The sequence below is a fragment of the Diadema antillarum genome, unplaced genomic scaffold (assembly GCF_040938485.1).
Source record: "Diadema antillarum isolate AM-2024a unplaced genomic scaffold, OU_Dant_1.0 seq00000369_RagTag, whole genome shotgun sequence".
In the NCBI taxonomy this organism is placed as follows: domain Eukaryota; kingdom Metazoa; phylum Echinodermata; class Echinoidea; order Diadematoida; family Diadematidae; genus Diadema; species Diadema antillarum.
Window position 1 is genome coordinate 10,212 of NW_027271370.1, and position 288,358 is coordinate 298,569.

The following is a 288,358-nucleotide window of genomic DNA, read 5'->3' on the forward strand; positions in this document are numbered from 1 at the left end:
TGCATTTAAAACAGGTTTCTAGCACACGTACAGCTACAACTAAATGGATCCAGGACAACTCGCCCTCGATTTTCGAGGGCGAGTTGTCTTGGGTCTGAGGGCGAGTTGTCTAAAGTGGCGAAGGAATACACCCCGAATACTGTATTTGATTTAATTTCAGACAAAATAAAAGCTGCTTAGAAATAATTTTTCATTTAACTGCCTAATTCAAATTTCAGAATGCACACAGTTTCTATTTTCTCTGATTAAAATCACTTTTAAAATGAAAATTATGGCATTCTGTTATCGCATTTTTCCAGCCCTGAGATCGCTAGAATTGCCCAATTGCCCACTCACAGGGGAGACATGTATAGGAGTCAAGTTCATCATCAAAACTATATCAAATTCAACTTCAAATCGTGAAGACGGCGACACATTAAACCCGGCCGGCAATGGAAAGCCGACAGGAGGCCAGAGAAGTTTACCCCGGAGTCTCGGCCGCGCGACGCTCAGCTCTGGCATAACGGCAGCACAATGCAGCCCACAATGCACGCCGCGCTAGCCGGAGAAAAAGAGGCGAGGGCCATAATGCATGATTCCCCCCTAGATAGTACATGTGGACAATGTGTGATTACATTTTCAAAATATTGAAATGACAAGTTTGTCACAAATGTGTTGAATGTTCACCTCCCTTGACCAAGGTTTAATTGGATGAATAGGAGAGCATGTATTTGGGAGTTAAGGATTTTAACTTGACTTTGACCCATTCATACATTTATGCATTGAGTAATTTTCAAGGTATGGAGAAAAAGTGCAATTTCTGTATTGAATAGTAAATTGTTACGACTTTCATCTGGCCTTTGACCCTAAAATTCATAATATAATCACTGTCAGGCAGAATATGCATAAATATGTAGTACGTTTCAAGATGACTTGAGCCACTTCCGAGATATGGAGGAAAAAATTAGTTCAGCACTTTCCTTGATCTTTGACCTTTTAACCTTTGAGGCAAAAACAAAAGAAAAAAAAAACTTTCCAGAGAATCTCTATTAGGTTATACATGCATACACCAAGTGTAAAAAAAAAAAAAAAAAAAATCCTGCCGGCATTGCATGAACATGACGGAAATAGTAAAATTTTGAAGTGTTGCCCTTGACCTTTGGCCATTGACCTTTGACCCCATGAACCCTAAATTCTCTAGATAATCACTGCCAGTCAGTACATGTACATATACTATGTTCCATGAAGATACCTTGAGCAATTTCCAAGGTACAGAAAAAAGATGAAGTTTTAATATTATTACTTGACCTTTTGACCTTTGACCTCATGACCCAAACTTTCACCAGAGAATCTTTTTGGGTAATACATGTATACACTAAGTTTCAAGAAAATATCTTCAGGCATTGCATAGATATGGTGGAAATAGTAAAATATTATGTATTTTACCTTGACCTTTTGACCTTTGACCTGGAGCATGTGCACCCAAAAGTTGATACGCACAACTTCACCCCCTAATACACATACATGCCAAGTTTCATTAGGATACCTCAAAAGGTTTTGATAGTTACCCTGTCCACAAAATTCATTACGGACGGAAGGACAGGCGGAAGGACGGACGGACGGACGGACGGACAACCCGAAAACATAATGCCTCCGGCACCACTTCGTGGCGGAGGCATAAAAATTTACTGCAGTTTGCCGATGAGAATCAGGGGGCGAGCTCAGATCGGGCATGGACGATTCGGCAATTCTTGTGATCTCAGGGAAATGCGATAACAAAATGCCATAATTTTCATTTTAAAAATGATTTTAATCGGAGAAAATCAAAACTGTGAACATTCTGATATTTGACTTAGGCAGATAAATGGAAAATTATTTTGAAGCAGCTTTTATTTTGTCTGAGATGAAATCAATCATTCGGGTTACTGTATATTCCTTCGCCACTTGGAAGACAACTCGCACTAGGACCCAAGACAACTCGCCCTCGAAAAACGAGGGCGAGCTGTCTTTGGAGCGACTTGTCTCGAGGGCGAGTTGTATGGCGCCCCAAAATAGCCATGCGCTGTGCATTGTGGTAAATGGTCGGTACGTACGTACAGCCGTCGCGCGTCGCGTCGAATCTACTAGTAATCGCGTCCACATGTTACCTAAACAGAAACCGTCATGCAACCGAACTGCCGATTGAGGAGCCTGTAAATCGTCTCGACAGTCTTGATGCAAATCAGCAAGTTAGTCAGGAATATTAGCCTACGAGTGTAAGGTAGAAAAGGGAAGAGACTATTGGTTTGCCGGTTTTCGAACATTGTAGGCCTACATTATCTACATCTTCGGAAAACAAGATAACAGGGTCCAGATCTGTATCATGTCTACCTCTAAACCCCTTACAGTAAGTGGAGAGAGGACGTCGGGAGATACCGTGAGAACCCAAAACGGTGAGTCATTTTCTCAGTGCGGATAGAACTAAGAAGTCTATTAAATTTACTATTAAACGTTAGACTCTACTGTTCACATAGGCCTATGTCATATGTGACCCTGCATCACAAAATCAACAAAAATTTCATATCATGGTTATAAGCTGACCGCTGTATTAAAGGTTAAAGGGATAGTACGTACAGTATCAGTTCGGGAAACCCACTCACAAGGGGGGCCCCTCCTTATAAGTAACCCGTCCCCCTTATAAGTAACCCCGTCCCCCTTATAAGTAACCCCCGGGGCACCCCTTATAAGGAGTCTCCACGCTTTTTTGCAATGCAACGCGAAAATGAAAGGACTGCGGCAATTCGCTTGATTATGTCCATAAAGCTTCACAAGTTTCCTAGTTACTCACGAAATTTGAGCAAAATCGGTTTGAAGCATCATATCTAAAATCATGGATTTAAATGCGATGTCAAACGACCCATGCGAATGCTGAAATGCGAGCGATTACTGGCGCGAGTGTCGCCAGGCGCGGCGGCGCGGCAATGCTTGAGTGCAGACGTGGCGACTGAGTACGAGAGAGTCTCCGTACTCAGTCGCCACGTCTGCACTCAAGCATTGCCGCGCCGCCGCGCCTGGCGACACTCGCGCCAGTAATCGCTCGCATTTCAGCATTCGCATGGGTCTTTGGACATCGCATTTAAATCCATGATTTTAGATATGATGCCTCAAACCGATTTTGCTCAAATTTCGTGAGTAACTAGGAAACTTGTGAAGCTTTATGGACATAATCAAGCGAATTGCCGCAGTCCTTTCATTTTCGCGTTGCATTGCAAAAAAGCGTGGAGACTCCTTATAAGGGGTGCCCCGGGGGTTACTTTAAAGGGGGACGGGGTTACTTATAAGGGGGACGGGTTACTTATAAGGAGGGGCCCCCCTTGTGAGTGGGTTTCCCGAACTGGTATTGGTGGAGATGAGAATTGGGCTTTTCACTTTTTGCGAGATAACGTTAGATCTACCAAGAAAACACATGATATAGGCCTAGTAGTTATAGTACAGAGCATACCATTTTAAGAGGAATTCAAAGTTTATTTGATGAAAATCGGGTTTGGAATGACTGAAATATCCAAAAACAAAGTAAAACAAAGCGATTCTAATAAAGGTGTGGGTCTATTAGAATCGCTCCTTTTTGGATATCTCAGCCATTTCAAAACCAATTTTCATCAAATAAAAGTTGAATTCCTCATAGAATTACATGCTCTTTCTTATTTCATAAGAGGTTTCCTATTATCTCACCAAAAAATGTTAGAAACCTGAAATTAGGTCTCAACCAAAACTGTACAATCCCTTTAATTTACGCTCATTAACCATGTCAGCCCGGGAAACCCGCTCATATCTGCTCTCCGGTATGAGCACTCCTCTGCCTCACGAGGCCTCCGGAGAGCCTCATGACGCCCCCGGGGAGAGAGACTCATGAAGCTCCCTGTTCACTTATTATTCATCTCACATCTGACATATAAATTGTTGCAACTTTGCTCAGTGATTTTTTGTTACAGGGGCGGGTCCAGGGAGGACTGCAACCGGCGCACGCCCCCCCCCCTTTATTTTTTGTTGAAACAAAAGAAATAAAAAGAAAAAATGGGGGAGGGGTGCGTGCGCCCCCCTTTAATTTTGTAAACGCGCCCCCTCTTTACGGAATTCCTGGATCTGCCCCTGCATTACACACACATGTCCACTATCCATGATGAAAAGAAGAAAAAATTCTGTCTGTTTTTTTTTACAACACTTGAGTTTTAATCAACCGATGCGCAGCGACCCATCAAAACACGAGCGCAAGCAGGTTTGCTCAATGCAAGGCTGCCGCACCTAGCGGCCTGATCCGACTATATATTTGCGTTACTTTTTTCTGCGGCTCTCACCTCTTCGCGCAAGAATCAGCCTCATGAAACTGAAGTCTGACATCTTTTAAAAAAAATTCGCAATGAGAAAAATAAAATTAGTTCTACTTCTAGATCTATGTCTAACCACCTAACCTGATCTTGTGCATGTTGTTATATTCAAAATTGCTATTCCACACTAATAGAGTAGGTGGGTACTCCAGTTTGTTAGCAAACTAATCACTTTGTAGGTATGACGGGTTCACTTTCTTCAATTCTGCCGTCTGCTAACCTTGGGGCGCTTTTTCTGGAATCATCCCGTAACGCGACGTCACATCACATCACGCATCCAGCACATACAGACAGCGCGCAAGCTGTGAGATTTTCAGAGCGAGCTTGCGCGCTGTCTGTATGTGCTGGATGCGTGATGTGATGTGACGTCGCGCGCGGGATTCCAGAAAAAGCGCCCAAAGGTGAGCGGACGGCGGAATTGACGAAGAAAGTGAACCGGTCATACCTACAAAGTGATTAGTTTGCTAACAAACTGGAGTACACACCTACTCTATCAGTGTGGAATAGTAATTTGGAATATATGCACAAGATCAGGTTAGTACTGATTTTATTTTTCTCGTCACAAATTTTTTTAGAAAGATGTCAGACTTCAGCTTCACGAGGCTGATTCGTGCGCGGAGAGGTGAGAGCCGCAGAAAAAAGCACCAAAAATATTTAGTCGGATCAGGCCGCTAGGTGCGGCAGCCTTGCATTGAGCGAACCCGCTGGCGCCCGTGTTTCGATGGGTCGCTGTGCATCGGTTGATGAAAACTCGATTGTTGTAAAAAAAAAAAAAAGACGGAATTTTTTCTTCTTTTCATCATGGATAGTGGATATGTGTGTGTAACAAAAAATCACCGTGCAAAGTTGCGACAATTTATATGTCAGATGTGAGATGAATAAGAAGTGAACAGGGAGCTACATGAGTCTCTCTCCCCGGGGGCGTCATGAGGCTCTCCAGAGGCCTCGTGAGGCGGAGGAGTGCTCGTACGGGGGAGCAGGCCTCATGAGCGGGTTTCCCGCACTGATGACTGCTCGCTGGTGATCCACATGCTCATGCAGCTTTTCAGTGTAATTAACAAACATGACTTGGACATTGTTTCACTCATTCGCAGCGAAAAATGTAATATTGCCATGATTTCAAAGGTAATTGTCTTTGAGATAAAAACATTTTGCCATGAAATTTGGAACATGTCCTTATGGTGTCTTTCATAGGAAAAGTTCATAATAATGTTTTTCATAGAATTTCAGAAGTTGCAATGGATGCTCCAGACACCCTACTTCTACATGTGTACTCGTGTAGGACATTTGTATGCTGCCAGCGCAGTCAGGAACTGAAGTTAGCCATCTATTATCATGCGACATATATGTCAAGTACCGGTAATCAATGTAGAACTGATTTAAATGGCAAGTTTTGATGGAGTCGGTGAGAATGCAGTTCCTATATTGTCGAGCGCACACAGTGTGAACACACACAGACAGAGGCAGACATGGTACATACAATCTCAACCGACTTCTTTCAACTCGTCATAACCTTTGTACATTAGGTATTTATACTTCCAACTCCCGTTTTCCTTTACTTGACAGATACACATATTAGACGGCGAACTTTAGTTTGTGCAGGCAACATATGTTGCAATCGCACATGAAAGGGGAGATGCTTTTTTAATGACGACATGAAAGTCAATGTTAAATCAAACAGTGCTCACCCGTTAATCGGGAACCGCTTAAGTGGGAACCCCCGCTTATGTGCAACAAAACTTGATGCAACAAAATTTTCATGTGTTATTTCCACCGCTTAATCGGAACCGTGAACCGCTTTATTGGGACAAATCTGGCTGAAACACTTCCTTTGTCTGTGTATAATGTCTAGCAATGATAAGTAAATATCCGTAGAGAAAATTGCAGGGATTTAATTTCCTTACCAGAAGGATTATTTTCTCACTAGTTTCCGATAGATTATGCTGACTGCATGAGCGTCAACTTATCGTGCGTTGTCAGCTTCTACTCGCGCATTTACCCTGTAATCGAGTCCACTGATCTCACCAGCCAGGCAGCTACACACGTACACTAGCTGAGAGACTGAGCTCTCTTCCCGCTTTCAATAGCCCTCCTGCATGCTGCATATCCGATCATGCTCTCACCAACTCATGTGTGACTGTGTGTGTGCCACACCAACACATGCAGTTAGTCAAGGCACAGGGACCCAGAAAAAATGACTTTGTTCAATCCACCCCGCAGAAAAGGTTTGACTGCATGGGGTGGTTGGTTGGACCCTCTGGAACACCCCTAGGTAGTATGTGGTTCCAAATTGTGGTGTCAATAAAATTTTACATGCCACTTTAGTTGCGACAAGACCTTATTGCTCGTAAAAGAGTCTGCGCGCGCCAAGACTACTACACGAACCACCGGCACTGCTACAGGTGCGAGTGCCAGTGGCGCTTGTAGTAGTCTTAGCGCACGCAAACTTTTTCTTTGACAATCAAGGTTTTTGCCTGCAAATCAACTTTTCATGCCAAGGGGCCGGGTGACGCTTGTCGCTGTTATTACTGAAAGTGACAAAACAATCACAGTTTTTGCATTTATTTCGTGAAGAATTTATCAAAACCCCATAAAACTATATATGTACATGTTGCTATGGATGTCAGCAATACAGTGGGATACATTGTAAGGTATGGTATTGTGCATGGTTACCATGGTAACCCCCAAAATGCCTCCTACTGCTGCGAACTTTGGTATTTTTTGTTCATTTTTTGTCGGGTGTGACGACTGTGCATGGTTTAATGTAATGCCCACATACAGTCGACTTCGCTTACCTCGACGTCGGATAAGCTGAATATGACTTACCTCGGGGGCAAAATGAAAGTCCCGATTGTTCCCACGGAGTTTGCGTGTATTAAAACTTGCGTAGCTCGAAAAAAATAACTCGAAGTTCGGTTACCTCGAAGGGAAATCTAATGTCCCGTTCTTACTTAACTTATTGTTTTTCCCAGCATGTTTCTCGAATCGAAATTGCAAAAATTACTCAACATTTCCGATTAAGCGCGCGTGGACAGCGAAGTCATGTCACAAATCTTTTCACACTCGATTGTAAATATTCCGAGACCAGAACAATCGTGCGCCCAAAGAAATACCCGGTACACAGCTGCTTACGATAGCACTACCTCTCTGTCCCATTATCTTCTTTTCTTTAACCACTGTGTTCTGGTTCGTGATTGTGATAGTCATGCCGTGCGCGTAGATTTCTTAACCGTCGTGGCGCACCTGCTTAGGTGTTGACAGTTATACATGTATCTTTGGCATTAATCACGGTCCACTGTCTAAAATCAATCTCCTGCGTAATGCTTTTTAGCTCACCTGAGCCGAAGGCTCAAGTGAGCTATTGCGATCGCTCTTCGTCCGGCGTCCGTCGTGCGTCGTGCGTAAACTTTTTACATTTTCATCTTCTTCTTGAGAAACCCTTGACTGCTTTTCACCAAACTTGGCAGGTACATCCCTAGGGGGATAGGATCTCAATTTGTTCAAGTGGGCACCATACCCCACCTGGGGGGCCCCCAGAGGGGCCCAAACCACCCAAAATTAAGGAATCTTAAAAAATCTTCTTCTCTAGAACCAGAAGGGATAGAGCTAAGTTAACACTATGAATTAGTACATTGATGATTGTAATTTCAAGTTTATTCATGGCGGAATCAGGGGTGCCCCCCTTGGGACCCAGGGGAGGGGGGGTGGGGAGGGGTCCTAATGGGGCCCAAATTGTACATTTTCATCTTTTTCTTGAAAATACCATTATGAATTTTCACCAAAGTTGGCAGGTAGCATCCCTAGGGGGAAAGAATCTCATTCCCATCAAAGGGGCACCATACCCCACCTGGGAGGCCCCAGGGGACCTAAATTTGGACCGAAATTGTACATTTTTCATCTTTTTTTTTTTTGAAAACTCTATCACAAATTTTCACCAAACTTGGCAGGTAGCATCCCTACGTGTAGGTGGATAGAATCTCAATTCCATCAAATGGGCACCATATCCCACCTGGGGGCCCCAGGGGGCCTAAATTTGGACCGAAATTGTAAATTTTCATCTTTTTCTTGAAAACCCTATCATAAATTTTCACCAAACTTGGCAGGTAGTATCCCTAGGGGGATAGAATCTCAATTCTATCAAATGGGCACCATGCCCCACCTGGGGGGGCCCCAGGGGGCCTAAATTTGGACTGAAATTGTAAATTTTCATCCTTTTCTTGAAAACCCTATCATAGATTTTCACCAAACTTGGCAGGTAGTATCCCTAGGGGGATAGAATCACAATTCTATCAAATGGGCACCATGCCCCACCTGGGGGGCCCCAGGGGGCCTAAATTTGGACTGAAATTGTAAATTTTCATCTTTTTCTTGAAAACCCTATCATAAATTTTCACCAAACTTGGCAGGTAGTATCCCTACAGTATATACCAAAATAAACTTTGCGTTAAATTTATGTGTAACGCAAGCGCCGATCGGTACTGCGTTAATCTTTCTGCGTTACAAAATTAACGATCACCGTGCGTGAATGATCGTTACAGATCGTTACAGATCGTTACTGTGCGTTACAGATTGTTACTGTGCGTTAATTTTTAGATCTTGCGTTAGCGGACTTGTCATGTGGACTGGCAAGAAATCTCGGAAATTGTGAGACTCGGAGATGCCTCGGTTAAGTAACTGTCGTTCGTAATATTTACTACGGACAATTTCCTGCCGGCGGAAGGCATTTAAATAGCGATATCAAATACCGAAAAGATTTTGTAGTTGAGCAGAACTCCCCTGGCAATGTCGTATTGTCATGGTCGTCAAATTTGTACTCATGGGCGCAGTCAATGGAATCGGGCAAGCAAAAATTTCGAAGCCACATTTTTCCCCACAGCCAACATATTCCATCGAACATTGAACCCATGAAATCACGCATACGCAAGCCTAAAACTAACGCCAACTGTCTAACGTTAGCGATGTCACGATTTCAACGACGTTCAGACACTTACTCAATTCAGAAAGGTGCAAAAGTCCATTTATATTCCAATACACAACATGTGTCTCGCCGAATAACTGGTGGTAGTGTGTGGTGACAAAGCCGAGTATTTCGGCAGTAAAAGTAGCTGCAGCAGAAGAAAATGTCTACCACTTTCTGCTCGCATTATTACACTGCCAGCAGGTGAGTCAAGTGGTGACTTGATAGGCACGCTTCACATGAAAGTTTACCCAGAAACATGAAAAATCCCACGATGCCAAGGTGCCAGAGTGGGGAATGGGGAGGGGTGGAGAGAGAGAGATACCAATCAACAGAAGAAACCGCGCGTACTGGCGCATTCTCGGAGGTCATGAACAGTCTGGGGTCTTGGAGATGAACAGAGAAGGAATGTTTAATTAAAGATAGCTCAAGTCGAAGACCCAGGATTACAAACGTTGATTCTTTTTTTTTTCTCCTTTCATTTATCATGCCTTCACGTTTAGAAATGGTTGCACTCCTTAAAAAAAAAAAAAAAACTCTCCTGCGATTTTTAAAACGTCAAACTTACCATGAAAGTGTTACTACGTGTAATACAATAGTTAATACTATACCTATTGCTTTAATCATACAATGTATCTGTATAACACAAATTTGACTACCAATGACAATAAAAGATACTTGTATTTGTTTTGTGCGGAGATTTTTTTGTCTTTATCCTGACTAGTTCCTATGAAATTTCTAATGTTTTTACGGCAGCATCAACAGCCTAAAATAAACTACTGAGAGATTTATAGATTATGAAATTTTTGGCAACCATCCATTTGAACGTCAGGCATGAAAAGCTCCTGATATTCAGCAAAAACAACTCAACAGATCAGAGACAAAGTTCCTTCAAATTTTTGAGAAGTAGCACGCAGATTTGCTGGGCGTGGTAGGGTCCATGCCCTGAGATCGTCACAATCGTGTTGTCACCAGGGAGGTGGAGTGTCTCTCTTCCACCTCCCTGTTGTCACGGAGTATCGGGAAGTTCTCACAAACTCTAGGATCACCCCTCCCTGCCAACTCCATGTTGCTCCCAGGGAGGCGGGAAGAGTCTCTTCCCACCTCCCTGTTGCTCCCCAACGTGCATTGTGAATGCGTGGCGTTTCTTGTCACCGTCAGTACCCGAGGCTGCTTTGTATTTGTCTTGGAATATTGATTCTTCTTGTCATAACATGAGTGTAGTAATCGTTTTGCATGGCTATGTAAAAAATTGTGATACAACGTGTACTCAACTCGTCTTTGTGATTTTTTTCTTCAGTCCAAAAGGAAGACAAAAATTTTAATAGTATCATGACGTTTGCAATTGTTCGAAAGGTCTGCTTTTGATAACTCACAGACTACTCAGTAATCACCCTTGTTTTCCCGCTCCCAGGCTCTCCAATTTTATTGAGCAATCCACACGTGCGCGCAAATTCCTTTGCCATGTGGTTTTGCCAGCCAGCTGTCGGAATGTGCTTTGAAGTTACATTTCAGCCTGGCCTGGCTGGCATGAATGGGTGTCGAGTTTCAATCAATACCTACTGTTGTTTTATTCTTGTATTTGAACATGTCGTTTCACCTGACAACACACGGAGATCGGGAAGGTGTAGGGCCAGGGAAGAGGTTTTTGTTGTGTGTTGCAACCTAATCCGGGCAATTAACCCCAGAGGGCAATTACCCCACCCCCCCCCCCCACCCCCCCGCTAAATACTGGTTAATGGTAAGGTTAGAGTAAAGATTAGGGTTAGGTTTAGGGTGAGGAGTTTGGGTTATGGTTAGGATTAGGGCCAGGGGAAGGGTCCGGGGTAATTGCCCAGGAAGAAAAGAGGGACGCGCTTTTGTTCTTGGTCAAATCGATTTCCTAGGTGATGCTGTGGAGCTAGAAAGGAACAAAAAAAGCAATTATGATGTCTGGCGTACTTCCGGGACGTCTTATTTTTCTTGCACTCTGAAATTTCCTATTGTTTGGCGTTATCAATGTCGTTAATTGTTATATAGTTACCCTCTTTCGCATTATAAACTTAAAGTCCATAGAACATTCATACGCATTGAGATCACACTCGAAAAGCTATACTGGTGTATAGTTTGAACACAGCAAAATGAAATAACGAATATCCCGCAGATTTACCAAAATTATGCGTCATGTGGGTCCATTTATTTTCTTTTCTTTTTTTTTTCATTTGTCTTCTTGTCGATGTGGGGGGTATAGATTCAGGATATACTTTTCCTTTTCCCCTTTCGGCCCGGTGCGATTACTCCTGGTGCTGACATTCTTTCTGCTCGTCTTCCGATTATACTGTTGTTGTAAATAAATGCGCATGGAGCCCCAGCTGTATCGCAAAAAAAAAAAAAAAAAAGTCTATCTAAAGTTGACCATCAAGTACATGTACTTAAGTAAAATCTGAATCAATTAGCCATGGTACGGGTTTGCGGTTTCAATCCCCTCGAAGCCCGATATTTGCCTTTAAGCAAGACACTTTATCCACAAAAGGCCAGGGCTCCACACTAACTTTTATTTCGGTGGCCCGATCGGGCCACCAAAATGATTGATTTTTATTTTTTGGTGGCCCGAAAAGAAAAACAAACAAGCAAAACTATCGGTCCTACTAAACATAGAAAAATAAATATCAATTATTACTGAAGTGATACAGGTACCCTTGCTAAAATAAGGAGAAAATTTAATCATCTTATACCGTTATTCTGAGTTCTAAGATTTCGCAAATAGGCTTATAGATTATTATAAAAGTTGATGCCTATCAAATTGGTCAAAATTTACGTTTGAAATGAGAAAGTGGGAGCATTTGCAGACATTGTAAACATCTGACATTTGTTTTAGCATCGTAAAGAGCCAAAAAATTACCGTTATTTATTTCTGGTGGAAATTCAAGCAATCATTCAACATTTACAAGTATTTTAACACCTTCCGGAATGTAAAACCAAGCAACCGACATTCATTCTATCATCTTACGGACCTGAATATCATCCTTATTCATTTCCGAACGTGAAAGCAAACATCCGCTCTTTATGTTATCATCTAACTGAGCCGATTGATACCGTTTATAATTTCCAAATGTACAAGCAACAATCTGTTACTTATTTTAGCATCGTACGGAGCAGAATATTACCGTTATTCATCTCCAAATTCAAAAGCAAACACCCGACATTTACTTTATGATCGAAGGAGCCGAATGTTACTGCTGTCCACTTCCGAAAGTGAAATGAATCATCTGACATATTTCAGCATCGTACGGAGCCGAATGTTTTACTGTTTTTCACATTCAAACGTCATCCGACATTACATTTACCATCAAACGCAACTGAATGTTATTGTTATTCATTTCGAAATGTTAAATTTATAGCAAATGTCTGATATTTATTTTAGCATCTTAATTATGGAGCAGAATGTTACTGCTTGTCACTTCCAAACGTTCAAGCAATCATCTGACATTTATTTTGGCATCTTCCGAAGCCGAATGTTATTGAGCACTATTTACTTTCGAACGTAAAAGCGAACATTCGGCATTTCATCGTCGTACGGAGCTGAATATCACTGTTATTCATTTCCGAACGTCAAAGGGATCATTCGACATATATTTTAGTATCTCCCGGAGCTGAATGTTATTGCCATTTACTTTTGAACGTAAAAGCGAAGATCCAGCAATTATTTCATCATCGTACTGAGTTGAATACTATTGTTATTCATTTCCGAACGCCAAAGCAAACATTCAACATTTATTTTAGCATCTTCCGGAGCTGATTGTTATTGCTATTTACTTTCGAACATAAAAGTAAACATCAGACATTTATTTATCATCGGACGGAGTTGAATACTATTGTTATTCATTTCCGAACGTCAAAGCAAACATTAACTTCACCATCAAACGCATTTAAATGTTACTGTTATTCATTTCGAAATTTAAAAGCAAACATCCGACAGTTATTTAGCATCGTATGGAGCAAAATATTACTGTTATTCACTTCCGAACGTAAAAACAATCATCTGACATTTATTTCAGCATCTTCTGGAGCCGAATGTTATTGCTATTCACTTTCGAAAGTAAAAGCAAACATCCAACATTTATCTCGTCGTTGTACGAAGTTTATTATTATTGTTATTCATTTCCGAACGCCAAAGGGATAATTCGACATTTACTTTAGCATATTCCAGAGCTAAATATTATTATTATTTACTTTCGAACGTAAAAGTAAACTTCCGGCATTTATTTTATCATCGTATACGGAGTTGAAATTCATTATCATTTATATCCGACCGTCAAAGCAAACATTCGACATTTATTTCAGCATCTTCCGGAGCCGTATTTTATCCCTATTCATTTCCGAAAGCAAAATCAAATATCTGACATTAATTTCAGCACCGTATGGAGCTGAATCTTACCATTATTCATTTCCAAAAGTATGAGCAAACATCCAACATTTATTTTTGTATAATACGGAGTCGAATATTACCGTTATTCATTTCCAAAATTAAGAGCAAACATCTGACATTTAATCTAGCAGCTTTACAGGCCTTGAAATAGGATTTTGGAGGGGCAAGGCCATTTAGAAAAGGGCACTTTTTCCAAGAGGCCAGGGCACTTAAAGGACAAGTTCACCTTCATATACATGTGGATTGAGTGAAGGCAACAATGTTAGTAGAACACATCAGTGAAAGTTTGGTGAAAATCCGATAATCCGTTCAAAAGTTATGAATTTTTAAGATATCTGTGCAATCACTGCTGGAGGAGAAGACTACTACAGTGTATGATGTCACATGCGTACAACGATATAAGGAAAATAAAAAGAGAATTTCACAAAAGTTGACTTTTTGAATGAAGTGTACATTTCTTCGACTTGTTACTGACTTATGTTCGGGGTAATATTATTCCCCCTGACTTCTGAAAGAGAGAAGTCGAGTGTTAGTCTATTATGTGAGAAAAGTGAGAATATCTTGAATTTTCTTTATACTTTCTTTGTATAGTTGTACTCATATGACATCACAAGCTATAGTAGTCTTCTCATCCAGCCGTGACTGAGCAGATACTTCAAAAATTCATAACCTTTGAACGGATTGTCCGATTTTCCTCAAACTCTCATTGATGTGTGCTACTAATATTGCTGCATTCACTCAACCCACATGTCTGTGAAGGTGAACTTGTCCTTTAAGTCAGTCAGAGGGGCCCCAAGGCCACATTGGAAAGGTCATGTTTGGTGTTTATGAAAAAAGAAAGAAGAAAAACAAACCGAGAAAAACAAACACACACACACACACACACACACACACACACAAAGTGCAACACACAACAAAAACCTCTTCCCTACAGCTGTAACACATTCCCGATCTCCGCATTTCTATCAGGTGAAACAACATTTTTTAAAACAGGAATAAAACAACAGTAGGTATTGATTGAAACTCGACACCCTTTCAGGCCAGCCAGGCCAGGCTGCCATGAAACTTCAAAGCACATTCCGACAGCTGGCTGGCAAAACCACAATGCAAAGGAATTTGCGTGCGCGTGTAGATTGCTACGATTAGTCTGTGACAGACAGTTCATGACCTCCAAGAATGCGCCAGTACGCGCGGTTTCTTCTGTTGATTGGTCTCTCTCTCTCTCTCCACCCCTCCCCATTCCCCAGTCTGGCACCCCTTGGCATCGTGGGATTTTTCTTTTTTCTTGGTGAACTTGGAGTTCACTCTACTCTATCTGAATATGCGCTGCCTAGCTAGTACATACTCGCGGCCGCTGCGCTGCGGAGGCAGTCGGGACGGTAAAAGCCGGTCGGGCGTACAGTCCCGCTCGCGGTAACCTGTGGGGGTCCGTGTCACTCCCGCGATTACCGCGTATGCCCGCGTACTCCCGCGTACTCCCGCGCTCTGTCATGCAGAATTTTCGCAAGTCCGTGGACGATGTGTGCGGCGCCAAAAATCGCGACAATACCGCACACAGTACAGGGAACTCCCGCCCACACGAGCGAGTGCGAGTTGTACGATCGCGATTGCAGCATGCATGCACACTGTGCACAGCTAGCACAGCTAGGAGCAGCGCGCGATTCAACGTTGTGCTTGTAGTGCTGTTCCTGACGACGCAATGTGCACTGTGTGTTACGAGTGGCGTAATCACAGTACAAAACTTGTACATTGAAAAACAAATGTGGAATCAATCCCAGCAAAACCCAAGTAAAATTTATGCTACATAATATCATTGAAGACTAGAAGACATTCGCATAGGACCGCGAACGCAACGGTATAATATCGTTACCTTCTCATTTCGAGCGAGTCCCGAGGAGGCATCGAACGGCAAGAATCAATGCAACATGACAGTTTATGCAGAACGTCGAATTGATTTCCAGTCCCATGAAAACAGCACGATGTGTTTTTTGCGATAGTAGTACCGTATTCCTGTAGGTACGTAAAGTACAGTTTGTAGGCCCACTGGTAACTGACGCACCTGTGTCTCACATCTAGTTCTCCGACCGTGCTGTCGAACTTATGACCGCCGAGTCGATTGGTTGGCAGTACCAATAATAATAATAATAATAATAATAATAATAATAATAATGATAATAAATAAACTAGACTTGGAATTTGTCAAGACTGACAAATTAGGTGATCCGATTTTTTTTAATCAATGATTCGAGTCCTGATCGCAATAGGCATGACCATATAGGTTTCATCTGTGTTTAGAGACATTGGACGTGTGATATTTGGATTCTCATTTAGAAAAGAGAGTTAGGTCTGCTATCTCTGTTACCAAATTCGGTATACACTATAAAGAAGATACAGAATGAAGTATATTTGACCATTGACCCAACTTTGCACAGCCAAGATGGCATCTGACCAAAAAGTGGTTATTTTGTGAAATGATTCTTGTAACATGGCCTTTGCGTGTGTAAAATATGGGAAAGATAGGACATGTATTCACCAAGATACAGGTTAAAACATTTATGACCTTTGACCCTAATTTACATACCCAAGATGGTGTCTGATCAAGTAGTTGTTATTTTATGAAATAATGTACGTGACATAAACTAAACATGTGCCAAATATGGGGATGATAGGGGCTGTTTTTCTTGAGTTATTGCAAAGAAAGTTGCAGAGAGAAAGAAATATCTCAATACATCGAATATAAGTTTGATGTCAACCAAGTTTTTACGTGATCTCGGCATCGTATGAAAAAATGAAGAATCACTGATGATAGCCCAAAGTCTCAGCTACATCATATTAAAATCTGGGAGAAATTTACAGAAGAGTAAGTGAGGTAGTGCTCGATAAAGAAAGTCATGTCAATTTTCATTTCCAGAAAAATTCCCTCCCATAGAGATAACACGTAAACTGGTTAAATTTGACAAGGTTACATTATATCCATTTTCACGTGGTGAAGACATCATCCGATTAAAACTTTGATTAACAAAACTTAAAGAGTATTACATTGGCTACAACATACTAACATCTGGAAGAAATTCACCGAAGGGTAATTGAGCTAGTCGTCGATAAAGACAATCATGTCAATTTTCACATCTAGAAAAATTCCCTCCCATAGAGATAACACGTCATAATAAAGATAAAGAAAGAAGTACATATGACCTTTGACCCTACTTTGCACAGACAAGATGGCGTCTGAGCAAAAAGTGGTTATTTTGTGAAATGATTCTTGTAACATGGTCTTTACGTATGCAAAATATGGGAAAGATAAGACATGTATTAACCAAGATACAGGATGAAACATTTTTGACCTTTGACCCTAATTTACATACCCAAGAAGGTGCCCGATCAAGTAGTTGTTATTTTATGAAATAATGTACGTGACATAAACTAAACATGTGCAAAATATTGGGCTGATAGAGCTTGTTTTTCTTGAGTTATTGCAAAGAAAGTTGCAGAAAGAAAGGAATATGAAAATACATGGAAGATAAGCTTTAATTTCAACCAAGTTTTTGGGCATGATGCCGACTCCGTATGAAAAAACGAAGGGCACATTAACGATAGCCCAAAGTCTCAGCTACAACATACTAAAATATGGGAGAAATTCACCGAAGCATAAGTGAGCTAGTGCTCGATAAAGATAGTCATGTCAGTTTTCATTTCCAGAAAAACTGCACTCCCATAGAGATAACACGTAAACTGGTCAAATTTGACAAGATTACTTTAAATCCATTTTTACGAGGTGATGCCGTCATCCAATCAAATTGTTGTTATTATATATCTGAAAGACCATTTAATAAGCTACAACATATTGAAATTTGGACGTAAATCAATTAAAGAAAAAGTGAGATATGCTTGAATGAACTTGAAATTTGATGACGTCATTTTGAAAATTTACTTTTTTAACTTTATTAAGAAATTTGATATCTTTGAATGACTTTTTCAGTATCGCCAACCCATAAACTGACATGTACAACTCATCAGCTTTCAGAATATGTAAAGAAAATGGGGGGTCACCGTCCATCCTGACGAGTAAAATCGGATTTAAAATTGGCGGTTTTGGGGCATTGTTGTACTGTATATCGCCATTGACGCGCGCGCGGAATTTCAACTTTGACAGTCCCGTATGACGTCATATTGAGTCGGATTGACTTGAAACTTGCTAGAAATATTCCTTGACTTTTCAGACATCCGATAAATGTAAAAAATCGGGAAATTTCTGTTGCATATGAGCTGTACGTGCGTATATGTGCGCGCGCGTACGCGTCCGTCCAATTTTTTCAATTTTTCAAAAAATGCTCCAAATGGTCTGAAACGTATGCAAAAAAAATTTGAGCTTGATTGGAGCATACAAATATTTCAACGCGCGCGTACGCGCACGTCTTTACGATGCGAGGAATTCTGAAAATATGGGTAGAATTCCCTTGAATTGAAATTTATGTGACGTAAATTTCATTGAGAAATTCCACTCCATTAATGAGATATGATTGAAAATGTGTTTTCATATAATGACGTCATAGTGACGTCACGGTCGACTGATCACTACGATTTTACTTGACATGTCGTCTTTGGGACATGATACACATATGGTATAAGTTTGACATTCATAGGCAATGCACTTTCTGAGCTTATCTCTACACAACTTTTGCGGAGAAATAAAGAAGAAGAAGAAGAAGAAGAAGAAGACTAGAGATTGTAATTTGTCATCACTGACAAATTAAGGTGATCCGATTTTTTTTTTATCAATGATTCGAGTCCTGATCGCAATAGGCATGACCATACAAGTTTCATCTGTGTTTAGAGACATTGGCCGTGTGATGTTTGCATTCTCATTTAGAAAAGGGAGTCATATCTGCCATCTTTGGTACCAAATTCTGTATACACTGAATAACGAAGATACAGCAATGAATACATATGACCTTTGACCCACCTTTGCATTCCCAAGATTGCATCAGATGAAATAGTGGTTATTTTGTGAAATGATTCTCGCGACATCGTCTATACGTGTGGAAAATATGGGAAAGATAGGACAGGTATTCACTAAGATACAAGATGAAACATTTATGACCTTTGACCCTAATTTACATACCCAAGATGTTGTCTGATCTAGTAGTTGTTATTTTATGAAATAATGTACGAGACATGAACTAAACATGTGCAAAATATGGGGGTGATAGGGCGTGTTTTTCTTGAGTTATTGCAAAGAGAGTTGCAGAAAGAAAGAAATATCTCAATACATAGAAGATAAGCTTTAATTTCAACCAATTTTTTATCGTAATCCCGACATCGTATGAAAAAACAAAGGAAATGAAACGATAGCGCAAAGTCTCAGCTACAACATATTAAAATCTGGGAGAAATTCACCGAAGGGTAAGTGAGCTAGTGCTCGATAAAGACAATCATGTCAATTTTCACATTAAAGAAAATTCCCTCCCATAGAGATAACACGTCATAACGAAGATACAAAAAGAAGTACATATGACCTTTGACCTCAATTTGCAACGACAAGATGGCATCTGAGTAAAAAGTGATTATTTTGTGAAATGATCCTTGTAACATGGTCTTTGCGTGTGCAAAATATGGGAAAGATAAGACATGTATTCACTAAGATACAGGGTGAAACACTTATGACCTTTGACCCTACTTTACATACCCAAGATGGTGTCCGATCAAGTAGTTGTTATTTTATGAAATAATGTACGTGACATGAAGTAAACATGTGCAAAATATAGAAGTGATAGAGGCCGTTTTTCTTGAGTTATTGCAAAGAAAGTTGCAGAAAGAAAGAAATATCTCAATACATCGAAGATAAGCCTGAATTTCAACCCAATTTTTTGACGTGATTCCGACATCGTATGAAAAAACAAAGGGCACACTTACGGTAGCGTAAAGTCTCAGCTACAACATATTAAAATCTGGGAGAAATTTACCGAAGCTTAAGTGAGCTAGTGCTCGATAAAGATAGTCATGTCAATTTTCATTTCCAGAAAAACTGCACTCCCATAGAGATAACACGTAAACTGGTCAAATTTGACAAGATTACTTTTAATCCATTTTTACGAGGTGATACCGTTATCCAATCAAAATATTGTAATTTTATGTTTGAAAGAACATTAAATAAGCTACATCATACTGAAATCTGGGTGAAAATTGACAAAGGACTAGTGAGATACGCTCGAATGAACTTGAAATTTGATGACGTCATTTTGAAAATTTACTTTTTTTACTTTATTAAGAAATTTGATATCTTTTAATCATTTTGTCAGCATTGCCACCCCATGAAATGACATGTACAACTCATCAGCTTTCAAAATATGTACAGAAAATGGAGGGTCACCGTCCATCCTGACGAGTAAAATCGGATTTAAAATTGGCAGTTTTTTGGCATAGTTGTACTGTATATCGCCATTGACGCGCGCGCGGAATTTCAACTTTGACGGGCCCGTATGACCTCATATTGAGTCGGATTGACTTGAAACTTGGTAGAAATATTCCTTGACATTTCAGGCAGCCGATAAGTGTGAAAAAACGGGAAATTTCTATTGCATATGAGCTGTGCGTGCGTATATGAGCGCGCGCGTACGCGTCCGTCCAATTTTTTCAATTTTTCAAAAAATGCTCCAAATGGTCTGAAACGTGTGCAAAAAAAAATTGAGCTCGATTTGAGCATACAAATATTTCAACGCGCGCGTACGCGCACGTTTTAAGATAAATATGAATTTTGACACTATGAGTAGAATTCGCTTGACTAAAAATATATGTGACGTAAATTTCATTGAAGAATTCTATTCTGTTAATGAGATATGGATGAAAATGTGTTTTCATATAATGACGTCATAGTGACGTCACGGTCGACTGATCAGTATGATTTTATAAAATTTTTCGTCTTTGGGACATAATACATATATGGTATGAGTTTGAAATTGATACTGTGAGAACTTTCTGAGTACGTAGATACACAACTTTTGTCCAGAAATAAAGAAAGAAGAAGAAGAAGAACTAGAACCGGAATTTGTCAACACTGACAAATTAGGTGATCCGATTTTTTTTTTTAAATCAATGATTCGAGTCCTGATCGCAATAGGCATGACCATATACAATGTAGGTTTTATCTGTGTTTACAGACATTGGCCGTGTGATATTTGGATTCTCATTTAGAAAAGAGAGTCAGGTCTGCCATCTTTGGTACCAAATTCGGTGTACACTATAACGAAGATACAGAATGAAGTATATTTGACCATTGACCCAACTTTGCACAGCCAAGATGGCATCACATTCTGAGCAAAAAGTGGTTATTTTGTGAAATGAATCTTGTAACATGGTCTTTGCGTGTTACATTCATATGCTATACAAATCAGCACAAAGTACACAACTGTAATGATGAAAAATGGAATGCACATAAGAAAGCCTTAAATGGCTTGTAAGACTGTGCATACCTAATAATGTATAGAAACAGATTTGAACTGAGAAAACAAACAAGCAAAAACATACAGAAACAAACAAACAAACAAATTAACATGGTCAAAATACATAAGGATATCACCCAAAATCTAAAAACGATACTTTCACATAGAACTTCAGTATAAACTCAGAAGAATCTTTTTATACTGTTTTTTAAAAATATTATGAAATTGTACATTAAAAACATGGTTCACGTTCAAATCCTTCCACAATACAGGTCCAGTATACCGTAATGAATATTTGGACCTATCATTTGAGAAAGACCATCGGTGAATCTGGTAACATGATCTAGTATAATGAGTGTGAAGATGTAGTTGATTCTTCCTGAAAAACAGATTTTAAGGGAGAAACCCTCACATCATCATGCACTATTAATGGAGTATCTGTATATAAAGTATCCGAGGTTCCGTTGTCTTCGACCACTTGAGTAATCAAACTATTACAAGGCTCAAACATTTGGGGGAAAAAAAGTAAAAGAAAAGAAGTGCAAAAGTTATACAGAAAATCAGAGATATACAAGTGTGTACATATAATTCAAAAAGAAAAAAAAATACACAAAATTCAACAAGTTACCCAATATCTGAGTGCCTATTTGGGATCAATTTAGGCCCATGTCAAAGCTTTCCAAGTCACATTTACTAAGGATGGTCTTCTTTATTGTCTTTCTGTTTGTTGCTGGCAACAAAGTTTGACGGCTGGGATGTCGCGATGTCGTTGATGGGGGGCAACACGATGCGATCTGTCAAGATCATTGAGAGTAATGGGCACATCGAGCTGGTCGGAACAGAGCTGGCGGATGAGTTGGTCTGTGTCTTCTAGTCTGCTCTCTTTGACACCATGGAACTTCAGGGAGTTGCGGCGAGAATATTGCTCTGCTTCATTCATCGTCAGTTTGAGATTGTTGACAGCTGTTGCTTGATCATCAAGAGCGGTGGTGAGACGTTTTATTTCAGCATCTTTTGCTTTGAGGGATACTTCCAGGTCAAAGATGCAGCCATCATGTTGATCGGACTTCTCCTTGAGACTGGTGCACTTTTGCTCAACTAGGTCAAGGCGCTGGACAAACTTTGTTGTTTGTTTATTCATGGCTTTCTCAACAGCTTCTTTGATGGCTTTAAGGAAATCAGGACTCTGGATATACTCTCCAAAAGCCTGAATGATTGCTTCAGTACTTGTGGCTTTCCCTTTGCGGGTCTCCATATTGGGGTATCAGGTGCGACAGACAGTGTGACAGTAGTACTGGAATCTGGAGTGATGACTATTAGTACGGTGCTATACTCAGTGACGAACAGAAATGGCGAGGTCAGGCATACTGACTGCAGAGAAGCAGCCAGTGGACTGTAGCTGTATTAAATCCACATTGGCACTCTGAGACTATGATTGTAGAGCATAAGTCAATTCATCTTCACTTCGAGGTAGGTCTAATACTCTTATATATCGTCACGTGAAGAACACTTGTGATAGTCATTTGGTGATAATCACGGGAGGTTTTGAGTTCTGAGAAGATGAGGCTTAACTTCAGATGTCACATGAGATACTCAGTAGTCTACAAGCAGTGTAGCTAGGCGACTGAAGTACGTACAACTTGCTTGCACATAGCATTCAGCACCGCTACAGATATAACACGTATGCACAGTACACAGTTCAGTAGCCGTAGGACATGTATATGTAACAGTAACACTCAGTATCAGTTTATCCAAGCACACTGTGCATTGACATTGATTAAGTTCAGGGTTTCCACGGATATAAGGCTGAGAGACACAGGTCACTGTAGCAAGAGGGCATGTAATATTGGTCCTGTGGTGTATGCAATATCAGAAAAAAACTTACAGCAGATCGTCATTGTCACTGCAATTTCTGCATGATGAACTGGTGGTCCATGACACGAAGATGAATGTGTGGGACTATAGCGCGAAAGACTGTTGTTTGCAGCGGTGTTTGCAGCAGGGACAGAACCACAAAATTCATGTTCAGCAGGTCCAGATGCATGAAATCACAGATAAATCAGTTGCATTATGTCTTTAGCTCTCAGAATGTGAGGCAGAGGCACAGCGATGGCATGTCCATCCGTGAGATTGTGATTTTCTGGCATACATAGGCATACACAGGCATACATAGGCACACATACGGTTAATATGGTGAAATCGGTGAAATTCACCGAAAAGGGTACATGTACGTACGTGAGCTACTGCTCGATAAAGACAATCTGTCCTCCGTAGACAGACGGAAGGTACCGGTACCAGTACCTATTGCTGTGTGGATATTCTTAACCACTGTCTCTATGGAAAATTGGGTGAGGTACCTCACCCTTCTCGATTGCGTCTAATTCACTGCCCTAGGTCGGCAAATTTAAGCTTGTACAGTTAAATCAACTATTCAAGAATAGACTTCACACACCACATTAATGAATAATCCAACATTTCGGTCGAATTTTCAACGTAAAACACACATCAACCAGCCTGTTCCGTCGTCACGTTCAAACTTGTTTGAATGTAAAAAAGCTGTCAGAAATTTGGTTTACAACGACGTTTGATCTGTGCGCGATGCTCCACACAGGAGCCGGGATCATTGACTTCGGTGTGTATACGGAGGGGATCCGTGATACAGACCGATCTTTCGGTCAAGTATTCACCAAGATACAGGATGAAACACTAATTTACATACCCAAGACGGTGTCCGATCAAGTAGTTGTTTTTTTATGAAATAATGTACGTGACATGAACTAAACATGTGCATAATATGGGGGCGATAGGGGCTGTTTTTTTTTTAGTTATTGCAAAGAAAGTTGCAGAAAGAAAGAAATATCTCAATACATCGAAGATAAGCTTTAATTTCAACCAAGTTTTTTGACGTGATCCCGACATCGTATGAAAAAACAAAGGGCACATTCACGATAGCCCAAAGTCTCAGCTACAACATATTAAAATTTGGGAGAAATTCACCGAAGTATAAGTGAGCTAGTGCTCGATAAAGATAGTCATATCAATTTTCATTTCCAGAAAAACTGCACTCCCATAGAGATAACACGTAAACTGGTCAAATTTGACAAGGTGACTTTCAATCCATTTTTACGAGGTGATGCCGTCATCCAATCAAAAGGTTGTAATTATATTAATGAAAGATCATTTAATAAGCTACAACATACTGAAATATGGGTGTAAATTGGCAAAAGATAAGTGAGATAGGCTCGAGTGAACTTTAAATTTGATGACGTCATTTTGAAAATTTACTTTTTTTACTTTATTAAGAAATTTGATATCTTTTAATCATTTTGCCAGCATTGCCAACCCATGAAATAACATGTCCAACTCATCAGCTTTCAGAATATGTAAAGAAAATGGGGGGTTACCGTCCATCCTGACGAGTAAAATCGGATTTAAAATTGGCGTTTTTTTGGCATAGTTGCACTGTATATCGCCATTGACGCGCGCGCGGAATTTCAACTTTGACGGGCCCGTATGACGTCATATTGAGTCGGATTGACTTGAAACTTGGTAGAAATATTTCTTGACATTTCAGACATCCGATGAGTGTAAAAAAACGGGAAATTTCTATTGCGTATGAGCTGTGCGTGCGTATATGCGCGTGCGCGTACGCGTCCGTCCGATTTTTTCAATTTTTCAAAAAATGCTCTAAATGGTCTGAAACGTGTGCAAAAAAATTTGGAGCTCGATTTGAGCATACAAATATTTCAACGCGCGCGTACGCGCACGTTTTAAGGGTATAGATGAATTTTGAAAACACAAGTAGAATCAACTTGATTTGAACTATATGTGACGTAAATTTCATTGAAAAATTCCATTCCATTAATGATATATGAATGAGAATGTGTTTTCATATAATGACGTCATAGTGACGTCACGGTCGACTGATCACTATGATTTTATAAAATCTGTCGTCTTTGGGACATGATACATATATGGTATGATTTTGAAATTGATAGGAAGAGCACTTTCTGAGCTAATCGATGCACAACTTTTGAGGAGAAATAAAGAAGAAGAAGAAGAAGAAGAACCAAAGAATCCGTACAGATACAGAAGGTGATCCGAGAGGATTCTCGGATCACCTAACAAAGAATCCGTACAGATACAGAAGGTGATCCGAGAGGATACTCGGATCACCTAAACAAAGAATCAGTACAGATACAGAAGGTGATCCGAGAGGATTCTCGGATCACCTAATAAATAAATAATATTGCCTTCCATATGTGTTTCTGGTACCGCATGGGCTAATAAGCCTGTGCTAGTTCGTATCAGCTGTTAATTCCCTGTCACAGCGTAAGGCAACGTACGAGAAAGATTTTTTTTTTTTATTTCCATTTGTTTGCTTTACTTATGGCCTATATATTTGCCGTAACTTTATGCCACGAACGTCAGAGAATAAAGTTTAGCAGAGAACCATGAAAACACGTGTAGCCCTTAAAGAACGTGTATTCCCCGAAACAACTGTCGTATCGCTTAGAAATATCCGTAAGGAAATTATAGAGCTAAAAGAAAATTATGATGTCATGATAATAATGACATAAATGATTATTGGAATTAGCTTTTGTGAAGTGAGTAAATGGACGGCACAGACCCCTTACAAAATGGGAAGAGACAATAAAAATTATGATTACAAGAGGAGGCAAAGAGTAGACACAGACGATGTAATACGATTCGAAAAATAAACGCATTTGTGAACTCTCATCTTCATAATGATTTGACAAGTCTCGATTTTACCTCCTGACTAGTGTATTCGCTCAGAACTTCCCGTGAACACGCAGGGGAGTTGAAATTTGTAGCTCCCGCGATTCCCGCGTTCGCCCCAATGAACACGGAAGGCATGCAAGCTTTTGTACCTCCCGCGTATTCCCTCAACTTCCTTTGAGCGTCACGAGAGGGGTGAGAGATTAGTGCTCCCGCGTTTACCGCAAAAGCGCTTTCCACTGAAAAGAGAGCGCCAACTTAATTACCCCGTAATCCCTCCTCTGGTATAGAGTAAGGGAAGGATGCGAGATTATTGTAACTCAATAAATAATAGAAAATAGGCCTACTTTGATGCTGATATGCATGTCTAGTATCAGTCGTTGCTATAGTATACTTAACGTTTCTCAAATATAATCATACCCATAGATTATATAGTGCGTTAATTCAAGCAATTCCGCCTCCCTGCTTCAAGTCTAAGATCTCTAGCTGGTGCGGATTTGAAGAAAATGGTTCCAAGTTCATTACTACCTATAGTGATGGCCCTGAGCAAAATTGGCCATAACAAATACTTTGTCAAGAAAGTAGAGGGCAACGCTTGTGATTTTGATATTTTTTTCTTTAAATAATGAAAACACTTGGTGCTCATGTAGAGGACAGATAGATAAAGACAGTTATACCAGTTTGTTGCTTGTCTAAAAGAAATTTATAGAGGTTATAGTACAGAGTTATTATGATAGTAGTAATAATGACAGTAATAAGTAGAAGACGAAGAACAGAAAAAAATTGATAAGAATACCGGGTAGATGATTGGTGTATTTATATGTGAGTACAATACGAAAGATGAACGTATATATTTGTTTGTTTTTAAGGTGAATGCTGAATACTCTAATGATTTGATAAATTTCCCTCTTACCATGGATTTTTGTTACTGCTGTTATCAAAATGAATAATACAAGGACTTGTAATGTTTTAGGGATTTATTTGCCATCTGATATTACTAGAAGAAAAAACGTGTACGGAAAACAAAATTGCCTCAATATTTGATTATGAACCAGAGCTGGTGGATTTGAAGAAGTACAGTATACAATTTCTGGTACGACAACCCTGAAAATTGTGGCCAAGCAGGACCAGTGTTAAAAAAAAAAAAAAAAAAAAAAAAAAAAATATTCTGGAATGGATTTGTGTAAGGTTGTATTCACGCTGAACCTGCTGTGAACGCGGGAGGAGTCGAGATTTGTAGCTCCCGCGATTCCCGCGTACGCTCCAATGAACACGGAAGGGGTGCAAGCTTTTGTACCTCCCGCGTATTCCTTCAACTTCCTCTGAGCATCACGAGAGGGATGAGAGATTAGTGCTCCCGCGTTTACCGCAGAAGCGCACTCCACTGAATAGAGAGTGCAAACTTTGAAATTACCCCGTAATCCCTCCTCTGGTATAGAGTTAACAAGTGAAGGATGCGAGACTATTAACTCAACTATAGAAAATAGGCCTACTTTGATGCTGATATGCATGTCTATAGTATATGCAGTCGTTGCTATAGTATACTTAAGTTTCTCAACTAATCGTACCCATAGATTGATAGTGCGTTAATTCAAGCAATTCCGCCTCCCTGCTTCAAGTCTAAGATCTCTAGCTGGTGCGGGTTTGAAGAAAATGGTTCCAAGTTCATTACTACCTAGTGATGGCCCTGAGCAAAATTGGCAAAAACAAATACTTTGTCAAGAAAGTAGAGGGCAACGCTTGTGATTGTGATATTTTTTTCTTTAAATAATGAAAACACTTGGTGCTAATGCAGAGGACATGCAGATACCAGTTTGTTGATTGTCTAAAAGAAAATTATAGAGGTTATAGTAACAAAGTTATTATGATATTAGTAATAATAACAGTAATAAGTAGAAGACGAAGAACAGAAAAAGATTGATAAGATGATGGGTGTATTTATATGTGAGTACAGTACGAAAGGTGAACGCATTTGTTTGTTTTTAAGGTGAATGCAGAATACTCTAATGATTTGATAAGTTTCCCTCTTACCATGGATTTTTGTTACTGCTGTTATCAAAATGAATAATACAAGGACTTGTAATGTTTTTAGGGATTTATTTGCCATCTGATATTACTAGAAGAAAAAACGTGTACGGAAAAAAAAAAATTGTATAATATTTGATTATGAACCAGAGCTGGTGGATTTGAAGAAGTACAGTATAAAATTTTCGGTACGACAATCCTGAAAATTGTGGTCAAGCAGGACGAGTGTTAAAAAAAAAAATAAATAAATAATATTCTGGAATGGATTTGTGTAAGTTTGTATTCACGCTGAACCTGCTGTGAACGCGGGAGGAGTCGAGATTTGTAGCTCCCGCGATTCCCGCGTACGCTCCAATGAACACGGAAGGGATGCAAGCTTTTGTACCTCCCGTACGTGCATTCCTTCTACTTCCTTTGAGCGTCACGAGAGGGGTGAGAGATACGTGCTCCCGCGTTTACCGCAGAAGCGCTTTCCACTGAATAGAGAGCGCGAACTTTGAAATTACCCCGTAATCCCTCCTCTTCTGTATAATAGTCTTCACAAGTAAAAGATGCGAGATTATTAAGTTTAGCTCCAGAAATAAAAGAAAATAGGCCTATACTAGCTACTTTGCTGCTGATTATGCAAGACTGGTACAGTCGTTGCTATAATATACTGAAGTTTCTCAAATAAATATGCGTTAATTCTAATTGTTCCGCCTCCCAATATACTTCATGTCTGTATAAGATCTCAAGCCGGTGAGTTTGAAGAAAATGGTTCCCATGTTCATTATACTGATGACCCGGTCCAAAATCGGCCATAACAAATCTCTGCCAAGAAAGACTAGTATTGGTTAAGTGCAACGCTTGTGATTATTTTTCTCTTGAATAATGAAAACACGTGGTGATGCTCATGCAGAGGAAAGATAGAGAAAGACAGTTAGTTTGTTGCTTGTCCAAAAGAAAATTATAGAGGTTAATAGTAACAAAGTTGTTATGATAATACTAATAATGACAGTAACAAGTAGAAGAAGAGAACAGAGAAAGATTTGATTAGATAACGGGTGTAAATATGTGAGTATATACAGTTCAAAAGGTGAACGCATGCTATTTTGTTTATTGGGTGAACGCTGAATAATATTGCTGAGTGATTTGATAAGTTTCCCTCTAACCATGGATTTTTGTTACTGTTATCAAACTAAAAGATAAAAACAAAGACTTGATGTTTCGAGGGATTAATTTGCCATCTTTTATTACTATATACAACGTTTCCGAAAAATGTATTATATACATTGTATAAAATTTCATATTTGATTATTTATTATTTTATTAAGAACCGGAGCTTGTGGATTTGAAGAAGTACAGTATAACATTTCTGGTACGACAATCCCGAAAAATGTGGCCACAGGACCTATGTAACAAAACCAAAAAAAGTATGTTCTGGAATGGATTTGTGTAAGCTTGCATTCACGCTGAACCTCCTGTGAACACGGGAGGAGTCGAGATTAAACTTTGTAGCTCCCGCGATTCCCGCGTACGCTCCAGTGAACACGGAAGGCATGCAAGCTTTTGTACCTCCCGCGTATTCCCTCAGCTTCCTCTGAGCATCACGAGAGGGATAAGAGATTAGTGCTCCCGCGTTTACCGCACTCCACTGAATAGAGAGCGCGAACTTTGAAATTACCCCGTAATCCCTCCTCTTCTGTATAATATAATAGTCTTAACAAGTACAAGATGCGAGATTATTTAACTCCAGAAATAATAGAAAATAGACCTACTTTGATGCTGATATGCATGTCTACAGTCGTTGCTATATTATACTAAAGTTTCTCAAGTAAATATAACCGTATATACCCAGAGTTTATAGTGCATTGATTCAAGCAGTTCCGCCTCTCTGCTTCATGTCTATAGATCTTAAGTTGTTGAGTTTGAAAAATGGTTCCCATGTTCATTACTGATGACCCGGACCAAAATCGGCCATAACAAATACTCTGTCAAGAAAGTATTGATTAAGAGTGCAACGCTTGTGATTTTTTCTCTTGAATAATGAAAACACGTGGTGCTCATGCAGAGGAAAGATAGCGAAAGACAGTTTGCTGCTTGTCTAAAAGAAAATTACAGAGGTTATAATAGTAACAAGGTTGTTGTAATGATACGAATGACAGTATACAGAAGAAGAAGAAGAAGAAGAAGAAGAAGAACAGAAAAAGACTGATTAGATAACAGGTGTAAAGAATAAGGTTCGAAAGATGAACGCATTTGTTTGTTTAAGGTGGATGCTGAATACTATGCATTTGACAAGTTTCCCTCTTCCCATGGATTTTTGTAACTACTGTTATCAAAATGCAGAACAAATCAAAAACTACTTGTAATCTGTTGATGGATTTACAGGTTTGCCATATTACATGTATACTATGAAAAAAAAAAGTTTCCGGAAAAAAAAAAATGATTAGTAGAACCAAAGCTTGTGGATGGGAAGAAGTACAATATAAAATTCCCGGTACCACAATCCCGAAAAAATGTGGCCATGGATAGGACTAAATGTAACAGAAAATAAAATTCTGGAATGGATTTGTGTATGCTTGTATTTGCTCAGAACCTCCTGTGAACGCGGGAGGAGTCGAGATTTGTAGCTCCCGCGATTCCCGCGTTCGCTCCAAGGAATATGGAAGGGGTACGTGCAAGCTTTTGTGTCTTCCGCGTAATCCTCAGCACCCAAAGTATTGTGGAGCTGGTAGCACTTTCCGCGTATTCCTTTAACATTAGTCCTCTGAACATCATGAAAGGAGTCTGAGATCAGTGTTGTGCTCCCGCGTTTACCGCAGAAGAGCACTCCATTGAATAGAGAGTGCGAACTTTGAAATTGCCCCTCTGTATCCTGTCTTAACAAGGGGAGGATACGACATTACTGTTACTGTTACTGTTACTCCAGTAAAGAAAATGAGTTTGATAACTGGTGGGTTTGAAGAAAAGAATGCACAGTTCATAAATACATGAAATAGACATTATAGTGATTGCCAGGACCAATATCCTGCCAAAACATGAATATTCTACGAAGAATGTATATAAATTGCATATCGAGCTCCTCGCTGTTTGTCTTCCTCTTTTTCTTTTCTTTTGACTGATGAAACCATTTGGTGCTCAGAGGAAATATAGAGAAGACAGTTGCCTTATCGCCTATCGGAAAGGACATTAAAGAGGTAAAAGAAACGAAGTTACGATGATACTAGAAGACGCAGAGAAGAGCAGCAAGATTGATCAGATTAAGGATAGTACAGAATAGATTATTTGTATATACAATTCAAAAAGTGAACGCATAGTGAAACCATAGGTTTGCCTTGACAAATTTTTCTTCGTCTGCGTGTGATGAACACTTAGTAAGGTTATGAAACTATGTGACAAGTTTTCCCTTTTCACTTCATTGGATGTCAATGAAATCTACAATATACACTTGATATTGCAACAACGTCGAGGATTTTGCTTGCCACGTTACGACTCAAGTTTCCGGGTGTACAACCATCATTTGGATATTCACCGTATGTAATATTTTGCCGCCAGATGAAGAAATGCATGATCACTCCGTGTCGTGGCAGAGAGGTAAGCTTTCGTTAATAGCGTTCATCAGATATTTAACATATACATTTAAGATCCGGAGCTTGTCGATGGACATGTGAACCAAGACCTTATGGGAAGGGCAAGCATTCTGTCAAGGAAGTGAGGATAATGATATACCGACAAACTCTTCGTGAAAGTGAGGAGAAAGGTAAGTGAAAATAAAGCATGCCTATTATATAATTTCAATAATTGCCTGTGGTCTGTGAAGGCATTAACACTGAAAGTGGTCATGTTAATGAGAAGAAAGGTAGTAGCTCCCGTGTAGTCCCGCTCTCCCTGTTTAACTCTCGATAAGGGAGGGGACGGGTAATGACCCTTGAAGCTCCCGCGTGCTCCCGCATTTTGTAATCACAATACAGGCAAGTTGATTACGACCTTTGTTGCTCCCGCGTTTTCCCGCGCCCCTTCTCTCGATACAGGAGGGGTAATCAGCTTTGAAGTTCCCGCGTAATCCTGCACACCCTACTTTCAATGTACGGGCGGGATACGAACCTCGTCACTCGTGTAATCACGCACTCTGGATATCACTTATGAAGTATCAGTTGGGGGAGGGGCACTCTCTACTCTCAATACAGGAGGGGGATACGAGCTATGTCACTCATGCGAAAATGAGAAAGGGATATCCCCCGTGCCAGAAAATAATTTTCTATCACACCATGATGCGTTAACTATAGTATACCATTATCGCTAAGTGATTTAGGCCACTAAAAAAAGAAAAGAAAAAAATGTAGGCACTTTGTATTCATGGTACTGTTAGATCAAAGATTCAGAGCTTGTGAAATTGAAGAAATGCATTTATATCTAATTGAAAACAGGGATATAGGAAACAAAAATCATATATTACATTTTACTGTATCTATTTGATGATCATGATTTTAAAAATGTTCAGGATATCGCTTTTTGGTGCAAATGTGTAAGTCAGTTGTATCACAAAACATCCAACCATACTTTTTTTTTTCAATAAAGCCTAAACTATAAGGAAATATCGCAATTTTTCTCATTAAACCATAACTGTAGAGAAGAAAATGTGAGCAAGAATATTTCATTGCTTAATTGTGCAACACAATCTCTATTTTTTTCGAGAAAAGTATGAATGTGAATTTATTGCCAAAGATTGAAGAACTTTCCCCAGAAAATGTGTCACAGAAAACAAGTGCATAAATTATAAAAGAAATAGAAAGGCTTTTTGTTATTTCTCTGTTGGTCTACGATGTTTCATCACCTGATTAAACAAAAAAGGAAATGTAAACGGGCACAAAATAATACGGCAGGGGTACGAGCTTTATAGTAACTCCCGCGTTTCCCGCACAACGCGCTCTCAGTACGGGAGGGGTGCGAGCTTTGTAACTCCCGCGTTTCCCCTCACACCCTGGGGTGGGGTACGATCTTTGTTATCCGAGCTTTGTAACTCCCGCGTATTCCCTCAACTTTATTTTGCAACCTATTTTTTTTTTCGAGAAAAGTATGAATGTGAATTTATTGCCAAAGATTGAAGAACTTTACCCAGAAAATGTGTCACAAAGTAAGTGCATAAATTAGAAAAGAAAAAGAAAGGATTTTTGTTGTTTTTCTGTTGGTCTACGATGTTTCGTCACATGTCATGATTCATGATTTTAAAAAAAAAAGAAAGAAATGTAAAACGGGCACAAAATAATACGGCAGGGGTACGAGCTTTATAGTAACCCCCGCGTTTCCCTCACACCCTGCTCTTAATACGGGTGGGGGTACGATCTTTGTTATCCGAGCTTTGTAACTCCCGCGTATTCCCTCAACTTCCTCTGAGCATCACGAGAGGGATGAGAGATTAGTGCTCCCGCGTTTACCGCAGAAGCGCACTCCACTGAATAGAGAGTGCGAACTTTGAAATAGCCCGTAATCCCTCCTCTGGTATAGAGTTAGCAAGGAAAGGATGCGAGATTGTAACTCACGGAATAATAGAAAATGGGCTTACTTTGATGTTGACATGCATTTCTAGTACAATCGTTGCTATAGTATATATTCAAGTTTCTCAATAATAAACGTAAGGAAGTAGATTGAGCGCAACGCTTGTGATTTTGCTTTTTCTTTTCTTTTTCCCTTGAATAAAGAAAACACTTGGTGCTCATGCAGACGAAAGATAGAGAAAGATAGTTTGTTGCTTGCACAAAAGAAAATTACAGAGGTTATAGTAACAAAGTTGTGATGATACTAATAGGCCTACTGTAATGACAGTAATTAGAAGAAGAAGAAAAAAAAGAAAAAGAAGAAGAAGAACAGAAAAAGATTAGATAACAGTAGAGAAAGTGCATAAATTAGAAAAGAAATAGAAAGGCTTTTTGTTATTTTTCTGGTCTATACGATGTTTCATCACCTGATTAAAAAAAAAGAAAAGTAAACGGGCACAAAGTAATACGGCAGGGGGACGAGCTTTATAGTAACTCCCGCGTTTCCCACACGACACGCCGTCAGTACGGGAGGGGTGCGAGCTTTGTAACTCCCGCGTTTCCCTCACACCCTGCTTTTAATAGGGTGGGGTACGATCTTTGTTATCCGAACTTTGTAACTCCCGCGTTTCCCGCACAACACGCTCTCACTATGGGAGGGGTGCGAGCTTTGTAACTCCCGCGTTTCCCTCACACCCTGCTCTTAATACGGGTGGGGTACGATCTTTGTTATCCGAGCTTTGTAACTCCCGCGTTTCCCGCACAACACGCTCTCACTATGGGAGGGGTGCGAGCTTTGTAACTCCTGCGTTTCCCTCACACCATGCTCTTAATACGGGTGGGGTACGATCTTTGTTATCCGAGCTTTGTAACTCCCGCGTTTCCCGCACAACACGCTCTCACTATGGGAGGGGTGCGCTTTGTAACTCCTGCGTTTCCCTCACACCATGCTCTTAATACGGGATGGTGGGGTACGTTCTTTTTTGTAACTCTCGTATCCGAGCTTTGTAACTCCCGCGTTTCCCGCACACCATGCTCTCAGTACGGGAGGGGTGCGAGTTTTGTAACTCCCGCGTTTCCCTCACACCCTAGGGTTCGATCTTTGTAACTCTCGTATCCGAGCTTTGTAACTCCCGCGTTTCTCCCACACTCCTCCACTGAGTACGGTAGAGATGTGCAACTTCCCCGAGAATGAGTAGCGATTTACGGATACCGTACATGTAGTAATTTCTTCACAAGGTTTTCTCCGTATTGTTTAAAGATGATTTTTTTTTTTTCTGGAAAATTATTGCATGGTTCGATGTGAATTTATTAACAAAGATAGAAGAACTCTTCTCAGGAAATGTGTCACGAGGTGAGTGCACGAAGTCGAAAAGAAAGATTTTTTTTTTTTTTTTTTTAATAATTTCTCTGTGAGTCTAGAAAAAAACTTCGGGAAATCACGTGCTTGTAACATCGCTCCATTCGTAATACTGCTTTGCAGTTTTGTGCAGTGGACTGACAGGAAGGTAGAATCGAGTCCCTTTCACCTCGCTGCGTACAGGGCCCTATCCCTCCGTGCGAGTTTCTAGTACGATGTGCTGGCACGTGGAATTAAATTACAATGAGGCAGCTTTCTTTGCGTGCTTTTCTTCTTACTCTGCAAATAATTGCAACTGTCACTGTGCTGGTTCGTCTGCAAGCACACGCGCTATGCAAGGATGTACCTGTAGGCCAACACAGCGCAAATCGCACACTCAGCCATGCGAAGCACAGCATTGTTCATACATTGCGTTGATCGTACATTGGGCTTGCGTTGATCGTACATCGGGCTGTTTTGGCGTGTTTCCCACACGATAAATCGCACGCGGTCTCGCTGCGTTGTACTCCCGCTGTATTCCCGCGTATCCCCGCAGGTATGTCGGAAGTGAACACCGATTTATCCACTCGAAGAAGCACGCGGGAATACGCGGGAGTGACACAGGTTACCGTGAGCGCTACTGTACATGTACGTACACATCGTCTCGTATCTCGGAAAGATACTTTGAGTTTGAATCAGATACATCGGGACGCGAGTGAACTGAAGGTATGATATTTGAGATCAGGAGAGTTGTTCAAGCTTATTAAAGAGACTTTGAGAAAGGGCATATCATACGTCATAAATAATAACTTTCATTCTAAAAGGGCACCACGGCCCCAAGAAAAAGGGCACATTTTTTTTTTGGGCCGTAACTTTGATCAAAAAACAAAAGGCATTGCGGCCAACGAGAGGGGCACCGACGGCCATGGCCGTCGGTGGCCGTCGGTTAATTCGAGGCCTGAGCTTACGAAGCCAATAGTTACCGCTGTTCATTTTCAAAACTGAAGGCAAACATCCGGCTTTTTTTGGTGGCCCGGCGTGCGTTTTTGGTGACGCCGGTCGCAAATAAACCATTCGCGAAATCGTGATTCGATTCGCGAAAAGACTCCGCTAAATCGCTACATTCGGCAGGGGCTACGTCGTCCTTTCACCAGGTCTCGTTACAAAACCAAAATCTCGTGTGAGTTCTTGCGTTACCTATCGTTAATTTTAACGAAACATCGTTAATTTGCGTGAGGGATCGTTACTCATCGTTACTACAAACGTTAATTTTCCCGATCGTTACTTTGCGTTACTAATGATTCAGGTGAAACCGCTTGCGTTAATGAAACGTTAATGTTGATTAACGCAAAGTTTCTTTTGGTATATACTGTAGGGGGATAGAATCTCAATTCTATCAAATGGGCACCATGCCCCACCTGGGGGGACCCAGGGGGCCTAAATTTGGACTGAAATTGTAAATTTTCATCCTTTTCTTGAAAACCCTATCACAAATTTTCACCAAACTTGGCAGGTAGTCCCATGGGGATTAGATTTCAAAGTATTTGAATGGGCACCATGCTTTCCTTGGGTGCCCCAGGGGGTCCAAACCTCATAAATCAATGAATATTCTGTAATATTTTTCTCTAGTTCTAATCAAAAGTGATAGGGCTTTAAATCTTTTTTTGCCCAAGCTGCATTAAATAAATCCAACATTCTATAAAGTACAGTGTACTTGGTAGGTATTTTTTACCAGTGTGATGGAATATGTAAATGGACACCTAGCCCCGGAGACCGCGCCGCCAGGCGCGGTCCTGGCGGCTTCCCCGCAGTTTCGCTTATGTTAGTTCAAGTATTCTGTGTGCGCTTGTGCAAGTGATTGTGAATTCTGTGAACATCGGTGAGCTGCTTATAAGACATCATTTTGTGCATCACAAGCAATGAAATGCATCAAACAGTCGCCGATGATAGTCATTTAGGTTTCATCGACCCATGTAAGTATTCCTAGTAGTTTCTGTTGAAAAATTAAGGAAATATAGCGCCGCAAAGGCACCCGTTTGTTCAACATGAAGATCTTTTATGGGAGCACGGCGCAGCCGCCACACTGCGTGTGGCGGCTGTCGCAGTAAATGGACACCATGCCGCCACTCTCAAAGCTACCTCCACCGTAAGTTTCCATTTTTCTCAGGTAAGAGTCTGCAAGAATGCATGGAAGGTGAAGTTGCGATACTCGGGTGAGCGCGTGACCCCCGGGTCTCTCTTTTTTTTTTTACTTTGTTATTTTCACGAAGTTTGTTTCATTAATTCTCCCCCCGAAAACGCAAGCACTGAATACTTTCTTCTTCTTCTTTTTTTTTTTCAGCAATGCGACTATGAAAATAGTTTGGTAATTATTATAATCTGGAAGTATAGGCCTAGCACAATAAAGAATAGAATAGACGGGGCTCCACACTAACTTTTATTTTTGGTGGCCCGATTGGGCCACCAATATCATTACCATTATTCATTTCCAAATTTAAAAGCAAACATCCGACATTTATTGTATTATCGTACGGAGCCGAATGTTACTGCTGTCCATTTCCGAAAGTGAAGTGAATCATCTGACGATTATTTTATCATCGTACGGAGCCGAATGTTAGTGCTGTCCACTGTCGAAAGTGAAATGAATCATCTGACATTTATTTTATCATCGTACGGAGCCGAATGTTACTGTTTTTCATTTTTGAACATCAAGGCAGACATCAGACATTTATACCATCAAACGCAGCTGAATGTTACTGTTATTCATTTCGAAATAGCAAATATCCAATATTTATTTTAGCATCGTATGGGGAAGAATGTTATTGCTATTTACTTTCGAACGTAAAAGCAAACATCCGGCATTTATTTTATCATCTTACGGAGTTGAATATTATTGTTATTCATTTCCGAACGTCAAAGCAAACATTCGACATTTTATTTTAGCATCTTCCGGAGCTGAATATTATTGCTATTTACTTTTGGACATAAAGCAAACATCAGCATGATCAGACATTTATTTTTTCATCGTACAAAATTGAATATTGTCACTCATTTCCGAACGTCGAAGCAAACATCAAACGTTAATTTTACCATCGAACGCAGCTGAATGTTAATGTTATTCATTTCGAAATTTAAAAGCAAACATCCAACAGTTATTTTAGCATCATATGGAGCAGAATATTACTGCTATTCACATCCGAGCGTAAAAGCAATCATCTCACATTTATTTTAGCATCTTCCGGAGCAGAATGTTATAGCTATTTGCTTTCGAAAGTATAAGCAAACATCCGACATTTATTTAATCATTGTACGGAGGGTTGAATATTATTGTTTTTCATTTCCGAACATCATAGCAAACATTCGACATTTATTTAAGCATCTTCCTGAGCTGAACGTTATTCCTATTTACTTTCGAACATAAAAGCAAACATCAATACATTAATTTTAGCACCATACGGAGCTGAATCTTACCGTTATTCATTTCCAAAAGTATAAGCAAACATCCGACATTTATTTTGGTATCATACTGAGTCTAATATTACCGTTATTCATTTCCAAAATTAAAAGCAAACATCTGACATTTATTTAGCATCTTACATAGCCGATTGTTACCGCTGTTCATTTTCAAAAGTTAAGGCAAACATCCAACTTTTTTTTGGTGGCCCAATTGGGCCACCAAAATCTTTATTTCTGAAATTTTTATTTTAATTTTGATTTTCATTCAATTAATACATATAATTATAAAAGTCGATTCATTTCCGATTGACAAGCATGCAAACAATCGGTAGGCACTCTAACAGGTACCATGTTGAACATCAATAAACGTCGGATACGTCGAAGAAAATTTGACGTACACGTACCTCGAATTTTGCGTACCTCGAACCATTTGCTTCAGTCCCGACGAATTCAAGGTATTCAAAGTTGACTGTACTTGACTTCATGTTGTGTGGTTTGCACGGGCCAATACCAGCCATCGCTTAGGCGGGAGCACTGCTTAAACGGGAGAAAAACTTGGTCTCCCGACCCCTTGCGATTAAGCGGTGAGCACTGTATCTCCTATGATTTTAGTTCAGTTTTGTTCAGTAGAATTTGAGATATCTACATGGAGATGAAAGTAATTGTACACATAAGTGCTGTATACATGTATAGCTAGCTTTTGGATAAACTCTGACCAAAGTTACATTGTACAATGTACATGCTTGTGTTAGACTACCTGGTAGTTGCTGCTTTATGGCATATAAAACTGTTCAGATTGAGTACTATGTATAGAGAATTGTTGTTCTGTTGACAGAATTCACATTTTGATCATTGATGGATCTATTTTAAATATCTACTACCTCAAAAAAGATAAATAAATAGATTTTCCCCGCCTTTTATTGCCATTTTTGGCCTGATAATCTGCAGTCATGGCAGCAGCAGCCATAGCCAATATCGTCAAGAGCTCCCTTGGACCCGTGGGCCTGGACAAGATGTTGGTGGATGATGTTGGGGTAAGTCAACGAACTATCACTTAAAGAAGTAGCTCTTTTCTTGTTTGTTTTTCAAGTGTCTATTGTTCATGTGGCATGAAAGTGTTCGGCATGTTTGAATTGCTCAGGTTGTTGCTAAAGGGGAAGGCACGAATTGAAAGGATGATAAGCTGTAGTTGTGATAAGAAATTCATTATTACCTCTGTGCAGTATTCTTGATATTGTAGCTTAAACCGCCACATACACTGTAACATACCATATTTTTGGCCAAAAAGCGGCACTATTTCCAAAAAAATAAAGCAGTAAAGTCGGGTCGAGGCCTATATGCCAGCACAAGCAAATGATTGTCTTTCCCCAGAAAATCAGCTGCCTAACCAACACACATTTTGTATGGGACTATGCAATGTGCCAATGAGCAATACAATATGAACCACTGAAATAGTCCATCTTACAGACAATGCTGTGCTCTGCAGTGAAGTGACATCAAAATTTATATTTTCATTACCTACCTACAGTACTTATCACTGTCACTGGTGCCAGTTCAACAAAAGTGTAAACATGAAAGCATAGCGTGATTGCCAATTAGTGTGCACAGCCATTGCGGCGATTGCAGTCCTGCACACATCACATAATAGCACTATCTCATGTACTCGGCTATTTGAAAGGGATCTAGTGTGAATGAAGACACCGGTACTAGGCTATTGAAAAGTGTGTGTGAGTGGACACAGTCACATGCTTAGCCATTCTTCACGTAGGTCCTAAACACAGAAATATCATTCAAAATCCTGACACAAGGTTTGCTTCAACCAGAAACAAATTGACTAATGAGTTAGCTCCCTCAGGTTTTGATGGGGGTATTAATCACATTTAGTGAGAGTTCTGTTTTGCATTGAAAAAACAGTATATTCCCTTGTTGCCTAGTTGCATACATGAATTTTCCTGGTTTCATAATGAACTCAAAAGCTATTATTAAATTGTATGAATTAGAGGAACTGTAATATTGATAATCCATGTTGCATAATCCTCAGGATGTTACAGTTACAAACGATGGGGCAACAATTCTAAAGCTCCTTGAGGTGGAACACCCAGCTGCTAAGGTCCTTGTTGAACTGGCTGATCTACAAGACCAGGAAGTTGGAGATGGTACTACTTCAGTAGTAAGTTCTTATTGTTTGTTTGGCTCCTGCTTAAAGGGATGGTATAGTATTGGTGAAGATGAGGATTGGGCTTTTCACTTTTTGCAAGATACCAAGAAACCATTTATGAAATAGTACAGAGCATACCATTCTAAGAGGACCTCAAGATTTATTTGATGAAAATCGGTTTTGGAATGACTGAGACATTAAAAAAAAAAGGAAAGCAAAGTGATCGTTATCAAAAGTGGGTCCCACCTTTCATGAGGATCTCTCTGTTTTGGATATCTCAGCCATTTCAAAGCCAAATTTTATCAAATCTTGAATTCCTCTTGGAATTGCATGTTCTTTCACGAATCATAACAGGTTTCTCAGTATCTTATCAAAAATGTTGGAAACGTAAAGTTAAGTCTTAACCAAAAATATACTATCCCTTTTACGTCACATTTATTATATTTAGGTGATCCGAGTATCCTCCCGGATCACCTTCTGTATCTGTACGGATTCTTTCTTCTTTCTTTCTTTCTTTCTTTCTTTCTTTCTTTCTTTCTTTCTCCTCAAAAGTTGTGCAGAGGTTAGCTCAGAAAGTCCTCTTCCTATCAATTTCAAAATTATGCCATATGTATCATGTCCCTAAGACGACAGATCTAGTAAAATCATTGTGATCAGTCGACCATGACGTCACTATGATGTCACTATATGAAAACACATTTTTATTCTTATCTCATTAATGGAATGGAATTTTTCAATGAAATTTACGTCACATATATATAGTTCAAGTCAAGCTGATTCTACACATTTCTCAAAATTCATCTATACCCTTAAAACGTGCGCGTACGCGCGCGTTGAAATATTTACATGCTCCAATCGAGCTCAAAAATTTTTTGCACACGTTTCAGACCATTTGGAGCATTTTTCGAAAAATTGAAAAAATTGGACGGACGTGTACGCGCGCGCACATATATATGCACGCACACCTCATGTATATATGCAATAGAAATTTCCCGTTTTTTCACTTTTATCGGATGTCTGAAATGTCAAGGAATATTTATACCAAGTTTCAAGTCAATACAACTCAATATGACGTCATACGGGCCCGTCAAAGTTGAAATTCTGCGCGTGCGTCAATGGCGATATACTGTGCAACTATGCCAAAAACTGCGAATTTTAAATCCGATTCTACTTGTCAGGATGGATTTTCTTTACATTTTCTGAAAGCTGATGAGTTGTACATGTCATTTCATGGGTTGGCAATGCTGAAAAAATTATTAAAAGATATCAAATTTCTTAATAAAATAAAAAAAGTAAATTTTCAAAATGACGTCATCAAATATCAAGTTCACTCGAGCGTATCTCACTTATCCTTTGCCGATTTTCACCCAAATTTCAGTATGTTGTAGCTTATTAAATGCTCTGTCATAATTGTTATAACAAAATTTTGATTGGATGACGGCATCACCTCGTAAAAATGGATTGAAAGTAATATTGTCAAATTTGACCAGTTTACGTGTTATCTCTATGGGAGTGCAGTTTTTCTGGAAATGAAAATTGACATGACTATCATTTTCGAGCACTAGCTCACTTATGCTTCAGTGAATTTCTCCCTGATTTTGATATGTTGTAGCTGAGACTTTGGGCTGTTGTTAATGTGCCCTTCATTTTTTCATACGATGTCGGAATCACGTCAAAAAACTTGGTTGAAATTAAAGCTTATATTCGATGTATTGGGATATTTCTTTCTTTCTGCCAGTTTCTTTGCAATAACTCAAGAAAAACAGCCCCTATCACCCCCATATTTTGCACATGTTTAGTTCATGTCACATACATTATTTCATAAAATAACAACTACTTAATCGGACACCATCTTGGGTATGTAAATTAGGGTCAAAGGTCATAAATGTTTCATCCTGTATCTTGGTGAATACATGTCCTATCTTTCCCATATTTTGCACACGCAAAGACCATGTTACAAGAATCATTTCACAGAATAACCACTTTTTGCTCAGATGCCATCTTGTCTGTGCAAAGTGGGGTCAAAGGTCATATGTACTTCTTTCTGTATCTTCGTTAAGACGTGTTATCTCTATGGGAGGGAATTTTTCTAGATGTGAAAATTTACATGATTGTCTTTATCGAGCACTAGCTCACTTACCCTTCGGTGAATTTCTCCAACATTTTACTATGTTGTAGCTGAGACTCTGCGCTATCGTATGTGTGCCCTTCGTTTTTTCATACGATGTCGCTATGACGTTAAAAAACTTGGTTGAAATTAAAGCTTATCTTCGATGTATTGAGATATTTCTTTCTTTCTGGAACTTTCTTTGCAACAACTCAAGAAAAACAGGCCCTATCACCCCCATATTTTGCACATGTTTAGTTCATGTCACGTACATTATTTCATAAAATAACAACTACTTGATCGGACACCATCTTGGGTATGTAAATTAGGGTCAAAGGTCATTAATGTTTAATCTTGTATCTTGGTGAATACCTGTCCTATCTTTGCCATATTTTGCACACGTATTGATATAGACGATGTCGCAAGAATCATTTCACGAAATAACCACTTTTTCCTCAGATGCCATCTTAGGAGTGCAAAGGTGGGTCAAATGTCAAATGTACTTCATTCTGTATCTTCGTTATAGTGTATACAGAATTTGGTACCAAAGATGGCAGATCTGACTCCCTTTTCTAAATGAGAATCCAATATTACACGGCCAATGTCTCTAAGCACAGATGAATGTTCTGAAACCTGTATGGTCATGCCTATTCCGATCAGGACTCGAATCATTGATTTCCAAAGAGATCGGATCACCTAATTTGTCAGTGTTGACAAATTACAATCTCTAGTTGATTTTATAAATTGTTCCTTATAATTTTCAATAATAAGATTACCTTAATTGTTGGCGGCACCTCTGCATAGGTAGCACCCCAAGTTTGGCACAAAAAAAAAAAAAAAAAATGTAGAAGGATTTCATTTTGCTCTTGAAAGAGTTTCATCACTGTTCAGAATTTTGACAACAAACTTCATTTCTACTTCTGCCTGGTTATGCATGTTTCTGCCATGAAGTGTCACTGGAGACATTATGTTTTCAGATTGTCCATCCTTCCTACCGTCTGTCCTTAATCAACTTTGTGGGCAACGTAACTTATAAATCATTGGAGGTATGCCTATGAAACTTTGCATATGAGTGGACGAATTTGTACCTATCAGCTCTTGGAGGCACATGCTTAAGGTTAAGGGAAGGGATATTTATTCTCACTAGCGTTCTACCGCGGGATCCCGCAAATTTGCGGTAGGACGATTTGCCGAACGCGTAATACGCGCTGAACGTTTTTTTCCTCGCGCAGCGGCAGGGGGAAAAAAATCGTGCGGAGGAACGCGGTAGGACGCTGATCGTCCTGCCGCGGTAGGACGGGCGTGATTCATTCTTCGTGTGCACGCAACTACGGGCAGATACTGAAGTGGTGCACGCACATCCTTTCCCCGTTGATGATCGGATCTGTGGCACAACCTTTGTAACGTTTGATGCATGCACGATACACTCGTACACTGGCGCTGAAAATCTAGTTACATGTATCATGTTGTAGTGTATTTGGGCGGCTCGTGTGTTCACGCGGGGTTAGTAACGGTGCGTTTCAATTTTTGAGTTCTCACGATCGTATTAATAAACGTAATTTTACACTTTCTTTCGATCTCAACATCTGCAAAACTGCGTTTGACTTGTTTGCACTTTACGAATTCTTTGAGCTCTGTCACAGCACGATCATGACAAAGTTTTGTCAAATTCTTTCGAAATCATGCTCAGCAAAACTGTGTGTGATTTGTCTACTAATATACAATCTAGCAAATTCTTTGGGCTCTCTCCAGCACGATCATGACATTTTTTTAATCTAATTTTATCTTTTTAAAGTTTTTGTTCGATCTCACTTTCAGGAAAATTGCGAGTATTTTTTTTTTTTTGGTTTTTTATTTGAGTTTGTACAGTACGATCATGACATGTGAAGTAAACTTCAATCTATCACACACTTTCTCATACTAGTAGTAAAGTTGGGCAAGCGTTTTGGAACAAGGAAAAAAAAATGCTTGACCGAATCGGGCAGGCAAATTATTTTGAAGTCATGATTCCTTTCCCCCCACATTTTCCCTGAGCTCCAATATCAATAAACCCATAAAAATCGAGCATACGGAAGCCCTAAACTAACGACTGTCTAGCGCTGCTACGCAGTTTCAACAACTTTCTAACACTTACTTTTCGATGAAACACGAACACTCGAGAGATCGCTATGATCGGAAGTACGAGTAGTTATACAATGTACTTGAATATTCCATTGCAATTTGTGTGTGAATAGTATTCCGTAGTGACAAAGCCCAATATTTTGGCAGTAAAAGTAGCCACCAGCAGAGGAAACTGCCGTTTTCTGCTCGCCGTAAGCTGTTTGCAGCTGAGTATAGGTGACCCCCCTCGTAAACAGCCCTACAGTACTAAGTAACTGTTTGTGCACCACGTGTCTGTAGAGCACGCAGCGAATTCGGAGAAACAAAACAGAACGCAGTCACGTAGACAAAGTTGTGAACACCAACTTGACCAAGAAGGAAAACATGAAAAATCCCACGATGGCAAGGTGCCAGACTTGGGGAAGGGTGGGGCGGTAGAATAGAGAGCATTCAACAAAGGAAACCGCGCGCACTGGTGCATTCCTGGAGGTTATAAACAGTCTGGGGCCTGGGGGACCCGGGATGGACAGGTAAGGAAAGCAAGTCGAAGACCGAGGGCGAAGACCAAGGATGTCAAACATTTGATATAATACGATTCGTTTAATATCACAGGCTATTTTTTCTTTTTCCTCTCATTTCTTATCTGTATGATCTTTCATTTATCGGTAAAAAGAAAAAAACAGTAATTAATGTCAGGATTCAAATAACTTGTTTTTTTGTGTGCCTTATTTTCTTTTCTACTAAATTATATCTTACCTGAATTATCACCACTGATCGGGGAAAAAACAACAGTAACTGTTTGTTTCTCACAGTTCACAATCCGACGTTTTTTGTTTTTGTTTTTGTTTTGTTTTTTTATAAAGAAAAAAAAATGAAAGAGAGAAAAAAAAATTCGGTTTTCCGAAGGTTCACTTTACCAAATATGCAAAAAAGAAGAAAAGTTAATTAATTTTGAAGGTTTGTTGATTCGAAAGCGAAACACAATGTGTAATTCTGAAGATTCCGCAATCCCGAAACTAATAGGCCCTAAAGTTTCGTACCACGCAGACCTATACATGAGAGTTCGTTCTAAGATTAACAAACTTTTTCTCAGATTTACAAACCCTGGGGTAAATGCCTCATTAATATTCGTATTAACGAATCCTTACATTTTCTTTAACAAACATCTGGAGATTTTGCGTGTTTCAGATTCGAAATAACGGGGTCATCGAGACCGACACCCACGACTCATACAGCCCACGAGTTCGACATTGAAAACAGGTCCATGAGTCATACAGGTCACGAGTCATAGAGCCCACGAGTTCGACGCTAGGCAAATGAAGTTCATGAGTTCGACACTCGGTAAAAACGGCTCACGAGTTCGACATAAATGAAAACAGCCCACGAGTTCGATGGATGTACAACACGGGATTTAATGTGTCGATCTCGTAGGCCTTTAGTAATTGGCTAAACACAGTCACGTGATGGAGGCACATTGGTTATGTTCGCAATGGGCAGAACATTTTTGTAATGCTCTCTCATGGGAAAACATTTTCACGTAAGAAATGACAAAATGATACAAACGATTGAACGATCATATTTTTCACGCAATCGATAGGATAAATTTGCCTATTCCGTACAATGTGAAAATTAAAGCAGATGACCGATAATCGTAATGCGTACGAAAGAGTGATAATTTGACTAACCTATGCATATAGGCCTACTAGTAATCTAACAGATGATGACTTTTGTTGTCGGGAACATGTACCAAGCATTCCACCATCAGGGTTTGAAACACTATTTCGGGAGGCTGTAAGTTCCTCGACTTCGTCTCGGGACCTCCCTCAATAGCATTTCAAACCCTTCGGATGGAACATTCGGTATTTTCCCTAGACATCATCTATGTCGAACTCAGGGCTGTATGACTCGTGAGGTGTATGACTCCTGGACTGTGTATTATGTAAATATGACTCGTGGGTGTCGGTATCGTGACGTACATGCACCCGAAATAACGAAACATCAGAATTTCCTTTCAACGGAATAATGCATACCGTGCCTGAAAGAAATCAACCATTCTAAGCCAAAAGATATACTTACTTGTTACAATTATATCTCCACGTTTTCTATACCTCCTTGTAAGGTATCACTCACTGCTATATGAATACTCCTCGATAAAAAGTAAACTATGTCGAACCATGTTTTTAACTTATCTTGCCTTAAAGATTTTGTCTTTTCTTGATTATCCCTAATAACCAGAAGGTTCGATAATAAAAAAGAAATAACTCTATAAAAAAATGAGAGGAAGAAAGGATCGAAGGTTCGTTCATTTGATAACGAAAAATGATTCGGTATACTGCAAGTTCGTTTATCAGAAAAAGTTTCGTACGACGTGATTCATTCTCTGATCAAAGAATCTTATTTCATTTCCAGAGAAACGAACCTTCGGAATAATGCCACAAGTCGGATAAACGAACCTTGTTGATTATTTTCGGATTGACAAACTTCTATAGTCGGCAGTGGGAATCTGCGTGTATCGGATTTGCAATAACGAACCATCGGCATAACGAACCTCCTTCTTCTTCTTCATTTTTTTTTTTTTTTTGTCGGAAAATGAACACCACGCCTAGAAATCATCGATAGTGTCGAATAAGAATGAAACTGATTTCTTATACCTCAAAGATTATTCTTTTCTGAACTTTCTCCCAATGCCCGAATAAAAAGAGTGCATGGTTTTCGAGCGTGTTGCTCTGAAAGTGCTTTATTCCAAAGGTTCGTGAATCCGAAAATGATGAATGATATGGCCTATCAAATTCTCCGAAGGTTTGCCAATCCGAAATTAAGGTTCGATTTTCTGATGGTTCGTCAGTTCAGGGATTATATATATATATATATATATATATATAAGGGTACTGTTCGTTATTTCGAAGGTTCGTTAATCCGAACTTGTCTGGCGTTATTTCGAAGGTTCGGTAATCCAAATTTAGGGTTCGTTATTCCGAAGGTCCGGATGAACGAATTTTCGGATGAACGAACCTTCGGAATAACGAACCTTATTTCATTTTCGGATTAATGAACCTTCGGAAGAACGAACCTTTGGAATAACGAATCTTCGGAACAACGAATCTTGGGACTAAAGAACCTTCGGAATAACGAATTGTAACCATAATGGTTGAAAAAAATGGTGTTATGTTGAGGCGCATGTAACAACTGTTACAAACACAAGAACACACGATTCACAAACTGGAATACAATCGTAATCTCAATTTGTGGAATTTATGAATTTTATATCTACTCCTGACATTATTGTGATGAAAGAAAAAATATCTGCTTCTTTGCATCTCTAAACAAGAGACCCGCGGGTCTAGCGCTCACCTGAGTATCGCAAGTTCACCTTTCACGCAGTCACTAATCTAAATTATTCACAGCTCTACCAAAATTTGACCAGGCATTCTGAAGTAGAAGATGAAAATGTACAATAAGGGCCCAAATTTTTAAAGATTCCTTAATTTGGGGAATTGGAGGCCCCCTGGGGCCCTCTGGGTGGGGCATGGTGCCCATTTTGATAAATTGAGATCCTGACCCCCTAAGGATGCTACCTGCCAAGTTTGACGAAAATCTATCATGAGGTTTTCAGGAAGAAGATGACAATGTACGATTCAGGCCCCCATTTGGACCTTCCTAACCACCCCCCCCCCCCCCCCCACCCCTGCCCCCAAGAGGGGCACCCCTGGATCTCCTATGAACAAACTCAAAACTACAGTCATTAATGTACTCACTCATAGTATTATCTTAGCTGTATAACTTCTGATTCTAGAGAAAATTTTTAACGATTCCTTCATTTGGGGGGTTTGGGCCCCCCTGGGGGCCCCCTGGGTGGGGCATGGTGCCCATTTTAACAAATTGAGATCCTAACCCCTTAGGGATGCTACCTGCCAAGTTTGGTGAAAATGGGTCATGGGGTTCTAAAAAAGAAGATAAAAATGTACAATTTAGGCCCCATTAGGACCCCTCCTCACCTCCCTCCCCTGGGTCCCAAGGGGGGCACCCCTGATCTGCCATGAACAAACTTGAAACTGCAGTCATCAATGTACTAACTCATAGTATTAACTTAGGCTCCATCACTTCTGGTTCTAGAGAAGAAGATTTTTAAAGATTCCTTAATTTTGGGGGATTTGGGCCCCCTGGGGGCCCCCTGGGGGCCCCCTGGGTGGGGCATGGTGCCCATTTTTAACAAATTGAGTTTAACCCCCTAGGGATGCTACCTGCCAAGTTTGGTGAAAATGGGTCATGGGGTTCTCAAGAAGAAGATGAAAATGTACAATTTAGGCCCCATTAGAACCCCTCCCCACCCCCCTCCCCTGGGTCCCAAGGGGGGCATCCCTGATTCTGCCATGAACAAACTTGAAACTACAGTCATCAATGAACTAACTCATAGTATTAACTTAGCTCTATCACTTCTGGTTCTAGAGAAGAAGATTTTTAAAGATTCCTTAATTTTGGGGGGTTTGGGCCCCCCTGGGGGCCCCCTGGGTGGGTCATGGTGCCCATTTTAACAAATTGAGTTCCTAACCCCCTAGGGATGCTACCTGCCAAGTTTGATGAAAATCGGTCTTGGAGTTTTCAAGAAGAAGATGAAAATGTAAAAAGTTTACGCACGACGCACGACGGACGACGGACGACGGACGACGGACGACGGACGACGCACGACGCACGACGCACGACGCACGACGGACGCCGGACGAAGGGCGATCGCAATAGCTCACTTGAGCCTTTGGCTCAGGTGAGCTAAAAAATCGAGTGAAAAATATTCACTCTTAAAGGAGTGAATACAAAAAAGAGTGAATTTAGAGTAAAAATGTTCATTTTCACTCGTTTTAGAGTGACCTCAGGGATCACTCCAAAATCTTCGAGTCATCCCTGAGGTCACTCCAAAATGAGTGAAAATGAACATTTTCACTCAAAATTCACTCCAATTTCACACTAAATTCACTCTTTTTTTGTATTCACTCCTTTAAGTGAATATTTTCACTCGATTTTTTTTAGAGAGTACGTGTGTGCGGAGATGGGTTAAGATGATAGGTGAGTGGTCGAGTCGCGACTTGATAATGTTTTCATCAGCGTATACTCCATTACAAAACAGTTTTAAAAAATGGAGATATCAAGGAATGAAAATAATGAAACACGCACCTATACAGAATCACGCACATACCCGTTTAAAGCTGACAGAAGGTTTGTTAATCCGAAACACACAAATTCCCTATAATACCTATAGAGAATCCGAAAATGAAAAAGGGTTCGTTAATCCGAACATTTGTGGCGGTATTACGAAGGTTCGTTATTCCGAAGGTTTGTTAATCCGAAAATGAAATAGGGTACGTTGTTCTGAATGTTCGTTTATTCCGAAAATGAAATTGGGTCCGTAGCGAACCGTCGGGATAACGAGCTTTGTTTCATTTTCTGATTAACGAACCTTATTTCATTTTCAGATCAATGAACCTTCGGAATAACAAACCTTATCACTTTTTCGGATTATCGAACCTTCGGAATAACGAACCTTCGGACTAAAGAACCTTCGGAATAACGGACCTTCGGAATAACGAACTACAATCGGTTGGCGTAAATTCAAACACGAATACACGATATACACCAAGAGACGAACTGGAATATAATCGTAATCTGAATAATATGTGGAATTGATTGTATCATTATTATTTTCATTTTTTCATCTTCCTCTCCCGTCTTACGAAACTGTGATGATGAAGAAAAAAATAATTTCTGCTTCTTGTATATAGGTTACTTCATTATTGCCACACTTTTGTTCGAAGGTAAAGTGAGCAGTACCGAGTGGTCAAGTGTCGGGGTCATCAAACGAGACATTGGACATTGGAGTAGTGCATACAGATGAGGCTTATAAATATGTCTTACGATATTTTTTGAAAAAGTGGACCTTCCAGACATTTGTTTTTTATTTATTTATTTATTTATCTATTTTGGGGGTGGCGTATAATGTATACCTACCCTACTTCCACCCCGCTACGGGCCTGCTGATCCTGATCATCCTCTTTGAAATAAGGGTTGCGTGTTCCCCTTGTCATCATCAGCCCCTTCTCATCATCATTTATAACGATGACCACCCCCCCCCCCCCCCCCCCCCCCCCCCCCCGTCTTCGCCGCAGGTTATTCACTGCTGTATAAGTTTATTTTATTCGATTAAAGGAGTGGTATAATATATTAGGTGATTTTTTTTTTATCTTTCAATTTTTTTATTAAACAACATCAAACAAAATTACAGAGATCAAAAACATGATTATACAAATAGAAATAAACAAGAAAAGAAAAAAAATAAGAAAAAGCAGCATACATAGCAAGATACTCACAAATAACCTTCATGAAATGTTGGAGAACGTATACAATTCTAAGAGGAATTGAACATTCATTTGAGGAAAATCTGTTTTGAAATGGCTGATATAAAAACAGTGTAAAACAAACGATCGTCAAAGTGGGTCTAACTTTTATTGAACTGCTTTATTCCACCTCCCTGATATCTCAGCCATTTAAAAAACCAATTTTCATCAATAAACTTTGAATTCCTCATAGAATTATGTGTTCTCTATTATTTCATTAGAGATGTCTCATCTAAAAGAAAAAAATATAGTCCCATCTCAAACAAAACTGTACCATCCCTTTATCGCACCTTTCCCTGTGGAATAATGAACTGTCGAAAAACTCCACAAAGAGTCCGGATATAAATTCCGCAAATACAATTGTACGTGGTGGCCATATTTTACTCTTTCTTTACAGACCGATCTGCAATTCCAAACGGTAAAAACAAATGCCAGTCCCGTCCAGTCAAAATGGGATGATGTTCGTTATTCCGAAGGTTCGTAATTCAAAACAAATTTTCATCAAATACAACTTTGAATTCCTCACAGAATTATGTGCTCGTAAGCAGAAATTAGTAGGGACATACTGAGCAGCTCCAAAATTCGTATTTTGCCCTAAGAATAAAGATCCTATGTTCAGCGTTCATTGATTGCTTTATGTTTAATACCAAGGACGCAATATCTGATCTCCAAAAGCTTCGGAGGGGGGGGGGGGGGTGCGGAAACTCCAACTGCCTTTCAGGGGAGGGGGATACGTTGATCTTCTCAAACGAGCTTTTGTGAGAGCGAATGCAAAACTTTGTTGGGTATTTTTAATTATCGTTTACAATAAAACATAGACATGCGTTGTTTTCAAGCTTTAACTTTAAACATCACCATTCCCGAAGTATATTATTCCAGTTTCTTTTCCCCTAACTATATTAATCTGAAAGTCTGCGACATGCATGATCGCTAAACGCCACGCTTTGCGTGGATGTGCCGAAGTACGAAAGTACTTTTTCATTTTCGGATTAACGAGCCTCTATAGAATTAGGTATAGGGAATTTGCGTGTTTCGGATTAACGAACCTTCAGAATAACGAACCTTCGGAATAACGAACAGCACCCGTATATACGAAACACGTGGTTTCACTCAATTTAAAGGAATGAGGTTATTGCAAGTTCGATGGATCGAATGCCCCTCATGACTTAGTTGAAGAAATCAAGAAGTCTTTTACGAGCAAAGAAATAAAAATGAGAATGAAGTAAAGAAAAACCCCGAACGAAAAGAAAGGCTATACACAATCATGATGTGTTGCTTAGAATCATGATCTTTGCCAATGATAAGCTGATCGTTGTTCGATCGATATTTCCAGGCTATGTAATACTAGTACGCTGTTTATTACCAGAAGTGCGCGCATTCTTTCGTCCAGCACCTGGAGTCTGGCAACTGTTTTTTTTTTTTTTTTTTTGGGGGGGGGGGGGGATGGGGTCAAGTTTCTTCTATCCGAAGAGATTGCATACGCACAATCAGCTCTTCGCTTTTATTTTACTGTAATCAATGTTTTTTTCCCCTTATTCTTTGCTGGTAATAGCATTCGTAATTTAACCGAAAATAAAAAAGGTTAAACACTCAAACGGTTGGTTATTCGGCAATTCCATCCAAGTTTGTAAGTTAGTTTATCATAAAGAGCAATACATGTACATGTACTAGTATTTGACAGTTACAACGGTGAAAGAAATGATCAAATTTGATCCTGAAATTTGATCCTAATGGCGATGTAGAAGAGAGGGAAACGTGGCAGATGGAAGGATTTTTTTTATCATTGAATTTTAAGAAAATTACAGATCACCAGTATATTTCATTTCGTCAAAACTATATCGTGTTTTTGGGTTCATGTCAATGCGTGTATGTGGGCATACGTTTACTTGCGTGTTTTAATTCAACTCTCATCGTGTAATATCCCGTAAATATAATTACAGCAATCTGCGCATCCCGATAAAAAAACTGAAAGATGTAGCATCTCCTTGCTCAAAGTCTTGTACTACGCCTCCCCCTCCACCACCCCCACCCCTCGAAAACCAACCTAACATACTGTAGTAGTGTGTTTGAAAACACCGCTGTGCTTCTCCAAAAAGAAAAAAAAAATAGAGAAGAAAACAACTGTACATTTCGCGTCGTAACGTGTTGATTGCACGTCGGTCTCCCACTACCACTCAAAGAACATCTTTACCGTGGGAGCTGAACATGAAAGTTGCGTTCTTCCCAGGCACGCACATGTTGAATGACAGCACGTGGTTATTGCGCACCTCGCATTGGACATACTGAGTAGACTTCTTCTGCAATAGACTGTTCACAGATTCTTGCAGACTGACTTGATTACAGTTGTTCTCAATCATTCATCTAGTGTACGCGTTTTCTTCATATTATTATTATGCTGTTAATAGCCTGCAGGGAAAACAACAGCGTGTTTGAAATGGAATTGTTGGGAATATATCACAGGTTACTATTGATTTGAGAAGAATTTGCTTTCCTGTCTTCCAAAGTGGTATGTACAGGCAATCACCCCTAAGAGCCTAACCAATTTAACGTAAAATCCAGCGGTTTTCTTGGGATTGCAACGGTATTTTAGCACCAGCCGATACTCCTGTAATGATAGGGAGATCAGGAACGAAATTGCACATCGTTTAATACAACCTTTGGGCGTCCTTTTGATACACACGGAATGAGTTGCCCGTCGAGGCGTGGTAAATATTCTGTAGGTGTATGTACCATTCCCGTATACCAGATTAAGAACTAATTTCCGTAAAACAGTATCCCGACAGTGAAAAGAACTGCCGTGTCGGTAAAATAATGTCAATGTGACGATCAAGCTGTAATAACAATATACAAAATACAATCTACAAACTACAAGAAAGACATGATATTACATTCGTTCATCAGAAGTGAAATTCATTCACCAAAATTTACGTCTAAAGGCGAGTCTAAGCAAGGCGTGTGACCGTAGCACATGCCGTATGTAAATAATCATAACAGTTGTCAAAATGCAGCTTCACGGTGTCCTTTTTGTGACTTAATTGTGTTTTTTTTTTGTCGTTTTTTTTTAAACAAAGGAGCTTCGATATTTGAAGCTCACTTTTCCCATTGGCATTTTAACATGTCAAACGTTGCACTCTTCGCTATTCAATTGCCTGACAAAGAATACTATGAGTCACGTGTAGATTTTTTTTTTCAGTGATTTCGTTCATTTATATCAACACAAGACTCGCGAATTGTCATGTCACATTATATATTATAGCTCATTTCACTGTCGTTAAATCAGGATTCAGGTACTACTTAGTACTAGTGATCATAATCACTTCATCCTTAGATGTAAATTAGGACCTATACACTTTATTTTTTGAGTGATCGCGATAGAATAGTGTCTCAGCTTGAAGGTTGCTCGACGATATTTTCCACCTCATTTGTGATTAAACTGGCATCCATACGGCCACAAACGATTTCAAGCCGTGTAATTCTAGTCTTTACGTCATAAAAATCGCCATACGCTTCGTAGTACACCCAGCTTCTGGCTCTCGTTGGTTGCGTTGCTGCTCGAATTCTCACTTCTGTTGATTGGGATCACACGGCGTACAACCAAACCGGGCTCCCACACACACGCACAAAGCATATGAGACGTGACCAAAATGTGGCGGTAGAACGCGGAGGGACGCCAGTCGTCCTACCGCGGTAGGACGATCTCTCTCTTACAGAAAAAAATCACCAGCGCGCACATCATGTCAGATGCGCCTATATACGCGTAAAATCGTCCTCGAGCGTTCCATGCGTCCTCCTGCGGTAGAACGCTAGTGAGAATAAATATCCCTTCCCTAAAGGTAAAGGTCAAATTCTTAAAATGTCACAATTTCCCTCATATCTATGTATTGCCTAATAAACTTTGTGTATAATCTGTGTATGTAGGACTGTAATAGAGGTTGCCATGTGTGATGAAAAAAACATACACATAGGTCAATTTCCATCTTTTTTATTTTGTATGAAGTGATGACATTTAGGATAAGGATTTCAACATTTTTAAATTCTGTGAAAGGGTCTTATTCAAGTAATATCGGTCTAATGGTATCACCTACGGCTACTAGTGAAGCCTTCATACACACTACACTTGACAGGGTGTGGCACGAAATACCTCATAAAATATAAAGCAATATAAAGCCCATTCCTTTCCTGCCTGTCTACAACTCCACTATCAGGTCGAACAATAACAACCTGAAATCTCAAAGAGATGAGCGAGACACTATACACCTGGCCTGGAGTGAATTAATTCAGTTCCCATTCCTACTCAAGTCAGGTTATGTAAGTGTATACCACCCTATCCAGTTACAGTATCAAGAATGTAATTGAAGGAGCAGTGCAAATTGTAGGTGAGCATAGATTCTAGGTCTATGACCCCGTTTACAGTGCGGGGCTGAGCCGAGCCGCGGCCGAGCCGCGGCCGGGCCCAGCCTCAATTGCAAGGCCAAGCCCCTCAATTTTGTCCGTTTACACTGCAGGGCTCTGCCGCGCTTTTGATTCAAACCTTTCAATATTTTGTCGTAGTGGCGCTCTGCTTGTAAACAAACGCAATTTGGTATTGTCTGGTTTTCAGACCCTTTGCCAGCTGAATTCCGTGGCGACAAAATTGCTGTTCGGGCAAAGGCCTTTGCCAAAGGAAAAAATCCATTGCAGGACAAAGCCACCTTAAACTATATTACTTTTCGACGTTGAGGGGGTTAATATCCCGAAGAGCGAAAGATACAGGCAGAGGGTTTGGAAGCCAGAATAAAATTGGCTGCGCATTTGGCCCAGTTTGCGTTTACACTGAGAAAAGGCTGGGCTCGGCCGCGGCCGAGACCACCTCCAGAGCGAGGCCAAATGCGAGGCCAATTTTGGCCTCGCATTTGGCCTTTTGCGCGTTTACACTGAAATGAAGGTGGGCTCGGCCGCGGCCGCACCGCGGCCGAGCCTCGCACTGTAAACGGGGTCCTAGTCTATCTAGATACCTACAGACACTCATTGTAGAGTCTCCAAATTTACAATCCACAATTAAGCCAGTGTGTGATGCATTGACAAACTCCAGACACAATGTAGTTGTCTACAGTTTTCTCATACCAAAAGTTGCACTCCTCATGCAAGGATGGACACAGAAAGGGTAGTGGAGCCACTCAAATGCTCAAACACTAAGGGAGTTAGCTAAATCCACTCGTAATTTGTATGACTTTCAGTAAAACTAGAACTATCACTGAAGGTGATTAATATCCTGCTCCTGCAGCTCAGAGTCCTATAAAAAGAATTGAACCAAGTTTTGGTAAAAGGTTCTGTGTGTGTGTGTGTGTGCGTGTGTGTGTGTGTGTGTGTGTGTGTAGTATCTTGTGGGTATCTTGTGAGCTTGATTGCTCAACAATTGTGGAAGTAGTTCACTCCACAAGATTTTCAAGAAAATGTGCAGCTGCCATGGTAACCCCTTGTCGGGTACAAACACACAGAGGATCTTCCATACCTATGTTCGTCCATTCTCTTTATGACCCCAAAGTTTAGAATTATGTACAAGAAAAATATTGTTCTTTCAGAGATTACAAATAACCAGAGATTGACATGAGCCATTTCGCCTGATTTGGTCCTTGTTCAAAATTGGGTTGTGCAACTTTTTGTTGGTTTTGTGATGCAGTCACATTTGTATTGGACATAAATATTGTATTCCAATGTATTTTACAGTAACTTCCAAGGTCATATATCCCTTTTTTCAAATTATGTCACAAAATTTTGCATGGTTGAAGACTTACATGTATGTCTTTCAACATTCTGTATGAAATCTTACAGTAATACACCTCAGAATTTCATCAATTGGAGTTTAAGAAAAAAAACAGAGATGAAAAACTAACCCATGCCACTCGAGAATAAGCTCCCCTTGTGTACCGAGAATAATGTTTGGATTTTTTTTTTTTTGGTCAGAATAAATTCACTGGGAATCTGTAGTACAATGTATTTATCCCCCTCCATTAAAAGAACATTCCAGTTTTATTATTCTTAGGAAAATTCTGAATTACCTACCTCCACAACATACTGTTCTTGCTTATGAAAGGAATCTAATTTTCAGGGTTTCAAAAGGGACACACAAACTTAACGGACAAGTTTACATTCATATATGTGTGGATTGAGTAAATGCAGCAGTATAAGTAGAACACATCAGTGAGAGTCTGGTGAAAATCAGATAATCCGTTCAAAAGTTATGAATTGTTAAAGTATCTTCACAGTCACTCAGAAGACTACTGCAGTGTATGATGTCACATGCATACAACAATATAAGGAAAGTATAAAGAGAATTTCACAAAATTTTACCTTTTAAAAAAAGTGCACATATCCTCGACTCGTCACTGACGTATGTTAAGGGTAATATTGATTGATTGATTGATTTTATTTCCGCAAAATAAAAATATGTACATCACTTCTTATTGAATAATACAAAGAAATTAGGGGTCCAGAAGAAAACACACTCGGTATATCTGAAATTGACATGCAAACTTGTATCAACTAAAACTACACTACACAGAATTAAAATAACACCCACTACTACCCTTCAGTTGTACAAACACTATTACCATGATGGCAGTAAGTCAAATCAATTAATTTAACAAATATATTCATCTACACTTCAGTGAAAAAGAAGAAGAAGAAAAAAAAAATACATCTACAAATACACTTAAGTTGAAAATTTAATACTTTTATATAAATACGATCCTCTATAACTAAAAGACTTGCGGCAGTATTGAGTTTTTGGTTTTGGAAGAACAAGAGTACCAACAGAACGAAGATTATATGGCGTATCGGAAAATCTAAACATCTCTTTTAAATACGGTGGAGAAAAATTATTTATGGCCTTAAATGTCATGGAGTACAAATGATCTTTGCGCCGGGATTCTAATGTTTGAGGTTCATCAGAGTAACATGGATTTCTTGATTTGAGACATATTTATAAGGGTTTATTGGAAGAATTATTCTCAGTGCCCTATTTTGCAATTTTTGTAATTCATCTGTGTGTTTTGCCGCCGATGATCCATAAATAATATCTGCATAATCAAATAATGGGAGAATAAAAATTGTATATACTTATATATCAATTTCAAAGTTGAAGTATTCACATAACTGCGTAAACGGCCCAGAAATTTCACCAGTTTGACAATATTCTTACACATTGTATCTATATGTATATCCCATTTCAGCTGTTGATCAATCATAACACCAAGGTATTTCACAACGTCCTTCTGTTCTATTCTATTTCCAAAAATGAAAAATTGTAATTTATTACATGTACTTAGATTATAACGAGAACCCAGTAACATACATACTGTTTTTTTCACAATTTACACTAATCTTATTTAAACACATCCATTTATATATGTTGTGCAGCTCAGAATTCAATACACACTCTATTTCATTTAACACTTTTTCCCGAACAATACAACACTGTATCATCTGCATACAAATTTACTTTACATCGTTCAATACAGTCAACCAAATCATTGACATAAATGATAAACAACAGTGGCCCGAGAATTGAGCCCTGAGGCACGCCATGATGAACTTGTTGTAATCGTGATCTCGACGAGCTTATCTAAGTGCAAATATGTCGTCTCTTCAAATAACTTTCAAACCATTTTAAACTTTCTTTCGACACCCCTATTTTACAAAGCTTCTGAATAAGCAAATCTGTATCCACAGTGTCGAACGCTTTACGTAGGTCAATAAAGACTGCACCGACATAGCAACCGTCGTCTATGGCCCGATACCAGTCATCCGTGACCTTTAACAATGATGTGACAGTTGAGTGTCTTGACCTAAATCCAGATTGTTCCTGGTTCAATATGCTATTATGTTGTAAGTAGAGAGACAGCTGTGACTGGACGATCTTATCCAGAACCTTTGAGAGAGGTGAAAGAATTGAAATCGTCCTATAATTGGTAGGCAGGGATTTGTCTCCAGATTTAAAAACTGATATTATTTTTGCACATTTCCACCGATGAGGAACGATGCACTCTAACAGTGACCGATTAATAAGGTAAGTAAGTGAATGCACTATGCCAGATGCTGATAATTGTACAATTTTAACTGATAGACCATCTAGACCAGTTGACTTTTTCGCTTTGAGTCCTTTGATGACATTAAGTACCTCTTCCTCATTTACCACATGCAGAGTCAAACTTGATTGTGTTGAAACTTCATTTACAATACATCGTTGTACATGAAGAATGTGTGATGCCAGATTTACACCAATATTTGCAAAATAATCATTAAAATCATTAACTTGTTCAATATCATCATCGACTGAATCAGGCAACTTACAATAGGTCTACTGCCTGATGAGGATAATTCTTTAACACATCCCATGGTTGATTTGGCCTAGATTTGTCTGACAGCCTCTTTTTATAGTAATTCTTTTTCGATTTCCTAATCAGAGAAGTAACTTTGTTTCTTATCGTCTTGTATTCTCCCCATAATTCATCATAATTAGCTTCTAAAATATGTTGGTGATTTTCATCGTTTCCATCCAAAATACGCATATGTACCTTTTTAGCTTTTCCTTTTAACTTATCTCGTTGTCTTATTAATACAATAATCTCTTTAGTCATCCAGGGTGAGCGTTTATTCCCGACACGTGTCTTTCTCACTGGCATGTGTTTATTCACTACTTCAAGGAAAAGCTCTTCCCACACTTTAACAGCATCGTCAAGGTTTGAAGTACTGGTATCTTCTACAATACTCCAGGTTTGGTTTCTTAAATCATCCAAATACAATTCAGTATCTATATTTGTCAGTTTCCCGTATGTATGCGGGTTACATTTAGTAGTTTTGCATCTCCATAACAAATAAGACATTGAGTGGTCGCTCAGACCATTATGGATGACACCATACGTACTTACCATCTCTGGATTGTTTGTAAGGATATGATCTATCAAACTCATTGAGTTACGCGTGATTCGTGTAGGTTCTGTAACATTTATTTCGTGTCATGCAAAAATATCATGAATTTGTTTTAACGTTCTAGTTTGTATTGACGGTGGTGTTTTTAATAGATCACAGTTTAAGTCGCCCATGATAATATCAGTATTAAAAGAATCAACAAAAGTCAGAAATTTTTCATATAAAGCAAAAGTATCATTTCCGATGTTTGGCGGTCTATACCATGTAACAAATATAATTGACTTTTCATAATCAAACCGTATGTGAATTGGTATTACTTCAAGGTTTGTTATGTATGGATGATTTAACAATTCATATTTTATATCGTCGTGTATATACACTGCAACGCCACCTCCATTTCTTTTTCGGTCTTTGCGAATCAGATTATAGCCTTCAACTTTGAGCTCATTATCCGAGACAGAATCGTCTAACCATGTTTCATTTAAAGCTAAGACTTGCACATCATTTTCGAGTAATATACACCTTATCTCACATAAGTTTTCGTAGTAAGCTACGGATATTCAACTGTAAAATTTTGACACCTTTGTCCTTCAGTTCTGCAAAATGTAATGAATTTTTCGTTGGAGAATGAATTATTCCATTTTCATCATTATCAGATAGTTGATCATTGATACTCTGCTCTTCTACTGAAGTGTTCAACGGAAGGTAAGTAAATTGACACTTTGAACATTTCCAGTTCCAGAACTCAACATTTGGATTATCATAATCTTTAACACCTATACCAGCACATTTTATGTGTAGCCACTGAGAGCATCGTGTATACTGAATTCCTCTTTGATTACTTCGAACAGATTTTTGACAACCAACACATGGATACTTGGGTCCCATAAAAGATAACAAGGGGGGCTTCCTTTCTTTTACTGCTATAAAACTGCTTTACAGAAAAAAAAGGGGGCGGGGGGGGGGGGGGGTCGTAGAGTCTATTTAGGTCTTCCTTGTCATGAACTTGTCATATCATTGTTCCACCATTCGAAGTTGGGACCAACACTAGGATGCGACCGTGTGACGACCATGTGGCTTTGACTCGTACCCTTTTCGCAGATTGCAGAAGTTCGGAGTTTTGCTTTGTGAGGTTTTCTTTGATCCCGATCCCTGTCCCTTTCAAACGTCGCTCTGACATGACCTCGCTACGTGTCTGGTACGTTGTGAACTTCTTGATGATCAGTCTCGTAGGTGTCTTGCGTCGATTGTTGCCTCCGCTTTTTTCAAGCCCTTGTCGTGGTTGGATACGGTGCGACCTGTCGATGTCATCAGCCTTCAGTTGAATGCCCAGGTGTCGGGGAAAATATGCCGCGGACTACCTCGGTTGTGTTCTCCGACTTTGATTCCGGTACTCCAAATACCATCAAGCAATTGCGTCTGGAGTATTGTTCCAAAGTGTGCAGATTGTCCTGCAGTTTCTTGACGATAGAAGCCTGTTTTTCAAGATTCTTTGTGAGAGAAGACACCTCCTTTGTCCTCTGATTGAGCTTGGACTCCAAATCTATTATCTGCCCCTCTGTCTTTTCAAGTCGATCCACGAACTCTCCAAGCTTCTTTTCAGTGGCCTTACAAACCGCTGACTCGATTGCCTCTACGAAGGCCTTGCTCTGAAAAGATTGTTTGACTATGTCACGAGCAATCTGCTCTATTTGTTCGACTGTAGGCTTCGATGTCTTAGACATTGTTTGGTCCCAAGACAAGATGGCATCGAAAAGCACACAATGCAGGCATGAGATTTCTCCGCGGATCCGCGGATTTCCGCGGATTTTGAAATTCTGGGGGGAAAATACACAGTCGGGAAACTTTCTGGATTTTCCTCTTTTTTTCTTTTTTTTCTTTTTTTTTTTTTTGCAGCCACCATATCTCGCCGTACTATCTAAAGCAACGGATGCTGCGTGTGTGATACCGTACCGTAATAGCTGTGATGTATCGGCATTGCATTGTGTGAATGGTGATGGGTGCATTTTGTCAGCGGGCAGCTGTGCAATGTTGCATGCATGATGATGCGTGAAATGGACTGTACATACTGCTAAGGAAAGAGCGCACGTGCGCTTCTATACTCTTTGCTGCTAAGTACAGTACAGGTAAGTGCCGTGGATGTGAAACGTGCGTGTCGATCTACTTCTAGCTTGCAGTGTGGTGTGATGCACACATGTGTGAGGCTGTAGCTGCGTATTATGCATGCTGCCGCAGCGTTCAGCGCAATGCGCTGCTATTGTATCCCTCCCGCTGATTACGATGGACTGCATGATGGTTGGCGTGACTACATTTGTCATCGTGATTTTGTGGACCAGTCGCGGTGTGAGTATTTTTTCTTCAACGAGAAAATGAAGACCCTCGATAAGGATGACCCTCGTGTAGCGGATATTGAAAAAGATGTCTCCAATAAGTTCAAGTGGCAGTGGTTGGACTATGAAGTTGATCTCCCAGCACCAGTTTCGTCTTCTAGGCCAGCGAGTCGATCGACTTCCTCAGGACCTGGAACTTGTGATACATCATCCGCCGCAAGGATTCGCTTGGGCGATACGATAAAGAAAGCTGAAGAGGCAGGGAGAGCATTTTGTACAGTGTGCCACGCACTCATCAACTACGGAAGCCAACAATGCTAAGCTGTGATTTATAGCACTTTTTTTGTACCCCTATGAACTGAATCCAGCAAGACGTCACCTGGGTGTACATTACTGGGCAAGAGTTCCTGTTGAGACAGCCACCCAAAAGTAAGTGCGTGCATCCGTGCGTATCGCAAGCAAGGTTAGGCTAGGTAGAGTTGTATAACGTTAGGTATACAGTAGATCTGCACTTACCGTAGTTATGGGTAAACTCGGCCTAGCGGGTAAAGTCGGCCCCCAGCGCGCGCATTGCAAGTAGTTGTACTGCGCGCGCTGGGGGCCGACTTTACCCGCTAGGCCGAGTTTACCCATAACTACGGTATTTAGTACTAGTGTCATTGGGGTGGCTGTCTCAAAAGGAAGTCTTTCCCATTACTGTGGTGTATTATGGCCTCACATTTGAGAAGGTATAACAGTTAAGCATATTCCTTCCTTTAGATTTTGCAAGTGTCATTCATGACTTCAATTATCACTGACAATGTTTATCTGTAAAATGTACCTCATAACAATAGTAAATTTCAGTGGTAAAATGCATTAAAATAAGTTTTTTCATACCTTAAATTTCAAAAAGTCCTCACCGTGGGAGGGGGGAAACCCCCCTCCAACACCCTCCCCCCGCTCGGACGCTCCGCTCCCTCGCAAAGTTCCTCCTCTTTTTTTAACATTTCTCTGTCTCATGCCTGCAATGTCAAAGCATATATCTCAGTGGCATATGAAACACTCAACCAAAACACGTTATGTATTCCATCATACTGATAAGAACCACAAACAAGAGTTGAAGTGTAAAATACCACACGAAGTATATATAGTAGACTTTATCGTAGCGGTATGTATCAAACCATTTTAAAGTCGGGGCTCAAAATTCTTGTCACAAACTTCAAGTGGTGAAGTCGAAGGACAGCAACATGTGGGACTACACATTCAGATACGTGACGCTGGACTTACTCAGTTCGTCAACAAAACTTGCTATTTCAGGCGAAGAACATGTCTCTCGATATCCAGCTTGTAGTAGATTTGTTCACATTTGGATCCCACAAGAGCACAACGACCATCCAGGTTGAAATGTTATAGAATAGGAGAGATTTAGATGAAAATATCACCACTTACGTCTCACCACGTCTCACCACGTTTGCCTTCGGAAAGAGTGAAGTCAAGTGATCTTTTATTACGCGAGTAAAGTGAAAATATCTTGAATTTTCTTTATATTTTCTTTATATCGTTGTACACATATGACATCACAAGCTGTAGTAGAGTTCTCATCCAGCAGTGACTGAGCACAAACTTAAAAAATTCATAACGTTTGAACGGATTGTCTGATTTTCCTCAGACTCTTGCTGATGTGTTCTATTGATATCGTTACATTCACTCAATCCACATGTCTATGAAGATGAACTTGTCCTTTATGGAGGATTTGGTGATGTACCTGGTATCCTTATGGGGAATAATTTTCCTGGTATCGCATTGCAATTTGCTATGTATTTTTACACCACTGCTGCACAAACTATCTTTTGTGCAGCAGTTTTCTTTGAAGTGTACAGGATACCATTTGGAATGTTGTTCCACTGCTAAAATTGCTGATCATATTCGAGTGATTCCCTGCATTATCAAAAAGGTTAAGAATTGAAACAATACATATTGTACATTACAAATATCACAAGACATGAAACTCGTCACTGTAAAAGACGAGTTAGGTGATACGCTGGGAGTCATCAGATATCGGTCACCCGTAATTGACAACGAAAACAATGAAATATAGCGACTTTAAGTTATATTGCTGCAATAATATGTTAGTAAAGTCGAATTTTTTGTACCTTTATAATTCAGATCAAATTGTTTCTATCATGCAAACCACAGGGAAAGTCCCGTACGTGTGTCTGCGTGTGCAAGTAGGCCTAAGTAGATTAACTGGTTTTCTTAATACAGTGTATCTGTACCATGTCGTCCTTGACACGGACAAATTGGAACGCGACAATAAAGTGTTTCAAAGATCATCTTGACTTTAATATTGGTCTTTTCAAATATGAACTTTGACCCTTATTTGCATTGTATAACCAAAACTGCTATAGGTCAATTCCATTGTGACTTATGGGACAAAGTGACAATTTTCGGCAATTTCAAACCAGTATTTTGAGAAAATAGTTGCATCAAATGCATTTTTCTCAGTTCATGGTTAGATCTATCATATCACAGTTTATGAAAACACCATACTTAGTTTGAAAAGTATCATTGCATTACATACAGCAATGAAAAATTGCTGTCGTGACTTATGGGACATCTGAGGACCACCGTTTTTCACATGGGAAAGTAAGTTCTGAAATATTCTTAAACACAGAGACTCTGGAAAGATATTTTCTTTCCTGAATGTAGCAAAGGGTTGGTGCTTACCCTGAGCCAAGTGGTATGAATATCTACTCATTGGTACAGTAGTAGGATAGGGAAAACCAGTGTGACTGATGGGACACAAACACGTGACTTATGGGACGCTATCAACTACCACATTTTGAGATTGAGAGAATAATATTTACTGATGCCGGAACAAGTTCTAGAACATCATAAAACCAATCTATGACCAAAGAACATTCAGAAAATAAGCCATCTGAGAATTACACAAGCTGTATTATGGTCATAATAGTGTATCAGAAATGATACATAAATTCTTCAAAAATTGGCAGTTTTCATGAAAAATGAAGGTTTTTTGGACATAACTCCTCTCCACGTTCACCGATGTTCACAAATGAGGTATCAAAATATCCGTTGTGAAAGGCTGCTTTGAGTAAACAATACCAGATCATCTAATTAAGCTTCATTAATCATCTATACTCAATAGTTTGATTTTCAGAAAATGCAACCTTTCGGTGGAATTGACCTATATCTAATCTTGTCATTATATAATGTGATCAGTTGGGAGAGCTCTTACAGCTACAAGCCTGTAAAATTTTCCAGCAGTAAAGCAATGAAGCGTCCAATACAATACAAATAGACCAGGAGCTGGCTGCTGGTCAATTTACCCCATCAAGCCCAAAAGGTTTGACCCCTCAAAGTTACTGGGGCCACCCCCGTCATTACAAAACTGGGCGTCAGCCTGATACCTGAGGGCGGGGTCGTCCCCCAGGGACCCCCCCAAAATGGCCCCCGGCGGGTGTAATTTACCCCATGGAGCCCATGGACCAAACCTGGTCTAAAAGAATGGCCTAGGGGTGTACATAATAAAAATATAAAAACTGACAAAATATCTGGTCGGGAAAGGGGTTGCCAGACCGTCCCCCCCCCCCTGGGCCCCCCCTGGCGGGTGTAATTTACCCCACGCAGCCCATGCACCAAACTTGGTCCAATGAAAGTACTATGGGTGTACATAATGAAAATATAAAAACTGACACGATATCTGGTTGGGAAAGGGGTTGCCAGATCCCCTCACCCCCCCCCCTCCCACCACCACCCATTACGCCCCTTCGTGGGTTTAATTTAGCCAACAGCACCCATGGATCAAGTTTGGCTGGGGGAAAGTAGGCCCCACTATGGGTGTGCAAAAAATAAAGATAAAAGCTGACAAAATATCTCATTTACAAAGAGTAATCAAACATATCCCCTACCTTTGCTACCCCCCCCCTCCCATTTTTTAGTGTGAAGGGCCTATACGGTCTGGAGAGGTATGAATGAGCGTGTCATAAAAAGTAATAAATGGAACTTCTTGAATTAAGATGTTAATATTGTTTGCAGACTGATGATACACGTGTTGCCGATCTTCGAAATGTATAATTGCATGCAACAAGTAAAATGTATACAACATATAAATATATGCATGCAATTAACCACACTATGGCCTATGCACCAACTGCATGTACAATTTTGTATCACAGGTATACAGTTTCTTGTACTGTTGTACATGAGCTTGCTCCACATGCATGGTAACACAGTTGAACTGTAGGATGTTGGATACAGTTGTAATTATTTCTGCCACTTAAGGTTTTATGTTACTTATATATAGTATTGTCTGCATTATTGTTTGTATGCAAAACAACTTGAAAGGTTGAGAACACATTTGGATGAAACTTGTATGAAAAGATGATAATAACACAATTACATTTTAAAAACAGATGATAAATATAAATTTTGGTAGTGATCCGGGAATCTTTATGAAATTTTGATGATTTTTATCTTATGGCAGCTAGATGAGATCAATGGAATTGGGAGTTCAAGCTGCATTAATTTGAGGTTTGCATACATGCGCACTAAAGGTAAAGGCATGTGCTCAAGGTATAATGCACTACCACACAGCTGGAAGTTGATGGCTTTTAAAAGCAAAAGGCTTTTATATGGGAAATTTGGCAGTTTTTAGCATGTGTGGATGGGTGGAAATGAGCTGCTTGGCAAAGGTCTGCACTGTCTGAGTATGTTTCTAGTGTAGATATTGATAACTCCATTCTTTTGGGGGAGGGAGTGGGATGGGGCATGTGGATATATGTACACACACAATGCTTCTGTTGTCATAACTTCATCTTAATTCAAGAAGTTCCATTTATTACTTTTTATGACACGCTCATTCATACCTCTCCAAACCGTATAGGCCCTTCACATTAAAAAATGGGGGGGGGGGGGTAGCAAAGGTAGGGGATATGTTTGATTACTCTTTGTAAGTGAGATATTTTGTCAGCTTTTATCTTTATTTTTTGCACACCCATAGTGGGGCCTACTTTCCCCCAGCCAAATTTGATCCATGGGTGCTGTTGGCTAAATTAAACCCACGAAGGGGCGTAATGGGTGGTGGTGGGGGGGGGGGGGGGGGGGGGGGTGAGGGGATCTGGCAACCCCTTTCCCAACCAGATATCGTGTCAGTTTTTATATTTTCATTATGTACACCCATAGTACTTTCATTAGACCAAGTTTGGTGCATGGGCTGCGTGGGGTAAATTACACCCGCCAGGGGGGGCCCAGGGGGGGACGGTCTGGCAACCCCTTTCCCGACCAGATATTTTGTCAGTTTTTATATTTTTATTATGTACACCCCTAGGCCATTCTTTTAGACCAGGTTTGGTCCATGGGCTCCATGGGGTAAATTACACCCGCCGGGGGCCATTTTGGGGGGGTCCCTGGGGGACGACCCCGCCCTCAGGTATCAGGCTGACGCCCAGTTTTGTAATTAGGGGGGTGGCCCCAGTAACTTTGAGGGGTCAAACCTTTTGGGCTTGACGGGGTAAATTGACCAGCAGCCAGAAAATACAGCGAGTGTGTGTCTTTACATGACAATGGGATTTATACCTGGACGAAATATGGTGCTATATTGTAACTACTTACTGACCCATTTTAACCCAAACTAGGCCGGGCTATTTAGGTAGATGATAGAGCCGGGGGGGCCTCCCAGGCCCCCCTCCAAATCTCGGCTGTCGACCGCGAGATCACAACGAAAATTGGCGCACATATTGCCTATGATGTAATCTAAAGTACCACGAAGTTAATTAAAAAAAAGATTATTATTTATTGTAAATTATGCTAATTTATACATAATGCATGAAATCAGACAATTTTGTATAAATCACTAAATAAAGCTCAAAACAGGCATATTTTTGGTGTAAATATTCTTTTTAGTGTCCTTAGCAAATGTAAGAGAAAAAAAAGTGCTCTCAGAAAAAATTTCTTAAGTATTTTATTGTTTTTTGAATTTACGTATTTCTCTGTTTTTTCGACTTTATGTTTTTCATTGTTTTTTCGTTGAAATTTGTCCGTGACATTGTTCCGAACAAGAAAATATGTTATTAATTGATTTTAATCAATAAAACCCCAAAATAATCATGCTTTTATGAAATTGGCCTGTAAGCACAGTTTGCATTGAAATTGTACACAAATTAATGTTTTTGAGCAATTTTTGGTCTGACATGCATGTGCATATTTATGCATAACTTCGGAACCGCGCGCCTGGGCATCGCAAATTTGGTGTCAAAAGATGCGGGAGACGTGAAAGAAAAAAGTCATGAAACTTTGCGACGATAGCTTTTCGCGATAGCGATACATCGCGTGGAACGTCGAGGGGGGGGGCCTCGGAGGCCTTTTCTTTGGCAGAACGACACACAACCCCTTCAAACACACTATAATTGGCAGGGAGGGACATGAAAAAGTTCATTACTAATACTAAACTTTGATGCCTTCCACTCATATGGCACAAGATACCTCTATAGCAACATAAAACCTGTCTACAACTCCGTTATTGAGTCAAACAATAACAACCTGAAATATCAAAGAGATGAGCGAGACGCTATACACCTGGCTTTGAGTTAATTAATTCAGTTCTTATTCCCACTTAAGTTGGTGTTATGTAAATGCACACATTCCCACCTACAGTATAACAAAAACAAACATAGCAAAAAGAGAAGAGAAAACAAGAGGTGGCAAAAGTTAAACTGCACAACTGCAATTTATAACCTTGCGTGTGACAAGTGAAGCAAATGTATCAGATGTTATAGCAATGTTTTTTTAAGCATAGACAGACAAATAGACGACAGACAATGTCAAATTTAAAAACCATCAACTTAATGTCAGAGAAGATGCTAAACAAGATGCATTAAAACTGTAACTTAAATCGCTGCTCTACTACTCGGCCACAGAACATCCACACAAAAAAAGAAAAGGTTAGGGGAAAGAAACAACTTTAAATATAACATTCTTGAATTAAAAAAGAAAGAAAAAGAAAATGTCCTCGTCAGGATAACAAAAGCGCCTGCACGAACATGCATTATATTTTCGATGGGAATACGGTCTTGATGCAAATGATCGTCTCATTAATTTAAAAGCAATGATTCCTTTACCACCACCAGTACCACACCACAATGACGTCTCTGAAATCAATGGTAGCACTCATGCACATGTGATTGCACCGTGCATGAACTTCCCTTTTCCTAAACTACCAGTGGAACGTGCCATTATTTATATCCCCGCCACACGTAGAGTGAAGGGGGTATATAGGAACCACCATGATGTTGGTCGGGCGGGCGGTCGGTCGGTCGGTCGGTCTGTTGCAAAATCTTGCCTTGCAAATTCCCCCTACAGTTTTGAAGCAATTTAAATGAAACTTAGGGGAAATGATGATATTGAGGTATAGATGTGCAAGACATGTTTTATGTGTTTGTCGGACAATGCATTGCGATGGTAACCATAATTTTACCAAAACCTTGTGGATTGAATAACTTCCATAGTATTTAAGCAATCAATTTCAAAATTGGTGTCTATGATGATCTGTAGGTGTAGTTATGGAAGGCACTCTTTGTGTTTGTACTTGACAAAGCGTTGCCATGGTAACCGCATTTTTTCTTCGAAATCTTGTGGAGTGAATAACTTCCACAGTTTGGAAGCAATTGAAATCAAATTTGGTAGGCATTATGGCCTTGAGGCATAGATGTGGAACACATAATTTTTGTGTTTGTCGGACAAAGCGTTGCCATGGTAACCATAATTTTACCAAAACCTTGTGGATTGAGTAACTTCCACATCATTCAAGCAATTAAAGACACTCAGTCGTGGCGAGTGGTTTGTGCGGCACGGAGACGAACGCAACACGCTGCCTCCCCCATTCTGTATCAAATGTAGTGACCCCCGAATGAAAATAGCGCTGGCTCAATGGGTCAGCGAAAATACGGTAGGCTACAAGAGAGCTCCCTGTGCTTATCTCCTAACCCAAAATGGCTGTCCCAGCGAGCCACGAAAGCTTCCGAATGGACGCACACTCTCAGTGCGCATGCACATGAAGAGAGGCCGAAAGAGCCACGCGTCTTCTGGCCTCTCTCCTCCAATCACCGCAGCTCGCGGTGACAATATTTGTGTATGATGCGTACACACACACGTACACACACACACACACACACACACACGCCGCAGCGTCTTCTGGCCTCTCTCCTCCAATCACCGCAGCTCGCGGTGACAATGTTTGTGTATGATGCGTACGCACACACACACACACACACACACACACTTGTCTCAGTGGTAGCATTGCGCAATTGCATGCACAAACTTCGGTCGTTCGGAGTTTACGTACCATTAGGGATGGCGATCGGCTGCCTTTAAGGTCAAATTTAGTATGTATGATGATCGGGAGGTATAGTTATGCAAGACAGCAATGTGTTAATATAAGAAAAATGTGTTGCCATGGTAACCACTCATTTTTGTATCAAATTGAACCATTTAAGGACGTTCCTCAGTTGAGTTTGTGCGAATCCTAGCTGCGCAGGTTTCAGTGACCTATAACAAAGAGCGTAGAAGCGCAAGCACGAGTGATGAGATGAGCAAGCTGAGCTGAGCAGCTGCTACTGTAGTGGTTCGAGCTAGAGTGTGGTACGTACGGATAGCCGACAGCTCCCCACCGCGGCCGTGCCGGGCGGCCTCGCTCGGCTCGCGTGCCGACTGTACAACTGTACATGTTACAATCTGTACATACTACGCAAAGTTCAGCGGTCCGAGCCGCATATACATGGTCATGGTAGCATAACACTGATCGACGGAATCGGGAAGCTTGGAAGTGGAACTGAGCTGTTTCCATTTTCAATCCATAGATCTGTTTTGTGACATGCAGTTCATTATCTGTTCATTAACATGGTCAAATCGAGTGCTAAGGTACCTAGGCCCTAGTCGGGGACTACTAGTCTACTAGACTAGGTGTTAAAAAAACAATAAAAAACAAAACAAAACAACAGCAACAAAACAAACATAATAGATGACACAAATTTCATCTTTAGGTCTAACAACTAAAAAATCTCTGTTAAATCTAAATGAGATCTAAACTTGTCATAACTAATACAAAATATTGTTTGTTTGTGTTTTTTTTTTCTTTTTGGTTACAAAATACAAGGTCACGAAAGTATTACTAAATATGTATTTATCACTTTCACCATTCAGATATTACTAGTAATTTTTGATTACCAAATCTGGTGTAACAAAAGGAGAATCAAAGAATTATTTTTTTGTTCGGGGGGGGGGGGGGGGGGGTACTCAAGGTACATATCCATAGTTCACAACACGGACTTTACCAACCACTGCAACAACCAACACATGTAATCTACAATCAACGTCATTATATAAAGATTTGTTTTTCTAGGAGGACCGTCAGACTAATGCCAAAACTCCCATTTCCTTATATTTATTCGTGTTCCTCCATTATAACTTTCTGCACATGGTTACAGCAAGTGGGTAAAACAAACAAACAAATGTTAATGTGGAGTTTTCCACGCTTGCGTCCATACGATATCATTATGGTTGTGTAAGGGAAATAACAAAAACGCACACGGACCTTCCTTTCTGAATATTTTTCCACCATATCACTGCAATTGTGACACGTTTTTTGTTTTTTGTGTTAAAAAAACAGAAAGAAAGAAAAGAAAATGGGGTTTTGAGTGAACCGCATGAGATTCATGCATCCTAGCAGGGTATATCCCTGCATTGGTTCCTGACCAGATTTGGGGGTCTTACGATGATTTCTGTCGCAAGGAGGCTCTGCTAGCACAAAAGCGAGCAAATGAACCCCCCATTTTTACAATTGTTTTGCATTAAGTAACCCTTCTTCTACAATTTGATAAAGTTTCGTAAAAATGACATGGGTTTTGTATGTACAGCATGACATTCATGAACCCCACCTAATCAGGGCACCCATGTTAGGTTTATAACCAGATTTGGGGGTCCTATAGGATGATTTGTATCATATGGGGGTGCTCCCAGCACAAAAGCCAGCACATGAACCCCCACTTTTGATTGTTTTTCTGGAATAAGTAAGCCTTCTTCTACAATTTGGTCAAGTTTCGTGAAAATGACATGGGTTTTGAATGTACAGTGTGAGATTTATGAACGCATCCTGCCAGGGCATCCTTGCATAGGTTCCTGACCAGATCTTGGGGACTTACGATGATATATGTCGCATGGGGGCGCTGCTAGCACAAAAACGAGCGCTTGAACCCCCACTTTTGATTGTTTTTCTGGAATTAGTAAGACTCTTTCTACAATTTGGTCAAGTTTCGTGAAATTGACATGGGTATTTAATGTGCAGCATAAGTTTTATGAACCCACCCTGTCAGGGCATCCCTGCATAGGTTCCTGACCAGATTTTGGGGACTTACGATGATACATAGGGCCCAAAACCACTATTTCGGCACAATTGAACAATCACAAAACGGGAAAATTGAAGTTGTTAGAATAGGTTTCATTTTTATACCAATCCACGAGACAAATATTCAAGTTTGTAGTTGAAAAATATGAACACATAGTTTTGCTTTATTTTAAAGGTGTGATAATTTCTTTCATGGGGCATAAATTTCATCATGTAACATACGTTACCATGTCATTTTATTTCAAATGCATTAAGATTGGATGCTACATTCTATGATTGAGATAATTATGCGTCAGATGTGAAGTATACCATCGGCTGCCATGTTTGTAAATGCTGCCTGCAGATGGGAAGGATGGCAAATGACCTGTATGCTATACTGAACACAGCATGTCCTATTGTGTTAAACCTTAGACAGGTAATGTTAATTTGTTTTCTCAATAATTTGACGTCAGACTTTCTTCAGAAAATATTTTCAACATTTATCAGTCCCAAATTGCCAGCTAATTCTTGAGTATCATCGATGAAACATGTGAAACTATGTGCGCAAAAATATAGTCGTTAGATTCCACGTAACGTATGTTTCACGTTAATGTAATGTAAGTTACAAAGACAATACTACTACATGTGCAGCAAATTTTGGAACATTTTCTTTTGGGTTTTTTTGTATATATTCTTACACTAATTTCTCTTCAACTCTAAGTGAACGAATATTATAACACGATGTCGCAATATTATGGCGATACAATTCTCAAAAATAACAATTAAAATAGTTGTAAAACTGCAAGACTTTATAACATGTCCTCGTATAAACTCTTCAGTAGAACAGTAATCTGTAACTGTTGATATTTTGAAGACAATTGGCTTCATACTTATGAATTTGTGGCATTGAAATGATAAGAGTTGGGAACATGCTGTTTCGTGCCTTAACGGATGAAAATATTGTCATGATGTCCGTGTAATATAAAACGAGTGGTGGGTAACGTAGGTTTCACTTTAATTTTATCATAATGAAAGTTTTCGTATGCTTGATGTCTTGTGAAAAAAAAAAGAAAGAAAAGAAAATTGAAGAAATATTTATAAAAAAAGGCTTCAGCTCAATTCAATGCTGCCAGTACAAGCCCAATTTCATGTTTGTTTGTTTTTTATTTCAAACGGGGGAGGGTGAGTCCGCGATTCATTTTTATGCCTCCGCCACGAAGTGGTGCCGGAGGCATTATGTTTTCGGGTTGTCTGTCCGTCCGTCCGTCCGTACGTCTGTACGTCCGTACGTCCGTACGTACGTCCGTCCGCTTTCGTTTACGCGATAACTTGAGTAATGTTTACTGGAATTTTACCAAACTTGGTCCAAGTATGAAGTATGATGGGGCAATGATTTGATTAGATTTTGGGTGAAATCGGCTAAAGGTCAAAGGTCAAGGTCAAATCATGAAATTGTATCTGTTTACGCGATAACTCAAGACTGGATGGAGCAAATTTCACTAAACTTTGTTGGAGGATGATGTATGATGGGACAATTACTTGATTAGTTTTTCAGTGAAATCGGACAGAGGTCAAAGGTCAAAGATCAAGGTCAAATCCTAAAATTTATCTGTTTACGTGATAACTCAAAACTGGATGAAGTAGCTTTCACCAAACTTGGTCCAAGAATGATGTATGATGGGACAATTAGTTGAGTAGATTTTAGTGACATTGGCAAGAGGTCAAAGGTCAAAAGGTTAAGGTCAAATGCTAAAAAAGTTGCTATTTCCCCCATATCTATGCAATGCCCGCAGTTATTTTCTTGAAACTTAGTGTAGACATGTACTACTGCGTAAAGATTCTCCAGAGAGAGTTTCATGTCATAAGGTAAAAGGTCAAAGGTTAGGTGAAAATGTTGCAATATCACTTTTCTCGCAAATGGTTTAATGTATCTTCATGGTACTTGGTACATATGCATGTACTGACTGGCAGGGATTATCTAGGGAATGTAGGGGTCATGGGTCAGTAGTCAGGGGGTCAAAGGTCAAGGTCAACTCCTCAAAATGTTACTATTTCCCTCATATACTAGTATATGCAATGATTGCATTATTAGTTTTAAAATTTAATATATGTACATGTATTACTTAATGGAGATTCTCTTGGAAATTTCCAGCCAGAAGGTCAAAGGTCAAAGGTTAAGGGTCAAAGGTCAGGTTTAAATGAAAAAAAAAAAGATATATTTTGTACTGTAATTACACTCTTTCTTCATACCTTGAAAATTATACTCAATGCATATAAACTTATAATAAGGTCGGTCAGAAGTCAAGTAAAAATGTTCAATTCCCCAAAAATGTGTACCTGCACTCTTTAATAGACAATTATAGCAAACCCAGTTCGTGGAAAGTGAACATTCAAGATATTTCTGACAAACCTGTTATTTCGATATTTTGCCAGTTATGTGAAACTGTCATCGCACATTGTAAAGACATTGTACTATACACCTATTGGGAGAATCATGCATTATGGCGGAGGCATCAGTCGCCATAGCGACATTTCTAGTTTCTTTTTTATTTCCTTTTGTTTATATTTTGACTGCTGGCAAAGGGGCGGGGGACCCTGAACCCCCACCCCTATAATTACCCTGATATGGTAGGGTGAAAAAAAAAATGTGTGACTTTGCTTCTTTTCTTTGTTAACTATGAGACGAACATAAGTTTTTTTTTTTTCTTGAATCTTTGCTTAGAGAGATGCTTTTTCGCCATTCTGATTACAGCTTACACGTTCCCTATATATGGGGTTTTAATCCTAGCACTGCTCTTCCCCATTGCAACTGTATTAACTTCAACGAGAAGGAAGAACAAAAAATGTCAATGTCTTAAACATATAGCTAACTGAAACATATATTACTATAATTACTATTATCATTATCATTATTATTATCATGTAGGCCTGATCTATGATGGTAACAATAATAGTTGAAATTACATTTCTCTAATGCACTGTATTTTTGTTGCCTTTTCTTCATTCAAAATGTGTTTTTCTTCACTTTGAGATCATCAACGACATTACGACAGAAATTTGAGTTTATTTTCTCCGTTAAAAATAGTCAGGGAGTAAGTCACCATATTGGTTTATGATAAGCAAAGATAAATATAATTGAAAAGACGTATTTCCCTACAGAATTCCTTCAACAATAGTTCTAGAACAATTAAATGTTATTTTTATCCACGCACATTCTCTAAAATATCCTTTTTCAATGACATGAATTGATGAAACTTACGTTACCATAACTAGAAACTTACGTTACTACATTAATGCAGGGACCTGGTCCACTAGTTTTGAAGTAGAGATCTGTGTAATCTCTAATTTTATTAGCTATTCATTGAATTTTCTTAAAACAATGTTAAATTCATTGCTTATACCTGAAATATGACATCATTAAAGCCAAGTTGAACATCAATGCCCACCAAACAATTTTTTAAAAAGATACTTTGATTATGTCCCCTTTTACTTCATCCTCCAAACAAACAAGAACATACAGCTGTAAATGAATTTGATATGTTTTGACGTAGAAATTCATCAACATCATAACTGCAACAATTAAATTGTCTCAGATTAAATGGGCTTTTCCGTAGATTGCCTGTTATTAACATGACAACATCTTGAAACTTACGTTACCAAAATTTGAAACATACGTTGCTTAATAAATTGAGTGATTTATTTCAAAAGAATAAGCCTGTACAGCAAAGTAATTACTGGATTTTTACGGTGGAATATACTGACTTAATAAACACACAATAAACAGAGGTAAAGCATGATTCTATGAAAAACAACAACACATTTCCAACAATCAAATACTAAGTTTTTCAACACGAGAATCCAAGATGGCGCTGTGCGGTTAGGACGTGCCTGAGTGTTACGGAGGCATTAGGAGGAAATAAAATTGCAGCTCATTTCGCCTATTACAGTTTGAAAAGTCAAAATGACATCGAGAAAAAGGAGCTTAGAACAAGGAGTCGTTACAATCTCCCATTATTTCAAGGAAAAGGAGGATTTTGACCCTAAGATGGATTTTAGCGACGCTACTACGGAGAAGGCTACGCAAGAACACAGTGACAGTGATAATGCACACGGCTTAACTGACTCGGCAGTGCACACGGTAGTGAAACCACTTCACCGAGATATGGAGGGAACCAGCCCGGGCGCGTCGGCGGAATCACCTCCACGCTCCTCGCTTAAGAAAAAACGACGAGTAGACGGGGAGAAGTCAACCACAGATGAACTACTCGCGGCCCTTATCCACAAGATAGACGAAATGAACTCCAATCTCACATCCAGGTTGGACACAGCTCTTGGTAAGATTGAAACAAATGAGAAAGAAATCAGTAACTTGAAAGAGGAGCAAGAGTCGTGCCGTTTTGATATCAAACAGTTACAGGACCAAGTAAACAAGCAAGAAAAGGAGAATATGAAATTGAGAGAGCGTCTTGTTGACCTCACTGCGAGAGAGATGAGGAATACGGCTGTGTTTTACGGGTTTCCTGAAGGTGCTGAAAACGCTGGGAAGTGTGAGCAATTGATCAAAGAATTTGCCAAGTCAAATATGCAAATGGAAGGTGAAGTGAGCATTGAAAGAGCTCATCGCACAGGCCGCATCAGGCCAAAACCCGGCCCTCCTCGCCCAGTTGTGGTAGCTTTCAGTAGATACACAACCAGACAAACAGTGATCAGCAGTGCCCGCAGATATTTGAAGGAGAGGCCTTTTCAGCACAACGGAAAGGATCACCAGATATTTGTCGATGAGATGCTGCCGGTAGAAGTGCGAGAAAGCAGGAGGAAATTGCTGCCACTGAAACGAAAGCTGAAAGAGGAGGACCCAAAGCGAAAGGTGTACTTCAAATATCCGGCGCGATTGTTTTACAGGGAGACTGAGAGCGGAAAAGAAGTGGAGTACAAGCAGCACACCACAAGATAGAATGGATATTGGCAGTTTGCTTTTGCACAGTAGACAATGGTCTAACAAAATACGAAATACTTTGAAAAACTCTTGACACGACTGCGATAGCTCAGCAGTCGGCACCCTGTCATGCCAGCAGTATATTAACAGTTGATATCTCCGAAGACAAGATACACTATTCATGTGATTAAGTGATAAGGAAAATCATTTGTTTTTGCCAACCTGAGGAAAAAATAACTGTGAAGATGCCCAGGGGCACTTGGATTCCTTGTGATTATGTTTTATTCGATTTCATGCAAATTGTATGTGTGTTTTTTTCATTGCCAATGTTTTGTTGTCTGTTTTGTCTTGATCATGGTGGGTCATAAGAATTTACAAGGTTACCTACTTGTGAAATATGTATAAGGATCTGAAGTTAATGACCCATAATGTTAATGGGCTAGGGGACTTTAAAGCCAGGAAAAAATATTTTTGTTTTTTATCCAAATTAAAAAAGGATATTATTTTATTACAGGAAACCCATTCGACTGATAAGGATGAAAGTTTATGGAAGAACCAATTAAGAGCCGATATTGTATTCAGTCATGGAACCTCCTCTAGTAGGGGAGTGTGTATCATATTTCGGAAAACCCCACATATAAAATTGATAGAGACAGTGAAAGATTCTAACGGGAGATTTTTGTTGGTTAAAATGGAAGTATATGGAAAAAAATTTATGATATGTAATGTATATGCACCAAATAATGAAAAAGACCACATGCATTTTTTTAAAGCTGTAGACTTGACTATACAAGAATATTATGATGCTGAACAGACAATATTAATAGGGGGAGATTTTAATTTTATTCAAAATTTGGCATTGGACCGAGAGGGCGGTAATATGAAGTCCACTTGGAAGCACTCTTGTGAAATAATAGAAAATATTAAAAACGTTTATCATGTAATAGATATCTGGAGAGACAAGAACCCGTTATTAAGACGATTTACTTGGAGACGCTCCAATCCTTGTGTTCAGTCAAGACTGGATTTCTGGTTAATCCATGAGTCTGTACAAAATATGGTGACAGATTGTGATATGGTCCCCTGTGTTTTGTCAGATCATGATTTTGTGAATTTACATCTGAGAATTAAAGAGTACACTGTGGGCCCATCTTATTGGAAGTTTAATAACAGTTTACTTAGTGATGTTGAGTATGTTGAAAATTTAAAGGGACATTATGAGATGTGGGTAAATGAATGGGAAGATAAAAATGATAAAGGAAAATTATGGGATTGGTTAAAATTCAAAATACGAGAATTTACAATCACATTTTCTAAAAGGAAGAAAAATATAAAAGAAATTAGAAGAAAAGAATTAGAACAAGAATTGAAAATAATAAATGACATGGACCCGACAGAAATGAATGAGCAAAAATGGGATAAGAAAGAGAAAATTGAACAGGAACTTAACTGCATGTACAATTATATAGCAGAGGGGGCCATATTACGTTCAAGATGTACCTGGTACGAGAAAGGAGAGAAGAGTACAAAATATTTTTTATCATTGGAAAAGACACAAGCACAGAGTACAAACATAGATGTATTAGATACAGGTGAGGAACTTATTGAACATCCCCATCATATACGAAATTTTGTGATGAAATCTTTTGGTAAACAGTTTGAAAACAGGGATACAGTGTCTGACAAAGTGAGTTATGATTACATAAAAAGTTCCTGCTTAAAACACCTCACGGAAGATGAAAAGGCCTCTTGTGAAGGCCTGATAACACATGAAGAGGCAAGGGAAGTCCTCCTTGGGATGTCAAAAAATAAAACACCTGGTAATGATGGCTTATCGGTGGAATTTTATGAGACATTTTGGCCTTTGATTTCTAAAGAACTAATAGGATCATTTAATCATGCTTTTGAAAAAGGAAGTATGTCCGTGTCACAGAGGCAAGGAATAATTAAATTGATTCCTAAATCCAATAAAGATAAGAGATTATTGGGCAATTGGCGACCAATCACTTTAATAAATGTGGATGCAAAGATACTTTCTAAATGTTTAGCGAAACGTATGTCCAAAATTATTGGTAATTTGATAAATCCTCAGCAAACAGCATTTATTAAAGGCAGATATATAGGTGAAGGTATAAGACTGATTTCAGATTTAATGTTTTATGCAGATGCCAACAATGTATCTGGAATTGTGTTAGCATTAGATCTTACCAAAGCATTTGATTCACTCAGTCATAGGTATTTATTACAGTGTTTAGAATGTCTTAATTTTGGTCCGTCAATGATACAATGGGTGAGAACATTGCATGCAGGTATAAATAGCTGTGTATTGATAAATGGCTTTACCACTGGTTATTTTGAAATTGGAAGGGGTGTTCGCCAAGGCGACCCCCTTGCCCCCCTTTTATTCATATTAGGGCTCGAGATATATCTAATGAGATTGTTAAATAATCCAAATATTATTGGAATGGAGATGCTCGGAAAACAGATTAAATATACAGCTTACGCTGATGATATAACATGTTTTTGTAAGGATACAGAATCATTATCAGTATTACTAGAAAGCTTTCAAGAATTTTCTGAGATATCAGGCCTTTGCCTCAACCGAAGCAAATCAGAAGGAATGTGGATAGGAAATGATAGACTATCGAAAGAAAAGCCACAGATGATAAAGTGGACAGACAATGGTCTTAGAATTCTTGGAATCTGGTTTTCATATGACAAAAAAGAAGCAATCCGAAGAAACTTTGAAGATCGATTGGGTGAGATTAAGAGAACATTTTTTATTTGGAAAAATCGTAATTTAACGTTAATTGGTAAAATTCAAATTTTGAAAACATTTATTATGTCTAAGATAATTTATTTGATGTCAAACATTGAAATTCCTCAAGATTTTGTGAAAGAAGTAGAGAAGTTAATGTTTTCATTTTTATGGAATGGCCCAGATAAGATTTCAAGGTCAACTATGTATGCACAATATGCTGAGGGTGGTCTCAAATTCCCCAATTTACAATGTATGATTGATACGCAGTTAGTTAAGTGGGTTAAAAGATATTATGGAAATCGTAACCATCAATGGGTGCTATTGGGAGATTATTTCTTAAAAAGGCTTGGTGGAATTCTAGTGTTTCAAAGTAATTATTCCCTTGAAACTATTGATAAGAGGGGTATCCCTCCATTCTATGAGAATATTCTACAAATATGGTTAAAGACAAACATACATGAGGATTTTATTGGTGATGAAAATAGCCAAGCAGACATCCTACAACAACCAGTATGGAATAACCAGAATATTTTGATTGATAAGCACTCAATATTCTGCAGGCCGTTTTTTGAAGCAGGTTTATGTTATATATATCAAATATTTAGTATTGATGGACGGCTCATTGATTTTGAATTTTGGTTAAGGAAAGGAGTGCCAAGCAAATATAATATGATGTATATGGCAATTGTAGACTCTGTTCAAAAATACTCGAAATGTTCCTTCAATACACTCCTATTGGAGATGTTTTGGAAAGAAGAAGTGGCTCAAAAACAAAAGGATCTTATTATTTCACAGTTACAAAATGTGAAATCAAAACCAATATATGAGGAATTTTTAAAAGAGATTAAATCAAGACCTGTTTGCGAAACAGTTTTTGCTGGCAAGTATGGAATTCAACCAGAAGATTGGACACAAATATATATGTTGCCATTTACATGTACAATTGAAGTAAAATTGAGAGAATTTCAGTTCAAGTTGTCGCATAATATACTTTACACAAATGAAAGATTGTTTAAGATGAAAATATCAGAATCAGAGTTGTGTACGCTTTGTAAGTCATGTGCTGAGACCCCTGTACATCTGTTTTTTGATTGTAAAGCTGCCAAAGAATTACTTCAAAAATTTGTGGATGAAATTGGTACGATCTTTCATGTCAAATTAGAGGATTGTACAAGAATTAGAGTAATGTTTGGATTCATCAAAGACTGGAAAGGGCCCCACAGGAGTTTATTGAATCATTTAATATTGTTATACAAAAGGTACATATATATTCAGAGATGCAAAGATACAGGTGTGAAATTTCATGGATTGACAGCATTTATTGTTAATATCCGATATATAGAATCCAACATTGCAAAACGAACAAACAAATTAAATTTTCATTATAAGAAATGGTCCCCTGTAGAAAATATTTTTTAGGTCATTGTAGAAGAACATACAGTCGACTCTCGTGATAAAGAATATCCATATGGCAGAACCCCGACGTGATGGGGTAGTTTTTTGGGGGTCCCAGGGTTTGAAAATTTTCCTATTCAGAGGTATTTGCGCCCTGGATACGGCAAGGTTTCAAAAGTGACAAGATCACGGTGATTTCGCTGGGCCCAAGGAGTTTATTGTAACGAGAGCTGACTGTATCTTTAGGATATTGTTCAATTGTTGAAGAGTTTGATACCCATCTTTTACTGTTGTTGTTGTTGTTGTTGTTGTTAATTTGTTAAACAAAACATGATTTGTAATATGATTTTGTATGTTATGTTGTATAATGAAGAGGAAATAAATAAATTTGTAAAAGAAAAAAAAAAAAAAGAAGTTTTTCAACACATCATGTAAAGGTATTTTTCGCGCTGCCAATGCTCAAGATGCCAGTAAAAGAGGTTGCTGAGCTATCCCATGACCTCAAATCGATGGCACAGATTCGAGAAATATACATTTAGGTGGTAATTAATGGTGTAATCAGGCTTTCTGTCATTTGGTGGTAACGTAAGTTACATCACGTATGTTACACTTGTGTATTAAATCGTATAAAGTTAGCAACATAATAATGAATCTTTTGCCACCCATGGGTATGAGGACAATCTACTCCATAAGTCACAACTCTAGAACAATCATTCAGAGCCATGCACCTTCATACTTTTTACAAAGATGGTAATGTATGTTACTTCTCTTAAATCTACCTTTTTAAAATCTATATTTGCGAGATTAGCAGTCGCATGTCTTTTGAAGCTGAGTGATGAAATATTTTTTAACATAAACTTAGACCCCTTTTGGTCAGAAAAAGAATACAATTGTGTAGTATTCATTGTAATAGCATTACCAAGTTTGCAGTACAAAGATGGTAACGTATGTTTCAGCAGATCTGGCGACACATTTCCATCAGGTATTTTGTTGTTAAAGAATGATAAGCTTATAAAGTTGTGTTAGGTTTTTATAGAATGTTCGGCTACTTTTCTGAAACTGTGAGTAAGCTTCTTCTTTATGCTCATATTTTCCCACAAAGTTGAGAAAACATAAAAAATAATCGTTGGCGTCATGCACTTTTGAGCCTGTTGGCCGAACTTAACCCTCCACCAATGGCTTAGTGGTACAATCTCGCCTTCGAAATGATTTCATTTTTTGTCTATATGTCCCTTGGCATCACATAAAATCACAGGAACATTTTGAAAGAGCTTTTTATCTCTCCTATGTGAGAAGGAACATAAGCGACACAATTTTTGACCAATTGCGCCGAAATAGTGGTTTTGGGCCATAGGGGCGCTGCTAGCACAAAACAGAGCACATGAACCCTCACTTTTGATTGTTTTTCTGGAATTAGTCAGCCTTTTTCTACAATTTGGTCGAGTTTTGTGAAATTGACATGGGTTTTGAATGTACAGCATAAGTTTTATGAACCTTGTCCTTTTGCTCACCCCTAACAGAAAACGTCGATGAGAAGGATTTGAGAGATTTCGTGTTTTCTGCCGCGTGAGGGCGCTGCCTGCTCAAGAATGAGAGTGTAAACCCTAACTTTAAAAACTTTTCCTCGTTTTGGGTACCCTTTTCTGCAATTCTTGCAAATTTGGAGAAAATAACGTGGATTTTGAAAGAATTATGGGGATTTAAGTTTGTCATTGCAGATTTTGTTGCCAATCATGGTCTTGATCCTGTAACGCTACCATTTTAGTACAGGACGGTAGATTAGTTAATTCTTCAAAGTCCTGTAGAAGAAAAACAAGCACATGAACCTACGGTTTTATTTACGTATTTGGGCTTCGGATGGGTCAGAGTTACGGTATGGAAAGTTTGAAGAAAATGACATGGACTTCACTGTAACTGAGGAATGTCCTTAATCTATGAAGGTGAAATTTTGTGTATGTGATGCTCTTTAAGTGTAGTTTTGCAAAATGTCCTTTGTATTTGTATCGGACAATGCATTGCCATGGTAACCGCATGTTTTTCTTAAAATCCTGTGGAGTGAACTTCTTCCACAGTTTTCAAGCAATTGAAACCAAATTTGGTAGGCATTATGGCCCTGAAGTATAGATGTGGAACACATAATATTTGTGTTTGTCACACAAACTGTTGCCATGGTAACCACAATTTTACCAAAACCTTGCAGATCGAATAACTTTTCCATCATTCAAGCAATTAAAGTCAAATTTAGTACAGGTATGTATCATGATCTAAAAGTGTAGTTTTGCAAGACACCAATGTGTGAGTTTTAAAGGACAAGTTCACCTTCATATTGTAGACATGTAAGTTGAGTGAATGCAGCTATATCAGTAGAACACATCAGTGAGAGTTTGAGGAAAATTGGACAATCCGTTCAAAAGTTATGAATTTTTGAAGTTTCTGCCCAGTCACGGCGGGATGAGAAGACTACTATAGCTTGTGATGTCACATGTGTACAACGATATAAAGAAAGAATAAAGAATATTCAACATATTTTCACTTTTCTCGCATAACAATAGAACACTCGACTTCTCTCTTTCAGAAGGCATGGAGAATAATATTACCCATAACATACATCGGTGACAAGTCGAAGAAATGTGCACTTTATTCAAAAAGTAAAGTTTTGTGAAATTCTCTTTTTATTTTCCTTATATCGTTGTACGCATGTGACATCATACACTGTAGTAGTCTTCTCATCCAGCAGTGACTGCGCAGATACTTTAAAAATTCACAACTTTTGAACGGATTGTCTGATTTTCCCCAAACTTTCACTGATGTGCTCTACTAATATTGCTGCCTTCACTCAATCCACATGTATATGAAGGTGGACTTATCCTTTAAGGAAAATGTGTTGCCATGGTAACCACTCATTTTTGTATCAAAATAAACCATTCAAGCTATGAAGGTCAAATTTGGTGTGTATGATGGTCTTTAAGTGTAGTTATGCAAAATGTCCCTTTGTTTGTATCAGACAATGCATTGCCATGGTAACCACACTTTTTACCCAAACCTTGTGGAACTCAGTGTCAACTCTGTTATTGTACAGTAAACTAAAATTATTCTGTTTCCAATTCGACAAGTGCACAAACTTGGTATTAACGTCATTACCCTCATGACATCACATACTATAAAGCGACACTAGGGGCGGGGGTATTAATCACCGTCAGTGATAATTTTAGTTATATTGTGTAATTCAATCAGTAGTGATTGACTTTAAAGAAGAAAGATAATGCAACAAATTGAATGCTTACCACATTGCTTAGGGTGATTCCAGTTTGATACTGATCTGTTCTATTGTCCCAGATGCCAACAATACATATCACCTACGGCTACTATTGAAACAGCCATGACAAAAATAAACGACAGAGAACCCCGTCATACGCACTACACTTGGCAGGGTGTGGCACGAAATACCTCATATACTATAGATCAATATCAAGCCCATTCCTTCCCTGCCTGTCTCTAACTCCGTTATTGGGTCAAACAATAACCTGGAATTTCAAAGAGATGAGCGAGACGCCATACACCTGGACTAGAGTTAATTAATTCAGTTCCCATTCCTGCTAGTTATGTAAATGTACACGTTCCTACCTATCCTGTTACAGTGTAGCAAGAACAAATGAAGAGAAAAGGAAAGAGAAAATGAAAGGTGGCAAGCGGGGCACTGTTTCAAGGGGCAATTTACAACATTACGTGTGACAAAATTAATGAAGCAAACCCAACCTCTAAACTCCGATACAAAACAAGGGAAATAGAGTAGCTGTGTTTAGCGGATTGCGTATACTTGATGAAATAATACGATAAATGACATCGGAGTGAAGCTGAACTGCCGAAAAAAAAGAAAAAGAAAGAAAAGGAAAAAGTCCTGCGGGACTCAAACTTCTCGCCTTCCGGTATGGCATTATGAACACGCAGCGCGCTAAGCGATTATGCCACACGGGTCTCCTGAAGATCGTGTGAGAAACTTAAATCTATATACTATACACAACACAAATTTACTTTGATATTGAAATTTTTGGCGGTATACGTCTTCAAGTGACTGTGATTGACTGTGATGGCGCTATTCAACTTCCCACAACTGGCTGCGTGGATTCGATCAATATACAGTTCCAAAGATAAATCGGGAATAATTTCGTCCGGATTCCATTCTCATTTTCAGTTTTAAACTACAAAATTGTCAACATGATGTGGATATTTGAAAAAATAAAATGCGTGATTACTACAGCTTATTGTGTCAGCCACAATATACTTAAGTTTTAAAAGATAAAGAGCAAAATCAACCGAGATACAGGTGCTAGAACGTTGTCAAGTCAATGCATGGTTGTGAAAAAAGTCACCTCCCATAGACATAACACGTAAATTTGGCTGATTTTGAGTCTTTGTCTTTAATCACAATTTCCAGTATGATGATGTCATCAAATTGCAAAACAATGACATGGACTTAAAAGGGAAATCTTCAAAGTACAACATTGCATGAATTTAGGATGATATTGAGCTAAAACAACAGAGATACCAGCAAATGAATGTCAGAAACAGTACCTCAAAAAAATTAATTCCAATTTTTTTATTTCAGTTGACGATATGATGATGTCATCGAGTTTTCCTCGAAATATTGATACTTGAAATGTTATTTACAATTCGTATGCTTTTGTAATATGCAATAAAAACATAGGGTTGCGGAACGTTTTAGAGAGTTATGGCGAAATAAACAAAGACATGTTTTTTCTCTATATTCGTACATAGACGCGCGCGCGGAATTTCAACTTTGACGCCAGTGCATTCCTTTGTTAGAGATCAAAATCGATCGGAAACCAATGGATATTCTTACTCGAAGTATGAGGAATCCAAATCAGTTGAAAAAAGTGCATTTTCATGTTGCTTACACGCTGTGTGTGAGAAGACACGCAGACGGACGCGTATGCGCTGAATTTTTTGAAACGCTTTAGATTGTCTGAAACTTCGAGATTTCCCATTGGGAAGTCGTTTTGAGCATTTTAATATTTTGACGCGCGCATATGCGCGCATCATGATTACCTGGGTAATTAGCATAGTATAGGACGATCAATTGTGACCTGAACTTTATATCCACCGAAAATGATACAGAAATGACATTTAGTTATGAAGTTATGTTCGATCATGTGACATTGTCCGAAAATCACAAAATGGCGCCTAGATGACGTCAGAGATATGTTATCGTCATGAAAATGTTATTGTCGCTAGATATTGTCATGAGATAGAAAATTTCATGTTTTTCCGTCTTGTCATTGTTGAGATATAGACGACACAAAATGTGGCAGAAAGAAAGAAGAATAAAAAGAAAGAAAGGAAGATTTTGACAAACACAATAGGTGATACGCTGATAGCGTATCACCTAACAAGTACATTAAGGATTTGAAAACTCCACAAAGGAATGTGTGTGTGAGTTGCAAGTTTTCTATGCATTGAGTTCAACAGTGGGTGGCATGAACTTGAAACTTTAAGTTTCAGCTCTGTGTTTTTCTGCCATACACAAGTTTCTGATCTGACATACATTAGAAAATCAGCACTGTCTTCACACACACTCATGAAGAAATTTGGGCCCAATTTTCATATTTTCATCTTCCTCCTTAAAACACACGGTCAAATTTATTACCAAACTTGGCAGCTATTATCGCTAGGGTAATAGAACATTGTATGGGCACGATGCCCCCACTTCCTGGGGACCCCTAGTTGACCCCCCCAACCCCTCAAATTAGAGACCCCCCCCCCCACAAAAAAATAAAACAAAACAAAGCAAAGCAAAAACAAAAAAGCAAAAAACAAAGCAAAAACAAAAACTAAAAACAACCAAACTCCTTCTATAAAGCCAAAATCGCTCTCAATACAATCATGTGAGTGCACAAGTTTGTTTTTAGCGGATCCTGGACTGCATTGGGGACCAGTTTCACATTTACATCTTTTTGAAAATGCATGGTCAAATTTTCTACGATTTTGGCAGGTACGCTGTCATATAGCCAGTGTGATAAGATGTACAAATGGACACCATGACCCCCAGGCCCTCAAACCCCTCCCTCCCCCCCCCCCAGTCTATGTTCTAAGTCTGTATAAGAATGCGTGGAGGATGAACTGCCAATACTCAGGTTAGCGCTAGACCCCTGGGCCTATAATTAATCTTGCATACACAATTACCAAAATACTTCAAGTATCATGAAATCACACACATTGTGTATACTGACAGCCTCTGTTCCAAATAACTCCATCAAGTGTTTTTAGATTAGCATAATTTTGATTACTGGTAGGTGCCTGGGTGTTCTCCCTGTTTGATTTTTATTCAAAAGAGAAAGGGAGCTAGAAAGAGTAAGGGAGATGCATACAGGTGAAAAAAGAAATGAATTGTATTTTTACTATTTTTAGTACCATCCACTTGTTCAAGATCATCATACTTCAACTGTATTAGTGTGTTCGATATTTATTACATGATGTCCTATTTAAAAAAAAAATGTAGTATCAAGAAGTATTTATGAGATATTGTTTTCTCAGTGCAACAAGGTGGCCAAATGTGTAGATTCATTTTGGCAAAAATGTGTTTGGGTATTTCAGATATTTTCCTGCTAGACTTACTAATAAAATACAGAGTACTAGTGATCGCTAATATTTGTCTCTGTTCACACTGTTGCAAGTATTCATAATTAAACTGGCATTTGTATTTCCAACTTGCTCTTGGACCATTCAAATAGGAAAATATTCAATTTGGTGATTTGACACTGATCATAGTTTTTCTTTCTTTATTGGATTGAGAAAAAGAAAAACATTTTAATAGGTGAGTGCTGTACATGCAATGTGAAAAAATAGATGGCCTGTAAATCAGTGGTGTTAATGGTGTTTTGTTTTACTTTCTGTCATTTTGATCTCTTCTATTATTCACTTCCATTTTAGGTTATCATTGCTGCAGAGCTATTAAAGAATGCTGATGAACTTGTGAAACAGAAGATCCACCCAACTACCATCATCAGTGGATATAGATTAGCTTGCAAGTAAGGAGGTCTAGCGTGTCTGGTCTTAGCATGGAAGAATGATATATTTTTGTTATATGTGTAGTTGGATGTTCGTAAGATCATTGATGTAATCAGTGATGCTACTCTGAAGTCATGCAGCTTTATAGCTTATAATTTTGTTATTTTGCCTCAAATTAAAAAGCTTCATATAATCACAAGTAATAAGTAATATTTCCTTCAGAAGCTTAGTCAAGATTGATTTGTAAAGAGATTAAGTGAAATGGATTAGGGATATGAAATTAAAATTGTACTCTTTGATCTTCAGTGATGTAATGAAGTGCTACTTTTGATTTCACTGTATCAGTCAAATTCACTCTTGATATGAAGAGAGATTAAGTGAAATGGGTAAGTGATAAATAGGAAATTAAACTTGTCCTCTTTGATCATCAGTGATTTATGGAGAGACTCTTCCCATAAGTAATATGTAGAAAAAAAAAGAACAAACAAACAGAAAATGTCCAGTGAATGGCATCTGGTAGAATAAATTGTGGAGATAGAGCCAAATACACTGAAGCTAAAGACCCTTCATTGTTCTTGACTTGGAACTCTGCAGGGAAGCATGCCGTTACATCCAGGAGCACCTGACCATCAGCACAGATGAACTGGGCAAAGAGAGCATCATCAATGCTGCCAAAACTTCCATGTCTTCAAAACTTATTGGGAGGTGAGATGAAGTTTCAAGTGTCCAGCAGCTGTAGATATGGTGGAATGTCCTGCCTTCCTCAACAAGTATTTGTTTGCCATTACAAACTTTCACTAGCTCCTAGCATTTACTCTGGTTACTGTATCTTGTTGTACCCCACCTTCAATTGGGGAAAAAAAAAATCTCGGTTATTCACTCTGTGCTTGATGCCAGTAGCAATTTGTGACAGGATAAAATCTGCAGTGCACTACTGAGTTCAGCCATGTAGTGGTCATGAGATCAGTGTGTCAGTAGCAATATGTATGTTGTACATAGTAAGAGAATAATTTGACTGTAATAGCACCTTGATAGTTTAAAGAAGTTCGTATATTTTTAGGCCTTAGCTTGATTGCTAGAAAGTGTGCTTGGATCTCATGAAATCATGCAATTCAACTTCATACCTTTAAAAGAAGGACTTACACCAAAGGAACATGAAATCAGAGAGGGAGGCAATTACAAATGAGCAGTCATGAAAGAAGAGACAACGTTTTAATGCAGCTTGTAGTGAAAAAGCAACCTGCCATGTACCGTAAAGTTCCGTGTATAAGACGCACTCTTTTTTCATCGGAAAACATGGAAAATCGGGGGTGCGTCTTATACACGGGTACAGTCAAATCACGGAAAAAATCTGTCACGTACACCCAATTTTATAAGGTCAAATTGGGGCCATGTATGCCCATCGACGTTCGGAGGGTAAGCAATCACTAAAACTTACGGATAAATGAGCGATCTTTCAATCTAGACACACACAACAGCTGTAAATACGGGATAAACTTACATCGGCGTTGTGTAGTAACGATGTATCAATCTGGCCATAGACAACACCAGCTGTAACACTGCAACCGATGTACATTTGTATCAGTCTACCAAGCTACAAACAGCCAACCTAGTAGCTGAAATATGCGATGAACAGGTATCATTACTAAATCACCAATACTGTAGAACTTATCAATGTTTTATGGCCATAGACAAAAGCTGTAAAATATTGAGTAAGATCAACACTATGTCACCGTAATGCGAACGATGTGTGAAGCATGTACAGTATGCATATCCATGGCGTTCGTTTGCTCTTCACAAGGCTAGGCCAGGATAGCATACTAGTAGCTACACTGTATAGCTACATGTAGCTAGCTAGCAAGCCTTTTGCAAAGGCAGCAGCTGCAGAGAGGCTCTCGCAATGGACTCACGTGCACACAGCGATCGGATCGGAGCGCGCTTGCCCGTTGCGCACTGTGTGTGCAAGTCCATTGCTATCTGTGTGCGTGTGCTGAAATTATAGCGAGCTGCCTTTTGCAAAAGGCTAGCACTGTGCATACAAGCATGGTACAAGAGCCACACATGTTACTGGTAATCCCTCCGGGCGAATCAACAGTGAGTGTAATTACCGTACGCACCGTACGTCTCGCCGTACGATCCCTCTGCTACACTTGTTGATGTTCTTCTTATTATGCCTCCACCACGAAGTGGTGCCGGAGGCATTATGTTTTCGGGTTGTCCGTCCGTCCGTCCGTACGTCCGTACGTACGTCCGTCCGCTTTCGTTTACACGATAACTTTAGTAATATTTACTGGAATTTTACCAAAGTTGGTCCAAGTATGAAGTATGATGGGGCAATTATTTGATTAGATTTTGGGTGAAATCGGCTAAAGGTCAAAGGTCAAGGTCAAATCATGAAATTGTATCCGTTTACACGATAACTCAAGACTGAATGGAGCAAATTTCACCAAACTTTGTTGGAGGATGATGTATGATGGGACAATTACTTGATTAGTTTTTCAGTGAAATCGGAGAGAGGTCAAAGGTCAAAGATCAAGGTCAAATCCTAAAATTTATCTGTTTACGTAATAACTCAAAACTGGATGAAGCAGCTTTCACCAAACTTGGTCCAAGGATGATGTATGATGGGACAATTAGTTGAGTAGATTTTAGTGACATTGGCAAGAGGTTAAAGGTCAAAAGTTCAAGGTCAAATGCTACAAATGTTGCAATTTCCCCCATATCTATGCAATGCCCGAAGGTATTTTCTTGAAACTTGGTGTGGACATGTACTACTGCGTAAAGATTCTCCAGAGAGATTCATGTCATAAGGTCAAAGGTCAAAAGGTCAAAGGTTAGGTGAAAACGTTGCAATATCACTTTTCTCGCAAATGGTTCAATGTATCTTTGTGGAACATTCGCATGTACTGTCTGGCAGGGATTATCTAGGGAATTTAGGGGTCATTAGTCAATAGTCAGGGGTCAAAGGTCGAGGTCAACTCAAAATTTTACTATTTCCCTCATATACTAGTATATGCAATGCTTGCATTATTGGTTTCAAAACTTAATACATGCATTACCTAATGGAGATTCTCCAGGAAATTTCCAGCCAGAAGGTCAAAGGTGAAAGGTTAAGGGTCAATGGCCAGGTTTCAAGCCCCCCCCCCAAAAAAAAAAAAAAAAAAAAAAAAAAATCTATTTTATACCGTCATCACACTCTTTCTTCATACCTTGGAAATTACTCAATGCATAAACTTCCCTAAAATTCCCCAAATATGTGTACCTGCACTCTTAGAAAATTATAGCAAACCCAATTCAAGACATTTCTGACAAACCTGTCATTTCAATATTTTGCCAGTTATGTGAAACTGTCATGGATCACACATTGTGAAGACATTGTACTGTTCGCCTATTGGGAGAATCATGCATTATGGCGGAGACATCAGTCGCCATAGCGACATTTCTAGTTTTTCGTAATGAACCTTCAGTCTGACATGCATCAATATGCGAGACACCCTATGTATGATAGCAAAGATCGTACTGTACACTCATGAGTACGATATGATACATGTACCATGATTGAAAGGCGAAACAATAATAGGGTGTGAGTACCGAGACAAGTCTCGCATTTTGCGTCTTCCATATTTTGCCGATGTCCAATGAATGCCATTAAAAGAAAGTATAAAAGGAAACGAAAAATGGAGCAAATACATGCTGCATTCTAGGGAAATTTCGAGCTGAAATAATATGTATGACACATGCAATATTTGCATGGAAATGTTCATGTTTTATTTTTTTATTTCAGGTCCGAAAGTAGGGGTGCATCTTATACACGGAACTTTACAGTACTGTTTATTCCCCTTTTCCTGGGGTCTGTTGGACAACGATTGGTCTACATGTTATTAGATGACTGTTTGTGCATTAAGTCTCAAAAATACCAAATACTGTACGCCATATACCCTGTATGGTATGTTGCTGGGTTTAGCAAATTTCAACAGTTGAGTACTATCGCGAAGTTAACCAACATGCAAAATTATCATCTATATAGGACGTTTTAAACGCGCATTAAAAACGTGTATTGTAGTCCGCTCAATTTTTACCGTTCAATATCAGAGCATATTGAGCGAAAGGCATAGGCCAACGTATTAATTCCCCATAGGCTACCGTTGTTACTTGCCGTTCAAGATCACACCATATTCAATTCTGTCTCGTTTATTGCGCGAGCGCCTACAGAATGCGCAAACGCTTGCTACTAGTGCGCATCATTTTGTTACAATTCACAAGCGCGCAAACATCTTGCTAGTTGTGTGTTACATACGCAGTTTTAGGGGCTTCCCCTTTTTAGCGGTGGGATGTGACTGCTGAGTCAACTTCAAAGACGAGTAGAAGGCGGGTAATTTTGTGCAGTTTATGCTTGCTCTACTTGATTGTATAGATGATAATAATTATATTGGATGGCCTTGATTCATGGGATACCAGGGAATATTGCACTCATTAGGGTCAATATTGCACTCATCTTCGATTCGTGCAATATTGGCCCTAACTCGTGCAATATTCCCTGGTATCCCATTCATAGCCATCCAATATTACATAAATATTAACTGATCTGGACATGCCATGTGCAAGCATACTTGTACATTTCTCTGTTTGTTACCATACTCCATGATCGCAAATTTAACCACTCGCAAAATTGTCGGGAAGTCGCGATTCATGAAAAATTACACTAGCTAAATATATGGCTTATACAGTAAATAATTGATGATTATGAGGAGTGGTAAATGAACAGGTGAGTTGATTTCAGACAGATTAAACAAATTACCTGATTTTATGGTGGAAGACATGTTATCATGATCATGTTCTGATATTTCTTCTTTTCATATCCTCCTGATGATGCAGAGACCCAGACTTCTGGTCTGAAATGATCTACAATGCTGCTCAAGCAGTGAAGACCACTGATGCTAAGGGAGCAGTCAAGTGTCCTATCAAGTCAATCAACCTCCTAAAGGCCCATGGCAAGAGCTCCAAGGAATCCATTTTGGTTGATGGCTATGCACTCAATTGCACAGTGGCATCACAAGGTATAATTATAATTCACAATAGGCATTAAGCATATGAACATTTTCACAAATTTTCCAGCTTTCAGTTTTCTCTAATTTTGGCTCGTGTTAGCTTTTATGCACTGTTATTTCATGGTAGGCATTGTGTGCCATGCATACATGCAGTATTGAAAAGTTTCGTTAACATTAGCCTACTGCAAGTGATGATTGGCTCTGCGTAAATTTTTTTTTTTTTTTTTTGCATTACAGAATTAATGATCGATTTGTGTTTAAATGAATGTTATAAAATGTTAGCAACCACACTTAACATTGATTTGTGTTAACCCGTTCCTTACAGGAACCAGGTATATCAGGTTCCCAGAATGCAGACAAGAGTGCCTGCATTCATGGCCTAAATTCATGCTTTTTTGTGTTATACTGTCCAGAAAAATGGCCCCCCCCCAAAAAATGGCCAAAAATGGCCAAAACTTACCAGCCTGTCTGTTATCTGTCAACCTGCAAAAATAATCTCGTTTGGGGACATTGGGGGCTCTTGGAGAATTGCTGGAGGAACAGGTTAATTTACCGTAGTGGACATGTCCAGTAGTTTGGCAAGAGATCTTGTAGATTGCAAGATTTTAGCAGAAGATTATGAGGGCAAGTCCAAGAAAAGGTCCCCTCAGAAGGCTAAATTTCATCTTTGCTGAATATTGACATGTTTGATATCATCTTGAAGCTTATGAGTTGAAGTTTTGATTTCCAGGGAGGAAAATATGTTATTATGTAAATTTATGCAAATCCCAAAGGCTTCATTTGCATAAATTTGAAATACAGTGTTACGTATGGGACATTTATAAAAATTCATATTTATTCAATGGAAAGCAAATTATATTTGATTAATATGTGGACATAAGAAGTTCATCAAATAGTTTAACTTGGTATAAAAATTTAGGGATTATGCAAATGATTATGCAAATTTGCTCGTGTCCTATCATGAGATGTCTCATACGTAACAATTTGATGTCATTTTTTAAGGTTTTTTCTGAAATTTCTAAGGTTATTTGAATGCCCTTTTGGAAAGTTCTAATTTATTGTTTAAAGAAGTTAAATACCACAGAAAGAAGAAAAAAATAGTAAAAGAAATATTTTTAATTAGACAATTAAATAATGTTACGTATGGGACATCCTCATACATATTGCAAGTGGATGCATGTAGCTAGCTGGGAAGGTCTCTCAGTACACAAATCTTCAATCATCCTGCAGAAAGCATCCCAGCTTTTCAGCTACTTTTGAGTTATAGACATTTGAAACAATAAATGTACTTGACTGAACAATTTTCAGAAAGGGGGAGGAGGAGATGCCAAAATACGCAATGAAAATCAGCATTAAAGGGACGGTATATTTCAGTTTTCATAGAAATGGGGAATCAGTTTTCAACATTTTACAAGATGATTGGAAACCACTTAGATATGAATTTTTAAAGAGCATACAATTCTAAGACTAGAGAAATTCAAAGTTTATTTTATGAAGATCCAATTTGAAATGGTTGAGATATCATAAAACAAACAAATACAAAGTAAAACGAAGTGGTCCTAATGAAAAATGTGACCCACCTTTTGTTAGGACACCACGTTTCTGGATATCTTAGTTATTCAGTTATTCACTTTTTGGTAGTAGCCACGACAAAAATCATTGGTATACATACTGAGGTGTGACTCGAATCAACAACCTGATTGTTAGACAGACATCATATATCTACTCGATTTCATCACAGTGAGTTACAAGTTGTAGAATGAAACACTTTCAGAGAGTTTTGAGGTTGAAAAAAATGTAAAAAAAAAAAAAATTTCTGGTCCCACACATAACGGCACATATTTTCTCTTCTAGAGTATAATTGTCAAGGTCATTTTTCTCCATTTTTTACATGATTATATTTATACCCCCGCCAAACGAAGTTTGAAGGGGGTATATAGGAATCAGCGGACGGTCGGTCGGGCGGTCGGTCGGGCGGTCGGTCGGGCGGTCGGTCGGGCGGTCGGGCGGTCGGTCGGGCGGTCGGGCGGTCGGGCGGTCGGTCCGTTGCAAATCTTGCGTCGCGAACTACTTCCTCAGTTTTCAACCGACTCCCATAAAACTTGGCACAGATGTGTGCCTTGGGTTGTAGATGTGCAAAACATATTTTTTGACAGTACCCAAAAGTACGTTGCCATGGTAACGGCATATTATGGGCAAAAATGGGTACAAATCTTGCGTCGCGAACTCCTCCCACAGTTTTTGATCAATTTTTATGAAATTAGGTACAGATGTTCATCTGAATATGTTAATGTGCAAGACACATATTTCCGCAGTGGCAAAAAGTGCGTTGCCATGGTAACGGCATGTTATTGGTAAAATATAGGGCAAAATGCTTCATGGCAAAACTGCTTCATCAGTGTTCTTCCAATTCTCATGGAATTCATATTGAATGTTTGTCTTAGGATATAGGTCAGCATGACACATTTCTTGACTGTGACAAAAAGTATGTTGCCATGGTAACAGCTCACATATTATGAGCCAAAATGATGGAAAATTTTGTGTTGCAAACTACTTCCTCAGTTTTTGCCCAATTTCCATGAAACTTGGTACAGATGTGTGCCTTTGGTTGTAGATGTGCAAGACGCTTTTTTGACAGTACCAAAAAGTATGTTGCCATGGTAACGGCATATTAATGGCAGAAGATCAAGGAAAGATCTTGCGGATTTAACTACTTCCTCAGTTTTTTGACCAAAGCTTATGAAATGTGGCACACACCTTGATCTTGGTGGGAAGATGTGGAAGACATAGTTTTCGGACGTGTCGGAAGCTGTGTTGCCATGGTAACGGCATATAAATGGCAGAAGATCAAGGAAAGATCTTGCGGATTGAACTACTTCCTCTGTATTCGACTGAAGCTCATGAAATGTGGCACACACATTGGTCTTGGTGGGAAGATGTGCAAGACATATTTTTTGGACGTGTCGGAAGCTGCGTTGCCATGGTAACGGCATATTAATGGCGGAAGATCAAGGAAAGATCTTGTGGATTGAACTACTTCCTCAGTTTTTGACAAAAGCTTATGAAATGTGGCACACATAATAGTCTTGGTGGGAAGATGTGCAAGACATATTTTTCGGACGTGTCGGAAGCTGCGTTGCCATGGTAACGGCATTTAAATGGCAGAAGATCAAGGAAAGATCATTCCTTGGGTAAGACTGTCGTCACGGGGCGGGGGTATTAATCACCTTAAGTGATATTTCTAGTTCTCCTAGATATCAATCACCGTGATAAAGTTCAACATGATCAAAGGCCATTAACACTATTTTTCAGGGCATAAAAGTCTCTGAATGTCCCATAAGTAACGCACATGTTATCTTGGACTTGCCCATAATCTTCTGTTTTCTTTATTTTTGTCGAGCCCACCGGAGGTGTGGGGAGACTAAGAGATCGCCTGTGGCGTCTGTCTGTCTGTCGTCCGTCCGTCCGTCCGTCGTCCGTCCATCGTCCGTCCGTCGTCTGTCTGTAACACTACAAAAACTTGAATAACTCTCTACTGAGGATGTCAATTTCAATCAAACTTGGAGGGAAGAGTGGTTATGCAACGTTACACATTTTACCAAACATGTAGGGCACCTCAAGGTCAAAGGTCACAGGCAGAGGTCAATGAACTATAGGGCCCAATGTTAAGTTTTTAGGGTGCGTTTCGTTTATGGCTCATAACTTTTGATCCCTTTGTCTGTTTGTGACCAAACTTAGATGGTAGATGTCCCTTGGGAATTTGAAGGTTACCACAAGGTCAAAGGTCACAGACAGGGGTCAACGAACTTTTAGGGCCCAATGATCCCTTTTGAACTTTTGATCCCTTTGTCCGTTTGTGACCAAACTTGGATGGTAGATGTCCCTTGGGGAGTTGAAGGTCACCACAAGGTCGAAGGTCATAGGCAGGTCAAGGAACTTCTGGGAGTTAGAAAAATAATTTCTTGTACGCGAATGGGCGAGACACAATTTGGCACTTGCCTTGTTCACAGAATGTTTTAGAAGATATTCATTACTTTACAGAAAAGATTTTGTATGCCTGTTCGATATGAATGTCAGTCATGCAACACCACTCGAAACTCCACATGATCATCGTGGCAGTGAAAGCTGCTGCTTGCTCGATTGCGTGCATACACCCGAATACAATATGTAGGTACAGGTACTAGAGTACTAGTTGTTGGTGCAGGGAGATAGGTCCACCTCCCAGCTTGTTGGTACACAACTCAACTGCTTAAGTGTACTGTAAAAGTGGAAATTTTTGCAATGTTGAAATTTTTGCACATTTGACGCAACCAGAAACAAGCACCAAAATAAAAGCACACAAATATTTCTGTTTGCCATATATTCCAGTAGTTTGATGTATTGATTCCGCAGGAATAAAAACATGCGAAACTCATCTTACCCAGCCGGGCGCGAAAAATTAGTGGAGCAAAATATCCACGTAATACAGTAATAAATCACACCACCAGATGGACAGCAGGCCAGGGACGAGGAGTAAGACAGCTCAGTGCTGCTCATCCCACAACATTCAATCATTTCAATTGTATGATTTCGTGTACCTAATCCACAAGGTCTTGTTAATATCTCAGCTACGTTTGTCCCTGGAAATATTCACTACAGAAATAGTATGTAAAATTTAACTCTATTGACCTGATTTGGCAAGTTTCCTCGATTTCTAAATTGATTGTCAGTTTCACAGGCTTTCTTATTTTTCAGTTCAATATATAATGTAATTTCTCAGAATGCCCCCCTCCCCCCCCCCCCCCCCCCCCCCGAAGGAAACTATAGTATGCAACTGTCGTACGTATGACAGCCATGCTTGACTCAGCCAGCAGCATAGCGGTCATCCATCGATATCCCTTCTGTAGTGTTGATCAGCACATGATGGCCAGTAATCTCACCATTGTATCGTCGCTGGGGTGACAAGACCTTGTATCTGCAATTTTTGTGACAATGACTTTTTGTCCCCGCCGAACGAGTTCGAGCAGGGGACTATGAAACGGGCTCCGTACGTGTGTGTGTCCGTGTGTCCGTCCGTCCGTCCGTCCGTCCGTGTGTGCGTCCGTGTGTGCGTCCGTGTGTGATCAAAATCTTCAATTTGCTACTTCTCTGTCATTTATGAGCCAATTTTGATTCTGTTTGCTTTATATGATAGCACTACATGGGAGCTTTGAAACTTCTTCACAGAATTTCAGTCGTGACCTTTGACCTTGACCTTTGACCTATATTGTACATTTTGCTACAAAATGCTACTCCTTCGCCATTTCTAACCCGATTTCGATTCCGTTTGCTTTATGTGATGGCACTAGGTGAGGGCTTCAAAACTTCTACACAGAATTTTGACCTTTGACTTCTTTGACCTTTGACCTTGATTTTCGACCTGTATTGTACATTTTGCTACAAAATGCTACTCCTTCGCCATTTCTAACCCGATTTCGATTCCGTTTGCCTTATGTGATGGCACTAGGTGAGGGCTTCAAAACTTGTACACAGAATTTTGACCTTTGACTTCTTTGACCTTTGACCTTGATTTTTTGACCTATATTGTACATTTTGCTACAAAATGCTACTCCTTTGCCATTTCTAACCCGATTTCGATTCCGTTTGCTTTATGTGATGGCACTAGGTGAGGGCTTCAACACTTCTACACAGAATTTTGACCTTTGACTTCTTTGACCTTTGACCTTGATTTTTTGACCTGTATTGTACATTTTGCTACAAAATGCTACTCCTTCGCCATTTCTAACCCGATTTCGATTCCGTTTGCTTTATATGATGGCACTTGGTGAGGGCTTCAAAACTTCTACACAGAATTTTGACCTTTGACTTCTTTGACCTTTGACCTTGATTTTTTACCTATATTGTACATTGGCTACAAAATGCTACTCCTTCGCCATTTCTAACCGGATTTCGATTCCGTTTGCTTTATGTGATGGCACTAGGTGAGGGCTTCAAAACTTCTACACAGAATGTTGACCTTTGACTTCTTTGACCTTTGACCTTTATCTTTTGACCTATATAGTACACTTTGATACTAAATGCTACTTCCGGCGGGGACATATTTTATGCACCGCGTAATTTCTACTTTTCCTTGTTTAGATTAATGGTCAAATGATGGGTTGAGTGATGTCCTGTCCAAATCCCAACTGTCTTACTCCAAAAATAAAGTTACCATGGCATATCAACGGAAACGCTTTCCCATTCGCTCTAGTGCTTTGGCCGCCATGTTTTTTGGCTCTCCTGAACATTTGACATTTTGTAGATACGAGGTCTTGTCGCCCCAGCGATGGTATGCACCTTGCTTCTTCACTTAAATGAATTAAGACTGATAATAAAATATGACATATATTCCCTATGAAAAAAACCCATAAAAGCCTCAAAAAGAAATCACAAATAAAATTGTCTGCCACCAATCATGCCGAGCCTTTGCAAACAGTGGGAGTGCTCAATACGTACCATAATTGTGTTATTATACACACAGTGTGAATGGAAGATCTGCGTTCCATGGTAACAATTAGTTTTACCAGGTTTCACCTCCCTGGTTTACTTTGATTTGATTTGATAATGGTTTATTAGAACAAACATGCAAAGTAGTAGCCCGAAGGCTGAATGATAATGCATCACATTAAATAAATTACATCAAACAACATACATTATATGAACATTTTAACAGTAACAAATACCAATTACATTAACATAACAAATACACAGCATCATATAAAACTTAGATTTCCCTGTAATTAATTCAATACACCATAAAATTCAATAAATATATTATGCATATCTTCCATAAACAATCTCATTAACCATTAACACTTTAATGATTTAATGCTCAGATAAATGTGCCATCTAACAACAACTAAAAGAAAAGAAAATTATCGTTTAGAAAGGAAATAATCTAATCAAATATGTAGAGACTATTTGATGATTGTAATTGCATATAACATTAATCAACTTATAATCTGACGGCCTTAAAAAGAAATTTACGTGCTAACTTCAACCACATTGTACATTGCACCTAAATTTGTCAACAGCAGCTTATTGCAAGCTGATGAAGGCAGTCTCTTCAGCTGTTTTCCAATTTCTGTTGAAATTATTTTTCTCTTGTTATCATGAAGCCTGAAAGATTGGAAAAAAGAGAAGATTGAGAAGTGACATTTAAGCATTGTGCAGTTGATAATTATCTGAAATGATATGTTGGCTGGGAGTACATGAGAATGCATTTACTAAAGCCCATGTCTCTCCAAATAGAGCAAAGCAAACGAGCAAAACTTTTTTCTAAAAATGTTAAAAGACAAGTCCACCTTCGTATACCGTGGTTTGAATGAATGCAACAATATTAGCAGAACACATCAGTGAAAGTTTGGGGAAAATTGGACAATCCATTCAAAAGTTATGAAAATTTAAAATTATCTGCGCAGCCACTGCTGGATGAGAAGACTACTACAGTGTATGATGTCACATGCATACAACGATATAAGGAAAACAAAAAGAGAATTTCACAAAACTTTACTTTTTGTCTCACCCACCGGAGGTGAAGGCGAGACTAAGGGATCCAAATGGCGTCCGTCCGTCGTCCGTCCATCGTCCGTCCGTCCGTCGTCTGTCGCAAATGTTAAAGTTTACCTGCAAGACTCTCTTATGATGCATAACTGGGCAACTGTTACAGCAATGGATGCCACACTTGGATGATAGAAGTACTAGGGGTATCTTCATGTTATGGTGTTGTTGGAGGTCATGTGATGATGTCAAAGGTCATTTGAGGTCATATATTAAAGAGTACGTGCAAGACTCTCTTTTCTATGTTAAAGTTTACCTGCAAGACTCTCTTTGACAAATAACTTCACATAAGTTGCTTGGATTACAACCTAACTTGGGTCATAGATGCACTTGGGGTACCTTCATGTCATGGTGCTGTTGGAGGTCACAGGATAAGGTCAAAGGTCATTTGAGGTCATACGTTAAAGTTTACTTGCAAGACTCTCTTATCACACGTAACTCGACACATGTTGCTACAATGGCAATCAAACTTGGGTGATGGATGCACTGGGGGGTACCTTCGTGTTATGGTGCCGTAAGAGGTCACATGATAAGGTCAAAGGTCATTTGAGGTCATACGTTAAAGTTTACTTGCAAGACTCTTATCACACGTAACTCAGCACATGTTGCTACAAAGGCAATCAAACTTGGGTGATGGTAGATGTCTCTTGGGAAGTTGAAGAATACCACAAGGTCAAAGGTCACAGACGGGTCGACGAACTTTTAGGGCCCAATGTTAAGTTTTTAGGGCGCATTTCGTTTATGGCTCATAACTTTTGATCCCTTTGTCCGTTTGTGACCAAACTTATATGGAAGATGTCCCTTGGGGAGGTGAAGGTCGTCACAAGGTCAAAGGTCACAGACAGGGGTCAACAAACTTTTAGGGCCCAATGTTATTTTTTAGGGCGCGTTTTGAATGTGGCTCATAACTTTTGATCCCTATGTCCGTCCGTTTGTGACCAAACTTGGACAGTAGATATTCCTTGGGGAGTTAAAGGTCATCACAAGGTCAAAGGTCACAGAAAGGGGTCAACAAATTTTTAGGGCCCAATGTTAGATTTTATGGCGTGTTTCGATTATGGCTCATTACTTTTGATCCCTTTGTCCGTTTGTGACCAAACTTGGATGGTAAATGTCCCTTGGGGTGTTGAAGGTCACCACAAGGTCAAAGGTCATAAGCAGGTCAATTAACTTCTGGGAGTTATGAAAATATTAATTCCTTGTACGCGAATGGGCGAGACACAATTTGGCACTTGCCTTGTTGAATAAAGTGCACATTTCTTCGACTTGTTACTGACGTATTCTAAGGGTAATATTATTCCCCCCTGCCTTCTGAAAGAGAGAAGTTGAGTATTCTTTTGTTATGCGAGAAAAGCAAAAACGTGTGGAAATTTCTTTATTCTTTCTTTATATCGTTGTACACATGTGACATCACAAGCTATGGTAGTCTTCTCATCCAGCCGTGACTGAGAAGAAACTTTAAAAATTTATAACTTTTGAACGGATTGTCCGATTTTTCTCAAATTCTCACTGATGTGTTCTACTAATATTGCTGCATTCTCTCAATCCACATGTCTATGTAGGTGAACTTGTCCTTGAAATACTCCAGCAAAATCGGGCAAAATTACTAATACTAATTAAGCACAGAACTTTTGATAGAACGACAGTTTCGAAATGAAAAAGAAAGGATGAAATGACATGAAAAGAGTCAAGAACTTGTTTCAACATACCATAGGTTTGAGAACAATTTACAGGACTGAAGTGAAATGATAATAAAATATTCGCAGTAACACGTGTGAGAGAGGCTACGTACAAAACATACGAAAATTGCTATAAAGTAAGAATGTACAAATTAATCACACAGAGACTCCAACTCTCCCGTTTTTGACGGGAGATCTCCCGCCGAAAACCCATTTTTGCAAAATCTCCAGTTCTCCAGCTTGAGATTTAATTTCTCCCGCCCTGGCTCTGTGTCTCCCGTTGGAAAGGATTTCTTACTTAGGCCAAAAAAAAAATTGTTGCATTGGCGTAACATGAGATTTTCAAATAGGGGGTCGGTCGGGCGGATTTTTTTTTTTTTTTTTTTTTTTTTTTTTTGCTACCTGCATTTTACGTGTAAAACTCGTGCTCAGCTCAGTAAGCAGTTACAACTGCTGCACCGAATGTGCTGTGTTCATCTATTCTACAAATCATTTATTACCCCTTCACAGAATTTAAAGATGTTGAAATCCCTATCCTGAATGTTTTCACTTCATATTTTACTATTTTGACTTAGATAAGATAGATGCAAATTGACCCATATGTACGATCTTTTCATCGCACACGGCGATCTCTATTACAGTCCCACATATACAGATTCGTGTAAGTTCTCCACACAAGAAACCTATGGCAAAACTGTGCACAATACATCGCAGTCTGAATGCTACGTATACACTGAATAAATCTTGTTAGAGTACGTGTCCGTGTTGGAAACAGATGACGTACTGATCAAGGAAGGCTTATGCGAGGCGCTAGATCTCTCCCTCGTACATCCGATATCCCCAGAGCCGTTTCCACTTCCGGGTTTGTGCGATCGCGATCGCAATCAACAAGATATTTGATATCGATAGCAAAAAAAAAAAATAATAAAAAAACATGGGGTCGGCGGAATTTTTAGGGTCGGGCGGGTTACGCCAATGCAACAATTTTTTTTTTTGGCCTTATTGTTATCTTATGTTGAAAAAATAAGCTTTAGATAGCACCAGAGAGCAACTAGAAATCTAGGAACTTAGCGCTTCAATTCGTACACATCAACTAAGAACTTGGAGTCTCCCGTTTGCTAAGGGTTTCAGGCGGGAGAATCTCCAGATCAGAAGGTGCTTAGGGTTGGATTCTTTGATCACATCTACAGACGCATACACTTTTTGTACATATCGTCACACAAATCATACATGCAATGTGCAAACAGAAACTCACCTCTCAATTGCTGCAAAATCACATTTTTAATCACGTAAAACAAACCCAACGACACTCCCCAAAAATATCTTCATACTTAGAAAAATGAAGGAAAATAGGAGGAAGTGAAAGCAAAGGTGAGCAAAAGGCAGAAAGTGGATGGGCAGACAATTAGTATCGAAATGATGCACGAACCACTTTAACTTCAGTTTATTTGTTGACCGTGTACCCACAGAACAAGCACATGAAACTGCGGAAAAAATAACTGCGATCGGTCTGATTTTTGGGCATCTCATTTCGTCAAAAAATTTCCATGACATGCCAAGTTTTGCATTACCTCTCGCTATGTGCCAGGTGTCTTACCAATGCCAAATCTCACATTAGCTCGTGCTTTTAAATAGCTATCGTTAGTTTTTTCACAAATGTTAACTTTCATTAGCGATCGTCATTGAGAATGTTAATGTTAACGTTAATGAACAGAAAGTTTCTTTTGGTATAGACTGTATGTACCCATGGCCTGCCAGTGATTAACTGGAGTCAAACTTGAGCCAAGGTTCATAATGTACAAGTACTTCTGTTAGTGAGGAATAAAAGTTGTTCTTTGGTTACCTCACGATGGCTGTCATTGGTCCAAGGGGCTGAAGACTTGAAGCAAATCTTTGTTTGTTATTAGTGGCAGAAGGGACCAGATGGAGAAAGCATATGATTTTCATCTGTAGGTGTATGTCCTTTTTACTAAATCTACAAAGCCCCTATGGAAGTCTGCAAGTGTGAAAATTAAATAATTTGACGGCAGTGAGTGTCTTATTTTTGTTCCCAGGCATAGATTTTTATTGCCATGTCTAAAGTGTCCCTGTACTATTCACAAAAGATATTGCAGTTGAATGTAGGCTGTGCATGTAGTGAATGGTGAGCTGGGATGTGAATGTAGGTCTCATACAATGCATTGTGTGCATTATAGCACCTAACTTAAAATGACAAATTTGGTAAGCCCAGGGGGCTGGTGTTAGCCAATTGAGAAAAAGCATGTCAGTGGCCAACACAAACGGTGGAGCTTGTTTCAGCAGACAACATGCAACACTGGGCCCAACATTAGATACCAAAATTACTAGTACGGTATGTCGTACAATGTATCTTTGAGATCAACCTTCTAAAACACCAACTGATTTCAAGTTCAGGATTATTGCTGATGCCTAGTGTCAAGGTAGCACTGCCACCAGCTTTAGCTCCAAAGGGTTTTTTATTCTACGCAGGGACTTATTACTGTGTTGAAATAGCATTTCAAATCTTGCAGTTAAAACATCCTGCGTGTTCTGGACAACAAAAGTCATCATCTGTTGTAGTATTTAGGTAAAAATACTTAATGTACACATACTGTCAACTAGATAAGTTTCATTAGCCAGTTTTGCAGCATCACCCTCCAGCTCTGTGTACGTAAATATGATCATATTTACCCAAATGCTGATCATTTAATATGTGACTAACCAAGATGGTATTTAATATCTTCACAAAAAATGCATGTTTCAGCCCTTTTTTTTTCCCCCCCATCTACAGCTATGCCCAAGCGTATTGTAGGTGCAAAATTAGCCTGTCTGGACTTCAGTCTGCAAAAGACAAAGATGCATCTTGGTGTTCATGTGACGGTGGAAGATCCAGAGAAGCTAGAGGCCATTAGGAAAAGGTCAGGATTGTTAAAAGTCAAACTGTTGTGCCTTGATCTGTTCCCCCCCCAAACCCTTCTGTGTTATGATGCTCTGAACCAGTGGGTGGGTATGCTGCACATGAATAACAGTGTCATTAATAACAGTGTCATTGATTTCATATGACAGACTCGTAGGATACTGGTAAGGATGTTCTGTTTTGACCAATTGATACCCCATCCCAAGGGGACATTACGTACCATGCTGATTGTCCATGTGCCTGCACTTTCATAAGCTCAGCAATCTTTACCGATTTTATTGTATCATTTTCATGAAAGTTTTATTAAAAAAGACGGAAATTATCATGAAGTGTAGTCCCCCCCCCCCCCCAATTTTGTCATTTTCCACAGATTTTAAATTGTAGTACTTCTAGGGTGAGTTCTAGACTTTAAATTTTATGAAGCTATTCAGAAAAAAATTTGGCATGTGATGACTGTCATGTAAAGTTGTGCAAAATTTTTGTAGAGTAGCAGACCATGTATTGCCATGGTAAGAGCACATTATGGCCCCAAAATCAGGTGAAAGTGAGTACAATTTTTCCATTTTTTATGTGAATCTAAAGAAATTTGGCATACTTGTGATGTCTGTGTAGCAATATTGTACTGAGATTATTTACAGTGCATACAGTATGTAAAGTTACTGTTCATTTTTATCAGCAGTGTACCAGTACAGAATTGTTAGATTGGGTATTAATCACCTTCAATATTTTTAGTTTTTGCCGTATATGGTATAACACTGAGGAATGTGCAAAATATTTCGTATTTGTGGTGTGGCATCCCTTAAAGAGACTGTACAGTTCTGGTTGAGATGAGGATTTAGCTTTTAACGTTTTGCGAGATATTCGGAAACCACTCTATGGGATTTCAAAGAGCATGCAATTCTAAGGGGAATCAAAAGTTTATATGATGAAAATCAGTTTTGAAATGGCTGAGATATCAAAAAACAAAGTGAAACAAAGAGATCCTAATAAAAGGCGTGGCCTGTCGCTTTTCATTATTTTGATATCTCAGCCATTTGAAAACCGATTTTCATCAAATAAACGTTGAATCCTTTTTAAAATTGCATTTTTTTTTTCATATTTCATAAGAGGTTTCTCATCATCTCACTTAGGAATGTTATAAACCTGAATCCTCACCTCAACCAGTACTGTACAGTCCCTTTAAACCTAATTGTTCAGCAGTACCTATTGAAAGCCTCATCTTACTACTCTGTGTGTCTGTGTGTGGCTTTTTTTTTCCAGAGAGTCTGACATCACAAAGGAGCGAATCCAGAAAATCCTAGATGCTGGAGCCAATGTGATCTTGACCACTGGTGGTATTGATGACTTGTGCCTCAAGTACTTTGTGGAGGCTGGTGCTATGGCAGTCAGGAGATGTAGGAAACAGGATCTCAAGAGGATTGCCAAAGCAACTGGAGGTAGAATTGTTTTATTATATTAAGTTTAAAGTCGGATGATCCTAACCCCTAATGGTACGTAAACTCCCTAACGAACGAAGTTTGAGCATGCAATTGTGCAATGCCAAACTGCAGTGCTACATCCATAAACGTGTGGGACAATGCTGCCACTGAGACACGTGTGTGTGTATGTGTGTGTTTGTACGCATCATACACAAACATTGTGACCGCGTGCTGCAGTGATTGGAGGAGAGAGGCCAACAGACGCATGGAGAGGCCAGAAGACGCATGGCTCTTTTGGCCTCACTTCATGCACATGCGCACTGTGAGTGTGCGTCCATTCGGAAGCTCGCGTGGCTTGGACAGCCATTTTGGGTCAGGTGATTTTGAGACCCAGTGTTGTTCGCTGACCCATTGAGCCAACGCTATTCTCATTCGGTGTCACGACATTGATACAGAACGGGGGGAGGCAGCGTGTTGCGTTCGTCTCCGTGCCGCACAAACTACTCGCCACGATTGTAAGGCTTTAATGTAATATCTCTTCCCCTGTCAGAAAACAGATGGAGATTTATTCACTTCCTTTTTAGCTTGTTTGAGCTGAGTGGTGCAAAGTGAACTTCTGTGATCACTCACTGAACAGTGTCTGTTCCATGGGCAACCAATCGGATGGGGCCCAAATATCCTGAATTAGCTCCATTTGAATAATTTTGACATTTTCATCATCTTAAAAACGGGTTGCTTGATTTTGACCACACTTGGCAGGAATCATAAATGGATGGAGGGGGTTATAGTTTGAACAAATAGTAGTAGTGGTCGCAGGGGAGCTTCTAGGGCTGGGCCTTAATACCCCAAATTTAGGATGCTTTTGCCCAAGGAGCGTGCAGAATTCCTGGACTCTCTAGATTTTCTAAATGATTTGCCTAAGGTGGAATGACTTGGGTAAGCGCTCGACTTACAGATCTCTAGTTGTAAAGCAACAACATACCTGTTAAAACATTCCTCGATGTGATACAAAAAGAAGTGACAGTTGTGCCTATCCATCACTGCATTCATCATCAGGCGGGCTGGTGTACCTTATCAATCATTTTTGAAGAAGGCTGCTGCCAGCCAGACAGTGAAGTGCTAAGATGTCAGAGGCAATAGCAGCCCATTGTCAGTGGTCAATTTGGAGCAGGCATTTAGGGTTTTCTTCAAGCTGTCCTTGTATCTCTTTCTGGATGCACCTCTGTCTCTGTGTTCAGAAGAGAGCTCACCATACATTGCAACCATAGAGAGGGAAAGGTCTTCCATTCTTGAGACATGGCCAGCCCAGCCCAATTGGGTTTTCATCAGCATAGCTTTGATGCTTGTGATCTCTGCCAGCTCAAGTACTTTGATGCTGGGGACAAAGTCACTCCAGTGGATGTTGAGGAAAAGTACGAAGAACAAAACAAGGGACTTTTCCTTTGTTGACCTCAACAAAGTCTTCAACATCATGAGCAAGAAAGGGCTTTGGCAAATTCAGGAGTGCCTTTGTTGTTACCTAAAGTCCCTCGACATGGTCATCCAACTGCATGAAAACCAACAAGGCTGGGTTAGATATAGCAGTGATCTGTCTGAACCCTTCGTGGCGTAGGGTTCCAATGGCATACAGCAAGGCTACGTTCTTGCACCAATCCTCTTTACTATCTTCTTCAGTATGATGCTCAAACAAACCATGGAAGACTTCAACGACAAAGATGCTGTTTACATGCGGTACTGCACAGATGGCATTCTATTCAATCTGAGGCATCTGCAAACTCACACTAAAACATCAAAGATTAGTTGAATCAAGAAACTGGAAATGAACTCACTGTTGCGACGTTTCGCCAATTATCAATTGGCTTCTTCGGGCGAATGAAGCTCCCGATGATGGAATGGCCCTTAAATAGTGCGAGATTGTGCAGAGCGCACTGGACCTTGTCCAGCGCGCGAAAGACGGCTTGGGATTTTGCGAACGGGCCCGGTCCCAAGCGTGCGATAAATTGAAGCGGAGACCTCCTCTCTTGTTAAGTGTAGGTCTCTCCACACGTTCCCAGATGGCTTCCTTGACGCCCCTCTCAAACCACTTGGATTCTCTATCCAGAATAATCACTTGATTGGTGTGAAACGAATGTTTGCTGGCATTGATGTGTGTGTATACTGCTGAATCCGGGATGCTTTCTGAGTTGCTGGGTCTTCTGTGTTGGTTCATGCGAGCTTTTAGTGATTGTTGTGTCTCCCCTATGTAGAAATCATGGCAATCCTCCTGGGAACATCGGATGCCATAGACCACGTTTCTCTGTTTTTCTTTGGCGACTCGGTCCTTGACGTCAAGGACCGAGTCGCCAAAGAAAAATAGAGAAACGTGGTCTATGGCATCCGATGTTCCCAGGAGGCTTGCCATGATTTCTACATAGGGGAGACACAACAATCACTAAAAGCTCGCATGAACCAACACAGAAGACCTAGCAACTCAGAAAGCATCCCGGATTCAGCAGTATACACACACATCAATGCCAGCAAACATTCGTTTAACACCAATCAAGTGATTATTCTGGATAGAGAATCCAAGTGGTTTGAGAGGGGCGTCAAGGAAGCCATCTGGGAACGTGTGGAGAGACCTACACTTAACAAGAGAGGAGGTCTCCGCTTCAATTTATCGCACGCGTGGGACCGGGCCGTTCGCAAAATCCCAAGCCGTCTTTCGTGCGCTGGACAAGGTCCAGTGCGCTCTGCACAATCTCGCACTATTTAAGGGCCATTCCATCATCGGGAGCTTCATTCGCCCGAAGAAGCCAATTGATAATTGGCGAAACGTCGCAACAGTGAGTTTATTTCCAGTTTCTTGATTCAACTAATCTTTGATCTTGTACTTCGACTGGATGAATGAGAAGAATTTACATCAGTCACACTAAAACACATTTGCAACTTGTCCGTGAGCTGGTCTTTGCAGATGATGCCGCTATAATTGCTCATTCAGAGCCAGCTCTCCAATGCTTAACATCCTGCCTTGCAGTTACTGCTAAGATATTTGGCCTTGTAGATAACCTGAAGAAAACGGAGAAAAAACCGACGAAAAACTTGAATTAAAAAAAGAAAAGAAAAGAAACTAGAGAGGGGCCGTCAAAGGCGGCAGACCCACGCCTAAGTACAAAGTCGGGGTAAACATAATGTGCATTCGGTCATCTACCAGAATTCGGCCACTTAATTGCCAGTGTGCTTTATCACCAGCCAGTGAGTTCTACCAAAGATCGTACACTGAAGTGTACGATCTTTGGTTCTACAGTCACATCACACGCAAATCACATCATTACACATACGGTATTAACACTCATTCACGTACAGGAAAGTCCTTAAGTCTCCTCCAAAAATCCATCGAAAATCCCAAATTCCACCGTCAAAAGTGCAGAATCGGAACTTTTCCAAGCGCGCGCGAATTAAGTCCAGTTTTAAGAGTATTGTCTACACGACGGGTCGCGGAAAAAGCGCTAAAAATCGAGAAATACGCCGTTTTCTTACGGGATATTTTGATTATAGCAAGCCGAGAGTGTGATGATATCAAAGGTCGTATGAGTGTACGATCTTTGATGGTATCCACAAAAGCAAAAAAGAAAAACAAAATTTACGTACCCTCTAGGCAATTACCCCTATGATTAGTGTCTACGGGAATTATTCAATGCAAGGGTTGAATGCAAATGTCTACTGCACCAGTATTCGGCCACCAACGAGCGCCGCAACGTCCCTGGTGCAATTTTGCACCAACAGTGTAGAGCGCGATGCATTTTCAGCGGCCTTGCACACGCATTGACATTGAGCACGCATATCGTGCAGTGTGACTGCGACCGAGCAAAATGCTCCTCTAACGAAAAAAACAATCAATGTTAATTTGAAAAATCATCAAATATCAAAGGTTGTATGAGTGTACGATCTTTGATGGTATCCACAAAAGCAAAAAAGAAAAACAAAATTTACGTACCCCCTAGGCAATTACCCCTATGAAATAGTGTCTACGGGAATTATTCAATGCAAGGGTTGAATGCAAATGTCTACTGCACCAGTATTCGGCCACCAACGAGCGCCGCAACGTCCCCGGTGCAATTTTGCACCAACAGTGTAGAGCGCGATGCATTTTCAGCGGCCTTGCACACGCATTGACATTGAGCACGCATATCGTGCAGTGTGACTGCGACCGAGCAAAATGCTCCTCTAACGAAAAAAACAATCAATGTTAATTTGAAAAATCATCAAAATACGGGCCAGTTTGTGATGACGGAGAACGAACTTTCATAAATCTAGAAGGACATAGTCCCTCAAATAGGCCTAAACGTAAATTTCGGAATTCTTACGAACATTTGAGCAGCGAAGTCGGATCGTTGGGGAGTTTATGTGTTCGTATGGAAAAAGCTAAATAAAGTCTACTACCTTGTAATAAAAGTATAACATAATTAAGAATATACAGTTTTATGCATGCATTTCTATCATTTGCATTATTTCCTTATGTATTTCTGTGTTTTTAATTTCTTATGTATTTTTTGTTTTTAATCTAATGTATTTCATTTTTTTATAATCTAGAAGAGTTTATATGTATTCACAAATGGCACTAACTAAAAAGAATTCAATGAAAATATAGTTTGAAAGCGGTATCTGTATTATATTATTCCAGCCCCCATTGACTTCACCCAAAAACAAATGAAAAAAATCAAATTTTTCTTGACATAGCATGTGAAGATGTGACATAACTCTGTAATCGTACATGCTTGGCACGCAAATTTGGTATCAAAAGTTGTGCAAAAACTCCATTAAGAAAAGAGTCATGAAACAACAGTGCAAAATCTTTAAACTTTACAAAATGATCACAGTTTATGTCAAAGGGGGCCTTTTAACTAACACTGTGAGACTTACTCGCCCCAAAGTGCTCTCATGTCTTAGTAATCATGCAATTAACTGCACCCAGGAGCCCCATACGCATAGCGACCAGCAGCACCATACGCATAGCGTAATGGGGCTTTGCATTGTAGCATTCAGGATCATGACAGATTTAGTATCGCGGGTAAATATCAACTTTAAATTCCAAAAATTTCTTCAATTTGAAGACTTACCAATTAAGTTGAAGTATTGAAAACAGGCTTCGGGCAACGTTTGGTTCTGCCAATAGTCCCTTTCTGTTCGAATTGATGACTGAATGTGACTCGGTCGAGAGGACCTTGGGAGAGCTACATACACTGAATACTACGGCCGACGCATGCGCACACATCACATGCGCACAAATTTCAAATCCATGAACGGATAAGATGTTTGTGTGCGCATGCGCTGGCCGTAGTATTCAGCGTATGTAGCTCTCCCAATGTCCTCTCGACCGAGTCACATTCAGTCATCAATTCGAACAGAAAGGTACTATTGGCAGAACCAAACGGTGCCCGAAGCCTGTTTTCAATACTTCAACTTAATTGGTAAGTCTTCAAATTGAAGAAATTTTTGGATTTTCAGTTGATATTTACCCGCGATACTAAATCTGTCATGATCCTGAATGCTACAATGCGAATCCCCATTACGCGATGCATATGGGGCTGCTGGTCGCAGTTAGCTACAGTGTACCGTATTCGCCGGCGCAAAGGCCGCAGCGCCGTATAAGCCGCACCCCCGATTTGTGCAACGCCAAAAAAAAAAAAATAAATAAAAAATACTGAAAAGAAACGTGAAAACCTGATGCTTGAAGACGAATGATGAAGACACTTTACGGTAAAAAAATACTTAAATTTACACGGAAATAAACAAGTGGGTACCAACCAAAATACGATGTTCTCGCACACATAATATTGTCACACACGTAGATACATCGTTCAATCGAAAAACTCGAACAAACACTCGAACAAAAACTCACCTCCAAATTTTTGCCAGTGAGGTAATAACTTAACAAAAATGAACAAAACACGCTCAGAAGTACGATTGTACTCTGAAAATAATGTGTAGTGATACAAAAGCAAAAGAGAGAAAATGAGGGAAAGGGACAGGAGGAAATCTAACGCTAGAGAACATACACCACAGGTGTGCGAGTTGCTAGTCGATCGAGTCACATTGTAATAGCATAGACAGGTGGTTGTTTGCTGTACATGCAAGTCTATAGACAGCTACATTGTAATATAGTAGACAGGTATTCATGTAATAGACAGGTGGTTGTCTGTACAGTCTATAGACAGGTACATTGTAATATAGTAGACAGGTATTCATGTAATAGACAGGTGGTTGTCTGTACAGTCTATAGACAGGTACCTTGTAATATAGTAGACAGGTAATCATGTATAGACAGGTACTACGGTACATTGTAATAGACAGGTAATCACGTAATAGACAGGTAATCATGTAATAGACAGGTTCTGACAAACACTTTATTACTCATTCTTAGCACAGCGCTACGCTTTGAGCTTAAGTTTTATTTTTGCCTCATTAAAATTTCATAGAAAAGACAAAGAGGACATACTGATGAGGAACAAACACGGAATGCAGCTTTGCTTGTAAGATTTGTATACCGGTATTCATATCATCGGGGGATGGTTGCCTCCTTGGTTGCCTATTGTGTAGTCCCATACATGTATAAATGTGCTAGTTTTTACTCCCGATTTGCCGGGTTGCAGAGACCAATTTTGGTTTTGCCGCCAGATAGGCCGCACCCCGACTTTTCACTTTTATTTTTCTGAAAAATACTGCGGCCTATACGCCGGCGAATACGGTATGCGTATGGGGCTGCACGCTGCTGGTCGCAGTTATCATGCAATGATGGTTTCGTACAATACGTGTACTACCTCGCCGCCGTATGGCGGCGCCTCTGGTACGAAATCATTATTGCATGATTACTAAGACATGAGAGCACTTTGGGGCGAGTAAGTCTCACAGTGTTAGTTATGTGAAAGGTACTTTAACCTGAAACACAAACTAAGATAAGGAAATTCAGGGAAACTTTTGAGGTACCAAAACTTTATATTATCTTTAAAGCACATTTTAGGAGTCAACAAAAGCAAGCACTCACCTGCTACCTTACAAAGTACAGACAGTCCTGTTGGAATATGTTACCCACACCGATTTCTATCACCTTGGCATGGTACATGTACCTTTGTAGCTGCATATGTTTCTCCCAGAGTTTGACTTTTTCCCCTTTTCTTCATGTTTTGACTTTTCTCACATTGGAAAATCTTCTGGGCACACTCACATGTTGTGTAAATGATGTATTATCTCCCTTTCGTTTTCTTTCATTATTATTTTTTTTCCATTTCCGACAAAAATGTTTCCTCTGCAGCCCAGATGGTGGTGACTCTAGCCAACCTTGAGGGAGAGGAGACTTTTGAACCCACCATGGTGGGACAAGCTGAAGAGGTTGTACAGGAGAGAATCTCAGACGATGAGCTAATCCTCATCAAGGGGTAAGTTCATGAATAGAAAAAAAGTGGAACGTGTTCAGCACAGAAAGCTGTGCTTGTATATAAGTGTTATTGGTTTTTGGTGGTCACCCAGATGCAAACATGTATCAATTGCTTTAAGAAGTTCTCCAAATGACACATTGAAATTTTAGCTCACCTGAGCCGAAGACTCAAGTGAGCTATGGGGGGGGGGGGGGGGGGGGGGGGTGTGTGCTCGAAATTGGGGCCTAAATTGTACATTTTCATCTTCTTCTTGAGGGGGGGCCATCGCATATTCTTCTTGGAAACACATGGTCAAATTTGTCACCAAACTAGGCAGAAATGATCACTAAGGTGACAATTACATACTGTACAAAATATTGCTTAAAACAAGAAATACTCTGGAAAAAAAAATTCATTTGTGAATGTACTTTCAAGGTTATTTATGGTAGATCCAGGGGTTCAGTGGGGATCGAAATGGGGGCTAGTTTTTACATTTTGATCATTTTTATGCCTCCGCCACGAAGTGGTGCCGGAGGCATTATGTTTTCGGGTTGTCCATACGTCCGTCCTTCCGTCCGTCCGTCCTTCCGTCCGTCCGTCCTTCCGTCCATCCTTCCGTCCGTCCGTAATGAATTTTGTGGACAGGGTAACTATCAAAACCTTTTGAGGTATCCTAATGAAACTTGGCATGTATGTGTATTAGGGGGTGAAGTTGTGCCTATCAACTTTTGGGTGCACATGCTCAAGGTCAAATGTCAAAAAGGTCAAATGTCAAAAAAGGTCAAGGTCAAATACATAAAATTTTACTATTTCCACCATATCTATGCAATGCCTGAAGATTTTTTCCTTAAACTTAGTGTATACATGTATTACCCAATTAAGATTCTCTGGTGAAAGTTTGGGTCATGAGGTCAAAGGTCAAAAGGTCAAGTAAAAATATTAAAACTTCACCTTTTTTCTCTGAACCTTGGAAATTGTTCAAGGTTTCTTCATGGAACATAGTATATATACATGTACTGACTGGCAGTGATTAAATCTAGAGAATTTAGGGTTCATGGGGTTAAAGGTCAGGGGTCAAAGGTCAAGAGCAACACTTCAAAATATTACTATTTCCCTCATGTTTATGCAATGCCAGCAGGATTATTTTTTTTTTACACTTGGTGTATGCATGTATAACCTAATAGAGATTCTCTGGAAAGTTTTACTTTTCTTTTGTTTTTGCCTCAAAGGTCAAAAGTCAAAGATCAAGTGAAATTGCTGAACTAATTTTTTTCTCCATATCTCAGAGGTGGCTCAAGTTATCTTGAAACGTACTACATATTTATGCATGTTCTTCCTGACAGTGATTATCTTATAAATGAATTTTGGGGTCAAAGTCCAGATGAAAATGGTAACAATTTACCATTCAATACAGAAATTGCACTTTTTCTCCATACCTTGAAAATTACTTAATGCATATAACGTATGAATGGGTCAAAGTCAAGTTACAATTAAAGTCCTTAAATCCCAAATACATGCTCTCCTATTCATCCAATTAAACCTAGGTCATGGAAGGTGAACATTCAACACATTTGTGACAAACTTGTCATTTTAATATTTTGCCAATTTTGTGAAAATGTAATCACACATTGTCCACATATCTATTAGGAGAATCATGCATTATGGCGGAGGCATACCAGTCGCCATAGCGACATTTCTAGTTTTAAAAACTACATACCATAGTCAAATTTTCTAAATACAGGGTACTTATACCAGTGTAATAGAATGTACAAATGATTACCATGCCTCCCATGGAAGCCTTCAAAGCTGCCCCCCCCCCAAGTTTGCAATGTTCTCAGGTAATAGTCTGCAAGGATGCATAGAAGGTGAACTTGCGATACGTGAGTGAGCGCGAGACCCTTGGGTCTCTTGTTTTGTTAATCATCAGATGGAAGTACAACATTTGTGATTCTACATCCAGTAGCTGACCACGTACATGTATGTGACCCTGCACCACAAAACCAACAAAAAGTTGCCAGACATGGATATTTCGCTAAGGGCAGATTCTGAGAGAGCTGACTCTAAGCTTTAAGATGATGTGTAACTCAGTTCAAATGGACTCTCCTAATCTATCTAAATATTGGAAAGAAAACACTCTCTGAAAAAGTGTTAACTGGGAAAAGAAGCTTTGAAGTAAAGGGTCTATTCAAACGCTTAATCTTTAATAAGCCATGCTAGCTGTGGGACAAATGGGACAAAAAACAGGATGTAAACCACCGTAACAACAATAATGAAAGGATTATCAGATTAAAGCCAAAACATACTTCTGGTACGCCTGCAAAAGTTGTCAAATTTTGCTCCCCAAATATGAACGTATGCCTAGGAAATGTGCGGAATAACGCTGTAATAACAAGATATTCGATGGGTAACGAAGAAAATGCGAAATATTAACCAAAAAGGTTCAGTCTCAGAACTTATCGAACGGGGTCAGGCTAAGCTCGGACTCGGGGATAACTTGGCCTCTCTTTGATAGCGGGCTGAGTTGTATTGGTTGTCCCTCTGGATTGTACAGTGTTGTACTATGGGAGCGGCCTGTATGAACTAGCGCTTTGCGTTCTGGCTACTCGCAGTAATGGTCTGAGTTGTTACAAGCACGCATCAAAAAACCTCTTTGGCGCGCATGCAAAATTAGTGTGCGCCTATCAAGCACCTCTAAAAACAATCAAAGACGCTTGATAAACAACAAAAACTTCAAAGACAATGCGACTCAGCAACTGAGGTGATGTACGTATAGGCTTGAGGACCGCGCGCTGTCCATTTGTTTTGTACAGGATTAGCGCGCACTTTCCTGTCTGTTCAGTTAGGCCTCGTTTGGTATTATACAATAGGATATGGCGATCACGAACTGCATGTAAATTGTCGGAAATGGGGTCGAGTTTTCCCCGAGACCGAGTTAGTCTGGATCCTGCTGGTATAAAAGTCGGTTTTCCGACTTTTATTATTTTTCTCAAAATACTCCAAAACGACTCATCATCCCGGCAAATTGCGTCAATCAGGTAAGTTTCTTTGTAGACTCTTTCGATATATTTCAAGCAAATATGAAATGGTGCCAGACGGGTTCTCAAACCATTACCAAAACAATGTTTTCACTTTAAGCTGAAATTGTGACTGCGCATCGCAAGACCAAGAAAAAGTCGCACACACTGATTTTTGTGTGAGGATTAAAAGTAGGTGACATGGGTTAACCTAGCCAATCTTGAGTTTTTCATATATTCTGAAAGAGCTAGCCTTTTACATTATGCTGAAGGTTAGGATCATAAACTGAACAGGAAATTGTGTTCAGAGCAGTTTTTTTTTTTAGGATAGTGTGATTAGGTGTGTCTTATAGAGGTGCCTTTTCATTTCATAAAAGCTCTGAATACACTGTTCCCTTTCAACACTTAGAACATTAGAAAGGATGATGCTACTGCTTTGAAGGTTGGCATTAATCATGGACAGAATGTGTTGATAAATCATGCTCAATTTCAGCTTGATTTGATAATCCCTTCATTGTTGTTGCTCCTGTGGTTTACATCCTGTTTTTTGTCCTATTCATCACCCAGCTAGCATCGTTTGGTAAAGATTAACCTATTGAGGACAAGTATACTCGGGCAAGTGTCTATGAGAAATGCATGTTGTCGCAAAATTAGTCCGTCTTCAACGGGTTAAGCTTATGAATAGACCCTGTACTTCAGAGCCTCTTTTCTCAGGTCACATTTTCTGGAGTGTGTGCTTTCTTTTCAGCATTTAGATAGGTTAGGAGAGTCCATTTGAATTGAGTTATACATCATTTTAAAGCTTAAAGGGATCGTATAGTTTTGGTTGAGACCTAACTGCAGGTTTTTAACATTTTTGGGTGAGATAATGAGAAACCTCTTATGAAATATGAAAGAGCATGTAATTCCTAGAGGAATTTAAAGTTTATTTCATGAAAATTGGTTTTGAAATAGCCGAGATATGCAAAATAAAGCAATCCTGATAAAAGGTGGGACCCACCTTTTATTCTGATCGCTTACCCCCGCCACAAATAGTGTGAAGGGGGTTGTAGAGCCCACTAATGTCAAAATCGCCCACTAATGTCAAAACAACCACTAATGTCATAACACGTCGACGACAAATGTCATAAAAACCACTAATATCATAACACGTCGACGACAAATGTCAAAACAACCACTAATGTCATAACACGTCGACGACAAATGTCAAAATTTCCATTTTTACTGCAAATGTCATAACACGTCGACGACAAATGTCAAAATTTCCAACTTTACTCCAAATGTAATGACGCGTCACAAGGGCGGATCCAGGAATTCCATATTAAAAGGGGAGGTGCCTTTACAAAATCAAAGGCTGGCGCGACCCTCCCCCCCCCCCACCCATTTTATTATATTTATTTTTGATTTGTTGACAAAATAAAGAGAGGGGGCACTAAAGGGGGATGCGCCCCCTCTAAATCCGCGATTGCGTCAACTACAAATATCAATATTGGATTAACCACAAATGTCATAGCACATCGACCACAAATGTCATAACGCGTCACAGGGGCGGATCCAGGAATTCCGTAAAGGGGAGGGGGGGCGTCTTTACAAAAATCAAAGGCTGGCGCGACCCACCTTTTCTTACTTTTGTTTCTGCTGGTTTAACCTAATATAGTGAGGGTGTACCAGACGGGGAAGCGCCCCTCTCGATCTATCATTGCGTCAACCAAAAATGGAAAAACTCATTGCTTGCATTACAGGGGCGGATCCAGGAATTCCGTAAAGGGGAGGGGTCTTTACAAAGTCAAAGGCTGGCGCGACCCTCCCCTACCCCATTTTCTTCTTTTTATTTCTTTTGTGTTGACGAAATAAAGAGAGGGGCACTAAAGGGGTATGCGCCCCCTCTCAATCTGCAATTGCGTCAACCGCGAATGTCAAAATCGGGGATTAACCACAAATGTCATAACACGTCGACCACAAAGGTCATAATGCGTCACAGTGGCATATCCAGGAATTCCGTGAAGGGGAGGCGCCTTTACAAAATCAAAGGCTCGCGCGACACCACCCCATTTTCTTCTTTTCATTTTCTCTTGTTTTAACAAAATATAGAGAGGGGGCACCATGGGGGATGCGCCCCCTCTCGATCCATGATTGCGTCAACCGCAAATGACCAAACTCATTGCTTGCATTACAGGGGCATATCCAGGAATTTCGTAAAGGGGAGGCGTCTTTACAAAGTTAAAGGCTTGCGCGACCCTCCTCCCTCCGCCATTTTCTTCTTTTTATTTCTGTTGTGTTGATAAAATAAAGAAAGGGGGCACGAAAGGGGGATGCGCCCCCCTCATAATCCGCAATTGCGTCAACCGCAAATGTCAAAATAGTCGATTACCGGTAACCACAAACGTCATAACACGTCGCCCACAAAGGTCATAACGCGTCACAGGGCGTATCCAGGAATTCCGTGAAGGGGAGGCGCCTTTACAAAATCAAAGGCTAGCGTGACAACACCCCATTTTCTTCTTTTCATTTTCTCTTGTTTTAACAAAATATAGAGAGGGAGCACCATGGGGGATGCGCCCCCTCTCGATCCATGATTGCGTCAACCACAAATGACCAAACTCATTGCTTGCATTACAAGGGCGTATCCAGGAATTTTGTAAAGGGGAGGCGTCTTTACAATGTCAAAGGCTGGCGCGACCCTCCTCCTTCCCCTATTTTCTTCTTTTTATACCCCCACCACACATAGTGTGAAGGGGGTATATAGGAATCACCGTGATGTTGGCCGGGCGGGCAGTCGGTCGGTCTGTTGCAAAATCTTGCGTCGTGAACTCCTCCTACAGTTTTGAAGCAATTTAAATGAAACTTAGGGTAAATGATGATATTGAGGTATAGATGTGCAAGACATGTTTTTTGTGTTCGTGGGACAATACGTTGCCATGGTAACCATGATTTTACCCAAACCTTGTGGATTGAATAACTTCCATAATATTTAAGCAATCAATTTCAAAATTGGTATCTATGATGATCTATAGGTGTAGTTATGCAAGACACTCTTTGTGTTTGTACGTGACAAAGCATTGCCATGGTAATTGCATGTTTTCTTTGAAATCTTGTGGAGTGAACAACTTCCACAGTTTTGAAGCAATTGAAATCAAATTTGGTAGGCTTTATGGCCTTTAGGCATAGATGTGGAACACATAATTTTTGTGTTTGTCAAACAAAGCGTTGCCATGGTAACCATAATTTTACCAAAACCTTGTGGATTGAATAACTTCCACATCATTCAAGCAATTAAGGTCAAATTTAGTATGTATGATGATCGGCAGGTGTAGTTATGCAACACACCAATGTGTTAATATAAGAAAAATGTGTTGCCATGGTAACCACTCATTTTTGTATCAGTTTGAACCATTTGATTAATGAAGGTGAAATTTGGTGCGTATAATGCTCTTTAAGTGTAGTTTTGCAAAATGTCCTTTGTATTTGTATCAGACAATGCGTTGCCATGGTAACCGCATGTTTTTTTTTTAATGCCTCCGCCACGAAGTGGTGCCGGAGGCATTATGTTTTCGGTTTGTCCGTCCGTCCTTCCGTCCGTCCGTCCTTCCGTCCGTCCGTCCGTCCGTCCGTCCGTCTTTCCGTCCGTCCGTAATGAATTTTGTGGACAAGGTAACTATCAAAAGCTGTTGAGGTATCCTAATGAAACTTGGCATGTATGTGTATTAGGGGGTGAAGTTGTGCCTATCAACTTTTGGGTGCACGTGCTCAAGGTCAAAGGTCAAAAGGTCAAGGTCAAATACATAAAATTTCACTATTTCCACCATATCTATGCAATGCCTGAAGATATTTTCTTGAAACTTAGTGTATACATGTATTACCCAATTTAGATTCTCTGGTGAAAGTTTGGGTCATGAGGTCAAAGGTCAAAGGTCAAAAGGTCGAGTAAAAGTATTAAAACTTCTTTTTTTTCTCTGTAAATTGGAAAATTGTTCAAGGTATCTTCATGGAACGTAGTATATACATGTACTGACTGGCAGTGATTATCTAGAGAATGTAGGGTTCATGGGGTCAAAGGTCAGGGGTCAAAGGTCAAGTGCAACACTTCAAAATTTTACTATTTCCCTCATGTTCATGCAATGCCAGCAGGATTAGTATTCTTTTTTTTTTACACTTGGTGTATGCATGTGTAACCTAATAGAAATTCTCTGGAGAGTTTTTTTTCTTTTCTTTTTTTTATTGCCTCAAAGGTCAAAAGGTCAAAGATCAAGTGAAAGTGCTGAACTAACTTTTTCCTCCATATCTCGGAAGTGGCTCAATTTATCGTGAAACTTACTGCATATCTATGCATGTTCTTCCTGAAAGTGATTATCTTATGAATTTTAGGGTCAAAGGCCAGATGAACATGGTAACAAATACTATTCAGTACAGAAATTGCACTTTTTCTCCATACCGGTACCATGAAAATTACTCATTGCATTAAATGTATGAATGGGTCAAAGTCAAGTTAAAGTCCTTAAATCCCCAAATACATGCTCTCCTATTCATCCAATTAAACCAAGGTCAAGGAAGGTGAACATTCAACACATTTGTGACAAAATTGTCATTTCAATATTTTGCCAGTTTTGTGAAAATGTAATCACACATTGTCCACATGAACTATCTAGACCTATTAGGAGAATCATGCATTATGGCGGAGACATACCAGTCGCCATAGCGACATTTCTAGTTAATCCTGTGGAGTGAACTTCTTCCAGTTTTCAAGCAATTGAAACCAAATTTGGTAGGCATTATGGCCCTAAGGTATAGATGTAGAACACATAATTTTTGTGTTTGTCACACAAACCGTTGCCATGGTAACCACAATTTTACCAAAACCATGCAGATCGAATAACTTTTCCATCATTTAAGCAATTAAAGTCAAATTTACTATGTATCATGATCTAGAAGTGTAGTTTTGCAAGACACCAATGTGTTAGTTTAAAGAAAATGTGTTGCCATGGTAACCCAGGCCTCGAATTAACCGACGGCCACCGACGGCCATGGCCGTCGGTGCCCCTTTCGTTGGCCGCAATGCCCTTTGTTTTTTATCAAAGTTACGGCCAAAAAAAATGTGCCCTTTTTCTTGGGGCCGTGGTGCCCTTTTACGGGGAATGAAAGTTATTATCTATGACGTATAATATGCCCTTTCTCAAAGTCTACACTTTAATAAGCTTGAACAACTTTCCTGATCTCAAATATCATACCTTCAGTTCACTTGCATCCCAATATATCTGATTCAAACTCAAAGTATCTTTCCGAGAGGGACGTGTACGTACATGTACGCCCGACCGGCTTTTACCATCCCGACTGCCTCCGCAGCGCAGCGGCCATAGAGTTAATAGCTAGTCAGCGCATATTCAGATAGAGTAGTAAAGAGTGAACACCAACTTCACCAAGAAAAAAGAAAAATCCCACGATGCCAAGGTGCCAGACTGGGGAATGGGGATGGGTGGAGAGAGAGAGAGACCAATCAACAGAAGAAACCGCGCGTACTGGCGCATTCTTGGAGGTCATGAACTGTCTGGGGTGTTGGAGATGAACAGGGAAAGAATGTTTAATTACTGAGTAAAGATATACTGTAGCTCAAGTCGAAGCCCCAGGGCGAAGACCCAGGATTACAAACGTAATGATTCTTTATTTCTTATCACTCTCCTGCGATTTTGAGGTGTTAGTAGAGTGTCAAATTTTTCGTGAAAACACAAATTTGACTACCAGTGACAATGAAAGAATTGTATTTTTTTTTGTGCAGATTTTTTTTTTGTCCTTATCCTGACTAATATTCAAGTTCATATGAAATTTCTGACGTCTTTACTGCTGCATCAACAGCCTAAAAAAATTACTGGAAGATTTTTAATGCATTTGAAATGTCAAATTTTGAGGATGCAAATATGTGGATAATCATCGGATGTGGATGATCATCATCCACATTGATTTGTACCCTCTAAATTTGCCATTTTAAATGAATATAGTAGGCAATGTGTCAGAAAATTCTGAAGCTTTGTGAATATGAAATTTTTGGCAACCTTCCATTTGAACTTCAGGCATGATAAGCTCCTATGATTCAGCAAAAATAACTCAACAGATCAGAGATAAACTTCCTTCGGATTGAGAACTAGCACACAGATTTGCTGGGCATGAGACCACAAGAAGCTTCAGCTTTGTTTTGAGATTGTCACAATCGTGTTGTCACTGAGTATCGGGAAGTTCTCACAAACTCCTGGATCACCCCTTCCTGCCAACTCCAACTCGTTGCTCCCCAACGTGCATGGTGAATGCATGGTGTCTCGATGTCACCGTCTATAGATACCCGAGGCTGCTTTGTTTTTGTCTTGGAATATTTATTCATTTCGTGTCATGACATGAGTGTAGTAATCTTTTTGCATGGCGATGTACAAACTCGTGATACTCCACTCATCTTTTTGATGTTTTTCTTTGAGGCCAAAAGGAAGACAAAATAGTATCATGACATTTGCAGTTGTTCAAAAGGTCTGCTTTTGATAGCTCACAGACTACTAGTACTGTACTCGCCCATGCTCCCAGGCCCTCCGTCGAGCACGCGCGCGCAAATTCCTTTGCCATGTGGTTTTGCCAGCCAGCTGTCGGAATGTGCTTTGAAGTTACATGGCAGCCTGGCCTGGCTGGCCTGAAAGGGTGTCGAGTTTCAATCAATACCTACTGTTGTTTTATTCCTGTTTTAAAAAATTTTGTTTCACCTGATAGAAACGCGGAAATCGGGAATGTGTTACAGCTGTAGGGAAGAGGTTTTTGTTGTGTGTTGCACTTTGTGTGTGTGTGTGTGTGTGTGTGTGTTTGTTTGTGTTTTCTCGGTTTTTTTTTTCTTCCTTCTTTTTTCATAAACACCCAACATGCCCTTTCCAATGTGGCCTTGGTGCCCCTCTGACTGACCTAAGTGCACAAACTTGGTATTAATGTCATTGCCCTCATGACATCACATACCAGGGGCGGGGGTATTAATCACCTTCAGTGATAATTCTAGTTATTGTCCCCGCCGAACGAGTTCGAGCAGGGGACTATGAAACGGGCTCCGTACGTGTGTGTGTCCGTCCGTCCGTCCGTCCGTCCGTCCGTCCGTCCGTGTGTCCGTCCGTGTGTCCGTGTGTGCGTCCGTGTGTGATCAAAATCTTCAATTTGCTACTTCTCTGTCATTTATGAGCCAATGTTAATTCTGTTTGCTTTATATGATAGCACTACATGGGAGCTTTGAAACTTCTACACAGAATTTCAGTCGTGACCTTTGACCTTGACCTTTGACCTATATTGTACATTTTGCTACAAAATGCTACTCCTTCGCCATTTCTAACCTGATTTCGATTCCGTTTGCTTTATATGATGGCACTAGGTGAGGGCTTCAAAACTTCTACACAGAATTTTGACCTTTGACTTCTTTGACCTTTGACCTTGATTTTTGACCTATATTGTACATTTTGCTACAAAATGCTACTCCTTCGCCATTTCTAACCCGATTTCGATTCCGTTTGCTTTATGTGATGGCACTAGGTGAGGGCTTCAAAACTTCTACACAGAATTTTGACCTTTGCCTTCTTTGACCTTTGACCTTGATTTTTGACCTTGTACATTTTGCTACAAAATGCTACTCCTTCGCCATTTCTAACCCAATTTCGATTCCGTTTGCTTTATGTGATGGCACTAGGTGAGGGCTTCAAAACTTTACACAGAATTTGACCTTTGCCTTCTTTGACCTTTGACCTTGATTTTTGACCTGTATTGTATATTGGCTATAAAATGCTACTCCTTCGCCATTTCTAACCGATTTCGATTCCGTTTGCTTTATGTGATGGCACTAGGTGAGGGCTTCAAAACTTTACACAGAATTTTGACCTTTGCCTTCTTTGACCTTTGACCTTGATTTTTGACCTGTATTGTATATTGGCTATAAAATGCTACTCCTTCGCCATTTCTAACCTGATTTCGATTCCGTTTGCTTTATGTGATGGCACTAGGTGAGGGCTTCAAAACTTTTACACAGAATTTTGACCTTTGCCTTCTTTGACCTTTGACCTTGATTTTTACCTATATTGCACATTTTGCTACAAAATGCTACTTCCGGCGGGGACATATATTACGCACCGCGTAATTTCTACTTTTCCTTGTTTCTGTTGTGTTGACGAAATAAAGAGAGGGGGCACCATTGGGGATGTGCCCCCTCTCGATCCATGATTGCGTCAACCACAAATGACCAAACTTATTGCTTGCATTCAGGGGTGTATCCAGGAATTTCGTGAAGGGGAGGCGCCTTTACAAAAATCAAAGGCTCGCGCGACACCACCCCATTTTCTTCTTTTCATTTTCTCTTGTTTTAACAAAATATATAGAGGGGGCACCATTGGGGATGCGCCCCCTCTCGATCCATGATTGTGTCAACCACAAATGACCAAACTCATTCCTTTGCATTACAGGGGCGGGTCCAGGAATTCCGTAAAGGGGAGGGGGCACCTTTGCATGAGTAAAGCCTTACGCATCCCCCCATCTTTTTATCATTTATGTTGTTTTGAAGAAAAAAAAAAAGAGAGGGGGCATCAGAGGGGGATGCGCCCATCTCGAACCGTGATTGCGTCAACCACGAAATGTCAAAACTCATTGCTTGCATTACAGGGGCGGATCCAGGAATTCCGTAAAGGGGAGGCGCCTTTACAAAATTGAAACCTGCTGCATCCCCTATTTTTTTCATTTCTGTTGTTTTAACAACAACAAAAAATAGAAAGGGGTACCAGAGGGGGATGCGCCCTCTCTCGATCGGCGATTGCGTCAACCACAAATGTCAAAACTCATTGCTTGCATTACAGGGGCGGGTTCAGAAATTCCGTAAAGCCTAAAGGGGAGACGTCTTCTCAAAATGAAAGGTTGCCGCAATCCCCCTCCCACTGCCTCCCCCTGCCGCCCCCTTATTAATGTCTTTTTATTTCTTTTGTCTAAATGACAGTTAAAGGGGCCGTCTTTAATTTTGTAAAGGAGCCTCCACTTTACGGAATTCCTGGTTCCGCTCCCTGTAATGCAAACAATGGGTTTTGCAATTAACTTGTGGTTGACGCAGTAGCGGATCTAGAGGGGGGCGCGGACCCCCCTCCCCGTCTCTATTTTTGTTAACACAAAAGAAATTAAATAAAAAAGAAAAGGGCGAGGCGTTTTGCGCAAGCCTTTGATTTTATAAACGCGTCTCTCCTTTACGAAATTTGGACCCGCCCCCTGTAATGCAAGCAATGAGTTTTGACATTTGTGTTTAACCCAATCGCGGATCGAGAGGGGGTGCATACCTCTATGTGCCTCCTTTGATTCTTTTTAAACAGTAGAAATCAAAAAAAAAATAGAGGGGTGCGGCAGATTTTAATTTTGTAAAGGCGCTTCCCCTGTACGGAATTCCTGGATCCGCCCCTGTAAGGTAAGCAATTAGTTCTGATACTATGGATAACGCAGTCGCGTATCGAGAAGGAGGCGCATCTCCCTCTGGTGCCACCTCTCTTTTTTTTAAACAATAGAAATAAAATATGGGGGGTGCAGCAGCCCTTATAAATTATTTTGTAATGGCACCTCCCGTTTACTGCATTCCTGGGTCCGCCCTTAATGCAAGCAATGAGTTTTGACATTTGTGATTGACGCAATCATGGATTGGGAGGGGACTGATAAATCTCTGGTTCCCCCCCTTTTTTTTTGTTAAAACAACAAAAATAGATAAAAATGGGGGGGGGGGGGAGGTGTGGAAGCCTTTAATTGTGTAAAGGCACCTCCCTTTGACGGAATTCCTGGAACCGACCCTGTAATGCAAACGATGGGTTTTGACATTAATTTTTTTTTTTTTTGGGGGGGGGGCGCACCCCCTCTAGTGCCCCCTATCTATATTTTTTTATTAGAATAACAGAAATAAAAAGAAAAAAGGGATAGGGTTGCGGCAGCTTTGATTCTGCAAGGGCGCCTCCCCTTTACGGAATTCCTGTATCCACCTCTATGATGCAAGCAGTGAGTTTTTGCATTTTGTGGTTGACGCAATCGTGGATCGAGAAGGGGGCGCATCCCCCTCTGGTGCTCCCTCTCTTTCTTTTTCTTTAGTTAAAACGATAGAAATTTTTTTTTTTTTAAATGGGGGTGGGGTGCAGCAGTTCTAGTTTGGTAAAAACGCCTCCCCTTTATGAAACTCCTGGATCCACCCCTGTAACGCATTATGCCGCACCCCTATTTTTTTTTTCATTTCATTTCTGTCGTTTTAACAACAACAACAAAAAATAGAGAGGGGGTAACAGAGGGGGATGCGCCCCCTCTCAATCCGCGATCGCGTCAATCACAACTTAATGTCAAAACTCATTGCTTGCATTACGGGGCAGGTCCAAGAATTCCGTAAAGCGCAAAGGGGAGACATCTTTTCAAAATGAAAGGCTTGCACAATCCCCCCCCCCCTTATTTATTTCTTTTTATTTCTTTTGTTTAAACGTAAAAAAAAAAAAAATAATCCCCTTTACGGAATTCCTGGATCCATCCCTGTGACGTGTTATGACATTTGCAGTTAATTTGAAAATTTTGATATATGTGGTCGACGTGTTATGACATTTTTGGTTAATCTCCGATTTTGACATTTTCGGTTGACGCAATCGCGGATTGAGAGGGGGAGTATTCCCCTTAAGTGACCCTCTCTTTATTTCATCAAGACAACAGAAATAAAAAGAAGAAAATGGGGAAGGGAGTAGGGTCGCGCCAGCCTTTGACTTTGTAAAGATGCCTCCCCTTTACGAAATTCCTGGATCCGCCCCTGTAATGCAAGCAATGAGTTTGGTCATTTGTGGTTGATGCAATGATGGATCGAGAGGGGGCGCATCCCCCTCTGGTGCCCCCTTTCTTTTCTTTTCTTTGTTATGGTTAAAACAGCATAGATAGAAAGAAAAATATGGGGGGGGGGGGTTGCGGTAGCCTTTAATTTTGTAAAGTCGCCTCCCCTTTCCGGAATTACTGGATCCGCCACCGTAATGCAAGCAATGAGTTTTGATATTTGTGGTTGACACAATCATGGATCGAGAGGGGGTGCTTCCCCCTCTGGTTCCCCTTACTATGTTATGTTAAAACAACAGAAATAAAAATAGGAAATAGAGGGGGGGGGGGGGTCACGCCAGCCTTTGATTCTGTAGAGGTGCCCCTCCCCTTTATGGAATTCCTGGATCCATCCCTGTTACGCGTCATGATATTTGCATTTAGTTTGAAAATGTTGACATCTGTGGTCGACGCATTATGACATTTGTGGTTAATCCCCGATTTTGACATTTGCGATTGACGCAATCGCGGATTGAGAGGGGCGCATCCCCCATTAGTACCCCCTCTCTTTCTTTCGTCAACACAACAGAAAAAAAAAGAAGAAAATAGGGGAGAAGGGAGGGTCGCGCAAGCCTTTGACTTTGTAAAGACACCTCCCCTTTACGAAATTCCTGGATCCGCCCCTGTAATGCAAGCAATGAGTTTGGTCATTTGTGGTTGATGCAATGATGGATTGAGAGGGGCGCATCCCCCTCTGGTGCCCCATTTCTTTTCTTTTCTTTCTTTTCTTTTTTGGTTAAAACAACGTAGATAAAAAGAAAAAAATGGGGGTGGGGGGTGCGGTAGCCTTCAATTTTGTAAGGCCGCCTTCCTTCACGGAATTCCCGGATCCGCCCCCGTAATACAAGCAATGAGTTTTTATACTTGTGGTTGACGCAAAGATGGATCGAGAGGGGGCGCATCCCCGTCTGGTGCACCCTATGCCACTATGATTATTAGGTTAAAACAACAGAAACAAAATAAGAAATTGGTGGGGGGGGGGGGGGAGTGTCGCGCCAGCCTTTGATTTTGTAAGGCGCCCCCCCCCCCCTTTTCCAGAATTCCTGGATCCACCCCTGTGATGCGTTATGACATTTGTGGTTAATCCCCGATTTTGACTTGTGGTTGACGCAATCGCGGATTCAGAGGGGGCGCATCCCCCTTTACTGCCCTTCTCTTTATTTCGCCAACACAACAGAAATAAAAAGAAGAAAATGGGGGGGGGGGGGGGAGGTCGCGCCAGCCTTTGACTTTGTAAAGATGCCTCCCCTTTACAAAATTCCTGGATCCGCCCCTGTAATGCAAGCAATGAGTTTTTCCATTTGTGGTTGACGCAATGATTGATCGAGAAGGGGCGCTTCCCCTTCTGGTGCACCCTCACTATATTAGGTTAAACCAGCAGAAACAAAAATAAGAAAAGGTGGGTCGTGCCAACCTTTGATTTTGTAAAGGCGCCCCCCCCCCTTTACGGAATTCCTGGATCCGCCCCTGTGACGCGTTATGACATTTTGTGGTCGACGTGCTATGACATTTGTGATTAATCCAATATTGATATTTGTGGTTGACACAATCATGGATTTAGAGGGGGCGCATCCCCCTTTAGTGCCCCCTCTTTTTATTTTGTCAACAAAGCAAAAATAAAAATAATAAAACGGGGGGGGGGGGGCGAGGGTCGCGCCAGCCTTTGATTTTGTAAAGGCGTCTCGCCTTTTAATATGGAATTCCTGGATCCGCCCTTGTGACGCGTCATTACACTTGGAGTAAAGTTGGAAATTTTGACATTTGTTGTCGACGTGTTACGACATTAGTGGTTAATTAGATTTTGACATTTGTCGTCGACGTGTTATGACATTTGCAGTAAAAATGGAAATTTAGACATTTGTCGTTGACGTGTTATGACATAAGTGGTTGTTTTGACGTTAGTGGGCGATTTTGACATTAGTGGGCTCTACAGGGGTATATCGGGTGTCCAAAAAAAAGTGGAACGGTGGATTGTCAGTACCTTGCGTGCTAAAGTGAAATAATTTTTGACATCATTAGAAAGAACATCTTCTGCAAAAGACAATGATACCAAAATCATTAAATTTGGTTGAGTACTTTTTATTCTACGCCAATTTCTGTGTATGCAGTCATTTCCAATTTTTTGCGACTTATGAGATAAAAATTTGGGTGCGACACGCGTTCCATACGGTGAATTGTGTAAGCTCGTTGATCCATGTCAATAAAGGATAACGCTTTCATATTGGGCGCGCGCACACACACAGAGACACACACACACACACTGTTTTTTCCTGGCCCGTGTCCAATGTGAAAGCTGTATCTTTTGTTGACATGGATCATCGAGCTTACACAATGTTCAGCGTATGGATCGTGTGTCGCACTCAAATTATTATCTCATAAGTCGCAAAAATCAGGCGAAATTTGAAAATGACTGCATTTCCAGAAATTGGCGTAGAATAAAAAGTACTGAACCAAATTTAATGATTTTGGAATCATTGTCTTCTGTGGAAGATGCTCTTTCTAATGATGTCAAAAAAACATATCACTTTTAGAATGCAAAGTAGTGAAAATCCACTGTTTCACTTTTTTCGGGACACCCGGTATAGGAATCCCCGTGATGTTGGTCGGGCTGTCGGTTGGTCTGTTGCAAAATCTTGCGTCACGAACTCCTCCTACACTTTTGAAGCAATTTAAATGAAACTTAGGGTAAATGATGATATTGAGGTATAGATGTGCAAGACATGTTTTTTGTGTTTGTTGGGCAATACGTTGCCATGGTAACCATAATTTTACCAAAACCTTGTGGATTGAATAACTTCCATAGTATTTAAGCAATCAATTTCAAAATTGGTATCTATGATGATCTATAGGTGTAGTTATGCAAGACACTCTTTGTGTTTGTACTTGACAAAGCGTTGCCATTGTAACCGCATATTTTCTTCAAAATCTTGTGGAATGAACAACTTCCACAGTTTTGAAGCTATTGAAATCAAATTTGGTAGGCATTATGGCCTTGAGGCATAGATGTGGAACAAATAATTTTTTTATTTGTCGGACAACGTGTTGCCACGGTAACCATAATTTTACCAAAACCTTGTGGATTGAATAACTTCCACATCATTCAAGCAATTAAGGTCAAATTTAGTATGTATGATGATCGGAAGGTGTAGTTATGCAAGACACCAATGTCTTAATATTATAAGAAAAATGTGTTGCCATGGTAACCACTCATTTTTGTATCAAATTGAACCATTTAATCTATGAAGGTGAAATTTGGTGTGTATGATGCTCTTTAAGTGTAGTTTTGCAAAATTGTCTTTTTTATTGGTATTGGACAATGCATTGCCATGGTAACCGCATTTTTTTTTAAAATCCTGTGGCGTGAACTTCTTCCACAGTTTTCAAGCAATTGAAACCAAATTTGGTAGGCATTATGGCCCTGAGGTATACCGGTAGATGTGGAACACATAATTTTTGTGTTTGTCACACAAACCATTGCCATGGTAACCACAATTTTACCAAAACCATGCAGATCGAATAACTTTTCCATCATTCAAGCAATTAAAGTCAAATTTAGTATGTATCATGATCTAGAAGTATAGTTTTGCAAGACACTAATGTCTTAGTTTAAGGAAAATGTGTTGCCATGTAACCACTCGTTTTTGTATCGAAATAAACCATTCAAGCTATGAAGGTCAAATTTGGTGTGTATGGTAGTCTTTAAGTGTAGTGATGCTGGGGGAAAGCATGTTTCCATTTGCTGTAAGTTTTATACTCAGTGTCAACTCTGTAATTGTAAAGTAAACTAAAATTATTCTGTTTCTAATTCGACAAGTGCACAAATTTGGTATTAACGTTATTGCCCTCATGACATCACATACAAAGCAACACTAGGGGCGGGGGTCTTAATCACCTTCAGTGATAATTCTAGTTTTACTTTGTTTTTTTTGATGTCTCAGCCATTCCAAAACCGATTTTCATCAAATAAACTTTGAATTCGTCCTAGAATGGTATGCTCTGTACTATTTCATAAGTGGTTTCTTGGTATCTCTAAAAAAGTTAAAAGCCTAATCCTTGCCTCCACCAATACTGTACCATCCTTTTAAAGTCTGCTCTTTTAGAAGCTGCTCTTAACTAAAAATCCATGTCTGGCGACTTTTTGTTGATTTTGTGATGTAGGGTCACAATTAAACAATCCTCTTTAACATGTTCTGTCCATATTTGATGCCAACTTTCAAAGCAGAAGCATTGTCCTTTCAAAAGTTATTGGAGTTGAAAGTGGAGAATGTGCAACAGATTTTCAAAGAATTTTCTCTGAGACAAACCTGATCACACTACTCTACCAAAAAGGGGTTGCTGAAAAAAACTTGTGAAAACCCACTTTCCAATTTATTTTATGATCCCAAACTTAAGAATAATGAAGAAGAATAGCCCTTACAGAAAATATGGAAAACTAGAAATTGACTTGGTTGACCTGTTTCACAGTTTTTTAAGTCCTCGCTTAAAATCAATGGGTGCGACTTTTGGGGGGTTTTGTAATGCACGATCACATATGGTCATGGCAATGTTTCCTAGCAAGAGGCTTGTTCTTGTGATTTTCTGGTGAAAGGTTAGCATTTATGGAGATGAACCTGAGCATTTCTTTCATGCAGTGGTACACTAACAGTGGATAAAGGATGGCTTGGAAGCTCCAAAAAGCCTCAGACTCATTTGTGTTACAAAAATTAATCTAAGGTCACCTTACTTCTTTCATCTGGGTTAAAGAAATTAAAATCAAGGAGTTGCAAGTGATATATACGTTGTAAATGAACGGTCTAGGTATAGTGGTAGTTACAGTGTACCTCAGTCATCTGCAGTGTTGCGTACACAGTGTGTATGCATGGAGAATGTGATACAATGTTTAACATGGCCCTACCATGACATGAACACACTTCATATAATCAACGTTATGTGTCATGACAAATGTGCAAATAAGCAACTTGTTAGTACAATCAGCAACCACTGCAGTGAGTTCATGGCATACAGGTACGTGTAGGTGATGAAAGCAGAAAAACTTGCCCTCGTGATATGTTCATTTTTAAGCATCATTCTGTCTAATAAACATGTGTAAAAAATTTTCATAATTATATCACAGACTTCGTTCATATTTTTGTTGTGTTTTAGTAACTTTGAAAACAAACTAATGTGACAACCAAACACACCTCATTTATGTACCACAATATAGCCCCAAGGTACGCAATGCAGCTTCCATAATCCTACGAGGTGCCAATGACAATCAGTGTGATGAGATGGAGCGATCTGTCCATGATGCTCTTTGTGTTGTCAAGCGTGTCATAGAGAGCAAGTCGGTAGTGACAGGAGGCGGGGCAGTGGAGGCAGCCTTGTCTATTTATCTTGAGAACCTAGCTACTTCACTGGTGAGTATGACATAGAGTCAAAACACATCAAAGAGTTGAACGAATGATTGTTGGATAGGAATACACTGTATTTGTGAGTAGTATAATTTTGCTTTCTAGTTTCAAAGTAGGTTGTATGTTATTTATATGTGGACTTTCATTTGTCTTTGTAATGTAGTTTGTAGAAAGTGAATGGCACTGTTGCATATGTTTGCCAGAAATGAACTTACATTTGATAACTGATCTGTAAACCACATTACCTTCCAACAGGTTGATAAAGACAGTATATTTGACATGGAACAAATCACTTCAGTTTTGATGTGAGCATGTGAGAGTAATGATGGGGTCCATTATCATGATTATTGGCAGTGTAGTGATAGTGCTTGTAATACATTCAACACAAGGAAAGTACCATACTATTGTGAATCTGATGATTGAATGATACATGTGGATATTGATAATGATTAGATTACATATGTTTTTGTTTTTTTGTTTTTTTATAAGGCTATATGACAATAGTACTAAGAAGCATACATTTTCTGTTCATCTATCTGCATGTTGATACATATACATATATTTTTAGGTAAGTTAAAGCATCTTGGTCAAATGTATTTGAGTGTGCATGTATACATTTATGGTCTTACAAAGATGGACAATAAGCTTCAGAGCATGACATGAAAGGATGCAGGATTAAGGACAGTTAAAATTTAGATGCAACATGTATGTATCATACTCAATGAAGCTAAGAATCGTGATAAGTAAGCGTGCAGTCTCTTCATGAAGGTGAAATCTGAAATTTGCATACAATAGTTTTGCTATGATTTATGAAAACATCTTTGAAGATTCTTGGGTTTTTGTAAGGTACAACCATAGACTACATGTACCAAAGATCTATTTGTGTGCTTTAGTGTGATTGAAGAAATATTCTGAATTTAAAGTAGGAAGAGAATATGAATACATGAAAGTGCATTCAAATTATGAATTTGGGGGGGGGGGGGGATGACGAAAGATCTATACACAGTGCAATCGTCATTCAAGCATGGGATCCATTCATAGAGTTACATTTTACCACATAGAATTGTATGTAACTCTATACATGTAGATCCATACCTCACCTGTACCTCTGTGACATGCACTAAAGTGCTGAATTAAAAAGTTTGCTGCTGAGGATGCTAACATGCGAGCTGCTGCATGCAGTGAGTAACTCCCAACAGAACTTTGCGAACAATGCTTCCTTTCAAGCAGAAAAAGAACACAAGTCTGATCGTTGGATTTTATATATATTTCAACCTATTTTTATGCCTCCGCAACGAAGTGTCACCAGAGGCATTGTGTTTTCCGGTTGTCCGTCCTTTCGTCCGTAATCAGTTTTGTGTACAGCATAACAAAAAAAAATAATAAAAAAATTGCAGTATCCTATTGCAACTTGGCATCTGTATGTATGAGAGGGCGAAGTTGTGCCTATCAACTTTTGGGTGCACATGCTCAAGGTCAAAGGTCATAAGGTTGAGGTCAAATGTTCAAAATTTCACTATTTCCCTCATATCCATGCAATGCCTGAAGGTATGTAAACTTAGTGTATTACATGTACTACCAAATGAAGATTCTCCAGAGAGTTTCGAGTCATGAGGTCAAAAGTCAAGTGAATATGTTAAGATTCCACTTTTTTCTCCATATCTCGGAAATGGTTCAAGATATCTTCATGGAACTTAGCACATATGCTTGTACTGACTGGCAGTGATTATCTTGGGAATTTTGGGGTCATGAGGTCAAAGGTCAGGGTCAACTCCTCAAAATTTCACTATTTCCCTAATATCCACGCAGTGATTTTTCTTGAAACTTAGTGTATGCAGATATTACCCAAGACAGATGTACTGGAAAAGGTTTTTACCAAAAGGTCAAAGGTCAAGTGAAAATGCTTAATTTCAGTTTTTCCTCCATATCTCAAAAGTGGCTCAAGGTATCATAAAGCTTAGTACATAGTTATGCATAGTGCTACTTGACAGTGATTCTCTTGGGAATTTTAGGGACATAGGGTCAAACGCCACGTTAATGCTAAAATGTTACTGTTTAGTACTGAAATTACACTTTTTATGCCTCCGTCACGAAGTGTCGCTGGAGGCACTATGTATTCGGGTTGTCCGTCCGTCCGTCCATCCTTCCATCCGTATCAATTTTTTGGACAGCGTATCTAAAAAAACTGTTAAAGGTATCGTAATGAAACTTGGCATGTATATGTATGAGTGGGCAAAGTTGTGCCTATCAACTTTTGGGCACACATGTTCAAGGTCAAAGGGCAAAAGGTCAAGGTCAAATGCTCAAATTTTCACTATTTCCTTTATATCTATGCAATGCCTGGAGGTATTTTATTGAAACTTGGTGTATACACACATTGTACATGAACTACCAAATGAAGATTCCCCAGAGAGAGCTTTGGGTCATGAGGTCAAAGGTCAAGGGTCAAAGTTCAAGTGAAAATGTTAAAATTTCACTTTTTTCTCCATATCTCAAATATTTCAAGGTATCTTCGTGGAACTTAGAATATATGCATGTACTGACTAGCAGTGGTCATGTAAGGGATTTAGGGGTCATGGGTCAAAGGTCAGGGGTCAAAGGTCAAGGTCAACCCTTCAAAATGTCATCATTTCTCTCTTATCTATGCAATGCCTGCAGGATTTTTTTCTTGAAACTTAACGTATGCATGTATTACCCAATACAGATTCTCTTGGAAGTTTCTTGCCAAAAGGTCAAAGGTCAAGTGAAAGTGCTAAATTTTACTTATTCTTTAAATTTATAAAAGGGTCAAAAGTTGGGTACAAATCTCAAATCCCCAAATACCTGCACTCTTAGACAGTATAGCCATTCATCAAAATAAACCTAGTTCAAGGAAAGTGAACACTCGATGCATTTGTGACAAACCTCACATTTTGATATTTTGCCAGTTTTGTGAAACTTTTATCATACATTGTCAAGACATTGTGCTATAGACCTATTCGGAGAACCATGCATTATGGTGGAGGCATACCAGTCGCCATAGCGACATTTCTAGTTTCTCCATACCTTGGAAATTACTCAATTCATAAACTTATAAAAAGGTCAAAAGTTAAGTAAAAATCCTCAAATCCCCAAATACCTGCTCTCAAACAATATAGCCATTCATCCAATCAAACCTGGTTCAAGGGAAGTGAACAATCAACATGTAATTTGTGACAAACATGTCACTTTGATATTTTCCCAATAATATGAAACTGTCGTCAGGCATTGTCAAGACGTACTATAGACCTATTGGGAGAACCATGCATTATGGCAGTTTACCAGTGTGATGGAATACGCAAATGGACACCATGCCCCATAGAAGCTACCTCACTACCCCCAAGTTTGCAATGTTCTCAGGTAGAAGTTTGCAAGAATGCATGAAAAGTGAACTTGCAATACCCAGGCGAGCGGGAGACCCCCTGGGTCTCTTGTTTAGACCCTACTGTATAACAATTGTTGATAGTTATTGAAAAAATATGCAAAACAAAACAGAGGAAAGTGACACAGGACATGCAGGAAATGATTGGTCTTCAATCTAATATGTATGCTGAGCATGAAACATTTTGTTTTTCTTTTCTCTTCTCTCTATGCTTTGTTTTTTTTTATACATGACAGCTTTACAAATGCTACCACAACTGAAAGAAATAATTGGTTACCTGGTATGAACAAGATATACACCTGGTATGAACAAGATATGTATATACATGTATGCATATATATTGTATCTTTTCATTTTTTTGAAGTGCCATGAGCACCGAAAGGTTGGACCTGTGCGCTATACAAGTAGCCACTATTATTATTGTTGTTGTTGTTGTTGTTGTCGTTGTCGTCGTTATCGCTGTCCTCATTGTAATGATATGACTCTTATGCAATATCTTGGTGTTATTTTCCTTTCTTTCATGTAGAGTTCCAGGGAGCAGCTGGCCATTGCTGAGTTTGCCCAACTCTCTCCTGCGTCATCCCCAAAACTCTGGCTGTAAATGCTGCCAAGGATTCTGTAGATCTCGTTAGCAAAGTTGAGGGCTTACCACAACACCTCTCAATTGCAAGCTGAACACTCCCATCTCAAATGGTAAGACTTGTATTCCGACCCAAAGTACTGTAAAAGTGGAAATTTTCACACATTTTGCGCAACCAGAAACCAGTGCAAAAATAAAAACTGTTCTTTTTGGCACACATTGCTCCAGTGACCCAAACTTCATGAACTTAAAGATTGAGAAGTTTGGTTGCTAGTGTGGATGGACGACCAAAGATCGCAAAGACTTTGCAATCTTCTGCCAGAGTGACTGTGGCTGATGTACAATGGTTATCATTTAAGCTCTTAAAAAATAATACATTTTCCATTTTCCTTTTCCCATTCCCATTTTCCATTAGTGACATAAGTTTTGCATAAGTTGCAAAGAACAACAAAAGGCAGCTTCTGGGCATCTTAGTGCTATGCCAGTTACCTGATTCTGTATCACACTATGTTAGAAAAAACCAAAGCTGGTGTGTAATGATTGCATCTATCTCTTTCACAAATTGTAAATGTTGTCATGATCTGCATATTGCAAGACACAGCAGTTCGCAGTTAGCCTGAGAAATTGGTGACTTGAATGCCATTTTAGTTTTGGGCCAGGGGCTGTAAATTTCTGATGCAGTCAGTTGTAGGATCTTTACTGGAGACCTGAAATAAGTGTAGATACTAAAGTTTTTATGCCTCCGCCACGAAGTGGTGCCGGAGGCATTATGTCTTCGGGTTGTCTGTCCGTCCGTCCTTCCTCCGTCCGTCCGTCCGTCCGTGAATTTTGTGGACAAGGTAACTATCAAAACCTGTTGAGGTATCCTAATGAAACTTGGCATGTATGTGTATTAAGGGGTGAAGTTGTGCCTATCAACTTTTGGGTGCACATGCTCAAGGTCAAAGGTCAAAAGGTCAAGGTCAAATACATAAAATTTCACTATTTCCACCATATCTATTGAATGCCTGAAGATATTTTCTTGAAACTTATTGTATACATGTATTACCCAATTAAGATTCTCTGGTGAAAGTTTGGGTCATGAGGTCAAAGTTCAAAGGTCAAAAGGTCAGGGTCAAATACATAAAATTTCACTATTTCCACCATATCTATTGAATGCCTGAAGATATTTTCTTGAAACTTAGTGTATACATGTATCACCCAATTCAGATTCTCTGGTGAAAGTTTGGGTCATGAGGTCAAAGGTCAAAAGGTCAGGGTCAAATACATAAAATTTCACTATTTCCACCATATCTATTGAATGCCTGAAGATATTTTCTTGAAACTTAGTGTATACATGTATTACCCAATTCAGATTCTCTGGTGAAAGTTTGGGTCATGAGGTCAAAGGTCAAAAGGTCAGGGTCAAATACATAAAATTTCACTATTTCCACCATATCTATTGAATGCCTGAAGATATTTTCTTGAAACTTAGTGTATACATGTATTACCCAATCAAGATTCTCTGGTGAAAGTTTGGGTCATGAGGTCAAAGGTCAAGGGTCAAAAGGTCAAGTAAAAATATTAAAACTTCTATTTTTTCTCCGTACCTTGGAAAATTGTTCAAGGTATCTTCATGGAACATAGTATATACATGTACTGACTGGAAGTGATTATCTAGAGAATGTAGGGTTCATGGGGTCAAAGGTCAGGGGTCAAAGGTCAAGTGCAACACTTCAAAATTTTACTATTTCCCTCATATTTATGCAATGCCAGCAGGGTTATTTTTTTTTACACTTGGTGTATGCATGTGTAACCTAATAGAAATTCTCTGGAAAGTTTTTTTTTTCTTCTTTTTTTGCCTCAAAGGTCAAAAGGTCAAAGATCAAGTGAAAGTGCTGAACTAACTTTTTCCTCCATATCTTGGAAGTGGCTCAAGTTATCTTGAAACTTAATACATATTATGCATGTTCTACCTGAAAGTGATTATCTTATGAATTTTAGGGTCAAGGGCCAGATGAAAATGGTAACAATTTACTATTCAATTCAGAAATTACACTTTTTCTCCACACCTGTACCTTGAAAATTACTCAGTGCCTAAACGTATGAATGGGTCAAAGTCAAGTTAAAGTCCTTAAATCCCTAGATACATGCTCTCCTATTCATCCAATTAAACCTAGGTCAAGGAAGGTGAACATTCAACACATTTGTGACAAACTTGTCATTTCAATATTTTGCCAATTTTGTGAAAATGTAATCACACATTGTCCACATGTACTATCTAGACCTATTGGGAAAATCATGCATTATGGCGGAGGCATACCAGTCGCCAAAGCGACATTTCTAGTTTCTTTATTCTTCGTCTTTCTCTCCCCTCCAAGGGTTGGCTTGGACCTCGTCGAGGGCATTGTGAAGGACAACAGGGCCTGTGGTGTGTTGGAACCAGCCATATGCAAGATTAAATGTCTCAAGTTTGCCACAGAGGCAGCAATCACCATACTCAGGATTGATGACCTCATCAAGCTGGCTGCAGAGCAGGAGTCTGGACCACCAGGCCACCCTGGGATGCATTAGGAGGATTTGGAGGTCTGCTTATTCAAGCTGATGTGTCATAGTGAAGGGAATGGGGTGGGTGGGGGCAACCTTCCCATGAAGGTAACTGGAAGAAGTAGATTCACTAGTGTGATATGCATTCAGGGGATTAACAATCTTCAAGGAAGCTTTCTCTGTGGCTGGTATTTTGTTTTGCAACACTGTTAGCAACATGAATATTTGCTTGTTAAAATAATTTGATGCAACACATTTGTGTATATGTGTGATGCAGAGTTAATTAAATGAATAATAATACTGAATCCTCCAAATCTCATATATATTCGTTGAAGTGATAGCTTGGTTATCAATTGTCAAAAATAAACCCCAAAGCAGTAGCTTAGTATGACACTCTTCTCTGCTGAATGTGGGTAACATGCTCAAAGCATGCCGCTTCATTGTCCACAGAAATATAGGAGAGTATATTACTTTGACAAGCTCTGTCGGCTGATTATGTGGAATCACAATGTAACCATTTTTTGATCCTCTGCATTAGATTTTTCCCTTTTTCTGGAATGGGCCTGCAAGAACAGATGATAAAAAGAAAGACTAGTAAGTGCTTTCTACTATGATATGATTAGTTAAATGACAAAAACAAACTTATCTTTAATTATCACAAATGTCCACTATGGGTTCTTTTGTTGTTGTTGTTTTTTATTTCACATAAGCTCATCCATAGCTGTGTCTTTACTTTAATTGATGTTCACTTCAATTTTGTTAACCACATGTGACATTTTTTAAAACCGTGGTGTTACAGAAGTCTCAGCCTCCCCCTTTTTTTATCAAGAGCTTCTTGTTACATGAAACTGACTAGAACCCAAGCTGCTGTAAAGCTGTGTGTGCATCTAACACAAGGCAGCATTCCATTTAGACAAGCCTGGCTTCATGAACCAAAGCTGTTGTTTTGATCACATCCTAAAATGCTACTCTTGGTGATCACTTTTGACCTGCATGTTTTGAGATGGTCCTAACCACCTTGCTGTTCAATATCCATCTTGTGCAGCAAACTTTATTTCTTTTATGATTGTCTAACATTTTACAGTGGATGACTCATCTTGGAAACAGTGTTGATATAGAGGGAAACTCGATATAACGAACAATGCTATGAGATATCAGTTATTTGTGAAGAAACTCTGGCAGTCCAACTTTCTTTTCACACTAGTCTATGTATAATGCTACACTTATAGCGAGATCAGCTGTTATAAAATAGCTGTTAAAACGTGATAAATTCTTGGTTACTTCAAAACAAAGAAAACATAGTTTGATATTCAAACATGTTGTAGTGAGGTAAAGCTTTTTAACCTGTGTGATCATATGTGAAGATTCTGCAGCTCAATGCAACACAAATCGTGTCTTGTACATATTTCCTATTCTACATCGCACACCAGCTAGGCTGTGTGTGTGTGTGTGTATGCGTGCTGTATGTATACATACACAGAGTGTGCTGAGTTACAGCCCGCGTACAGCCCTATGTGTATATGTATCATCATGACACAGCAGGTGTGAGGCAATCTCCAGGGGGGCGTTTCATCAACGAGTTCGTCGGAGGTTTTCACCGACAAATTTGCTATTAGCCAATCAGACGTAAGGATTTCAGTAGCTTTTAACAGTTGTCGGTGTAAATCACTGACAAAAAGTTTCATGAAACACCCCCCTGATGTTGAGATTGGCTTTCTACCCCGGCATTCCCAATCTCCACACATGCATGCATAATGTACATAATTAACATGAAATGTCACACAGTATTATGCATAATATGTTCAAATCTTCCCCACATAACACATGCTTGTCAGAACCATCAAATCACATGTGCAGACAATCGTGGCATGATTTTCTCCACAATAGCTGTTTACTATACATTTATAAGTGGAAACATTCATTTAAAAAAACACATGCATTCTTAGAATCATACATTGTATTTCAGTGGTGAAAAACCGTTCTTTTTTTAAACATGAAGGTGAGTAATTTTCTCACACACATTGCAACGTTATCAGTATTTATTGAAATGTGATCTGTAGTCCATGTATAAAGTAATGTTTTTAGGGTTTTTTTTTTTAAATGCTAGCTGATATAACAAGATACCAGCTCTAACGAGGAAGACTGCCTGTTGCGATCTCCCTGTTATATCGAGTTTCCCCAGTATATCCAGCACCAAGGTGAATTTAAGTACTGCACACAGATCATTCCTTCTCTTGTTCAGTGTGTTATGATAATACAGTGCTTACAGGTGTATATAGCGCATATCACTACGGTATTGTCTATACACATTAAGGGAGAGGACTGAAAATGGTTATTCAGCCTTTGAAGCTATCCATGTCAATAAGATAGAAAACTTGGCATTCCTCTACTGAAAGACATACTGGTAGTAAAGCAAGAACAGATTGGCTGTTGGAATTACTAAAGTAGGGCATAAGGTGTCTCCTTTCCTGCTCTCTCAGGGAAAGAGAAGCTGTTAAATGGTGCCTAAAGTTCATTTTGCTTTGTGAAACAAATTGTTTAGTTGATAATTTTAAAAAGGGAGATAAAGCAGGCATATTTCTTTCAAAAAAGTTACGCAACTACAAGTTGTCGTCATAAACTCTGAAATTAGAAAATTTTTGCCTGCATGAAATTTCATGAATTTTGTGAGGAGCCAATATTCACTGAAGCAAAATACATACAGAAATGTTCATGTATGTACACAGTGCATTGAATGCTAGGGGCGATTTGCGAGAGTTTCATGCAGTGATAAAGGATGTCGGCTCCAATTTGCAAAAGTTTCATGCTGAGAAAAAAAAGGCTATCTGCTCCAATTCACGAAAGTTTCATGCACTGGTTTTACAGTTCACTGTAGTGGCTTCCAGATACTGTCTACTTATTACCACTGTCTTATGTACCTGGAGATTTTGTGCTGAGGGGAGATTTTTTTGGTGCGTGTACTCTGTCACTTTTGGTTTTAAGAACATGAGAGCAAGTTGTGCTCTCCTTTCACAACTAAATTGTACCAGAAAACAATTCTTGTCAGGCTCTGCAAATGGAAAGGATATTTAAATGACTCCACATGATGAAGTCCCAGTCATGCTTGAACAGCCTGCTATATCATTATCCCAAGCATGCCAAGTTGTTAATTGACTACAAATAGTGAGGATAGTATCAACCCCCCCCTCGAAAAACAAGAACAAAAACATATATGATAAAAATTTAAGTAAGTAAACATGTTAGATTACCTGTTGTAGTGCTGTGTTGTGTGAGTAGCTATTTAAAATATTGCAGAAATGTCATTTTCAAAGTACTCGTGAACATGCACATAATGCTCATTTGTTTTGTGTGATGTGTGCAAAATCAGATGCATTTACTGTTGCACTTTTTCTTACTATTGTTTTGAATACATGAACATTAATAAAAATGATCAAATTGAGGAGAAAACCTGTATACACACCGTTTGCCAGTTCTTGTTGTCCCCGCCGAACGAGTTCGAGCAGGGGACTATGCAACGGGCTCCGTACGAGTGTGTGTCTGTGTGTCCTTGCGTCCGTGTGTGATCAAAATCTTCAATTTGCTACTTCTCTGTCATTTATGAGCCAATTTTGATTCTGTTTGCTTTATATGATAGCACTACATGGGGAACTTTGAAACTCCTACACAGAATTTCAGTTGTGATCTTTGACCTTGACCTTTGACCTATATTTTACATTTTGCTACAAAATGCTACTCCTTCACCATTTCTAACCCGATTTCGATTCTGTTTGCTTTATGTGATGGCACTAGGTGAGGGCTTCAAAACTTGTACACAGAATTTTGACCTTTGACTTCTTTGACCTTTGACCTTGATTGTTGACCTATATTGTACATTGGCTACAATATGCTACTCCTTTGCCATTTCTAACCCGATTTCGATTCCGTTTGCTTTATGTGATGGCACTAGGTGAGGGCTTCAAAACTTGTACACAGAATTTTGACCTTTGACTTCTTTGACCTTTGACCTTGATATTTGACCTATATTGTACTTTGGTTACAAAATGCTACTCCTTCGCCATTTCTAACCCGATTTCGATTCCGTTTGCTTTATGTGATGGCACTAGGTGAGGGCTTCAAAACTTGTACACAGAATTTTGACCTTTGACTTCTTTGACCTTTGACCTTGATTGTTGACCTGTATTGTACATTTTGCTACAAAATGCTACTTTCGGCGGGGACATATATTACGCACCGCATAATTTCTTCTTTTCCTTGTTGATTTTGTTTCCAGTTTTACAAAGTCAATACCACATGAACAAAATATTTGATATTGCAGCAATACTAATTATCATCTATATAAGGAAGATTGAGTGGCGCATTAAAAAGGCATATTCTTATCCGCTCGATTTTCACTGTGCAATACGAGAGTGTATTGAACGAAATGCATAGGTCAACGTATTAATTCCCTTAGACCGTGCAATAATACACTGTATTTTGTCTCCTCTTTTGTACAAACTCGTAATTGTTACAATTCACAAGCGTGCAAACATCTAGTACATACGCAAGAACAGTGTGAGTCACTCCTTTTTCAGGACAAAGTTGACTTCAAACTCTTGGAGAAGTTTCGTTCCTTTTTACAGTTTATGCCTTCTCTAGATAATGACTATATATAGATGATAATGATTATATTGAATGGCTTTACCGGTAACTCATGGAATACCAGGGAATAATGCACTCATTGAAAAGGCCAATATTCCCTGGTATCCCATTCATTGCCATCCAATATAATATAATTGCCATATGTTTCTCTGTGTGGGCTGCATAAATATGTAAGTTTAGAATTTTTTTATGTGAACGATTGCTCAGTACATGTATATTCAACAGACATAAGGTGAGAAAGTACAAAGGCAATTGTGTCAAAAGTTTCACCACATGCCATCCCTAGCCCCGCAGACTTTAATAAATACTTGGTGTCTGATAGCCATAACATGACATCTATCATGTTGCCAAGCTGTTAAAGATAATATAAAGTTTTGATACCTCAAAAGTTTCCCTGAGTTTCCTTGTCTTAGTTTGTGTTTCAGGTTAAAGTACCTTTCATATAACTAACACTGTGAGACTTTCTCGCCCCAAAGTGTTCTCGTGTCTTAGTAATCATGCAATAATGGTTTCGTACAATATAGTGGGGTAGCTTAGTGACAAATATACTGATAATCGTGACACGCTGGACAAAAGTGTAATATTTTCCTCAGACATTTGTATATATATGAGGATCAAAATTAGGGGGTGCTCCAAGAAATCCGCTGACAGAAAAAATGAGGAAATACCCTTAATTTGTACAAAACAATAAAGTCTGAATTCAAAGACTATACACAGGGCATTCGCCGGGTTTCTGTACAATGCAGTGCAATGTACAAGGTTGCTAGTCTTAAAATTCAGACCCACAACACAACATATTATCTGCATGTTTAAATTAATACACCATTTTTTACTGGTTTTCCTATGGTAACAGGTGGTTAGTTTGTGTTGCAGACCTGAGGGAGGTTTGTTGGAACAGTCCAGTTTTCTTAAGCACTTTTTCATTAAAATGATTTGATATTATAACTGGTAAAGGATTTTTTTAGTACTGTCTACCTCCTGTAGAGAAATGGCGAAGACTGAGGTGTGACTCTTGCTCAGATACTGTAAACCTTGGGCAATGACTGAATCAGGTGTAGGATGTATGTCACAGCTCATTGTTTCTCCCAGTACCACTAGTTTACCAGTAGAAGAGCTGCATATTGCATTGAGAACTTAAGATTTTGGGTATTGCCCTACATATTTCCAAACAAATTTGACCCATTTCCTCCCAGATTGTGTGAATTCCATAGGTTTAGCGCATGGACCACCCGGTTCCCGTGAGCAATTTTTATAGTCCTAACTTGCGCTCTCTATGTGTTTCTTATTTCTTATGGAGGTTATTCAAATGTTTAAAAAGGGTAAAAGTTTGTTTTCACAGATGATGTGAAATTGAGACAATTTGAATATTTTTAAATATATATTTGTATTTGTAATGTCACTCATAAAGACTCCAAGTGGTTTGAACATTTTGGGTCTGATAGCTATATATAGACATGTTATTCAAAAGTAAAAGCAATGTTTGATTGGTTCACATTATCCAAAGGGAGTGGGATGTAGTTGGCTGGTGAATACAGTTTATGGGGAAGTTTACAAAATCGATAGAAATAAATCAAAATCGGCATAGAGCAGAATGTAAATCACAATATAATATGACAAAATTCCCAACTCCAAAGGCGGCTGAATCAAATATTTATGATGCTTTATGTCAAAATACATTCCACCCAAATACATGTGATTGATAGGAGGAAAAAGTATAGTATATATCAAAAACAACAATAGTTCAACTAACGCTAGTAGTCCAGCACATAATGAAATGATTGTTAAGTTTTATTGCCTTGTCAGTTGAAGATGATGTTACATAATGACGATTATTAAGTCAGCTAGATCTATATCAAGAAACCAAAAAGAAGGGGTGGGGTGGGGGAGAGAAGAATGAAGTAAGTTATCAGTATCTGTAGTTTTGATTTTCAGTATATTCATTTTAATTTCCTTAATTCCCGTTAGGTCACCATGGATTGGAGCATTTGTGTAATCTGCCAGGAACAAACACAAGAAAAACTTAAAGATCCTATATATACTTTTGGGAGAGTGATTTGAAAAAAATGTTCAGGATATTACATTTCATGCATATGTGTTGGTCTGTCACAGCACATCCTATCATATACAGTTTTTGCAATCAAGGCAAACATATAAGGAGATATCAGTATTTTTCTCATTAAAGCATAACTGCGGACGGTTTAGTCTGGAAACATTTTTATGATAAAAATATTGTTCACATTTTGTGTTATAAACAACAATGACGATAGAAATTCAATTTTTTACTGAGGTTCTTTCTATCCCTAACTCACATTTAAGAATAATTTTAAAGCACTAATGCTGAGTTTTTGCCTTTAATTTTCCACAAAAAGGAGGACTCAATGCATAAAAGGTGTATGCTTTATTTTTGGAAAATGTTGAGGAGTTCGGGAAAATTAAAATATATTGATGTAAATTTTGGAGCTCAAGGAGCAGTTGAAGCATTTGTGAGAAACAATGCCTTGTGGCATCGATCATCGTTCTTATCATCAAAAATTTCTAATGACAAACTCAAATGAAAATTGGAGGGGGAAAGAAAAGATGAAGAAGAAGGAGATCAACATAATGACATGAGACGGTCAAAGCGCCAGAAGTCAGGATTTGAATAAAGGAGTATGTGCCTCTTCTGTGAACAAACAGGAAATTTAAAATTGCACGGATTTCAAACATGTGAAGCTGATCAGTCTCTCGAGAAAATGGCAAGAGATAATTTTATGTAAGATGAAGAACTCATGTGCAAAATACCAGGAAGTGACATCATTGCTCTAGACATTGTGCTAGAAGCAAAGTATCACATAGCCCATAATGATGAAAACACAATGATAAACTACAGCTAGAGCCAACCGTTTTTATTATTTTTTTTAAATATAAAATTCACCAGATGGTAAGCTATGAAGTGTATGTGACATGTATGTTGTACAAGTTTACAATGATCATTCTAATTCTGTTCTAGATCTTGCCAAAGTATATACAAATGATGACATGAAATATCACTGGTTATAGCAAGCAAAGCATGAGTATACAACCAGGACCTTTTTTCTTTTCATTTTCTTGACAAGATTATGTAGTCTAAGTCGTACAGTGCATGTAATCGTAAATTTAATGAAACGCCAGAACTGACACCAAGGGAATAAAACAAATTATTTTTTTTCAGACATTTATTGTCAATAAAAATTCCTAACATCAGAATATGTGACCATGCATCACACAACGCACACAAAATCGCACCCCTTGATTTTATGTGAAGACTCAAAAAAAGGTGAAATCGGTCAACCGATTCAATCTTGAGTTTTTCATATTTTGTGAAAGAGCTATTCTTCTTCTACATTATACTTTAGTTTGGGATCGTAAAATAAATGGGAAAGTGTGTTTTCAGCAGTTTTTCTACAAACCTTTTTTTTTTTTGGGGGGGGGGGAGTAGAATGATCAGGTATGTCTTAAGAGGCACCTTTTCATTTCTTGAAATCCCCTGCACACTCTTCACTGTTATAATGGGTAGAATGAGTAGAATAATGCTACTGCTTTAAAAGTTCGCATTAATCATGGACAGAATGTGTTAATAAAACACACTCAATAACCCTTTCATTGTTGCTGCTCCAGTGGCTTACATCCTGTGTCCCTTTCATCGTACAGCTATACAGCTTGGTAAAGATTAAACGCTTAAATAGACCCTGTAGCCTCTTTTCTCAGTTCATTCTTATCCAGAGTGTGTGCTTTCTTTCCAGTTTAATTATTAAGATAGGTTGTAGTCTTGTCGCAACGCTGAAAGAAATAACAGAAATAAAAACAAGCATCATATTCTTTGCTTCGCACATTTTGTTCTTAGCAAACAAAACATGTACATAGGAGTTACTGAACTTATTGAATTTTCTGCATGTATATGTCCATATTAACACCTGTCTACAGCCAACCATGTTGCCTGTACATTTAAAGTAGACTTCCATAATAATGCATCTTTGTAACATGAAGAAAAATCTTATAATACTGTACTGACGTCAAATATATGCAATAAACACTGTATATAAAAAAAAATGTTTTGCCAGAATTTGTTATTTTGGCTTTACTATGTTCCATTTGAATTTGACCGTCTACTCTGTGTTGTAGGTTCACACTAGGCGGCTCATGGCATCTGCAGCCACATTGTCTTTGCCCTTTACAGAGACGAGCCTGAACCTGTGCTCCTGTAGGCTCATGCACCATCGCATGATTCTTGTGTTGTGCATTTTCTTCGCCTGTATGTACGTTAACGGCTTGTGATCTGTGTGGACTTCGAAAGACCGGCCACACAGATAGAACTCGAACTTGCGAATGGCCCAAACAATCGCAAGACACTCCTTCTCGATAGTGGCATAACGCCATTCCCTCGGAAGGAGTTTCCGACTTGCGTAAGCCACTGGGAAGTCTTCGCCATCCCGTTCTTGCATTAAAACAGCACCTAGGCCAGTGTCTGAGGCATCGACCTTCAGCTTGAATACCTTGGTCTCATCGGGTAGGTGCAGAATGGGTGGCTTGATCAAGCTCTTCTTCAATCCGAGGAATGCTTGTTCTTCGCCTTCTCCCCACTTCACCTTCTCGGGACTTCCCTTCTTCGTGAGATTTGTGAGGGGCAATGCCACATCGGCATAGTTGGGTATAAAATCCCGGTAATAGCCGGTAAGGCCTAGGAAGGATCTGACCTGCTTCTTGGTCACCGGTCTTGGGGCCTCGGCAATCTTCTTTGTGAGACGTTCGCTCGTCTGTAGGATCCCCTCACTCACCTCATGGCCAAGGAACTCTATGGACTGAAATCCCAGCGCACACTTGGTTGGTCGAGCTGCCAAGTTGGCCTCCCGCAGTCTACTCAACACGGCTGAGAGTGTGGCCACATGTTCCTCCCACGAGTTTGTGTGCACCAGCACATCGTCAATATAGGTCACCACATTGGGAACACCCAATAGCAGCTTTCTCATCATCTTCGTGAATTGGGCCCCCGCTGTGACAAGTCCAAATGGCATGTATCTGAATTGGAATTGTCCTATCGGTGTCAGAAATGCTGTCTTGGCCTTGTCTGAGTCTCTCAAAGGGAGCTGCCAGTATCCCTTTGATAAGTCCAATTTACTGAAATACTTGCTCTTTGCAAGTGACGCAAACAAGTCTTGCTGCACCGGCATCGGCTCAGGATCGAAAACCGTAACCTTATTAAGGCGCCGAAAATCGATACAGAAACGGTTGGTTCCATCCGGTTTCTTTACCATCACAATCGGATGACCATAGGGAGAGTCAGATGGTTCAATAACACCCAATTTCATCATCATCTCAACCTCCTTCTGGATTTCACCTTGCAACGCTTGGGGTACGCGGTATGGTGGTGACCGCACCGGTTCGTCTGTGGTCAAGTGTATCTTGCACTCTGCAATACTTGACTTCTTTGGTACATCTGTGAACACATCCTGATACTCACACAATAATCGTCTGATCTGCTCTTGTTTCACCTCGTCTAGGGAAACATCCAGCTGTACATCCTCAACGAACTCTCTCTGAATCGGACAAGGCATTTCTGGTATCTCAGTGACCACATCATCGTTGTTTTCCATGCCTTCGTCACTCCACAACTCATCTACACCACCATCATGGCACACCTCGAAACAACTTCCAGCAGTTTCTTCCTCTGCTACCCTGCTGAAGTATCGCTTGAGCATGTTTATGTGGAATGTCTTTTTCATGCCATCTACATCCACTACGTAGTCATAGTCATACTTGGCACCGACCACCTCATATGGCCCTTTCCATTTGACCAAGAGCTTGTTTTGCTCCGTCGGCAGTAACACCAAGACTTTGTCTCCGATCTTCAACTTCCGTTTCTTCGCACCTCGATCATAGTAGGTCTTGTACCGCTTTGCCGACTGCTTCAAATTTTCCTGTGCCATCTGCCATGACTCAACAAGTCTCTTTCTCAACTCGATGACATACTCATACTCACTCTTTCTTTCTGGCTCGACAGCATCGTTTGTCAACAGCTCTCTCAAAACCTCCATGGGTCCTCTCACATGCCGACCGTATAGTAATTCAAATGGAGAAAAACCCAGGCTTGAGCTTGGTGCCTCTCGCAAAGCAAACAAAAGGGCAGGAAGATACCTATCCCATTGGCGTGGCTCCTCTGTGCACAACCGCTTCAAAGACGATTTCACCACAGCATTATACCGTTCCACTAGCCCGTTGCACATGGGATGGTATCGGGAACTCGTCAACTGCTTGATTGACAATAACCGGCAGACTTCTTTCATCAAGTCAGAGACAAATTGGGGTCCTAGGTCAGACATAACCTCTTGCGGTATACCCACTCGACTGTACACTGTCACCAGTGCTTCTGCGACATCGACTGTCGTTATTGACTTCAACGGAATCGCTTCCGTATACCTCGTGGCATAATCTACAATTGTCAATATGTAGGTGTGACCACGTTCAGAGGGAGTGAACGGCCCCATCAAATCGATGGCGATACGCTGAAATGGTACCTCGATTGTTGGTAGTCTACCTAACTCCACCTTGGGTACTTTGCCTTTGCTGATGGTCTTCTGACATACATCACATGATCGGCAGAAATTGGCAATGTCTTCATACATGCCCGGCCAAAAGAACTGTGTCTTTACCTTTGACAATGTGTTGTTGATCCCTAAGTGACCGCCAAACAATGACTCATGTGCCAAATGCATGATATCAGCACGATATGCCTTTGGCACCACAACAAGTTTTGGGCCAATCCCCTCTGTCGGGTTTTCCGGATCTCTTTCCTGCCTCAATAGGCACCCCTGATCTACCCGGAACAGATACCTGGAATTATCAGTCACACCAACCTTATCCCACGATGCTCGAAGAGTGGGGTCATCTTTCTGTTTCTGACGAAACTCTGGCGGATCTGCGACTTTGACCGAATCGACCACAACTAACCCCTTCTTGGGTTTTGTACTGCGTGCTTTTTGGGCCCGTGTCTCCACAGCCATGACAGCTGGCACTCCACTGTCATCATTCCTGACTGAACACTCTGTCTCGCCCAACACCTGGTCTTCCTTCTGAGATCGGGTTTCGACTGCCATCACCTGTGGATCATCTTCTTTCACCTCAGAAAGATTGTCAACCTCTTCCTTATCAACGCCATCAACCTTGGTATCTACAATTTGCTCACCATCTCCAATGACGTATCTACCACCATCATCCTCCTGATCAGCATCGTCACTCATTGCTTTGCCCCCTCTGGGCACCCACTTCAAATCTGGATCATTGGGCTCACGTGCACCAGTGACATTCCCAACAATCACTTCACACAAGCAATCCGGCATACACAATGCTTCAATCTCACCTGAAAAATATGGGGAGTCTAACTCTACCTTGGCGACTGGAAATTGCTTGACTGTTCCATCAATCAACCTCACTGTTTGACACTTCCCAGTCAGCTGATGTTTCTCAACCAGTCTGGACTTAACAACACATGTACTGCATCCTGTGTCACGGAGTACTGAAATTGGAACTTCACCAGGATATAACCTGCCTGAAACAACTGGCATACGATTCATCATCGCACTTACTTGTCCGTAAGCCATTCCCAGCTTTTCAACTTTCTGATACCCGTCCAAGGGCACATGATTTCCAACAGGCATGCACGCAGCTGATTGCCCTGTTGCCTGTGGCTGTTTGCCACCCCCGTCATTTGACCTCAAACTACCTATTGAGTTTCCTGGACTGCCAGCTGACGGCGTGCTAGCATCCATGTTTGACCGTGTCATTTCTGATCCTTCAGTTAGCACCTCTGTACCAACCATTGCTTGAGCTGATTTCACACGCACCATGGGACAATCCCTCTTCAAATGTGTAGGACTCCCACACTGATAACAACCCCTCGGGCCATCTCCGCGCCCAGCCCCATACTGGGTCTTCTTACCCTGTGATGGCTGATTCCTTCCCCTCACTTCAAATGGGCGCTGTGGGGGTTTCGGACTGCCTGGTGTGTTTTTCACACCACCTTGTGAGGGCTTTGAACCTCCCCATTTCTGATTCTGATCAGATGTCTTTGATTGCTGTCCAAATGTGTGCACACCATGTGCATTTACATACACATCAGCATTCTTACTGACCGCCTCCATTGAATCACAATCCCTTTCTTTCAAAAATGCCACCACTTCCTTTGAACAATTATTCAAAAATTGTTCCCGTAGGACCAGATCAAACAACTTATCATACTCTTCATCGATCCCTGACAACTCAATCCACTGCACCAGATACCCTCTGAGCCTCGTCGCAAAATGATGTGGCCTTTCTCCTTTCTCTGGCCGTGCAGTCCTAAACTTCCTGCGATACCCTTCTTCAGTCAACTGAAAATGCACCATCAACTCCTGTTTGACTCTTGCATAATCGTCTCTATCAGCAGGCTCCATTCTGTTCACCACTTCAAGGGCTTTGCCACTCAGATTTGAAATCAGATATAAGGCCTTGAATTCAGTAGGGATCTTCTGACTGTCAGCAAACAACTCAAACTTGTTGATATAGGCATCGAACCTATCCCGATTCTCGTCAAACTTGCCTATTTTCAAGTGCAAACCACTCAAATCCACATGCGTACTGGAATTTGTCGATCTCATTTCAGCCATTTTCATTTCATGTTCCCGGACCTTGGCTCTTTCCTCAGCCCGCATTTTCTCTGCAGCCTCATCACAACGAGCATTCACGAAACTATTCAACTCTCCACCGGAGTAACCAAGTTCCCTACCAAGGGTGGCAAAGTCTCTAATTTGTTCTGGAGTTGCCATCGTATCATCCAACAACAGCCAACCAAAAGAACATCAACCAGGAGAAAAATCCACTCCCAATTCACAACAATTCACTGAATACTCCGCTCAGACTTTTAACTGCGAATTTGACACAACCTCAACCAGGTCTACTCTTAACCAGTACACACCTCAATGGTTACATGCATACACTGCATACAATACCATGCTCAACTACATGGCACCTTAAATCAACCACATGATAAGGAAGCCTTTAATTTTCTTTACCTGCCTATGGCTGTGTCTTACACCACCTAACATAGATCTAACGTTAGCAGATCTCGGTGGGACCTCCAAAATTGTCACATAGTGACCTAGCACCTTGTCACTCTGTGGTTTTATTTTTTTAGACCTGCTAATTCATCTACTAGTAGCAATAATAACTACCATTATCGCTACACAGCCACACTAAAACTTGAATAGGCCCGTGATGTAAACACGATTGAATTCACGTGCACACAAATCAATGTTTGACTGACCGTTTGACACCACTTTGTTTATTTACTCATGTGTAAATTCTACAACAGGGTAATGATGCCTTGTGAAGGAGCTTGGCATTAAGTCTATGCAATCACATAAAAATTATCATTAGTGTGAGCACTCAACTTAGATACTGTAGTCGACGTCTGCATTGGCTATACCAATACACGCAGCCTCTAATACACCACACGTCCAATACAGCACTGCCACTGTCCGTGTTCGCAAGATGTCCCCACAAAACGTCTCGACATCGTCCGTCCTTCCCCAGCTGGATCCAGATCGTCGACCTCCACTGCTAAACCCTCAGCACAGCACGACGAGCGTCACGATCATTGTCTTCGATGAGAGCTCACCGACCTCCACTGGTAAACCGTTAGCACAACGAGCGTCACGGTCATTGTCCATGATGAGAGCTGACTTGCCTATCGTGGTCGTCCATGCTTCCTGCTTATCCTCTCCCCTCCACTCTATCTAAAATGCATAACCTCCCATACCGAATGTACCACACTACAGTACGTCCTATACAGACCACGGCGCACGGAATGTGGTCGCGTGTCAGCTGTTTACCTATGGTCTACTGATTTGCATACGATAAACAAACAACTACGCAAATTTTCAAACCCACCATATCTTGGCTATTATACTTCCATTGATCTAAGCTTACACTGTTCTCTGTAATAATAATTAAAAAAACAACTATCGTGATCTATCAATACATGCTTGGAAACCTAAGGAAATACATGTTTCATCCTGACAGGGAGTCCATTTGAATTGAGTGATACATGGTACATCATTTTAAAGCTTAGAGTCTGCTCTTTCAGAATCTGTCCTTAAAGAACAAGTCCATCTTCATGCACATGTGGATTGAGTGAATGCAACAATATTAGTCGGACAAATCACAGAAAGTTTGGAAAAAAATCATACAATCCGTTCAAAAGTTATGATTTTTAAAAAATCTGCACAGTCACTGCTGGATGAAAAGACTACCGCACTGTATAATGTCACATGCGCACATTCTAAGGAAAATAAAAAGAGAATTTCACAAAACCATACTTTTTGATAAAGTTCACATTTCTTCGACTTCCTACTGACGTATGTTAAGGGTACTATCATTCTTCCTGCCTTCTGAAAGAGAGAAGTCGAGTATCCTTTTGTTTTGCGAGAAAAGTGAAAATGTGTGGAATTTTCTGTAGTCTTTCTTTATATCGTTGTACACATGTGACATCACAAGGTATAAGTCTTCTCATCCAGCCACGACTGAGCAGAAACTTCAAAAATTCATAACTTTAGAACGGATTGTCCAATTTTCCTCAAACTCTCACTGATGTGTTCTACTATTGTTGAGGCATTCACTCAATCCACATGTCTATAAAGGTGAAAAATCTATGTCTGGCGACTTTTTGTTGATCAATCATACCAATCCTTGATGGAAATCTCTTCAAATTCATGGCAGTTCTAAAGTCTCCTTTAAGTTTAACCAAAATCTAAATATGTAGTTGCCATGGCAACATACCACTTAACATTAATCAAAAGTATTTCAAACCTCGGTACATCTCGTCGATCAGTTGTACCTATTCAAATGGAATCTCTGCCAAACTGGAAAATAGCCTCCTGTAACTAACTTCAACTAAAAACCTTAGTTTTGGGTTGCCATGGCAACGTACAAATCAACAATTATATTTGACCCCTGCTTTATACTCTTGGTACCTTCTATATAACTTTCATATCAAATTTTGTGAAAATTGAATCTTCCTACCTGGAGAAATAAGCAAAAACATGATTTTTAGAAAAAGTTCATTGACCTTTGACCTTTGGAAAATTCACTCCAAATTCAATCAAAATATTTCACTTGTTCTCAATATTCTTCCTGCCAAGTTTTATCCAGATTGGATATTCCTGACTTGAGAAATAGCCAAAAAAAAAAAAAAACTATTTCACAAACAAAGGTCATTGACCTTTGACCTCTGACCTCCTTCCCAGCATCAATTTTTTTTTTTTTGAGCACCCTATTTTTTGAGAAGGCATATCATGAAGTAGCTTTGGTGAAAAAAATCATGCTTTTGTCCACTAAGCTACCCCACTAATACGTGTATATTGATTCTCGCGGTACCGCGTCGAGTCAAACTAACGGCTCGTTCGAATTTTTCGGAGCCCGCTCTGCTCTGGTACGAAACCTATTGCATGATTACTAAGACATGAGAGCACTTTTGAGCGAGTAAGTCTCACAGTGTTAATTATATGAAAGGTACTTTAACCTGAAACACAAACTAAGACAAGGAAATTCAGGGAAACTTTTGAAGTACCAAAACTTTATATCATCTTTAAATACATTGTATATTTCCTTCAAATATATATATACACAATGTATAATTATACATACTCATGCTGCCATAGTGAGTAACAAATTCCTATTAAGGAATAGATTATTGTCATCTCCCAAAAGGTGAAAAGTTGAGTGTATGCTAGTTGTGTTTCATGCCTCTGCATTTAACCTTCTTGGCAGCGGCATTCAATCTTGAGTCCTTTTGATACACTGCAATGAGATATCAATTCAAGGAGCAAAGGACCAATTGGAGACTATTGTGGCTCCTAACATGTAATTGAAACAAAACGTCTAGTAGCATGTCCGACAAATTCAATATGTATACCAAATCTCGAAAATACATGTCTGTACTCAAGTAATAGAAGGAGACACTTTAATGCATCTTCCAGTTGGTAGCTATCACAAAATATATCATGGATATGTCATTGTGTCTACAGTATTGCCCAAATGACAAACACGGGACAATGCTAACACTGTGTGATCTGTCTCGTCTTTACACTGAAACTCCATTCTGTCTTCTGTTTCACTTTCATAAACAGAGGGGAAAAAAAAATAAGTTGAACAGAATTGTAGACATTTTATTCATGTATTCAAATCGGACATAAGGATAAGTTCACATCTTTACAAAACAGACATGCCTGTTGCAACAATATACAATTGTACACTTTGTATGCGAATAAGATAATGTAATAATGGGCAAAATGCATAAAACTAACAATTGCTTGTAAGCAATTGCTTCAAGCACAAGCACAAGCTTGTTTAATGAAAGGTCTAGCTCAAGCAATTGCTTGAATCCATATGCATAACCTTTTGCTTGTGCTTATACCTTTTGCCTGTCCTGCACAAGCAATTGCTTGCATTTTCAACAAAAGGGACGTCACGCCTGTGCAAACACGAGAACAAAGGCGGGTGTGACAACATGTATTAGAAAGGGTGTGTGTGTGTGTGTGTGTGAAAACATTTTCTGTCATATCAAAAGAGCTATGAAATGACACTCGTAAATGCACACACAGACGCACACACACATACTGGCTGATTCCCATCACTGCTTATATATATTGTAGCCCAGATCTGCCAGGTTGCACATGGAGAGAGGTCTCCTTCCTCTCCACAGATGTCAGACCTATTTCTCATCACATTTGCATGCTAACCACTGGACATTCCCATTGTTAAAAAAAAGAAAAAAAAAGAAAAAAAGTTTCTTACATTCTCAGGAGAAATTTCTTGTAGATTTAAACCACTCCTGCACAAGTTTTGTCTTTCTTTTTATGAATATGAAAATCATACTTAAAAGGGAATGTCCAAGTTAAGCAAAAGCTCAAGTTCATTATACAGAGCTTAGAAAATCGTAAGCAATTGCTAGCAAAAACAAGCAAACGGTCTGTTTTATGCATACATTTTTAAGCAAATGCTTGGTCTCTAAGCATTGCTTGCGGGCAGCCAGCAATTGCTCGTGCTTGCTAACAAAAGCTTTTGCTCGCAAGCAATTGCTTGTTTTTATGCATACGAATTCAAGCAAAAGGCTAGCACAAGCAATTGCTGCTTTTTATGTACCCAGCCCAATGCCATTGTCTCCCTTTACCACTAGTTTGACATGAAAAGAAACCGTGTCTAACAAACATTCATTGCTAAATTACAATAAACACTGTCCATATCTTCAATGGTGGATTTGCATAGACATTCAGGAGACTTTTGTGTCTGAACTGATGTCAATTGAAAGAAAATTGTTTATGCTTTCAAATTTCTTAACCATGTCATTTATGTCCAATTTTAACAAAACTTCTGTTCTGGTTGTTTGGTTTTGCTTTAATAGTCACTTTAAGTTACTGTAAACAAGGAGTGACCTCAATAACAGAAGGACGAATATTGAGTTTGAATATGACATATTATAAGTAATGCGTACACATTTACACACTATGTACAAAATGTAGTTTGAAGTTGTGGCAAAGATACATGAAATTGACACATTCGTTCCAAGCTCATGGGTATGATTATCAACACCAGGGAAAAAAAAAAAATGCTAATATACATCTTGAGATACCTCACTGACTTGAGCACATTTTGAAAAGGTACGAATTTTATCAGATTTAGTATAGTCAGCGTGAGTAGGTTTAAATTGAATATAGCATCTAATCCAAAGGAACACTTCAGACATTTTCTGTTTATAACTGATCAGACGCCATACATGAACGTCAAAATGAGTGTTTTAGCTGCTGACAAAAGCATAAAATCACTACTACTAGTAATTCATTCCCTTTAATGACCTTTCCATGAACTTTCATGGCAGCTAGTTACGGATTATCTGGAGTGCCTGGATGAGAGGGGAAAAAAATGAAAATAAGAAATATCGAAAGTTCCTGGATGCATTAAATCCGACAGACACTCACTACCGCAGAGCATTTAGAGCTGATGATTATAGCAGATGAGGTAGCTCAGTGATCTATTCGTCATCAGCGATGCAAAGAGGTAGGTTACTGGATGGGCTCGTTACACAGCCGTCAAATGCAGAGTGAAGAGAGATAATATGGCGACTAATCTTGCACCAAATACTGACGTGTCTGGGCCAGGTAAGTGCGGTATGAGACGTTTACGCACTCATACATGTTTTTTAATCATTGAAAAAAAATACATTGTACATCATAAAAAGTATTGATGTCATGGACCTCATGTTGATCATGACCCGTAGTTACATGCATTGTACAGTACACTGTAGTGTAGTAAAAATTAGGGAGAGATTAAGGAGAAGTGAAAGATTCAGATGATCCAGAAGCACAAGTAAGATATTAACTCTTAATACCTCAAATGATATTAGTATTATACTTGTACATGATATCATATTATACATATACCAACTTGCTATGTTCTGATTTCTTTTATCATCACAATTCATCTAGTATCATGGCGATCTTTCAGATATTTAATTTCCCGTGGGATCTCAAGAGCAAATGGCATTTTTGAAATACAAAAGAGAACGCAATACTGTCTGAAAGACATCCATGTATATCCATAGGTCCTTATCTCCATGTCTTCGTTCATTTCTCTTACTGCGGTACAATTGTACAAATAATGACGCTCAGAATAAAAGAAACAAGGATGTTATGCTGATCGTATGGTTCCCTCAATCGCTTCACGTGTTCTCTGCATCATAACGAAGATGTACATGCTGACATGCCCGTTTGGCTGCGAAATTGCTTGCCGCTCGCTGATATTTATCATCAGCACCAGCGTCAACAAGTACGGTCGCTCCATTTCTACTGTTTGTGTCCACCGAGTGCACAAATAGTCTACTTTTCACTGTTTTCAGTTTCATATATGGAGTTCCTCGTAGTCCGAATCAGCATCCCATACGACGGAGATAGGGGATCGCTTTGGAGGCGAGTTGTTGCTTAAAACTGCCAATTCATACTGCGGCAGAGAGTTTGATTGTGAGACAGCCAGGTCATGGTACTCGTGGATCAGTTTTCGTGTGCTCCTCTTAGGCCTATTCGTGCCAAATCGAAGGGCGTCAGCTGTTTCGTAGAGGGGAAGTGCTGTTAGCCCTGATGGTCTAAGGTAGCCAGTATCATCCTGGCTTACATTCAGGAAACCTCTACGAGTCGACCCACTTCTACTAAGGCTGCACTCCTCGACCTCTTCCCGAGTTTCGTTAAATTCGTCGATTGTTTCCGTTTTCGTTGTCGTCTTGAACAGGTCTATGTAGCCTCCGGTAGGGGCCACCGTATTGCCATTGACATGAATTTGCGGCGCAGATACGCATGGAATATTGGGGAGTGGCATTGTCGGTGTCAACGATTCCTTTCTCCGGTTTGAAGGGGACACCACTAGCGTTTCAGGGGTAAGCAATTCCTGTCGCCGCCCTGTGACAATCGCAGCTGGAACTTCAGGTGTGTTGGACACCTTCCTCTTTTCCGGTGTGGGTGATTCTTTCTTCTTGCCTGTGGGTGTTACAATTGGCTGCTCAGAAGTGAGGGATTCCTTTCGTCTACCAGTAACTGGCATAACCGGTATATCGGGTGTCAGCGACTCCTTCATTTTGTATAAAGGTAGTGGGATATCTGGTGAGGTGGAAGCTTTCCTCTTATCATTTGGCAAGAATATTTGGTTGTCAGGTGTGGCGGACTCCTTGCGCCGATTTAGTGGCAGTGGGATGTCTGTTTGCACAGATTCTTTCCGTTTCCTGTTTGCAGGGTCGACTGTTGGAGCAGGACGAGCTGGTAATGTCTTCAAACTGCCACCAGCACCACATCGGCTACCCTTGGCGCAACAGCTTGACCCTCGCTTTTGGTACGCCTGCTTTCCTGTGCTCTGGTCCCCGCTGTATTCGGTGGTTTTCTGGGATTCAGAGTACGTTAGGCTTTCAACGAACGAATCACAGGTATCCTCGTGGTCATCAGCGAAAAAGCCCTCATCCGGAACGATGTAGTTGTCGTCATCAATATGTCGACTCTTTCCCATTTGGTCCATCCTGATACAATTCTTGTATCTGCACTGGCCGTCAGCGTTGAATGCATCTCCACCTTTAGCATATTTTCGTCGACGCACGTTGGCCAGTTTTTTTCTGCTATGTTTGATTCTGTGAAGAGAAAATCAATCGATTAAATAAGGGATGGTACAGTTTCAGTTTAGATGGAGCTTCAGGTTTCTAACTTTTTTAAAATCATTTTTAAAGATGAATAAGAGAAAACTCATGAAATATGAAAGAGGAATTCTAAGAGGAATTGAAAAGTTGATTTAGTGAAGATCATTTTTGAAATGGCTGAGATGTCTAAAACAAAGCGATCGTTACAAAAGGTGGGACCCATCTTTTAGTAGGATCGTTTTATTTTACTTTGTTTTTGGATATTTCAGCCATTTCAAAACCGATTTTCATCAAGCTTTGAATTCCTTTTAGAATTGTATGCTTGTTAAGATTTCATAAACGTGTTTTCCAAGTATCTTGCAAAAAAAAAAATCGTCACCTCAACCAATACTATATCATTAGTTTAATGAAAAGTGATGTAGCATCATGTAATCACGTCGTTGATATTTCAATATGTTTATTTATGAAGCAACCGGCAAAAAAAAAAATGCTACATCGTGACAGATGGTTAAGCTTTTATCACATACCAGTGACTAGGTTATTTCAAACTTACTTAATTCTGAGGAGGACAAAGACAAGGAGATTCAGCAGCAAGATGACTACGATGATGCCCACGATGGCGCCGATAGTAGGACCCGATACTACGAGTAAGAATAGAATGTTTGACAGGCATGAAAAGTTACAAGTGATGTGAATGTAGAGCAATAATGTGGCAGGGTACATCTTGATTTGCGTTGGCAAAAAAACATTCCGTCAAATGTAGTGGACTGCAACCTCTTCGTGTTTCTGTCACCAAACTTATGGCATCCTTCCTGCTCACGTTTTTACAAAAAAAAAAAAAAAAAAAATCATTATTGTGAAGATAAAATGGACATCACTGTTCCATGATTTTGTGACATCCCAATCCCTGTTCCGCGCCCGATTATGAAGATTACTAGGATCTATATAGTATCTAATGATTCAAGTATGTTACAATTCTAATAATCAGTTTTGAAGGTTGTATTGAGCACAATTGCAAAATTCTAAATTAATTACAAATTTAGATTTTGATGAATTTCCGGTCCCTTGACCGCGAGGGTTGTGACATGATATTGTGAGAAACTGATCAGAACCAAATGGCAGTATCGAACTCACGCGCAATCAGCAGTGTACCGTCACGAGGCTCGTTGCCTTTGGCCGTGGTGTGGGGTAAGGTGGTGGACGGCGACGTTAGCTCCCCCCTTTGATCCGACGCAGGGGTCATCTCTCTCGTCACAAGAGGATCCTCTGACAAAGACGGAAAGAGATGGGCATTAGGAACATGAAGTCATGGACGTGCTATGGCGAATTGAAAGAGAGGACAATAGTGGAAACAAAACAATCCACTCCGACTAAACAGCCCATCACCTTGGAAAATAATTATGTCTGTCCCTCTTTATCATACGTAGAATTTGTGTCTGCAGAGAAGCTAATTTTTTGAAATGTGAATACCAACAGAATGCGATTTGAATACTGAGTACTTTCGTACTGTCCAGGGGAAAAATCAATCATGTCCAATTTGACACCGGTATGGTCTCCCAGTGGGCATCTGCACATACTTGTTGTTAGAACACCATGCTATTGATCGTTATATGCTGTGAACAGGCTTGATTTTGTCCTGTTGTGGATTAGTATAAGTGTGAGTTTTTGCACGTGCTTGTAATCATTTTCATGTGTACGTGAAAGCTTCAACATTAAGCAATAAAAGTTGATCTTATATCAAGGAAACTTTGCGCTGTATTTAAGGATACGTTGACCAGAATTCACTTTGCTAAATGTGTCTTCTGACCATCATGAAATGATCCTGCTAAGAGTGATGACGAGCAATTATCTAAAACGTATTAATGTTGTCTTTATGATTGACTTTGTCAACTCCAGGTCAACATTTCGTCGGCGGTCATCCGAACCGTCGTCTATGGTATATATAGTATACAATTTTCGCGTAAGAATGACATTTCGAGAAAAGCGCGTTTGAAGTTTACCTTTTTTTTTTTTCGATCATGATTGCTACTATTTTATGTCTAGCATTTGCAATTATTTTTGTAATACGTAAGAGTTTAATGCTTACTCTAATGTGTTATGTATTCGTCGAAGTGTATCGTTAGGAATTATGCGAGAAATCGCAAGAGATCTACCTTTTATGGGTTTTTTTTTCGGTTTGCAAGGACACTGTTGTCATTTACCATGTATATAGGACAGTTTTTGTTGACCGCTAGCTGAAGTCTATTTTTTTAATTCGATTAGTTCATCAATTAATACTGAATTAAAAGGTTAACAAAACTTAGTTAAAACATTAGATTAAAAAGTAAACAAAACACAATTAAACAAAACATTTGACATGATTGAACTTGGACTCTTAATGATTTCAACTAAATGATACTGGAAGCAATTAAGATCAGTTGACACTATAACTGACAGACTGCATTTTGACCAGTTTGTGCGTGTGTTTGTGTGTGTGTGTGTGTGCGTGTGTGTGTGCCGGTTTGTGTGCAAATTAGTTGACACAATTTGACACCCATGTAACTGACTGGACTTGCTTGCAACTGGGCAAGTCCAAGATAACGCGCACGTTACGTATGGGACATTCAGAGACTTTTATGACCTGAAAAATAGTGTTAATGGCCTTTGATCACATTGAACTTCATCATGGTGATTGATATCTAGGAGAAGTATAATCATGTAAAAAATTGAGAAAAATGACCCCGACAATTATATTCTAGAAGAGAAAATATGTGCTGTTACGTATGGGACCAGAAAAATTTTGTTTTTTTGAACATTTTCTTCAACCTCAAAACTCTCTGAAAGTATATCATTCTACAACTTGTAACTCACTGTGATGAAAGTCACAACACTCAAGATTATCACAGGTAAGTTTCATGTCATTAGGCAAAAAGCTCTAATTACAGGTTCTAATTAAAGACAGACATGACGTGTTACGTATGGGACAGTTACGTATGGGACAGTTTGTCCCCCATTCATTTAGTGTGTGAAGAACCATGTTTATGGGTATTTTGCATAATCATTGAAGTAAAATCAGTTGAAACTACTCAAATACTGATCCAGATTGTCAAGGAAACAATATTCCCCAAATATTCACCATCATAATCATATTCAATCATATTTTTATATTTCTATGACCAACCTGGGTATGCATGCCCTTTGTCCCCCATTCGTTTAGTGTGTGGAGAACCATGTTTATGGGTATTATGCAAAATAATTTTGCAAAATACCCATAAACAAATGTTTGCATAATGATTGAGGTGGAATCAGTTGAAATTACTCAAATACTGATCCAGATTGACAAGGGAACAATATTCCCCAGATATTTACCATCATAATCACATTCATATTCTATATTTTTTATGACCAACCTGAGTATGTATGCCCTATTTTTATCAGGATAGTTACTACTGAAAAATTGAATAGTTTAAAGTGTTTACTTCCGTTGATGAAGGGCAGTTTGCCATTTAGTTAAAAAAAAAACTTGACACAAGAAATATTAAGTTTAATAAATAAGCAATACCTGCTGCGTGGAACCCCAGTGATCGAGTAGATATATGATGTCTGTCTAGCAGTTGGGTCATTGATTCGAGTCACACCTCAGTATGTATACCCATGAATTTTGTTGTGGCTACTACTGAAAACTGAATAAGGACAATTTGTGTATCACTTGCAATAAAAAATATAAAAAAAACGTTTTATTTTTTTCGATATATATCACAACCATTTCAAATTGGATCTCCATCACATAAACTTTGAATTCCTCTAGTCTTAGGATTTTATGCTCTTAAGTAATTCATATAATTGGTTTCCAATCATCTCTTTAAATGTTGAAAACTGAATCCCCATTTCTACAAAAAACTATACCATCCCTTTAATGCTGATTTTTCATTGTGTGTTTTGCCATCTCCCCTCCCCCTTTCTGAAAATTGTTCAGTCAAGTTCATGTATTGTTTCAAGTGTCTATAACTCAAAAAGTAGCTACAATGTTGGGATGCTTTCTTTAGGATGATTGACCATTTGTGTACTGAGAGACCTTCCCAGCTAGCTGCTATGCATTCACATGCAATATGTATGAGGTGTCCCATACGTAACATTATTTCAATGCCTAATAAAAAAATATTTCTTTTACTTTTTTTCTTTTTTTCTATGGTATTTAATTTCTCTAAACAATAAATTAGAACTTTCCAAAAGGGCATTAAAATAACCTTAGCAATTTCAGAAAAAAACCTTAAAAAAATGACCTCATTTTGTTACGTATGGGACATCTCATGATAGGACACGAGCTAGTTTGCATAATCATTAGCATAATCCCTAAATTTTCATACCAACTTAAACTATGTGATGAACTTCGTATGTCCACATATTAATCAAATATTATTTGCTTTCCTTTGATTTAATATGAATTTTTTATAAATGTCCCATACGTAACGCTGTGTTTCACATTTATGCAAATGAAGCCCTTGAAATTTGCATAAATTTACATATCATTTTTTCCTCCACGGATATCAAAACTTCAACTCATAAGCTTCAAAATGATACCAAACATGTCAATATTGAGCAAAGATGAAATTTTACCTTCTGAGGGGACCTTATCTTGGACTTGTCCAACTTCATTCCAGATTAAAACCCACTAAATCATTGAAATTCTAATACCAGTTGATACCAGTTGGTTTCTATTGGTTTCTACTGGTTCATTTGCTCGTGAATATTCATAAGCTATTCAAATTCTCTTCGTGAAAATGACAAAATATTGTTAAATTCATTTATTTCTGATTTAAATAAACTCAGAAATGTCTGGAATGCATTAGAAATTTATCTAATATTATTGCCGTGATATTCACAATTTCAACTTGTACCTCTGATGAGGTATTTTCATATTTTTATAATAAAAGTTTAATCTACTCGGTAACCATGTCTTAAATCATTATAGCTATACGGTATAGCCCCCTATATACATATATATATATATATATATATATATATATATATATGAATGAAATATCCCTGGTACTAACTAGGTCTAGGATGTAGGTTAAGCCTAAATGTAGTTATAGGTAGGCTTTAAGACTAGCTGTAGGATTATGTTAGGTTAGATATTAACAATGTCTTGACTTACACGAAACAAACATACACCAAATAATTCAACACAAAATCAATTTCATCAACTGGATCCCAGTTGATTCCAGTTGGACGAATACCAGTTGATACCAGTTGAATGAATACCAGTTGATACCAGTTGATTTCTAATCACTCATTCCAATTTCCATATTGAAACCAGTTGCCTTAACTGGAATCAACTGGTACCAGTACCAGTTGCCAACTGGTTTTTCGACTTGCAGCCCACGAACCGTCGTTTACAATTGTACTAGTGTCACTAAGATTACGTGCAAAATCAATGCGCCCGATATACGACGGTTTGCCATGTTTGTTGACCGCGTGTACTGTGTTTGCGGTCATCCGAACCGTCGTATAGGAGAGGACGACGTATCGCTTAAATTGCTTTAACACACGCGCCTATGGGGAAATGAACAAAACGAAACTACATGACTCTATAAAAGTGACAATTACACAAACATAGATCAAGTTAGAAACTGAACATTTCACAATATGTATAACGGAATATCCACTATCGAAATGACTGAAAATCTCAAAATCGAAAATTTGACCGAAAATCGGGATATACGACGTTTATGACGACCGCCGACGAATTTATGAATGAATCCTGGTATCACTTCTAGTATTGTTGATACATTGGTGTGATGAGGAATAGGCCCTATAGAATTAGCACTGTGAGTACACTTTGATATTGCACGGAAGTCCTTAGATGCGGCTAGTATGAATACCCTTGAACACCCTGCGAGTAACCACGATTATTTTCTGTGTGTATATTATTTTGTTTGCATGTGTTTTCTTCTGTGTCGTGTATTCCCCCCTTTTTTTAAATAGAAGTGAAATAATTCTAGCAGCAAGCACAAACTATAATTCACCCATACGTTACATGATCTTGACTGCCATAACGCGGAACAATCAAAATCAAAATCTATACAATTCTTTAAGCTTTGATATCACTGCAGAAACAAGTTAGACAATTCTTTAAGCTTTGATATCTCTGCAGAAACAAGTTAGCTCCTGTACCTTTCGAAGAAGTGTAATCTGCAAATCATAAATTTCATACGTACTGAGATCCAAGATGGTAATGACCCGGATGTTGTCGATAGCCACACTGGAGCCAGGCATCCTATGAATGGCTTCTACCACCAACTAACATCACCGTTGAAAAGAAAGGAAGATAATGTCCCTTACATTAATTGTGCTTACGGTTTGTGGATTTTGATGCCCTCAGTTCTGTACGTCTCTTTTTCCATCTCTGCTTTCTAACGATTTTAACTATTGTATTTTCATCATCACTACGACAGCTTGTCATTATACAAATTATAAAGATAGTATTGATATTACCATAAGTAATGACAAAAATGATAAAAACAGCAATAAAATTTATCTACAATCATCAGTTTTCTCATTCCTGCTATCATTTTGCTGACATTATTACCATTGCCTTCTTTATTGTATAATCTTCGTTTATAGATCATTGCCTAATTTGCACGACAAAATGCTGTAGATATGCCCCTAGCTGGCTGTGTATTGGCTTCTCATTTAGCTGTCGAGAATTAGTCTTGGGTTTGCTGGGTTTGGGTTTTGTTTTCATTAAAGACACATCATAAAGGACTCCGATATAAAATCGCATGTCCTGTCACAACAATCGTCGATTTTCACGCGCACATCAAAAGTTATGAGAGGATGCCAACCCTTGGTACAATCGTACATCGTATGTATAGGAACTACAAAAAGTACACCAATACCGATACATATTTACAATCAAAAGACTTTCGCGGAAAATGAGTTAATATTTGGTGAACGTCATGTCCAAAGTACATATAGCTCATCGACGTGTACCTCAAATGTCTTGTTGCAGGTAATCGGAAAATCCACTTCTTGCCAGGCAGCCGTCTTCCCTTGCAGCGACCAGCTAATTTCGTCGTCGCACCCACGTACTTTCAGAGTTGGCAAATTGTCAGCCTTCGGTACAGGGTGAAGATGGGTCCATAGGTAAGCACTGAAGCTTAACCGACCACGACCACTTGACAGCACGAGACTCGGCGAGGTGATCATGACCCGGAAGCTATAGAAGTACTGTCCTGATTGGTTCATCGATCTGGTAAAACCATACGAGCCTGCCGGGAAAGACCGTGGAAAAGTTAGAGCAAAGGATGTTGCAATAAGGAAAGAAATGTTCAGTTTCACGGTTATAATCGTTCAGAGGCAGAAGGGCGTTATCATTCTTCGAAGTCAAAGAATTTAAAAAAAAAAAAAACTTTTTCCAATACTTTTGCAGATTACTGGAAATTGTGAATTTTGTATTCTCAACAATTATTACTTTTTTAATTTCAAAGATATCATGACGCAAAGGGGGCACTTCCGGGTTTCATGGGCAAAAAAAAAAAACCAACAAAACAAAACAAAACAAAAACAAAACCCTGTACTGAGCATGCGCAAAATCGCGTACCAAAGTCGATCTATTCTTTGCTCGCGTCGTCTTGAGTTTTCACTACGAGTTCCTGGGTACTTTTACGTCTGCTCAGTTCACGACGTTGAGAGCTACTTGATGCACTGATCATTACATGGGGGCGCCTTTTTAGGTGATCCGAGTATCCGCTCGGATCACCTTCTGTATCTGTACTGATTCTTTGTTTTTCCTCTTTCTCTTCAAAAGTTGTGCAGAGGTTAGCTCAGAAAGTCCTCTTCCTATCAATTTCAAACTCATACCATATATGTATCATGTAAGACGACAAATCTATTGTATCATTGTGATTAGTCGACCGTGACGTCACTATGACGTCGTTATATGAAAACACATTTTCATTCATATCTCATTAACGGAATGAAATTTTTCTATAAAATTTACGTCACATATATTTCAAGTCAAGCGCATTCTACTCATATTCTCAAAATTCATATCTATTATTAAAAAGCGCGCGTACGCGCGCGTTGAAATACTTGTATGCTCCAATCAAGCTCAAATTATTTTGCACACGTTTCAGACCATTTAGAGCATTTTTTGAAAAATTGAAAAAAAAATGGACGGACGCGTACGCGCGCGCGCATATACGCACGCACAGCTCATATGCAATAGAAATTTCCCGTCTTTTCTCTTTGATCGGATGTCTGAATTGTCAAGGAATATTTATACCTAGTTTCAAGTCAATCCGACTCAATATGACGTCATACGGGCCCGTCAAAGTTGAAATTCCGCGCGCGCGTCAATGGCGATATACAGTGCAACTATGCCCAAAAACCGCCAATTTCAAATCCGATTTTACTCGTCAGGATGGACAGTGACCCCCATTTTTTTTACATATTCTGAAAGCTGATGAGTTTTACATGTCATTTCATGGGTTGGCGATGCTGGCAAAATGATTAAAAGATATCAAATTTCTTAATAAAATAAAAAAAGTAAAATGTCAAAATGACGTCATCAAATTTCAAGTTCACTCGAGCGTATCTCACTTATCCTTTGCTTATTTTCACCCAAATTTCAGTATGTTGTAGCTTATTTAATGGTCTTTCATAGATGAGTAACACAATTTTGATTGGATGACGGCATCACCTCATAAATATGGATTGAAAGTAACCTTGTCAAATCTGACCAGTTTAAATGTTATCTCTATGGGAGTGCAGTTTTTCTGGAAATTAAAATTGACATGACTATCTTTATCGAGCACTAGCTCACTTATGCTTCTGTGAATTTCTCCCAGATTTTAATATGTTGTAGCTGAGACTTTGGGCTATCAGTTATGTTCTCTCGTTTTTTCATACGATGTCGGGATCACGTCAAAAAACTTGGTTGAAATTAAAGCTTATCTTCGATGTATTAAAATGTTTCTTTCTTTCTGCACCTTTCTTTCCAAAAACTCAAGAAAAACATACCATATCACCACCATATTTTGCACATGTTTAGTTCATGTCACGTACATTATTTCATAAAATAACAACTACTTGATCAGACGCCATCTTGGGAATGTAAATTAGGGTCAAAGGTCATGAATGTTTCATCGTGTATCTTGGTGAATACATGTTGTATCTTTCCCATATTTTGCACACGCAAAGACCATGTTACAAGGATCATTTCACAAAGTAACCACTTTTTGCTCAGATGCCATCTTGTCTGTGCAAAGTGGGGCCAAAGGTCATATGTACTTCTTTCTTTATCTTCTTATGACGTGTTATCTCTATGGGAGGGAATTTTTCTAGATGTGAAAATTGACATGATTGTCTTTATCGAGCACTAGCTCACTTATGCTTCGGTGAATTTCTCCCAGATTTTAATATGTTGTACCTGAGACTTTGGGCTATCGTCAATATACCCTCAATTTTTTGATACGACGTCGACATCACGTCAAAAAACTTGGTTGAAATTAAAGCTTATCTTCGATGTACTGAGATATTTCTTTCTTTCTGCAACTTTCTTTGTAATAACTCAGGAAAAAAAGCCCCTATCACCCCCATTATTTGCACATGCTTAGTTCATGTCACGTACATTATTTCATAAAATATCACTACTTGATCGGACACCATCTTCGGTATGTAAATTAGGGTCAAAGGTCATAAATGGTTCATCCTGTATCTTGGTATATACATGTCCTATCTTTCCCATATTTTGCACACGCAAAGACCATGTTACAAGGATCGTTTCATAAAATAACCACTTTTTGCTCAGACGCCATCTTGGGTGTGCAAAGTGGGGTCAAAGGTCAAATATACTTCAGATCTGTATCTTCGTTAGTGTATACGGAATTCGGTACCAAAGATGGCAGGTCTGACTCTCTTTTCTAAATGAGAATCCGAACATCACACGGCCAATGTCCCCTCAACACCGATGAAACCTGTATGGTCATGCCTATTTGGATCAGGACTCAAATCATTGATTTCCGAACAGATCGGATCACCTAATTTGTTAGTGTTGACAAATTCCAAGTCTAGTTATCTTTTATAGGTTGCGTCTCCGCGTGATCTCAAGCTACTTTTCAACACTACGCAGGGAGAAAGAAGAACGTCCAACGCAATCGTCGTCTCAAACGACCGCGCCGCACTGTACGACAGCCCTATCACGTGATCGCGGTGGCTTTTGTGAGATGGGACACCATTCTAGTTAACATTTAGAATGTCATATGCAGCGTTCCTGTTATTTGTCGGATTATGCTCGTTATTGCTTTGGCATCACTGCTTTCATATAAAATAACACATTTTTTTCTGCCTGTCTCCTTCGTGTATAGCAAGCTTCACAGCCTTGAACAAACGAGGCCTTTTAAAAGTATATGTTATAATTCTTCTTTTTCTGCTTGTCGACATTCGGCATCGTCAACCATACATTTCACAGCTATTGCTAGCGCAACAAAGTTAATCCTTTTCCTTCAACGTTTCTTCGCAATCTGTGAATGAGAGTCAAGACTTCCAAACTGGGAATGAAGAATGCGAAACGTCAATCCCATCGATCAGCTCTTCGGCCACAAATTCATTACCAACGATATAGGTACATCTATTTCATCTGTCTTTGTCGTCTCTTGTTCTATTGCGGTCATTTGGTGGATTTATTTTTTCCTCGAAAAATGTGATTTGACACTCCTGCTGCCCCTCATGGGCGTACCAAACATAATAATCTCGCACCGCGATCATCTCAGTAAAGGTCACAGGCTGCAAAAGTCGGTTAGAGATATAGGCGATTGATTAGTCGACTCTAGATCTCCTCTTCAGGAAAGGACCCCATTTTAGTCACAGAATCTAACACAAAATTGTCCGCTTCCATTTAATTTTGTCCCAGGTCAGCTATTGTACATTAGAACCTGCTTGCCATAAGTTATCGTGAGACTGTGAGGTAGTAGGAAGGGAAAGGAGGGAAGATCATAAAACCAGTTAAGTCTCTCTTGTAAGATTTGATGATAAGCATCTGGGTCTAGTTATGCCCCAATACAATGTACTAACTCTTAGTTTGGTATTAGACTTTTAGTCATCTCGCCTCTAGATACGGACTGTCGTTGTGTATCCGCCAATGTCATAATATTATGCTGTATATATGCACATTATCCGAGGCGAAGACCATAATTTTGACTGGGATTTATGCAAATCACGTTTTTCTCATCTTTCATTTTGTCTGTCATATTGCCGTCCTCTTGTCACGTTGTTTTGGATTCATTTGCGGCCACATGTATAGACCTATACACTGTAAAAACATCGGGGTTAGATTTAACACCATGGGTGTTAAATCTAACACCGATCAAACTTCAATAGAGGACTACACCCACAGGTGTAGAAAATGTATTGTGACGATGTTAAAAAGTGTTCACCAGGCACTTCGTGGTGTTAATTTGACACTGTGGCTGGTGATACTTTTGACACTGCGCTAGAGTTAATTCAATAATGACACCGCATGGTGTTGATTTGATATTGGTGGTGTTAATTTCAATGGTATAACACCTGTCCAGCTTCAATAGGGGACCACACCAACTGGTGTTACTGTGGTGTAAATGTGTTTACACATTTTTTCAAAAATCAGGTACTTTATCGGAAAATTCTTTATCGTCTTGTTGAAGTTCAAAATTAACAAGAAGTGCAGTAACTAAGAAACTATTCAAAAAAACAATTTTAAATTTTGAAATAACACCCGGAGGCAGGCGCGCCGGAAGCAGTTTTGGATTGGGGGGGCAAACATTGGAGGGGGCTCAAGATTAGACCATGCATATGTTACACAATATACACATACACACACACACACACACACGCACACACATCTATTATATACATATATATATATATATATATATATATATATATGTAAAGTGGCGTACATTGGGTCCAAACATGGGGGGAACCATAAAGTAATTTTGACGGTCTGTATGCTTGTGCGTGTGTGCGTGAGCAATAATGGGACTACAATACATTACGGAATGTGATACATTCAACAACGCAGTCATTGAGGAACATTGTAAGTTTTCCTTACATGGATTATGGAATGACGGTGTGAAACGATCGACAAATCATATACTGTCAGCAACATAAGGTGAATGGCATAACAATAAAATGCGAGCGAGCGAAGCGAGCGAGCTTGAAAATTTTGATATTCTACAGTTCCGAAACTGGAGTTTTAATTATTGTAGCTACATATTTCGCTGTGAAATAAATGGGGGCGCATCGGGCGCAACTGCTGGCAATTATTGGCAGGAACATTAGGAGAATGGCATAACGATTCAATGCGAGCGAGCGAAGCGAGCAAGCTTGAAAATTTTGACATTCTACAGTCCCCAAACTGGGGTTTGTAGCTTTATCTTTCACTTTGGAAATTAATGGGGCGGCGCATCGGGCGCAACTGCTGGCAATTACTGGCAGCAACATTAGGAGAATGGCATAACGATTCAATGCGAGCGAGCAAAGCGAGCGAGCTTGAGAATTTTGACATTTTACAGTCCCAAAACTCCCGTTTGTAGCTATATCTTTCGCTTTGGAAATTAGGGGGGGGGGGGCATCGGACGCAACTGCTGGCAATTACTGGCAGCAACATTATGAGAGTGGCATAACGATTCAATGCGAGCGAGCGAAGCGAGCGAGCTTGAAAATTTTGACATTTTACAGTCCCCAAACTCCCGTTTGTAGCTATATTTATCTTTCGCTTTGGAAATTAAGGGGTGGGGGCATCGGGCGCAACTACTGGCAATTACTGTCAGCAACATTAGGAGAATGGCATAACGATTCAATGCGAGCGAGCGAAGCGAGCGAGCTTGAAAATTTTGACATTCTAGAGTCCAACAACTGCCGTCGTAGCTATGTTTTTCGCTTTAGAAATTAAGGGGGAGGCGCACCGGGCTCAACTGCTGGATGCGAGCGAGCCAAGCGAGCGAGCTTGAAAATTTTGACATTTTACAGTCCAAAAGCTGCCGTTTGTAGCCATATTTTTTCCCTTTTATTCATATATATATATATACATATTTATCTTATTTTCTTTGTTTATTCATTTATTTTTATTATCATTATTATCATTTTATTATTATTATTTATTTTTTTTTTTTTTTTTGGGGGGGGGCTTTTTGGGGGGGCAAAAATGCGTTTTGCCCCCCCACTTTTTGGATTGGGGGGGCGGCCGCCCCCCCTGCCCCCCCACTTCCGGCGCCTATGCCCGGAGGTGTTAATCTAACACCATGAATGAGCACCGGAAATTTAACACCAGCTCGGTGTTTCATATTTAACACCGGACTTTTTGCAGTGTATCATGTACACCCTCGTGGGTCGGCAATATACGTGCTAATCTGTGATCATTACCAACGATATCAGATGCTGAGTGTATTTTGATAATCAAACAACCATGCAACAAACAACATCCAGACAAACACATGCATAATAAATTCAGACACGAAGTACATGTACAATGCCTGTGAGCATATTATAAAGATCAACTGGCAAAACTCAACAGCATTATGTAAGGAATTTCATTACTATTGATTTTGACGATATCGAGACACAGGGTGAAGACATTTATTTAACTGAATATAGCTAAAGTAGGGAAGAGTAAACTGACCTAATTCTATTCACCTCATGTAAAATATCTTCTATTGAAGAATGGTTTCAAATAGTGTCGACGAAGAGCACATCAAGATCTAAAAAGGTTAAAACGAAATCAATATCAACGAAGTAAATATCAAAAATACGGAAACGTAGGAGTGTGAATGAAATAAACGTTTAAAGGAACGAACGCAATAGTAGCAATCACAAACGAGTTTGATGTAGAAGGTATATTTCGCCGATACTTTCTTTTTCACTCTCAGACTTTTTGTTAATCTCCTAACAATGAATGGTAATACTACGGGATTCGTCCTGCTGTATAATTGTGTAATGTCTGTGTACGATATTATTTTCCGATCATCCTATTCGTTTATCATATCGGGGTTTTTTCTGTATCGTTTAGCCATGATAACATGATCAGGGTAAAAAAAAGAAGAAGATAGAACCATCCATGAAATATACAGTCAAAATATGATGAAATTACAAACCTAATGTAACTTGTATAATTACGGAATATAGATATAGTAATACGATAATTCAGAATACACATTAAAAAACTTGCTGACAAGAAAGCTTTGACTACCAGGACGTGAATAATACTCTCGCCTTGCTTATTCTAATAGTCTAGTGGGATTTCTGAAAAAGGGCTCTCTAAAATGGTGTTAGAGGCATTTTTTAATAAAAGTTGGGAACCGGTCTCTTTTGCCTAATTTGAGTACGCTGAATCTGAAAAATCCGGTTCCCAAGCGAAATTCGCCGATCTTGACCATCTAATTTGCATAAACAAAAATTCTTTGCAAACGAGCTGGAAAAAAGTGATTTGAAATGTTTGTACAGAGAATATAATTACAAATAAACGTTTCTCAGGTGGTGAATAGTATATTTTTTCATAATTATGCAAATTAGGAATGGAATATGCAGATGAATGTATATATTAACACTGGAAGAGTAATCTTAACCTTTATTTTTTTCTTGAGAGGCAAATTAAATACTAAATATGTAAACTTTAAGGTTTTGAGGGTTAGGAAAACTCCGGTTCCCAAGCGAAATTCACCGATCTTGACCATCTAATTTGCTTAAACAAAATGGCTGCCCAGCCACAGAAATTGTCAGTTTCGGAGACGCATTTTCTAGAAATTCTTCGCAAACGATCTGGGAAAAAAAGTGATTTCATATTTTGTACATAGAATAGAAGTAGCAGTTTGAGGGATAAACGTTTCACAGATGGTCAATAGTATGTTCTAATCATTATTTTGCAAATTAGTACTGAAATACGCAGATAAATGTATATTAACACTGGATGAGTAATTGTTAAAATTTTTTTCTTGAGAGGCAAGTTAAACACTAAATATGTAGACTTTAAAGATTTGAGGGTTAGGAAAACTCCGGTTCCCAAGAAAAATTCATCTTGACCATCTGATTTGCATAAACAAAATGGCTGCCCAGCCACAGAAATTGTGAGTTTGAGACACGCATTTTCTAGATTTTTTTTTTTTTTTTTGGAGGGGGAGGGGGGGGGGGGGGGTAAACGAGCTGGAAAAAAAAATGATTTCAAATCTATGTACATAGAATGGAATAAGCAACTTGAGGGATAAACGTTTCTCAGGTGGTAAATAGTATATTTCTTACATAATTATGCAAATTAGTACTGAAATATGCAGATAAATATATATTAACACTTGAAGATTTTTTTTCATTTTTTTTTCTTGAGAAAGCAGTTAAAAACACAAGATATACCAGGTTTTGAGGGTTAGATAGTGACCAGAATCCCTTCTCAGTGGTATCAAAATAAATGCAAATATTGTAATTGGTATGCAAATTGTATGTAGGCTTCATGAGTTTTAGATGCATGCAGTTCATTCAATAGCCTATAAACCCTGGTAAAATTTTATTTTTTCAAATCCTCTAAAAAGGTCCTTTTGGATTTTTTTTTTTAAAGAATTCAAGGTAGGATCCGATTCTTAATCAAAATTGATTGTGCTAGGCCAAAAAACAAAAACAAAAACAAAACTAAACTAAAAACAAAACAAACCAAAAAATGGTCTTTTTCAAGCGAATGAACTTTAACATCTTATTTGCATAATACATGCAAATATAGCTGCAATATTGCCATAAAATTGTTAATTCCATGAAAAATATTTGTAGTACATCGATAATCGCAAAACAAACAGATGAAAACTCTCTCTATGCGGATCATGACTCAACTTTTTAAGGGGGGATGCCATCGATCAATGCCGTTTTGTTCATGTGCAACATCCTATATCGTATTGTTCCAATATACAAATCTGTAGCATTAGCACGGAAATTCTATTTCCCAGTTAACCAGAGCATGGTAATCATATATATGAATGATTATATTTGATTATATATAGCAAACATTCAAACATGAAGCTTCAAACATGAAGCATTTTATTTTTCTTGAAAGTCGACGAAAAATACCTTTAATGTCACAACAAACGTTACTGATGCCCCAATGAATAAACAAAATTATGTTGTAAGTCTGTTAGATGAGTTAATTATCTATTTATAAGACTGAAGAGGATCCACTGGAAAGTTAAGCTTGTAGAATAGCACTGTATGGCTAAAGATCAAGAAGTTTAAGATCGCGATCTCCAAGATCTCAAAAGGCGCGGCCAAATTGGCAAGCTATCGAAAAGATCGTAAGTTTTTCAAGTGCGTGAGATTGCAAACTTTCCGAGAAACTTCCCATTACAGCTAGGGATATTTCATTTTATAATGCTGTGATCGCCAAACTTCTCGATCTGTTGTCAGTGTGACCGGACAACAAAAGATCGTGAAGACTGCGCGATATTAAACTTTGCGATCTTTTGCCACTCTGACCGCGCTTTATCATGATTAACTTAAATAACGATATTAGAATAGCAGTGAGAGAGAAGAAATGGAAAAAAGATGCGTGGCACTCATCTGCCTATATTTGATCCGTATACATCTGTTATAAGAATGTAACTAAGTCAACTTCCAAGACAGTTTGAACTGTGAAATTGCCTCGGCCAATGCAATCTGCGAAATAAGGGGTTTACACCTTCCTGTTCCTTTTTATTTTTGTTTTCAATATACGCAGATAACATGCCGCCAGTGACAACCACCAAGTATGATGCATTTTAATTCATTCCAAACTGGACGACGCCACGCTCCTTCGTCTGTCTGACTTATGATATATCTCACCAGGTGTGATTCAGGTCATAGAAATGACACTCTCAACAAACAGGGCATCTAACTTTAAGGGTCAGTGGATTGTAAGAACTAAAGAATAATGGATACTCGTTAGAAACCATATTGAAACATACAGAATAGATTCCACTTCATATCAGACGTAATAGTCGGCATTTTGCCTCTCATTATTATGCTTTATCAAGTATAGTTTTTAAATATCCACGTTTCATCTGAATTTCTGCCCAAGAATTAGGATATGGATCTTTTCATAGAGGACATGGGCTTTCCACCACCTTGCGAACATGAAGTTACTTTTGTTCCCTTGAGAGATAACATCGATCCTATAGCTACCTTACAGAGGCCTTCTTCCGTAGATTCTGGAGTTGTGCTTTTTCTGCCAGACTGATACTGACAGTAGCACTCTTATTAAAGCAAGTGATCAATGACTCACAATCATCAAGGATGCTGCTTGTACGAGAAGAAAACTATAAAAGGGTTCAAAGAACATGGTTGTTATCAGTCTTCTTTATAAGAATAAACTTATATTCGATTCAAAAGATGCATCACACAAGCTCGTTTGGCACAAATATATTCAGCCATTTTACCGACAAAAGTATACTGAACTCTCGCGGAAGCAGTTCAACGACAATACTCTTGTATTTAAAAAAAAAAGATTATAAAAAGAAGAAAATCCTGCTCATTGTGCCAGACCTGATCTTTCTTCACCAGTAGACAATGGGTGGGAAGGTTTTGATCTACAGCCTGTCTACAGCCTGTACAACTGATATATCTAGCTCCAATCCTGCAAAGTTACCTTGAGATGATTTCATGTGCATGCGAAAGCAATGCAGAATTTTTCGATGCAAATGTCACAAATCAGGCCTACGATGTACAGCAGTGTGTGCATGTTAGCAACAATGTGATGATGCAAACCTTACATGAATGTAGATCAATTTAGCTCGATTAAAAGAAATAGACTTTTCGACTCAGATTATGTTTCTTTTCAGCCAAAATATAAAGGTGTTGATGACTAGATTTACAACGTTCATCCTTCGTTTCTGTTTCCGACACTGTCCGCGAGATACCAGGATTTTTCTTACATTTTTTTTTTTTGCTTGAGCCTGCAGAGGGGGTGAAAAAAGAAACATAAATTATGACGAGATTTATGAAAGTTGCCACTTGATTTTAAATTCAACAGATTGAAAATGATTATAAACCAATCTATCCAATGAAAACGACAAAGTTCATGCAGGGAAGGATAAAGTGACATTGCACTTATCCATAGAGTAATGTATAGTGATGTGATTGCCCGATAACTTTGATGGCAAGACCTTGTTTTGGTGGTAGATATGCATAGAAAATGGGTGAATATTTGCATAATTTATTATTGCAAATGAGATCATAGTAATCACACCAGGAATCAGTAACAGGTCTTGATGTAATAACTGCTATGAAACATATTCATATATTGCGGCAGTGCGTTGTAGAATCTCGAAACCTGCCTGGTCTACGGCCTCTTGAATATCAATTTGCAAGCATATTTCCCTTTCATGTCATTCAGTTCTCCTTTATTGATTGATTCCAGTAATTGATTTACTTCGGACTCTGACGACATCATAATGTGCAACTTTTTTGCCCGATAACTTAGCTGTATTTTAGGACGCCAAGGTACATTTTGATAGTAAGACTTTGTTTAAGGGAATATATCCATAGAAATGGCCAAGTGTTTGTATAATTTATATGCAAACTACATTATTAGGGTATTTCTAATAGTTTTTTTCTTGTATCTCGTTATCACAAAAGAATCATCAACTTATGTCTTGATATCATAACTATAATGATTCAGATTCATAAATCGCGGCAATGTGTTGTAGAATCTTGCATACCAATTTGCATACGTTATTGCAAATATCTTTATTGATTTTTTTATTCTGAATTGGTTGCTTCCAGTACTTGATTTTCCTCGGGCTCAGATGACACCATGTACACTTTGTTTGACCGATAGCATATCTATTTTTTCACTATGCCAAGGTGCATTTCGATAGTAAAAGTTTGTTTTAGGGGAAAATATGTTGAGAAAATTGAAAAATATTTGCATGATTTATTATGCAAATGAGATGCATATTTTATTTCAATACTTTAAGTTGGTTCTTTATCACACTAGGAATCGTGAACCGGTCTTGATTCAATGAAAACTATCATCAGATTTATGATTCAGATCCATATATTGCGGCAATACGTTGTAGAATCTAGAATCCTGCCAGTTATGTATCCTCTTGTATACGAATTTGCATCTAGATATTTGCATATGTGTAATTCAATTCTTTTGAATTTATTGAATTCTTTTGAATTGGTTAATTTTGATTCGACTTTGGCGACACCAAATACTTTTGGTTTGCCCGATAACTTGTTAAAATGATTAAAAACAGAAGTGAACACGTAGGTATATGCACGTGTATAGTATACTACACATTGCTGTATCAACGGCAGCTCCTAATTTGCATATTTCACTTCTTAATTTGCATATATAAGTAAAATTTATGAACAATTGATGATACGATTTCATGATTTGACCTTGATCTTTGACCTTTGAACTTTAGCCGATTTCACCCAAAATCTAATCAAATAATTGCCCGATCATACTTCATACTTGGACCAAGTTTGGTAAAATTCCAGCAAATATTACTCAAGTTATCGCGTAAACGAAAGCGGACGGACGTACGGACGGACGGACAACCAGAAAACATAATGCCTCCGGCACCACTTCGTGGCGGAGGCATAATAAGAAAATGGGGGGGGGGGGGAAGGTCGCGCCAGCCTTTTATTTTGTAAAGCCGCCTCCCCTTTACGAAATTCCTGGATACGCCCCCGTAATGCAAGCAATGAGTTTTGATATTTGAGGTTGACGCAATCATGGATCGAGAGGGGCCGCTTCCCCCTCTGGTTCCCCCTTACTATGGTATGTTAAAACAATAGAAATAAAGATAAGATAATGGGGGGGGGGGGTCACGCCAGCCTTTACGGAATTCCTGGATCCACCCTTGTGACGCGTTATGACATTTGCAGTTAGTTTGAAAATTTTGACATCTGTGGTCGACGCGTTATGACATTTGTGGTTAATCCCCGATTTTGACATTTGTGGTTGACGCAATCGCGGATTGAGAGGGGGCGCAATCCCCCCATTAGCGCCCAATCTCTTTATTTCGTCAACACAACAGAAATAAAAAGAAGAAAATGGGGGGGGGGGGGAGGTCGCGCCAGGCTTTTATTTCGTAAAGCCGCCTCCCCTTTAAGGAATTCCTGGATCCGCCCCCGTAATGCAAGCAATGAGTTTTGGTATTTGTGGTTGACGCAATGATGGATCGAGAGGGGGCGCATCCCCCTCTGGTGCACCCTTTCTTTTCTTTTCTTTCTTTTTTTTTTTTTTTTTTTGGTTAACACAACAAAAAAAAGGGGGGGGTGCTGTAGACTTTAATTTTGTAAAGCCGCCTCCCCTTTACGAAATTCCTGGATCCGCCCCGTAATGCAAGCAATGAGTTTCGATATTTGTGGTTGACGCAATGATGGATCGGGAGGGGGCGCATCCCCCTCTGGTGCACCCTCACTATAATTATTAGGTTAAAACAACAGAAACTAAAATAAGAAAGGGTGGGGGGAGTGTCTCCCCAGCCTTTGATTTTGTAAAGGCGCCCCCCTCCCCTTTACGGAATTCCTGGATCCGCCCCTGTGACGCGATATGACATTTGTGGTCGACGTGTTATGACATTTGTGGTTAATGCCCGATTTTTAGGTTAAACCAACAGAAACAAAGATAAGAAAAGGGGGGTCGCGCCAGCCTTTGATTTTGTACAGCCCCCCCCCCCCCCTCCCCTTTACGGAATTCCTGGATCCGCCCCTGTTAGTCCATGGGCCAAGACCCCAAAAATGGGTTGTTGGTACCATCTGAGGTTGCACAACCTTTTTGGTGTCATTTTGTTTGTCGGGCATAGATATGCTTATCAAGCTATGATAGCATTTCCAAATGAGTAGCTTAGTCATAATAAATGAATTTTTAACCAATTTGGTCTCGTATTTATATCCCTATACTTCTGAATCGAAACTAAACCGCTATACAAAGAAGAGCACTGCCTTCTGTATGTCCACAGGTGTTCTGTTGTAAACGCGGTGCGCTTAGTCTTTATTCAAGGCAGCGAAGGGAATATCCAAAGGGTTATGATTTCCACAGCTGTCACGCGGTGCGCTTAGTTCTTTATCTAGACCAATGTACCGTTATCATGTCTAAAGTTCCTCATAAAAGGGATTATCTATACTGTTTTTATACTACCCTATCAACAAATACATCAGTTTTAAACAAAAATCACTCTGTTCATTTACAATATCATTCATCATAATGTATCGTAGTGTACCGGTACATTGTTTTTGCATTATCTTATATTGTTGGAGGGAAATAAAGCGACATTGGCGTGGTATCAGCATTTTCACCGTAGCGTTTTCACAGGAAAATGATAAATGATTGAAAAATACGGTAAACTTCACTAGGAATTGCTTTTGTTGTTGTTGTTGTTTTTAGATAAAAGGATATACACTGTATCATAGGCTTTGGATATTCCCTTCGCCGTCTAGAATAAGGACTAAGCGCTGTGGACATCATAACCTTTGGATATTCCCTTCGCTGCCTTGAATAAAGACTAAGCGCACCGCGTTTACAACAGAACACCTGTGAACATACCATAGAGCTGCATTTTACAGCTCTATGGAACATACAGAAGACTGTGCTCTTCTTTGTATGGCGGTTAGTTTCGATTCAGAAGTATAGGGATATAACAACGAAACCAAATTGGTTAAAAATTCATTTACTATGACTAAGCTACTCATTTGGAAATGCTATCATAGCTTGATAAGCATATCTATGCCCGACAAACAAAATGACACCAAAAAGGTTTTGCCACCTCAGATGGTACCAATATCTGGCCTGGCCCATGGACTATGTGACGCGTTATGACATTTGTGGTCGACGTGTTATCACATTTGTGGTTAATCCAATATTGATATTTGTAGTTGACGCAATCTCGGATATAGAGGGGGCGCATCCCCCTTTAGTGCCCCCTCTTTATTTTTTCAACACAACAAAAATGAAAATAAGAAAATGGGGGGGGGGGGGGCGAAGGTCGCGCCAGCCTTTTATTTTGTAAAGCCGCCTCCCCTTTACGAATTTCCTGGATACGCCCCCGTAATGCGCCCCCTCTAAATCCGAGATTGCGTCAACCACAAATATCAATATTGGATTCACACATAGAGCTCCATTTACAGCTCTATGGATTAACCACAAATGTCATAACACGTCACAGGGGCGGATCCAGGAATTCCGTAAGGAGAGGGGGGGGGGGGACGCCTGTACAAAATCAAAGGGTAGCGCGACCCCTTTTCTTTTTCTTTTTTTTTTTGTTTCTGTTGGTTTAACCTAATATATTGAGGGTGCACGAGAGGGGGAAGCGCCCCCTCTCGATCCATCATTGCTTCAACCACATGTGGAAAAACGCATTGCTTGCATTACAGGGTCGGACCCAGAAATTTAGTAAAGGGGAGGCGTCTTTACAAAGTCAAAGGCTGGCGCGACCTTCCCCCTCCCCATTTTCTTCTTTTTATTTCTGTTGTGTTGACCAAATAAAGAGACGGGCACTAAAGGGGGATGCGCCCCCTCTCAATCCACGATTGCGTCAACCACAAGTCAAAATCGGGGATTAACCACAAATGTCATATAACACGTCGACCACAAATGTCATAACGCGTCACAGGGGTGGATCCAGGAATTCCGTACGGGGGGGGGGGGCGCCTTTACAAGATCAAAGGCTGGTGAGACACTTCCCCCCCCCCCCCCCAATTTCTTATTTTTGTTTCCGTTGTTTTAACCTAATAATTGCAGTGAGGGTGCACCAGAGACGGATGCGCCCCCTCTCGATCCATCATTGCGTCAACCACAAATATCAAAACTCAATGCTTGCATTACGGGGGCGGATCCAGAAATTCCGTGTAAAGTGGTGGCTCCTTTACAAAATTAAAGACTGCCGCTTTAACTGTCATTTAAACAAAAGAAATGAAAATATATTAAAAAGAGGGAGGGGGAAGTCGCCAACCTTTCATTTTGAGAAGACGTCTCCCCTTTACGCTTTACGGAATTCCTGGACCCGCTCCTGTAATGCAAGCAATGAGGAAGCATTTCTGTTGTTGTTAAAACAACAGAAATGAAAAATAGGGGGTGCGGCAGGTTTTAGATTTATAAAGGCGCCTCCCCTTTACAGAAGTCCTGGATCCGCCCCTGTAATGCAGGCAATGAGTTTTGACATTTTGTGGTTGACGCTATCGCGGATCGAGACGGGCGCATCCCCCTCTGATGCCCCCTCTATTTTTTTTCTTCAAAACAATATAAATGATAAAAAGATGGGGTGATGCGTCAGGCTTTAATTATGCAAAGGTGCACCCCCTTCCCTTTACCGAATTCCTGGACCCGCCCCTGTAATGGAAGCAATGAGTTTGGTCATTTGTGGTTGACGCAATCATGGATCGAGAGGGGGCGCATCCCCCATGGTGCCCCCTCTATATATTTTGTTAAAACAAGAGAAAATGAAAAGAAGAACATGGGGTGGTGTCGCATGAGCCTTTGATTTTGTAAAGGGGCCTCCACTTCACGGAATTCCTGGATACGCCCCTGTAATGCAAGCAATGAGATTGGTCATTTTTGTTTTTGTTGACCCAATCATGGATCGAGAGGGGGCGCATCCCCCACGATGCCCGAAAAGAAGAAAATGTGGTGGTGTCGCGTGAGCCTTTGATTTTGTAAAGGCGCCTCCCCTTCACAGAATTCCTGGATACGCCCCTGTAATGCTAGTCTAGCTTCTGGACTCTTTTTACTCGTAGGGGTGATTCAGTGTACGGGACAAGACGTATGAGGGCGCGACACCAGAGGATTGCGATACGCCGAGAACTGCGATACCCGAGAAAAAAGATCGAGAGGGGGCGCATCCCCTATGGTGCCCCTCTATATATTTTATTAAAACAAGAGAAAATGAAAATAAGTAAATGGGGCGGTGTCGCGCGAGCCTTTGATTTTGTAAAGGCGCCTCCCCTTCACGGAATTCCTGGATACGCCCCTGTAATGCAAGCAATGAGTTTTTCATGTGTGGTTGACGCAATGATGGATCGAGAGGGGGCGCTTCCCCCTCTGGTGCACACTCACTATGTTAGGTTAAAACAACAGAAACAAAAATAAGAAAAGGGGGGGGGGGGGGTCCCGCCAGCCTTTGATTTTGTAAAGTCCCCCCCCCCTTTATGGAATTACTGGATCCGCCCCTGTGACGCGTTATGACATTATTTTGTTTTCGAAGTGTTATGACATTTGTGGTTAATCCAATATTGATATTTGCGGTTAACGCAATTGCGGATTTAGAGGAGGCGCACCCCCTTAGTGCCCAAGTCTTCATTTTGTCAACACAACAGAAATAAGAAGAAGAAAAGGGGGAGGGTCGCGCCAGCCTTTCATTTTGTAAAGGCGCCCCTCCCCTTTGTAGAATTCCTGGATCCGCCCCTGTAATGCAAAGCAATGAGTTTTTCCATTTGTGGTTGACGCAATGATGGATCGAGAGAGGCCGCATCCCCCTCTGGTGCACCCTCACTATAATTATTAGGTTAAAACAACAGAAACAAAAATGAGAAGGGGGGGGGGGGAGGAAGTGTCGCGCCAGACTTTGATTTTGTAAAGGCGACCTCCCTCCCCCTTCACGGAATCCCTGGATCCGCCCCTGTGACGCGATATGATATTTGTGGTCGACGTGTTTTGACATTTGTGGTTAATTCCCGATTTTGACTTTTGGTTGACGCAATCGCGGATTATGAGGGGGCACATCCCCCTTTAGTGCCCCTCTCTCTATTTTGTCAACAAAACAGAAATAAAAAGAAGAAAATGGGGAGGGGGAAGGTCACGCCACCCTTTGACTTTCTTGTAAAGAATTACGCCTCCCCTTTACAAAATTCCTGGATACGCCCCCATAATTTCAAGCAATGAGTTTTCCCATATTTTGATTTTGATTTTGACTCAACGATGGATCGAAAGGGGGCGCTTCCCCCTCTAATGCACCCTCACTATATTAGGTTAAACCAACAGAAACAAAAATAAGAAAAGGGAGGTCGCGCCAGCCTTCGATTTTGTAAAGCTCCCCCCCCCCCCTCTTTACGAAATTACTGGATCCGCCCCTGTGACGCGTTATGACATTTGTGTTCGAAGTGTTATGACATTTATGGTTAATCAAATATTGACATTTGTGGTTGACGCAATGGCGGATTTAGAGGAGGCGCACCCCCCCCCCCCTCCTTAGAGCCCCCTCTCTTTATTTCGTCAACACAACAGAAATAAAAAGAAGAAAAGGGGGAGGGGAGCCTTTCATTTTGTAAAGGCTCCCCTCCCCTTTACGGAATTCCTGGATCCGCCCCTCTAATGGAAGCAATGGGTTTTTCCATTTGTGGTTGACGCAATGATGGATCGAGAAGGGCCGCATCCCCGTCTGGTGCACAATCACTATAATTATTATGTTAAAACAACAGAAACAAAAATAAGAAATTGGGGGGGGGGGGGAGGAGGAGTGTCGCGCCAGCTTTTAGTTTTTGTAGAGGCGCCGCCCCCCCCCCCCCCCTCCCCCTTTACAGAATTCCTGGATCCGCCCCTGTGGCGCGATATGACATTGTGGTCGACGGGTTATGACATTTGTGGTTTATCCAATACTGATATTTGTAATTGACGCAATCGCGGATTTAATAGAGGGGGCGCATCCCCCTTAAGTGCCCCCTCTCTTTATTGTGTCAACACAACATAAATAAAAAAGAAGAAAATTGGGGAGGGGGAGGGTCGCGCCAGCCTTTGATTTTTGTAAAGGCGCCTCCCCTTTGTGGAATTCCTGGATCCGCCCTTGTGACGCGTCATGACATTAGGCCTACGGTAAATTTGGAAATTTTGACATTTGTCGTCGACGTGTTATGACATTAGTGGTTGTTTTGACATTAGTGGGCGATTTTGAGATTAGTGGGCTCTACACACCTCCACTGAAGTGTCAATGCGTGAATAAGTTGTGCCTTGTATAGTTGTGCGCTTGCATGATGCTATAAAATATGAACGCCAGAAGAGCATTTTCAATTCCTCGACTTTATCACAATCCCGTTCTGTAAATGTTTGTATGACACTCCGCCTAAAATCCCTTGTGATTTTTTTCTCCCCTCACATTTTTTGCAGTTGAAAAAAAAAAAACCAAACAAACAAACATGTAGGCCTACTTAAATGGTGCCATGGCAAGTCGACATTTGACAGACTGGTACACAATAGATGACCTTTCCGCTGTAAATTTATATGCAAATCATTCTGTGATATCAGCATAATTTTTGTTTTCTTCAATACTTATCTCATTTTAGGTGGGTTTCGGTTGGCTTAAGTCAAACTATGGTTACTCGTGATTTTTTATTGCAAATTTAACTTATGATAACATGTCCCCAAGATGTTTAGCAACAATGTACACAGTAACAGCCACTCGGAAAGAAGTTCAACAGATTTAGGAATATAAAAGTCTAGTTTAATTCATTTTCATATAAAGAAGAGAAAGCGAAGATTTATCACATACACCCAAGAAATCCATTTCTTGGCTTTGTCCATTCTCAATAAACCCTACCTATTCCAAATCGATTCCTTCCGTTCATACAAGACGTCCCTCTGGGTTTTACTGGAAGAAGAGAGAGCACTGCCTTCGTCTCTCCAAAAATAACCTCTGAAGTTGTCGCTCAAATTTTGCTGTTATGGCAACGATGACAACTCAGTGGCAAAATAATGTTTAATGGAGAGGTTGCCGTGTGACGAGACAAATGTAGACCAAAGCGACCTCAGCCGGTATTTATAGCACACAAATGACCACCTGTCAGATTTAATTTGTGAGCTATAGGATTGAGGCAAGATGAAGTTTCGCATCAGATATTGTTGGCCACTCTTTGATATCCCATACTAGACATTACGATTTTAAAAAATACGATAATACTTTTTTTTTTTTCAACTGAGTCCAATATTGATTATAAGAGTTTACTCCAAGAGGAAGGATATGTTACAAAAAGACATAGTATGGATAATTTTGTAAATAATAATGGTCGGCAACTTATTAGTATTTGCCAGAGTCTTGACTTGAAGATAGTGAATGGAAGATTTGGCAGTGATAAAGGTGTTGGGGATTTTGCATGTTACAATAAGAATGGTGGAAAAAGTGTGGTTGATTATGTCATTCTATCTGCAGGCCTATTTCAATATATCACTCATTTTGAAGTGGATATTTTTGATAAATGTATTTCTGATGTACACTGCCCGTTGAATTTGACGATTTCTAATATTAAAGTTTCTGATGATTCTGTGGGTAATAAGTCTGAGCATAGGGATGAAACCTTTCAGAATGTCAAGTATGTTTCATTTAAGTGGGATAGTAAAAAGGCATTAGATTTCAGTTTAAAGCTTGATCAGAATATTCATGCCTTGTTGAGTGAATTGAGGGTGGTAGAAAGGTCATCCACACAAGCTCATATTGATAGCTTTAGTGCGTTGTTGGGTGATATTTTCATGAATGCTGGAAAAGAAGTTGGTATTTGTGAGGAAAAGGTTCGTAGCATAGGTAATCCTAGGAAACCTCGCAAAGAACAAAAGCCATGGTTTGATAATGAGTGTGTACAGGCTAGATTGCATTATCTTAATTTCAAAAATAGGATTAAACGGAAGTGTAAAGGGAAACCTATGAGAGAGAAGGAGCAAATGCTGGCCGACATTAAGACTGTTGCTAGTAGTTACAAGAAATTGTTGAGAAGGAAGAATAAGGCATATAGTAAATCACTGCATGATCACCTTCGTATACTTAAAAAGGATAGCCCGCAGGAGTACTGGAAGTTAAGGCCGTGTCACACCATAACGCGGGCTTGTGGCGGGGAGGTAGTTTCCAGCACGTAGAATATTTTCAGCGGGCGAACAAGAATGTTTGCAATTTTCATTCATGCCTTGTCATACCGTAAGGGGGTATCTCACTGAGCGGCGAACGTTTGCGAACGTAGCGAATTTGGGAATTCGCCAGGGTTCGTAAACGGTTGCAAAAGGTTCGTTTACATTCGCAAAAAAGTTCGCAAACGGTTTTTATTGTCGCAAACAGTTTTTCTTGTCGCAAAGAAATTTTGAACATGTTCAAAATTTCTTTGCGAACCTTTGCGAATTTGTATTTTCGCTAACAGTTGCAAACATTCGCAAACATTCGCAAAACACTCGTAAGAATTCGCAAACGGTCGTAATACGGTGTCGCTAACATTTTTATATGATTCGCCACTGCTAGCGAACAAGACCAGTAACCACATGGTTCCTATATAAAAGCTTCTGAAACAGACAAGGTTCCACTCTAAGAAAGTTCTTGAAGCTCTTGACATCCCCATCATGATTGTAATTGCTTCAAAAGCTTTTCATATTGACTAAAGTCTGTCCTCTGCAACAAGCACTCTCTGACTCTCTTTCTTTTCTTCTTCCTTTCTTGTTTTTCTTTATTTTATTTCTCTTATGCTGCACAATTAATAGCTGTAGCAGCAGCCTGACAAAGCAGCTCTTCAAGGATAGCAACACCTTGAGCCTCTTCTTGGCAGAAATTTATTTCCATATCCTGGAAATCCATCTTGAACGGTTGTCACAAGAGATCTGAATTCAGTGGAAGGTTTTATGTCGTTTTATGGGTCTTACTATACACAATCGCCTGGTACTTTTCTAGGTCCAAGAACATTCGCAAAATTGTCGCAAAGGATTTGCAAACAGTTGCTAATATTTGCAAAACTGTCGCTAACATTTGCAAAATTGTCGCTAACATTTGCTAACATTCGCTAATAGTCGCCACCTGTGTTCGCAAACACTTTCGCAAACATTCGCTAAAGTGTTGCTAATTGTCGCTAAACATCGCTAAAAGTCGCTAACTGTCGCTAATGGCAGAAGCGAACTTTGATTTTTCGCAAACATTCGTCAGAAAAGTTGGCGAATCTCAAATTCGCTACGTTCGCAAACGTTCGCCGCTCAGTGAGATACCAGCTGTACGGGGGAACTTCTGCGGCTTGACTTGCGGGGAAACAAATTTACTCCAAGGAGCTCTCCGCAGTTGGTCCGCACCTGTCAGTATCTAGCGCGTAGTTGCCCGGAGGTGCTCACGCAAGTCCGATTTAACCGCAGCCAAGTTTTGAGCATGACGAAAACTTTTTCCGGGTGAGTCACGGGAATGCCCGTAGAGGTCCACGCAGAACGCCAGTAGGAGACCCTTAGCGGCAGTACTTCCCAGGCAATTCCCACGCAGGTACTTCGCAGTCCCGTATGCAGCCAAGATAATGAAATTCTGTGAGATTTCAGCCATTCCATTAGAGGAATTCCTTCACTAAGTTGTCAGCCCCCACGCGACTGGTACAAAGGTCACACAGTATACTCGCAAGTATAACCCGTCCAGCAGGTAAAACACATGCACTGACTCGCACAAATCCTTTTCCGCCCTCAGGAATGTCCGGTATGCTAGAAATACTGAATGGCCGTAAAGGCCGTGTCACGCCAGCCTTGCGTGCGACTTGCAAAGAACAATTTTGACTACCCGGAGGTCCCCGTAGATATCCGCACATGACAGTACCTAGCATGTATCTCAAAAGTAGTCGCCCGGAGGTGCGCAAGCATATTTTTTTACCCGCAACCGTGTTTAGGCCCTGTCACACCTTTCCGGGCAAGCTACTCGGGCTTGTTACGTGTAGGGATTTTCTAGCATACCGGACATTCCTGAGGGCGGAAAAGGATTTGTGCGAGTCAGCGCATGTCCCTTACTTGCTGGACGGGTTATACTTGCGAGTATACTGTGTGACCTTTGTACCAGTCGCGTGGGGGCTGACAACTTAGTGAAGGAATTCCTCTAATGGAATGGCTGAAATCTCACAAAATTTCATTATCTTGGCTGCATACGGGACTGCGAAGTACCTGCGTGGGAATTGCCTGGGAAGTACTGCCGCTAAGGGTCTCCTACTGGCGTTCTGCGTGGACCTCTACGGGCATTCCCGTGACTCACCCGGAAAAAGTTTTGGTCATGCTCAAAACTTGGCTGCGGTTAAATCGGACTTGCGTGAGCACCTCCGGGCAACTACGCGCTAGATACTGTCAGGTGCGGACCAACTGCGGAGAGCTCCTTTGGTCGATTTTGTGCGTCATTTTAGTAAACTGAATTCGGTTCGAAATTTAATTTCAGTTCCAGCGTATGATTTGGATGGATCAGCAGGTAATAATGAGTTAATGCACCAATTGTAATTGATGAAGTCATTAAGATGGTTCAGAAGTTAAGGAATAATAAGGCATGTGGTATTGATTTGATTATAGGAATGAATTTTTAAAACATTGTTCAAGTCGTGTTTTGGATTGTATTACAATGTACTTTAATATAATTTTGGAAAGTGGTTTAGTTCCAAAAGACTGGTGTCTCGGTACTATAGTACCAATTTTTAAGAAAAAGGGAAGGGATACAGACCCAGATAATTATCTTGGAATAACACTTTTAAGCTGTTTGGGGAAGTTATTCACTTCTATTTTGAATCATAGGATAACAACTTACCTTAATAATCAAGGTATGCTTGGAGAAGAACAAGCTGGCTTTCGGGCTGGATATTCTACAATGGATCACGCCTTTGTTTTGAAAACTTTGATTGATATATATTTGTCTAAACGCAAACGAATTTATTGTGCATTCATTGATTTTAAGAAAGCCTTTGATATGGTTGATAGGGTATCACTTTGGCATAAAATGTTGAGGTCTGGGGTGGATGGTAAGGTGTTTACAGTTATAAAGAATATGTATGCTCAAGCCAAATCTTGTGTATTAGTAGGTGGTCAACATTCTGAGGCTTTTCAGTGCAATGTTGGTGTACGGCAGGGTGAAAATTTATCGCCTCTGCTTTTTGCATTATATCTCAATGATTTTGAATCGTTTTTGAGTTGCCGTTTCAAGGGACTGCAGTTTTTGTTTGAAAAAGTTTGTGTTGATATTTTAGACAAAGAAGTCAATGAGGATCTTTTTATACATTTATATACATTGTTGTATGCAGACGACACTCTTATTTTAGCCGACAGTGCAGAAGAGCTTCAGTTGGCTTTGAATGCATTGCATGGATATTGTATGATTGGAAGTTAAGTGTCAATACTACAAAAACTAAAGTCCTGATTTTCTCAAGAGGCAAAGTACGTAACTTTCCATTGTTCAGTTTTGGTGAAGACAAACTTGATGTAGTGGATGATTTTGTTTATTTAGGTATTCAATTTAATTACAATGGAAGTTTTAAGAAGGCTATTTCTAAACAGGTGACACAGGCAAGGAAAGCACTTTTTTTCTATGTCACTAAAGGTTCAGAAACTCAAGCTTCCTGTGGATATTCAATGCGAACTGTTTGATCAGTTAGTGTTACCAATACTATTGTACGGGTGTGAAGTTTGGGGTTTTGAGGATTTGTGTCAAATCGAAATTTTTCATAGGAAATTCTTGAAATCGTTGTTATGTGTAAATAAATTTACACCAGATTGTATGGTATATGCAGAAACCGGGAGAACACGACTGGCTAATACTGTTAAATATCGTATGGTTAGCTTTTGGCTGAGGATCATAAAGGGTTCTTCTGCTAAATATTCATTCAGGTTTTATACACTCCAAAGATTAATAAGTCAACATGACACGACTTTTGTATCTAAGTGGATATCTCATATTGAGGAAATTTTAAACAATACTGGTCTTGGTGTTGTATGGCTAAGAAAAGGGGAAGGATTTAGTAATAACTGGATATTGAGCACCTTGAAGCTGAGATTAAGTGATATGTCTAAACAGGATTTGATGGCAAATGTTTGGTCAAATAGAGTATGTTTAAATTATAGGATTTTTAAGACGAATAGTCTCTTTGAAAGGTATTTAGTCCAGTTGAGTAAGAGGGATAGAATTTCATTGAGTCGTTTTAGATGTAGGTCAAATCAGTTGCCAGTTAATGATAGAAGATTTGTACAGTCATTTGATGAAAGGGATGTTCAATGCCCTTGTTGTGATAGGCATGAAACGGATGATGAATTTCACTATGTTTTCGTATGCCCCTTCTTTGAAAAGGAAAGGCAGTTATATTTAAGCAATCATTATTTGGTTAAACGTCCATGCTCATTACACATGTCCAGATTATTTTCATGCTCGCATTTAGGACAGCTTAAAAGATTAGTATTATTTGTGAGGCTGATCATGTCATATTTTGCAAATTTGCAGAAGCCTGAACAAGTTGAGTGTACTGTTGTCAAGAAAGAAAATATTGTAACTCGTAGTGGTAGAAAAATTAAGCATCCAGTGATACTCGATCTCTAGTATATATTTTGTAGTTGTATGTCACGATTGTTTGGTCGTATGGTTCATACGATTAGTTAACCTTGCTTGCCAATTTGTATATCCAGTGGCGTATCTAGGGGGGGGGGGGGGCAAGGGGGGCACGTGCCCCAGGCGCCACTCCTTGGGGGCGCCGAAAACGAAAAAACGAAAAAAAAAACGAAGAAAAAAAAAACGAAGAAAAAGAAAGAAAGAAGAAAAAAAATAGAAGAAGAAGAAGAAGAAGAAAAAAAAAAAAAACCTCGCCCAGACCGGGAGGGAGAAAACTAAATCAAACAAGATAAAAACAAAAAATGACAATGTTTATTGTGTTCACACAAGAATTCCGTGTTATGTAAGCTGAAATTTTGGCTCTCTCGCTGCGCTCGCTAACTGCTCGCAAAAATTTATATATATATAAAACGAAGATAAGAACAAAACGTGATGATGACGCGGACAAAATGACAATGCATATTGTGTTCGCACATGCCATCGTTAGAAGGCAAAATATTACACGGAGCAGCGGCTGCAATTTTATTTCTTTCGTTCTGAAGCGATCGCCCATTTGATCAAACGAGGGCGCCAAAGGTGTCGAACATACGGGGGGGGGGGCGCAAAAAACAAACTCGAACAAGATAAGAACAAAACGTAATGATGACGCGGATATATACAAATTTCGGCTCATTCGCGCGTACTTATTTTTTTTTCAAGTATTTTTTTCAAGTCCTCAGTTCGTTGGTATAAATCGTTATCTATAATGCCGTCACTATATCTGGATTAGAATTGTAAGATTTGATAAGCAAAAACTGACAACTCTCTTAATTTCTAGGACTTAAATTTTAAATCTTTCTTACGACTTAAAATATTTTAAGTCTTTAAGACTTATTTTAGGTGGCTTCGATTAAAAGTTGAGTGTCGAAGCTGTTCGCAATCTAAATCTAACAAGGACTTAAACTTTCAGCCAATCAGATGACTTGTAAATGACGTCATGCGCTATCTTGAACCGCCTAAAACCGAAATTGGCGCTGGCCATCACTTTGCTTCATGCGATGCTAGATAGCGTAGTCATACACACACATTCAGTGCACAATATGTACATTGTACATGTATGGTTGGGGCACCACCTATCGACAGGGCACCTTCCCATCGACACCCTGCGTATCATGGCTGTTTGCGTATAGAACAAAAAAGTACGCGCGGGATTAAGTGTCATTAGCTATAAAAACAATAAAAACGAAGAAACGAAAATCAAACTCAAACAAACCAAGCTAAAAATTACACATCCGATCAGTAACGACGCATGGCTGTGAAATTCACGTGTATTACCTATGGCCTGTGAAATTCACGTGTATACCTATGCTGTGAAATTCACGTGTATACCTATGGAGGAGAGGGGGTGTCGATCGCAAGGTTCCCTTTTTAGCTGCGCGAAGAAAACGGAACGCACGCACTAAAATTGCGCTATTTTAAAACGGAGATTCATAATCAACGAGACGGTCACGACATTCAAAACTGCAGTATTTATGGCATATTTGAGGTAAGAATTAGGCGGATTTGTATTATATTTTTAGAATAAACAAGCTACAGATCCTTAGGGTGTCGATACGTGGTACCCCCAACCCTACTATATATAGTACTTGTACCTTCGACCATTTGCAAACAAACGCTATTGACTCGAACAGTTGAGTTGGTCTTGAAGGCAGAAGTCATGCAGGCCGGAGTTTTCTGAGGGCATGATCTGACGGAAGCTTGACCAAGTTGCTTAAAGGTGAGCATATTACTGTATGAGTGCTTAAGAATGTGTTTGATAACTCTGGGACTCGGTAACCAAAGATAAAAGATGTAAAGATGTGCACTAACCGCCCTACATTTTTGGCGAGTTTAAGCCTTGACGCTGTATACAGCGCTGTCCATCCCTGAAGCGCCAGTGCTAACGTTAGCTGTTCATGGCTAATGTATCTATCCAAACATTGTAACAAGTTACATGTAGGCTAACGTTATACTAGTATTGTGGGGGCTCTATTTCGGTGAAACTGCAAGTACAAGTGTAATAATACAGGGACTCTTATAAAGCGCCCATTCTACCCAATGATTTACGATGTTGGTGTCTTGACTGAAAGGTAAAGCTATGGGCATAACAGGCTACTGTAGCGTAGGCCTAACTGTCGTCTAACAATGAGTAACAGTAACAAGTTAGTGTCAGTTCACCCCTTCTTACACTCTTGTAAGGTTTAATTTATCAATTTCTACGTAGAAAGGCACAGTTCTAGGCCTTATCATGCCCCACTATGCTGTGATAAAATGTAGGGCATATGCTGTTAGATGGGTTTTATTTTTAACGTTGTGTTTAGGCCACCAATAGTACGTAGACCCTATGGGCGCTACAATAGAACTGCCCAAACACGAAGCCCCCTGTGTGATGAGCGCCCCAGGGTTTAGGGCGCCAATGTTGCAATGCCAGTGCAGTGGCGTCAAGCTCTGAACTGTAAAAACTTCTATCGCATGGGCCATATTGGCTGACATCACCAATTTCCATTGACTCCCATATTAAAATAGGGGGTCTACAATCAATAAACAGTTTCTGTTCCATTGCATGACTAGGTCTACTGAGTCTGATGTCACAATAAACAATTACCTTTGGCGTGTGCACTCAACACTCTTACTATCAAGCGTGCATCATGTCACTCATTTTACTGGAATAATCAACTTCAATGCTACTTGCACTCGGCTGCGTACATGTGTATGTAATGTGAATGTGCTACTGATTTGCATTCCATGAAAATACTTCTACTATTATTACTACCACTCAGTAGTAGGCCTGGACACCTAGGCCTTATGGTTGCCATTTCTGCACTGAATTCAAGACTCTTTCTTGAACTAGTAAGTCTGTTAGTGTTATTGTTGAAGGCGTTGTGTGAAACAAATAATGTATGGGATTAACTCGTGCAATGGAACAAGATTTCGCACCTGGATAAAGGTATTCTACTCCAGTCTTTCTCTTTGTAGCATAATCAATGTGGTGATCTGTGTTTGAGTAGAAGGATCTAGACTTAAAAATTCTACAGATCTACACTTCTGGCTGAGATGTATGCATTAAGCATCACATACATCAGTGAGAGAATGTAGTGAAGTTTTACAATATATGAGGCCTTTTTTATTTTTTACTTTTAATATTTTTTAAGATAAAGGGAATGCAAATTACCTGTTATTTGTATAATTTGTACTCCAAGGAGTACTCTGTCAGGACTATCCCTTCTTGGTGTTTAGATATGCAAGACATCCCTGGTATTTCTAAAAATTGATTTGAACGATAACATCTGAAACAAAAATCAGAGATATCGGTCTCATTTTTTCCTCCAGCATGAACTACAACCCTCGAGACCAATAAGAAATAATTAATTACATAAAAATCTAGAAATGTGGCTATGGCGACCGTTTATATACCCCCGAAGCATATTTGTTTTCTTCCTTTTTTTTTTTTGTCAAGCGTTTCTGTTTTTCATTTTCCACTTCCTGATCACTGATATTTCACAGTTTTTATGTTTATTTTCACATCAATGCGGACTTTGCCCAGTTGTACCGAGAAAAGTGCAGGAGATGGTGAACAGATGGGGGCCATTTTACGTCAATAGAATCTTGCACTTGCCAAGCGAAACCACCCTTAGTTGCAAGACATCGTAAGAAGATGTGAAGACATGGAGACAGTAAGTCCTTCCGCCAATCCTCATAGATCTTGTGGCATTGATTATAATTACTGGAACAATTTCTGTCCAAAGTGTGAGAGTAAAACTTACTCATTTGTTTATGCTTCATTGCTATTACACCTTTCAGGAAAGTTTGCTCTTCATAGACTGATATTGATAATAAGTCGAAAACTGAATGTTAGGGATTGTCAGAGCTGATACAATACGTCATATCTAATATGTTAAAGAGAATGGGTGAAATACTTAAAGTTGAAAAAAAAATTGTATTGTGTTCCATTCTATAGGAATTTTGTGGAATGTCACTACTTGCAGCGATGCTTCACAGACCCAACATCCCCATGTAGAAGAAAGGGAGAGGACCTCTCATGCTCCCGAGGGATGCCCAGCAGTACCTGGTGCAGAATGACTATGTGCCTGTAAGTACAGTATATGCTTAATGTTTATAGACTTGAAATCAGTTTATGATCAAATCATTGAGCTTCCAATTTTGAGAATTATCAATATGCATGTTTCATTGGGCTTTTAAGTACCAGCTCATGTTTAGAGAAGAATATTTGAGCTTCGTATCTTACAAAGCAAGACTCGTGTAGAATCTGCATGTACTCAGTAACAGGTGGAATTTAAAAATCTGAATTTCTCATGCTGTCGTGAGAAATACAAAGTTTTCTTCTCTGATATATCAGTGTTTTTGAAGCGATTCTTCTCAAACAAACTTTAGAACATTCAGCAATGAGTATTGTGTAGGGGTATCTACCGTGTTTTGACAGTTTTCTTTTAAATTCATTAAATTACGGATTAAAAATGCATGCTGACTTCTATTGATTTGTAATAATATGTACATCAAATATCTTATGAGTCTGGAACATGTAAATATCAAGTAGGCCCCACCCCGATGATGGCAAAAAGTAATCTGATTTCTGGGAACTTTTTTCAAGGCTTTGAGGTTTACCAGATGAGACAAAATGTTTTAAAATAATATGTTCCGAAATATATCAGAAATATTTACTTGTACATCACAAACTAAAAGTTATGTGATGAATATGTTATTAGTACATTGTATTTAAGATCAATATGTAAAATTATATTTTAACATTTTTTCCCTCCAGAGTGCCCTCTCACTGAGAACTTAACTTCCCTCTATGTGATGCAAAGTTTATTTGATAATAATTGTAGCCTTTGTCATTTGCTCAAACGATTCAAGTGAAATTTAGTTCGAAATATCAGTAGTGCTATACATGTTTAATCTCTTTTCAGGTAGGAACCAATGTTCATGGCATTGCTGATGCAGAGACTCCAACCCCAGCCCAAAGCATCTTCTGATCTGGAGATTCTCCCACCTGAAAGCCCTAGCAAACGGGAAACGCCAAGTTGATCCGCGCGAAACGTATACATCACGAGCGAGAAGCGCGAAGTTCAGTGATGCTAAAGATGCCACCTTCAGCCAGCCCTGCTTAGTCAGATAAGGGAGTGACTAGACGTACATCCAGTATTTTCTCATCCTGGACAAGACCATACTAAGTCCAGGCTGGAGATGACCGGAAGCAAGAATTTGACAGACTCTTTAAAGCCCACTGTGTCTTCATCGTCAAATATGCTTGGGTGCTTGAAGCATTCTTTGATTTTGTGGCGGCATATTCATGTACTGCTACAATCCCAAGTGAGGGCTTCGTTCTGGGCATTAGCCACGAACTTCAAGAACACGTCAGTGTATGATGCTAGTAAGATTTTTCGACATTGTGCCACAAACCCATGCACACAAGAAGCATATCTGACTTGCCCTGATGTGCAGCAAAGTTTTCTTAATTTTCGGTGAATTCTTAAATCAAAGTAACACAGGTAAAATGCTGCAATGTTTCCTTTGAAGATACTATCATGCATAATGTTTGACTCATGGATATTGAGTTATGTTATGTGTGCCTCACTTTTCCATGTATATTGAGCTACAAATCCATGCACACAAGAAGCATGTCTGTCATGCCCTGGTTGTAGTAAAGTTTCCTTGTAATTTTTTTGTGTGCATTTTTAAATGAAAATAACACAATAAGGAAAGTTAATGCCGCAATGTTTCCTTTAGAGGTGCTATCATGTATGTGTGTGCCTCACTTTTGCAATATTTCAAGTTTTTATACATGTCCAGTTTCAATTTATTTACTGTTCATCTTTGGCTTGTTTTCTGTATATTATGTCTGGTTGATGATGAAAAAAAAAGTAATGCCAGATCCGCATTGATTTAAATTGAAAGAAGAAAGTTTAAGTTCCCCTGAACACTTTTGTAATTATTCAACGATTACCTAATTTGCATCACTCCCACAGTGTTGTTGAGCCATTGTCCATCACATTTATTGAGCGCTGATTTGTTGCTATTTTCATTATGACGTTGTGGCTAAACACTTTAATATGAAACTCTCTATTTATAAAGAAATAAACTTTGGTTTTCCAGCCAAAATATGTGCTTGAACCCACGAGGAAGGATAGATTCAGCGCAGATGGGCACCTTAAACAAATTTAGAGCATTTGACTTGAAATTTGGCACACATGACCACTATGGTATATAGATATGGAAACAATGTGGTGAGCAATGCGTTGCCATGGTAACAGCTTTTTTAAAACCAAAAAACATACAAAAATATTGTGGATTCAGCTAACTTCCTTTAGTCTTCGAGCATTTAGCTAGAAATTTGGCACAAAAGACCACTGTGGTATGTAGATGTGTAAACGTATTCTTTCGTAAGTGTCGATCAATGTGTTGCCATGGTAACGGCATATTTTGAATGAAAATCATACAAACATATTGTGGATTCAGTTAACTCCCTCACTCTTTGAGTAATTGGCTTGACATTTGGCACATGCAACAACTTTAGCATATAGATGTGCAAACTTAATCTTTCATCAATGGTGAACAATGCGTTGCCATGGTAACAGCATCTTTTCACTAAAATGCATATAAAGATATTGTGGATTCATGTAACAACCTCAGTCTTTGAGCATTTAGCTTGAAATTTGGCACACCTGACCACTATGGTACGTACATGTGCAAACTTAACCTTTCGTCATTGTTGATCATTGTGTTGCCATGGTAACAACATAGTTTGAATGAAAATCATACAAAAATATTTTGGATTCAGGTAACTCCCTCAGTCTTTGAGCATTTGGCTTGAAATTTGGCACATGCAACCATTGTAGTTCAGAAATATGCAAACTTCATATTTCATCATTGTTAAACAATGTGTTGCCATGGTAACGGTGCATTTTCAATGAAAATCATACAAACATTTCGATTCTCCTGTCTCTGTTTAGAGCATTTTGGCTTCAAATTTGGCACATGTTACCTCTACATTACCTAGATGTGCAAAAAATCTTTTGTCAGTGTGGAAAATGTGTTGCCATGGTAACAGTATATTTTGCATGAAAATGATACACTAATGTGAATTCAACTAAACCCCTCACCCTTTTAGCATTTAGCTTGAAATTTGGCACATATGACGGCTATGATATAGGGCCTATAGTTGTGCAAACTTCATTTTTTTCTTAATGTCCAACATTGTGTTGCCATGGTTACACAATTTTTAGTAAAAACCATAGAAATCGTCAGTTTATTTATCTTGCTCACTCATTTCTTGAGCACTTGATTTGAGAGGTGGAACAGTGCATTGCCATGGTAATTTTTTTTCTTTATTAAAAAGTAAGAAAAAATAATCCTGGTTGAGCTAACTCCCTCAGTTGTGGGTGGGGGTATATTAATCACAATGAATGATAATTCTAGTTAAAAATTCAGATTGCATCACTTCAACATAGTGCTTTGTTACGAGATATGACATCAAAGTAATTAAGAAACTAGTGGTCCATCTCACTTGAACAGTCTCTTGAGATGGTTCCCTGTCATCAGTTGAGATGGATTCTGAAATATCAATAGATTAAGCAGGAATTTGTATATTCTTTTGTCAAACATTTTGTCTACCAAAATGCAGTATGGAAATGTACTTATGTAAATCCATTTCAGACAATCGATATTCAAGGAATTTTAGAAGTAAGTTTAGAATGTTAATTGTTATTTGAGCTTCTTAATGTTTTAAGGTGAATTTACTTCAGAGTTTACATAGATCTTGCTCCCTACTGTTGTATGTAATACAGTTTGGATTCAATTGTAAATTTTCCCTACGGAATAGTGGAAAAATTAGGGAAGTCTGGTAAGAAATAAGGAAATGTAACACGTTTTCAGAAAACATTTCTTGACTAGTCCGTATGAATATGCAAATACATGCAGGTGAAAAGTGTAAAAATATTTTGAAGGAATGACATCATCAATTCCCTCATTTGGACGTTCATAAAGACTGGACAAGATCTGTTTTCTGGAAATGTGTGAAATTGAAAAGAGGCATATCTTCCTTATTTCGTAGCTGATTTTCATAGTCTTTACACCATTCTGTGTAGGGAAATTTCTTCTCTTTTCTAATGTGATTACACTAATTTTGGCCTTTACTTCCCTCTTGATTAAATTTATACTATGCATCATTCCAAAAAATCAAATAATTCTTTAAATTGCATGCATGGGACGTACAAAGCGTGTAAATCTAAACGTCAGCTTAATGGAGGCTGTATTATTTATTACACGGCATCATTTCTAAAATTTAAGTTATTAGAATTCGTATATAATCTTATATTTGTTCATAGTTTCCATCTTACGACTTAACGATGCTCACCAGGGAAAGAAATACATAAAATGAAAGTGAATCGAGTCGTATGGAGTCATCTTGCAAGATTTAAAAAAAAAAAAGTGAAAAAAAGTAATCTATTTGGCAATGAAGGTTCCAGTCGTCTAGTAACTTGTTTACAGAACACAGTGAAAGAAGCATCAGTAACATGAATGTGAAGATGTGACCATCTGAGACTATTGCAAAATATGCTCTGTTTTCATCATGTGGTATTTCATTTTTTTCTGGAGCCTACATGTGTATGACAATCATCTGTATATTTTGTAACTTATCGTTCTTTGTGAAAAATGCATCAGTTTGATTTTGTTAAAATAAATAGACCTTTACATGTGAAGAAAGTGCATCAATTGGCTGTCATTTTCAGTAGTCTGAGTTTAAATCCATGATGGATTTATTTGAAATAAATCCAAGGAAGGCTTAAAATAAGTCTTTCGTCGTTTAAATCCAAGCTGGATTTATTCTAAAAACAAGTCTAAGAAAGATTTAAATGTAATCTAATAAGACTTAAAAAGTAAATCCTATAGACTTGAAATTTAAGTCGAACATAGACTTAAATTTTTAAATCCTAGCTAAGACTTACTTTTAAGTCCTAAGGTTTTGTCTGTATTTACAGTCCGCTAGGACTTAAAGCAATAAATCCTTAGGACTTAAAAATAAATCCTAGAAATTAAGAGAGAAGAATTCCATGTTTTGTAAGCTGAAATACAGCAATTTTCGGCTCGCTCGCTGCGCTCGCTCGCCAGAATTAAAAAAAAATAAGAACAAAACGTGATCGATGATGGCGCGGAAATATACAAATTTCGGCTCACTCGTGCGTACTAATTTAAAGTGATTTTTCAAGTCCTCAGTTTGTTGGTATAAATCGTTATCTATAAGGTCGTCACTATATCTTGATTAGAACTGTAAGATCTAATAGGCAAAAAATGACAACAATTCCATGTTTTGTAAGCTGAAATACAAAAATTTTCGGCTCGCTCGCTGCGCTCGCTCTCGCCAAAATTTATCAACATGCTCGCCTCAGTTTGTTGGTATAAATCGTTATCTATAAGGCCGTCATTATATCTTGATTAGAACTGTAAGATTTAATAGGCAAAAAGATGACAACAATTCCATGTTTTGTAAGCTGAAATACAAAAGTTTCGGCTCGCTCGCTGCGCTCGCTCTCGCCAAAATTTATCAACATGCTCGCCTCAGTTTGTTGGTATAAATCGTTATCTTTAAGGCCGTCACTATATCTTGATTAGAACTGTAAGATTTAATAGGCAAAAAGTTACAAGAATTCCATGTTTTGTAAGCTGAAATACAAAAATTGTCGGCTCGCTCGCTGCGCTCGCTCGCCAAAATTTATCAAAAAAAAAGAAGAAAATAAGAACAAAACGTGATGATGACGCGGAAATATACAAAAATTTTCGGCTCGCTCGCTGCGCTCGCTCGTCAAAATTTATCAAAATTTATTACATTTAAATCACCCTCAAAAGACCCCTTTTAAGTGTTTGAAAAAGCATAATTATCATGTGGACTTTTTTAAAGTCCCTACCGGGATGGGGTTGGGGTTGAACACTTTTTCAGAAATTAGGGGCGCAATTTTCGCACTTGCCCCGGGCGCCGTTTTCCCTAGATACGCCACTGTGTATATCACTGTATATATGTTTTGTAGGTATAGACTATTTTATATACATCATTGTAATATGTCACAAACATGTATTTTTTGATATTGTTATAACCATATCTTGTATTTATGTGTTGTACTCTCATACCCCGGGATGGGGTCGGAAGAGTCGAATAAAATCTAAATCTAAAGTCCATAGTGATCCTCCAAAAAAGATTGGAAGAGAGATAGAGAGAGACACTAGAGAGAAAGACAGACAAACAAAATGGGAAGGTGATACAATGACTTGAAATTAAAACAATTAATCCATTGCTCGGATTCAACCTCCTCTGAAAAAAAAAATGCCAACTACCCAGCTGCTTATGACATTAAATGCATCTAAGCTGGCACAAATTGTAATTACCGGTTTCGTGGCTTTGATATGCTTGTAAATGAAGTAAAACACAGTGATTAATGTGCACGTTTATGTGTTTGCGTCTTCGCATGGGAGAGTTAGAAAGCACGGTCATGCTCCCACGAAACCGCCTTCATCGGTAAAAGTTGTAAAATGTGTATGTCAATATCGATAACATAGCTATGTATGGGTGTCATTAATGAAGATTACATTTAATGAGTTTGAGGTGACAAGAAATGATGACAAGAAATGATGCCAAGTATCAAAATTCAACGCGATCGTAAAATTCACGCTGAGCTTGCTCTGTGTTAGTGGGCCGCTCCGGTACAGCCCTGTCGCTATTTATACAGCGGCTGGGCTGTGTATAGTTACCCAAAGCCCGGTGTGAAACCCCCAGGACAAATTGTCTACATATTACGCACTCTCTATTGGTTTGTAGATAATGCTGTTCATCCTGTCGGTCTCGTGGGCCTTCTTTGCCTAGTGTCGGTCTCGTGGGCTTTGTTTGCCTATAGTGTTACATATTTTGTCGAAGGGAAAATGTCTATGAATATAAGTCGACGCAATTTTGGTTATCATTTGAATGCATTGTTGTAGATCTTGTTGGAAAAGCCTATATTCAGCTGTCTGTCACACCTAATGGGAAAGTGCGCTCAAACCTATCCTACTTCCAACTTGTATTGAGTCATTCTTTTCTATTTTTTTTCTACAATAGGAAAACCTTGAAGAAGGTCGAGCCTTGGTGAGCATTCATGAGATCGTCAAATCAACTTTTGGATTGGCTCCAAAGATGCGGATTTCACAGTGCTGCATTTGACCATGGAGCTATCTGACTGTGACTTGACGGAAACGTGTTCCGTGGATTTAATTGCCATGCCATTGAAAATAGTGACACATTGGTGATATTCCCATTTTCCTTGCTTTATTATAATAAATTTTCCTTCTAGATAGGATTTCTAGAACGATTGTTCCCATCAGACGTCAATTTGTAGGGTCTACATCCTGACCCATAGGCAACCATTAATTCCGAGACAGGCGTACCATGTAGTGTATGCAGGGAATTACCGCTCTTTGAAGATCAAAAGAAGATTAAAGTGAAAACTAAGTTTCGGTAAGTGCTTGAGAACCCGTCTAGCACCATTTCATTTTTGCTTGCAATATATCGAAAGAGTCCACTAAGAAACTTACCTGGCTGACGCGGTTTGCCGGAATGATGAGTCGGTTTGGAGTATTTTGAGAAAAATAATAATAGTAGGAAAACCGACTTTTATTCCAGAAGGCTCCAGACTAACTCGGTCTCGGGAAAAATTCGACCCTACTTCAGACAATTCACACGCAGTAAGTGATCGCCACATACTGGCCACTGCATAATACCAAATGAGGCCTAACTGAATGGACAGGAAAGTGCGTGCTAACGTAATCCTGTACAAAACAAAACAAAAATGACAGCGCGCGGTCCTCAGTTGCTGAGACGCGCGGTCTTTGGAGTTTTTGTTGTTGTTTATCAAGCGCCTTTGGTTGTTGAGGTGCTTGATAGGTGCACACTAATTTTGCATGCGCGCAAAAGAGGTTTTTGATGCGCGCGTTGTAACAACTCGGACCATTACTGCGAGTAGCCAGAACACGAAGCGCTAGTTTATACAGGCCGCTCCCATAGGACAACACTGTACAATCAGAGGGACAACCATTACAACTCATCCCGCCGTCAAAGCGAAGCCGAGTAATCCCCGAGTCCGAGTTAAGCCTGACCCCGTTCGGGTAAGTTCTGAGACTGAACCTTTTTGGTTAATATTTCGCATTTTCGTCGTTACCCATCGAATATCTTGTAATAACATCGTTATCCTGCACATTTCCTAAGCATACGTTCACATTTGGGAGCGAAATTTGACAACTTTTGCAGGCGTACCAGAACTTTGTTTGGGCTTTAATTCTGTCCCAATCTTCCTCCGAGTAAAACTGCCATGGTAGTGTACAGAAAGTAATTTCGTTGTATGCGACCTTATTTTGACAACAAAATGTCCACGGGTTAAACCTTGCAAGCTACACTCCTATGGTCGATGATGCTGCCTTCATGGAAAAATGCTATGCTTACATCATCATCAGCAGCGAGATAAATCACCGGGCATTGAAACAAATAAATAACCTATTTATGGCTATATGACCCGTTTACTTAGAAACCTGGATCTTCGTCATGTTTGCCAAATATTGACCAGCTCAACGCTTTAAAACCACTAGATGAAACATACATACAATCTCGAACTCCCTGAGAACAGGCAATTCTATACATGACGTCTTTATTATGGAGTGTTTAGATTGTGTGTGGTGTGTGGGTTCAACACAACCTCACATCGCTATTTTATTGACATGCTGTTCTCTCGGACACTCCCATTTAGACCAAAAATACACACCCTCAAACTTAGTGAAAATAGCTTATGAAACCCTTACTTGCAAACTACCAATCAATTTCTGCAATATTTGACCATTTTGTTATGCTTCCAGCATTACGAGAAGAATAATCGTAGGAACGATATTGTTGAGGCAAAAAGCTAGAGCTCTTCGAGACGACATGTCTTTCGAAGATTCGTTCTTAGAAAATATATAGAAATATAATGCTTTACCTTGCCCAGTGTTCAAAGTGCGGTCCACTGAAGGACCGTCCCCTCCGCGCCCCGTCGACGCCCTCCTCACGTCCCACTGCTCAGTGCGATGTTCAAGTTTCTTCTGCGGGAACGTCACTCGAAAGCCGCACAAGGAAGAGCGGGGGTCTTCGAAGTCACAATTGAAGAGTTCTTAATAAAAAATCAAAGGAGGGATGATACTTTATTAGAAATATTTTTAAAAGCCTCATGGCAATACTTTGAATGCCACCAAACTTTCAGGATATAATAAATTTTCACCGGACCACAGAAACATTCCCCCCCCCCGAAAAAAAAAAATAGCGGTAGAATTCTCATTCTGAAATTTGTCCCTCCTCTAAACCGTAAAGGTGAACGCATATAATGTAATTACTCTACTCTTATTGATTTTATGTTTCAAAAAGTTCTGCATGATGGTATCAAAATAATATAGCGTGATCATCAACGACCTCGTCATCAGGGTATGTACTTCCTTAAGTGGTATACCTTCCTAAGGAAGGAGAAAATAACAAGAAATCCATCACCTTCATTCACCCCTTCCCTGATCCCCTTTCTCTCTCCTCTCCCTCTCCCTCGCCTCCCTCCCGCCTAACCACCTTCCAAGAGAAGTTTGGAAATGGCTGATGAAAATCGTGCTGTACATGCAAGACTAGGGTACAGATTATAAGTTATATTCATAGCCTGCAATAACATCTAATATCGTCGGCTAGTCTCCGTGGCACCATTAACCCTTTATAAAGTCCAAGGGACATAGTATTTTCAAAGACTACCCTGTTTTTATTTTGTGTCACTTTAAATCTTCCACAAGTTTCGCCTGTAGCATCACTTTGTTCATCATAATTATCAATCTGGAAACTCAAAATCCCAATATTATGAAAATATGAAATATGATACGTATACGTGCTTATCCCAAACAATACATAATATAGGTCTCGTATATTTTTTTTTTCATATTGTGATGCATAGCGCCCCCATGTGGTAACATTGAGAAATTTCAACCATAACAAATTAATAGTGAAGTTTGACTTGCTTTTCTTTTGTGGCGAATATGAAAATGATTGGTCTGAAATAAAGACAGGATATACTGGGGTAAAGAAATCATACAGAAAATCCATGATTTAGCATATCTCCCATGTATTTCTCTATGAAAAATAATACAATATCATATGATATGTTATTTGGCGAATAACGCCCTCAAGAAGGGACCTTGAGAAAGTCCAAAGGTTGGGTCATGTACAGTACTAGTATGTGTTGCTTTACTCATGTGCAAATTATGACAATGATGCATCAGTGATAAAGAAGCTATATGGGGGGGGGGGGCGCACAATGTGCCCCCTTCCCCCTTGGGCCTGGGAGTAGTAAAAATAGCTTGGGCTTTATAGAGTTGAGTCTAATTCGCTTTTTGTCAGCAGTTGCTCAGTCAAGTTACCTCATTTCTTTGAACAGCGTATAAAAGCTCCAAACATAAAATGTGTAGGCATTATAAAAACATTGATCATTAAGACAGATGAAAGCATGCAAATCTCAGTGGGATAATCACCAAAAGCATATGATGGAGGCCTGTTGATAGTGATCCCATGGACATAAGTAACAGATGTACGATATACAAAGTAGCCTCATCAATCAAAATCATTCTTACAATTATAAAAAAGAACAAAGGACCAAGAAGAAAAATATTTTAGGTCTTCAAGACAACAACAAAAACAACTAAAGTTGGCAGATTACTATTGTGTGTATATTTTTGGATTTCATTGATTAAAGGAACAAAGACAGAACTACCAAGTCTCACGCATTCTGCGTGAGACTCAAGCATTTAGGGGCCAACTCACGATCTCACGCATGGCACCCATTTTTCTCACGCATCAGGCGAAATCTGCAACTTGGGCCTATAATAATGAGCATAGCTCAAAAGATTAAAGTGATACATGTGTAGTTGCAAATGAAGGTATATTTCCTTTTTGTCTTATGGTCACTTAAGTATGCACCTGATCGCACCATTAAGAGCTAAATATTGAAAAAGCTCCCTACCGTGGGACTCGGGCCACAGGGGAAAAAAAAAACCCTCCCAACACCCTCGCTCGCGCGCACATTCCCATGCCGAGATGCCGAGTCATGAAAATCTCACTCATGAAATTTTTTTTTGAACTTGGCATCCCTGCAAAGATATATTCTTATCTTCACATTTCTCAGTGGACACATATCACAAAATCAATCATTCTTGACATCAATAGAAATAAAGACGTCTGCTTCAGTTCTTGAATAATATTAATGCAGCACAACCTGTGTGAACGTCGATACACTGAAAAACCGAGCGAAAAGAAAAAGCGTCACTGATATTATATTATTAGACTGGGTGATTAGTGCATTGACCATAGACGTTCATGTGAATGAGCATAAACCAGCCTTGGGCTAATGGTGTGCAATTTTCTTGATCTCTCCGTCAATCCGAGGGGGATGCACTAGCCACTGCAATCACAAGGGCAAGACAAAACAGTCAATTCACCAGTGTGAATGACAACGAGAAACTCCGAATTAAATATAGAAATGGAGTGGGATGGAGAGAGGGAAGGAGGGAGAGTTAGGGATATTGGGGGGGGGGGGGGGAGGCAAAGAAAGTGGAGAGCGCCCATCCTTGCGCCCGGTCTTACGGTTATACTCTCTCTGCTTACGGAGATAACACCTTGTTGCTGTTAACCAAGCAATGACTCTAAATATGAAGAATCCTCGAGCAGGCAAAAACAATGTTTTGTCTTTTTTTTCGAGTCATTTTTACAATATATCCACCGGACCTGGGTAGAGTTGCGTATAGTGTCGCATACCGATGATACGCCGAATTGGCCGCGTACTCATGAAAGTCAGAAAGCAAGTGACCACAAGAATGAGAAAAAGAAGTGGTGTGATAAATCCTTGAATCCAGTCTCAAAGGATTAAGATTCCCACATAGCCGAGTTGGAGTCTCGAGTTGTGCCGAGCTGCGCGAGCTTGAACTCGTGTGAACTCGCGTGAACTCGCGTGAAATTTGTTAATTTTAATGAGCTGCGCATGAGTGATCTACGAGGCACCATCGAGTTTACTACGATAGCTGTACGAGTTCAGCACGAGTTACTTCGAGTTAGGGAAAATTTTGAACATGTTCAAAATTTTTTGAACCACACGCGAGTTCACGGGGAGTTTTGCAGATTGACTACGAGTTACGCGAGTTGTCGCGAGTTATCCCGAGTTACATGAAGAGCTTTACGCGAGTTATCGCGAGTGCCCCTTTGAGGCAACTCGCCACAACTCGCCAAAGCTCGGCACTGTAAAGCAGGCTTCCCACTTAGCCGAGTTACAGTGCCGAGCTTTGGCGAGTTGTGGCGAGTTGCCTCAAAGGGGAACTCGCGCTAACTCGCGTAAAGCTCTTCATGTAACTCGGGATAACTCGCGACAACTCGCGAAACTCGTAGTCAATCTGCAAAACTCCCCGTGAACTCGCGAGTGGTTCAAAAATTTTTGAACATGTTCAAAATTTTCCCTAACTCGAAGTTACTCGTGCTGAACTCTTTTAAACTCGTAATATACTCGTACTACTCGTAACAAACTCTCAATACTCGGACGAAGCTCGCGATGAACTCTTCGTAACTCGCCACCTTCAAGTATAAATATACGCGAGTTCTGCTCGAGTTTTAAAGAGTGCAATACGAGCACTACGAACCTACTACCAGTATGTGTAGGGGGAGTTGCCCTCGAAATTAGCGCGAGTTTAGATGGAGCTCTGCGACTTACAACGAGTTTTGTGTTCGCTTATTCAAAGTGCATTGAACTGACCTATTGATATGGAATTATTCACATTTCACAGGGATTGCGCGAACTCATAACGGACTCGTAACGGGCTCGTATTGGGCTCGTAACAAGCTCTCTATAACTCGATGAAAGCTCGATTTAAGTCGTACACAGGTCATCACAACTCGCCCCAAGATCGGTGTGACTCGTATCATGCTCGGATCACTCGTACCGCTATCGTAGTAATGTCGATGTTGCCTCGTAGATCACTCATGCGCAGCTCATTAAAACTGACAAATTTCACGCGAGTTCACGCGAGTTCACGCGAGTTCAAGCTCGCGCAGCTCGGCACAACTCGGGACTCCAACTCGGCTAAGTGGGAACCCTGCTTAAAGGGGAGGGCTAGTAACCGATCAGTCGGAATCAGTACGAATACTGAGGGATGATTGTTCCAATCCTTGTGGGATTCATTTAAGAGTACATTACATATATACTGTTGTGTGAAAATTATTTGCTTCAGAACGGTCTCATATTCAAGTAATGTGCACATTAATGCCCCGTCACTGACCAGGCACGCTAACCTAGAAACATTAAACTGCACATTACTTGAATATGAGACCATTCTGAAGCAAAACATTTTCACACAACAATAGATATATGATGTACTCTTAAATGAATGCCACAAGGATTGGAACAATCACCCTCCACCATTCCCACTGATTCCCACTGATCAGTTACTAGCCTTCCCCTTTAATGGCGTAGGGTAGCATAATGTTGCATAGGCATTGGCATATAAGTAGCGTAGTGTTGCGCTTTACTGCGCACAGTACCGTAATGTTGCGTTATACTGCGTATCTTTGCGTCCTGTGCTTTACGCCGAAAGTACAGAAACAAATTAAACATGTTCCATTCTTTTTGCGTACCCCACGTGTCCCTTTGCGTCACTCGACGTATTGTGACGTAGGCCGGCGTAGGGTAAGTTATAACCTCGGCGAAGTCGGTACGCAATACTATGCAACTCTTACGCAAGTGTGAATGCCCCTACTTGACTCAATAGTCTGACTAGCTGGTAATCTAAGGGCTGTTCTTTTGTTTTTTCCCTCACGCTACGACAGCAATCACGTGTGATATCACAAAGACGATTAAAAACATTATTTTCCGAGATTGTTGAATTATGAATAGATATTGTATAACTGTTTTGACGTTCCATTGTGTAGTTTTATCCATCTAAAAAAAAAAGAATATACAGTGTATCGTAATTAGGGTGCAGAGTGGTCTTAACAAAGGGTTATAATTTTGGTTAAAAAACAAGCTTCTACTCGCCTGGCATCTTATTACAATTAAGAAGAGTGGAATACTCCGTAAACTGTAGTCCTTTATCTTTGGAATTTCCAATGTATTCGTCGACTATATTCACGTAACATATCCATTATTTTCAGAGAGAAAAAAAAATCTGTTATCTGTGTACTCAACATGCGTTTCCCACAACACAATATGTATCTATTATTCCATATTACTTGATTAGTTATATTCAATTCTCGGATCTCAATATGTTTTCGATATTTTTAGTAAGTAGTGGAGAGAGTAATACCTTGAGACATCAAAGTTGCAATGGAATAAAAGCTAGCAGGTCCAGACGCAAGTGTTTTTATGGCTGATTTATAAGGCGACAAGGGATTATTTTAGCGAATGCCCCCCCCCCCCTATCGTTTAAAATACCCCACTGACCTATGATTATCCCTCACACAACTTGCGATGTCATTGTAAAACACACAAATAAATAAATTTAAAAAAAAACATTTATCCAAACTTGGTAGATTATTCCAAACGTCTGAAATATGAAAAACTATGACATAAAAGCGTAGTTGAATTGATAATGCATATTTTGGGCATTTGTAGTATCGTTATTATAAACGGAACAATTCAACGTGAAATGATCATTAAATACTTTAGGTAAAATGTTGTTACGTAATTCAAAACAAAATTAGCACTTTTCGAATGATATCGATTGTTTGATAGGAAGCCATTTTGTTTCTAAGAATAGAGGTATGCTGGTGGACAAATGTGGAGAGTGAATTAAAAGCCCATTTTATGTAATTTTTTAACACGCTCTATATTTTTGTTTGAAGTAAAACCCCAGGCAACATCGCAATGATAAACATAGCATGAGGCAAGTAAATGACATACCATCTTTAAGATATTTTGAGGAAGAAATTGTATTCTGTATAAGATATTAACATTTCTGGACAAAGTTGACATAAATTATCAATGATTATATTCCACATACTAAGAATCTTGCTATAGGATTGGTCAAGAGCTGATCACGTGATAAAGCGTAGTTTTGCCCATCACATCACCTGAGAAGAACTAGGTCACTTGATAGTACACAGTGCAACGCACTTTCCCTTCAGTGTCGCGCGGTGCGCGCAGCAAATTCATTGTTTTGTCATCTATAAAGACAGCTGTTTGTTTTGCTGATCTCTGGCAGTCCATACAGTCTTAACGCGAGATGAGTACGCGCGAAATAAAAGTGCGTTGCACTGTGGTCTATCATTTAACTAGGTCACTTGATAGTACACAGTGCAACGCACTTTCACTTCAGTGCCGAGCGGTGCGCGTAGCAAATTCATTGTTTTGTTATCTACGCGCACACGTAGCCTATAAGCCCTAAGGATACCTAAAGACAGCTAAAAACGGTTTCAGATGTGGGATAAAATGGGTATTTCTAGGACCCTTGATGTGGAATATAAAGCAAATAATCAACTTTTAGTTTCAGGCAATGAGACAAACTATCACTTCCTCGGCGATCTGAATGTGTACGCTATCTTTCCTCAGCTGCGCTTCGGAAAGATAGCTACATCCAGATCGCCTCGGAAGTGATAGTTTGTCCCATCACCTTCACCAACGTTGATTATTTGCTTACTATCAACTAACACCCGTAAAGATTCGACATTATAGACACTCTATCTATTTTCTCATTTCTGCAATATTTATTCAATTCTTTTTCAATAACGGTGCGAGTTGCGAATGATACCCCTTTCGGGTAATCGCGGTTCAATTATCCGCATCCAAATAATGCGGATGAAGTAATCAAAATCGCGTTCATATATCCCATGAAGTGCGCACTACTTTTACGAGCGCCCGTTCATATAACGGTGCGAAAGACGGGAGTATTTGTCATGGTTACTGGGCACGCCTCTATAATGACGTAATGTTTCCGGTGATATATACTCACGTGTATGCACAGCTCTCGCTCAAGCTCAGCAATCAGCGGTTGTGCGGGAAATCGAGTGACCTTTGACCGAACTGTGGAATGTTAGTGCGCATAAGTCGTAAAAACGCGTTCATGTATTCTCGATCAACTCCTCATGCTGCAATAATGCGCATAATAGCAGCATCAAAATAATGCGCACTTTTTTACTCCTCTTCCGTTCATGTAATCAAAATTTTACGACTTATTGCTCCTATTATCCGCATCCACGATTACCTGAAAGGGGTATAAGTTGTAATTAGTTTTAGTTTATTTGCTCTCAGTTAGTTACTGTATTCACATGGTTGAACATTAACATGATCCTTATATCATAGGCAAATAGTATGTAATGGAGATTTTGAGTTGAACATGGTTAATATCATATATATATATATATATATATATATATACATAGTAAACGAATCAGTAGAAGAAGAACGCCGTGAAAGATAATAAATCCTAGATCTTGAAGATCTTAAAAACGGAGCATAGCTCTTAAATATATATATATTTCTAGGGATCTTAGCGCTTAGCCCTTCGGTACTCCACATTTAACTTGTTTTAGATTGGTGCAATCACAACTGAGAATTAAAAATGTTTGCATCTGGAAGATAATTTATCAATTTTTAATGGGAGTCTTGATCCCGTAATGATATAAATTTTGCGATAACATGAAATGAACTATAACTTAAAGCGAAATTGATATCCATGAAGAATATCGTTTTTGTTCAAAAATTCACTCAGTCTCTTAGAAGTACTTCTACAATGAAAGCCCAGTGATTTATCAATACCCATATTGATTTGGTATTATCTTTGAATTTATTAAATGTTATATTAGACATTTATTAGCAGATGGTAATCCTAAGTAATATCGTAATATCTTACTATTATTTATTTTTTGCTGGTTCCGAAAGCACCAAATGATAATTTTGATGACTAAATTCTTATCATCGATGGTTTCCAGGAATCACAAACTTTCACCATTTTTGGTGACCCAGATCACTTTGTGGCAACGCTAAACTTGCATATGTTAGCCTATTTAATGTCTGGTATCTCGACCTCAGACTTTGTTCAGGCCGTTCTCTTGTTTAAAAGATTAATGTTGTATCCATACATTTTGAGTACCTTCCAGATTAATTTCTAGAGCCCTATAGGGGGGCTTAATAAACGCCGGCTGCAAGAGACTTCACTTACACATTACAGCATTGTACTGTGCCACAGTCATTCTTTGGGGAAGTAAGCTACCATGGCAGAAATCTGGGATTTCTGAGCATTCTTGAGCTGAAGGTGCTCACCTTACATCATCAGAGCTCTTGTCTACAGCCAGACATTACATTTGTTTTTCCTTCGGAGCCTTCATAAGACATTTTGCAGATGAGGGCTATCACTGTAACCTATAATTAATAGGTTCGTTTATGTATCCCATTTAGCGTCAGTATACACATGCATACACACACACACACACACACGCACACAGGCACACACACACACACACACACAAACACACATTAATTTTATAGAAAGATCAATAAATTTCAAAGAATCACGCTCGAATTCAATACGTTTGACAAGTGTACACGTCTCACTCCAGCAGAAGCTGAGTTTTGGGATGATCATTTTGCTTCGATTTCTTTCCGATTTGATCTGCTATATTTTTGACTAGTGGGGGGGGGGGGGGGGAGCGCAAGGGACTTTTTGGTTCAAATTCTTCCAAAAGCACCAAATTTGGTACACATGTAGCCCAAACCATACTATTTCGATTTTTAATGGGCGCCAAGAAGGGCGCCCTCTGGGACGGCCATATTGGCAAAGTCCAATATGGCCGCCATATTGAAAACATAAAAGGGTTACAATCGTTTTAAAAATTCAGTTGTAGAAGCTTTCTGGGTCACGGAATTCGAATCTGAAATTGCTTTTATGGTCTGAAGTCAACTTTTTCTTATAAGGTCACATAAAGGTCATTTGGGGGTCAGGCTATTGTATGCATTACATGTAATTTAAAAGTGGCCAATATTTCACGAATGCCAGCCTTGGTAACAGAATTGCAGTTGTCGACGGTTGAAAGGAGGCATATTTCTGGTGAAGGGCGCCCTCCGGTTGGCATATTGGCAAAATCCAATATGGCCGCCACCTACGTTTAAAGGCCACTCTAACACTTAAAAACCTTAAAAGTGTTACAATAATTTGCAAAGTCAGCTTTAGAGGTTTTCTGGGTCAGGAATTCGATTCTAAAGTTGTTTTTATCGTTTGAAGTCAACTTTTCCTTATAAGGTCACCCTAAAGGTCATTTGGGGTAAAACCAATATACATATAAATAGGAACTTTAAATATGGCCTCCCTGTAGTCAATATAGCAGGAATGACAGCCTTGTTAATAGAATCGCAGTTCTTGAGGGCTGTGGGAGAGGGAGGGGTAGGCTTTCTTATGTCTAGGCATACACTCATGAATATATGACAACCCCTTTCTGAGAGTAATAAGGTTCTGGGGTTCTGGGCGTTTTCAAAAGTGGGGAGCGGGGGGGGGGGGAGGTCTTGGGCTCATCTTTCCCTTTCCACTTCCGGGTTTCTTCAGCTGACAAGGTCTTCAGCTCATATTTCTCCTTCCACTTCCGGGTTTCTTCAGCTGACAAGCAAAAGAAAAAAAAAAGGGGGGGGGGGGTCTTCAGCGCAAAAACATAACCTTACCGCCCTCAGCACTTCAAGATATCTATCTCTTTTTAGTGCCACTTACGTACTTCCGGGGTAAAAAAAATGTGGGGGTGGGGCCCAGCCCCTGCCCCCTCCCCCCCCCCCCCCCCCCTCTCCCGGCTCCGCCGGCCATGTAATACATCGATAGTTCAGCGATAAGGGGGAGGGCTACTATTTATATTACCAGCGTCCTTGACGTTGCAACTAAAAAGAGAAGTGTTTTCATTTTTTTGTCGCATTTCAGAGATCCTCAATCACAATGGGTTTTCATAATTCAGATTGAAATTCGATGGAGTAATCACTCCTATTCTGGGTGAAAAAAAAGAAATTCTGTCGTGTTTAAAGGGATGGTACAGTTTTGGTGGAGATGAGAATTGGACTTTTAACTTTTTGCGAGATACCAAGAAAACACTTATGAAATCGTACAGAGCATACCAATTAAACAGGAATTCAAAGTTTATTTGATGAAAATCGGGTTTGTAATCACTGAAACATCCAAAAACAAAGTAAAACAAAGCGATCGTAATGAAGCGTGGGTCCGACACTTATTAGAATCGCTCTGTTTGGATATCTTAGCCATTTCAAAACCAATTTTCATCAAATAAACGTTGAATTCCTCATGGAATTACATGCTCTTTCATACTTCATAAGAGGTTTCTCATTATCTCACCAACAAATGTTCGAAACCTGAAATTAGGTCTCAACCAAAACTAAACGAACCCTTAAATCTTTCGAGAGTTCTTAGTAGATCAGGTTGGCATCAATTCGCTATTTTCGAACTTGTGTATGAAAGTTTGATTCGAAATGCCGTATAGGAAATTTTATGTGCCACCACAGCGAAATATGCCGTTTAGAGAATATGGCGGTCCTGGTGACGCCATGTAAGGTACAAACATATTTCACAGGTGCCAGTGACACCATTAACGGGGTACAGATTAGATATGCCATAGTACAACTTTTATGACACCATGTAGGGTCTATTCAGATTCTAAAGTGCTTGGACGCGAATGGGTATGATATCACATTGCTTAAGACTTTAAGTTTATATCTCGTTGGTCTGAAGACTAGGTTGCAACTCTAGTCCCCGCAACATCTCCACGACGCACGTCTTCTGGAGACGAGCCCAATCTCCAGTAGTCGCAGGAGAATCAAACATTTTCTATTTTTTGCAAAGACTATTTCCAGCTTCCAGTGCCGGCTTGAGCAGATGTTTTCTGATGATCTGCTTATGACAGGATGATGCCTACCCGCGTTGACATTGCATGGCTGCACCACAAACCTTAATTGTTGCTCATCAGCCCTTGCTGCTTATGAGCACGATTATAAAAGCGTTCTACCCGTTGCATGTGAACGGACTCGATGCCGTCAAGGAGCTCAGGGTCCAGGATGAGATCTGAGTAGTTTATGTGTCAGCGAGCTCAGGTTTGCTGACCCATACTACTTAGGCATTTTGCATGCCACATCAAAGCAAGTCTGAAGTAATGTCGAACCCTGTCACTGCCTGTTGGGCTCTGGAAGAGAGGTATGCCAGTGCTGTAAAGGAAATATAGGCTGGAAAGCCCTTTATCTTTCCAATTCCAGGACCCACCTGTGATTCCCTCTGATCAAAGGGATTTTAAAAAAGCAGACTGCCGAAAATGTGATGTTGTACTCATCCATGCAATTGAATACTGTTTTCAGAAAAGGTTCTGCAACATTATGTCATCCTGCGTAAGGATATCTTTGCGTAGATCACCTCTAAGTTGCTGAAAGGCCGAGATCACAGTTCCGATTAGATACTGCAGTCTCGAATCAGGTGCTCAGGATGAGTTTTCCGTCTCAGTTATTCTTGGAGATCTGTGTGCTGATAGATGAGGGCAGTTCTTTACTTATCAATCATATTTTCCAGGAAGCCGCCGCGCTGTTCCAATCATACTTTGAGATTTGAGCGGTGCCATCACCATCTCTTGTCAGAGGACTGCACATTGTTGCTGCTCATCATGTATCCCGTACAACATCAATAGGTATTCAGTTTCCCAAGTCATTGGCGCCTCCTGTAAAGAAACTGTTTCGTTTGATTAAAAAAAAAGAATGAAAAAGATAAGAAAAAAACCGTCAGCTTGTCTTCACCTATTCTGATAAGATACTGCCATTGAAGGACCCTAATGATCGCATGTAGTTAACCGCACCTAGAATGCTAGTCTGGCCTTAGTTGAGGAGCTCGATTCCCTAGAATCTAAGTTTCGGCCATTGCTTCCTTCACTGAAGATGCAGACGCTGTCTTGTCAAGGGAGAGAAGGCATATACCAATTTCAGCAGGAGAATCCGCAGGACCTATGAAAAAAGACGATAAGTTCATAAAACTGGCAACCAACAGAAGCGGATTGATTGTCAAGACGTGGCCATGTATTCACACAGGGTTGCTGCTGTTCCTGATGCCATATAGGTCTCGAGGCATGCGCGTAGGAGGAACTGTAGACTCCTTGATAACGTTGCGGCGAGTTCTAAATAAGAAGTCAATGCCAAGAGCTGTGACAGTAACCGCATCTGTCGTTAGAAAAAATCAAAACAAAGCCTGTATGGATGATAATCACGTCTCAAACATTTCATTTCTCTCCGAAGCCATGGAATAACCCCATTGTGGTGTCTCTCGCGGATCTCTTCTCTTATCTTCTCCTCTTTTTTCTCCGCATTTATGTTGTTCTAACCACTTATATCATTTACCTATACTTTACTTTTTTTACTATATTTCCATTTATAAATCTATCACCCTTTTCTTTAATTATCATAAGTATTTATGTAGAAATGAGATGATTATCAATACCCGATGGCATATGGTCATCTGTTGAGCAAAAAAAAAAAAAAAAATACATAAAAAAATAGATACACGTAAAGTTCTCCAAACGAGTACAAGCTGTCCTTTCGCCATAATTCTTATGCTTTGAAAATAAAAATTGAAAATCATTTCGAATGAGTAGTTGTGGGAATTCATATACTCTATTTGCATCCTTTGTATTCGAAAGTTTATTTAAAAAATCTGCCTTGTTTCGTTCGCTTTGAGTAGGTTGTGCCGTGGACGTAAAAGTTTTTTTTTTTTTGTATAAACACTTTCTTTTGTTCAGTTGTGAAAGGGCGGTGTATGATGCAAATTTGACAAAAGTAAAAAGGTAATCAGTTCATACACCAAGATTTCTTTTCTTGTGTCTTCTTATGATGCAGCACCTGTAGATCACAACAAAAGTAACATCTATTTTGCATCTGCTTTCTCTTCTACTGCAAATAATATTATAAGCATTTGTATCATTATCACTTTATTAAGTCTCTAAGCTTGATTGATACCGGCCTTTCTGACTAACAGACTGAAGACGAGCTTAAACACTTTTTGTAAGAGTCGTGAGAGTCGTGCGGTGATAGGAATCTTACTAAAGCGGGGTCCCCACTATCACGATTGTCGCAACGATTGAAATCGTGGTCTTAATCGTGAAGCAATCGTGGTGATCTTACTAGATCGTATCAGATTGTATCAGATCATGAGGTCAATCGTGGTAATCGCGTTGATCGTAGAAAATTTTTGGACGGTTCAAAAATTTTCTACAATTAACACGATTAATTTTTGACCGTGATCATCACATCAGATTGTCTTGGATCGTATCAAAAACGCAGCAAATCTTATCTAATCGTGCTTCTTAATCATGTTGATCGGGATCGACTTTTTTCAGTTTCCTTCTGCTTATTTATTTATTTATTTTTTTTGCACATTTGCCCTTATTTTACTCGCAAATATTTTGTATTCCGCGAGATTAAATAAGGGAGGGGTGGCACAATGAAATATGAAATAACAACACCACTGAAACATCCACCAGAAGCAGAATGTTTCACATACCCCACATAGTAACTTTTGTGACTTTTGAAAAGTGACCATTGTCGTGGATGAAAGGTCACTTTTTTTTTGGTTAAAAAGTAACATTTTTAGGGGAGTTACCTTTCTGTTGTGTGTGTATGTCGGTTTTGTTATACACTGTTAAATAAAACAATAAATCAAGCCAAACCAACCAAACTGTCAATACCCCATGAGATAACCGCATTTTGAAATAAGAATGCATATGATCCATACTATGCGAATGTGAAATTAAACACACAAGCAATGCAATCAGTTCGGCCAACTTTCTTATATGAGCGTTTATAACACATATTATGTTAGCATTCAAAAAGATCCCATCCTCTTTTTCAGCGTTAATTTCATCATATTTTCTTCATGTAATTTCAAAGGAAGGTGAAAACATTTGTCTTGATCTTTCTTTTTTTTTCTGGGGAAGATGAGGCAATGATCTGATTTTGTGGTTCGGGCATGCGCACACAGACATCTCATCCGTTCATGGATTTGAAATTTGTGGGCATGTGATGTGTGCGCATGCGCTGGCCGTCAATTCAGTGTAGCTCTCCCAAGGTCCTCTCGACAGAGTCGCATTCAGTCATAAATTCGAACAGAAAGGGACTATTGGCAGAACCAAACGTTGCCCGAAGCCTGTTTTCAATACTTCAACTTAAGTGGTAAGTCTTCAAATTGAAGAAATTTTTGGATTTTAATTTGATATTTACCCGCGATACTAGTCTGTCATGATCCTGTATGCTACAATGCGCAGCCCCATTTAGCTATGCGTATGGGGCTGCTGGTCGCAGTTATCATGCAATAATGGTTTCGTACAATACGTGCTCGCGGTACCGTGTCGAGTCAACACGGCTCTGGTACGAAACCATTATTGCATGATTACTAAGACATGAGAGCACTTTGGGGCGAGTAAGTCTCACAGTGTTAGTTATATGAAAGTTACTTTAACCTGAAACACAAACTAAGACAAGGAACTAAAGGAACTAAAACAATGAAATCCATCGTCAGCAGGACTATAGTATTCCCATTCGGGTCCAATCGCATCTTAAATGGGTGTCGCTTTTGATCCCGATCGTGCAAGATATCGTATCTTATCTCAACAGCCCACATTGGTTCGCGGTATTCGTATTGGAACGTATCAGAACGTACCAGCACGCACCAAATGGGGATCCCGATCGTAATGATCGTGGTAGATCGGGACCAATCATGGCCTCAATCGGGACAATCCTATCGGATCGTATTTGAACGGGAGACCAGATCGTGACAGATCGTATTGCTTGAAATAGACCAATCGTGACCATATCGCAACCAAGCGAACCAACACGTATAGACTCGCATAACCTCGTATCCAAACGTGAAATTTCAGACGAGTTCAACAAAACTTCCACGATCAGTTACGAATGTCCAATCGTGGCGTTCGTAATAGATCGTACGATAGTGGGAACACCGCTTTTAAAGCAGCGATCATGCCCTGTGCATGCACACCACAAAAACATGCATGGACGTCTTTCATATTCCGCAGGCCTTGCATTCCTTGATCTTTTCCTCTTCTTTCTCAGCAATCCAATCATTACTAACTAGCACAGTATAACATCAGTTGTGGTTGTTTTGGGGTTTTATTTTTCTATCCATCATTACCGTATTTGGTTTCCTGCAGACTAGAATCTTATCTTTCAACCTGTCTGCCATGTATGTTGTATTCCTAGAGCAATTTGAAGTCGACAATTTCTACTATACTTTTCGGCAACAAGGCAACTGATGTTTATATCTTGAATGGCTTGAAGTCCTTGCTGAGTGGTAAGGTGCCATAGCATAGGCCTAATGATGATGCTGGTTACATCGTAATGTCGCTTCTGTTTCTCAGACCTTCTTTCTTCAATCCATATTCCGTAGAGTTGAGATATATCTACTTGATCGTGGGCATTAGTGACAAGATCTTGTGTGTCTTCAAAACTCCTTTCCTCAAGCGCTCCAATGACCAGTCTTCCATGGCCCCTATTTATTATGTCTGGTCGCGAAGAATTTTACCCTCCAGTGGTCCGGTTTCTCTTTTCTCTTCATATTTTTTTTTTTCATTTGCTGTTAAGGGTTTTCATGGTGGAGGTGTCGTGGCTGAGTGGATAAGAGCGCTCGTCTGTGAACGACATGAGCGGGGTATGGTGGGTTCGAGCCCATGCCAAGCCCGACACGTTTGCCCTTCAGCAAGGCACTTTATCCACATTGCTGCTCTCCACCCAGGAGTATAAATGGGTACCCGGTAGGATGAGAAAGCTTATGTTGGTTGATCAGCATGTGCGCGCCTGTAAAATGGCTGCGACTGGCTGGAATGCTCCCCAAGGAGTGGAGAATGAGCACTGTTTAGTGCTGGTTGGAAATCATGTATCCAGTGACCGGGGTAATAATAGTCTGTAAAGCGCATTGAGACACTTAAATGTGAAATGCGCTATATAAAAACCAGCTATTATTATTATTATTATTATTTTCAACATGCCAATTCCCCAACATTCCCTCACGACCTAACAATATCATCATCCCTGTTATAATCACTAGTATTATTATTGTTGTTATCATTATTATTATCATCATTAACATGCTATCATTATTATCTCAATATCTGTCTCGGCATAAGCTTCAAGGCCCTTCTGTGTAATATACCTTTTTGTTAAGATTTGGCTAAATTCAAGGAGTTCTTTTTCTTACCTTTTGGATAGTCTGCACCTGTACAAGCAACAAACACTAGAGACAACGATAACAACTTCAACAACGATTAGCTCGATGCTTCTGAAACTGAGTACGGAAAGTGATGGATACTCCGAGAAAAGAACTCCTCTCCGATGGCAAATGCGACACGGAAATTACGCGGTCTTGTCTGTGTCTGCGGAGGAACCAGAAACTCCATAATTGTACAAGATTTACTGGGATTCTGTTATACCTCAACATTGCAATGATTTAGTCTTTAAACATGGACGCAAACCGCAATGCTCCATAAGTTGTGAGTGAGTATATTCAAAGACGATGTAATTTTACTTCGACAACTTTTGAACAGCATTTGTTTCGGATACCACGCAGCTAATAAACGAAGTAAAAAGTGAAAACATACCTGTCTACAACTAGATTTCCCCAAAATGCATGAATCACCACAAAACGCTATACACGTTTTCTTGATTATTTGTCGAGTATTTTTCAAAGCCTGCATGTGGATACAAAACGGTCTGTCTTGAACCATTTTTCTAAGACATGAACTACATGGACATCAAAGCGGTCACAAACAGAGCATTTTGTAGGGTCTTCTGATTCGCATCCGCAATTTACTTTTCATTAGCACTGTCTTTTCAGCGCAGTGTTTTCACGGTAATAATTATGTTTATTCCTCGAAAACACAGACAGTGCAAACCATTGTCTTATAGGCCATTTGCTGCAGTTCATTTAGGTCATGGCAGTTAGTAGTCCATAGACATCAGTGAAAATCAGTTTAAAGATCCACAAATCAATGTAATATCAGTGCGTTATACTAGCTTTCATGTAATACTTAGCACATACGTTGGAAAGTGAACGTCGCCGTCCCTTAAGCGTGCAATGCAACGATACCTTCACCGATGAAGAGTTAATCATACAGTATATAAGAACAAAGAGAGCAAAATACCGGAAGGAAATTAATAAATCTTAATGTTGGGTGTAGATTACACTTATGATCAATGATGGGATTATGAGTCTTCATAAATGTCTATGTGTGCGTACAGATCTAAATCGGCAAGGTAGTGTATAGAAATGTCAATGCATTCGAATCCAGCTTTCTAATGAAACAGCTCAGAGCTAGTTGTCTAGAAAGTCTCTTTACTTTTCGATATGACAGACCGATTCCTCTTACACACAAAACTATATATTGTATATTATATATATATATATATATATATATATATATATATATTATATATATCACTATTTTGATCGTTTCAAGACAGGGGACAATGTACCTTAAAATATGATAATCCATGCCTTAATCGTTGTTAATCAACCCCAGTGAATTCCCACACAGCCTTAAAAATGAACGAACACCTGAACTCCAAGATAGAAAACCCCACCATTTATGTTTAAAAAAAATGGACATGTTAACAACTCTGTGACTGAGAGCATCAAAGGAAAATGAACTATCTTGTCCAAAAGAACCTCGCAAAGTCTCCTATATAATGACTCAGTAACAATACGATGTTCAAACTCTTTCCTCCAAATCAGATTCGCTCTCTTACTTCCCTATACCCCCTATATAGCCCCCATACAACTGGCGATGGTTGTGTCTATCATAGTCCATATCTAACAAGGACGGAGAATATTCCTGGGAAGAAAATGACAAGAAGGACTTCTTGCTAATTGGTAGCGGCAAAAACCTCGTCACGCAATCACCAGGGGATGTCACCCATTAATCAGTACGGGCAGGGGAGACTAAGTCACGAACTGTTGACACATACACTTTCTACCACGTGATCACCAGTTCACGTAGCCTTATCAACAGCTTATCTGAAGCTTGTTTGCGTCATTCTGAGGGCCGAATGAGTTTATATTTCACGAGATTCTAGTTCTGATTGTTTTGACTTATATCATTGTCTTTTCTCTTACTTAACTGTTCCTTGAAATGTAACAGAGGGCAGTTGAGCTTCAAGTATGCCAATGCCGTACGGATGTATGCCTGCGTGTAGCAGAATGTCATATTTTGCGTCACTTACGCAAAACTATGATGGTAAGTGTATACGCGCAACCAGAAATTTAACGACGGCGCTTCAACTGCGACAAACCTGACCCCATAAAGGGATACCGTCCTCGAGGATTGCCTTCTGCAGCTATCCCTCACTCAATAACGTTATTGTGGAGTCAAACTCGGTGACGGTGCCGCAAACTCTTGTGACAGCAAGTTCACATTTGGGAATGACAAATGTGAGGCGCTCCAAGTCAGCGACGTACCTGACATCGGCACCATGTGCACTTTTCAGTTATATTGTTTGTTCTACTCTGCTGGATCAGTTGACGAATTGGGGGGGGGGGGGGGGGCGTCATCATGAATGAGTAACACATCATTGCGAATGTATAGGCGTCCTCATTACTTCCATACCTACCTGGCTCCTTGCCTGAATTAAAGCATCTACAACTATCACGATTCTTAATTCCACAAAGACCTGTATCTACACTGTGTTTTGTTTTTAGATTGTTTTTTTTTTTTCGCCAGTGATTTAAAATGCTAGCTCTTCACGGAATCTTAATTTCTTTTTGTGCAGCATGGATTTGATCTAAATTTCACATCTGCCTTGTAGCTATAGTTTTCATTGATAAACAGTCGTTTATAGGATCTTGTGACGCCATAAACTTGTTTCGGCCCGCACCTTTTGTTTCATGCTCAGTGTTCAGTATAACACTTTCTACGGGATACCCATACTGTTCGTGTAGGTCGAGAGCGGGATAGACAACGGAGAAGTAATAGAGGAATAGAAGAATAGAAGAATAAGAATCTTTAGAAGAAGAGCGACAAAAAAAAGTAAACAAGTAAAAGATGCCTCTCTACCAGGAATTCTGGATGTTAGACGGGCATGAATAAAATGGAATGTGTTGCTATATAGCTGTTATATGATTTTGTCCAGTTTATACACTCTTTGTCATGTACACATTAATTGTGGCATTTTCCCCCAATTATGTTTGATAAATGATAATTGATATACTTCGCGCCCTTGCGTTTAGTAGGGCCTACATAGCCACGTAAAGCAAGCACTGTGAATTTGTTAACTTTACATCAAACGAAATACAGCAATATGAGGAATTTTGAGAGGATCATAGTGGGATGTTTAATTTCAGTGGTTCATATTGAACACTGAATGACAAACAATTGTCCTCTGGATTTTTAGAGATGCAATGTAATCTAGTTATGTTTTTGCGCAGCCTTTCAGCTGCTTCGGACTTTCCATGCTCCATTAAACCTAAATTGTATTGTCGATTTTGTCAAATTCATGTTTGGTAGATGTAACTATGACTCACTGCAACTGTACCAGCACGAATGAAGCAAGGATTGCAACACAACAGGTGACATGCGCAACTGAGCATATGAGACACCTTCTCTCAGCACAGCTTGACAAATGTTTGTTGGCTGTAATCCACCTTACGCTCAGTTTGCCAGGATTTCTGACGTTCAAAACCGAATCAGTGAGAAACCAGATAAACTTTGATAAAAACACTGCTTTCACTATATCGGTGAGTATTGATGCGCCATTCAAGGAAATCAAAATCATGCGTTAATAGGGACACGTCTTACCATTCCACACAAATAACAGACTTTACTGTGCATTTGTGACATCACAAAAATTGGGTAGCTCAGACACAATATCTGATCACCCAAGTTCGTACATCGACAGTGGAAAAAATAATCATGAGAGGATTTAGGAAAGCTTGTCATTAGTGCTTTATTTCCCTGACGTAGAATTCACCATCGACATCTTGCACCTACAAAATCTGCTATGAAAGAAGAGAGGGAAAAGTTTTAGGTTCATGCTTGCAGACAAAAATGATCATAGAAGTTGGTCATCAATATTGAGAGACACTTCTATTTTCTCGGACGTTTAGATTCTGGTTAGCAAATAATTATGCGCATTCAACATGCATCTCTCACCTCTACGTGCTGCTGCTGACTGTAGCATTACCAGAGTAATTGCAGCGATTAAATGAATCCATGACATATTGATAAAGAGCATGGTTGAACAAATCTGATGGACTGTCGAGATATATTCCTTTGGTTTTTGACAACTTAGCCTAGATAAACGCCGCTAATCACAAACGAGGAACTTTAAGATCACAGGCCCCGTGTGAAGTCTGTCGTAGCCGTGGAGGGAGGAGAGCTATATGGCACGGAGTTGTGTTTGCGACGGCGAGGGATTGGTGCAGACAGCAGCGCGACGAGAAAGCAGCCGAAGGAAACTCTGGCACAAACGTGGCTCTCCAGGCAATATGACGTCACCATGCTACCCCTCCCTCGTCAGCTGTTGATCGTATTCTCCTATCTCACGTTGGGGGCTTTTCCGTTGGGTGAACCAAGGTGTGAAAGGGAAGAGGATGAGGGAAGGGGCAACACAATAAGCTTTGCTGTACACCTGTTACTTATTCAACAAATCCAAGATAGAAAGCTATAATTGCCAGATCACTGAATGTGGCAACTTTTGGATACTATTTCTGCAATTTGTATCACATTTTTTAAATCCATCACTATAACAAATGGATTTTCAAGAATATCGACTGAGTCTAGGGTGTCTATAAAGATTTTGACGAGCCATTAATTTGATAAGGATGCCTTCGCTACTGCACGTTTTTAAGAGTTAGTATTAACCAAATTGTCTATGATTTTTCTTGCCAGTGGAATGTGAAATCCGTCGATCTGGACTAATACATTGACGAGATAGGACTTCGCACTTAGACCGCGACCCTCTTTGCATAAGTTTGTTCAAGGTCTAACCCTCCTGCGTGTGTGCTTGTGTAGTGACATTGCCTTCATTCATGAGATTGTTCCTTCTGCGGCACATTCTCCTTAAATTTGCATTCCATTGATTTAGAAAATGATAAATGAACAGGAACAATACCTCCATTGAATATAGATTTCTGCTGGTTATACTGAATCCCAAATTATCATCATAATGCAACTTAGTGTGATAGTACATCAAACAAACATGCGCTGAAAACTGGTGTTTTTTCATGCTTTAAGGTTAGAACGAATAACCAGCAAGCACTGTAAGGTGACAGTCCATGTCAATCAGTAATGGTCTACTTATTTTAAACGTTTCTCGGGCGGTTTTGATTTAGAAATAATGTATCATGTTACAAAATGATGTAATTTAATCTGACGTATATTACTGATTCGGTTGATACAACATAACAACAGTAATCCAGGCTGATTCCGTATTCATTGTTTTATGACTCATCGATCGCATCATTACGAGTGCGAGGTCGTGCAAGTGGAGATATCCACACACTCAAAGGTACCAAAATCACATAATTGAACTATAAAGCATTGATTTACGGGAAGTTAAAGGGATGGTACAGTATTGGTGGAGATGAGAATTGGGCTTTTAACTTTTTGCGAGATACCAAGAAAACACTTATGATGTAGTACAGAGCATACCATTTTAAAAGGAATTCAAAATTTATTTGATGAAAATCGAATTCGGAATGACTGAAACATCCAAAAACAAAGTAAAAGCAAGCGATCGTAATAAAGTGTGGGTCCCACACTTTATTAGAATCGCTCTTTTTTGTGGATATCTCAGCCATTTCAAAACCAATTTTCATCAAATAAACGTCGAATTCCTCATAGAATTACATGCTCTTTCATATTTCATAAGAAGTTTCTCATTATCTCACAAAAAATGTTAGAAACCTGAAATTAGGTCTCAACTAAAACTGTACGATCCCTTTAAGGTCATGAAAAATGTAAATTCATTGATCAGTGTTGTTCATAAGTACAATCCTAACAAGTTGCGCAATCGATTTAAACAAACAACACACACACACACACGCATCCTCACGCACGCACATTTTTTTTCTTGTGCTGCTAAATCATTTTTCAAACATACAGTACAATATATTTGATTCTTTGTACCAAATCATACCCTGTTTTTATAAGAGAAATGACATAAAAATCTGCATAATTCTCAGAAAAAAAAAACCTATTTTAATCAGCCTAATCAAGCCAATCCGAATGTGCCTTATCACTCACACACCTAATAAGAAATGTGTGCTACGCAATCACTTTTTTACTTAACTTCCTTCTTCTTTTTTCTTTTTTTTTGGCAGAGCACACGCTATATACATAAATATATCAGATAAAGTTTCTCTTAAAAGGGAAACAAATTTCTTGATCAACTTGATCATATTGCTCAATATCCACTTCATTACATAAATTCTCTTACACTCTCTTGAGAATACAGCATTTCCTGAAACATATCATAAAAAAAGCATTCTTTACTTAACCGAACAAAACTCATCATTTTTTTCTATCTAACCTATCAACCACCCCTCCCCCCCCCCCCCGTGCAGCACAAAATAACCTTATTCTACTATTGCCTAACTACATCTACCTAGCCCTAACCATCCCCACCTATTTCCCCACTAACCATTACTCTATTCTTACATCTACCTATAACCCTAACCATCCCCACCTATTTCCTCACTAACATAACCCTCCCCCCGTAGCCTTCCCTGAACACACACACCCATATATGCACTAGACATCAACCAAAACAACAACAACAACAACATACCCACCAGTGCGCACTCACAAACACCAACATTTGCACGCCAAATCACACTACATACTTGTGGTATCTTGGTCACCTGTTTCTTTTACAGTTAGACACACACCAAATTAAAACCGAAGCCAACTAAACATTTTACATGGGGGAAAAAAAGTGACCACCATAATGCTGATACATATACCAATTCCTAAACATTAATACGGCTAAAACCTAAACTGACCATACATCTGACTCTATGAAAATTTAAACTGCTCCCATTTTTGCAAATGAAAACCAAGTTTACCTGCTTTAACCGCAACGTTCTTTTCCTCCTCTATAAAATCCAAAACAAATTTCTTTATCTTTTCCCTCTTGGGTAACTTATTTTGTTCTCTTGACCGAAATATTACAATTTTCATCAAAATTATCAAGGCATTCACACATTTGATTCGATTTGAACTACCTCGTAAACCCAAGAAGATATCTCTCCATTCTAATTCTACTAACTCAACTAAATCATAAAACTCAATAAGAAACTGCCATATCGGCTTTACTTTCACACAATCAAAAAATATATGTGAATAAGTTTCCCTTTCCAATTGACAAAAAGAACAAAGATTATCATTCACAAAACCAAACTTAAACAAATGTTCCCTTGTATATATCACCCCGTGTAACAACTTAAACTGAAATTCCCTGTTTACTAAGTAAAGTCGTGCTTGTAGGTCTGATAAATAAATTTCTAATTTCCTTGCGCGCACATGCGCGTGCGCACACACACACGCACACACACCGAGGAAGAGAGAGAGAGCGAGAGAGAGAGAGAGAGAGAGAGGACGGGGAGTTAGCTCAGTCGGTAGCGCGTTAGTCCCGATTCGGGACTCTTTTCTTTTTTTTCTTTTTTTTTTTCATTTCCCCCGATTTGCGGCCTCATAGGCCGGTTACGTGGCGCGAAGCTTTTTAATCGCGACAGTCCACGCATCGCGAAGTCGACTTACTACTGCCTCCCGAAAAAAACAGGGCTCGCATTCCCACAACGCCATCAACGACGAAATATTGGTATGCTCTCTCATTGCCTGTATTACTGTGTGGAAAGCAGGACGAAGACAGTCCGGGCAGTGGACTAGTAGTGTGTCTGCCTCAAAGGACCCCAGTTCGATTCCCAGGTCTCTCTGAGCAATGTCGTTTGTAGTCATACCGTCCCCTCTAGTAAGAGACGAAACACTGTCCCTCGGATAGGACATAAAATAGAGGTCCCGTGTGTGAGAGAGTCACAACTCATGCACGTAAAAGCAAGATCCCGCTTCATTTATTCATCGCAAAGAGCAGGGTGTTTAACCCTGTAAAGTGGTCCCTCCTTACATCCAGCTAGACCCCATGGAAGACCAGCTATTGCAGCTGAATATGAGCTATCCAGCCATCTTCTCAGACAAAAATGACACACACATACACACACACACACACACACACACACACACACACACACACACTCACTCACACACACACCCACACAATGAATAGGAGTGATTTTGGCGGATAACCTCATCTCAAATATCTTTTAGCGTGTCATCCACCTTAAAGCGTAATTTCGTTTCATATTCATGGTCATTTCATCAAAAAAGAGACAAAATCAAATGAGCAGAATGATAGAAATTCCGTTAGAATTTTACACGAATGTTTGCGCATTATTAAGTTGTTGTCTAGTATGGCGCGTCATAACTCTCAGCGTGACGAGTGCTAGCCTGGAAACAAGAAAGACATGAAGACATATCTGAAGTCCTTTGTATTGCTCCACCCACTGATAACCCAAGGGTTAATTTTTCGCGACACACACAATTCGTTCACCTGTAACTGGGGTTTATCTGTCCGTTGCATCGATTCACTTGTACGTTTTTCCAAAAGTTCGGGGTTTTTCCCCCGAAAATTAAATAGGATCCAATACACGAAAGGTTCGTTTCTCCGAATACGAAATAATGTTAATCAGTCCGAAAATGAAATGAGGTTTGTTAGTCCAAAAATGAAATACAGTCAAACATGTCTATAGTGGCCACCCAAGGGAGACGCAAAGAGTGGCCGTTATAGACAGGTGGTCGCTATAGACAGGTTATAAAATTTTGTGTGCATTGCCTGCATGTACATGTATCATCGTTGGATACATCTATAAGTACTTACATGTACATGTATGTGTATATACATGTACATGTGTGTTTCATGCATTAACAATGCCGGTGTTTATGACATTGTTGCACAGTAGCATGCAGATGTCGTGACGAAAGCTTCATTAGTGCATTATTATGACTGAATGTGTGATGAATGCAGCAGTGGTGATCACTGAACGTTGCCCATGAATTACTGGCACGACTACAAAGCAGAAAAACGCTCTGGATTATCGGCTCGGCGACGTACGGCTCCATTGGGTCTATGGCCGCTATAGACAGGTTAAAAGCTACCGCGGGAAACAAAATTTGTGGCCGCTGGCCGCGTTAGACAGGTGGCCGCTATATACGCAGGATTTTTAACAGGCTTTTTCTCTCGGGGGATTTTTCAGTGGCCGCTATAGGCAGGCGGCCGCTATAGACAGGTGGCCGCTGAGGCAGGTTTGACTGTAATACGTTGATACTTATTTGTTTATTAGCTTTCTGCTGTTGGTACTCCTACGCGTGGGTTTTTCCCCTTTCAGTGGCCTCTTAACATTATTTCTAAGTCATGTACGTGTGACGATGATTATGATGATGATGATGATGATGATGATGATGATGATGATGACTGTTATTAAGAGAAGGGAAGGAGAGAAGGACAATGAGGAGGATAAGTGGAAGAAGGCAGAGAAGAAGAGGAGGAAGAGGAGAAACGTACGAAACAGGAGCAGAAGCCAACTCAATTTGACTTCATCATCAATATTTCAATTAAAGATCATTACAGTATTGTCTATTTTCTAGTTCGTCAACAAGTGTATGTATTCGTGTATGTGTGCGTGTGTGTGTGAGTGTGTGTGTGTGTGTGTGTGTGTGTGTGTGTTTGTGTGTGTATGTGTATTGTGTAAGGGAGAACAAAGCCTTCGGCCATCCCACCATTTACATGCCTTGTCAAAAGCGATATTGCCTCCCTTGAAAATGTAAATATTATTCCAAAATGCATCAGAGGTGAGGCTGTGGCGGTGCATGTAAGTGGGTTGGGATTGGGTGGAATAGGCACCAAAACCATTTTAAGGGGTCTTGTATACATGTACAACCCCCCCCCCCCCCCACGCACACACGCGCACACACACAAACACATACATTCATTCATACTGATGTCGGGTGTGTGATGTCGAATCTGATCATCACAAACGCTTTTCAAGCCTTTTTAAGCCTTTCCCCGGTTACGAGACTCTACTCTGCGTATAAGTCGACATACTCTGATAATAATATTTTGATATGTGTGTCTGACTCAATCTGACTCAATCGCCATTCGATGATGGTGATAATAATGATGATAATAATAATAATAATAATAATTCAAATCCAAACTTAAAACTTATCTGTTCCTTTCATACTGAGGACTGTAATTGCTGTATGTCATTAATGTTGGATCAATATTGTATTTTTAATTGGTATAAATGTTGTATTCTTTATTTGGTATTTTTTTGTTTTTGTTGACCATTTTCTTCTTTGTTGAAATGTTTGAATATGTATATGCATGTAAATATAATTATGATATCTTTTCATTTTTGAAGCGCCATGAGCACTGATAAGTGGACCTGTGCGCTATACAAGTAGCCACTATTATTATTATTATTATTATTAATGGAGTCTTTTAATGCGTCATGTCTGTCACACAGCAGCACTCCTGGCGCAGACAGGTAAGACCTCCTCTGGTACTGGTCCGAGAGATATGAAAATTCTTTGAGGAAAGGGCTGAATGGAGAATCAGAAGAGGGTGGACGATAAATCACATGCAAACGTGTAGAGCCAAGGTCAGTTAAAATATACACCTGGAGCAATTCAAAGGACTTAAATTCCACTGGTGAAGCTTTCAAATGAAGACTTATTAGTTCACTTCTAAACTAAAAGGAGACCGACACGGCGACACCTCTCCCACGCCTCGCTAATTGGCACATGGGAGAATATATACCCATCAGGTGTGAGCTCTCTTAAAACTGCAGAGCCTCCTTCAGTAAGCTATGTTTCAAATATCCCGAGATTGTCAATCTGATTGTCTTTTACAAATTCACTGACCTCACATGCTTTGTTTCTCACTGAACGCGCATTCAGAAAACCAAAAGAGGCATTCCCTTCAGCTGTCTTACTTTTCCTTGCAGTAGAAATATACTCCTTTTGGTTCTTGGAGTGAGAAAGTTTCACCCTTTGCACCTGCACGAGTCCCTCTCTTGGTAGCAGGTGTCCTATTAATTCCTACAGATCTGATCAATGTAAAAAAACAACAAAAGATGTATGCAGAAGCCAGTAGACTCCAGACTTGATATTTCAATTAGATTTTGGAAGTGAAATGGTGGTAACAAGAAAGCACGGTCGGACATCGGACCAAGGAGGTTTTATACATGGAGTTCCAACTGGCTGTAATTATTCAAACATTTGTCAGATTTCTATTGATGTACAAAATAATTCCACAGGTGCACTTGTGCCTTTGATGATCGATGTTCGACGCCGCCGTCTTGCTGAGCAATCTGAAGATTCATTTTGAACGTTATAACGTTTGCCATATTTTGCTTATTCATTTATTAAAACAAAAGTCCCTAGGGTAGTAGAATCCAATAATTTGTTCGAAGGGCACCAAGTCCATGGGGGGGGGGGGGGGGTGGGGTGGGGGCAGGGGTGGGGTGGGGCAAAGGCCCCAAATTCAAGAGATTATTTAAAGAAAATGTCTGTATGTATCTGCCCAATAATCGGAGGGGGGGGGTAATATGATTATGAATACATAAGAACACTAGATTACACGTTCCTTCCCCTTCCTTGATGTTCAAATCGAAAGAATCCTTAATGAATACAACAGCATGATTAATGTTCATTAATACGTTCCCATGAATAAACACATTGCATTGAAGATGATAACATTATGAATATTTCAATGTAATTTCTTTCCTTGAATTTATGTCAGAGCGTAGTAACAATTAAGTCCTATTTGTATAAATATACAGCATGGTGAATGATATGTTCACAAATAGGGCCTACAACGTTCCCATGAATCAACACAATGCGTTGAAGATGATAACGTCATGTATATTTCTATGTTTGTTGTTTCCGTTGAAAAAAAAAAATCGTTATCCCTTGGATTGATGTCAAAGCATAATAATAATCATGGGCGTAAATGGGAGGGGGTGGGGGATGCATCCCCCCGCTCTTGGAGGAGAGAGGTATGGCCTGTACAATTACTCCCCCCCCCCCCCCATTAAAAAAAAAAATGAAATGAAGAAGAAGAAATGTGGTTGTAATAATTTTGGCATACTGCATTACGTTCGATCTTACGCCCGCCTATCATAGTGAGAGGTAAAGAGATTTTAGGATTTGCATCCATAATTTCTCAAGTGCTCGCTCGCTTCAATCGCTTATAAGATATCAACTTAAAATCTTACAGTAGTGTGCACTATATCTCTGAATTTCACGTCTGAAAATGCAAAAAAACATCCCTCGCGTAGGAGGCGGTAACCCCCGTCCCGCACTCTCCTTCCGCACATTTCCCTGAATATAATTGTCTTACTTTTTCGATAGAAAAAAAACAACAGAATATTTCATCAAAAGGATGCACTAGATTCCTGAATGTCAAGCCTGAAAATGCAATTTTCCCCTCGTATAACACCACAAGTTTTGCACCCCCACCCTCTTCTCCCCCCCCCCCCCCATAATGAAAAAGGTTATACGCCCCTTGGGATGATAATTTTAATTGACTTAATTAAAAAAAAATCAACAAAACCCATAGAAATAAGAAACGATCTACTACATAATTTTCATTCAGAAATAAAATCCATATTACTGTTTTTCTTTTCATTTCATTTTTGTATGTACACATCGCGCGCGCGTGTGTATCGTGGGCCTGTACTCGTACTAGTATGTGATGATTATCGCCGATCATCCCCCCCCCCCCGTACGAATTTATGCCAGTAAATTGGTGAAACTCTGTAGGATCAGAGGGACAACGTGATTTGTTTTCGTTTTGAGGGTCCAAAAAATATACTTGCACCCCGCAGAACTGAACCAACGATGACGATATTATTTGTGCAAATGCAGCGCCTTATCCATTATACTCCGCAAAAAAAAAGACAAAAATAGTAAACACATTTTCAACTTCATGTTTCTTATATTAGACTGTAATAAAAAAATCAATAAATTATATGATCAAATTAAATTTGATTGTTTTTCAACATGGTAGCAAAAGCCAAATTGAAGCTCTACGCATGAGTGAACACACTTATTTTTCTGTTCCAATGTGCAAAAGTCAAAATAGCAAAATTGCATATACATACAAAAAAAAAAGCCAGGCGAATCAAAAATCACACATATTGGGGATAAAAGTAAGATAAAGCATGATAGAAGTCTACATCATCCATTGCGCTTGAAAATAAAAATTATAGTAAGAAAATAAATCTTTCTTTAAAGTCACAATCTCTGTATCTTTAGGTGTTTTATTTCCTTTATTTCTTTAAAGTCCGTATCTTGTTTTGCCACCATAATTGTCAATCAGAGGAGCACATCGACGGCGCATGCTGGATATCACTCGGTGTGCTCTCTCTTGTGGAAGCTTCTTCCACTCTTCGGTCACTTACCGACGCAGGTCTTGAAGGGCTCACACCTGTAAATGTAATAGTCCAGGCTAGAAGGCACCCAACCTAGTTTTTCGATATATACAATGTTTTTTTTTCGATATATACAATGTTTTTTTTTAGTGGTTTCTTGTCAATTCGAGGGTGCTGATTCCAAATCCGATTGATGCCGCTCGCGTAACCTTGAGCATTTTCGGCAAAATGCAAAAATCCAAAATGGCCGCCAGATATGCTAATTCGGCCGTGATAAACACAATAATGGGCATTATATGACCAATTATTCCACTAAACTTTGTACATTTCTGTTCCTAGAGTTACTCCATCTGCATTTGCAAGAGAAGTTTCATTTCATATAGGTTCATTTAGTATTTAAAGCTCCTTTTTTAATTCAAAATAGCCACCGATTCCTACGCTTATGTAATGAATGGCAAAACGTAATATTAATGGAAATATAGGAACAATTCACTGTATTTCCAGTCCCGTACCTACGCTGTCATAAAGTGTTGCATGTGTAATACAAATATGTTGGGTGTCACTTACAATATGGAGGGCCTACATGTATATTTGAGCATTTAATATTCATAAACCTTACGATGTTTAACACAATTTCGTATATATTTCATTTTGTCTCAACAACGAATATAAGTTCACTAAACGTCTCGCAACAAATCAATATACTAGTACCATAATATTCTACACGCAGGTTGAATATAGAAATGTAATACTAACACAATTAAGAAGCCTAGATGCACGGTATTCATCAAAAATGTTGAAAATGGAGGGGAAGCTAGAAAGCAAATCTTCTAATATACATTCTCCTAAAACCATATTAACAAAGTACAGAAAAATCCTGTACAGTAAGTGCAAAGATACATGGTTGCTGACAAAAACACATCGGACATTAATGACTCAACTAAAAACCCTTTACATTGGTTACCTAGAGCAATCCTGAATCTGCAAGTGCTGAAGATTAAAGACAAGCAGTGTGAAGTTGTTATACCACTGCTTTCAGAATGAGGCAGCACTGTACACTGGCCTACTATGGCAAAAGGAAGCAAGTGACAAAAGTGACATTTCTCGTAAAAGAGCAAAATGTGTCTGTCATTTACACTGACGTCAATGGACTATCATGATGTCTTATTTAACATATCTCTTAATAGGATGAGTGTTTCTGCATGAAATTTGGCCTGGAAGAAGAGCTCATTATGTGAATTATGAAAACATCAATAACTCAAATTCGGATGGTATGTCACTTGCTTCCTTTTGCCAAAGTAGGGCAGTACAGATCTCAGAGTCCCCCTTGACATCGTATATGCAAACACATTGACTCCGGAGAAAAAAAAAAACTGGTGGTAAAATATCATCTACCATATAATTTTATAATTCATCTGGGTTAACATGAAAAACTTTTGGGCATTGTTTTCATTTCAGAGGTTTGACGACAGGAAGTGAGGTGGTCCCTTGTTTCCACTTTCCCCTGCCTCATGCTCTTTCTCAGATGAGGGGACGGAAAACTTTGTATGATATCGCTTTTAGATAATGTAGAACAGGACAGGTAATTGGAAATTTCATTTGTGTTATCATCTAGGATTCAGCCTTTTTAATTCAGTAAATCAGAGTGAATATTATGATGTTGAACATCTCAAGGCAAGTAGGGCTAAGTATCAAATGTTCATATATCTATTAATTCCTGATAAACGATCTTGATGTTGCATGGTGTCAATTCAAGCTTTGGTGGATTTTTCCAAATTCCTATATAGGGAAAAATTCAGATTGAGGTAGCAAAGTTGATTATGGATGTTTGCATCAAAATGTAAACAGCTTTTGTTAGTAACAACCTTCTGATTTATACTCATGTAGCACACAAATTGATAAACAGTGTACCTGAGTGATAGAAAAAAAAGAACATTTATTTATTTCCATGTACACTTTGCCATTCATATTGTGCATATTGTGCAGGGGTATATGAGTGGTATCCATTTTGAAGTTTTGTATTAAGAAGAATATAGTAAGCCTAAGAATGATAAATTTTCTGTTTGTTTGCTTGTTTTTTTGCTTGTTTTGTTTGTGGCACTCATCAGATTTGCATTGCACATGCAAAACTTGATAAAAAATCGTGGGTATGTGGTTGAAAATTCGTGTTCTATATTTCTATGCATATTTTTTGCCATTCATATATTACATGAGTATAGCATTTTGAATTTAAATAAACTTAAAATATTAACAGTACTTTTTCAAATGAAAAATTTCTTGCATGTGCAAGTAGAATTACTCAAGGAACAAAAATTCTAAAAACTTTGATGGAATAATTGGTCATAAAATTGACATAACTGGGATTATCATGGCCAAATTAGCATATCTGGCGGCCATTTTGGATATTTGCATTTTGCCGAAAATGCTCAAGGTTACGCGAGTGGTATCAATCGGATTTGGAATCAGCACCCTCGAATTGACAAGAAACCATAAAAAAATTGTATATATATATATATATATATATATATATTAAAAAACAAGGTTAGGTGCACGTTCTATGGAGCCTAGCCTGGACTATAATGGAATGTCCCAGACCCCTTCACAAATTCGTACCAAAGATACCAGAATAAATTAAGGAAAAAATAATAATTAACAGTCATTAATGCAGTTTTGCATAAAACTGAATAGCTGCAGATATTGAGTATGAATTCCTCTACAAACAGCATTTTGATTTGAAGATGAAAGCTTTTCTCATGGAATTTGAAAGAACTATATTTCATTGGGTGCATGTACGGAAAATAGGTGATTTTTTGAGTGAAAAGAACTTGTAGTCAGGCTTTGTGGACCCTTGGACAGAGTTTGAGCCGAAGAACCTGCCTTTGAAAATTTGATAGATGACAGGGTATATCTCACTTATCCAGATTAGTGAAGATGAAATACCTATGTTGCGACACGGATTGTCGCCCCCGGTTCGGGGCGACAATCCGTGACGGAGTTGGCGGCACGGATTGTCGCCTGGCGACAATCCGTGACGCTTGTGCAGTTCCCAGTTTTTGACCTCGAAGGCGACAATCCGTGATGGCAAAAAATTTCTTGCGACACGGATTGTCGCCCCGTCACGGATTGTCGCCCCGGGCTCGGGATGGTTCCTCCGGTGTTAGGCTTTGGTGGGATGGGTATGACTGGTAAGTTATGCGTATGTGTGTGTGTGTGTGTGTGTGTGTGTGTGTGTATTGTGAGCTGCATGATATGTGATGTGTATGATTTGTTGTGTGTGTGTGTGTGTATGTATGTGTGTTTGGAGTATAATAATACAATATGTAGAAACTGTGCATGTGTGGTGGTTGTATAGTGGTAGTGGTTTGTTTGTCTGTGTGTATACGTGTGCCTGTATGCTTACGTGTGTATGTGGTATATAGTGGCGTATGTGTATATCAAAGGGTATGTGATGGTGCGTGTTTGTGGGCGCAGTTTTGAGCCTGCATGGGTACCTGAGGGGTGTGGTGTTCGTGGGCTACGTAGGCCCTACGTATGTGTGTTGTGTGTGAGCGTTCGTGTGTCCACGTATTGCAAAGGCCCCAGTCACATAATGCTCTGCGTCCGGCGTTACGTCCAAAAACCAAAAGTCATTTTTCTTTTCTGCGGACACCCGGGGATCTCTTCCTGTCACCAGAGCATTTTTACAAAACATACGGGAAAAAATATGCGGCGATACGGAGAGATACGACCAAATGCGAATACTTGCGTCCACTTGCGGATATTCTTACGAATTAGCACGTAATTTTGTTCTTTCAACTTGCATAAACTTCCGAATAGTTCGGAACACTTGCGGAGAGTTGCGACTATTTACGGAGAGTTGCGGATATTTTCGGATAGTTACAGATTGTTATAAATAATTATGTAAATTATGTACAATATGACGATCCCTGCCAAATCAATGTATTATGACAGCAAATTTATCACATATTAGACTGTCTTACATTGTACACTGGGGAAAACTGAAATTGAATTTACGTACAAGTTGTGAAAAGTTTTCGCATTTCTTTAATTTGCTTTACAGTTATGAAAGATATATGAAATTTTGAACTTGAAGTGTGATTTTTTTTTGTGCAGCTCAAATATGGATAAACATCATAAATGTAAAGACTACATAACATAATTATACACAAATAGAATACTATCTAGATCGATAAGTTAAACAGAGTAAGAAAATATTCCTTACAGTCATGGAATAGACAAACTGTGGTTACGCTGTCATTGTGCAGCGATATTCATGACTTTCTGGATTATGTTAAGGAGATTGTTATAATAAAGCAAAGCCTATTACATTTCCAAAAAAAAAAAAAATTAGGACATTCGGACACCCCTCCCACACCCAAATACAATAGATTATTAAAAAAATGTAATATCCATGGAGCGTGAAGTGGGTAAGACTATAGGGAAATATTGAATTCGTTCTCATTTTATATCGTTTGCTGTCACCTGCTGTCACCTCATCCCCAACCCAAAAATTGCTTTCCGAGTTACGAAAAATATAAATTCAAATAGTACAAGGAAAAAATGTTCAGCACCAATGGTCAAGCGATGTCATGCGTATGTGGGTGCCACCTAAAATGACCATAATATGTGGGAGTTTGCGGTTCTGCCTCTCCACCGCTCCGAGTGTGTTGTAGCATTCCTTCAGGTAAATGCGCTGCAGCTTGGCAACACGAGTTGTGTGGCTTCCCACTCGTCTCTGTGTTCCCATGCGAGTGGAAAACAGAAAACGTCGAAGGACGTACTCATCTACAGCATCCCCTGTACAATTCCCTGTACCTAGAGGTTCGTTGATCCAAAAATGAAATTCGGAATAACGAACCTTCGAATAAAGAACCTCCGACTAATTTTCCGATCATTTTATGACGTAATCGCAAACTGTTCGCGTACCTTTTGAGACATTCTCGCGAACGTTTAGCGCACGTTTGGGGGATGTATGACCTATACGTTTTCTACAAATAAAAATCGTAGCATACACCTAAACATCAAACAATCATTAACAACTATAGTAACAAAAGAAATTAAAGACTAGCAAAGAGAAAGAAATGTTTGATATACAAACAAAAAATCGCAGAATACAGTTAAAATTAATCTAAAGTATGTAAAATTTCATTTGAAGTATAGAGATTATGTGTTGGAGGAACTGCAAAAAAAAAAAAAAAGATCATATGCTTTACTAGTGGAGATACGTCCTAGGAAAAAAAATGTAGGCAAGCACACAATAGAAAAATGAGAGAAAAAGAAAGGAGAAAAAGAGGAAAGAAAAAAATTCAACTCAAGACAGCTTCCACCTCTCCTTGGGTACATTTTCTCCCATGATCATTGAAAATTTTTCGTTGTTCGCATTAGAGCCTTCAGAATAACGAACTTTTGCAATAACAAAATGTAACCCCCTCCCCACATACACACACACCCGAACCGATACCACATTCCTTTCTGATGAAACGACTTCCCAATGTTGATAGATAAGACATAATGGACCGTATGCAGAAAAGCAGCATCCGCCCGCACGCAAGCACCACTCCAAATTCATAAACAAATCCGCCAAACAAACTCATCAAAGTCAAAGTTGCTGATAAAATCAATATCAACGTTTCTGCTAGCTACAGCTTACTAGGTATCCCTCCCCACGCGCAGCTAAAAAACACATACGCAAAAAGCTGACATAATAAACATATTCTTCCATCATACACACACACACACACACGCCCGCGCGCGCGCACACACACGCGCACAAACGGACACTAAATTATCATGTGCACGCGCACATACACACTTCCTTGCAACCTCACCATGACTTTTACATGACATTTTTGCATGGATGTAGCCATGTAAGTTATGTGTTAGTATTTCAATGACTATGTCCAGAACGATATTACCCAGCAAAATGTGCTTCAGGGCGGGCGACAATCCGTGCCGCCAGCCCTCGTCACCGATTGTCGACAGACGACAATCCGTGACGGGGGCGACAATCCGTGCCGCCAACGCCCTACACGGATTGTCGCCCCGAGCATTAGGCGACAATCCGTGTCGCAACACACCTCATTTCTTCCAGCTATTTTACAGAATTTTGAATTTTAACACACGTCTCTATGGGGAGTTATTTACCCGTGTGAGCCTTGAAGGGTGTCACATGCCGGATGCACCTATTTTCGGCCACCCCTAGATGGTGCCATAACGGCTTCAATAGGGTTCATATCGGGTTCATATCGGGTTCATATCGGGCAATGGATCCATTCGCTCGATGTTGTGTTCCTCCATAACTGGTGAATAACTCAGGTGCGATGAAGACGTGCGTTATCATCTATGAAGACGGTGTTTACACTCCTCTCATCAATGGTAGTGGAATGTCATCGATCTACCTTTCCGCATTCAAGTTTTATACCGTTGAGGATGACCATCTCTGTGCGGTCCTTACACGTGATGCCTCCCCATACCAGGGCACTCCTTCCGTGTCCCTGCTGTAGGCCTACTTCCTTGACACGGCATCCCTGAAACACTCATTGCTCCTTCTCAAGACACGTTTTTTGTTTTGTTTTGTTTTTGGGTTTTTTTTTTGCAATCGTTGTGTTGCAAACAGAAGCGGGACTCATCTCTGAAGAGCGCCATTCAGCCCTTGTCCACCTCTCATGGTTCCTTGCCCACTGTAGTATTTCTTCTATGTGTGCAAGCATGAAAGTTTTTTTTTTTTTTTTTTGTTTGTTTTTGCTGGTTTTCTTGATCTGATTCCTCAGTGTCGATTTCTTATGGTTTGTGTTGATACGTAGGCGAGCATTTTGATCTCAGGCTTCATTGATTTGTGCCACCATGGCAGGCGCAGTTACAAATCGTCTTCGAAGTGCAATTGTCTTGATTCGTCTGTCCTCGACAGGTGTGGTTACTTTTGGACGACCTGACCATGGCCGATCTTTTGACACTACCTGTCTGCCGGTAGCATTTATACAACTTTGATATCGTAGCGCTTGGGACACATGGAACAGGTCGGCAACAGTTCTCACAATTTTTTCCAAACTCTAGGTATTCAACTTCTCCTACTTTGATGGAAAGAACAGGCATCTTGTCTTTTGGATTGTTTTCAGTATCCAATTTCACAGAATTCTTGCATTCACCCTAGTGGCTGGCTACTCCGGATCCTATTTGAATATTGATTCAAACAAATTATCTTCTATTTTTTTTTTCTTTTGTGAGAAAGAGGGAGAGGAAGAGAGTGTACATGCTCAATCATGAAGTTTAGTCTAGTCTATCTCTTCTTAAACGATAAAGCTATTATGTGCCCTTGATCATTTATTCCCATGTGAAAGAGCATTAACAGATCAATGACAGACCATTGTTCTTTTTCTTCTTTTTTATTATTGGCATTCATGCATAGAATCGAGCTTTATGTTACCCTAACAGGCTAACAGAGTATTAAATTTAGTTTTATCTGATATGTAATTTACTAGTTTTTATCACAGTATAAAAGAATTATGTAAAATCCGATTTGGAAAAAGTGTTTCCTTTCTTCTTTTTTATTTGCGTTCCATCTCCAATAAAGCGGAGAGGAAGAATAAGTAGACAGATCACTTAGTAACTTAAACCAAAAGAGACTTACTGTAAAAACTAAATCAGACAGAATGAAAAGGACTTCTAACTTCAAAACGTATCAAAGGATCAGTTTTCAGTTTTATAATTCAAAGTATTTGCTTTGCTTGGCATTAATGTCTCGTCATCCACATCCAGAAGTTTAAATCGAAGTTGATAACAATGATTATAATAATTTTGTTAATAATAATAACAATGATAATAATGATAATAATAATGATAATAATAAGAATAAGAAGAAGAATAATAATGAGAATAATCAACGCTTATATAACGCATAACACAGTGTACATGTCCCTATGCGTTCAAGAAAGGGAAAGACTACAGTATATGTCTCCCCCCCCCCAAAAAAAAAAAAGAAAAAAGAAAAAAGAAAAGAAAGCACAATCGGACTTTCCGCAACGATAACTTGTGAAGTGGTGAATCAATCCAAATACAATTTTAAGGTATGAAACTATAACTTATTACCTACACCTTACAGGATACCCCACTCTATTTGCTTCAGTGGTCAAAGAGAAATTAATATCTTTGCAGAGCATGTCAGGAATCCATTCCCTTCAAGTTTTGTCCATTGTATTCACTCCTTAATACACAGTTCCGTGAGCATCCAAGTGCTAAACTTGGAGGAAACGGACCCGTGATATGCTTACCTCGATACACATTTCTCTGTGACCACTTAACCAAAGTGAATGGGGTTTTATGCAAAATGTAGGTAAGAAGTTATAGTTTCATACCCTGAAATAGCATTCACATTGTTTAATCATTAAAGTATGTAAATGTGGAATCCGATTGTAATTTTTGGGGGTTACTGTATAATACTGTACAATATCCAATTGCAGCAGTACTGAGTTACATGTTTGCTTAAATTGTGAAGAGAATCGTTTTCAAGGCAGATGTGAACCTATTGATAATGATAATTTGTCTAGATTCTGAGGTAGATTATTCCATATAATAGAACATTCCTTAAATGATATGTTCATGGTATTACATAAATCATAATTATGCAAACATTTGCTCTTCATAAAAGTTGGTTCTTGTGTTGGGAATAACAAGTTTTTTGTTTTGTTTTGTTTTTTGGAATGAATGTTCCTTTCTGGTGTGTACATTTGAAGCACAGTTCTCTTAAATAGTGTCGAGCAAGCAAATCAAAACATACAAAAGCTAGTACATGGAGTAAACTGTATACAACTTTGGACTTGAACCAGAGTAAGCTTCTTCGAACTGGTGAAATTTGTTCATGTTTTAAGTTTGGATACCACCCGTGCAGTGGAGTTTCGGATAGCTCGCAAACTCTCTATTTGTTTGATCAGCAATCCAAAAAGAAATTCTATTACAAAATTCAACAGCGCATGACGAAAGCATGAACCAAATGTTGTGCTGCGTGTTTGTGGATAACCTTCCGAATCTTCCAAGGTTAATATAATGCGAATGAAGCATTCTGAACGACATTTTTTTTTTTGACACAAGTTTTTCTTTTAGCAATTTATCATCCAAAATGACACCTAAGTTTCTACAATTGTTTTTTTCTTTGTTTTGCTGATTAAATTGTATAGTACAAATGTACCATCAAAATCAAGAGACTGTATAGATTCATGTGCCGGAAAACCAAAGAAAAGTGGAGAAATTGTGTTGTGACACTATTTAACTTGTGCCCATTGATACACTCGTTTAACAAACTTACTATTGCGAATTATTCGTAGCATGATTAATGACTGTTAAGAAACTGCACTTTCCACGACACTTAAAGGACAAGTTCACCTTCATATACATGTGGATTGAGTGAAGGCAACAATATTAGTAGAACACATCAGTGAAACTTTGGGGAAATCCGACAATCCATTCAAAAGTTATGAATTTTTAAAGCATCTGTGCAATCACTGCTGGAGGAGAAGACTACTACAGTGTATGATGTCACATGCGTACAACAATGTAAAGAAAATAAAAAGAGAATTTCACAAAACTTGACTTTTTGAATAAAGTGCACATTTCTTCGACATGTTACTGACTTACTAGTATGTTAGGGGTAATATTATTTCCCCTGACTTCTGAAAGAGAGAAGTCGAGTGTTCTTTTATTATGTGAGAAAAGTGAGAATATCTTGAATTTTCTTTATACATGTACTTTCTTTATGTAGTTGTACTCATATGACATCACAAGCTATAGTAGTCTTCTCATCCAGCCGTGACTGAGCAGAAACTTCAAAAATTCATAACTTTTGAACGGATTGTCCGATTTTCCTCAAACTCTCATTGATGTGTTCCACTAAACTTGCTGCATTCACTCAACCCACATGTCTATGAAGGTGAACTTGTCCATTAATGACTTATAACTCAACTCCATTCACCCAACATTTTCTGATTACTAGCTTCAAACCCCCCCCCCCCAAAAAAAAAAAAAAGAGAGAAAACGTTATTTTGTTATGATTTTATCCACCCTGCTACAGCATGTTCGGACCAAAGACCGACATCTTTGTCAAATGTCATTAAGTGACTATTTCTCTATATTTTTTCATATTTTTCTATGATGGCGCCTAATCTCATTCTGACCATGATCCCATAGTATAATGCGAATCAAAGTAACTATTCAAACACGTATCGTCAGTTTCACAATGAGTAATGAAATGTCGCTGTGATTAAAAAAAAAATGTATTACAAAAAGTTATGATTTTTCTTGAAAGTAAATGCACTTTATCAAAAAAAAAATCGAAAGCCGAATGACATTTAACGTGCAGAATATTGTGCCCTTAAAAGCACAGTGTTGACAATTCATCGCTGCGGGAAGGGTCAAAGTGGAAGAGTTGTTTCCGAACAAAACTGCGCGGCCTCAGCCTTAAGTCTCCTGTGTAAGAGTATACCTCGTTGATGTGGTTTGCAACCCAATGTCAGTGCTAGCCAAAGTCGGTGTCAATGGGTTTCTGTTTCATGTTGAACTGACATAATCCGGCTAACCTCTCCGTCAGTTTGATCTGCCCCTTGCATTTGGGAATGAAACGTCGGCTAGCTTCTCTGACCTGAAGAAGCATGAGCAATTTCCTTTTCAAGGAAATCCTCTTTGAAATCAAGTCCTACAAGCTGAAAGTCAAGAAAAACGACACTTATAAGACGGGGATTATATTTCGGGTAACAGTTTTGTTCTGCTTCGATTTCTGCAAAAAGAGGACGGTTCTTATTAAAGGCGAGCTCACACATCCAGCTTGACAACTCGTCAGCGATCCTGTTACGCGTAGGCTTATATGTCGTCACATCCACGGAACTTTTAGATTTTGATTCCCTTTGAATTTATTGATAAATCTTGACAGTTTTGCGTGAAAACTGAAGAAATGATATATCGGACGTGTCCAGTATCGACAAGGGTATTATCAAGTGTGTCAAATGGTATATTCATCAGTATTTCTCATGGGATTTGTGTTTCAGGCGGTCTGCACTAGCCTGCTTCCCTTAAGCATACAAACGATTTCTCGTTTTTTCAGGTCGCGACTGACTAATTTTATATACATGAAGAGCACGAGCCATGATTCAGCCATGACTTACTTGTGACTGTGCCAAGAAACAAGATTCCCCGCAAAATAAAGTGACGTGGTAATTTGTCTGTTTGCGTGCGCTCATTGTCATTGTGCTCCCATTTGAAAGTACATAATGTACTGTCTATGCCAGGAATAGGTCTGCAGTAACAATGGCGTTATTATCATCACAGTGTTTGTTTGTTTGTTTGTTTGTTTGTTTGTTTGTTTGTTTGTTTGTTTGTTGTTGTTTTTTAAGAATTTCAATAAAGGTATAAGGCAACGTGATGTTGCTTTATTTGCTGCCTTGTGTCAGTGAGTGAAAAGAAAAGTATGACCAGGATATGATTCAAGTCATTTAAGTTACTTTGCTAAAACGCATCAACGGCTTAGCAGATGTTTTCGTGTAAATCAGTGTCAAATACGGTATGTCATACCTGTATACGCGGCGAATAGGTTACACTTTTAATGTGTCTACTTAAAAATAAATGCATTATACATGTACTTGAACAGAAAACATCATAATGTTCAAAGGGCATCCTTCGGATATCCTCGGGTGCAAATTGTTGCCTGCTCTCTTTTGGATACTTTAAAAAGTGAGAGAATCACCTGTATAGGTGATCGAAGTTTGCCCGGTCGAAACATGCTAATTCCTATTCATCTGTTAGCAGTAAGAAGAAACATTCAGTAATATATGTGGATCTCCATGCAGTGACTATTCCTGTGGCATTACCGGATATTATTGCACTTCCTGTGTGAATCGCTTTTGGCCCTCAACGACGTTCTCAATGTCTTGCGCCCACTCATCTTGGGCTTGCTTCACATAGTTGCAGAGGGATGCAACGGACGAGATAAGTTCTTGAAACAGAGCTGGCGATACTACCCTTGGGAGAACGGAGAGTATTCCCACTTCCGGTCGATGACAGACCGCACTCACGCTGAAGACGGGTGTAGGCGAGCTGCTTGCAGGACTCGTCGGAAGGCAAGATGTGATTGGGGGATGGGGTCGCTGACGTAATTTGAGACTCCAGGGGCTCTGGGTGGTCGGACGGGCTTCCGGAAGTTTTCATATGTGACAAGCGTAAAAAAAAAAAAAAAAATGTTGGAACGGGATAACAAAGCAGCTTGACCTATTCAAAAGGATCATATCTTACGGAGTATGAATAGATTCCCGTACATAGGGTATATGCCATGCCTCATGTGTTTTTGTAGAAATTCCCATCAAATTGAATATTCTGCCCTTTACTTTTTCTTTTATTTCTGGGTGGGAAAATACAAGGAAAATATTATTAAAAAAACTTTATGGACTTAGAAATGCTTCTGTGCTTCGCAGACTTTCAACTGATTTGCATGACTGCTTAAAGTCGACGGGATAGCTAAACAAACGGAATTTGATAAGATGTATGCTCGCTATAAGACGTGAATCAAACTTTCGCCTGCTGCAAGGCGCCACACGTATCCATTACATTCAGATCAATGGCACAATAATCCCAACACTAGCCCCCTCCCCTCCGGCAAATGAAGAAGCAAGAGATATGACAAAGAAAATGAATTGGACGTCGAGGCATGGGACATCGGAAAGACAGTCGACCAGGACTAGAGCTGTCAAATAAAGATTAAATTTAACCCCTGTAAATTAGGTGAAGTGAATATTTACCCGTCTGTCTCCATTCACTCCCACTCATTCTCCTCCTAAGTCGATGCTGCTACGGCTCTGATTGTTCAACCTGCATGTCATGTTTCGTGCTCTGAATAGTTGCTTTTGTTGCACCGTCCATTAGCTTACTGTACGTAAATTGCTCCTAAGACAACAAGTTAATCTTATTTGAATTGATACTTCTATTTTTTTCACAGGAGAAATATTTTGTTCTCAACTACCGGGTCACCACAAAACAAACAAATCTCTGTGGTAGATTTACGACTTCTTGCCATTGTGAAAGGAATACTTGCGACATTACAGTGTATAACGACGTTTTTATACTTTTCTTGAATGTGTTGGAAAAGTTTTTGGAACATATACTGCACGTAAGGATATTGTTGTTGGCATCAAGTTAGTCATATACTAGTACGTCGCTACCTTTACCTGCATACCTACGTCAGTTATTGAAGGTACAGTTCTTCCCCTGTCGGAATGTGCAACTCCGTCTTATCATTTGATCGCAACTTTGCTAGTTCAGTAAAGAGCTTTAGAACGTTAGAGGCACTCATCGTCTATTGACGTTTAAGCAGAGTTATCCGTGCAAGTATCTCCGACATCAACACTTCACAGTTATCTGCTGAAATAGTTCCTATAAATGGCTCCGTCATACAAGGGCGAGTGACTTCACACTCCATGGTTCGCTGCTAACGATTTGACAAGATTCCCGCCCACAACAGGAGGCTGTCACACGCCTCATTAGACTTCCACAAACTATGAGATTGCGATAGACGGTGGATGCAGGGCTAATTTCAGAAATGTATCCAGGTGATTTCAAAATGAATTTTATATTCATGTGTAATTATAGAAACATGACTATTCTAAGATATTGTGCACATAGGAGTAAATAATTTTAGCGAGAGAATATTGTTACAATTTTTTTTTTATCAGTTGTTATATATTTCATTCAAAAAGAAATTGAAAAGTATTCGAGACTTTGAAATGTATTGTACTACGCATTGCAGATTTCCCGTTTGACAATTTCGCACACAGTACAACAAACCATTGACACGACACACACACACACACACACACACACACACACACAGAAAGAGCGTTGTGGGTTGTTTTACAATCAGTGTATGCCTGTCAGTGTCACGGCGATGAGAAAAAGGTTCGTTCGTATTTCCTGATTTTTTGTTTTGAAAAACTGGAGCTTAAAGTTGTCAACTTTTCTTTTAATTGTGTAAAACATGTCAGTGGTGTTAGAAATTGAGCCCTTAGACCCCTGTTGCCATCCTACATCACACTCTGACTGGAAATTACAACTTGAGTTGAAAAAAATAGATACATTTTTAGACAATTGAAGGGTGCTAAGTAAGAAAATAAGTACTATTGTCAGTTTTCAAACACTTTTATTCAAACAAATTAACAATTTTCATGGAAAAAAAATCCCGAGGCTGTCCCCATGATAGTAAAGAGTTATTGATCCTGTACTTCACAAATCAGTTATGCCAGATTTGTTGTGCTTGCCTGATAGGCATATCAAAGGTGCTTCTACAGGTAAAGTTTGAATGTCATGCGATAAATGGTTACTTAATTACGAAGTGTTAAAAAAAGGACATTTCTTTTTCGGAGAGGACTTTTTTAACTTACCTTATTTATGAAGATACAGAATACAAATAAAGAATGTTTTCCCTGAAAGAATTTATGAAGATTAAGATTATTGTGTTGCAAAACAAAATTTTCTTTGGTATGACATCCAAATTCAGAGCATATTGATGTATTTCATGCAAGAAACTCTATCAGCACCCCTAAAAATGCCAAGTGACAACAAAGAATTAGCAACCGGTAGCAATCCTAAGTCAGAACAAATCAGTTGTATCGGATTTATTGTACTTTACATATGCACTTGTTGAAGGTGGTTTTACATGTTAAGCTTGATGAATGGTGAATGAGAAACATAGTGTCAAAAAATTTATCATTCGGAGAGGACATTTTTTGACACAGAGAAAAGAAATACAAATTTGTGAAATCTGTTCCCTTTTTGATCTATAAGAAATAGGATTGTTGATTAAAAAAAAAAAAAAAAAACATGTTTTTTTTTTTTTGTCAGAATTTTACCAGAAAGTAATGAATTGTATCCAGGAGACCCTTAAAGATCACCTCAAGAATGGGCTATGAAGGTCTGTCAATCCTTAAAAATGCTAAAAAGTCTAATATGCTGAGCATTTCAAAGGGATGTTTAACATTTACGATATAGTTGAGCATGTGTCGAATGTGCAGTGATAGTTAATGTTTACTGGCAGCACATGAAGCATCAAAAATGTCGTTGGAGAATATTTTTTTTTTCGGAGAAGACACTTTGATATTCACATAAAAAACACACAACATACAGACAGAACATGTGTTGGGTAGATGTTGTTTTCTACAAAGCAGTTATTAGAAAAGTGATTTAATACCTGTGATTCAAATAATTTGATGCTGAAGTTGTTCAAAATGAAAGCATAAACCCATGACCAGGAGATCACTATCAAACCATATTACAAACAGTACGATCCAGCAATCCTTCAGATTTTTTTTTCACATCCAAAACCATTTGTCTAGCATAAACTGTTAAACATAAGAAGCTGCTTGAAACGAATTCAAATATTTACAATCATGCACGATGACTTCATACAAGTACTGACAACACTATTTCTACCTGTGAATTCTCAAGAAAACTGAATCTTGTACTCTCACACATTTTATTTTGGAGGGATACAGAATGAATATAAAGAAACATCATTCCTTAGGTACAACCCAGTGGAACTGTAAAAGCAAAAGTTCTACAGATGGCATCAGTTCTTTCTGTCACTTTGTAAGAGAACTCAGCTTGCACTCTCACAAATTTTGGAGCAAACGGACTGAATGCAAAGAAACATCATTATTTGAGAGCATACACATTGAATGTAAAGAAACATTCCTTGGGTAGGCCTACTAACTATGTAGATTGGAAAAACAAATTTAAAGGTCTGCAGACAGTATCAGTTCTTTTTGTCACTTTAGAAGAAAAACTGAGTCTTGCACTCTCATATTTTGGAGCATACAGCATGCACTGTATACTGTGTATTAAGTATATTTTGAGTGAAAAACTAGTACAATATTTGCTATGTATAAATGTGTAGGCTTGTTGATACATAACCATACATCTTTTCAATGTGTTTGTGCATGAGTCTTAGTAACTGTGTGTCTCCATTTTATCATATTCTTTACACAATGATAGGGTAAATGTGTCAAAATAATTGTCCCCTCTAAGATTATTGAATGCTATCATTATAGATATCAATGAAGGTGCCGGAAGGACTCTGTGAGTATTCGATGTGTGATAAATGTTAAGAAAGAATGTGTACGTACCAAAGTAAAACAAGGAATGACGAGTGTTCTTCGTTATTTTTACAGTATTTTAAGGAATCAACGAAAGTTAGAAAAACGAAAATTCAAAGAAACATCTTCCCACAGAACCCTTGTATCATGAGAAATTGAGTGAGTATGGTTGTAAAGTGTGTTTTTGAAACAAAATACACATTTTGGTAAGAAGATTTATTCTTTAAATTTCATATTCACGTGTTCATCATTATACAAACTGCCATTCGGAGAGGACATATTTTATTGACATATGAAGTTAAATGTAGGAGAGCAAATGAATAAGTCTTGAAGCACTTGTGTAAGTAAATGATAGACAAAGGAGAGAAAATGAATAAGTAAATGATAGACAACTACTAGCACTGCTAATAACATATCCAAGATTTAAAAGATGAACATTTCTTTGAAAAGCTGAATGAATATGTCATTTTTACACTTTTGGACGGAACTGCAACCATCAAAATTCATGTGTGCACCACCTGAAAATTAAACGAGTGTGGGTTACACAAATAGTTTGTATATATAGGGTATGAGTGAGGTTTTGCAGAGCGTATGTCATTGTTCATGTACAGAAGCCTTTAAAAAAAAATCATTTAAATGTTTCCGGAGAGGACATTTTTGGACGAAAATAATTATGTTGATTACTTATGTGTCGTACCTGAATTCTTAAACTATTATGTCCTAGATATTAATTTTTAAAACTGTGTCCTACATATCACGAGCCATATAGTTTTCCAATGTCTACAATTCATTTGCTCATCCTGATGCCATATTATTGTGTTGTGGTCATTGGTTTCATAGATGTACATTCTCCACTTTGAAAAAAAAAAAATCAAATGAGACCGAAAAATGCCCTGAGTGGCTCATTTTGACATTTTTTTAGAATTTAGTAAGCTCTGCCCCCCCCCCCCAATTTTCGCTGTTTGAGGTTGAGGTGAAAAGGCCTGATAACATGCCACACCATATTTTATATCAATGTACACTGTGTGTGTGTGTGTGTGTTTTGTTTTTGTTTTTTGCAGACCCTGAAAATGTCCAAATCTGAAGTTCGTATCCTGATTGTAAAACAACCCTTAAATGACGTCTGACACCCTACACTGACACCTCCTTTATCATGATGATAACTATATACTCCCCCACTCAAAAAAAAAAAAAAAAATGGCTCTTGTTTGTTGCCAACATTTGAATCACAACTGGCACTAAAGTACATCCACGCTGCTGCCGACATAACTGAGAATCCTGAAGAGGAAAATTTCCATTCATCAAAACAGTGAATTGGTGTAACGGATCGAAATAAGGGAAAATAATGAATTGAATCTGACCCTGATGAAGAACGTTTTGACCACTTGAACTCCTTTAACGGGGAAATGTATTTGAATTGAGTAAATGCAGAAATATTAGTAGAACACATCAGTGATGTTTCGGTACAATCACTGCTGGATAAGAAGACTGAAGCATTTCGTGATGTCATATAGATGAACAACAATATAAAGAAAATACAGAGAGAATTCAACATATCAAATTTCGGTTCCCAGCATAATGAAAGAACTGTCTCAGATGGCATTGGGAATGATATCATTTTCAACATAATGATTATGTCAGCAACAAGTGGAAGGAATGTCCACTTTTATGCCATGTTTTTGTGTCATACGATGGTCAATAGACGCGGCTCTTCCAAATACGACATTCCTTATGTCATGCACTAGTCCACTGCCTGGACGCGTGTTTTTTTTTTTTAGACGGCACAGATTGGGGACCCTAACCCTAACCCTAACCCTCAAACCCTAACCCTAACCCTAACCCTAAACCCTAACCCTAACCCAACGTGTTTCCCATAGGTTTAATACGCGCCATGCCCCAATCTGTGCCGTCTAAAAAAAAAAAAAACGCTGCCTGGACTGTTTTGTGTGATCATTTACCGCGCGCACACACCGCTACAGCACACATATGCCCTACCGTACGCTCGTGTATTAATTTACCGCGCACGCATGCATCTCGACCTTCGGGCGTACGGACACGTTTGTTGGCATCGAGCGGTGCGCCGTTACTAGTGGGGGGCGCAAGGGATTTTTGGTTCAATTTTTTTTCCAAAAGCACCAAAATTTGGCACACATGTAGCCCAAACCATACTATTTCGATTTTTGATGGGCGCCAAGAAATTCGAATCTGAAGTTGTTTTTCATGGTCTGAAGTCAATTTTTCCTTATAAGGTCACCTTAAGGTCATATAGGGGTCAGAAAGCCATTGTATTCATAACAGGTTATTGAAAAAAAGGCTTGCCCATGGTCAATATTCCAGGAATGCCAGCCTTGGTAATAGAATTGCAGTAAAAATTGCACTGAAAAAGGCGTATTTCTTGTGAAGGGCGCCCTCCAGGGCGGCATATTTGCAAAATCCAATATGGCTGCCACCTACATTTAAAGGCCAGTATAACAATTAAAAACCTTTAAAGTGTGACAATAATTTGAAAAGTCAGCTCTAGAAGTTTTATGGGTCAAGGAATTCGATTCTGAAGTTATTTTTATGGTCTGATGTAAACTTTTCCTTATAAGGTCTCCCTAAAGGTCATTTGGGGTCAAACCATTATATTCACAATAGGTAATTTAGAAAATGGCTTGCCTATAGTCAATATAGGAGGAATGTAAGCCCTGCTAATAGAATTGCGGTTGTTGAGGGCTGTGAGAGAGGGAGAGGTGGGCTTTCTCAAGAGTATGCATCAATATATCTGCTTTCGTGTTAAGATTTCAAACACTAGGTATACACTCATGAATTCTAATAAGAACCCCTTTCTGAGAGTAATTAGGTTTAAGGGATCTTACTCAGATCCTCATTTCACAATTAAATTTGTAGACTTGGTAGCCCTTCAATTTCATTTTCAATGATTATACTTTTTTTTTCTGCATCATTTCAATTATGGCCTGTTATGATATGGCTACACAAGCTTTTAAGTGAGGTTCTGTCCAAAGCTATGGAATATCATAATTCATGTCACAATCATTCCATTAATTATATTTACATTACAGGCGCTAAGAAGAAATGTGATCACCGACTGGTCATATTTGCGGAATTCAATATATATGCATTTGCTTTGATGACAGCCAAAAGAGCTAGTTTAGAATTATAGGTAATGCCCTTTCAAAGAGTTTTCAAGATTTGATTATTGGATTATTATTTTCATCTTCATCTGCAAGGAATGCAATAAAAACATACATATATGAGAAATAGAATCCTATTGCTACCTAATATATTATTAGTTTAGCAATAAGGGGGGGGGGGGCTACTCTCTATATTACCAGCGTCCTTGACGTTGCCACTAAAAAGATAAGTGTTTTTATTTCTCTGTTGCAGTTCAGGGATCCTCAATCACAATAGATATTCATAATTCAGATTTAAATTCAATGGAATAATAATCATGAAGATCACTCCTAACCTGGATGAAAAAAGAAAAAAAAAATCTGTCGTGTTTAAGAGAGTTTTAAGTACATCAGGTTGGCATCAATTTGCTATTTTCGAACTTGTGTAAGAAAGTTCGACTCTAAAGTCCTTATAGGAAATTTTATGTGCCTCCACAGCTAAATATGCCCTTCAGAGAACATGACGGTCCTGGTGACGCCATGTAGGGAACAAGCATATTTCACAGGTGCCACAGTGACACCATTAACATGGCACAGATTAGATATGCTACAGTACAACTTCATGACACCTTCTAGGGTCTATTAAGATTCTATCCAAAGTGCTTGGACGCAAAATTGGTATGATATCACAAGACTTTATAAGTTGGTATCTCGTTGGTCTGAAGACTATAGGTTGCAACTCTACTCTCCACAGCAACTGTTACCTTACATCTCTGCGACGCATCTGGAGACGAGAGCCCCAATCTCCAGGATTTGCAGGAGAATCGAACATTTTCGATTTTTTGCAGAGACTATTTCCGTCTTCCAGCTTGTCTCTGAGACATCTCCGAGAAGTCTCTGCGAAGTCTCTATCACTGTGGCCATGTCGTGGGGACTAAATTTGTCTGCAACAATCTTCGAGATGTCCCCGCATATTGTGGAGGCCGTAATAACCTAATGGCGACGAGATGGAGAAGTCGCTGAGAAAAGATGTCTCTGATAAGTCCCTGCGACTGCAAAAGTCGTGCCAACATCCCCGTGACTTCCAAGCAAATAAGTTGTCCCTTTGTTTGAAGACGTCTTGGACGTCGCCCTGGAAATCGCGTTAGTTGTGACAGCGAAAATAATTTCTTCGAGACGCTGGCATTGCAACAATGTCTCCTCCCGTCAGATAGGCCCTCAATCCCCTCCCCCACCCCCACTTTAAGTTTGCAGCGATATCAAACTACTGACCATGGCAGGTCTGACAACTGCTCTACATTGTGCATTTTCACATTCATTCATTCATTCATTCATTCATTTCATTAATTTTTTTTCCATTTCCATGTTTTCCACTTCCAAATGCATGGATTGAAACAGCTGTGGTGCAGAAGAATGAAATTTGGTAATGAAGCATTGCGGAGAGTGGCTGATAGTACTAGTAATTGCCATGTACCTGTGCCATTTTTCCTCCAACTCCACTCCCTGAAGTCAGGGATCACATCATGACCTATGCTGTCATGATTTCAGTAGAAACTCACTTGCAGCAGCACTCATCTTCGAAATGTTGATACAGCACCGCTTGAGCAGATAGGGTGGTTTCTGATAATCTGCTCCCACCTTATGACGAGATGATGCCTACCCTCGTTGACGCTGGCTGCCCCATAAACCTTGTTGCTCATTGCAGTTCTTGCTGGACATGAGCACGATTACTTAAGTAGTTAATGTGTCAGTGAGCTCTGGTTTGCTGACCCATACTACTTAGGCATTTTGCATGCCACATCAAAGCAAGTCTGAAGTAATGTCGCACCCTGTCAGTGCCTGATGTTGTGCTCTGGAAGAGAGGTATGCTGTACAGGAAAGAGCTGAAAAGGTCTTTATCTTTTCAATACCACGACCCACCCGTAACTCCCTCAGATCAAAGGGATTTTTAAAAAAAGCACACGACCGAAAATGTGATGTTATGCTCATCCATGCGATTGTACACTGTTTTCAGAAAATGCTTTCAGAAAACATTATGTCATCCCTTGTAAGGATATCTTTTCGTAGATCGCATCTAAGTTGTTGGAAAGCTGAAGGGTTGTGAGATCACAATTCCTGTTTGATATTTCCGTCTCTAATCAGGTGCTCAGGATGAGTTGTCCGTCCCATTTTATTCTTGGATATCTGTGCGCTGATAAATGAGGGCAGTTCTTTATTTTTTCAATCTTAATTTTCAGGAAGACGCTACGCTCTTCCAATCATAAATTGAGATTTGAGCTGGTGCCATCACCATCTCTTTTCAGAGGACTGCACAGTGTTGCTGCGCAAAAATGTTAAGATTATTTTCTTCAGGATGAGTATCCCATACAACATCAATAGGTGTTCAGTTTCCCTAGTCATTTGCGCTTTCAGTAAAGAAACGGTTCCGTTCGATAAAAAGAGAATAAAAAAAAAGATAAGAAAAAACCTTCATCTGAATTGTCTTCACCTACTCTGATAAGATACTGCCATTAAAGGACTTTAATGATCGAATTTAGTTAACTGCCCCTAGAATACTGGTCTGACCTGGATTGAGGAGCTCGATTCATATTGGATTTCCCCAATATGGCGGCCCAAGGGTTTTTAGTCTTGAGAGACATTCCTGTTTTGCTGCATCAGGCCACATAGTCGGGTACCTAAGGTGGGGGGGGGGGGGGGGGGGGGTCACCGTGCACCCCCCCCCCCCAGGACTCCTCGAAACTTACATTTTCAGGATCCTCATGACATACCAAAACATAATCAAGATGTTAACAGGAACGAAAAGTGGCTGTTCTAGGTGAAATTTAATGTATCTATTGTTTTTCATAATTTCTTATGTATTTCTCTGTTTTTTCAACTTTTTCAACTTTTGTTTTTTCTTTGTTTGCGAAGCACATACATACATACATACACTGTCTATATATAGCACTCCGTGTTGTCGTGGAAACAGAAGAAATACATTTATGTCGAACGCACCCACGAAGTTAAGTGACTTTCGGTTTATCAAAAAGAAAGATATGGATAAATACTTAGTAAAGCATACCACCTCCTTAAAAATGAGATTATGTGAAAATTGATTTTTTTTTTTCATGCAACATTAACCCTTTAAGTACGGGGGGGGGGGGGAATCCCCCCCCCCCCTCGAAGTTTCGCGCTATAAATCTGTCGCGAGGCTTCTTGACTTTGTTTGTTCAAGTCTCGCACAACTTTTGAGACCAAATTTGCAACATCCGCGTATACTTTTGCGAAGTCACACCCATTATTGTAACGGAATGTCGTCCCAAAACGGGCACAATTTTGTGCTTTTGTGTACATTTCCTATGGAAAACAGGTGCTCTGTTATGAAAGTCACGAAAACCGGATTATTTTTACAATTAATCACTTTCATTGATTAGTTTTGTGCTAATTATGGTAGAAAAGTGGTCAGTGACAATTTTCAATAGAAAAACAAAGAAAAAAACAAAAGCTGAAAAAGTTGAAAAACAAAGAAATACATAAGAAATTATGAAAAACAATAGAATACATTAAATTTCACCTAGAACAGCCACATTTCGTTCCTGTTAACATCTTGATTATGTTTTGGTATGTCATGAGGATCCTGAAAATGTAAGTTTCGAGGAGTCCGGGGGGGGGGGGGGGTGCACGGTGACCCCCCCCCCCCCCCCCTTAGGTACTCGACTAACATAGACCTACACTGAGAACACATTACGATGACCGAAAAGAAAATGGTGTGGAATACAAAGACTACAAGCATCTTACAAACAGAAACACGGAGGAACTTACATCTCACACACATGTACGCATGGGTACGCGCACGTGCCCGCGAGCTCTCATGCTACGTTTTTACAAGGGTGCAACTCATGAACGTGACCACCACCAGATGGCAGAGGTCTTTGATAAGTCCGATCCTTGAAAATGAAGGACAATAAAAAGGTTTGATGAGTATGAACTCAATATCTTGTTATAACTAGAAAAGCGCTTGGAGAGCGCAGACCTCCGCCAAGCAGCTCATTTCCACCCATACACACGTACTGAAAATCGCCCAATATCCCAATATAGAAGCTATTTGTTTGTCATCAGCTTCCAGCTACGTGGCGCCCCACCCGAGCCGGGCACGCTTTTAAATAGAGCGCGTATGCAAACCTTATATACGCGCAGCTTGCACTCCCAAGCTCATTAACCCTATCTGCCAAAAGATAAAAATGTCCTTCAAAAATCCATTAAAATTCCTGGATCAGTACCAACATTGATTTATCTGTTCCTTGAGTCAACTTTCCCTGCAAATTTCATTTGAATCCGTTTACAACTGTGTAAGTTATTTTGCACACAGACAAACAATCAAACAAACCAATGCCAATGAAAACATAACGTCCTCCCTTATAATTGGAGAAGGTATAACAAGATGGAGAGTGAATTGAACTTCAGTAGTTCGTTGAAGTCATCTTTGTGTTCACAATATAAAAAAGGCATCAAGTACTTCTTTGCTAACGATCACCTGAACTCATTTCTCCTGATGCCTGTTAATCTAGCTGACATGAATTTTGAAGGAGAGGATTACAATAAACATTAATTTATGTCGGGTTCTTATTGTGGCAAATACAAATGTACTTGATCTTTCCTGTTCAGTCGAAATGTGAGATCTTGTTTTCTCACCTCAGTTCTAGAACGCGAGAAGGCGAGATGTAAGATCTCATCTTCTTGACTTCCCGGGTCCGGGAAGGCGTAAAGGCGAGGTGTAAAATCTCGTCGTCTCGCAGTCAGGCAGTTGGAGTTCGCATCCGCTCGAGTTGTTGAGAAGACGAGACCTAACGTCTCTCTTTTTCGCCTCCTCGCTTTTCAGACCCGAGATGAAGAGAAGAGATCTCACAACACTCCGCTGGCTCTGGCCTTGTCGGACCCCCAAAGGTCGAGATGACGAGATTTCATCTCTCGTCTTCTTGACTTCTCGGACCCCTGAAATCACGGAGACGGTAGAGACGGCAAGAAAGGTCGAGAAGCGAGGAATTATCTCATCTTCTCAGTGGCACATTTAAGCAAGAACCGTCTCTGGACTGACCAGTCAGGTTCACATTATATCTACGGAATATGTGCCTTGACAGTTTCAAAACATACTCCTCTCTCAGGATACCTTGGATGACTTCACTGTGTCTACACGGTAATGCCGGAATCAGCACGGGTGATCCCGGAACGACGATCCGTGATGATCCGTGATGCGATCCGTGAAAGTGTACAAGGGGATTTACAACCTGATATGTTCCAAGATGACCCTCGGCTACCCGCAGCATGACATGGTGACGGACAGTCCTCAAGCAGCAGTCCAAGAATGAACGCACTGGGCAGGAGTCAAACCCAAGACCTTCTGTTTACAGATCCAGAGCCTTATCCACTACGTCTATGTCACTGTGCGCCCATTGATGCAGGTAGATTATTTTGTCAGAATTCTGCTTGTGGAATATGCTTCTTTAAAGTATAACAAAGATCAGGTTTGTAGAGGGAGACAAACTGAAGAAACTCAAACCTGGGCCTTCACCCCTCTGAATAATATCTTTCTTTCATAACAAAGCTGTTCAAACTACTCAACCGTCTGAATGTATTCAACAATAATGTTTTGAATAGCTGGTAGCTCGTTGAGGCAGTGGAGCCTGTTGTATGCCATTTTAACATTTCGACAGGTCCCCCAAACTTGCCATCATTAAGATTTTTATTCACAGAAATTTGAGGAAAAGATGCTTCCTCAAAATCATTGCGCAGTTCAACAACATACCAGTATTCTACGATCAACCAAGTTTCTCACAATGCATTATACATGTTATAAATCTTTCAAGATAAATTCCACAAGTGAAAGAGAATGGAGAGTGTCCTTCAATCCAGTCTTGTGTTATTGCTCTTCTACACCATACGATGTAATTGAGCTCATCATATTAATCAAATCATGTCACAGAGGTAAATGTAGCTGCTCGAATACTGATCAGCCTTGCTCTCTGTTTACTTGATTTTACTGGAAAAGTGTCAGCCCGTTGGTTTGGTAACCATAAAATAGAGGTGATACGTTTTGACTATTGTTCTTTCATTTAACACAACAGGAACCATAATTATTCAAATGACTTTCAAGTTTGAAGTAGAGATATTTCCTTTATACGCGTATGCAAACAACCACTATATTAACGAGGAGTCTTACTTGAATATCTTTTGATAATTACGATGATAATAATAATAATGATAATAATAATAATAATAGTAATGATGATAATAATAATAGTAATAATAATGATAATAATAATAATAATGATAATAATGTCTTATTCATACACGGTATAGCCTCTTAAGTGTTGTCACTGCCCTACCAGAGGGCGCTGTAATTATTATTATACCCTAGCGTTGCCAGGTACCCATTTATATACCTTGGTCGAGGGGGACATGGTGGGTATAACATCTTGTCCAAGGATTGAGAGTCAGGAGTCTTATCCATTATGCCACCGTGCCCCCACATGTTTGCGTAACGAGAGTGATTAAAGTTATTTACACGTGATATACAATGCCCAGGGCCAAAAGAAAAATATGTCGAGCGACCATTATTTTAGAAAAATAATCTTCCGTTTGCGTTTGTTACATACTCAAAAAGCTGCATCACTTCGATGATCCCTCGCATTTATCCCCAAGTTGAATTATCCTTCGGGTTTATGCCAGGTTTAAGTGTGTGCGTGTGTGCCACACAACAACACAGAGCTTCTGACCATCCGAGCGTTGAGAATTTAGAGTTTCTGGGACGGCTTTCTATAGCTCAGTCGGTAGAGCACCGGGCTAGCAATCCGGAGGGTTCGGGTTCGAATCCCGATGGAATCCCATTTTCTTTGCTCAATTTTTCTATTAAAAAAACAAACAAACTATAATGATAACTCTGAGTGGCCCGGCGGGAAGGGCCAACAAAAATTTGTGAGTGTGTATATTGTTTTTAAGTGTTTCTCATCCTGAAAAGAGGAGAATAACTCGAGTGCTTGATATCTGCATGCATATCAGCCAGCTGGCTGATATGCATGCAGATATCAAGCACTCGAGTTATTCTCCTCTTTTCAGGATGCGAAAAACACTTCGTTGGTCTTTTTATCTATTAGTTCCCTTCTTTAATCATTTTGATATCCAATGTTTTATTTTGTGCTGTCTACCGATTATTCAAGTTCAAGTTCAAATTCAAATTTTATTCGTTTTTTTTTTCCACAATAGAATAATATACAAACGTAAATCTCACTTTCTTGAGTGACAAAAACAATGCATGGAAATTTGTACAGAGAAAACAACAATAATAGAAAAAACTAACAGTGTCGATACATTACAATAGTTGCTGAGGTACCGAAAGTGACATAAATTGCCAATATGCACTGTGTGAAAAAAACGGAGGGACCCACTAAAAAGACAATGCTTGTAGAATGTGGACCCCTCTTGTATCTAAAAGCTCGATGCAAAAAATGATTGAAAATAGCAACAAAGTAGCACAAAAAGTTTGGCAGCCCACTAAGAGACAGACGGACAAACAGTTATATACAAAACAACAAACAAACAAAATAATGAGCATGAGACAAGACTGCTTGTAGGAAAAAAAACTGACTTGACGTGAGAGGAAACAAGACTATAGCGTGACAAAGAGGTAACAGAATAGACAGGAATATGCAACACATACAACGATCCTCGGAGGTTTGAGGAAAAAAGAGAAGAAGAAAGAATCATTATACAATAAACCCTTCAACTGCGAAGTATAGGTTAAAGAAGATCTTATCATAGTCAGTAGTAGCAATAAAAAAAAAACGGCAATGCAGATTTTGCGGAGGGGTATCAAAATAAGCCTATAAACTAATCTGATTCTTGGGGTCGTCATTATAAGATTGTAAAAGAAAAAACTTCAATCTCCTTTTAAATGAGTATAAAGAAGGAGCAGATTTTATATCGTGATTCAGGGAATTCCAATAATTTAGTCCAGTGTAAACAAATGTATTCTTTCCTAGAATCGTTCGAAGAAGTGGTAAGTGAAACTCGTTAGAGCGTCGGGTGGGGTAATTATGGAATGATTGATTTTTTTTGAAACATATAATCAAAGATAGGTGGGAGTAAACTGTTATCATACCGGTACATAAATTGACCTACGTTAAATAGCAATAATTCGTTGATTTTTAATAGCTTATTACATTCAAACTATGCAGTTGTATGTGAACGTGTGGGAGAATTGGAAAGTTCCATCACTGTATGGAGGGAAGCATTGGATAACATACGCCGTAAGTAAATTTTGTAAATGCACCTTCAATGAACATGTGGACAATTTTGTTATCTGAAACCTGAACTATTTGTTTGATCCCCACAAATGTGGTATCTAAATGTGGAAAACACCAGAGAAAAAAAATGAAATATGAACATGAAATCAGTAACGATACAGATGATGATGATGATGATGATCATGAAGATGATGATATTTCCAAATTCTCTATGCCCAGGATATATTATCATCCTAGAAAGCACAATCATACCCATAAACGGACCCCAACTGTCTTCTCAGCTTTCTGTTATTTTACCGTACACGAATGGCACAATGGGGTACGCACTATCATAACTTATATCAAGTTTCTTCTTCTCCTTAATCATCTCCCCCTATTTACATGAAAAAAATCTCTTAGTAGGACCTACCATTTCCACCATTCTAGAATTTTTATTCAGTCCATCTACATGGTACTTAATAACTATCTCCATTGATAACATCACGAAAGTTGTGAGAGTCACGGATGGCTTGTTGGGCATTTTAAGCATGTACAATCTAGGGTCCAAGGGTTCTGTATAATGTTCCCATAGAAGTGATACCACAGGTCTATAAAGGCCCTGTCACACCTTTCAGGGCAAGCTACCCGGGCTTGTTGCGTGTAGAAATTTTCCAGCACGCAGAATTATTTTCTGCGGGTTGACAAGGATTTGGGAGAGTTTCGCGTGCGTCTTACCTGCTGAACGCGTGCTACGTACGTTCTATACAGGGGCCGCGGAACCGGGGGGGGGGGGGGGGGCTGGGGGCTGCAGCTCCCCCCCCCCCTCCCCTCCCCCCACACACACACTTTTGGTTCGTGCAAAAAAAAAGAGGAAAAACTCGGGGAAAAAATCACAACACCCATGAATTTGAATTTCGAAAGATTCCGCCCTTACATAAAGTTCCCGTCTAAGCACCTGCGTAGCAAGGGGGGGGGGGGGGGGGGGGGGGGGCGATGGGGCGGTCGCCCCCTCCCCTTAAGCTTCTGAATAACTATGAGTGCACAAGACATTTACATTTCGAAAAATCAATACTCCCCTCATGAACAAGGGGAATATCCCCTTTTAATCAACTCTTTTCTCTCTCAGTTCCCCCGATCATTTTTTTTTTGATAATTTCCCAAATATTCCATCAAATATGCGTATACGAAATATCTCAATTTCAACTTTAAAAAGGCAAAAGCTCCCTCGTGCGGGAAGGGTGGGGATAGCACTCTCCCATGCTTTTTCCCTGTTCGCACCCCCCCCCCCCCCCCTGTGCATACAAGTAGACTATGGCTACACTTTGAGTTTTCCAAATATATGCCACAAAATGTGTGCACCAAAACGTTTAACTGCAATCAGAAAATACAGAATCTTCCTCATGTAGGAGGGAGAACAGGGCTTATCCCCTCTCACATCATCCTGCTATGTCTCCTTTCACAGACTTGCACTTCTCTGATTGACAAATTTCCAGACATGCCAACAGGAATGTGGGCCAGATTGTTGAATTTCAGTTCTAAAAATGAAAAAAAGCTCCCTCGAATATGGGAGAGGTATCTTACCACCCTCCCATTGATTGGTCCTCTCTATAGACTTAGTACACTTTGGGGAATGACAATTTCCGAATTTCCCACAAAAAGTGTGCTTCAGATCGCTTTATTGCAATTCTAAAAACGCAAAAGCTCCGTCGAGCGGGAGGGCACCCCCTCCCACATCCTACCCCTCTACCTCATTAGACTTTGTACATACAAACAGATGATGCACTCGCGGAATAAGAGCTAAATGCCGTGATTTTGCTATTAACTGAAAAAAAAGTCCTAATTATTTCCATTATCATTTTTTTCTTTTGGAGGGGGGGGGGGGGCTAGAAAAAAATCCAAGTACACCGTGTATTGCACCAAAAGTTTGCACCAGATTGCTGAATTTCAGGTCTGAAAGTATAAAATCACCTTCGTGTGTGAGGAGAAATATCCAGTATGTACACCCTGGTGTGCATGCCTTTCTGTTTGATTGCTTAAAGGGATCGTACAGTTTTGGTTGAGACATAATTTCAGGTTTCTAACATTTTTTGATAAGATAATGAGAAACCTCTTATGAAATATGAAAGAGCATGTAATTCTATGAGGAATTCAACGTTTATTTGATGAAAATTGGTTTTGAAATGGCTGAGACATCCAAAAAAAGCGATTCTAATAAAGTGTGGGACCCACACTTTATTACGATCCCTTTGTTTTACTTTGTTTTTGGATGGTTCATTCATTCCAAACCCGATTTTCATCAAATAAACTTTGAATTCCTCTTAAAATGGTATGCTCTGTACTATATCATAAGTGTTTTCTTGGTATCTCGCAAAAAGTTAAAAGCCCAATTCTCATCTCCACCAATACTGTACTATCCCTTTAACAGACAGCGTTCGTGAAAATTGGAAGAATGAATAAAAGAAGTTTACTATGTATTTAAATGCTACCACTTTATAGGCAAATTGTTCAATAATAATCCACATCAAAATATCCTGCTACCTTAAACAAGTGGGGCCGTTTCAAGTTGATAAAACACGCAAAAACATGAATCAAATTGCACCATTTACAACATCAAAATGCAAAAAGTTCTCACCGTGGGAGGGGGGGGGGGGGAACCCCCCTCCCACACCATGGGCGTAAATCCCGGGGGATGCCCCCCTGAAATGGAGAAGGGGGGGGGGAGGGGATGGCCTGTACGACTGTACCGGGCGCAACTGCTGCTGACAATTACTGGCAGCAACATCAGGAGAATGGCATAACGATTAAATGCGAGCGAGCTTCAAAATTTTGACATTTTACAGTCCCCAAACTGTCGTTTGTAGCTAAATTTTTTCGCTTTGGAAATCAAGGGGGCGCACCGGACGCAACTGCTGGCAATTACTGGCAGCGACATCAGGAGAATGACACAACGATTATATGCCAGTGTATGCGAGCGAGCGAAGCGAGTGAGCTTGAAAATTTTGACATTTTACAGTCCCCAAACTGCCGGTTGTAGCTATATTTTTTCGCTTTGGAAATTAAGGGGGCGCACCGGGCGCAACTGCTGTCAATTACTGGCAGCAACATCCTAGTAGAATGGCATAACGATTAAATGCGAGCAAGCGAAGAGAGCGAGCTTGAACATTTTGACATTTTACAATTCCAATTTGTAGCTATATTTTTTCGCTTTGGAAATGAGGGGGGGGGGGGACGCACCGGGCGCAACTGCTGCTGACAATTACTGGCAGCAACATCAGGAGAATGGCATAACGATTAAATGCGAGCGAGCTTCAAAATTTTGACATTTTACAGTCCAGAAACTGCCTTTTGTTGATATATTTTTTCGCTTTGGAAATTAAGGGGGGCGCACCGGCCGCAACTGCTGGCAATTACTGGCAGCAACATCAGGAGAATGGCACCACGATTAATGCGAGCGAGCGAGCATGAAAATTTTGACATTTTACTGTCCCCAAACTGCCGTTTGTGTAGCTATATTTTTTCGCTTTGGAAATTAGGGGGGCGGGGGTGGGGGCGCACCGGACGCAACTGCTGGCAATTACTGGCAGCGACATCAGGAGAATGACATAAGAATTATATGCGAGCGAGCGAAGCGAGCGAGCTTGAAAATTTTGACATTTTACAGTCCAAAAACTGCCGGTTGTAGCTATATTTTTTTCGCTTTGAAAATTAAGGGGGGCGCACCGGGTGCAACTGCTGGCAATTACTGGCAGCAACATTAGGAGAATTGCATAACTGATTTAACTGATTAAATGCGAGCGAGCGGAGGGAGCGAGCTTGAAAATTTTGACATTTTCCAGTCTCAAAACTGCCGTTTTTAGCTATACTTTGAAATAAGGGGGACGCACCCGGCGCAACTGCTGGCAATTACTGGCAGCAATATCAGGAGAATGGCATAGCGATTAAATGCGATCGAGCGGAGCGAGCGAGTTTGAACATTTTGACAATTGCAGTCCAAAAACTGCCTTTTGTAGCTACATTTTTTCGCTTTGGATATTAAGAGGAGGGGGGGGGGGGGGCGGATCCGCCACTGGTAGTCAAGGGTGTCGGTTTATGTTCATGATTTGGGGAGGTATATGACCAGCGAGGGGGCATCTAAGTGACCAAATGGGGGAAGGATATCCAAAATCTGCACTTTAGAACATCCTCTGATATTATTGTTCGTGTTTGTGTGCTTGTGTGTTTTATATACATGAAAAGGTTAGGAAATAGCTTAGTTTACTAACCCTTGAATTACCATTTTGGTAAGTTTTTTATTTATTTTTTTTTTTTACCAACGGATGGGCTTAACAGGGATCGAATGTACCATTCTTTTGCATGAAATATTTAAAGTATGAGGGAAGTGGCAGCAAAAATATGAAGACTTCTTGTTTTTGTTTTTGTTTGTTTGGGTTTTTTGTTTTTTTGTTTGTTTTGCTTGTCAGCCGACTTTTGGCGGAAAATCAGACCTTGAAAGAACGAAGAATTTTTGTTGTTGTTTCTCTTATCTTTTGATTTTCTTTCTTCTTGACTGACAGGTGATTTTGATCCCCCTTTAAAAACGTAGCACAGCCCTGAATAATGCCCGAATATATTCAATAGAATGGTAATATGGATCTCCATTTCTTTGTATGTATCAACGTACTGGTATTATCTTCCTGTAGGTATTGTATTTTTCTATTTTCTTGATTTAAAGCCCAAACAAAGTTCTGGTACGCCTGCAAAAGTTATCAAATTTCGCTCCCAAATGTGAACGTATGCTTAGGAAATGTGCAGGATAACGATGTTATAACAAGATATTCGATGGGTAACGACGAAAATGCCAAATATTAACCAAAAAGGTTCAGTCTCAGTACTTACCCGAACGGGGTCCGGCTAAACTCGGACTCGGGGATAACTCGGCTTCGCTTTGACGGCGGGATGAGTTGTAATGGTTGTCCCTCTGATTGTACAGTGTTGTCCTATGGGAGCGGCCTGTATAAACTAGCGCTTCGTGTTCTGGCTACTCGCAGTAATGGTCCGAGTTGTTACAACGTGCGCATCAAAAACCTCTTTTGCGCGCATGCAAAATTAGTGTGCGCCTATCAAGCACCTCAACAATCAAAGGCGCTTGATAAACAACAACAAAAACTCCAATGACCGCGCGTCTCAGCAACTGAGGACCGCGCGCTGTCATTTTTGTTTTGTTTTGTACAGGATTACGTAAGCACGCACTTTCCTGTCCATTCAGTTAGGCCTCATTTGGTATTATGCAGTGGCCAGTAGAATGTGGCGATCACGAACTGCGTGTGAATTGTCTGAAGTAGGGTCGAATTTTTCCCGAGACCGAGTTAGTCTGGAGCCTTCTGGAATAAAAGTCGGTTTTCCTACTATCATTATTTTTCTCAAAATACTCCAAACCGACTCATCATTCCGGCAAACCGCGTCAGCCAGGTAAGTTTCTGAGTGGACTCTTTCGATATATTGCCAGCAAAAATGAAATGGTGCTAGACGGGTTCTCAAGCACTTACCGAAACTTAGTTTTCACTTTAAGTCAATAAAGCAATCATCCCAGGGGCATCGTTCTGTTTTAATGATGGTGGGTGGGGGAGGGACTTGGAGTTGGAATACCGAGTGGGGGGAGGGTGTGGGAGGGGGTGATATCCCGCTCTCAGACGAGGAAGATTTTGCATTTTCAGACCTGAAATTAAGCGATCTGGTGCACACTTTTGGTGAAATTTTGGATTTACATGTTTACATGTCGGCCTATACTATTTGACGTTGTCAACGTCTGGGCCATACCTTATGTCGATATTACTGTCTTTGCGAGCGAGCGCTAACCAAGTACTCTGTACTGACAAACATGCTGTAGGAAATGAGTGTCTAGCCCTTTGGCTCGTGCACCGTGATGCATCACTGAGCAAATAACGAACGATTTCATTGGTTGATTTAACGTCGCTACGTTAATTCGCTGCGTTAGTCGTTGAGCAGTAATTCGAAATTACGTCGTGTTGTAATTATTTACAACACAACGTATCTATTTGCGTCGCGTCGTAATTGGAATTAATACGCGACGTAATTATTTACGTTGTGTAGCATTAGGAATTGCAGCACGACACTAATTCATTTAATGTCGTGACATTAAGTCGTTGAGCAGTAATTCGGAATTACGAATTGTAATTCGAATTGTTACGCGACGCAAATAATTACGTCGCGTAGTAATTCGAATTACGACGCGTAGTAATTGGAATAACGACACGACGCAATTATTTACGTCGCGTAGCAATTCGAGTTACGCGACGTATATCCGTGTTTTTGACGGGCTCCTGCTTCCATAGATTTACGCCGTTGTCCCACACCCTCCCCCTCTTGCTCGCTCCGCTCGTTCGGGCTCTTCGCTCCCTCGCATAGTAACCCCCCCCCCCCCCCCCCAATATCATATATCCTGGCTACGCCGGTGCATCTAAGGGCGGACTCACACTGTGCGATTTTTACTGCGATGCGCTGCGCTGCGACAATGTGCGATATCGCAGCCTGTTGCACTCTGTCGCAGGTGCTGCGATGTATACCGCACACTGTGCGATTTGTGGCCTACGATTTACACCGTGCGCATGCGTACATCGTACATTATGGCACCTGTTCATCATAAAGAACGGTCACCATGAATGAAGTCACTCGTGACTGTTTTTTTTTTTTTTTTTTTTTTGGCGACGTTGGTTTGAAAAGTATAGTACATGTATGTTCAAGCTTGCTTTTTTTTCTATTCTAAAGTAACTACAGAAATTACTAGATATGAATCGAATAACACTGTATATTCTAAGAAATAAAGTTGATAATGATAGAAAAAAGAAATGCCATATTTTGGTATTAATTTGGATCACTGCCTGGATCAAAGTCCCACCCCCCCCCCCCCCATTTTTTGGAAGGGGGTTGGGGGGTTACGTGGTTTTAGGATTCTTGATCACTGGAAGTACATAGTCATTTACAGCATATTACTCATATTTATGTAATCATTACAATGGGTACAAATCACAGTAAGGGTGAAAAAGTACTGCTTGGTGGAGGTCTGTATTCTCTGAGTGCTTTTCTAAGGCTTTGATAGTGGAATTCTTGCATTGTGGTTTCTCAAACACATAAAATATTGTGCTGACATATTTTTCTGGTTGGCCCTTGAAAAATTCACTCTTGTTTTGTGTACGGTATGTAATTACCATCCAGATGTAAGGAATCACACTTATTTACAATATATATTGATTCACAAGTAAAAACGTGACAAGAATAAGGATAATGATATATTCAAGTCATTAAATTAAATCTAAAATATAGACACATTGATCACAATTAAAGTCAATTCAATAGTTTATTTATTTCCATCATCAAAAAAGAAAAAGATAAGATGGTACAAAGCGGTTCAAGTTGTCGATTTGTCTTTCTATATCATGACTACAGCTGTATGCTTCAATTAGTTCAATACAATTGTACTGTCAAAAAAATGCAAAAAAAAATGCAAAACTAGTAGGAAAAGCAATATCATAATTGTACTGTACAATTCATATATACATACTGCAGTATGGATGTCATAGTTCTTAAAAGTATCACACAAAGTGACAAAAAACATCAACTTCCATTTCTTTTCCACATAAACAATAAATAAATTCAGTCAACTTGAACATCTACAAGAAGTTCAGCTCAACGAGTTACCATTACAATTTGCATGAGACAACTACCTATGCTACTACAATTTCCCAAATAATGTTGCAAAAACAAACAAACAAACAAACCTCAGAGAGGAAATTGCTGCAATCTAACATACTCTACAAGCAATGTTTACAGTTCGAGTTTGTGTACAAAGGTACATAAACACTTACTGTAAACATACAGTGTATTTTGAAAAATGCCAAATTGAAATGATCATACCAGCATCCGAAGGGGTGCTTTGAGATGCACTAAATGTGCTACTGGTCCTAATCCAGATTAATCAGACATTGCATACACTGCAAAATACTGTGGCAAAGCAGTCATTTGAATTAAAATTCCAACTGTGTGTGAACCTTGTCAATTGTATACCTTAAAAATGTAATATCATTACAGGAGATCTCATCTTCAACATTGTCCATTTTCTGTCCATCCCAGATTATGTTGGAGCCTGCCTTAGGCATTCTTTACAAGAAGATGTGCTGGTTAAAATGTGCGGAAGAAAAAAAAAAATAAAAGGTTCAAGGCGAGAGCACATGTAATTTTGGTTACACATTTTACTTTCCAGAATTGACTTAAAAGCAAGAAATATACAATTGTGTTACCAATAAATCAGGAAGATACAAATGAATGAACATTGAATTGCTTTGACTGATAAGGGTACGTGGCAAATTGTAGCCTACAATGTAGCAAATACAACTATAACAATTTGCTGACTCAAACTCTCAGATGTTGAGTCCAGTAATAAATTTTATCCATCGATACAGATAGAGGTATGATAAAAACAAGCAAACAAACAAACATAATTTTGTGCAGAGGGGGGAGATCAGCAGTTAAAATATGTATGATTAAAATACCATGCAGCACTTATACGGTAGCATATATATGACTGCATAGGGAAAAAATAGCTATCTCAGAACGCTGACTGCTGCATTCACATTGCTCTACATTCAGAATTGCACAGTAACATGATTTCTTGTTTGCAGCTATAGTACAACTTATTGCAATGATACATGTGTCATTTTTCTAGCTCAAACATTTCTGGCAATACATGTATCATTGTCAGACTCACATTTCAATACGCTTAGACAAGGGCGATGAAAACACACTGTGCAATTCCATCGTTGTGCAATGATTATTAAAAGCCTTGTTGATGTAGACTGGCATTATTAGGGTGATTTTATAAGTTTACAAAACTAAATTGTTCAATGGTCAAGTTAAACTAATATTAGACAACTTGCAATAAGCTCTCACTTCCACAAAGGCCTCAGGTGTTTTTACTCTGTGCATTCCTGTGAGTGACGAAGAAATATGATGTCATGTCACTACCACTTTTGCAACAGTGCAAGTCATATACAACAACTTCAAGATAAAACATCTCTTGAACTTCTGAAGTTTTCCATCGATTCAAAAGAAGTTTTGCTTACATGTTCAGCTCACTGCAAAGTGTGTTGCCATGGTAACAGCACTAATTGCCCTCAAAGTTATGTAACGGCTTTAAGAACAGCTTTCTTCCCCAGTTTTCGAGCCATTAAAACAATTGGCCCACATGTTGAGTTTAATGTAAAGTTGCACAAAACATACATTTCTAAACAGTAGTGGAAAGAGGGTTGCTATTGTCTCTGAACATTGTAATGGCCCTCACAAATCAAACAAAAGCTTGTGGAATTTTCCCTCTCCAGTTTTCCAGTGATACAAACAAAACATGGTACATTTGTTGTACATGATTTAAAGTTGCAGGATACATTTTAAAGAGAAAGGGAAAGTGTATTGTCGGAGTAACAGTGCATAATCGCCTTAAAATCATGACAAAACCTTGCACATTGAAATTCTTCAGCTGTTTGATGGTATTTCAGGAAAAAAAATGACTCACGGTGATTGCACGTAAATTTGAGTTTTTCAAGAGTAGCTGTGTTTGTAGTTGGTGGGAAAACAGAAATCAAACCATTGTAAGTTAACATCAAATGCATGTAAAGTTCATGGAAACTTGCACTGGTTCAACATAAATGAAAGAAACAAGTCAATATGTCAGTTTCTTCAAGTTCCACCTTCACGACTGCCTGCTGTAGTAGCTACCACTTTCCTGCTTTGAAAAGTCACTTTTTTTTTTTTTCCAGTAAGTCCCAGAGAGACAGCAGTGTCATCCCACACCGATCTTGCAGTTACAGGTGTAAGTGTTGAGGTGAACTACATGACAAGGGCTAAACAAACACAAAAAAGAGAGCAAAAGGGAGAAAATAGGGGAAATATTGTTACAAAAATGCATAAGGTTCCCTGTGAAGCAAATGTTTGTAGTTTAGGATGCCTCCAACTTTCCGCCCATTTGCTTACAGTGTTTACAGCACTTGAACTACACGCATTAGCGACTAACAACCACAGTTGAGTTATCGAGTTGAGTTTTTATGAAGTTCCTCGACCATGGAATTGACTGCGGAATTTTATCTTCTTGAAAAAGTAAAAGAACAATGTGGCATGTTTTCATTTTATACTTAGAGAACTTACGCCTGAATAATCCTTTCGACAGTGATCATAGATCTGAACGCCCTGACAAAAAGAAGTATCCCTGGATGATAATTCTTTGAATAAAGTCTACTCAACAATGTTCTTTGAAGTATGTAAATCAAATTTGGGATTTTCAGGTACACCCCAAATACATAAATATGTTGCACTTGTCTGTAGAGAGAGAAAAAAACAACAACAACAAGCATGTTTTTGTTTTTCTTTCTCTATTTTAGAGGTAAAGCAAACATTTTCCATTAGTGCATCAGCAGGGTACCTACTGCTGATAAAATTTTGGTTTCCTTTGCTTCTTGACTCCTTATCTTCTTAGGTTTTGCTTTGACAGGTCCTGCTTCTCCTTCTGCTCCTTATGTGTAGCATTTCAGCCTTTGACGCCTTGCTGGTAGAGTCTTTATCATCTTGTAATTCCTAGTAAATAGGAGAAAAAGAAAAAGAAAAAAACACACAAACATGATTACATATTGTATTGAATTAGAATGATGAAGAGGGATGCATTCCCCCTATGTCTTACAATGGATTCATTCTTTCAAAGAATTGATGTTTTCATTTATTTCTAGAAATTGCTTACAATGACTGTATTTGATTTTGAAGTTCTATGAATAAACTATTCATCACTTTTAGGCTAGCATGAATGAAATTTTTATTTTCTTCAAAATACTGTAAAAGACAATTAAATTACACTTTTTGAAATAATTTCTTTCTTGTTCTCAACTTAAAGGACAAGTCTACCTTCATATACATAATGATTGAGAGAATGCAGCAATATTAGTAGAACACATCGCTGAAAGTTTGAGGAAAATTGGACAATCCGTTCAAAAGTTATGAATATTTTAAGTATCTGCGCAGTCACTGCTGAAAGAGAAGACTACTACAGTGTATGATGTCACATGCGTACAACAATATAAGGAAAATAAAAAAGAGAATTTCACAAAACTTTACTTTTTGAATAAAGTGCACAGTTCTTCGACTTGCTACTGACGTATGTTAAGGGTAATATTATTCCCCCTGCCTTCTGAAAGAGAGAAGCCGAGCGTTCTTTTGTTATGCGAAAAAAATGGAAATATGTTGAATTTTCTTTATTCTTTCTTTATATCGTTGTACTCATGTGACATCACAAGCTATAGTAGTCTTTTCATCCAGCCGTGACTGAGCAGAAACTTCAAAAATTCATAACTTTTTAACGGATTGTCCGATTTTGCTCAAACTCTCACTGATGTGTTCTACTAATATTGCTGCATTCACTCAACCCACATGTGATGTCTATGAAGGTGAACTTGTCCTTTAATGTTTTTTTTTTAATTGTCAAGCCACCATAAAAAGAAAAAGAAACTGATATATTCACACATGCAGTCACATAAACATTTTGGAAAGTATGAAAAAGTGTTTTTTTTAATCTTCTAACAAATATACTGTACCTCAGTCTCCAAAATTGGTTAGGTATCCTCTTGGCATGTTTGTCCTCAGAAATTGCAGGTAAGAGAGGGACTCATGTACAAGTACCTCTGCAGGACAACCAGTTGCCAGCTGCTCCTTTTCTGCTCTTCCTTTTCAACATTGAGACAAGCCTCCAGTATGAATTCCTTAGAGATTTCATTTTTATTCAGACCTGTTTAGGGTGACACAAAGGGACAAATATTTTTAGGCATTTATGATAATTACAGAAGACTCTATAAAAAATTACCATTTGGGAATGAATCTAGAGTTAACAAACACATATAGTGATAAACAAATTTATTCAACTATTCACCATTGTTGATCATTGGACAGGCCTGTACATAAGTGCTTCATAAATTCATATATCATACTCATAATCATTTCAGTCATTTACTAAGGTCTAAGGGCTAGAAAGCTTAACTAAATTACACTATGCATTACATATATAGTGTAAGTTTAGTACAAGTATGTCAATATACAAACACTTGACGCACACAGCATCGTTTCCTACAGTCTGCAATTTTGGATAATTCATGATTGCCCTTGAATGATATTTTACATTCTGCAATCAAACTGCAAGTACAGTTTGTACACCCTACAGATTGGGGCAGGGTCTTTGATGATTTCAGACTGAGAGTTCATTTTGATATATACTTTGTTATGAAATTAAAGGGCAATTAAAGTTTAACTGAGAGTATGACATGTACACCGGTACTGTACTGTATACTATATAGCCTTACCAAGTGCTGTGCACAGCACGTTTGTGACTTGCTGAGGCAGCAATGTGCAGCAACGACAAGGCTGTGTTTATTATCGACAAAGATTACCAAATGACGCACTGCCGGATAATCAAATACTTTGTAGCACTAGTCTGCAGACCTGAGCATGAACATGTTACAGCCTCATACAGTAACAACTTTCAGTTTGGAGTGCATGATCGATCATCACATAAAAACTCGGACAAACATGGATAAAAATGTTAATCACCTAGTAACCTACCTGGTACATGTAGAGCGGGTCACTTCAATGCACTGCATTTGTTTTGTGTGTGTGTGTGTGTGTGTGTGTGTGTGTTTCTAGACTACAATTTCTGTACAAATCTCCAAGAACATCTGATCAATCTAAGTTACCTCAGCTCCATTTAGGCCTTATTGTTAAAAATCTAGAGTGCTATACTCCTGGCTTAGTTAGGTAATTTCCATGAGACTAGACACTACGTCTACTCTAAAAAAAAGTTTGGGAACAGTTTGTTTATTTTTTGTCTAGGATCTGGATTCATACTGCTTGTAACTATAGCAATGGATCTCAATTACAGTGTAGGTCTAACGCCAACGGTTAGAGTTCTAATTCCTCTAACGTTTAATACAAAATAGGTCTAAGCCTACGGTTCTAGCGTTAGACCACAGCCAAGGGCAGGAAAGGCTATCACAGCTACTGACAATCTAGATCCAGTAGGTGCCTAGGCCTAAGTAATAATAATCGACACTGTATTTCTGTAGCCATCACCAGCTTAACCAGAGTAGGCCTACCATATGATTTTGAAATCCATGAGCACATTTTGGTAAAAAAAAAAAAAAAAAAAAAAAATGTAGACCCATCTAACGTTAGTACCCTTACGTTAGATCACCGTAAGGGACTAACATTACTATCGTTTAATGTTGTAGAACGGGTCTAAAACTAAGAAGAAGCCTGCTGACTGCGAGTAGTGCTAACGTTAGTGCATGCTTACTGCTAGTGCTAGACTAATTAACTGTTAGATCTAGTGCTTAGGGTCGCTAGACAGACTAGTTTAGTTAATCTATATAAGACTTTAATAAGAATGTAGATTTCTAGAGATCTTATCACTATAACATCCGTTACATTTTGATGGGCTAGACTTTCAATTATCAATATTCTTTCCTATCAACGTGTAACAAATTATCTGGATCTGTTTCTGTTTCTGTTCCGGTTCCGTCGGTATAGAGGTCTACTCAGAATTGACTGTACTCCACCAACGTTTTGTAACTGTGTGTTAGTATGGTCGTGTGCATGTGCAGGGCAGGAAGAATGTTTCACATTTGAAGCCTCTAGACTTGACTAGATCTCTAACTGTTGGTTACTCTTTTTCAACGTTATGTCGTTAGACAGAAACCACGTCTAATGTTAGGCCCTATTAAAAACGTTATGTGTTTACTGTTACTAGTGTTCACGTCCACGTCAGTCGCTCCAGTAGCAGTGCAATACTAAGCCATTATGGTCTAGACTTAGATCTAGGGCCTGTCCAGACCAGGGGCCTAGCCCTAGTAGTTTATACAACGTGTATGTCGATTTAATTTATAAAATTCGACTGGAACACGTATGTACAAATACAATGTAGATCTAGCTAGGGCAGACTAGGCCTAGAACCACTTCTAGGCCCACACACGTAAACTTTTATTTAGGCCTAGCTAGATATGGGTCTAGTTTATAGCATACTCAGTAGGGCCTAGGCTTAGTATAATTTAAACATTAGATCTAACAGGAACACTTAACAAGTTTAGTCCAAGGCTATGCATACAGTACCGGTCCGGCGGTACACAAACAAAATTTTAACCAACCTACAGACTGTTTAATCTGCCCTCGTTCAAACTCTATACATGGGACTACGTATGGACAAAACGGCTGCAATGGACGCGAGAAGCCCATATTCATGGTAGAATTACTCACGATTGCACTCTAAGTCGTTGTAAAACTCCCTCCCCATCTCATCTTCGTCATCATGTTGAGATAGATCAGTAAGCAATTGTGGAATAAAGGAAGCATATCCAGCCAAATCTTGATTAGTACTTCTTCTACCACCTTGCTTCACTGAAAGTTTTCGATCATCGTCGCAAGCGATTGTCGCAGAATTTTGAACATGTTCAAAGTTCTGCGATGGGGTTGCGATGGCTGCGATATCCCCCAAATCGCCGGTTGTCGTATCGCAGACATCCTCACACTGTGCGATTTCTCGTCGTGCGACATCGCAAAGGGTAAATCGCAGTAAAAATCGCACAGTGTGAGTCCGCCCTAAGCCGGGGGGGGGGGGGGGGGGGGGGGGGGCGGGGGAGGGGGGAGGGGGGGCTTGACCTTGAAACCCCCACCCATCCACCCGGTCCCGCAGCCCCCCCCCCACCCCCCCCCCCCCCCCCCCCCCCCCCCCACACACACACTGAAAAACATTCCGCGGCCCCTGCTATTACCGTTCTACTATAACGGGCGACATACGGGCACTGCGAAGTACCTGCGTTACAACTGTATATTACCTGCGTGGGAGTTGCCTGCGAGGTGCAGCCGCTACGGACCTCCTGCTGGTGTTCTGCGTCGACCTATGCGGGCAATCCCCGCGACTCATCCTGGACAGGTTTTGAACATGCTCAAAACCTTTAACGTCAGGCAAGGTTATGAATTAGGCCTATGCAGGTCTCAACACTAACTTTTTTTTTTCTCTGGTGGTCAGTTAGGGCCAATAAAAACTTGAAATCTTAAATTTTAGTGGCCCGAAACAGAAGTGAAGAAGTCCAAAATAAAAACACGCGTAACAAATAATTGTATTCCCCGAACAGAGTTCGGAGGATACTATGAATTTGGGCTCGTTGCGCCGCGTCCGCCGCAGAGATTTTCTTGTGAGCGATATACTGGCTGCAGTTCTTCTTCGATCATCTACAAATTTGGCATGAAGGTGTATTATGGTAAAACAAGGACGCCTATTGTTTTTGGTGATGGCTCCCTCGCTTGTTCCGTCTTCATGCATGAAAAAGTAAATTTAACAGGGTCTGCTTGTGTGTGCGACACTGGCCTTGTTTCTTGACCGATTTTTTTTTTTTCAAATTTGGTATGTTAATGTATCATAGTCAAATCTATACACCTATACCTATTGATAATGCTGCCCTCACTGTTCTCCCTTTTACAGGGTCAAAGGTCGCCCTGATCATGTCAAAATTTGCAAAAGTGCTTATTTATGCAATAACTTGATTGTTACTCAACGGATTTTATTCAGACTTGCTAAGGAGGTGTATGAGTGGTCATTCTACATGAAGGACACAGCAGTTTGTGGTGACGGCGCCCTCAGTGTTCCGACTTGGAGGTCATGTCACGTTTCTTGTATACTATAAGCCACATTTCTTGTCGGATTTTATTCAAACTTGCTATGGAGGTTTGTGGGTGGTTATTCTAGGTAACAAAAGTTTTCATTAACAGTGCCCTCATTGTTTCGACTTTTATAGGATGCCATGTCATATTCCTTGTATGTGCTATATACTAGCCTCATTTCTCGTCGGATTTTATTGTATCCTGCGACAGTTGCCATATATTATACAACATTCTGGCCTAAAAAGTAATCCAGATGGGGTATGGGAGACGGGTTCGGGGGATACATGTGCTCGAACGGGTCTCCTGTGCGAGTGCTCTAGTTGTTAATCCAATCCACCTTAAACCTTGGTGGCACCGGACACCGCTAATGCATTAGTAGTGCATTATGTCACTTTGATAACGAGGGAAGTGCCTAACCAAGTGAGAACAAAGAAATAATAATAACAATAATAAAAATACTACTACTACTACTAATAATAATATAGTAATGATAATAATTATGATAAAAATAGTAATGATAATAATAATCATAATAATAGAGAGACTCTTATAAAGCGCTCATTCTACCTAAAAAGATATTCATGGCGCTGTGGAACAGAGTACATTATTATGTATCACGTTACAACAGAGTATCACAGAAGATATAAGAACAATAAATAAACAATATACGTACATAGTTTATTATGTACAAACAGGTAAACAATTATCAATTTAAATTGAAAAGGTAGGTCTTGAGGTTCTTTTTGAAAGCATCAGTAGAAGGTGCTTGTCGAAGAGATATTGGAAGGCTATTTCAAAGTTTTGGGCCCATGCATGAGAAAGCACAAACGCCATTTGTAACAATGTGCACATGACCTAATCACGATCTTGCTATTTACACCATATCGCTATACCAATGCCATTTCCATAGACAATTAATTGGATTCTAACATTGGTATACCTGTTATTGCCTAACCGCTCAGCGCCTAGACATATATGGAATCATATGGAGATCTGATTTTAAGAGATTATAATGTACCGTCCTATACACTACTTTGCACAGATATTCAAGATAGTAAGATAAAAAGAGCCTACATGAGTGATCACAGTAATGGGAATTTGATATCATGTGAGATGACTTCATGAGAAATATTGCATGTCGGAATCGATCTTATTAGTGTGTTACCAAAGCGAAATAATCGAATGTGCGCATTCGCATATCATCATTATGTCATCCCGTGTTGATATCAGACATCGTGAGAATTCTAGTAGAAATTGTTTTTCTGTTTGAAAACTCAAAAAAATATATGCATAATAATATAGTATCATGACTGCAAATGGTATTTGCGTATTTGCAAGTAGGACGTGTGGCTACCGTTGGTAGAGTGCGGGTGTTTTGAGGATAAGTGTTAGAGTGATAATGCGCATGAACTATTCGGACTGAGCCCATTATCTTTTTTTTTTTGGGGGGGGGGGGGAAGGTGACCACCTATAGGCCTATATTCATATTATTTGACTTGTTTCACATGTTGAGTAATGACTCTTTATTCAAGTCAGAGAATAAAATAGGTCAATACAAAAAGCATTAAAGATTGCAGTATGCCGGGGCCCTGTTTTATGAAGAGTTAAAATTGATTATATAGTTGATTTCAACTGTAAGTCTATGGCAGCCTGTATGGTAAGGAAATTTAAAGTCGATTCTATCTTTTGATAAAACGGGGCCCTGGAACTAATTTTGATACAGGCAAATACACCAAATAGGTACAAACCAAATAGACCTACACAGAAGTTTTAAAAATAAACACACACACACACAAACACACACACATACACACACACACACACACGCACACGCACATCCTGTAGGTACCGTTGTAGAAGTATAAAATGTAAATGGAGACAAGTGACATGATGAAGGTGGGATGGACGCACTGTAAAATGTCCGGCAGGCTTGGATAGACCGTATTCATGACTAGAGTCATTACATTCCCTCATGGTCGTCAAGCACAATATCGAATTCTTTCTGCGACTTAAAATGCGCATGGTCGGGACTTCATAATAACAGGCATTATACATGCCAAGGTTAAGTTTTTGTTTTGTTGTGTGTGTGTGTATGTGTATGTGTGTTTTAGGTGGCTTTAATCAGAAGACATATTGAATGAAATGAATGCAGTAATGGCAGCTTTAAATCATATACTAAACAATATCAATGACAAAAGCGTCATAATCTATAAGTCGGAACTCGTGTAATATGTAATGTCACCCAAGCACATGAAATTAGATGTCGTGCTATATAATATAAGCCGTCCCTTCTACCGAATGAATTTACCTTTTTGTGTGCGAGAGATCCCCATTTACACCCATGATGTACTCTCTAAAAAAAAATCGAGTGAAAATATTCACTCTTGAAAGAGTGCATTTAGAGTGAAATTGGAGTGAATTTTGAGTGAAAATGTTAGAACATTTTCACTCATTTTGGAGTGACCTCAGGGATCACTCGAAGATTTTGGAGTGATCCCTGAGGTCACTCTAAAACGAGTGAAAATGAACATTTTCACTCAAAACTCAATCCAATTTCACTCTAAATTCACTCTTTTTTGTATTCACTCTTTTAGGAGTGAATATTTTCACTCGATTTTTTTTAAGAGAGTATTTTGTGGATTACGGGATGATGTATCTTCGGGGGGGGGGGGGGGGGGGCATTGCAGTGGAGGATCCAGAGGGGGCGCACCGGGGGAGCGCCCCTCTTTATTTTTTGTTAAAACAAAAGAAATAAAAAGAAAAAAAAATAACGGGGGGGTGCGTGCGCCCCCTCTTTAAATGTGTAAAGGCACTTCCCCTTTACGGAATTCCTAGATCTGCCCCTGCATTGATGTCTATGTTGATATTCTAACGTAAGAACGTTATAAACGATGTGACCCCGACAGACATTTTGGTTAGATGAAATTCACAATTAAATAGTCATAGCTAGCCTTCTAGTAACTAGTAATCATGTACTTGATCTATGATTTTGATTGTCCTTCAGACGCTCTTTGATTGATTATTCCTATTAGAAATGAAAGAATCGACAGATAGATATTCAAACATACAACGAAACAAAATTGTTCAATGCCGAGGGACCATTGATACAATTTATTTTAAAAGGCAAGAGGTATGATATCTGTACATAAGATAATCCTGTATCACCTGCATTAGGCGTTGAGCACATGTCTAAAGTGCGATCAGTATCTGATCTATTCTACCAGACATTTCGGCCAAGGTATTAGTAAAGACATTAAACTTTTATCGCACCAGTCGAAACGTTAGCATTAGCACGATGAGATGATATCTGGGAGGACTTTACAGCCAGGATTTGGATGAAGGTACGATGCTCATCGCTCGTCTTCTCTGACGTTGATCACCTTCGTGATCCTGGCTCTTTCTGTTCCTGTTTTTAAAATATCACTTTACATGCAGACAAACCAAGGAAGATGGAGAGAGAGAGAGAGAGAGAGAGAGAGAGAGAAGGAGGGAGAGAGGGAGGAAGGGAGGGAGGAAAGGACAGGGCGGAAAGAAAGAACGAGACTGGACAAGATCATCGCAAGGATGACATGTAAGTAGGCTGATGTAATCATTTATGATATGGAGACAATCATTTCTAGAAAAGAAACATTAAGATATTGCGATACGAAAATGATTGCAGATAATTGCTGGCAATGAATATTGTTTTAGGCGGTCTTACCATAGTTACATTGGCGGTTGGTATCGTTCCACATGCTAGGTATGTAAAACCAATAAAATTGTAGACCCTACCTCATGCGATGAGATTCATGGTTGCCACTACAACACAATCATATTCGTTAACATATCAGATGAATTTGTGCAGTCATGGATTGCAATGAGCATGTATCTCCAGACTTGCCAGCCTGGCAGAAGTGTTGATCCACACAGGACTACTCGATTAGCACCATCCTTTATAACATAATTACATTGTATTATGAAACGGGCTGTTGCGTGTTATATCCCACCAAGGCAATGGGAAGGAAGCAGGCAGTCGGCAGTTCGCATTTAGATTTACATTTTCTTACATGTTATTGTTGTAACTTACGCTGGTTTTGAATTGCCGAAAAGAGCCCGTGGCAGTTCTCAGGTACTTTTTGTGGTTTCTTTATTTTTTTGGACGAACTCATTGGCAACCTTATTTACACATTCGGACGAGCTTTAACAACACCCCGAGCAATTCCTGCGTAAAAGATATATTGCCAGATACATGCATTGATAAATGGGTAAAGATGTACCCTACATTTGGATCACTAGTTTTGATACAGATGAAAAGTGGTAGTCCTGGGTCTCTTTGGATCACATACTGCCTTCATCAGACTATCTATTACCTACTTTGAATCCGACGAAATCAATAGAATATTATGATGTCATAGTCAGGTTTACAAGAAAGGGATATACTGTTATTGGAATAATTTTCGATCTTGAAATCTGATTTGCCGAATATTGCTGTCAGTGGTGCATATACTTTATACTGGTCCAAAATTGACACACTCCTCTCCTAATTCTCTTTCAACATTTCTTTATCAGCTGTCAGCCCTCGACCAGGATTTCAATCCATGAAGTATTCATGCGTATTCTTTAAATACACGCAATTAAGTATAATATTAGATGAAAGTTTAACGCCACGAATGCAGACTACACGTCACCAATGCCCTCTGCTAGAATCAGACCAAAGCGATTCATGCATGTCTCTCGGGCATAATTTGATTTTGATCCATAATTACTGATAACGGCTTGAAAAATAAAAACTCGAGTAATTTCGGCCGGTCAGACAAATCTGTTGCAGCTTCGTGTTCTTTCTTTTGTCGCATCGTTCTTCTTCTTTCTTTTCATGCCAATCAGAATTCTCCTCTTTAGGTCCTTCACGTCGCGATTACAGGAGCTTCCATACTCTTCCGTCCGCATCTGATACCTAACGCCACAAATCCTCTTGAATCCAACCACAGGAATATGAAAATTTATTCATCAGATGGAGAACGTCATGGCAAATAATGTGTGCCCTCGAGCAGCCTCCTGCACGGACGTCAAGCATAAGCGTTTTGTGCTTATGTGATTATATGTATTTTTATTGGTCATTCAATGAGTGGTGCATATAAAGGTCATTGATTATATAAGCCATTTTATTAATGGTACTTTGCACTACTTTCTCCTTAAAATATTGTTTCGATACTCGACTTACGTGGTATTTCCATTTCCATATCGTCAGAGGTAAAAAAAAAGGAAAAAAATACTAGGCATCCTAAGATCTACCTTGGAAGTTTGAAGAAAATCTCTTCTTTTAAATTTTCGTAAAAATAGATAGGATGGGAAATTTCAAATAACAGTTCCTTGTGATGTGTCTATGAAGCTATAAGTAAGAGCAAGTTTAACCCATCTTGTCGGTTCAAAGACAACATTTTCCTGACTTCAAATGTTATAACGGTGAACCTTGCAAAGCACATGTAAGAATCCACTCGATTTTACCAGGGAGGTAATATTTTTTCACCCCTGATTTTACCACACTTCGACTCTCCTTGTGTGGTCACATTTACTGAAAAATCCCGCCTTACCCCTAAGTGATTACCTCACGAACATGGACATACGTCATATCTCCTATCTAATCTACTCCCTGAAGGGAGTGCCTCTGAAAATAAACTTTCAGGAAAGAGAAAACTAGACTTCTGAAGCTAATGTTAAGCAAAACAAATTGTATTCGACATGATGAATCCATGCACAAAACTTCCCAAGTAGTAACGACTAGTAATTATCCGAACATCCTGACAAACTGGATCTCTGGAATTCTGAGGTTAAACGCCTTGTAGTACGGGAGCCAGCGGGGGTCAGCCTAGCTGAAAAGGTTACCAATGTTTATGTATATAGCAATTTAGTACATATGCCCCTAAGTATGGAAATGCACGTCTGGCTGGTCATCAGTGGTGGGTGTGGCCAGGAGGGCCAAAAAAAGGACCCCTCAAAATTAGGCTAGCCTAGCTGGAAAAGTAACCCCATGAAAACCACTGGAACTTGTTCGTTACACTTACAGGATGAATGAATGACCATTGCCAGACGTTTTAAGTGGTGGGGGGTAGCCGCCAGACGCTCTTAAAGACCCAACACCAGCTAGGCTAGCCTAGCTGAAAAAGTAACCCCATGAAAACCACTGGAACTTGTTCGTTACACTTACAGGATAAATGAATGACCATTGCCAGACGTTTTAAGTGGTGGGGGGTAGCCGCCAGACGCCCTTAAAGACCCAAATTATTCCAGCTAGGCTGGCCTAGCTGAAAAAGTAACCTAATGAAACTCACTGGAACTTGTTCGTTACACTTACAGGATAAATGAATGACCATTGCCAGACGTTTTAAGTGGTGGGGGGTAGCCGCCAGACGCCCTTAAAGACCCAAATTTTTCCAGCTAGGCTAGCCTAGCTGAAAAAGTAACCTAATGAAACCCACTGGAACTTGATCGTTACACTTACAGGATAAATGTATGACCATTGCCAGACGTTTTAAGTGGTGGGGGTAGCCGCCAGACGCCCTTAAAGACCCAACTTTTCCAGCTAGGCTAGCCTAGCTGAAAAAATAACCTAATGAAACCCACTGGAACTTGTTATTTACACTTACAGGATATATGCATGGCCGTTGTCAGACGTTTTAAGAAGTGTGGGGGGGGGGGTAGCCGCCAGATGCCCTCAAAGACCCAATTTACCAGCTAGACTCTAGCCCTGGCTGGAAAAGTAACCTCCTGAAACCCACTGGAACTTGTTCTATGTTTGTATCTCACCTGATAAACACTGTCGACATAGTATTCTGGTGTTCTTTCAATAACTTTCCACACTATTGAGCTATGACCACCAAATTCACTCCTCAGATCATCTAATGATTGCTGTCAAGTGTTAATATTGGTGAAGTCCGACTACGTCAACAGTCAAAAAGTCAATGAACTATACCATTTGAAAATCTCTGTGAGCACAAAGTCGATACGTGGACGAGACATCACTTCGCTTTTGCCTTGTTAGATGGTGAATATTTGTAAACTTCCGTTTCTAATTCATACAGCACCAGCATACATGTCTGAGAATAGCGGTAAAGAAGATTAGAGTCTGTGGCAACAAGTGCAAAACTAAATTCTGTGCCTTATTTGCTGAACAAACGTCGTAGGAGGACAACGACCTGTTAGGCAATATGGCGGACCAATAGCTCTATATTATTAGTGTTATAGAATAAATGACAATGATGTAGTTCTGAAGCATACTTTTCATTAGATACTTTTGCAATGACTCAATGTATACTTTTAATCGAACTAAATTACATCCATGACTTGCTCATGAATTGCGGCAGAACGATTCGGTGAGGAAAGTTTTCTGTCATGTCATTATGAAAGAAGTGAACGTGTCAATATTTTGCTATTTGTTCCATAATTATTTCTGAAATGGTTAAATGTATCTTCCTAATATATATACCTACGTTGCATCCAAATGCCTATTCGTTGAAAAAATGCGGGCCATGTATTCAAAGGTCAAAGATCATAGGTTAATGGAAGTAGGGTATACAACATTTCACTAAGTTGTAGGTTTTTTTTTTTTTTTTTTGGGGGGGGGGGGGGGGGGCATGATTCAAAGTGTCCTAAAACCTTGTATAATACATGTATTTAGTTTTGTAGTCACGACTCTTGCTATGTTTGATGCCAAACTCTTCCCGCTCATACAAATGCAGCCGTTTCAGGGAAATAATTATGATATATTACTTCATGATTTGGTAATGCTGAAGTGGTTCATAACATTCCATTGATACTATGTATAGAACAGAAAGTGAATTTGACAATGGTATATGATATCCGCAATTTACTCTTTGACAGGTTCTATCATCCGATTAATAATGTATAAATTGAATATACAGAAGTCCCCTATTCAGTAACTACAGATTAAGTTAGATAAGCTGCATCCATTTTGCACGCGACCATGGCGTTATAGCCAAAGATGATTGAATTCTGTAATCTCTGTGTGCCTGCACAGAATTGGAAAACGAAACAACTTTCTGTGTATAGAACACGAAACAGAAACTGGTGCATGCATTATTCTCAGTCACTTTGTTATTCATAATGATGGTTTGCTCATTGCAGTTCCGGAATCTTAGCTCGACTCGAATTGATCCCGAATCAGTTGGCATGCGTGTATCACCCAAAACAATATCTGAACACATAACTGCAGTCATCCATAGTCTCTATTGGTTGCCGATAAGGGCTGGTATCAAGTTTGATTTTCATATTATTTACAGTACCTTGTACATGTATCTAAATGTTTTCATCGAAATGCCCGTATACGGTATGCGTATCTCAGTTAACTCTTTAAACCATAGTTGTAATCTACGTGCCAAGAATCTCATGTTTTCAATAAGCGTGAACTACAAGACATGTCGTCATAAGGACTTTAAGACAATTGGCATCGTCATTGTAAAACGAATTCCCCTTTTACAATACACGTTTTAGATCTTAGATAGAAATATGAATTCGTTTGAATGCATACAAACAGCTTCTTAAATCCTCTTACATTTTGTTTTTAAGATATGGTGTATACTTTAGAAGTGTAAGAAGCATGCTCTTGTTTTAGAGGCTTTGAGTACTGGTAAGAAGCATATGTTATTCTTATAGATTATGTTAATAAGTACGCATTCAAGAACGTTTTGAATAAAATGTATCCAGACAACTGCATATCATATTTTCACCTCTTCCTTCATGCAGATGTATACTCTTGCCGAGAAGGTTTGTTTGATAGATATAGTGCTCACCTTATTGAAAAGGTAATTGGGTAAATTTTTGGTTTCAGTATATTATTCAAACACAACCAAGTTAACTTTTACATTAACATTTTCACAACTCACAAATTCCACACGCACACACATTTCATGATTCACAAGATCCAAGTTAGTTACACTAATCCTAT

At 39.4% G+C, this 288,358-nt stretch overlaps 4 protein-coding genes and 1 pseudogene across 4 annotated transcripts; 3 read left to right on the forward strand and 2 right to left on the reverse strand.

Annotated features, from left to right (window-relative positions):
• The first annotated feature begins 2,131 nt into the window (after positions 1–2,131).
• LOC139731413 (T-complex protein 1 subunit alpha-like) lies at positions 2,132–140,566 on the forward strand. Its single transcript, XM_071642300.1, is given in 14 exon segments — positions 2,132–2,411; positions 39,172–39,257; positions 40,265–40,393; positions 88,630–88,727; positions 89,302–89,412; positions 93,583–93,764; positions 105,801–105,927; positions 107,187–107,362; positions 114,633–114,756; positions 133,807–133,999; positions 137,920–137,955; positions 137,958–138,023; positions 138,025–138,086; positions 140,334–140,566. Coding segments are annotated over 14 exon segments (1,653 nt in total). The 5' UTR covers positions 2,132–2,341; the 3' UTR covers positions 140,527–140,566.
• LOC139731410 (uncharacterized) lies at positions 76,335–83,850 on the forward strand. Its single transcript, XM_071642298.1, has one exon. It carries the CDS (start codon positions 76,551–76,553, stop codon positions 77,541–77,543), a length of 993 nt encoding a protein of 330 aa, XP_071498399.1. The 5' UTR covers positions 76,335–76,550; the 3' UTR covers positions 77,544–83,850.
• An 8,713-nt stretch (positions 140,567–149,279) lies between the features above and the next one.
• Positions 149,280–153,953, reverse strand: LOC139731399 (uncharacterized). Its single transcript, XM_071642288.1, has one exon. The coding sequence runs from the start codon at positions 153,951–153,953 to the stop codon at positions 149,280–149,282; it is 4,674 nt and encodes a 1,557-aa protein (XP_071498389.1).
• A 6,127-nt stretch (positions 153,954–160,080) lies between these two features.
• On the reverse strand, positions 160,081–226,968 carry LOC139731401 (uncharacterized). The gene is made up of 7 exons (XM_071642289.1): positions 226,856–226,968; positions 206,628–206,798; positions 168,329–168,606; positions 167,554–167,635; positions 162,488–162,619; positions 161,907–161,994; positions 160,081–161,347 (listed from the first exon to the last, which is right to left on the reverse strand). Exons 1-7 carry the CDS (start codon positions 226,935–226,937, stop codon positions 160,081–160,083), a joined length of 2,100 nt encoding a protein of 699 aa, XP_071498390.1. The 5' UTR covers positions 226,938–226,968.
• On the forward strand, positions 191,977–195,475 carry LOC139731419 (uncharacterized; annotated as a pseudogene).
• Positions 226,969–288,358: the final 61,390 nt, after the last annotated feature.

Bases quoted from the DNA above. Each gene is read 5' to 3' on its own strand.
- LOC139731410 (XM_071642298.1), top strand. From the start codon at position 76,551: ATGACATCGAGAAAAAGGAGCTTAGAACAAGGAGTCGTTACAATCTCC.
- LOC139731399 (XM_071642288.1), bottom strand. From the start codon at position 153,953: ATGGCAACTCCAGAACAAATTAGAGACTTTGCCACCCTTGGTAGGGAA.
- LOC139731401 (XM_071642289.1), bottom strand. From the start codon at position 226,937: ATGCTCTTTATCAATATGTCATGGATTCATTTAATCGCTGCAATTACT. The intron at 167,636-168,328 runs GTACACGTCGAT...CGGTGATGTTAG, and splicing joins CCTGCAACAAGACATTTGAG to TTGGTGGTAGAAGCCATTCA. The intron at 161,995-162,487 runs GTGAGTTCGATA...TCTTACTCGTAG, and splicing joins CGGTACACTGCTGATTGCGC to TATCGGGTCCTACTATCGGC.